Genomic DNA, 288358 nt, shown 5'->3' with positions numbered 1-288358 from the left:
CCCCATCCCTCCTTGCTACAGTTAAAAGTAGATGCATTTTGGCAAGTCTTAATACCTGATATATTGTGATGCACTGTGCTTTCTGGAACACACGGGGGCGCTCTCGATCCACGATGAAGGAGAAGAAGGAGGCATGCTGAGGGCTGATCGCCGCTTGAAATTCGGTTTCTTTGTAAATGTTCTAAAACCTAAAATAATATGAATGTTGCCATGCCGTTTTAGCATCTTACAGAGACATGATTACTTTGCTATTTAATTATAAAGAGATTTGTTGCAGTCAATCGCTGTGTGGGGGATTTAATCAACTCAAAAGACTCGTCTCAGCCCGATAGGGCTTCGTAACTTTGATGTTTTTGCAAACAGTCTTAATTCCCTCTTCATTTTCACTGTATATATGCACTGTAGTGCTATTTTGATGAGCAACTTTGCTAAATGTATTTAGCGTGCTGTCGTTTGTACTCTATTCATAATGAGTCATTGTTTCAGATGTTGGCGTGCGGTACCAGAAAGCCATCTGTTGGCTGTTGCAACCCCAACCTCAGCACTGAGAGTGTGAAAGAGAAACTGGAGCAACCGCTCAACGTCATCCAGAGTCAAATAAAGCTTCGACGAAGAGAGATTTAGGTTTCCCTAAATGACTCAAAAAGACTTTGGCGTTGAATCCTGTCCTCTGTGGACCCGCAGAGCAGCGATCGGTGACTCTGTTTTCTGTGCGTGGTCCTCTTGACCCGAGCGTGACCCGAGCGCGACCCGGCGGGGTGTCGCTGGCGGCGCGAGGTGGAAATAGAACAACTCTTTTATCGGGTCAGTGTCTGAGAATTCCTCGGACCGTCCAGAGCGATATGAAAGACCCGGATCTCCTCTGCGTAAACAGGAGCCTAATAAACGCCAAAACATAAACAAACACGCAGCACAACACGACAGCACTAGTTCCTAGGTAACCATGTGACAGTGCTCAGGATTGCTATGGAAACCAGTCTCTAAATCTCTTCCTCTCTAATGTCTGTTTGGAGAAATGTGATGAGCTATTACTGTAATGTGTCTTACCTTGATTACTCTTGAAGTTTATTTCTCTGAGACGTGAAATCAGCAGCACTCGCTGAGGAATTCACAAATAAAAACCTGCAGTCCATTACAGACAATGATAACTTACCACAACGTTGAACCCGGTCACAAAACAGAAACTATTTTGTTTTTTGTTTTTTTTTGTCTTCAGATGTCTGTTCAGTCAGCGAACATACAGCCTGCTTCTAAAGCCGGTGCTGTATTTTTATTTATTTATTTCTTTTTGTCACAGTGGGCGTTGCATTTCCATTTTCTGAACAGAAAACCACACTTGTCTTCAAAGACTAAAAAGATCACAGCCGATTCGCTTTAAAACGCAGGTGCAAATTCTAAAAGGGACACTTTGATTTGCGGCCAATTACGGACGCCCTTGTTGCTTCGCCTTTAGTGAAGCAGGTCTTTCTCCTTTTTTTGTTCCCTCTGCCGTTTCTTTTTGTGGGGCCGGCAGGTATTTTAGGGAGACGGCTAATACGTTTGGAGATCACACGAGTGGACAGAAATCTCGAAAGTTATTTAACAAACCCAATTAAAGTTGTTGCAGTCCTCCAACGCTATCTTCCCTTTTAATCTCTGCATGGTGTATGAGGGATTGCCCCCAATTAGTTGCCTTCTCTGACACCATGACATGGAAAGCAACTATCCTGAATGCATTTCAGCCTCAATTACTCTGCAAACCTTACAGGCAAGCCAAAGAAAACTGGACTCTTCCACTCTTTGTCGCTTTTTTGGGGGGGAATGATTTGTTTCCCTTTATAAGTTGTCTATAAAGTGTGCCGCTCCAGTTGCATTGCATTCGGCACAAAGGCCTTATTGGTGAAAGCAATCTAGCATAACCTTCCAGTTCCAAACAAAGCCTTTTTGTTTTAAACTCTTCAGCAAAATTTGTTTTGCATTAGGAGGTGGGGGGGGGGGAACACTCCACACTAGTAAGAAAAGAAGCTAACTGGACTTAGCATCAGTGCTAAACAGATGGCTAAATATAAAACTACAACTTGAAAACATTCCAGACTGAACTTCAATGTGATTTTTACTTCTGGCTTATTTTTACACACTGGATGTATCTTGATTGTTACTTTGCTGAGTGGTGACAGGTGAGGTAACAACTCTGTTGTTTGACACGTCCGTCAACAAAATGAACACTTTGTTTCTTTTGTGGGATGAAGTTCCCCAAGTTGCCTACTCATCCAGTGATTCACTGTCTGCGCGGCAGACGACGGCGTCCGATCAATAACTAAACTGTTGCTTTTATTTCCCATGGTCTACAGCGACAGTGCTCAGTGTCAAGCCTCTTCCACGATCAGATACTCTTTTGTTGAAATTGTTTCCTTTGCAACACATTGGTTTCAGAACATAAAGGAATACAATTACTTTGGAATAAGCAAACAAAAACGGATACGGTTGGCTAACGTGGTTTAGCAGTAAAGTCTCCTGTTTCTCGATCTCAAATTTTCTCCTTAACATCCTGTCTCTCTCCGTGCCAACAGACCTGCATGTAAAAGCATTCAAAGTAAACGTTTTCGTAACTCAGTTTGTGAGTAGAGATCTGTTAGGTATTTTCCTCGAACCTACAATAAAATAACCACAGACAACGTATATGAATTAAATATGGTCAGGCTTCTGCAGAAGGAGAAATCCCGATCAACAGCTCCTCCGGGCTGGTCAAAAGAGAGTTCTGATCTGCTTTCACGTGAGCTCCCTTTTTATTGTCAAAGCATCAAACAACAGAGGTCGTAAAACATTTAACACAAACAGACCAACAACTCAGTTCCAGGTGTGATATCTAATTTACAATCTGAGCCCAGTTCAGCTCTGGGTCAAACTGTCACCTAAGACCTGGGTAGATAAACACCAGAGAAAACTTTAGGGTCTGAGAACCATAAAGTTTTACTATCTCGCATGAAGACAGTTGTAACCTCCAGGTCAGTTTATACTAAAATCACAATAATACTTTAGACTGAATATAAACTAAAGTAACAACAAAATGATAATGTTAAAAAATATCTAACAGATCTCATCAATGTCACGCAGAAAAAAACAGAGAACACATGTGAGTCATTGCATAGTTCATGTTCCGAAGTAATCGAAACCCGACATGACGATGATGACACGTTCTGTTGGTAGGAGTCATTGTTTATGCGAACAAGCTGAAATCGGCGAGAGAAACAGCTGGCATGCAGGGCCCATCCTCTAGACTCTAATGAGATCTTGTGACTGATCAAAGCAAAAGCAGTGCTGTGGACCAACAGCCCAGCATCGAATAAAAAAGTCCGGTCGCTCTGCCCGATGCTGCTGCTGATTACGCTGCTGCAAATTGTTACAAATGAGTCGGCAATTTCTTGAAGAAACCAAACGGCGTTGCCTCCGAGGGAGAATCCATGCAGAGTCATCTCCTTCAGTTAAGCATAAATGCTGAGGGAAATAAAGAATCAGTAGATCAATGGTCGGCTGTTGTTCTTTGATCAAGAACACCGTGAAGTGAAGATTACTGACTGCGTATTTGTGCTGACTCTTGAGGAAAATAAAATTGCCCCTACTGGGCAATAAAGGTCAGTCAGTCTAATCTTGAATCATTCAGGCCCGTGAGGAATAAAAGTCGTTTCAAACAATCCTTGTCGTTCTTTTCTTCTAAGTGAATCTATCTTGTGAACCTACTTTGTTTTCATGAACATTATGTTTTCCCAATGTAAGCTGAACCCCGAGGGACAATTGCTCCCTGTATTTAAATACAGAAGACGTACGTTGTGAGTCTGATTGAAGGAGCAACCTTTAATCATGTTACTGAACGAAGGACAAATCCATGCAGTTCTTTAATCTCATTTATTCCACAAGAGCAGAAGGTCAAGAGACCTCTAACAGAAAGTAGATGTCCTCCATTTTGCAACTTTTCGTCTGACTCTTTCTCTGAGCGTATGTGACGCATTTTGGAAGGAACAAACGTTTGACGTCGTTTAATGCAATCTGAGGCTGCAGCATATTTTGGAGGCCCTTACGTTGGTCTTTAAAAATGCACTTGCACCACAAACTCCAAACTACGCTAAGCTCTGCTGGAGTCTCGGTGCACTCTCAGATGTGCCAACATGTCGTTCTGTCAAACATCTTTTGTCAGCAAGAAATCACTAATTGGCTTTCCAGTGCAACAAATTAGTTAATGAAGAGGTGGCAGTGATGACAAAAAGGAAACTGAAATTTGGTCTACCACAGTTTCTTCTCATTTATTTTTTTTTGAATCTCTCCAAAAGAATAAATACTAAGAACCAACCGAAAACAAAGACCGCCTGCTAGCTGCAATCAAAGACGAACTTAGTGTGATCCTTTTGAAAAACAAACCCTGCAGACTTATTTCGGTTTTTATTCCTTTTTGCTCTCTGAAACATGTGCTAACCTCTTTTTGAGGAGCAGATTATGTCTGCTTGTGTGGATGTTAATGATGCGTCGAAGGCACAGCACATGGAATCTCGTTTCAGAGCAAGTGTTTGTTTTTTTTGCTTTTTTTTTAATTGCCGGGCTTCGTGAGTTGGAACCACACAGACCTGCGGTCCGTGAATTTAGTCAGTGGAGACGATGCACCGTGAGGTTCTGCATGATTAATATAAGAGCACTCACGATTCCTCTGCAAAATTTTACAGAGTTTTTACCTGACCAATCCCGTTGACGTTTCTAAGCTCCAGAATAATTGGATCTCCCCCACGTTGGCAACTTTTAACATGCTAAATGTTAATATACGTAGAGAACAGACCCCGAGGTCTGAATTACTTTTAATAAACCATGTTTCTGTTTTTTGATTAAACTGCTCAGAAGCCTAGTAATTACTGCAGATAGACTTGTATTTTTTTTTCCTGTTACCCCAGACTGTGCTGAAATTATTTATGCAAAGATTCATCATAAAATGAAAAACATCACAGACCACCCTTAGAATCCTCCTCATTCAACTTAATGCAACAGTGTCTTCAGTCAGAGGCTTCTTAGGATGCACTGTAATACTGACTGCTATATTAAGGGTTTTTTTTCTGCCCACAGCCTCCAGCATCTACAACACTCTGCAGAAAATTGTATATTCTGGTTTACAGCCAACGTTTAATTTCCCTTTGTCATTAACTAAGTACTCTTGAATTGAATAATTTCATAAATTATTGTCAAAGTTGAAACTGAAGTTTCGGCAGAAGTCACACAGTGTGTCTGTACTTTAGATTCGTTTTAACACCCAGCTTTCCTGCTTCTCAATGAAAATTAGTTGTCATAACAGGAGTATGAGTTGAGTCTTTAAGGGTGATTTGCAGCTAAAAACTAGACCAGTGTGTGTGTTTATCAGTTAAAAGAAACACAGTAAATCCATTTAAGACCATAAAAACATCAAAGCATAAAAACGGTTACAAAACACACTCAGATTCTAATTTTTAACCAGAGTCAAAGTAAGAGTTTCTTAAAATGTGAAAAGGCAGATTGGTCCAGACACACAATCACCTCTGCTTAAATACGCTTCAAAATCTGGCTAAAATGTTAAAAGCTTTCTCGTTCCATCTGATTTTAATTGGATTTCGTTGACAGGAGTTTTTGCCTGTAACAAGTGCTACTGGACAGACACTTTAATCATAAGTAAAGTACACAGAAGTTTTATTGAGTGGGGAATTACATTGTGACCAAACGATGACCCTCCACCCTCACGCTTCACTCATAGCATCGCTCCATGGGATCCTCTGAAAAACGTCGTGCAAATTTTTCACTACGTTGTATTAAGTTCAGTTTGGATATGTGTTTTACAGAGAGAGAGAAAAAGGACTCAGCGTGTCTGAACTTTTCCAAAGTCATTTCATACGACTTCTTCTGCCAGGAGACGAAATCCCCTGAAAGGATTTCTTCCACAGATTTAGACCTTCGGAGGTATTCTGACCCTCCTAAATGGGACTGAAATTCAGGAAGAGCATTTACAGAAAGCAGTGAGCTATGTCCCGTAATCCCTTAGAAAACGGTTGATTTAAAATCCTTTATCTTTTTTTTTTTCTTTTCTCCAGAAGAACAGCTCGACTCTGGTCACGACAGGCAGTCTGTGGACGTGATACACGCTCAGCTCACACACAAATAAGAGAAATACAGAGAATCACTTCTTACGAATACTAACATGTTATTAAATATCAGTCTGGGTTATTGTGCTACTTAATATGAGCTAAAATGAAAATAAAACCTATCACCTAGAGAGAGGTTATCCCAACCCATGTTGAATCGTCCTGACTGGAAGTTCCTGAATACTGCTGCTGCTTTAAAAATGGGAATATATGTGAATGTTATGTAATATATAAGTGCTTAAAGTGGCTGCTAATACTAGAAAAGCTCTATATTCTAAATATGCATTACATATTACACGGTCTGTTGGTTTCCTTCATAAACCGCTCAACTCTGTCGGGAGTTTTTATAAGAACGCAACTTGAACGCTGTTTTAAATCAGAAGGAACTGAAACAAAACAAGAGCTCAGGCCCGGTTAACGAACACCACGGTTGTCGTTTTCATTTCTTTGGGCTGCTCCCTCCGTGTCTTGACCAGTGGCTCTTCTCGACGCCATTATCTGTGTGCAGTGGTTTGCTCTCAGCTCTCCTGACCGCAAAACACGACCGCAGGCACATGAAACAGAAGAAGGCGGCAGAGGAAATGGAGCCGAGACTGTTAAAGCTGAGCTGAGCAAAGGAGGACTCACTCCATATTCAACACGGTTTAGTCGGGATTGATTCCTAATTAAGCCTAATTTGATATTGTTCAATAAAGTTTGTGCTGGAGTCAGCAGCGTGTAGGCGGCTGAGAACATTACGGTGCGTTCAGGTTCCATTTGTCTTTCTGTTTTCGTCATTGTTTTTTGTGGTCAATTCACATTTGAGTTTATTTCTTTGAGTTTTATTTTTTTATCATTCATCTATCTGGATTATGTTCTCTCACATAAACCTCTGTGTTTCTACCCGGTCCATGCGTCGCCTGCCCAGCTGTTGCCCATCACCTCGTTGACCTCTGCCCTCGTTGCCCCTCATCTCACTTCTCTCTGCCCCTCGTCATTCTCCTCGTCTTCCTCAGTGTATCGATAACGCTTTGGTTTCGGCTCCTTCCGTGACGACCAATGATATCTCCTTTACTTGCCCGTTCCCTGTTCTTCGCTCCACGTCCGGCTGTTTCTTCTCTGATTTGTTGCCTTTTTATGGCAGTTCTGAGTTTTGCTGGTTTAAGAACACGGTGTTCTTTACATGCTCCCTCCAGTTTTGTGTCGTACGATTCACTCCAACGCTATGGCAGAAAATGCTTCACCTTTCACGTCACACTGTCTTTTAAAGGAGAAGGGAAACTTCTTTCAAAGTGCATTTGTCTTTTATTGTTGCCAAACTGAAAGTGTATGAAACAAGCTCACAGGATTGGTTGATTTTCTTTTCTTTTCTTTTTTTTTTAAGGCTGCAAAGCTGCTATGCATTTCATTTGTTCATCTAAAATGTAGTTTTTGATAAAAGAAAAAAAGTTTTCACACTTTTGCTCATAATTGTTTTGTGGAAGCAGGTTTTACCTTGACATTCAAGGGTTTTCTGTCGTTTTCGCCCGTCAAAGAAGCCAAACCGTGTTCATCATGCTTGATTCGTACAAACAACAACAAGGGAAATCATGCAAGTGGGTGAATACGTTTCACAGACGCCGTAGACAATGTTACAAGAAAGACAATAGAATTCAACAGAAGCAATTTTATGACAAAAAAAGTCAAATTTTGAACAACCCCTTTGAGTAAAAGTGACCATCTCTTGACCTCATAAAATTATTCCAAAACAGCCATTTTTTAAAAATCATCTGATAGATCTGCCAGTGAATCCCTGCTGACTGATTCAGCGTCCCACCATCTTTTGTTAAAGAAAGAGTCACTCTCATTGATGTCAACGTTATCTGAGGGTTGGTGGCAGAGCAGTCAATGAAACTACTTGGCTTTGACATTTGTTTTCCAAAGCTCCTCCGTGTCGACATCAGCAAGCCCGCTCTATCAAAAGGTGGATCTATCGAGTGTGTGTGTGTGTGTGTGTGTGTGTGTGTGTGTGTGTGTGTGTGTGTGTGTGTGTGTGTGTGTGTGTGTGTGTGTGTGTGTGTGTGTGTGTGTGTGTGTGTGTGTGTGTGTGTGTGTGTGTGTGTGTGTGTGTGTAGGGGGATGTCGATGAAGAAAGCATAATGCAGCAACAGGGTCTTGGCCAGCCCTGGTATTGGTTTCCGCTGTGAACCTTTTCCCTCGCTCTTGTGCATGTGTCAATTATTTCCCAGAGAGCGGGCTGATCTGTGTCTGGCTCCAGCTCTGTCTGGTAGGTCACGTTCGCCCACACAGAAAACCCGGGAGGTATAGAAGCATCGCTTCAAGATCGGCATCCGTAGCAAATCTCCTGCCAGACTCGGTCTTGTTCCACAGACCAAATGCATGAATGATGTTATTTTGAGAACCCCTATGTTGCAAAAGAAATTCAGACTGCATAGGAGGATTTTTTTTTTCTTAAAATGTTGCCGTTTTAATTAAGCCCGTTGTCTCCGTCTGTTGATTGTTATAAATATCAAATTGCTTTTGAATTCACAGGTTGTGAAAATGACCAAAACAAGGCGGTTGAAATCAGCTGAGACAGTTTAGGAGGGGAAAGTTGGTAGCTTCACAGCCTGGAAAGGCTTTTGCTTCCCGGCCACTAATGCACTTTTAAAAAAGTTTTCGTTTATCATTCTGAGGACTTTGTATTGACTTTCATTCTGTCTGGACCCAAAAAGGCCCGTTGGTCCTCAGAAGATCAGCAGATGTTGCACATGAGGTCCATAGATAAGGAAAGGCATCAGCTCAGCATGATGTTGCAGAAAAGCAACCGAACGAAGATAAGCGCTTCACCAAAACTCTGGCGTTCAGAGTTCAGGGTCGCCATATTAAGAGCCCAGAGTGTCAGCTTCACTGTCTGAAGTGAAAAGGAAATGAAGAGCAGGAGCAGCAGATTGGCTGATGTTTCAGCTGAGTTGTCAGCTCTGGTTTGACTGGTGTCTCCAAATAACAGACTGCTATCTGCTAGTCCAAATAGCAGACACTCAGTCTGTTTCTGCATTATAGAAACAGACTGAGAGAGTTTGCCCACTGCTTCTCCCCCCCCCACAATCTGTACTTGGGTCTAACAAGGGGTTCAGGCTACGGCAACCGCACTGAAGTCACAGGGTGAGATAAATGGGCTCCTCCAGCGACAGATTGCTGTTAATTTTAGAACACATTGCTGCCCAATCACTGTCTCCCTGTTGGGCCGGCAGAAGCTACGTTGAAATGTGTGATCACTTTGACCCTACAGGCGGCACACAGGGGAAAAAATGGGAGCATTCAGGGTTTGGCATAGTTGGTATTTAAAGGCAGGGTTGTTAAGATGTGACTGAAATTCGCAACACTGCACACTCCCAGCCAAAACAGCGACGTATCGGCGCAGCAATGCTATCGGTAAGGAGCCAGATGGGGAGCAGGGAGCTATTCAAAAAGCTGGTTATGCTCAAATATCCAGAGACCCATTTCATGTTCGACATCTCTGCTGTTTTAATTAGGAAAAAACAGCGGGGTAATCATTTTTGAAATTTCAAGTGCAAAATTTTGTAATAAAAAACCCCCCAAAAATACAAATCTAAAAAAAGCCAGGCGTTGTAGCTGCGTAGCGAGGACCGGGCTGTCACAGGTGGTAGTAAGGACTGACAGGGAACATTGAGAATAACAGCAAGAAGCAACTGGGAATAAAACAAAAAGTCAAGTTCTGTGATCGAGTTACATGTTCTACGATCCGCCTCGGTATCCAGGCGTGCATCAATCCTAACCTGGTTGCTGTCAGAGAACAGCATGTGCATCGTGGGGATCTTGCTGTTGCTGGGAGTGTTTCGTTTTTGATATGCAGACAACGGTGTTAGATTTATGCCTTTTCTTTGTGCATCCTTAGGAGTCTTTCAAGACTTGGAGCTTGACTTGGTAAAAGAGACTCTTGAAATAGCTTTCTGTTGTTTTTCCAGGAAGTTATTTGCTTTTATCTTGTAAGTGCTTCGTAGCTCCTCCTGCAGAGCTTCCTGTTGTTTCTGAGAAGCAATTATTTTGCTGTGGTTACCGGCTGCATGGAGTTTCACTGTGTATCTAGTCTGTTGTCGGGAGGAGCCTCTCTATTTTATTATTACTGAGAGATACGGCTGTCTTTCTTTTTTTAATTTTGAATTAACAAGTCATCTTTATTGTAAAGAATCTCATAACGGGTAGGCAGTTGCTTGTTTCAGATGTTTTCCATTATATGTTTTTATTATAAGTTCAAAAATCAACCAGACAGAAGAGGATTTTTATGCAACCTTCCTTGATTCACTCACGTTCTCATACATCTATCGTAGAATCTGTAGCTTCCAGCTTTACAATTCTTTGCCAAACACACAGTTCAACTTTTGCATCACAATGAGAAAAACGATTTGTGTACCAAATTTCAATTTCCTCGGCAGCCGACAACCCGGTTTCACCGAAGTGGAAGGTTCTGGCTCATGCTTGAGCTCCGATGAGTTTAATTTAAGCAAATGAAAAGAATGAAGATTAGTTTGTTTTTTGTTTTTTTTTTTCAAATACCAGCTCATTGATTCAAAACGTTCCTAAACGAGGCCATAGCTATATCTGTGCTCCAGTCCCTTCTGTTTGCTTGGCTGCCACTCACGCAGCCATCTGAGCCACCGGCTCAGTGATGAAGACCGAGGCTGACTCCCTCAGCTCGCCGCCTGGGGTTGTCGTCTGCCATCCATGCTGACACGCGGCGCTCAGGCCAGCTCCAAAAGGGTGGATGAGTAATGACCACAGGCAAGCCAGAAGTTTCCATTTCTCACAGAGATGTCTCTCTACGACTCCGGAAGAAAGCGGATAAACTCAAAGACGCTTCCACTTCACCTCAGCGCAGGAGAAACGGAAGTGAAGCAGCGCATGTTCATGCTGATTTTAAATGCGGTTTCCTACAGTCAGATTCATAAACTACGCTAAACAGTTTAAAAACTGCTTAACCTTTATTTATTATCGACATTGAGGTTTAACATTTATATATCAGGCTGCTGGTTCTTACAGCAGCCTGATGGTCACTCAAATAAAAACAAAAGCTAAAATCAAGGGACCAGGAAACATATATCTGATATCTGCATGTGGCTGGGTAGATTTTGCACTGTAACAGGCCAGGCTATGTAGGTGCGGGATGCTGACAGCGCCTGGAATTGCAGTCGGCGGGTCTCCATTAAACAATGGGAGGACCCCCAAGGCTTCCAGAGCCTGAAGCATCTCCCATCCGTGATAGTCCTGAGGCTACATCCACTACCAGGGCCAGCGCAAGTTATGCCGCAATGCAGAGAGCTAGGTCACCTGGCTGAAGGATGTGAGAAGATTTCTTGTGGGAACGCTTCTGAACAATGCACAAATGGTCGCACATGCAATCTGTGTGTGGGGGAAAAGACCATTTATTTAATGATTGCCCAAACTCTTTTGCAAACAAATTAAAGAACAGAAAACAAACTGAACAAAGGAAGGAGGCAGGGCAGGGGGAACCGATAAATGAGCTAATTGATGCGGCTAGGCCGGAAAATTCAAACGTCCCGCCAAGTCCTCTGATTGGAGGAGAGGAGGCCCACTCTGAAACATCTAGTGAGTGGGGACCTGCAAACCGATGGCGGAGCTAGCTCGGTCTGTGCTGAAATGCGATGTGACGATGCTCCCCTCCTTGATGCCCAGCTGGCAAAGAGGCCGGCATCGGAGTTGTCCTCCAACTCAACCATCGGAATGGAGAAGAGGGGAAGACTGGAGAAACCCTAGGATGGTTCATTCGAGGAGGGATCCAGGATCTTCTCCTCCCGCTCACCCAATGAGGTCTCTATTTTGAACATACCTCACAAATCAACCCCGAAAGGACTCAATGAAGGATTCAGATAAGATCAAATGTGTTTGAAGCAAAGCTATTTGCTTCCAGTTGTTCCTTTCAGGCTTAGGAAAACCCAATCCAATGCTGACTAATGCAATCCTCATTTGAACTTTAAAAATGAATGCAGCTTTTTTACAACCTGGAGTTTATTTTTATTTATTCATTTATTTATTTTTTGCCAGAAATCCGACTGCTTCTATTCCATTTTTTTTTCTGTTTAGTATTTTACGGTTCGCTTTTGACTCCAGATTCCCTACTAACAAAACATAAAATTTAATAACTGACTGCGCGCTCCCACCATTGTGTTATGCAGGTGACGTCATTTTTATTCGGGGGGGTTTATAGAAGAATCATTTATAGAAGAATCTTTTCAGCGTCGCCTTTCGCCCTATAAGCAGCGAGTCCGGTTCCAGTCAGATCAGAAATACGTCCGGTGGGGAAACTGGAAATGAGCTTATAGCTGTTGCTAAGAAACTGCTACGCTTACCGGTGTTTGACAGAAGTAATTATACTGCCGGAATGTGATCAGTGGTGAGAATGTATTCAGCATGTGGCGAGGCGAAGAGTGCACTGAATGTTGCCTCCTTCATATTTGGCATAACCAAAGTAAACACAGTGATGAGGAGTCAGCTATTGCAGCCTCTCAGATGACCAGCAGCAAAGAAAAAAATGTAATCCTGCCAAGGCTGGTAATGTTAGTGCTGCAGTATTTAAGAGTATATTTTCGGACAAAATGATTATTTTATTTCATTGAACATAAAATCTAACTGAATGCTTTAGGGGAGTCATTGTTTAGATTTACGTGAATAATGATGTGGGTGAAAATGTTTCCCTTGGAGAAATCTGGGTCAACCAGTGTCTGTAGGAAGATGGATTTTTAAAAAAAAAATTATTTAACATCGCATTGCTGAGTTTCTGTCCTCAATACAACACAGAAGAAGTTTTAAAAATTGGTAGATGCTGCAAATTGGCTCCTTCCAGTTTTGCTTTTTGAGAGTTTATATATTCCAGTTAATCTCTGTCAGACTGTAGCTGATTTCAACATTTCACACATTTACATACATTAGATTAATGGAGAAATAGTTGAAATCCATGTGCAAATAATGGAAATTTGACGTGTGTGTTATATAAGTTCTGCTGGTACAGCAGAGGCCAGGAGATTACTTTGATCATGCATAATGATTGCTGTCAGATCAGGGGAAAGGTTAAAGCGCAAACTTCCGCTGTGACTACAGGTTGGCTTTCTTCAAATATACTTGTCGTTTCACTAGGTGACACATTCCTGAGCTTTAAGCAAAGTGTTCTTTTTGTAAAATCCGCACTAACACTCTTTTCAATCTTAAAATTACAGCTCTGTTCATAGCATTTTTTTAAACAGCTAAATAACTTTGTGTCAGTTTATTAGAGAATTAAAAATTCTGTCTTTAGACAAACTGAGTGACAAGGCAAAGAAAAACTGTTAATGCAAATAAACAAGCACAAATAAACAGCAAATGTCATGTCTTGTAGTTTTAAAGTAAAATAATCTGATGTTCTTCAGTTGGAAGATTTTGTAGATCCATATTCAGATCCGTCGAAGTGGACATGTCTGTTTGGGTTTGCTGTCTTTGTTTGAGAAGTGATAGGATAAGATTCTTTAAAAAAAAAAAAAAAAAAAGGTCATTCAGCATAAATCAATTTTGGTGGAATCAATTTCTTTTCTTTGGATTTTTAATAAATGGGAACCATCTAGTTGGGTAATATCGACAGTTTCCACACTGAGGCTTGAGTTTTTCAAAAGCGTCCATCAGGAGGAGAGTGGAAATAACACCCAGGTGGAACAGAGTGGGTTTTCAAAGACCCGACTATTGCACTCACCACAAGAGGAAATAGACCCAGAGTGATCAAAAACAGCAGAAGCATGGTGGGGGGGCAAATGATCATGGCCAAGGGGTAATAATGTTCTCATTACCTTTCTGCCGTCTCAGAAAGGTAATGCATATTGTTGATAGATTGAAAATGCTGCATGTTAGCAAGAACTGAGTCATCACTGATGCAGTTATTTAGAAGGTGTGAGCAAAAAAGATAAATGGAAATGAGAAAAAACAAATCGTCACTGATGAACGTAAAAGTCACACTTAGATTCAATTGGAGGAAATTATTTGCATTGTTTAATGGGAGGGGCTGTTCACATCTCATTGTGACATCGTTTTCAGCTTTGTCTACATTTTACAGCTGCAACAGAGAAGCACAGAGCAAGACAAAATATACTTCCAAATATAGCATAATATATAGAAATGGAACCAGCATTGCAATCAGAGAGAACTGCTTAGCTGTATTGTTTTGATAGGATACAGTATTTCAAGTGTCATGCAATCAAGCTCAGCATGTGAATAAAGCCCATCTGATTTATGTCTTTAGTGGCTCAAGTGCCAAGTGGTCTGGATATTGTGTAATAGTACAGAACAAAATGTCTCAAATTGTATTAGAATCGATATTCTTGTCACATTTTTCACCAATGGTGTAGCAGTTTGATGTTTTTTGAACGTGTCAGGATCCTGAGTTGCTTTTCAGGTTTGTTTATTTTTTAGTTTCTGTTTTGTGTAGTCTGCCTCGCCCACTGTGCCACTTTCACTCTCTCTCTCTCTTTTTTCTTTCTCTCTTCTAAAATCAACTCTTTCTCAGTCACTCCTTGCCGGTTCCACCTGCCTAATCTTGTTATTTCCCTGTTGATTCCCTGACAGATTTTGCTACTGGATTCCTGTTTTTGTTCTGCTCTGGCTCCCTGTGGGTTTTTTGGTAAGTTTCTTTTTTGTCCTTTTTTTTTCTTTTTTATTAAAACATTTAACATGACCAATCCTTCCAGCTCCTATCTGCATTTTGGTCTATCTATAAACTCAAAACTCACGACAGAATCACCCTTGAGTAAAGCCGAATAGATAATAAACACATCATGGTGCAATAATTATTTCCGTGCGAGAGGCAGCAAATTAAATAATTCAATAATTTCCTTCTAGTACTTCAAGAAATTTGAAACAGAGTAATCAAGTAATTTCTAGCTTACTCACCAGTCAGCAACCTATAGTTATTGCCTTTTGGTTGGTTCATTGGACAAAGTGCAAATTAAGAAAAACATCAACGTTTGGACCAGTTATTTTTCCAGCAGGGTTTGTGTCGCTTGCAGTCTGTGAACCTTGGAAGGAACAGGGGAGTTAAAAGGTTCCCTGCAATTTATTTTTGCCATTTGGGTCCTTTACAAGATCATCCAGCCATGAAAAGCAGTCCCTGCATTTGGCTTATTAAAGTAACATCGCTGGCAGGAAAGTGGCACTTAAAAGTTGCAAATTATTATTAGCAGCAGACTAAAAGTGCTTGAAGCAAAATATTAAATCCACAAGCAAACTTCTGGCAAATTAGTGTTTTTCCCACACTGGTATGTTTCTATATGACAGAATTAACTCCTCGAAATTGTATTTATTTCTTTCCAAAAACAGACCCTCAAACACCGAGCCTTATGAAATATTAATCTTTCTGGACAGCATGTTCTCTGGTGTTCTGAACTTGAGCTCAGCAATGCACTACAGTCTGAATCCAAATGAATGCTGCAGCGTCCATCTGCCTTCAGCTGTGAACAAAACTCAGAAATGTTTTAACGGGTTGTTTGCATTCTTCAAGAGAGAATTCAGATGGAGGCTAGCTAATTGCACTACAGAGGAACTGGTGGGGTGACACAAGGTCATGTCCTTATTTCAGATGTGCAGGCTCACCTGTTCTCTCCTTTTAGTTCGAGCAGAGGGATATTTCATGCCGCGGCATCTTGACGAATTTGATGCTTCGCCGCTAGCAACCATTTTATTTCTGCTTATGATCTCTGCCTAAGTCCTCTATGACTCCTAAGCCAATCAAAACAGGGAAAATAGGATTTACTTGCTAAAGTGAAGGTCTCAGAGGGGCAGCCTCTTCAGATATGAACAAGAAGCAAACCAAATAATCTTCCATAATGAATAGAGCAGAATCAGTGTTTTCTACCTCGGCTTCTCGTCAGGGTGATATTTTTATTTTTTTTAAAGGAATGTGGATTGAATTGAAAATGTATACACCTGCGGCTGTTCCTTCAAACTGCAAAACCCCTGTTTACAAAATTTCATGGACGTGCCTGAGGACTGCAATGAAAATCTCCTGGACCTGGCTGATGTCACTTCTTGGAGGACTAAAATAACAGCGCTTGATATTTTGCAGAGTACAATGTACTAAAATGGTATGGATTACATACAAGAGAATTGCTTAAGCGCTTCTATCAGAGCAAAAGTTGAGAAATCCGGATATGTTACTGCAAACTCTACAACAAGATGAACTTTCTGAAAATCTTCATTCTTTTCTCAACAATTTAACTTTAAGTTTTTAGTTGGCATCTGGTTTAAACAATGTACAAAACAATAATTACGAGATATTGGTTTCAAATTTCTTGAACTTTTTCAGCTTCTGCTTTGTTAAAGATACAAACTCTATTCAATTTTATTGGCAACTGAAGTGATGAACCAACACAGAGCAGTGGAAGTGGGAGGAAAATATAAATTTGGAAGACACTGCAACTCAAGAATAACAAAAAAATTGTCACCAAGCTGTATGTCAGATTACTCAAATATTCAGCGTCAAAAATCTTGGAACGCGGCGTGTCCGTCTGGCAAGTGTTTTTGTGGACTGTTTGGGAAAGGGCTTTGAGAGTGTTTGAATTACTGTCATATGGAAACTTCAGATCAGAAGGAGATCAAGGAGCGACGAGAGCTTCTTCTGTTGAGCGTTATAACTTCAAAACCTCATCTTTACTTGCCTGTTGCTTCTTTTTTCTCAAAGAGGAAAAGTGAAGCTTATGTAACATTGATATTTTTTAGCTTAATATCATGTTGTAATGTTATTCCCTCAATAAAAACATGATTTATGTTTTGTTTTTTTCATTTATGTTTGAGTAATCTTCCGTGGCAGCCATTCTGGGGGTGTCTAAACATTTGCTCTTTCAAAGTGCTCCCTGTTTCTGCCTCACAGAGAACCCCTGCCCCTCACAGTCCCCACAGACTAGCGGCAGCAGAAATTAGCAAACACTTTGTGGAACTGCCGGTCTCCAAAGATCATCATACAATCAACTTCTCGGTCCAGTATGGAGTGGAAATAGTCTCAAAATATCTGTTTGTGTGTAAAAATATCTGTGTGTCTGTAATACTGGATTTGTAACTTGTGTAAGCATCTTTGTGTAACTTTGGATAGTTGTGTCTGTGAAACATGATTTGTAAAACATTAAAAGAAAATAAACCCTCTCCTATGCCTACAAATGTTGAAAACATACGCACAAGTCGCCAGATACACACACAGAGAACTGCATTTACACACAGATCCGGTTGTGAGTGCACTAGTGTTTTTGAGACTCGCTTCCCGAGCTTTTACAAATTATGTTTGATACTTTTACACATGCACAGATACTTTGAGACTATTTTCACTCCATAGACAGAGGCCAATTTTAAGGTGTCAAATTGCAAATTCCAGTTTCTTTTAAGTCATGTCTGATCTATATACATCATTTTAAAAACAACTGGAGGTAACAGAGGCACTTGATTGTGGTATAAAATGGCACACAGTGCCTGGAAAATACATTAAAAAATCTAAAAAGAACCAATCTGTCATTCAGGGATGCTAAAAAGTGCAGTGAAGAACTTATATCTGTGCGTAATGTTTTTCTTTTTTGCAAGTCTTAAGCAACCTTTTTTGTAGGTTAATAAAAAATCAACTTGGAGGAAAAGAAATTAGCTTTTGTTTTTTTGATTTTTTCCTGTCTCACATCTGCTTGAGGAGATGCTGATGCAAACCATTTTTTTTCCAATAAACTGCTCTGTAATTCTGAACACTTATTTGTCTTGTTGCTGTTTTTTTTGTTTTTCTTTATATAATAAATCCAGCAATAAACATGCTTAGTCAGGATTATCATAACATCATCAAGAAAATAACCTGAACAGAGCACTGAATGGAGCCAATGAACTGGCAGCGTAACAATGGCAGGCTGGAGTTTGTTTCCTGGACTTGCTCTTTAGACAAAGTGTTTCTTGGCAGCTCAGAACGTAGAATACTTTATGAAACTGCAGTACATTTGAGTTTAGTTCAAAAACATAAAATAAACCATTGAGACATTTGTTTGAAATTATGATCAGTTCCTTTTCTTACATAAGGTGATCATGCCATTGTGCTCTGACACAGAAAATATGTAACACAGCAAATCTTGTGGAGCAAATGGACGATGGTTCTAGTATTTAAAGCCATGAAACTTTGTACTTTATTTATTTATTTTGAGGTAAACATCTGATCATTACTTGATTTATGCATAAGGACGATGTGAAGCAAACCAGCAGGACAAAATGGATGTTTAATGTTAAGGTTTTGTGAGGCCAGTGACAGACCAGTAATGATAGCTTAAACAATTTGTCAACAAGGAAGAAGAAGAACCTCAGGTCTTAAAAAAAAAACTCCTGAATCTCTCAGCTCCTCTTTGTTCCATCGAGTCATGTCAATGTTTTCCAGACGGTCCCACTTCTCGTTCATTTCGAAATAGCCGATACCTTCCTCTGCAATGTCAGGTTCCTTTCCCAGAGCAGGAATTGCGCAGCAAGCGCTGATTAAAGCAGATCACCGATATGAGCGTATGACTTATTGATGCTGCAACTTTAAAAGTCAGAGTCAGACTCACCTACGCTCCTGCATAAATCCAGCGTATACTGTATGTGTGAATCACTCCTCACCCATCTTCATCACACAGGCATACTCAATGACTAGCAAAAAAAAAAAAAAAGCAAGGCGCACTGAAGTTTGTAATTTTCAGACCTCTATTAGATAGTTATTCCTTATCTTTTTTGCATTATCCTTTGTGATTTTTAGCCAGGATTTTGTTGCATTCTGTTCTGGACTTTGACCAAAGTTAAGCTGGTCTTGGGCCTGGATTTGTGAACCAGCTAAATTCAAACATCCCGACTATAATCTGTTAGGTTCTGTGGAAAAGCATTTTTCTCTCTTGCAGACAGTTTTGCTGTACTGTTACACTGAATGTTTCAGATAAATACATTCTAATAGCAGATAAAGCGACTCAGTGGGTTCATTTATTAAGCAGAAAATCTATCCGAACCAACCTGACCTTATCTCCCATAAGTCATTAATTGACTCATTTTTGGAAAAAGTAGTTTTGCTTTTCGACTCACAGCCAGATCTGATTTATGCCAAAAATGTAGATTCAAGAAATGGGGCAGAACTTGTCTAAATGATAATAAGTCCCGAAATGTAACAGAGTAAGATCCGAGCTAAAGAAATTTAAGGAAAAATGAGGAATAAAAACATTGACAAGTCAAACTTAATTCACTTGTACCTAATTATTGTCTTTCATTGCAATTTCAAACTATAAAAAGACAAATAAAAAAAACTGAATCAGATTTATTCAAGTCATTCTGGCTGCACATGGATGCTTTTTGCACTGAAGAATGCTGTGTAACCAGCCAAAAAGGTGGTAGATATTTACTAATTTAATCTACAGCCATTATCTATGCATCAGTTCAAACTCCTGTTTAAGTTTGTCAATTTGTTGGTAATTCTTTGGATCCTATCTATGTAAGACTTTCTCAATCAGAAAGCAAATTTAATTTATTAAAAAGTTATTGCAAGGTTAGCTTTTAGTCAGAGCTGTTCATTTGGTCCTCAGTTAAACATGATAAAAATTAACGTAAAAAAAAAAAGCACTGAGTTTTATTCAGTGGAAACACAAAGACAATTTCTCTTTCAACCAATAGAAATAATTAGCTACTCTCCGCGTTTATCAACCCGTTCAGAGCACATTCCCGTAAGAAGAGGTGATATCAAAGTGTTCAGGCCTTAAGATGAGAGCTGAAAGCATGATCTGTAAGGGTCACATTCTTTGGAGGGTTGTAAATTTCCCCTCTGGCCATTTCACTCCGACGGTGAAATCGGAGCAATTTTTCGAGCCGCTCAACAATACGCGGAGATTAGAAAGGTCTATTTTTATTTTCCAAGAAATCCCAAAGCAGCTTAATAGAGAGAGTGTCACAGTGTCCTCTGGTACTTGAAGCTCCTCCAACTACTCCTATAATTTCATGGTTGCTGTCCTCGCAGCTTCAGACGCGTCGAGCAGATTTAATCGGTGCGTGCATTTGAAGTCTACGCAAATAACGAAGTCAGACAGAGATGTTCTACAAATGAGAAGATTTTTATTTATTTTTTTATTCATTGAAATATTCTCAGATTCAAATATGCCATCAGAAACATAATAGTTAATTTTCTTTTCTTTAACTTCCGACAATAAACCATTAAAAGTTGCAGTCTTGTCCTGATGTCCACACATGATCTTTGTGCTTTTATATTTTGTGGATTAATATCTACACTCCAGCTGTATGTTGAATATGACAGCAGATCGTCAGCCTGTAGTGGCCAGCTGTTGTTTAACAGCTTTGCCATTGTCCTGGTGGCTCACTCCCGATAATTAGCTGAGGGAAAGCAGAGCGTCTTGCCCCTTCCTAGGCTGCTTGTTGATCAAAGGCATGTGACGGACTCACTAATCTCCTCTGACCTGCTCCAGAGGAGCTGTTACATCAGGGTGCAGAGTGGCAGCTGACACACACAAGGACTTTTAGCAAAGCCAGTATGTTTTATGTCACTTTCACTCAGATTTCTGACTGCGAACGAGGGCACGTATTGCACTTGTGCTTGTTTGGGGATAAGACCTGCAACTTTTGTTAGAAGTACCTGCCAACTATCAAGGACAGAAACAATTCTTCTTGCATCTGCACTGTGGGGTTGCTGGAGGGCGGCAGCTTTGGTGGTTTGGATCCTTTGGTCATGGGACGTGTCATGCAGAATGTGTCATGTCTCACCCACCAAAGGAGTCTTGAAATGTGTCCATCCATTGTCTCCCTCATCATTGCAGGGTTGCAGAGAGGCTGGTATTTATCTGCAGTAGTCGTTGGGTGAGAGGCGGTATACACACTGGACAGGTTGCCAGTCCATCACAGGGACACCCAGGACAAAACACGCATGTACACATAACACACTACACATGTACAGAGAGACTCAATACAGAAAGATTATTAAAAGTGGGAAGAGATTAAATCCCATTTACCTTTTCAGCCACCTGTTGGTTCTCTGGATTTGCTCCTATCTCTTTTTATTGCTCTTTCTAAATAAGGGTTGCAGCAAATATTTGCTTTTACACAATTGGATTGGGGGCTGACCTGCCGTCTTTATGGTACATTTGCTGTGAAGTGCCCTTCCGTCCAGTTTTATTCAGTCTCTAATGGACTCAAATAAGCTGGTATTTTAATAACGTTTCTGTTCCCATTAAAGTAAGTTGATTCAAAATCTCTTGTTTTATGTCGGATAATTCCTGAAAGAGAAGACAGGAATCAAATGTGTAAATGGGATCATTAAAAATTTCTGGTTCATACGCTTCTTGGCTGACATGAAGTCGTAACAGCACCTTCCAAGGAAAACGTCCACACTTCTCATTAATACAGCCGGCTGAACGCGGTCAACTGTTCTGGACTTCATGAGCGTAAGTCGTAACTCGTCTGCTGGAATAAATGTACTTTGCATGTGGAAGCCGACCGCTGAGTGAGTCAAATCATTTGTGCAGACGCCGGCTCTCTGCAGGACGACCAACTTTTAATGCAGCAAATGTTTAAATCACAGGCCTGGAAAAGTACCTTTGAAGCATCAGTTTGACTGCGTTCAAATCCCGACGTTACGATATGAAACGATACAATCATATCATTTGCAAATAATTTATATTTTCCCTCACATACCGTTATTGTGAAATGGAGCATCTTGGCGACTAAGACTAAGATGAAGTCAATGTCCATCCTCCCACCTGGCCAAATATATGATTGATGTGTGGAGTTTAAACGTCTGGATTTGACCAGCCCCCTGGAACTGATATTGCTGGTTTTGATTTTGAGGATTGGGAACAACACAATCTCGCTTCCTCAGCCTTCATAATCTACAGGTGCGAGGCAGGTTTTTTTTCCTGTACAAATGGCTTTTTTAATCACTTAAATCTCTTCAGAGTTTTATGGGAACCAACAGACAATCGGGGTTGGCAGTGCTGGTATGGTTGCCCATAAAATCTTCTTGAAGTCTTTCATCAGGAACAGTGTGTGAATTTCTCCTCCCCCCACCCCCAGTGAAACCCGAATAATCTCCTGCTCCATAAGGTCTGGCAAGAAGTCTGCTTTCTATTGTTTCTCTCTCCGGCAGCCTGTCAAAGCAAAAGGAATCCTGACATTTCCCCACAGATCTGAGCTATGCAAACACCTTTCTACTTTGTCAGTGTTGTCACAATGCAGCACAATGATGAGGGACCTGTCAGCAATTCGCCAACCGCTGAATACCAATGCGGCGCTACCAAATGGCTCCTCTGAACCTACAGGCAACGGTATGTTGAAAAAGCACGACTGCTGAGCCAAGGCTGCAGGAGTCGGGAGGAAACGCTGAAGGTGCAAACACTTCGTCATCCTCACACCCAAAGATGCTAGAGGTGAGGGGTTTTGAGGGAAGAGCGCCGCTCTTGTGGATCAGATCAGGAAGGAATATCTGGTCTCTTGATTGACTGCCAATGTTTTTAAGTGTCTCCTTCTGGTGTCTATGGGTTTGCAGGTGACAATGAAATGAGAGAAAGTTTGTCCTCAGTTTGACATCATGGCAATAAAATATTTTCCTACGATTCAATTATTCTGTTTTAATCATTTAATTAATGTGAAGAAAATTCAAATCATTTCTTTTGGAGGCATCACTAACAGAGGGACAGGTGTGCTGTCATCATGGCGTTTTTTTTATGCACCGTTCATCTAAAATAACCGAGTGAAGTTTCTCCCAGAAATAGGATTTCGCATTCCCGCTCAATGAAACGACTGATTGGACGATGAGTCATCTTGATGCCACTTGAGGCAGCTGCCAGAAAAAACGTGGTAAGGTGCGGACAAATGTCACTGTCGGCTCGTTTTTCTGTAAATCCTCCATCACTCGCCTTCAGTCAATTAGTAAGACGGGAGGAAAACCTACTAAAGGCTGCTAGGTCAAGCTAACTCAGCCACACTGTATTGTGTCCATTTGAACTTAAATGGGGGCCGCAGTTGGTGTGCAGGTGTTAGATATGTGCTTCGAAAGGAAGGAGGTCCTGGGATCAGATTCCAGCTCAGCTTCCAAGGTCCAATTAGATGTTGCTGACCTTAAAATACTCCCCCCTCTGGTGTTTCTGTTACCTCTCTGGACCCGTGAAACTTTCATTGTTCTGGATGGACCTCGACATATAGAGCAGGGATGTCAACATCCGGTCCTTGAGGGCCGGTGTCCTGCAACTTTTAGATGTGCCTCTGCTGCACCACACCTGAATAGAATAATAGGTCATTAGCAAGGCTCTGGAGAACAAGGAGGGGGTAATTAAGCCATTTCATTCCTGTGTTTTCTACCTGTGGCGCATCTAAAACTGCAGGACAGCGGCGCTTGAGGACTGGAGTTTGACACCCCTGACATATAGTGTCAAAATCAGTAATTATAGCTATTGCCATTCACCCATCCATCCAGTACGTACCAAATCTGAGCTATTGTCTTACTGTGTGGGTGCAAAGACTACACTTTGAAAACATTTAAAGCTTAAAAACAAAAAAAAAAGCCCTTTTCTGTTGTCACTATTAGCCGTTTCCGAGATGATCTTCATCACACTAAACCAGGGTTGGGTTGTGACACATTTTGCACCTGTTGCTGATTGTGCTCAGCTTCCTTCTTCCTGCCGTTGTTTCGCCGAGAAGCGGCGTCTCGTCTTCCCTTGTGGTAACACTGCTGCGTCTCAGGCGGGCTCGTTGTAATTCAGATTCATCCACTCGGTCCCTCGGTTTGCATATCTGCTTGTGCTTAGAGCCGCTATGATTATTCATGTTTGGTGTCTGCTGGAAAGAATAAATGTTAAATAGGAGAGCTTTGATGCTGACCTCAGAGCGCCGCTTCTTTATTGAAAGGAATGAGTTTCTCAGTGATTCTGAGAGCGCCTCAGAACTATTTTGGAGGGATTTTATTGCCTAAATGAAGCTGGTGTTCATCCAAGATCTAAAATTATTTGAATCTAACCTCAAGTTTGCAAAACTGCAAAGATTTATCACAGTAAATTTTACAGTTGAGCTAAATGTATGTATACATATATATATTAATTAGATACAATCCTTAGAAACATACAATCTAAGTAAAGGTGTTAAATGTAAATGTTGCTTAACTTTAAAGTTAAGCCATCATCCATCATCAAAACTAAATTTTCTTCCATCATTGCAAAATCTGCCCCTCCAGAAAATTAATGATTTAATATTGTTTTATATGTTAGCAGTTCTCTTTAGAGGCTTGTGTTCAGTAACTTTATTGTGGCTGATTTTTCACACCATAGCTATACCGATTACTCCACTTGGTGAGTTTCTCTGCCACTCTGGAGCAAAAGGGCAATCGTCATTTAACAACTCTGTGAAATCAGGTCAGTCAGGATTTGTCGGCCGAGGTTAAAGTGATTCATTTTCCTAAACATGGAGCAGGGAAGCTTGGACTTGGAATTACCATTTTAATGATGTGCTCCTCTCCACATGAACAGTCTGGGTGCAAAGCTTAATTCTCCGCCCGGTTAAAGGTCAGTCGCCGTAGAACTTGCTTCAAAACACAAAGAAGAGACAAAAACGTGGAGAAATTCAGCGGCTTTGCGGTTCACGCGTTCCTTTCCCCTGCCTTTTGGAAAATTTCCGATGGTCAGAAAAATAACAACGTGTCATGCATGTCGTCTAAGGTGTCTCGTTGATTGCTTAATGTCCTTCAAATGATGCTCGAGCTTCCTCAAGTGTCTTTTATTTACATGCTTCAAGCACATTCACAGGTCTGAGTGGCATTCCGTGTCCCGCTTCCACTGAAGCCCGAGCATGAAATAAATTTTACATGAGCTGAAGCTAATCCGCAGAGGGCTGATTAGGTGCTAAAAAGGGAGTAATTCACCAGATAATGAACACAGCTCGATAAAAATGTTCCGCAAATGTCAGCGATGACGCATAATCCTTCAATAACTGTCACATTTCATTTTTTCCTTCTCTTTATTCTCCTTTTTTCTTTACTATTTTCATGCAACCCTGCCTATCCCCTTTCTACTCTGTAATTCAAAAAAATAAAAATAGATGAGGTGCCAATCAAACAGACACAGATGAATGCAAAAAAAAAAAAAAAAAATTAAATTGACACATCATGCATCAAACGGTCTTTAGACATCCGCAGCAACCAGGACGAAAAGATCCGAAAGAAAAGAGCGACAGAAAGGTTTTCACATTCAACCCTGGTTTATATTTTCACGCCTCAGCACACTCAAATATCTTGACATCTAGCGCTGATGGAAAAAATCGGCAACCTGCAGGTTTTCATGTTGGCCTATAATGCAAGAAAGAAAATAAAGTGAGAAAGCAAGCCATTCTGAATGAAAAAAATATATTTATAGGCTATTTTTTTTTCTTTTTACATCATTTCAAATGGACAGAGTGGCACAGTTGGTAGCTTGGAGAAGGAAGATAATGATTGGCTGCGAAAAGGTCCAGGTTGCACTCTGCTATCTTCCCAACCACAATAGGAGACGCACTCCCATCCGGGCTATGGTGGCGAGAGCCCATTGTCTGCTGGAGGCGAGGCACTCGGCTGACAGTATGACAGCAGCTATTGTGTGCCAGTCCTGAGACGGGTACTTTCTAATGTACTGGCAGGGCAGTGGCAGCCTGCGGTACCACTGGCCTGTCAGCACGGTTCCTGGGCTTGCCCTCACTGCGCAGATGTGACATTTAGCTGACTGTTTCCCTGCTGGTTCTTCCTTTGGGCGCCGGAGGAGGAGACGGTGACACGGCTCACTCTCTCAGCGAGAGAAGTCCACCGTGTGCGCACTGTCACTTGTGACCTTTCCACATTTGTGTCACAATATTTGTCACCTTCATTTGTCACCAGCTCACTTTGATGAGTTCTCCCGCTCCCTCCCAAGTCACAATAGTTCGGCTCCTTCCTGACGGTGGAAGTCAATATTGAAATGTCAGCTTTTGTGTCACCGTCTCTCTCCGTGTGGGTGCGTGAGCCGTAATGCACCTTTGTGCCGCGATGAAGGTGAAACAAAATGGGGACATTTTCATCTGTGGTTGATGATTAAACAAGGATGACAATAAAATAGTTGTTTTTTGTGTGTGTGTTCTTGTATGTCTGAGTCTATGTCGAACTTTCCTTTGTGGTAGTTTATTTTTATTTAATCCTTCTAGTTATTCCTCATGTCAGCCTTTATGTAGTGTTTATAGTAATGTTTATTTCTCGGTTATTTCATCAGATCTAGTTTCTCTAGCTCTATGTTCCTTAGTTCTTATTGTTGTTAGATCAATTAGCCTTGTTTCTATTGGTTGTGGTTTCCCTCATGTCTTTCTCTCCTAGCTCATCAGATTTTCTTTACTCTTCTTACTCTGTCTGGATCAGAAGTATTTTTCAGCTCCCCATTTCCTCCCTTTCTTTCCCCCAGCAGATCCTCTTGTCTTCCTTGTGCCACCTTCTCTGTGTACTAGCAATGTTACATGTAGAAAAGTTCAAATGAGATGGATAGTTTTTCAAAAACTTGGCTATGTTAAATACAAAAGTGTGTTCCTGCTTCGCAAACCACTGCATGCTAAATGGTTCAGTTCGCTTCCAAAAGCAAAGTTTAGTAAAAGGAGGCAATAAGAAGGAGAGGTACGAAGGGTTGCTTCCAATCAGATTCAAGCCGGGAAGTCAAGGAGCTCATTATCACATGACATGCATATTAAACGGAGATTATGAATGTGAAAGTGGGCTCAAATGCTAATCCTCTTCAATAGGTGCACAAGTGTTGATTACCAGAGGCGTGCATGGTGACTGTTTCTTCCACCTGCGTCATGATAAGGATGAACAAGACAAAAGGATGAAGTTGAAATCAAAAGCTGCATTTGAAGACAAATCTAAAAAATACTCAAAAAAAAAAAAACTGAAGCCATTTCTGTTCAAATAGAAAAAAAAACATGTTAGCATTTCTGTATTTCCAGACAGATCTTTTAAAAAGTATTACTTCAATGTTTTTTAATTAGAGGTTTTACACCTTTTAATAGTTTAATATGTATTCAAGAATCATTTTTACATATCAATTAGTATTTTGTGTAAATTTAGGAATCATGTGACTTAATTTTGTATTGTAGACGGCAGATGAACAGATTTGCATTTTTGTCCGAAGCGGTGTTGTTATTTCCACTCGAAAACCAATAACATCAAAACACCTACAGGTTTTGTCAGGATAACTCCAGAAAAACGGGGGAACCTTTCCAGCTCCGAACGGCTCGGGCTCAATCCTTTCTGCTCACTGGTTGTCATGGTAACTCATGAAAAACTGAGAGCGCTGTTATAAAATGACACAAAATGTGCAGATGTATATTTTCCCCTCCAAATTTAATGGCTTTTTCTCTCTTTTTTTGGAGGAATTGCGTGAAATGCCTCAAATATTGTTTTTTTTTTTTTTTTTTTTTTCCAGTCGTTCATTTTTTATTTCTACACTCAGACACTTCTCTGGTCATTCGTTCTGAAACCGTGTAAAGAAACATGCCAGTAAAAGTCCAGGGGAACATGAGACTTGAGCTGGACTTTCCTCCAAGGGAACTAACTGCATGTGAACGAGCCTCACAGTGGATTTTCAGGCAAGCTGTTTTATTGATGCTGCACAGCACAAAAGAAGAAATATTTCATAAATTGCCTCAGGATAAAACCCATTGTAGGATTTAATTTTCTTATTTTTTGCGAAAATGACATAAAATGTGGAAAATATCCTTTTATTTTGTGATTCTTAAAGGGCATATTTTACTCAAAAAAGTCTACACAGTAAAAATGTTGCGGTAACTTAAGCAGCTCATTTACATCCAGTGAACTTCAGCAATGACCAAATGAAGATTTACAAGTGCTGTGATTTACTAGCTTTCTACACAGAACTGCACTTGCAATACATTCACCAGGCTGTATTAATATTGTCACTTTGTTCATAAATCTGACTTTAAACGTCGGGTGTAACTCAAAGAAAGCCACCTGAACTTTCAAACACCATTTATGAATCAAACTAGCAGTAGTAATATTTGTAGTTGTGTAAAATAATGAGAACAATACAACAGCTCTTGTAGGAAAAACCTTACAGTCACATGCAAAAACTCAGAAGGTAGCCGAGGAAGCGTCAGATATTTTCTGAAAAGACTCGCCTAGTTTTATGTTTATTTTGTTGTTGTTGTTTTTATCAACAACACTCCGCTTCCTCACAGCAGTGCCACAACATCCGAGTATTGCGTAAAAAAAATAGAAAATATTGCATGCGGTTGCATGGTTGAATTAAAAAAACAAAAACAAAAGAAATATTATACTTTTCACTTTGGCTGATCACTGAACAAGAATTGTGAAGAATTGCAAAGCAAGTAAATGAAGCATTAAATGTAAGGCAGGAATCAAACTTTGCACGTTAGAACAGATTGTAGTGGATGTGCAGTGTTTATAGTAGATCTACAAATGGGTTCAAATTAATCAACACAATCACATTCTTGTGAAAAACAAGTTGTGTGTATGTGCGAGTGGTAGTTTTATTCCAATGGAGTTGCGTTATGGAAAATATTGGGCAATTATAAATCCTATAATTCCTGTGCATCCAAGTTTCAATGTTTCGATGATAATCACTAAAATTAGGAAACTATAACAACACGTTCTCAAAATGTTCAACATTTCCATGTAAATCTGGACCTGCTCAGTGCCTGAAACCTGTTGAATATTACGAACCGGTCTGAAGGTGATGAGAGTTGGGCAAACACACACCAGATTCGCCTGACCTGTGTGATCACAGCAGGAGTTCCCCGACGTCTCTCCGCTTTCTTGTTGTTTCAGTTTGGACAGCTGGCTAACGGTAGCGTAGTTGCCATGGGAACATGCTCAATTTATACCAGAAAGACAGAACATTTTCTCCGTATGGCAACTCTGAGATAGAGGAGGGGGAACTGCAGAAAGACCCTCTGACGCAGGCGTGATGCACGTCACCTTGACGAAGTCTGCCGCTTGTGCTTGAGGACGGAGCGGAGCGATTTCTGAATGAGAGGCGATTTTTAGAGAGAGCTTTATGCTCTATTGTCCGCGTGACCATTGACTAATCACTGCATTGTTCCTGTGCCAGTGACCTCTGGGAGCTCTGCTGCTAAGAATAGTCGCCATGCTTTCTGCCAAGTTATTGGAAATGGGAATATTCAAAACATTATTGTGAGCAGTTCAGGTTCATCCATAATTTCTGCTGCCTTTGAACTCCAATAACTAAACCGGCTTTCTGGACTCTTGTCTCTTTATTTATTTTCACTTTCTTTCTGAAGTGTGTCTTTTTGGTAACTACTAGCATTCTGCAGCCTGAGTCACTCACTCACAGGCTCTTTGTTGGGTTCAAACCCTTCTGACGTTGCGGAGAGGGTTAAGTACTAATATATACGGCACATCGATGTATTCTGTATGCACAAGATGTACTCTAAAAAACCATTTCAGACTAGGAAATAAAATATTTCTTTGAGTAGCCATGAAGTTAGTGACAACGCCAGGCAAAGCAAATACTTCTACTTGTAGATTTTTGCGAAATAATTCTCTCCTTTTTAACTTTTATGTAATTTATCATATTCAAACCAAACTATTTTATTGATATTTCTTCAGATGCATCAACACAAAGTCACTCAAAACATAATAAATCATCTCAGCTCATCTTTGAGTCAGTTTTCTGATGACCCAAATGTTAACTATTAGCTACAAACAGCTTCGCTTTAGCGAGATACCGCCTCACATTTTAAACGGGTGTTTTAAACGGCCTTTGTTAAAGCTCCATTTATGACAAAATGCATTTACAGTGGAAACCACAATGTAAATACGATGCCGACCCTCACAGAGCTTTTCAGCTGCAGCAAACGCCGATGGGAAATCCAACCGTGCCGGCGAGATGCGTTCGCAGCTCATGAACGAGGCTGCAAGGTCAGACGCACTCCAAGATCATTTTCATGGAAAAAGTGCATTTTCTGCTTCAAAAATATTACACCTTCCTGCACACACAGCCCCCAAGGAGAAAATAATCATGTCTACTTTCAGAGTTTCCCTGCTAAAGCTGAAAGAAGATGACAAAGTAATGAAATGTCTAGATGCGGAGCTGTTATCCTCCCTGCCGAGCGCATGGAGCAACCGCACTTATACCGGTGGCCAGAGTACGGATCCGAAAAATTCTGATTTATCACAATTTTCCCAAGGCTGACTATTTATTTTGTTTGTGATGAATTCATAGCCATCTTCTGGTCAACTAACCAGTGCAGTGAGGATAAACAAGCATGACTGTCATGCTGTCACTGTCTCCACCTTGAAATAATCAGCTGTGAGAAAATAACATGGGCTAGTCAAACTCTGTGACGGGCGGTACAAAGACACACTGTGGTGTTTTGGTCAGATGCTGATTGTTTGTTTTTATTTCAGACTTGTGTTTACACTGTTATACCTTTTTTGTTGTTGTAGCTTTAAATTTGAAATCAAGCTATAGACTGCATTTTGTCATAAATGCGGCAACGGCAAATTTTTTATTTTTTACTATGTAGATAAGGACTCTAACCCACAAAGCCAGTTTTGAATCTAATCTAAGCACCTAAACACACAATATTTTGTCTCAGCGAGGGCGATATTGAAACTACAAAGACAAAATGTGCTTCATGAATTAATATTGCAATGCAACATCTGAGTAAATAAGCTATGTGCTCCGGTTCCTTGCTGCTCTTCTTGCATATGAATGTTTCATGGATGCTGAGAGCTGCTCATCTTTAATCAGACATTTACACAGACGTCTGATGTTACCCGCTCGGCTCGTTGTTATCAAAGCTCTCTCGGGTTCCCCCACCATTCCCCCCGCCTCACTGTGCTGCAGGACCTGCAGGGTGTCAACAAAACCTGTGATGTCACATAACCTTGGAGACCAAGTGAATGGATCATATCCAAAACAAACTTTAATCATCATGACGGAGTTTCATCTCCGAAACTAAACAAGAAACTTATGTCATAACTATGAACTTTTCTCTATATGTTACCATTCTATACTACATTCTATACTTCATAAATAACTACGAGACATATATATATATTTACAAACTTTAAAATATTACTTACTAAAAGGAGATCCTGTTTAGAAGAGCCTGTTACTGAGCTGAAAATGCAACCTTGGCTGTAATTCTTCACGGCGAGGGAGCCGCCCTGGAGACACATTACTGCATCACTTTAATGCTTTTTTATCCTGAATATCTGTGCAGGACCGCAGTGCAGAAATAGAAACGCACTTCACCGTGCACATTTCACTCTCAGTTAAGAAACACCAGTGGGCATGAATCAGATTAGCGTGTCATGGAGCAAAAGCAAACATTTTTCTTCCTCTCTGCGAACGACCTTTGATCAGGGCCCTTGTGCCTGTTCCTAAAGTTTTGACTTGAAACTTTTGTGCTTCATATTTAGCATCCCGTTTAACACCGGGATGCTAAATATGTGTGGGGCAGCATGGATAAACTTGGAGATTAAACAGTTTGTGGCATGTTTTGTAGGAAAGCAAAACAATCGTGGGGCGGGATGGGTGGAAGTGGGGCTGTTGCACAGATTGTGGGTCAGCAGGGGGAAGTAGCATCTCAGTAGGCCGTGTTCTGCGTTAGCATGAGGGTAATTAGGTTATCGCCTGAATATGTGCAACCTTCTATAATTTATTTGATGGTTTAGTTAAGTATCATAAGAAAGGACTTCATTTATATTCTTGCAGTCTGTGTTTTTATTTATTATCCCAGTTTAGATTTTAAATGTGATAGTTTAGTGGTTTTATTAGCTCCTGTTCTGGTGTTTGAACTAAAACAAAAAAAAAACAAAAAAACTGTGCTGCTTTCCATATGCACTAAATGGGTTCAATGATTTTCAGAAAATAGACTCATGGAGAAAGGAGAGATCAGCCTTTATTCTTAGTAACTTTTCATTTGAAGAGACAGAAGAAGAATTTTCTAAATTAACTTCACTGCCATTGACAGCATGAACAACTCTGAAGATAACGTTTGCTGTTCTGTGCCTGATCATAATGCTGTTTTTGTTGTTGTTTTCTTGTCAGAACAAGAAGAAAAAAATAAACACAGCTATGAAAATCTTGAAAAGCAGTCGCAGTGAAAGGAACAGAAAGCTGCTGCCTCTCATAAGCCTTCACGCGTAATCCTGTGTGATTTCACCCAGGTGAGCAGCAGCTGCCTGAGATTACTCAATATAAATAGCCAGGCACAGGTGTCTGTCTCCTCTCAGAATCAGGCTGGTAATAATCTCCGCCTTGCTTGCTGCTCCCAGAACTAATTGATGTCTGAAAAGCAAATCCGAGCGGGTCCAAATATAGATTTGGAATCTGGCTTTTCACATTGCGAGGAATCCAGACTGGCAGTCGTCGAGGCCGGACGGCGGGCGTGGCTCGCATCTGACACTCTGTCCCGCATTCAAAACCGCAACAGTAACGTCAAGAGGAACTTAAAGGTTCAGTCTGTCCGCTCGGGATCTTAGATTAGCTGGACTTCAGGTGCACCGCTGCCATCAACGCTGCTCCTAATGCTGTGGAAATGCTTTTCAGACGAGCAGCAAACGAGTCCGGTGACTGTGGCTTTCTGAAGGCATGAGGGTTTTCTCCTAGAAAGCCGTTCAGTCGCCCAGAGGTCAAGAATCTCTCGTGACCCCGCCGCCCTGCCGGGGCTTGTTGGGAGTTTTGTTCCCACCTTCCTCTCACCTTGCTCCCCTCTCTGCTGCCAAGCTTTTTGTCTCTGTCTGAACCACGACAAAACGGAGCCAGTAATAAACCTCAAAATAGCCATCAGCTCTCCGCGTGTTGCTGCTGGTTTTTTTTTTTTTTTTTTTTTTTTGCGTCAGCCCTGCCATGGCAACCGGGCTTTGCTTGCGAGCCATCTCCTTCCTCCATCAAGTGCTTCTGTTCATTGAGATCAAAGACTTTGTCCGCACCAATGCAGCTAATTGCATCCTGTTTGTGGCGCGTTACATAATTATTAAGCTTCCTAACAAGCAGTTGGAAGAAGCCAGCCTGCGCCGACTCTGCACACAGGGGACGGCGCAGTGCCAGAAGAATCACACGCAAGCTTGAGTCGGTTCATGTGTGCGGCGTGCAGCGTTTCTTCATTTTGCAAGCCGCACCTGGTTGTTCTTGAGTTGTTGTTCCTTCTTTATTTTTTATTTTTTGAGTATGCGCCGTGAAACGCAAAGTTCTGTTTCAAATCAGGTTGTTGATGCGACCCAGCTGAGAGAGTCAAGCACCCGACTTTGACTTTCCACGGCCTGTGATAAGTCAAGCCGTGACACGCTGATAGAATGCAGCTGAAGTGTGTCAGGTCAATTTTCTGTCGAGTGTTAAGATGTCTGCAGATGAATTTCTGCCTCATCAGCCCGAGAACTGCTCGTGCGTCACAGGCGAAATCTGGAGTCTGGAGTCGTTTGCGCCGCGCGTAAAATTGATGCAATCCACGTTCTCAACCGCGTCCTTTTGCAAAATCCAACCAGGAACAAATACGTTTTTTTAGGAGCTTGAACAAGATGCGACAGTTAGGCTACTTGTGCTTCTTTTTTAAGAAAAAAAATGTTTTTGTTGTTTTTTTTTTTTTACTTTATTCATGCAAAATACTCTGTTTCAAATCCCTCGCCCTGAGCGCCGAGCCACGAATGGACGGAAGCGATTCAAGAAATTATTTCTTCTCCTTGTAAAAGTTTTCTCCACTGGTGGCTGTAGATGGAGAAAATGCGCTTCCCATCAAAGTTCAGCGCGTATTGTTGCGGATGAACGTGTTCGGTGATCCCCGTCTGCGGCCACAGATTTCGACAGGGATGTCCATGGAAATTCATCAAGAGTCGGCGAGAACTAATCACACTGCAGCACCTGAAGCCCTTTTAAAGTGACGAACAGCATGAGAAAATGATGAACTGAAACAGTTTGACAGGATTCGGTGATTTGATGACTGTGTTTTATGTCCAGGAGGACGGAGGTCAGATTCACTATGTCCCATGAATTACACTTCTTGCCAGTCTTTCCAGTCTCTCAGGAGGAGAAAGTGAGATGCTGACACTAATCCTGCTGCCAGACTTCAGATGAGCGTCAAGCCTCCTTTCATAGAACTTAATGTTCTACTCAACAGAACCAGCTTTACTGGTCCAAGGTGCAGACAGATTATTATACCAGGATGTACCGAAATTAATCCAGTCTTTAGTTTTAGTCAGCATTAGCAACTCTGGCGCTAATACTTTGTTCAGCCAGCAGTAGGACCTCACACATTGTTTTCTGTAAGTCTTGAGAGAAGGATTTCGTTCGGTGAACCATTTCTGTGTTGATTTGGGCCCAGTTTTTGAATTATATTCTTGATGAAATCCTCAATTATGATTTCTAGTTTTTAGGTTTTTCTAGCTGGCATTTCATCAGAGCTTATGAGGCCATGCAGTTCAGAAAGGCCCACAGCATCACAGATCCTCCACCATAATGAATTGGCCTGAGAGGCTTTTACATGCGTTGCTTTCTAAAGTATCTGGAAGTGTATACTTCCAAACAGCACAATTTCAGATGTCATATCTTTTGTTTTGTGATGATTCTTTTTGCACAAAGCCAATACTTGACCCTGAATCAATAACTGATCGGTTGTTTGTGTGTTTAGCATGGAATAATCTAAAAGTAGCCTTAAAATCTTTTGACCCAATTACACATCTACAGGTAAAGTGGAAGTAGCATTTTATAAACTCCATAAGTTCATGTTTGTGATTTTTCTTAGCCATTTTTTGGCCACTCAAACAATTGGTGCAGATGTGGATAGAATTTAATGGTTGCAATGGAGACTGGTGAATCCTTTAGCTTCATTTTCCTAATGTTCAGTCAGCTCTGGAGACCTTTTGACCTCTTTCACCCTACTAATCACTCTCCCATGATGGCAAGATAAACTCAAGTCCTTGTCCAGTCTACTGGCTAAAAGAAATGTTCCTCTGTGTCACTTTATATTTATTCCCCTGAGAAACAAGAAGCCAAGGGTTCCTAGAAACTTTGAAAACCTAAAATTTAAGGCATTAACCAAGTAAAAGAGATAATCATTTGTTTCACTGTTACACTTTTCTACTGCCAAAAAATTAATTGGTTCAGTTTAACCTTATTAAGTATCACAGATTTCAGTAAATAGAGGGAGCTTTTTCGCTTTCTGATTGACCCCATCCAGATGTTTAGATCTCTCGTTTTTTGTCTTTATAATTTTTTGACATGATACGGGAAGCAGCAAATAACTGACTTGTAGAGAAAATGAACACGGAGTGGATTGATTCGCCCAGGTATCGCCCACTTTAGTATGCCCAACGAGCGCATTTGAGACTCAATGACCTTCTCCTGCAACAGCAACGTGTTCCTCACCGTGTTAACCGCTTTCGACGCTCATCTCATTGTTATTCTTGTTCCACAAGGCTGCATGTTTGCTTTGAAGCTGAAGACGGCAGCTTTTCTGTACCTGCACGCCGTCAGTGCTCTGCCATCCACCGTGAATAATGAAGCTTCACCGGGCGTCTCTTCCAGCGATCAGGTGCATCAGTGCATGTATTGGGCAGGAAGGACATTGCCAAGTCTTCATCCACCTTCACTGATCTGTGGACGTCCTGCTGTTGGTGTTTGTCAGGTTTGGCGAACGTAGGAACTGAGAGGGATTCAAACAAAACACTCCACACATTTGGAGAAAACGAGAGAAATCAATTAGTTATTTGTTGTGATTACATGTCAGAAGTCAAAGTAGTGGCATCAACATGTGATGACGTTTGTTTGGATGGGGAAATTTCTACTTTACTTATTTTGCTGGAGACAACTGAGAAGTCCAGACAAGAAATGAACACATTTATGGCTTGCAGTGATTTGCCGAATATATTAAAACTTTCTGTCTCGCACAGTTTGACCAAATTATAATTGGGTCAGCTGCATAAAATCAGTTTATTGTTTTTCCTCCTCTTTCAATTTCCATTCTGCAGCTGAATAAGCCTTTTCCTTCATTACCATTTGTTCACCAGTTTAATACTTTTTTTAAGAACGTGGTCATTTTCAGAAGCTACATTAAAAGCCATTGAAAAGTATATATATATAAATTGTTTTTTAAAAAGTCTGCCTGGTAAACTTGCTACTTTTTTTTTTCTAAATCCGATTCACGTTGCTTCAAACATTCCCAGCAGCAGCAACGGCCACTGTGGAGACCAGCAGCGAGTCAGGAACTCTGACCTATCATTTGACCCACAGTTACTGAGGGAAAAGTCCGACCCATTTTCACAACCTACTTGCTTTCTTAACATTTAGATTCTAACTCAAGGCCTCTTTGCCACTGTGTTAGATAGAGTTAAAATGAATCATGATGTGTCTGTCAATACTTTTGAACTTATTTATTTAAACATTAAACTGTAAGCTATACCTACAGTGAGCTATTGTTTACAGCAAGAATGAAGAAAAGTGTAAAAATATTATTATTGGTGCATTTTGCTGTGCATATTCCTGTTTATGGTTACATAACAGGTAATAAAAAATCCCCCCAAAAAATTATATTTCTGTTTATAAATATAGAAATTACTGATATCTACATGTATATGTGAGGTGATTAAAAACTGACGTCATGATGTTGCTCAATGCCCGTGTGCAACTTCTGTCTTGTGGATTTAATATTTTGTGATTTATGACAAGTCAAATTGAATTCGCTTTGTTTGCTATTTGCGAGGTTACGAGAGGCCAGGGTTTGTTTTATTCAGCGAGACGCTCACGCTGAGGCAGACAAAATGCAGGCCCAGAGGTAGATTAGGTCTGAAGAATTGACAAATGGAATCAAAGAGTGAAAACAGATAAAAGACAAGACACAATCTATCTGGTGGCGTGTGTGTGTGTGTGTGTGTGTGTGTGTGTGTGTGTGTGTGTGTGTGTGTGTGTGTGTGTGTGTGTGTGTGTGTGTGTGTGTCAGATCAAAGCTGATCTCACCTTTCCTCAAGGCGATCCTGAAAAATGGTGTCACAGTTCACTCAGCAGAGGTTTGAATCTGAACACTTTTCTCTGATTAAAACTGCAGGTTTTTTTCTTTTTCTTTTTTTTAAAGTTTCCTTTTGGATGTAGGAGGAAAGAATACAGCACCGCAACACTAATTCAAACATGTGAAGCGCCGATCAGATTGACCAAGCAGGACGTGACAAGCAAAGTAAAATGCATTCCTCTTGCTTCATTTTAATAGACGGTGTGAAAGCAACTGTGTTTTCGAATCGTATTCACAGCATCAGAGGAAGCTGCTGGGCTGGAAAGTTTCATCATTTGATGCACTTATTACATTTACACAGAGTAGCGTAGGGGGTTTGCAAATCTGATTTTCGTTCAACTCCTTCTCTGCATATTGAGAGAAATGTTGACACCTCGCTGGTGATTCAGGACAGAGACAGAGGCTTGAATCATATCTCCATCATGATGCATATAAGTTATTTTATGAATGTCCATTTCTGTGGTATATGGTACATTACAGGAACCTTTTTCCAGTTCCAGTTTTCTGGGACCATTTTTTTAAACCCCAATTGTAATTCTGACCTCAAAATACGAGATTAGAAATGTAGCCCAGAAAAAGCTACCAGGAACCGAGACTATAGCTGTATTATTGGTCTGAGTTCAGTTTCTGATGGGTGAAAGCTATAAAAAAAAAAAACTACAATAATTCTGCAGTCAGGGTGACCTTCTCAGCTTTGGAGGATGTAATTATATAAACAGCACAGTTTTGGACGGTACAGTGGAAACTCACGCAAATGACAGCCAGAAATAAAATTAAAAGCTCATGGAAAAACATTCCATTCACAGCGCTAAAATGTGGAAAACATATTCATAACACATCACGATGGACAACAAATGAAAGAAATGACAGAAACACGACTAAACCTACTTTTATTCTGGTTTCTTTCCAAGTCAAGTCATTCTGGCTTAGAAGAAGAAATATTTTTCAGGTCTGGATTTGTCTTGTCTTCCATTACCTAAACGACTCCCCAATATATCCATCCAACGGGTTGTCCTCTCAGGCACTCTTCCATCAGTCATCATCTATCCATTTGGACGATTGTTTTGGATGTTAATGCCACCCATTTCCATACATTTGTATGTCGAGTTTTTTGACCCTGGTAATTTGAGCCTTGAAGCGTCTGGAACACGAGAATCGTGCTGGAACCCTGTTTCTAAGACTGACACAGTAAGCAAGTTACCGTAGGGCTGCGTTTGACTGGACACGACCTGGAAATGATTAGAAATTTTTTGAAAACCTCCGACTGAAATCTTTGCCAGTACATAGAATTTATTTCTTGTAGATCTTGGAGAGGTGCCCTTCTGATACACAGTTATCATCAGGCTCTTAAAAATTTAATTGCCTCCTTCTGCACTCTATGTTCCCTGTTCTTTCCTTTAAGCTGTTAAAATTATATTGTTGGTTTCACAATGATCTTGGAGTTGATGATTTGTTCTTGGAGGACTTCAGAGCCTGGTCATATGAAGCCAAACCTCCGTTCACAGAGGGTTGAAAGGAGCACGCGTCTTTTTATTCCGTGATTCCAGCCGAGCTCCAAGGACACCTGTCTACTGTAATCAACGTGCGACTGTCGAGACAGATTCAGTAAATCTAAGCAGAAACTTGCCTCCCTCCGTTTCATTTATGGTGAATCCAGATGTTATTACAGATGGATTATTTTTAGTGTTGCATAAATGATGGACTGAGGTGTTTCTTTCCCCCCAAGTGATGTCTGGTGGTTGTGGAACATGAAACATTATTCACAGTGGTCACACTCAGAAGCAAGTGGATCCTAAAAAGCCAAGATGACTGTAGTGGGTGTAAGTGAGCCAGCATGCTTTATGAATTTCCTTCCTAATTCATCCAGGTTGAGAGATGTTAACAGAAGCTTTTAAATCGAGTCCCACTGGTGTTATCCTGCGCTGCAGTTTAAGGATCAACTCTTTTGTACAACAAAAGGGATTCCCTTGCATAAATGATAGTTTTGTATTCCACATTTTCTGCACATCTCTCCATGTGGAGAGGTATCCTGACTGCCATGGCGTACCAGGATGAGACCCATAGTGAGAGCATATGCTGGTGCTGTGGGGCCCTTCGTTCCTTCTGATGCACGACAATGCTGGGCCTCATGTGGCTGACGTGCGTCACAACTTCCAGCTCGACGAAGGCGCTGGGCTGGCCTGCGCGTTCCCCGAACCTGAATCCAACAGAGCACACATCTGGAACATCGCGTCTCGTTCCATCCACCGCTGGTCCTGGAGATGACTGATGCTTTAATCCAGATCTGGGAGGCAAAACGCTCAGGAGAACATCGGGATCATCAGGATCATTCACAGGTGTCATAGGAAGGTCGTACATGGAGGCCACACAGACTGAGCCCCATTGAGACTCGTCTTGAGGTGCTTTCACTGACGTTAGATTGGCCTGTGATTTGATTTTTCCACTTTTATTCTGAGTAAGATTGTAAATCCAGATCTCAGTGGGATAAGCCTGACTTACATTGATCATTTTCATGTTATTTTGTTCCCAATGCATTCCACTATGTGATGAATAAAGATCTCCTACTTAAATATTTCATTTATTAGAAAGTTACACAGAAAGCACTTGGTCATGTAGCTGGATTTTTTATTTTTTTAATTTGTGTACTTTATCAAATAAGATCTGGAAAAATCTGGATGCCCACTGAGGCAAATTTGACACATAGCAGGGATTATATAAATTTTAAAGGCCTGCAGCATCAACATATTTATCTACATATTTGCAAAACATATAGGATACAATATTTGTTTTGTTCTATTATGTACTATGACACTTATTATTAACATAACTGAATATTCATCGATTGCATATGCAATAATTAAATTAACCAGCCCGACTTAACTTTGTCCAAGTTTCATCCTAACCTGTGAACTGAGGCAAAGTCAAAAAATACCTCTGCAGTGGTTTGAGTTCATTGTATTTGCATTATAATCAGTGTCTTAAATTGGAACTACAGCGTCTGTTCTGATCTGATGTAAAATGTGTTTGAGTATGTTTGGTATTTTGTAGGCAGATGAATAGTGAGCATCATTTACAAGCAGTAATTAAATATTAATCAATGATAGAGCAGCAGGCGTGTTGTTACGTAACATACAGCTGAAAATCCTTCCTGCATGACTTTAAGCTGAGCTTAAATTTTTGATTTGAATGTTGTAGTTTATTAGTTTTAGGGAATGTCTCCTGGTCAAACAAAAGTCTTCACTGTTTCTCTGTTGCTACCATGAAATTAGTTCTGCATGACTAAATCACACAGCTATTCAAGATGCTTAGCATGTTTTAAATTTGATGAATTATCCCATTGTGAGAAATTTATTCAAGGACTTGTGTGTGTGTACTTTAGGACAGAAGTAAAAATGTTTTCAGTGCTCTCGAGGTTTTCACAATCACTCTGTGAGTCTATATTTCATTTGCCAGAGGTCTTGTCAGCATCAGCCACACATGACCTTCCATGAGTCGCTCAGCAAATGTCCTGTGACTCTAATCAGCCGGCTCCCCACCGACAATCATGCTGGAGCAAACACAGGTCATCGCTCATCCACACGGCGCACGCCTGGTCAAACAGACCCGAAGAGACGAGGCACAAACATGATATCATGAGACATATTTGCAACGTGCACAACAGAAATGTCAATATTCTAGTTTAGGGGGAATCAATATCTGAAATATTCATGACATTGGAAATGACCTGCAGTGTTTCAGCTCATAAATCCCAAATGCTGGGTTGGATTTCTGTCCACCACGATCAGCTTTTAAAGGGTTAAAGAACCTTTAATGTAGAGCAGCCAAGCAAAAAATTCAGAGTTTTGTCTCAAGGAATCTGTAAATATTCTAAATTCAAAACATAAAAACGGAGTATACATTTTCCTGATTCTTTTTTGGTAGATTAATTTTTTGATGTTGTTTGTCTGGAAATAAAATGTGCATTTTCAGTGGCAAAGTATGGAATATCGATTTAATATTCTAATCTGTTCTTCTGGATAGATTGTCTTTTGTTTATCTGGAAAGAAAATTTTGTTCTTTTTAGGTAGCAAAGTATAGATTATCGGTAATTGTTTTCAAATTAAATTCTATAAATTGTTGCTTTTTAGTGAAGGTCACTGTTTGCAGTGTTATTTACTGCAGAATAAAAGCAGAAAATGTGGTTAACAAAACATAAATACTTGGAATTTTAAGTAATTTTTATTTCTTTTTTTATTTTAAGTAGATTATTCTGTGATAAAATCAAAAACTATTACCCTCTTGGTCTGACTTCCTTAAAGAAAACATTTTGCTCATTTTAAGAAACTCACTTATGGAGTTATACTAATTTGTCAACTTTTATCAGAGCTGCTATAAAATGGCTCAGTTTAGCTTTTCATTCACATCTGGTTGGAGCTAAGGAAGCGAGACATGGATTAAGAAAAAGGCAAAATTATTATCAGCCACTTTGTGCCATTGTGTCATGATGCATTTCCTTTACCTAAACCAGATTCAGCTGTTTTGGGTCTAAGATTTTTCCACGGATGTTCAAAAGCAACAGGTCGGAGGTGAAGTCTTCGCCCATGGAGATCTACTGATCTCATTCGGCAGGGTAAGCTCTCACACGCTGTCGGGCTTTTGAAGGGGCCCGGGCAGCTTTTAAGGGCCCTTACGCAATCACATGAAAAGTCTCTTGAGCTGATTGACAATTTAAGTGCTAATAATTATTCCCTCTCCAATCAAAAACAATTTCAGCATAGAGGGCTTTGTCCCAGATGTAAGAAGCCTCTGTTTCTCTAAATAGGTTTCCTCTGATGATTTGAGGATTTGTGTGTGTGTGGGTGCGTGTGCATGCGTGTGTGTGTGTGTTTGTAGCAAAAGACAAAGACAGAAAAGCAGACTTTAAATTGACAGCATTTCAAAAGTGATAAACAGACTTCGCCTGTAGAACAGATGTCTGAGGATTTTGTCAGCTGCAGCGATTTGAGTTTTTCTCTCTCCGTTTAAAATATGAGCTATTTTCTTTTTGATTGCAGCAGCAGCACATTAACTCAAAAGGCTGCATGAATTACCTGCTTATTTTCTGGTGAGGTTGCAATGTTCTTGCAGACATCTTTTTGTACGAAAAGAGCCAGCTCCTCCGCAGACATTTGCCAGGAGTAGCCGAGGCCCAGAGAAATTGGCAATCTTTGTAAATCTCTGCCTATTTTTTCTTTTTTTTTTTCATGATGATTACCAAGTGAGATAATCACGTAATTATTTTTCGCCTTCATTTCAGTCTTTGGCAGCCTGATAGAGGTTGTCATCCTGAATCTGCATCTATATGAAAGCATCGACAAACCTTCAGATGCTACTGGTCCAATATTTCTATTAGTTAACAGATGGAAGAGATCTTAATGTTAAATATCACAGTAATTCTACTCTTTTTTTTTTTTTTACTGTATCATTTTGCAAAATGTAGGGAGCTTACTATGCATGACAAGCACATAAAATAAATCAAAAATATTTATTGAGTTATTTAAATTGTGTCATTTTTCCTTTCAAAAATAGGAACCGTTCACATTTTGTCACATTACAAGCACAAACTTCAAACTATTTTGTTAGAATTTGATGTGATAAAGAAGCAACTTTATTCAACTTTCGTGACAAACAAACACAAGGCAGGACTTTATTGTAAATTGAAAAGAGAATGATGCAGTTTTCAAAATGTTTTATAAATAAAAATAATAAAGTTTGAAGAAATAATAAATTCACTTTTGAAAAGCAGATTTTGGCCATAGAATGAATAATAACAGTATATAGCTTCGAGTGGTTCACAAAGCATTGGACAATTCATCATTTGACTGAACTACACAGAGGAGAGAAAGGAGACTCTGAATCCCAGAATGCACAGCATCAACCCATTTTCAGAGGACCGGTCCCCACCACTGGATTCCCCTTGATGTCACAGAGTATAAAATAAAGAGGAAAGAGGTTGTTCTTCCTCTTTCTTTGCCACTGACTGCATGTGAAGAACATTAAAATAGGCAGCAGCACACTGATAAATGCTCCTCTAGCAATGAATCCTTAGCTAACAGCGCTGGCTGTTTTTTTTTTTTTTTGATGATGCCGTTTTAATGTTTATTGCTTTTGCATAGTTGGTTCCTGCATCATGTTTTTATGGTGTAAAGCACTTTAAACTGCCTTGTTGCTGAAATGTGTCGAACAAATAAACTTGACTTCACTTGCAGTCCTGACAATTTTACGAATCTCACCCTTGTTATTGGTGCTGAATTTGCATTTATTCACAAGAACAAAATAAATAAAGAGAACATGCAAAAGAGATATGAATCTTCTTCCATATTACTTTTTTTCTTTAGGCGCGAATAATCCCTTCACAGTTACTCTGCCGACTTGTAAACTGTGTACACTGCAAGCTGCCTCAAGAGAGCAGGTGCGCAGACACTCCCAGGGTTTTTACATGGTACTATTCAAAGCCAGTCTCAAATCTTTCTAGCAAACACTTTTGTTCTGATGGCAGCTGCTGAGAGAGACAGAGACATTGTCTCCACACAGCTATTGACAATTGTGCGGCCGTGTCCCAGAGCTATTAAGTCATTTGAAGTCCCTCTGGATACGTCTGCCTCTAAAAGCCTCACGTGTAAACACTATATAAAGGTTCCTGAATGCAGCTGGGTGCATTCAGGAACATTTCTCCTAAAAGCCCCTCATGGCAGACATCGGCCCAAAGCCTCAATGGACGTCTCAGATTGTCAGCTGCTTCTTTGCTCTTAAACAAAGCCATAAAATCCTGGGTTCTACTTTTAGATGAAAGAAACACATGTATTAAATTTAGGACCACCGTTTGACCAATGTCTACGCATGCACATTTGACTCAACGGCTCAGCAGGTGAATTAAACGTGTCAAGACTTCAAAGCGTGGCTGCAAATGTCCAAAATGACTGGGCTTGATGAGACGTAGAGGTCTCTCCTGATAAGACAGGTAGTGAGGTTCGGAGCAAGTAGAAACGGGGGAGAGAGCATTTTAAAGTTGGGCAACAGCTAATTGGATTTCTGGAAAGCGAAGGGGGTGAGAAGGTCAGTTTGTGTCTCATAACTTCCCAACTCACATAAAGTACAAGTGCTGGAAACAGCGTGAGAGCTGTTTGTTATATAATACTCACTTTTATGAAATAAGACATGAGTAAAGATCTCAGTGACTGGAAGCTCCTTGTTGCTGCCGGTCAGCCTGGGATGCAGCGTTTTGTTTGGTCAGGACCTGAAATATGAGGGCGGGTCATTCAGAGTAAGATCTGTATCTATTCTCTGGTTGACAACAAGTTTTGACAAACAGTCTGAGAGGCAAATGCAGTCAGAGCGTCAAGTGTTTTCTCCCAGTCAGGCATAACAAAACCACAGAGCTTTGCGAGTTAAAGTTTCTCTGCGATGATGCCAGAATGAGCTTTGGTTTTAATTTGAAGCTTAATATTTTGGTTAGCATGTTGCCATGGTACTGTCAAAATGATTTCCTCCTCTTTTTCAAAATATAACGCAGATGAAAGATTTGCCTGAAAAAGCAAAGCAGATCATAACTCACCTTTGGTGTTTATCAGTCAAGCTTCAATCCTCAGTCCAGCTTCCATGTTTACAGCCTGATGTCTTGAATTGCTTTGGTAATTTATTATTGATGCCACAAAGACAAAAAATCTTTAGCAGCCTGTGGGCCTGACACAGAGTCGAATTGATCTCATGGCTGGCAATCCCCGCGCTGTTTTTCTCACTAATTATCCAGAAGCAAATTGACAGCGAACGCGTCAATCACCGCAAATGACATGAGTCGTTTCGAGGTGAAGAACCATAAAACTTTTGCACAAAGAAACAGCCTGATCCCAGAGGGGGGGAAAGATTGCCGCAATCACGTTTAATCCTCATTCACAAATACAAAAGTAATTCTGGTGCTTTACGACGGCAATAACAACAGCTCATCCGTGTCGGTGACTGCAAGCAAAGCTTTGTTATTTTGGGTTTAGCCCAAAGTGGATTTTCACATAAATTCCTCCTGAAAGCTTTGGCCCCCACAAGAAGAAAGCTCATGCAAAATTTAGCTGGACCCTGAGTGGACCAGTTTGACTGACATATTCTCCGCACCGAGGCTTCAAAGCAACATATGATGACAGGTGATGGCGCTTTGAGCGTTTTCCATGCAGACGGGAATGGAAGAAGCAAATATGCAATTGACAGATGCTGAATATTTCATGAAGGGGTCCTCTGTTTCTGACATGCTTTTTCACCTCTTCATTTTTTGAGTATGTTAAGAAAACACAAACAAAAGTCAGAATTTTTTAAAAATTGAATTTCAAGGAATATATTTGCAAAAATATTAAATTACAGATGAACATAAAATTTTTTGGCTAAATAACTTGATCTTGGATTTTTGGCAAGACTTTTTGTGATGCATCTATAAAGATTGGATATCTGGAGAGAATTTGAAACAATAAGGACTCCACTTTATGTTCTAGAAAATGCAACAGTGCTGCGTTTTGTCCTGGTTTTTTACTTCTATCTCGACTGTTTCCATAAAACTTCAAGTGCAAACTAAATAACAACTATGAGAAAAAAGGCTAAAACATTTAATGTTCAAGAATCTTTTAAGCCTTTTTAACCTGGTTCTGCTTTAGCAACGCTCAGGATCTTCCTCATTTGCAAATGTTGTCAGTGCTGCCACCTACATGTGTGGAAGAGTTTTTACAGCATTTTTTTCATTGGCGTTCCAAAACCTGTGCGGATGCAGATTTATAAAATTAGTAATTTAATCCCAGCAACTGTTTCTTGATGGGTGGTGCACCTGCTACCCATCAAGTAATCACTTCTCACAAGATGTGTTCCTCTTGATTTCAAGGAGTGCTTGTCAGATCGTTTACTGCCTCCTACTAATGCCATGTCTCTGAATTATCCGTGGCTGACATTGAGTCACGGTTTTCTTAAGCGAAGTGCCTGACTCATATACTCTCAAGATACCAGGACAAAGTTTTAAAAAGGTGAAGAGGTTGTCTGTGTGGTTGTTACTGGAGGATGCGATGATGAACTGGAGAGTTTGGATAGCGGACAGGTTGAACTGATAGGACAATCGAAAGCGAGTTCTGGCAGAAAATCCCAAGAGGAAGTTTTAACTCCTGTGTTTCGCTGCCTTTTTTTTTTAAAAAAATTGTCATATTTTCTCATCAATGAAATAACCAATAACTGGTGTTCACAAAAGTTTTTTTTCTTTTTTTTTTTTGCTTGTTTGACTAAAAACTTGACACATGGTGAGTTTACCACGTTGATTTTTTTTTTCCTTTTTGTGTTCAAACAGCAGAAAAGAGGTCGTGACATGATGAGAGCTGTAAAAAATAAATAAATAAATACATCGCTGACCTGACGCATTGCAACACAGTGACAGTTCTGAGACTTTAGTGTTCAGACAGAATAACTTTGAGACAGAAAAGCTATTTTAGAGAGATGCCAGAACCAGTTTGTCACTTCACCTGCTGCGGGAGACGACTTGAACTAGACACGAGGCTGATTCACACGAGAAACATTTTGCAGAGGGCGTCCACCGTTTGTGTGTGGATTTAGGAAAGCATAACAAAAAGTGACTCGGAGATTTAATTTATTGAGACTCTCATTAACAATACACAAAGTGTTATTTATGGAAAATCATTTCTAGGGCCTGTGCCTTGTGGAAACACGTGTTATCCACTTGGCTTTTAGTTTTAATTCCAGCTGAGAAATGGAGCAAACACAAACGTTTGCAGCCAAATCAAAAGCAAAACAAAAACAAGTTTACTCAGAGCTGGAAATAATATAGTTACAGTAAAAAAAAAAGAAATGTAGGGAAGGAAAAGCTGCTTCATTTCTCCACTTTAGAGTATAAATTTGTTATTTTGTACTTGCAAATTCAAATTTATTTCAGCTCAGTTTTAAGCTTTTAGATCTAAGATAAAATGAAGTTCCTGGGTAACTTTAACACGTGACATGGCTGAAGGATTTTTGCCTGAAATGAGGATCGCTACAGTCTGGCTCAAACTGCAGAGAGGGCAAATTAAATGGTTATTAAATGCTTATAGCAACTTCTCCTGATTTGACATTCATAGCTTTCTAATACCGAATGTAATCTTTATAGTGAAGGAAATGAAGCCAAATGTTGAAGCACACCCTGAACAAAAAAAAAACAACAACTCTATAATGGGATTTTAAGAGTCTGATTTTAGATTTTGAATCATTTTCATGATCCAGTTTTGTTAACTTCAGGTTATAAAATGTCACTTTGCTAAAATAAAACTTCAATCAGCCACATCTCGTATGGTCTCCTATACTTTCAGCCGTCTTATGCCTCTTTTCTGCTGCTTGCTGGGTTTTGTTTTCAAAATTTGTGACGGGGAAACCAACAGCTCTTGAACTCTGACCTTCCTTTCTTGTCTCTGTGATTAAAAGACTTGCTGTTTCTTTCCTGCGTAGTTTTACGAATTGTTTGTGGGTATCATGGATTTTTGCCTGTTTGCTCCACAAAACAAAAACGCCTTCTCCCGTAAGCCTGATATGCAGGGACATCCTCAGGCAAAACCTTGACTTGGCATCAACTTAAACTGTAAATAAATACCCATAAATTAAATTGTGAGCATAGGCGTCAATGTGTGTGTGTGTGTGTGTTTCAAACCTTGTCCAAATGTTTCAATGAAGCAGCGACATATGGTGTGGCGCACCGCGCAACCTTTCCGTGACACGCCGAGGTTTGTTTGGTCTGGTCTGGCAATCTTAGAGCATTTCAAATGACTAAACAACTTGCGATTGAATTTAGCAGTTGTCGATTAAAGGTGACACCCCATTGCTTTTAAAATGAGGTTTACAGCTTTCAGGCAACGAGGAAAACACACTCCACTAAATTAGAAAAAGTGCAACCAGCGTGTCAGAAGATTTTCCAACAGAGAGGTTTGTTTCACTGTTTTTTGTTGTTTTTGATCCACATTAACATGTCAAAATCACATTGCTGCAGGATGGGGGAGGACAAGTTTTATATAAGACTGTAATACCTTCAGCCAGAATTGTTACACATTAACTCTGATTAAGTGAACAGGACACTTTGATGTCTTATTCGCTTTTATTCTCAATAAAAACTTAGCTTTGCGGCATGTTTTCCTATCAGCCATTTTCATCCAAACACCAGAGGACACGCAATGACTCGTGGGGATTCGTACAATTCCCCGTTCCATCTTTGACCTCTGTCTGTGCCAGGAGGAGGCCCCCAGAGAAAGACACATAAACATTCTGCGTTATAAATACCACAACACTTTGTAGCATCAGCTGCAAGATGCTAAGTCATAGCTCTGCTCAATTTTACATCCGTCTCTTAAACCTGCCGTCTTAAGGTTTCTAAATGGAGAATATAATCCATGTCTTCTGCCTGGGGCTTTAATGGAAAAAATAGACATACATTTCCATATAAGTGCTATTTAGTTCCTCCTTTTGAAAGACTTCGAATCATATTTGTGTCAAAACGGCTGTTGGTGTAATGGCCTTTGCTTTAAGAAACACCACTTTAAAAAAAAAAAAAACTCAAACTGTCTGAGAGTTTTAGAGGAGATTGTGCTTAGATGACAAGTAGACCACAGAAGATCCATTCAGATTTTATTCCCCATGTAAAAGGGCACACGCAATGACACAAAAATTATTTACAGATTTGATAAAAACATTGGACATGAAAGCAGTGAACAGCAACCGAAAAGAAGACTCTTTGTTGTCGCAATGAAACTCTGCGTTGCCTCAAAGCTGGATGTGTCGTTGCAGCCACACTCCAAACATCAGTCTGATTTTGGCCAAAACTGTCAGGCGTTTGAAAATCATCGCCATGAGGTTTACTTACTTTTCCACATTTCATGTTAAGCAGGCATCCAAATTAATGAATAAGGAATTTAATAAAATCTAAATCTTGTCCAAATAACTGCGATATTGGATGCTGATAGACATCAACCAACAGCAACAACAACAAAGTACAGTAAAGTAAACCATATCGTCTCCTTCCTAAAACAATGGCCTAACTCAAATGAAATTATTTATTTAATTTTTTTTTTTTTTGCCAAAAACAGTGACTTAGGCCATCATTTTAGGGTGACAACATTCACTTAAATACACAGCTATATACTCTATTTTAAAAAGTTTTCCCAAGAACAGATGAGTTTTTAGTTGATTTCTGCAATAAATTCATTCTTTTTCCCCAGCGGCTCAGACTCAGTCGTGTCGTTGCCGACCCCAGCTGTTTGGAAGACGGTTGAAACAAGGAGCCTGTCATAAACATGACCCCACACCTGAGAGTGGTCACCAACCAACTTTGGGCTTTTTCCTCTCCGTAGCGAAGGCTCCCACCTGCGGGGGAAACATCAGGTGCTGAATGACTCATCTAACTTCACAAGATGCGAAACAAGTCATCACAAGGATTATCTTGAGACGGATGAACGAGCCACGCAGCTTCCCAGGCTTCGCATTCGTACGTCATAGGCTGATTTTCCGTGCACATTTCAAGCTACTCAATATTTCATGAGGATTTGAAGGAAATGTGTAATGTTTACTTTATGTCGCCGTGGGTGGAGGGCTCCGGATAAATTCTTGCAAGAATTTCATCATTGGAGGCAGATAGAATGATACTGTGCGCCAGTGTGCGGTTGCACAATAGCCTCCTGTAATTTCACAAGAAGGAGATTGCAGCGTAAACAAAGATCTTATTCAACACTGGTCATGCCACTCATTAATTAAGTAGCTGGAGATGCACTAAATCTTGTAGGAACAGAACTGGGCTTGCGGATGAAAGTTCTAAAAATGGACTGTGGCGTTCAGGTGCACACGCAGAGACACAAATGCACTCTCAAAGGATGCATTATATCTCTCCCCTGCATATTTCCTCCTGGCTGAACATCATAGAGGCCGATCGCCACACAGACGGCCTTCAGGCAGCCCTGTCGGCTCATCTTCCCTTGGACAGAACCCGGCCCTCCACAATGCTCCCTCCCCCTCCTCCTGCATGTTGTTGTGTGTGCGGGAGCAGCGCCCACCGTGCTCCACGGGGGCGTCGCTCGCTCAAGACTATGTGGCCATATGTCCCCCACCCTCCGTTCTCACAACTTCTGAGAAAATGGAGGCGTGACTGAGAGTCATTGTCACCTTGGCTCTGGCACGTGCGTTCAAGTCTGAGAGACGTTTTCACACTTTATCAACCGAATGGAAGAAACTGTCAGCGTGACCCTTTGATCACCTTTCGGTAATGGGTGGGACTTCATTGATCTGTCGCTTTATGTGCACGCCGACCCAGAATTCACCACGCCCAGGGGACTCACTTAAGCTTTTCAACTGCAGTGACACATCAGGAACCAGAGAAGCATTGCAAGATGGGCACTTAGCAGTTGTTAGCAATGGGCTAAGGACACGTCACGGCCGTTATTAGCAGCTTAACATCAATAAATAGCACAAAAAGCAGCGCCTCCTGATGACTGTGTTTCATTTTACATTATTCTGAATCAACTGGTTAGTGAATGGCCATAAATTATTCTTATAATAACTTAATTATTTAATTCCAGACAGCAAGTTTTTTATTTTTTTATTTGGTGTATTTAAACTTCTGGTTTCAACCGTACATGTAGAAATGTAATATTACTACTGCTGTAAAAATTTTGTGGCCATTTTCTTTTTAGATGAAATGTGAGTGTTGGCTTCTCTTCTGGTCCCATAAATTGTCCATCGTTATTCAATTTATTTAAATTGTATTCCAGTAAATTACATTTGCAGCTTTCTGTATTTTTTAATATCTTTGCATTTTGTCCAAGTTTTCTGTTTATGGTCCATTTCTCCAAAGTGAATCCAGAGGTTGTAAATCAGCTTCAATGGTAAACTTGTATTCATAACATCCAGTTGCATATATGATGCAATGTTAACCGCAGTTCTCTCTGTGGAAGCAAAAGATCAATTTGATATTGCACAAACACAAATAGTGATAGAAAATTAACAGTTAAAAGATTAAAAGAAAGAATATTTTAGGTATTTTATTAAAACTTCAGACAAACACTAAAGTGTATTTAATGTAGCATGTTACCAGTATGAAAACAAGGATTTAGTTGAGAGTAAAATTACAGAAATCAGTTCTTAGTTGCCATTCTTAACATGTAGCTCTGATAGAAACTGTTCTTGAATCTACCGATCTACATTCTGCTGGACGTGTCTGCCCTGCTTTCCTAATGGGAGGGCTTGGAGACGACCTTTGTCTGCAGCGCCGTCTGTAGAGGTCCTGGATGGCTGCCAGTTTGGTCCAGCTAATGCAGTTTGTCGATCTGATCGCCCCCCTTTGAACTTCTCAACAGCGAAACCCAAAGCCACGCTGAATCTCTTGAAGCTGTTCCTCAAAGAATTTCTTGTTTTTTTCCAATTGTTGTCCCTGCTCCATGGCGGCACCCTGTCATGCAGCAGCACTTTAAAAATGATGTCATCTGTAAATTTAATGAAGGTGTTTGATTTATGTTTGTCGGTACAATTATGGGCGAGCAGGAGGGGGTTTGGCGGGCGTGCTGTGAGGCACCAGTGTTGAGGTGCATTAGGGATGAAGTGGCATTTCTGATCCGTACCACCTGTTGTCTGGCTGTCAGGGGAACCAGGACTCGGTTGCGTATTGAAACTACAATGTTCAGATTCAGAGGCCTCCTCAGCAGAGAGCTGCTATTGTGAAAGCACAGTAACAATAGTGGCTTTTCTATTCACTGCATAATTGTATGAATTTTCAGTTAACCAAAAATAAATTTGCTTAATGGAAACAGGCCAATAAAAAAACAAAAAACTTTTTTTTAATTTAGCTGCAACTGAATGTTGCAGCTAAAACTGAGTCTCATCAGAAAAGTTACATAAATCCTCCTCCATCCCTCATTGCTAATGTTTGGTTTTAATTTCAGCAAATCGCCTTCACTAGACTACCAAATGATTGGTGTACCTAATAAAGTGGCCAGAGAGAGCACCCTCAGTGTGTACTCTCTCTGGCAATTAAAAGTCAAGAATTCCCAATAAATTTGTGAGATCTCTATATTGAACTCAAATGTAAATTAAAAAAAACATAAAACTGACTAGTGAGCATGTAAACTGTTGTGTCACAGAATGGGCATTTATTTAATAAAAATAAAAAATCACAGCAGAAACCTCATAAGAAGCATAGCCACTGCATGGGCTGCGCTCAGAAAGGAGGAAATTACATCAAGGCTGGCTGGGATGTGATGATGACACAAGAGAGATTATTATTAAAAGAACGAGAAGACCACCACACTAAGACCGCCTTCACCCCGTGAGGAAAGTCGAGGAGAGAGCGAACAGGAAGTCTTTCTCCCTCAGGAGGAAGCCAAGTCTGGTTGCTGCAAAAGCAGCCGACACCGTGGCTTCTGTCGGGAAGGAATGCGCGCGCCGGAGACAGGCAGGCGCAGCGCGTACTGTACAGAGGATCACCCTCCACTCTCTCACACCCTCTCACTCACCCATTGAGTATAATTTTCTCCTCCCTCTCTCTCTCTTTCTCTCTCTCTCTCTCGCACACACACACACTTTCAGTTGCTGCGCTCTGACGGATGGGAAAACACTGCCAAGGAGGAGTAAGGGGTGAGAAGAGTGTGTTTCTTCTCCTCTTCTCCACTCTGGTGTGTTTTCTGGCGTTCTCTTATGAGCTGTTAATTTCAGCCCCACGCCCGAGGATGAGGAGGATCTATTTGTGAGGAAGACACAGCGAAAGAAGAGGAGACAAGAAGCAACAGGGTGTCCAATTCTGCGAGTGGCTGAGGATCTTTTTTTTTCCTCCAGGATCGAGCAAGGTACGTAAAGAAAGCCAAAAGCATCAAATGTTGATGACTGTGATTTCCATCTCTCTTTTTTTCTTCCCTCTGCTTCTGAAAAACTTCTCTCTCTTCCAAGCTTGCGCTGTTTCCTCCTGCTTTCACTTATTCATCCTCACATTGTAGGTTTGTGAACGAGAACATGTTTTTTTGTTTTGTTTTTGGGTTTTGTTTTATTTTTTTTTTTTTTGTTTTGTTTGTATTTTGGTGATATTCCTCCAGTTTTCATGTTGGTTGTTGAAGTTTCCCTTCAGGCCAGCATCACTGTTTATTCCCATAAGGGGAAAAGACTAATTTCTCAGGTCCATCCCCTGGAAAGGCAGCAGAGGCTCTGATCAGCAAGAAGAGGCGAGGACAGCTCCCTCTCATTGCTCGCTCATCAGCTGTCACTTTACACAGGAGGCAATTAAGCTGGATTGGCAGACAACGGCTGCCGGTAGCTTAGAAACAGGCGAGTGGGAAGATGCACTGTGGCATATGATAGGATCCAGGGTGGGAGGGAGAGAAGCAGCTGAGGAAGGAAATTCCCTTTGTTCATTCAACACAAAAGCTTTTTTTTTCTTCTGTGAAATAATAATAAAAAAAAATCCTGCCCTTGCCTGTGCAAAAACTGGCCCCGGGGCAGCAGCTGTGAAGCTTTTATGGTTTTGCACAGAGGTGAGCGCTGCTTAAGTATGCAAGTGGCTGTACAGGGAGTGTTTGTTGCTCTTACTTTTAAGGAGAGAATATGAAATGAATTGCTCTACAATCATATCAAGCAAGCTGTACATAATTTCCCTTCCCTTTTGAAGATCCACCTCCTCTATTGCTTCTTAACACAACGAGCAAAAACAAATCAAATCATATGTTAGCGTTTCAATGCATCTGGACATGTTGGAGATGACTGCTGAGGTTAAACCTGAACATCAGAAACAGGAAGGAAGGACATTTACTGATGTCAAATGTAGCCCGATTGTTGGAAACCAAATAGATCTAGAATGTTTATTTCATTTCGAACCATGTAAGATTGATAGAAAATGGTTTAAAGAAAGAGGAAGTAACTACTAAGTCCTATGAATGTGGACAAAAATGACTTGTTGATGTCAGAAGTCAGAGGAAAATGAGTATTTTGTGTATGTGATTAAAAACAAAAGGTAAAAGTGGTTGATACAGCAAGTTACTGCAACCAGTGTTTCCAGAATACAATCTGCTAACACACAACATTACGAACCTTGAAGTAGATGCAGATGCCCACACCGGGTGTAACCTCATTGGCTAAAAACAGCCAATGGGAGGTCAACACAATCTCAACACAAAAATATTGCATGATCTAATGAGTCTTGTCTTCACCTGCAGTATTAAGATGTTGAAAATGAATTCATCCTTCCTGGTATTAGCAATTCAGGCTGGTTGTCATGGTGCCACGGTGTAAAGGATATTTTCTTGGCACACTTCTGCCTCATTTTCACTAAGCAGCACAACAAGGAACAATGTGCTTTGGTAAGTTATTTTAGTTTCCATTGTGAGAGCAGCCATGCAACCGACCCATACCGCAAAAATCCTGGAACCCCTTCAGCTGTGGCTCCATAGGACAATGGTATGGTACTGGTAGGGTGGAGCTACTGGTGTCACAGTGCATCAATCGGTGAACAGAAAGACGTCATACTAATTCAGCTGGGATTTAACTGTACCGAACTGCTCCACCCTGTGCCACACCACTCAGTGGAAACTACAGATCAGGGTCTTTTAGTATCGATTGATCATCCATTAAATGACACAACCCACTCGATTAACACTCCTGACAATATCCATCAATTTCTCACCACACTTTACCCATCTCAAATCACCAAACACATCTTGAATTTGACAAAATGTTATCTGTTCTCCTCTGACCTCCAATCATCAGATCTCAACTCAACAGAGAACCTTTAGGATGTAATGTGTCTGACATTTTGTGTCAGTGTGGTTTTAGTAAGGTGTCCCTAATAGTCCATCCATCCATTTTCAAAGACCCTTGTCCCTAGTGGGGTCAGCAGGGGCGCTGGTACACCCTGGACAGGTCGCCAGTCTGTCGCAGATCCCTAATACTCATTGATTGTAATTGTTAATTTATAAAAACTTTGCATCAGACTGTTCTGATGTCCATTTATTGTCATGAAACATGACAGATTGCCTGCTGATTTAACCATAATAACCTTCACTAGATAGATGTTACTTACTACATTTCAATACCGTACGCTATGAGGAAATTAAAGAAATTGGCTGTCAGCGTGGGAACAAAATGTCTCCCTGGTAGGAACAAATTAATGCATGTTCAGTAAAAACATAAAGGACCAAAACGTCCAGCCCCCTCTGTGGCCTTCACTGTGGCTATCGCAGTAACCAGAAAGAAGTTCAAGTTTTTCACTTCACATGCCTTAAAAAAAAAAACTCACATTGTTCAGGCCTTGTTTACTTCTGTGACTGAGTAAATCTCCTTGAAACCAACAAAGGCCCTCCATGCTCAGTTTTTATCACAAACCCTTCACACAGCCATTTTTCAGCATGGATAAGATAAGAGCAGATGCAAAAGTCAGCCCAGGCGCCGGCAGCGAAGAAGGCCTTTTGATAACGACTCGAGTGTGGCAATGAGCTGTGAACTCCTTTAAACATTCGTTGTTGGGTGGTAAGGCAGTTATTCTGGGTCGCGAGTGTTTGGACACGAAAGGAGAGATATTGCATAAGCCTCCAGTCTATTCATTTTAGTGACAGGGAAGAGCTGATGTTTGTTCAGTGGGATGTGTTTAAGCAGAGACCCCTGAAGTGAAAAGCTCGCTTTTAAAACAGCGCTGTTCCGCTGCAGGATTGTTCGCGCTCGCTTTGTGCTTAGTCTGTATTCACACAGTCACAATCTGCTCCGTCTGAGGGACTGAAGACATGTGAGGTCAGGAATGTGAAGTTCAACCATCAGTCAATAGTTGACGGCCACTTTCCGTCACCTCGCCTTAAATACGCAGACCATGATGTGCTGCCTCACGGAGATGTCTATAGCAAGTCCTTCGTGGCTCACTGACTTTTCCTGACTAGGAGGAGTCAGTGAACTGAAAAAGCAATAGTGTGCACCCATATTTATTCTCATGCACAATGGAAATGTCCTGATTCACCTCTAGCGAATGCCTCGTGGTTCCAGAAAGGGACTTGCGTCGTTTATCTACACCGACCGGACGAGGCAGAGCTGACAGAACCGTCGTGACAGGTTGTTTGCCAGGATGCCCCCAAGGTGAAATTTTAAAGTGTGGAGAATTTCAAATTCAGAACAGATGATCAAACCCCTGTTGAAACAGTAGAGCAGCTGGAGGGCATCAGATCCGAACAATCTTCTGACTGAGGGAAACCTTTTGATGCTCAAATCGTGCCAGAAGGATCAGGAGGACGGAGTTTAAAAACGAGATCTAATGCGGTGGTCACGGTCAGCTTGGAGGTCCTTATCATGGCTCTGCAAAGAAATCTAAACCTTTTAATTTCCTGAGAGGTACTCTGTGTACCGCGATGATCCCAGCACACGAATCCCGTCATACATCAGATCAGAGAGCAGACAGAGGAGGGTGTGTATGAGTGAAGACGAGCCAGGAGTCTGTCACTTTATCTCACGGTGAGCAGACGTGAGCATTATGCCAGCTGTATAACTGCCTACAGGAAGTCAAATATAACCCCAGTGCTCTGAAGCTTATTAACTAATAGACACTACCTTTGTACTTAGCCTTCCTAAGCCATGAACCTACTTGGCACTTTCTTTATCGCTTGTACACAGCATTACACGATTAGCCAGTGTGTCAAGGATTAGGTGCTACATTCAAATTTTTATTTCTCTGAATTTCGAAACACCAAGATACACTTGAAATTGGTTCTGAAATTGCACAGAAAATTGAAAACCGAACAGGTTTGGGTGAACAACGTAGTCGGCGTTACAGATGCCGAAGTGAATTGTCAGTTCTGCTGCAAGACATGCATCTCCGCATGTCAGAACCGTTCTATTTATTTGTCATCAGTTTTCAGTTTGTTCAACCCGTCGTTAAGCTGCGTGACTCTTCACTTGCAGCTGTGCCATTGCAAACCAAATTGTTTCCTGTTTTTGCAGGGCAGGTGAACCACATGTACCTTAGGTTATTAAGGTACATGTGGTATGGTTGCTACTAGAACTGGAGCAAATTAGCATCATTTTCTGCTTCAATTTATTTGTTGTTTTTTGAGGTTATGATTGCTATGTTAGTCATAGCAATCAATACATCAAGGTGTATCGATTGAAATGTGGCCAACTATCAATCAGCTGCTTTAGTAAAGTTTTGATTCAATTAGTTTTATACGATTACACAAAAAGAGCATTTAAAATATTTCTTCACATTTATGTTAGGGACTACATAAAACCTGTTTCACATCCATCGGCCTCCTCCAGACTCATTTTTGAACACCCCGCTGATGCTGATGCTGAAAATAGGTAAATTTGATCCTATTTTTTTCTGTGTCTCACCCTCCTCATCAAAGAGTGTTGTCAGCGTGACTTAGGGAGCGAATGTTTCATTCTGGATCATCGAGCCGCCCTCCGTTATGGGACATTTTTAAGCTTTAATTTTCTTCTCAGATCACATGCACTGTCAGCTGTAATCCTGGTGCGAAAGAGGCAGATATTCTACCCTTCACGGGGCAAACAGCTGACTGAGTGTTTCTGCTAATACAAACAGAGATGGAGACAGATTGCTTAAATCAATTTCTAGGATTACTTTCACATGCACATGCTGACCTGCAATGGATTATGAACATTATACTTGGAGTCATTTTGAATATTGATGCAGTTACATATTTGTGTTTAAAAGCCAGTAGAGAATTTTCCGAGGTCTTGTGTGAGAATATTTTCTAAGTAATTCTTTTATATCACATCATTCTCCATGTGGATCCAATATGGGCCCACCATATTGGATCCGGCAGCAACATCTGGTAGTGAGATGTAGAGTACTTAATACCACAGAAGAAGAAATGAGATGTGGAAACTTTTGAGTCAAGAGCTACAAGCAGTCCAGTCTGATCAGCTGTAGCTGGTGTGACTGAAGATGCTTGTTTTTCTTTTTATTAATCCTGTCATTTGTCTGCTTGTCATACTCCTGTGAGATTTGTTCTTTACAGGCTTTCCTAAGAGGAGTTTTTTCTCTCTGCGTAATCTCGGAGAGATCCCTGTTTCCTTATCATTCACTGGGAAACCTTCCTTTACTCAACCTAAGCAGCCCAGGCTGTCTGGAGAGGCAGAAACTTCTTAAGCGGAGCTGGAGATAAGGAGCTGGATGTTTATGGCTGCCTGCTGGCTGAATGTCTAATATCCAGAAATCAATGCAAAGCTTTTCCAGTCAGAATCAGGAGGAAGTTGTATGTTACTCTGCTGAGCTGGAACTGCATTAAAGAAAGAAAGGAAAATTGGTGCTTTTCTTTTCTCTCTATCTGGGATAAGATCAAATAAAATCAGATTACAGTGATATCTTTTTCACTCAGGGTTTTTCAATAAATCTGGAAAATTATGAGTGTCCTGCAAACTTTTTGAAATATTTCTGATCTGGCACAGCTGAATCAAATAGCTGAATCACCTCCTCAGCATGCATTCAGGTTGTACAGAGGAAAACTAATTATCCAATTTATTGATTCAGCTCTGATGAATGAGAGACTCTCCAGAAGTTCCTCGACACTGGCCCTGCAGGACTGGACTCTGAGAGCCCTGGATTAGCGATAAATCCAATGAATAGTTTAAGTATTCATCAGCAGAAGATCGGCTGCATTTCCATTTGTTCATTGTTATATTTTCCGTTAGTTTAATTCATCACTCATGTTCCGAATCAGTAACTATCAATTAATTTGTTCAATAGCAAGTTTACACTGTGATTCAGTTTGAAACTTTAAAAAAAAGCCAAAAGCAGACCTGAATGGTTAAAAAACGTAATAATTAAAACGCCATAAAGCAAATCTCACTTACACATTTTAATAGAAACAGCTGTGTTTATCAGGAGCCCTGTAATCCATCCGTCACCCGTCCCTCCAAGAAAAACACGCCAAAAAAAATAAAAAATAAATCCCATTGAACCATTTCCAACTGAGAGTGTATAACCGATTAATAAACACCAGCAGCCGTCAAATAATTACATTCTCCAGACCCCCGAAATAAACAGCTGCCGCTCAGAGAGCACAGAGGTGTCTTGTTTTTCTGAAAACTCTTCTTCTATTTGGTTTATCTGCTCCGTCTTCCAGACGTCGCTCTCCAGAGGGTTCACACCGGGCTCCCCTGCCCTCAGCCGAACTTGCAGTTTCAATGGATTCTTTAAGCTGAATTACATCCAAATAGATGTGTGCGTCTTTGTTAGACAAAGCAAAGTTGGAAAAAGGGATCCCTATAGTTTCCTGTGTGCATTAATGAGATACTGTATGGAGGACAACACGGGCCATCATAGCATCGCCTATGATGGCAACTTTCCCGCCAGACCAGACTCCAGTGATCTGACAATAATCTAGCAGAGCTTTCAGAGCGTAACGCCTTCTCTGCTCGTCAATCCTGAGGATTCTCAGCAGAAAGCCGTGGTGATACTTTTATAACATCAGAGCTAATATCAGCTGTCCTCGTCAAGCGACATCGTTGTGCATCCGGCATCATCCAACATCTCTATACACGCGTACAATGTCACAGCTCCAATGAAACAGCTCAGAAGTTTTAAATCCCTATATCTCAATAGGGTCTCATTCTCAAGGTGAATTTCATTACATCACAATCCTCTTCTGTGTGTCTGCAGGTTGCTTAGAGCTGTAGATTTTTTTTTTCTTATCTAGGGGGCGTAGGCATTTGGGGGATCAGAGAGGCATTTCCTTTGTTTGTGCAGCTCCAGAAATGAATAATCAAGTGACAGGCGAGCTGCAGCAACTCTGACGAAGGTTTGCCCAGTGGCCTTTTTGAATATTAATGCAGTGTTTGTTCTGTGTTTCAGTACTTCTGTGTCTTGGGTGAAGCGCAGAGCGGGAGAAAAATGACCCCGGCTCCTCTGAGCATTAATTCAGTCGAAACGGTTAAATCATACTTGAATGATCTGCCACGGGCGGACAGGCGGGTATTTATGACAATATGGAGTTCTGCAGAAGAAAATCTGCACCCTAATTTGCCACTTTGGATTGTTTTAGAAACATAAACAAGTACACCAAAGTATACTTTTAAAAAAAACAAAAAAACATGACAGCTTCATGTCAGTGCAACTTGATTTTATTATTTGTAGATTGTAAAAGTATTTTTTCCCCCTTAAATTCTTTAATGTTGCAACCCCAAACGGCAGTCAGGTTTCATTGAGCTTTTCTGCGATATGCCTAATAAAGAGGATTAAACAAATGACACCTAGCTGCTAAAATTTTAAATTTGAAAGGGGTTGTGCATTTGCATCTGCACCCTGGAGTTAATTCTTCATACATCTACATGTTCTTTAAGGAATGTCTACCAGTTTCTGAAAACTCAAACTCAGTCAGAACAAAACGGAGAGCATCTACAAACATTGACTGATATATGTTTGCAGACCCAAATTGATTTGGGTCTGGAGGCTGACTGGGTCGTTTGAGCAGCTGAACATGTTTTAATCCCCACAGTGTCATGCTTCCACCACCGTGCTTCACTGTGGGAGTGACCATGCAATTTGCTAGTGTACCATCATTGGAAAACATTGCTAGTTTTCCATCTGTGTGCCTCTGCTGCTGTGTTCTTTGTTCATAGCAGACATGATGATGCTCTGGTTTTCTAACAAAACAAACAACGATATTTATGCTGAGAATAAACACAGGAGTGTGAATGCTTCAGCATGGCACTGCGTGAGTTTTTATCACACAGCTGTAAAACATTTATTGTTGGTAATTATTAAAATGTGTACCAATGTTTTACTGTTCAGATTGTAAAATCTAGCTTTAGAAAAGTGCCAAGACGTTGTACATTCACTTCCAAAAGCAAGCAGTGGATATAAAGCCACCTAAATGTCAGATGCGAGATTAGAGACCCTCCATGCAGTTTCAGACTGTCACAAGAAAGACATTTTGTGTCACCGCTCATGGAAATTTGATTTCAAGTTGGCTTGTACTTTAGACCCACACAAAGCAAAACTGTGCATAAAAACGGCGATGCATGAGCCAATTTGTTGGAAGCAAGGTTTTCTCTGCATCTTCAAACAGGGAGCTTTTTATTTCATCTCTGTATGAAAGCTGCTGTTTTTATTTTACAAAGAAAAATGTATGTATTTGATTTTTGGTGGGAAATTGCATTTGTCTCTCCTTAAAATCTCTCCTTAAATCAACAATCTTTTCCAAAGTAGTGGGAGGAAATTCCCACTGCTAAAACAAAACCTCTACTGTGACGAGCTCGATCTGAACAAAGGGTTAAACACTGATAGTTGCAGCTGATTACATAACTTCATTCTGTCGACACAGAATGTATCCTGCATACTTATGTATCCTGAAGTATGTAGTTAGGAATAAAATGTGTACTAATCTGACTTGTGAAAAGACCAAAAGACTGTATAACCTTCAAAAATTACACATTTAATATTTAAGATAGAAATGACATATTACACTCCAAGTATGGGTTGAAGGCATTTTGAAATGATCGGTGTTGAAGTCTCGGATTTTATGTCCGGATATTTTATTTAAAACATTTTTTTTTATGACTTTTTATGTTTTTATTATAGTCTGGGAATATTTTTGTCACCCAGAATGCAATATTTTGCTCAAACACCTTTTTGAACTCATAACCTACAATGCTGGGTTGCATATCGCAGGCGGTGAACAACATTTTATGGTTCTATAACCAGTCGGTGTTTTTCACTGTCGTCTGCTGGTGTTTTCTGCTGATCTGTGGCATGTGACCCAGACAGCGGTCCATGTGGGGCACAGAAGGAGCTGAGATACAGCAACAACTTTTGCTGCAAGTTTTGTCTGTTTACAAATATGTGACATTGGGAAAAAAAAACTTAATAATAAAATTATCTTAATATTTAAGATAGAAATGACATATTCCACTCCAAGAATGGGTTGAAGGCTAACAAAAGGAATTTTGCACCTTAGAAAACTGCTCATTGCGGAAAACATCCTTTGCAGGTGCTAGAGATGTAGTAAAAGTATTACTTTTCAGCTAGATAAGTCAGACAAAAGCTGGCGTATGAGAGCTTGTGTCTGCACACCTATTGACAGTGAGCACTGGAGAGTGGGGTTAGTGCAAAATGAACAGCTTTTGCTGACACGGACAGGTTGTCCCTCAGTGTTTGAAACTTTGAGAGCCGTTTTCTTCAGAATCTGGTTCCCAAGTGCCAACCCTGATAAGTGGTGTTTTAGTACTGCATCTTTATGCAGCAGATCAATTTGTTCCAGTGAATGGTTAATATTTAAATCAATCAATCAATAAAATTTTATTTGTATAGCAGATTTCAGCAGCAAGGCATTTCAAAGAACATCGACTGAAAAGCCCTAATTGGGCTGCTCCTAATTAAGGATTGCTTTAAAGTCTTCCTGTCCCTCTCAAAGCCAATTCCTACTTTTCTTCAGCTGCTTTACAGACCTTTCCCCACGATTTATTGAACCCGTTTTGCTCTCTACTGGTGAAGCATTCCCCGTGCTAATAGCTACAAACTTATGCCCAGGTTATAATCAATCAGTCTGTGGGGTTATGTGTCGCAGAGGTGTTTCTGGCACAAGATCTGAGCCAAAATCTATTTTCTATTCTCAGGATTTGTTTTCACAACCACTCAGATCTGCTAATGTTTGATAATCTGCTAATACCTTCATAATAGCTGAGTGGAAGTTGTTGTAGTCGTGTGTCTTCTCCCTATATACTTCTGTGTGTTGAGGTCTACGACTGGCACATGTAAACGCAAAATCAAATGTCTGCCACAACTGCTGCAAAGCTTTTAATATTTTTCTGTTGTGTCTCACACACACACACACACACACACACCACGCAAACAGGGATGCTATGGTAAATAAAGCCTCACTATAATCCATGAGTCATTATGGGCTCAAATGACTGTAATTTCACATTCAACATGTAATATAACCGCTCGTTCTAATCCATTTCTACTATAATTACTCAGAATTTAAACAGGCACCAAAATCACATTGGCGTATTATTGGTGAATAGCAATAGGTGACTCCATTGTTCATTATGATAATAAAAAAAAAAATAGATTCCACAGTCTGTTCAGTTTAGGGCAGCCTTGCTGCAGAAACGTCTGAGCTAAGAGTTTGAACTTCCAGGCATTTGGGGGCCATTTGAGGACATAACAGGAAGTTATTACTGATGGCGCACCAAAGTGAGGTGGGTCAAAACCAGAACAGCCTCGTTAATGAGGTGCGATCCCACTGCGATGGCCAGTCAACCAACACCTCGGGTAATAATCGCTGGATCAGAACACAAACAGTTCCTCAGCTTCCAGGATATTTTGATTTAAAAAAAAAAATTTATTGGCTGTTTAAGCCGACTGCCAAAACACCATCAGCATTTGGATGATGAGGAGGAGTGGGGAGCTTTATCCTCTCCAAGGTATTCTTGGCTGCGTGGTACGGACTTGTGTGTGACCTCTGACCCCTTGAGGTGACCTACGCTGAATCTACTGTGTCTATTTTCAGGCCCAAGGAGCATGTAAGCCTTCTGTTAACGTGATAACGTTTTCTATCCAATATGGTCGTAAAAGTCACTGTGGATTAAAAGTTCCGTTTTTTTTTTTTTTTTTAAGCGATTGGCTGCAGTGTTGGATCGGATCCTCAAAGCACTTGTAAAGCAGCTCTTCAGTGACATTCTGTTCCTAATGGATTATACAGCCGTGTTCTCAGGCAATTTTTAAATCATTTATATATCGATCGCACTCTATCATTAAGTGCACTAAAAGCTCCAGTCCGCTTGTTCCTGCTTCTGTTCAGGAATATCTCTGTTCCTTATCTTTGTTTTCAAAAAGACTTTCCTCCGTCTCGCTTTTATCTCGGATAATACGCAGATTTAATGTGACAAAAACATTTTTCTCCCAATCTCTAGCTAAAGACAAATATATATATACATATGTGTGTGTGTGTGTGTGTGTGTGTGTGGGGGGGGGGCTGCGTGTGGGTGGGCGTGTGTGTTTCTTTTAAGTTGCCTCCACTGCTTTTATTTTGTCCCCCAGGATCCCACTGACTAAGTAATTAAACTTCTGAATCACAAAAGAGAGGATCTCTTGTCACTGAATTCTACAAAGGGCAATGAGAAACTCTTGCTCTGAATGAAAAACAAACCCCAGATTAGTGTGTTTGGGCTTAATTTAAAAAAGAAAAAAGAAAAACCTTCCTACTTCTGGGTCATGCACAGATATATTTTTTTTTCTAAATGCCAGCTTTTAGTCAAATGTTTCCTCTTTGCTTTGGTGGAAGATGTTAAAACATGAATATTTATGCAGCCAGTAACAGTACAACAAAGGCCTGACTATTGTAGCGGTTTTCTTTTGCGTTGCCATGTCTCGCTTTGGGCTCTCTTTTTTTTCTGCCATTTTTGAAATTCCCCACAGACTATTTGTCTTTGGGTAGGAGCTATTTTAAATCCCGGGGTCAGCCGATGATGACGGGGAACATTTCCAAGAGAAACCAGATGAGCGCCGCGTATGGTTGAAGCGAAGTCAGAGAAACATTGCCAGCTTTTTTTTCTTTTGTCCGGGGACGTGCCGCCGTGTCCTCTCTGCATCGCAGACACCGAACGTCTGCAGGACACCGAACGTCTGCAGGACACGTCTCCTTAACTTCGGGGCTAAAATAGGTCTAGTTGTTTTGCTGCATGACTCACAGACAGTGAGCTGCCAGAGACCCAGATGAGGCTTTGGGTGCCTGCGAAATGCTCAGAACCGTGATGGAAGTGTAAGTGCTGGAAGATGCTTCAGAGGAAACACTGGAAGGTTTTCTGTGGCTTTGGATGCTGCAGAACTGTGGAAACTAGCCGGCGATACAAAAAGTTTTACACACACACACACACACACACAGACACACACACAGTTTGAGATCCCAGGTTTGTGTGACGGTGGAAGAAAAGAAACTCCAAGTCGTTTTCCAGCTTTAAAATAATGTTTCAAAAAAGAAATCTATTTATTCAACTAATACATCTGTAAAGAAGAAAATAAATAAACCCGTACCAACTTGGCTGCATAAGTACAAACAACTGAAGCAACTTTTCAGTCAGTTTCCTCATTCAGTCTTTGATATGAGTCTGTTTTGATTTGATTGATCTTTTTTCTGCAAATCGATCTGAAAAAATTCTTCTCAACAGCCTTAAGACTCAGTTCTGAACTTTGACTGTCTTCCATTAACGCATCATTTTGTTTATTTGGAAGCATGTTTGGATTCAAATTTCTTCAAGACATTTGCTCTCTCTTGACACTCAAACTGTGCAAATTTGACTTCTGTGCTGCAGGCATTGCTGTCACTGATTTGTCATATAAAAATGCTTTCCATATTGGTGAGTTATTTTGACGGAATGGCCCATGTCTGATATTAAACTTCTCAATCTTATCCATTTTGACATCTGAAGCTGAGCTTCAGTCTTCTAAAGCGACTCTTTTGTTCATCCATGAGGGTGAACCTTTATGAATTGTGAACAAACATTTAGTGTTTATAATGTCATTGTTGTTACAAAACTTTTCCATTTACTGACAAATTCTGTACCATTTTAATCTTTTCTTAACTGACATGTTTGTACAATTAGATCATTTAAAATCCTCTGCAGCCTCCTGAAAAACTATGGATTCACCTGCAGCAGGCAAAGTACGCAGCCAATATTCATAGTTAATCAGATTCTCTACAATTGATGAAAGTTTTTGACTCATAACTGTGAATACTGGAAATGAGTTCAAAAATCTGAATGCTTACGCAGCAAGATTACTCAGCTGCTTCTTCTCTTTTCCCCCTAGATTCTCCCTTCAACAAGTCTGTTTATTCTTCAGCTGACTAATGCAGGAGACGCAGCAGGCTGAAGGTATAGAAAAGTCTGAAATGATTTATCATGGTCTCATTTTTTTATATCAAGATCCTGGCATTCAGACTTTTTATTGTCTTCACGTGAAAGATGCTGCTTGCAGCATGAGGCACGAATCAATACCGCCAATTGAGCAAACCCAAGTGGACTCGAAGTTCAATAAATACTCATTCCAGTGAATCTCATTAAGCAGGGCAGGATGCAAAGCAAAATTCACCTTGTTAGATTGAGGGAAACGGAAATAAATATGTTTGAAATGTGATATTAAAATGCCAAAAATATTTGTTTCATCCAGAGTTTTAGCACAAAGGAAAACATGCATGGAAAGCACTGTTGAGAATTCATTCTCTTGCAAAGAAACACGGAGCACTGAAGTGTTCTGCACCGCATAAAAATGAAGCCTTTGTAGATTTGCATCATTTCAGTTTGGCTTCCAAGAACTCCCATTCCCCAGCTGACTTCCAGACCTTGATTGTGTAATGAATTCAACTTATTAAACTCCAGTAGCTGTCTCATTAACTGCCTCTCTCGGTCTGCATGCATGCATTTATCACCTTGGAAAAAGTTCAGATAAAAGAACGGCCCGGTGGTAAGATCCAATCTGGACGCAGATAGACGTTTCCTGTTAGCTGCGGTGCCTCGTAAAACGTTTCTCCTGTTTTGTCACATTTCAGCCTTTATTGGGATTCGATTCTCGGGGATTTTATATGACAGCTGTGCGTACGCTTCAAGTAGAAGGGAAATTATTATTATTACTTTTGTCTTCCACCAGCAGAAGGCTGAGAAAATATTCGCTCCATTTCTGATACACCTAAATAAAGCTACAGTGAATCCAGTTTAGTCTCACTACATCTGCAGCTGTAGCTCAGTCTACTTATGGAGTCGGGACAATGGAAAGCAAAAGTGGCCTAAAAGTGGCCTAAAAGTAGCCTATGTTTTACCTGATGGGGCACAATGTTGCTGTTTTAGGGTTGCTGATGCTGCTGCTGATGCTGCTGCTGATGCTGTTGCTGCTGCTGCTGATAGCGCGTGTTCATCTGAGACTGTAGACATTAAGAAAACATAGGAGAGATGGCCGTTGACTGAGCAAATGTTTTGAAGTAAATTATAAAAACATTTAAATTTGCGCTCTCCGTCTAAGTAAATCTTAACCTCTGAGTGGTTAATCTGCATGGCAACTCAGCTGCAGAATGCTTTAAAGATCAAAATAACTCAGAGGGGCTAAGTTTACAAATCTATGGATGTGTTAGCATCTCTGAGATTTAAGGTGGAGCGAAAAAATTATTTCATAATATATTCACCACATAGTAATGAAGTAAAAGCCTGAATGAAATTCCAAATAAGGCAAATGAAAAATTGACATTTTAATATTTTATGAAGATTGATTAATTTATTTGACAATTAAAATTATGTTAAAACTTGAGAGTTTTAACATAATTTTAAAACTCGAGGTATCTCAAGTTTTAACATAATTTTCATAATTTTCATATTTTTTTTCATATTTTTCCATTTTGGAACATTTTTATTGACCGAACTGTGCCATGTCTGGCTTTCTATTAGCCTGGCCATTGCCTTTCTACACAAATCTACCTGACTCTCATCTCTCTTCAGTACTACATATGGGTTTTCTCCTATTGAGCTGGATTTCTCAGGTTGAATACGGATGTAGTAAGTTTTTATTCCTCTGGGTAAAATTGGGTAAAATGCCTGCAGCAACCAATAGTTTTTCAATAGCTGATAGTCCGGACTCTGTACAAATCAAAATGTTGGAAAACTAGCAGTTTATTTTATTTATTTTTTTTTTGAGGTTCCTCATTCAGTTCACTGCTGCTCACCTCCAGTCCAGGTCCTGTGTGCAGTGGTGAGGTCTGGTGGATCAGAGAGCAAACCAGAAGCAGGCTGTAACTGCTCTTTCGGTCGTGTTCCTCAGGTGACAGTCGCGGTACGGTTTGTTGATGTCAAAGTGATGGAGAGTGCCCGACCCAGAGCAGAGGGAGCCACTGAGGATGTGTCTCTGTCTTCTCTGCCCTGCCTGCAACGCACCGGGCATTTTGAATAGCTCTGGGCCAGCCTAATGAACCCTCAGTCAAAAGTTGTATCTGAGTAAGACACAACTTTTGTGTCTTACAGTGAAAAGTTCAACCCTTTTCATTGTTAAGGTTTCACATTGAGTATTTAAAATCACTTTGGATTTTGAGTTTTATAAATATTTGTGATGCATTATATTGCTGCTAACCTTGAAACTTTAGAGATCAACTCTTTTGGATCAGTTACCTTCTGATAGTGTGTCAAACAGCCTGAATAGAAAAATATTTATGGGAAAATTTTGAGCTATTGTTCTTCCTAGCTTTTTGGGGGTCGTGGGAGAATAAGCCACATTTTCCATTCTGGGGTGTAGAGCTAAAGTAAAAGTTGAACACTAAGCAGGATGGTTTCCATCATGTTTCAGGTAGTGACAGAGAAGACCTCCTGCAGTTTAGAGTTTGACTACACATCTTCTTCCTCTTCTGTTAACCTAACAAATCATATCAGAAACAACAACAGCATAAAAAAGACCACACATGCAGCTCAGCAAAAGCGCTGCACACTAGTTGAACTCGTCACTCGTCACGCTGCCAGACTGGTCAAAGTCGGCCCAACAAGCGCTATGGCAACCCTGTAGTTTTCCCCCCCCCCTTTAAAGATGGACTATATTAATTTCCTGTATAATACATTGTGGGAGCTAATTATAAGGTGCTACATGCTTCCCTGTGTCTTCTGTGACGTCGACGTCTCCCAGGCGACATCAATCCACTCGACCAAAACATGCTGCTGCTGTCTCGGGGTTTAATTTAGCAGATTTGATCTGGAAAATGTATTCAGCGTCATATAAACCAAAACCTACTTCTGTTTGATTCTGTGTTTTCTATTAAATTTATGTCGAGTCCTGCAGCTGGAACTCTGTGGGGTCGGCTATTATTCCAGCCCTGTTTCGTCAGTTCATAACAAGGAGACGGCATGTTAAAAACAAGTTTTTTTTTGTTTTGTTTTTTGCCTAGTGTCTCTAAATGATTCACTCAACTCATTGCCATGTTATGTTAACCGAATAATTTAATTATGTGCATGTTTATCTGTATTTAAACACCATTGAGATTCATATTAAATACTGTCGCTAAGACATATTTCTTTTGGACATTAGTGCTTTAGATTACTATTACTAACATTATTATTGCGTATCCTCGTGTTCATTTTTATTCGTCATCTTGTCCTACAATTGTTATAAGTGAATCAGCTCTCTCTTGGTTTCTGATTGATTCACAGAGTGCATATATTAAACACAAATGCAGCAGGCAAAACTCTAGTGTCTTGTAATATTCACAGCTCTGATAATTGCTGGGCTTCACATTCATGAGTGTTCATTTAAAGATTATAGAACAAATTAATTAAGGGAGGGGATCACCCTCTAAAATTTGAATTTCTAACACTTAAATAATCCATCCGCTTCAGGACGAGCAGCAAGCTAAGGCGAGGTGGTGTAGTCTAACGGTACAAAATGGACCAACACTTAAATAAAAAAATAAAAAAAGAAATAGAAATTTTAAAGAAACATGCAACAAGTATGACATTTGGGGTATAAAAATTTAGATTATTTTTTCAGAGCAGGTATTTTATATTTTCCAAGAAGTAACTTTTCAGTGTGCTTGAGCTTTCTCCAGAAAGAGTAACCTAGTTTTTGTTTTTTAGCTTCATGCACTCCAGTAAAGAAGTTTTCATGGAGATTAGGAGAACCTTTGATTACGTATTGACGAGGAACCTTCCTGACTGACTACGAATGCAGTAGCCAGATGAAGATGCCCGGGATACCCAGGTGCTTGGAAATCTGGGCTGTTAGCGAGCAAATGCTAGAGCAGAAGTTCAGGAAACAACTAAAGCACAGTTTTCCCTCCAATGGTTAGTCCTTAGATAACAGGCTGGATTATTTACAAATCCAAGCATGAATACAAGTCTGCTCCGATTATGTTTTGATATAGCCACGTCTTTGTTTTCAGCTAGCTATACTAGCTAGCAGACGCGCAGATATCAACTATGCAGATGACAAAGCAGTTAGTCAACTGTGAAACATTTGCCTTGAAGCTATGATTTAAATCCGAGTTATAACCTAAAGCAGAGTTTCTCAAACAGCCTGAGGACCACTTCCAGCGGTGCCAAACTCCAGTCCTCAAGGGCCACTGTCCTGAAGTTTTTAGATGTGCCTCTGCTGCACCACGCCTGAATAAAATAACAAGTACAAAACACTGGAATGAAAAGGCTTAATTGGCTGCTTATTGTGTAGATTAGTTCTCCAGAGCCTTGCTAATGACCTAATTATTTTATTCAGGGGTGGTGCAGCAGAGGCACATCTAAAGGTTGCAGGACAGTGGCCCTTGAGGACTGGAGTTTGACACCTGTGAGTTAGCCCAATTTAGCAAACACTCACAGACAACCTAACTTGAAATTACAACCCAACATCTGCATATATGCGACCTGAAATTAAAGTATTAGTCTCTTAACTAAAGAGAAGTTTTATTAGCGTGACTGGCCATGACAAAAACATGAACAAGTCGAGGGAGTTTTGAGTTTTTTACAAATTCTGAAAGTGTAGATCGTAAACTTTCTAATAAAACGCATGGAAATTAAAAAAAAAAGTTAACTATAAGTGTTGTGTGCATTAAAATAATTTTAAGGCAATTGGTCACTTAGAAGCACAATAAAAGAAAAGTAATTTTGAGTTGCTTTGGCAGAAACAAAAATGCTCTTCTGCACAATTATTCACCCATTTCTATAAATTGTATTTATCTGTTGTATTTATTTGCCGATAAATCATGTTTAATTAAATTAAAATGATCATAGATGTTGACGTGATCTGGTTTTACGTCACTCACACGCTGTTATTTTTAACTGCAATCCCATGATAAACTAACTTCCGGTGTCGAACACTAAAAAAAACCCCGCCGTTTACATGCAGTACCTTGCGGGCCAGTAGGGGACGCCCGCGGACCACAGTCTGAGAAAGACTCACTGGCGCCCCGAGAACGAGCTGGTTTCCATGGAGACCGAACGAACTCAAGCCAGAGCGAACGCAAGCTAATGATGAGCCACTGTTGACAAAGACGTCTTCTCAGCCACAAGTGTCCTCAAGTGTCGCTCTCCTCTCTCAAGTGCTGTTGATCTGCTGCGTCTAGAGGAAGCCGCTACGTCACTGACATCACCCAGACAAGATAAGTGTAAAGTTTTGTGCGCCGATAAGTAAATCCGCACCTATTCCTGACAGTTTCCGTTAGCTGCTCTCCACGCAGTTCGTCCTCACATTACAATGATTAGATCGCAGCACAAGTCTCATGTTACGGCGAAACTCGAAAGGGCTTTTGAGAGAGGCTGTGATGGCATACAAAGTGAATGAAAGCCAATTTACTACGACGACAGTCGGAAAGAAGCACTAATTAGGCGCAGGGCTTAATGCGGTTGATCAGCCCTTGGACAGAAGCCCATCAGCAGAGCCACTCCTAGGCCCTCATCATGTGAAAATGAAGTCCCATCTCTAGCCTGCATCTGACTCCTAATGCTCTCTCAGGCTCATGAGCTTAGTGGTGATTGATTCTCCACATAAACATGTATTCAGATCACCGCAGCAGCATGGAGAAGAATCTGGACCTTGCTGCTTAAAATAAGAGGCTTTAGTGTTTTGCTCTATTAATAAAAAGTTGTAACTTTAAGAGCTGCTTAGATAAAAAAAAAAAAAATTAATTAAAACTACACAGCTAACTTTTTCTTTTCTTAGAGAGCATATTAACAAGTCACATACTTTGAAGTTTTCGAAGTTTTCACCCAAACAAAACTAAAACTTGGAGCAGGACATTTATGAGATATGGCCAGTGTATCACTGTGTCTAATCTCCAAATAGCCCAAAATATTCCACAACACATTTCCTCATTACACCACTGACAGATCTGGGTCTCGTGCTGTTGTGATGAAAAGTGTGTTGGTTTCACAGTGGTTGCCGCAGTAATTGGTCACTTCACATTCATTTCTTCTTCTTGGCTATGGTGAAGAGCACGTAGACACATAAATTAACTCCCTGGGTTTTTGATTAAATAAAAGGTCTTATTTTTACATGTTTGTGTTCGGAACTTTTGAAGAAGAATAAAAGGTTAATAATACACAACTGACATCTTCTTGAGCTGCATGTTGCACAAGCGTTGCTGCTCTACTTTCCCTCCCAGGAAGCGGTACACTTTTTTCCATGCTGTATTTGCCTTCCTGCTTGTTTACAGTCCATGTTCTGCTTCCACTACCATCAGACTCTTTACACAAAACCATCAAACCCTCACTTCTTCTATGCAAACAAAGAAGAAGTGAACCTTGAACCTTTCATGGCTGAACAGCCGTGTAAATTTTGTGACTCCATGTAAACCAGATAAATCCTCCTGAACAAGTCATGTGAAAGACCACAGCAGACGCAAGAGTGTCTATAAAAGACCGGAATTCCATGCCTAAGCCGACGTATTGTCGTCTGACGCTGCGATAAAGTCGGAGCGGAAATAAAAAGATTGGGAAAATCTATATGAAATGCCACTCTAACAAGGCTCTTGGGACCCCGGCCGCCTGCGTCTCTTCAGCAGGAAGAGAGCGTCACTGATCAAAGAAGTGTTTAAAGAATCCAGCACACAAAGCCTGCTGTGCTCCACAAACACATTCTTCATATTACGTTCACGGATTGGTTTGGTTATCATGTGCAGCCTTCAGTCGGAGGAAGCAAAACTCTGGCAGGTACAGCGTTCCTCCAGCATGTTTGTTTATCTACTGCAGGGGGCTCCATTAGGGTAGTGTAGGTTTTCTATAAAATGTGATTTCTGGTCGCAATAAAAAAGACAGCAGATGGTTTTGCATAAAACAGAACAAGGATGACTGAGCAAGACTGGAGAAGGAGGTCTTCATAGGTCTCTGGGCTCATTCGTTTAATCGGATCAGGTCAGGAGAGAACTCGCCCTGATGCTGGCGAACATCTGTGGCTGCGGGTTTAGCAGCTCTGGTCACATGATGATATTTTTATTACAAGAGACAATGCTATTTTTACAGGGCCCACTGCACTTCTTGCCAACTGAATAAAAAACGGTATACCATGCTGGTGTTGTTTTTGAAGATAAAAACTTATTATTATGATTATTGTTAAACCTCTATTTATCCAGAATAAAGACATAAGTTCTCATCTTCAAAAGAGGCATTTATGACATAAAATCATTGAAAGATACATACCAAACAACAGTGCATTAAGAGGTACAATGTCAGAATGTGTAAAATAATAAGAACAAAGACATGGTTAAAGTTGCAGCATGTAACTTTTATAAAAAAAACTATGCCTTTTATATATTTGTTCAAACTCTCACTATATTGTGACAGTTTGGTACAAGACAGATGTTTAGTAAAAAACCTCAGGCTCCTCCACGGCATTGTCAATCAATCTCATGTATGGGCTACTGATTGTGCTAATGAATGAGAAACTACTTACTTTTACAGGAAAACTTCTTATCTGCCATTATTAGTGGTCATGCTGTCTAACCTTAGCATTCATGGCAGGCTCTGCTGTGGGAAACCTATAGTAGAGTAGCAAAGAGCAATAGGTAGGGTGTAAGCAGCGGGTGCACAAGTTGAACAAATCAGGAGGAACTTATAGATACTCCTCCTGATTTGTTGTTTCTGACCAAGCTGTATATTTCTGCAGATGGCAATAGCTCGATTTGCTCACAGATTATCTGTCTCATGTCACACTGTCATGTCATTGTGACAGTTTTAACAAAAAAAAAAACAAATTTTTTAAAAGTTTCATACTGCTTTTTCGAGATCAGAAATTTATCAAATACCGTCTTACATTTCTGCTTCCTTCTTCTTTGATAGCATCTCAGGAATGCTCCCACCAGCTTGCTTTGCGTCACTCAGTAACAGCATCCACGCCACAGAGTATTGTCAGTGTGACCTGGAGCTCTTACATATCAATATCTGATCGCAAACGAGTTTTTATCCAGCTCAAAACTGGTTCAAAACAGCAGATTCCGCCATGCATCTCTTGCCTCACACATTTAAAGCAAAACGCTTTTTGACCTGCATATAAGCATTTATAGATAATTGACATTTCCCCCAAATTACGGCAATTAATTGGATTTATAGCTGTTGAGTTGAGGGTACTTTTAAAGGATCTCAGAAGTACTTATGCTGTGAAGGTCTGCTGGACCCAACTAATGCAACTTTCCCCAAACAGCCTGCAGCCAGGAGGATTTCAGCTTTGGCAGCCAAGTTGTGCTGAAGTGTGAATAGTGTGAAAATTGCCATGAGCCTCTTCTGAACTCAAGTTGTTGGGGAAGTAAAAAGAAAAACCTGTGCTTGCAGTGTTCTTTTAAAATAACTGAAAAAAAGACCAGAGGTATATTCTGTGTGTTTTCCAGTTGACTGTAAAAAATAAATAAATAAAATGACATCAAGAAAGTAAAAAATATGTCTATTTAAAAACAAAATCAGGATTTAATTATGATGTTGTTACTTTCTGGTTCTTTTGAATAACTCTTAGACAAAATCTTCATTATTTCCTCATGTCATGTAAAAGTCTTGGCCTAAGCCAATTGTCTTTGCAGTCCTCGAATGACCTTGATTAAAGCTTCACATACTTTGGCTGGTATTTGTACTTGTTTTCAGTCCAGCGCTTGAATATTTGTAAAAGAAATGTATGAGTTTCTTAAGCACCTTCAGTCTGATTTATGAGCCAGATTTATCAACTTAGAGGTCTGCTCTGAGGCAGATATAATCTGTGCTTTATTACACTGCCGAACGTCTCATACAGTGCTCTTAAAAAGTCTTCGCAAATATATGCAGCTGTTGAATCCAGCTAAAGCGCATATTGATTGCGCTGCTTATTGGAGCATTTTGCATGTAGCCTGTTTGGCTTCCTCATCATTTCGATGATCAGTGATCACAGCATCACTGCACTTGAAAAGATGACTGCTGCTCCATGAATAATGTAAAATGTTGACTTTGTTATAACTTTGCTCTGTCTCTGCATTTGTTAAATAAAAAAAGAGAAAAAAAAACTTTCACCTTTCTCATTGCTCCTTTCATCACTAAGGTCTTTTAAGTCAAGATCTTTACATCTTTGAAAATAGTACAAAATATGCAGCAGAGCAACGGCATTCATCGTTCTGCTATGGGAATAATCGCAGCAGTGTAAACGTGTGCACTGTATTGTTATCTGCTAGTCTCTTATCTTTAAATATTTCACATGTAATCACGGGATGATTCCCTGATTAGATTGTTTTTTTGTTTTGTTTTTTATTCATTTAAATGACACGGAATGGAGCTGCAGTCTTTCCTCTCTGAACATTAAATTCAGACCATACCTTCAATAAAAAATATTTTCCAATTTCTCTCCAAATGGATATTCTGCATTCCCGGTTTGAATGGCGCAAGAAAAAAAAAAACATCAAAAGATGGTGATGCAACAATGAACTGAATATGGGCCTCATATATATATATATATATATATATATATATATATATATATATATATATATATATATATATATATATATATATATATATATTTGCACTGGTGGCCTTCTGCACTCATATAAGTGGTTTCTTTTTCCCTGGCAGCCGCCATTCCCTTGTCAATAATTCAGCAGTCAACTTTTTCCTTTTTTTTTTCAACGCTCTCTCCTTGCAACCCACGCTTGGATGAGGTGGGATTTCAAATTTCCCCTCTTTGTGAACTTGCAGCTGTAAAGCAGTGAAAAGTTTAGAGGTCACTTTTGAAGGCAAAGCAGTGAAATTAACTGTCGCATGAATATTTAAAGGTGCAGATCGGATCCATGGGAAAGGAAGCGGTGGAATGACCTCCCACAATGCATCATTTCGAAGCAACGTACTCCTCAGCAGCTTCCCGATCTGAACTCTGATGCTGCGCTGAAGGCGAGGATTCCCTGCAATGTATTACATATTTGATGCAAACATCACTTTTTTGTTGTTGTTTCTCAGAACGCTGCACTTTTATTGCATTACTTGCACAATTTCCATGTTCAAACGAAGTCACAGATTAGCTTTTGATTTATCTCTTCTCCCTCTGACATAAAAAAGTGGGGGTGGAGAAAACAGATTAAAGTTTAATTTTAAGACGTTGCCGACGAAACCACTCGTAATAAAAAATATATTTTGACACCTAATCTTCCTTCCTGTTTTCAGTGTTTTGCGGAGAGCAAAAAAATTTGTCAGCGTAAAGCAGATTCATGGAAATCTGCCCAAGGAATAAAAATTAGGACCTACTGAAGTGAATTCCTAATAGAGATTCTAAACAAAAACCTTTCTGCATTTCATCAGTTTTAACGACGAGCACTAATATGTTTTATTTTGTGGGCAATTTGCCCATATTTTTTAAAAACAATACTTTGCAGCATACACGTCCACTCTGGGCCCTTCACTTTGATTTTCAAACTGCTTTGAGAAGTAATGCATAGAAAATTGTGTTTAATTTAGCTATCGTTGCAGAATGGTGATAAGAAGTGCATCCGGTACTGAGGAACTCTTCCATTGGCTCTTGATCAGCTTTATGGTTCTGCCGGCTCTATTATCCTTCCAGGTGGGGAGGCAGTGACCACTGGGAGACGGAACTGTTGATGATGTTCCCAAATAATACATTGGCGGTAGGAGGAATGTGTCAAAATGACATCTGGATGGACGTAAGGACACAGATGATTCACTGCGGCAACCTGCTGAAATAATCCAGCTGTCAGATTGTCGTCTTTGTGTCGGTTCCGGCCGATTGCTTGAAGTTGCTGATATTTATAAGTCGGCCTGAGCGGCAAATTTCTTCGTTACAATCAAGCCGAACGCCGAGCTATTTCTTCATACCAGATTTTGGACACGTTTAGGGAGCCACCGTCGCCAGCGTTCGCTGCCAGGCGAGCTGTCGGCCCAGTTTAGGTAGAACGTCCAGAAACCCGCATCAGATATCTTAATCTTTTCTCTCCCCGCTTGTCTTGTTCCCATCAGGAGTCCTGTCTCCCAGCAGCAGCCATGTGAGAGGAGCTGTCAGCATGCAGAGGATGCCCACATCCAGCTAAAACAGAGCAGTCCTCCCCCTTCCCATCCTCCGCACCTGCTCCCATCCTCCTTCCCATATGAGGACAAGAAGATGACTATCACCAGCCGGCAGTCCTTTAATGTCCTGACGGTCATCTTCCTCCTGCTGTCCACTGCAGGTATGTAAAAGTCAGGATTGTGTCCATCAGTGAGTCAGCCTTTCCGGCCCTCCTCAAAAGTTTGTCTCATTAGACAAACTCAGCAGACAGCTGTGTGAGACCTTCAGGGGACGTTCGTCCCTGTGCTCTAAAAGGTAGGCCTTGTTTCAGGAAAGACAAAAAAAAGCTTGTAATGTTGAGACATAAATGCAGAGAAAACAACAAAATGTGCAAACGTTTTGTCGGGAAAAACTGGGAGACAATGCTGCCAAATACGGTTCAGATTTCTGAGGGTCAGAAGAGTCGATGTGAGGACAAATCCTGCGTTTAGAGCCAAAATGTTGTCGTATTTGGTAGCAAGAGCCCAAAAAGGGGCTGCGTTTGTTGAAAAAAAGGAAAACTGTAATCAACAAGCAACAGAGAATGCTTATATACACTAAATTCATTTTAAAACTTTTATCTGCTGCTCATTCAATGTTTTCAGGTATATATAAAGTTGGTAGAAGTTTATGCACCAAATAAAGACAAACAGCTTTCCTTTGTCTGAAGTTAAGTCAGACCAAACATCATGTTTTGCATCAGTTTGAATTACCAAAACTATCTCTGTTGCTAAATGTCTCTTAATCAGGGAAAGAATATGTCAAAAATGTGTTTGTTCAGATCTCCAAAGTCAGAAGTTGACATACATTGATTGAGTATTTGGCAGCATTGTCTTTCAATAGTCTTGGGTTTTCTTTCTCAAACTTCCTTCTGACAGAACTGGTGGAGCCGAGTCAGGTTTGTAGGCCTCCTCGCCAGATTCACCCATAAACCCTTTGTAGGACTGAGATCAGGGCTTTGTGACGACCTCACCAAAACAGTGACTTAGTTGTCTACTTTATAAGTTGTCAACTTTCCGAATAGGGGAGTTAGTCAATGCGAGCTGCAATGAATGTCCAAGAATAATTTACAGTCAAAAATGTAAAACGTCACGCCAAATCCACGTAAAATTCAAAGTAATTAACTGGTGAACTCTGATTTTAACTCAATCAGACATGTTGCTTTAATGCCTCAGAGCAAAAGAGACAAGAAACGTATAGATGTGAAAGCAGCGATAGATCAACAGGACGTTCAGAGGCTTTTTGTTCCGCTTGCAAAGAGCCGTGGTGGTTTTCAGCTTGTAAACAAACTGCGTCGAAGAGAGCCCAGCTGTTAATGGCGGCCTGAATCCCAGAAGGTGTTAATGAAATTAAGCAGGTGGGTGTGTGCCGCAGCGGCAGTAGCTTCGTGAGGAGCAGCAGATTTTTAGACTTTCTCGAGAGAAAGACAAGTTACTTACACCCGAAGTGACACGAGAGCACGACACGTCGACAGGCGTCCTTTTATTCATGCTTTGTCTGATGATTATGAGGCACAGAGAGAGCAACAAATCATATTAGCATATCTACAAACAAGTTGGAACAATACATAAAATAACTCTTTTTTTTTTTTTTTTATGTTTCATGGATTTGTACTGAGTTCCCTTTACACTAATAACCCTAAGAAAAATCCTAGAATTTACTCACTACTTTACTAATTTGAGCAGATGAATGAGCAGAGAGAGAGAGAGAGGTCAGGGAGGAAGTCGTGGAGAAGATAAACCAGTTTATATATAACACTATCTTCTAGGCTTCTGGTGTCTCTCTTCACACCCAGCATTCCCAGCCGTTCAGTGACAGATCATGCAAAAAGAGGATTAATCCGGGAAAACTAAAAAGCAAACTTCACAATTACGCATTATTTTGTGTTGGAATATCAGAGAATCTTGATTAGGAACGCTGACGTCTGTGGTCGTAATATGTCAGAATGGTGCATTGATATGTTTGCAAGGTTTCTTCCTTATTTCCCTGTCAGCCTTTAGAGCCGCTTCACGGCCTGTCCTGTTCTCTGTCGACTCCTCTCTGCTCTTTCCTTCTGTTCAAACAAAGATTGAATATTATTAAAGAGATACACATGTCGGCAGCCTCAGCAGTTTTCTTTATGAGTACGCACAAGTCTAACGTGTAAGAGAGCAAGTGCTTGAGCTCATTAAGTGTGTGAATAAATGTCCTCTGTGCAGTTTTTATACCGCCACGGCGCAGCACAGCTGTCTCACTGCGAGCTGCAATATGTTTTCATGCACTTATTATTGGTAATAAAGATCAGACAATGCTAAGTAGCTGGCGCTGATTAGTGAGGACAAAAGTGGAAGAGTTGTGGCGTGTTTTAATGTCACAGTCTTTGTTCTTATGGAGTTGCTCTGCTATCAGATGGAGTCTGAGCTCACGCTGAAGTCAATTCCCAAGATTTCAATGTCAACAAAAAGGTTATTTCCTGCCCGATTCGACTGCAGAAGCTACACTATTTCATTTTTTCCCAGTAAACACCAAGAATGCAGATATTTATCTCGCTCTGACGCTGAAAGAACTTGACAGCATAGTTATATAGGAATGCAAATGAGCAAGAATTACCATTTGCTCAGTGTGGTTTTCTTTTACTTTATGATGAGCCTCCTTTCCTAACTTTGTCCCTCCAGATTCCACATAAAACAGAGGGAGGGTTTTGGGGGGTTTTTTAAACAAATTGTAAGGTTTTGTCCTTCCAGCTTCTACCAGAACACAATCCAGGAATTTGTCGGTAATTATTTCAAATCATGTGAAATAACTACGCGAGCGAGGACTGTGTTTGGTTTTGCCAGATACTGTTCATACTTGGTTCTTTTTGCGTACCTCATATTATCACATGGAGTCTTTCTGTGTCCAGCAGCTTCCAAAGCAAACAACCAAACAAAAAGAACAACATTAAGTATTCAGAGGTCTTCCGGTGGAGCAGCTGCAGGCTGCGAGACTTTTCCTTTAAGAGCAGTATTCCATCAATAAATCTAATAAGGGGTTTCAGAGCCGGGAGATAAACACAATTTTCTGCCTCAAAGGTCATGAGTTGCATTTGCTCTGAGTGGATGGATCTGGAACAGCAACAATGACTTGTCGTGTTCTCCTCCGACGTTGCAGCTCTCTCGGCTCATTACCGGGTGTGCGAACCCTACTTCGACCACAAAGGGCGGTACCACTTTGGATTCCACTGCCCACGCCTCTCAGACAACAAGACCTACATGTTCTGCTGTCACCACAACAACACGGCCTTCAAGTACTGCTGCAACGACACAGAGTTTCAGATGGTCATGCAGGTCAATCTCACCACCACCGCGGACGGTTACGCACACAAGTAAGTCCGCATTAAACTGCCTCGGTGCCTTTTTCCTGATAAGGCTTTTTAAAAGATTTGTAAGTTTAATCAGGGTGAAATATTATAATAAATGTCTCTTATCATTTAAATCATCCTCAACACTCTGTGCAGAAGGAAACATAAAGGGATCTTGACATACTCTTGGTGATTGTGCCAAAACTCTATAGCACTTTTGAAAAGTCACACACCTATGAACGAGAAAGGTTAAAAATAAACCCAAGATGAGGGTTGTATTTGGGAACATAGTCTTAGATCAAAGACAGACTGGGTTGATTTAATACCGCAGGCTTGGATTATGGCTTTAGAACAGCATACTGAGCAGAGTCGAGTCGATATTGTATCAGGTCCTTAGAAAAATTTTAATTTGGACCCCGGTTTCCAAGTATGCCCATCGGCCTCCACCATAGTGTGGAAGCCTGTCAGCGTGAATGGAATATTTCTTTATTAAACTAAAGAAACAAGAAGAAATTCTTGCTTGAATTCAAGCAAGACTGTTTGCGTGTTGCAAATTCAGGAGCCCTAGTTTCATAATTTAGTACCCAAACAAGATGAGATTGGATATATGCAGATGTATGGAGCTGAGTTTCGGCTCAAACGTGTTAAAATGCGTAAGATGAACTGAGCCAGCGTTTTGCTGGCTTCTTTTTGTGCAGGACGCAAATAATATTCAGTCAGTTGTGAACTAGAATCACTATGACAACCCAGTGACATCTACATTGTCTACATCTACACTTCTTATTCCATCTTGTTAAAGAGATTCCGTGGAGTTTGATCAGGTTGCTGTACAACTTGTTAAAAATGAAGGACGACGAGGAACTTTCTGGTCTCTTCTCTAATAAAATAAACTGGGTCACCAGTGTTTGATTAAAGCGACCCAAATTGCTTCCAAACAAAGTCAACAAAGCATCACGTTGTTTTTTTGGGGGTTTTTTTAGTAAATATATGTCACGGTCTTGGGAAAATTTGTGTCAGACCGAGCAAGCAAACACTGTTAGGCTGTTAGGCTATAAATGCATAAATCGTGTAGTGACATCATTCATTCATTTACTTATTCATTCTCCTCGCTGGCTTGTTCGTGGTCACAGGAGGGGTGTCTGGCTCATCCCAGCTGTTACTAAACATGACACACACACACACACAGTACATCAGTCAAGAAAACGCCAACATCCTAGCTTTTTTCTTCATTTTATGCTCGTGTTGGCTGACTGAAATGGGTGCTGGTCAGTTCATTACTTTGTTATTTTGTACCTGTTCAAGTGAATGGAACATTCTGGACTTTTTATACCGACCAATTGGATAATTAAAGTAATAATCTATCATCTATGGTCTACTGCAGGGAAATGTGGTTTTATGACTCCTCCAAAATGACAAGAAAAGGTGCATGCTTTTGAGAAATTAATGTACAGGTACAAATATGATCAATTGTTAAAATGATTTTTAAAAATTTAAATAGATTTTTTTTTTAAAGTAAATAATTCGCAATGGTGTAAGTTGGGGCTTGCAAATGGTTTGTTTATTGATATGAAGTGTATGTAGGAAGGAGCCAAACCATGGATATAAAATGGAGGCATAAACAAGAGGTGGAGGCCGTGATTCTTCAGCGACTCTCCGCCTACAGCTATGTTGGACCAAAAGGTTTTAAACTGCAACTTTTGCAAGAGGACCGACTTTCTCTTCGCCGTCCCGCTCATTGACCCAGTTCACCTTTTGCTGAAGAGGTTCGTCGACATTGAGCCGCAGCTTACAGAGAGCCATTCAAAAGCATGAAAGTGAAGAGCAGAGACTGAAAGCACTTGTGGCGATCAGCCCACCTGCCCGGAACACTGCTGCTCCGACGCTTTGTCCTCTTTTATGTTTTGTTTATTTTTTTTTCTGTCTAGTTTCTATCAAAATACAGTTGTTGGATGGAAAGGATTAATAGTTAGGTCCGTACTGGCAAGCCGTGGTACGATGTACTTGGAGGACGGGCTTCTCGCTAGCAGGCTGAGGTGGTTTCTGCTGCATGAAGGACACAGAAAAACGGTGGTTCTCGTTCTGTGGGAGCTCTCGGTGGGAGGTTTAGGTGGCAAAACCACAGCTTTTTGTACTAATGCCCTCCCAGCATGCAGTCGGTTCACAATGCCCCTCTTCCCCTCCCCCAGCAGGCCGTGGTATTTCAGTTTGAGGATTGGAAAGCCCTGTGAGCAATTCTTTCATCTTGGCTCAAAAGGTGATGGGCCTGCGGGTTTGATATTTACCACTGGCAAAGCTATATATAAAAAAAAAAAAGAAATAAGAAAAAATGGCCACAACTCTGCTCTCTCCTCACACCACATGGTGGAAATGTTATTACAGGTTGGAGGTTTTGCGCTGCAGGTGTTAAACACCAAAGGGCATTCGACCTTTGAAGGAGTCGTCAGGGTATGCAGGGTAAAAACAGGAGCTGAAAGGAATCGCAAAAAATATTTACTCCCCTTCGACTTTATTAACTTTGAAAGTGGTTACGAATACAACTTTTGAAGTATTATGTGGTGCTTCAACACAAAATAGGACAGTTGAAACGGTGAAAAAATAAATGCCTTAATAGTGTGGCATGCACATCAGTAGAGATGGGCGTTTTTACCCGTTCGTCTTTGCTAAATAGAGCAAGGTTAGTCAGACCGGTTTGACTAACCGGTCTGACTAAGACCGGTTAGTCAAAAATGAAAACAATAATAATAATAATGATAATACAGACCTTTGGGCACTTAAATAACTTAGAAACATCATAATATGTAGGAGAAAACATAAACATGTTGCTCACAGTGAGCGTCTGTGAGCGACATTTTTCAAGCATCGCCTCAACTGGATATCAGTACGGACTTTGAATAGGCCCTTCAAACACAAGGATATGCTTTGATCTGAAAAGCCTTCTATTTCAGCTTCGGAGATGTTGTCCTGCTGGAATGTGAACCTCTGCCTTGAACTCAGCCTTCTATTTCTTACAGTCTCTGCCTCCTAGGATGAGTTTGCTGCATTCAGCTCTGAGCTAAAGAAAAGGACCCCAACATCTCAATTTCCATTTCATCTGGTCAGAGTACACGTTTGTTCTCCACTGTGTCCTTAGAGGGATTAAGGTCATACAATGTAAGCTGCTGCAGTTATGTCTTCTTATGACTTTATTCCAACAATGTGTGTTGTTTGTTTTGACTCTTAAAGATCAAGGTGATGGGATGCACAACCAGTTTTCTTGTCAACAGATTCTCTCTTCTGAGTTCTGGATATTTGCAGCTCCTCTAGACTGCTGCAAGGCAAACTGGTGGAGTCACATTAAAATGAATGCTGGGGGAAAAAACAGGCAGGGAAGATGGAGCTGTTGATAGCTGATGAATTGCATCATCTACCCTTGGAGGGATTTAAGTTTACGTATCTAATAACAAGTCGACAATTTCCTCCTAGCAATGAGCACAATTTCTTCCTAAACACATATAGCACCGTACTGTAAACATTTTCCCTCGACGCGTCTCACAAGATTTAATAACTGTTTGTTTCAAACTCAGAAGTGGGAAAATGCAGGTGAGGTGAGCATGCTTTGCTGCAGATCTGAGAGCAGAGGCAGCAGTCATCTAATGCACCTCCGGGCAGCTCAGCACATCCATTTGAAGAGATTTCTTCAGATTAATATCTACAGGGTTCTGAGATCTCACAACATAATAGGATTCACTTGATTTGCTAAATCTAGAAGCATTTTCACATCACGGTTTATCACGCCCTTAATCAGTGCAGTTACTGTAATTGGATAGCGAGGCAAATAAAATTTGCTTCCCTCCAAATAAATCTCTATTTTCAAGTGATACTGAGTGTCAGTTCCTCGTCTGAGTCAGAGTAGATTTTTTTCTTCTTTCTTTTCATCCATTTGTGGGATATTCCCCCGACTAAATGCCCTCAGTGCCAACTCGAGCAGAAATGTCACATTCAGAGATAATTTAATATCCCCTGTTTGCTCAAAGGCCTAGTCTCCCACTTCTCGGGGAAGCTTATTTTCTGAAACTTTTTTTTGTGTTTGTTTTTTTTTGCTCGCTTACCTTGTTAGACTTTATAGATGCTGATAGACTAAAATAGATCAAATGTGACCCACATAAATACAACTGGATCATGTAACGCGTGGAGAAAAAAAAAAATTGTAAGAGGTGAAACATAAGAGCAGAGATGTTTGTTGGGGTTTTTTTTGTTGTTGTTGTTGTTTTTTTTTTTTTTTTTTTTTTGTCAAAGCCAGAATGATGGGGGATTTAAAAAAGTCTCTTGTGCTAATTAAATTCTTTGTCCAATTTGTGTAGCTGATTTTAAGAAACTGCAAAGGGAACAGATGGAGGTTTATATTTATTTATCTGTTTTTTGGGGGGGGGTTTACCAAGGGAGAATTGGATGAACATCTTGGTCCTGCCAAGTGAATAGCAAACGTTCACACCTGGCAGCACCACCATAGCCTTCGGGATTTTGGAGCTTAGCTTTTAGAATATCAAAATGGAAGCTCTCAGCGTGTAAAGACTCTTAATCATCATCTTTTCCCAGATAAAGCCGTGCTGTTGCTCCCCGTCTCTCTCTCTCTCTCTCTCTCTGTTCTGGCAGTAATTACACAGCCCTGGTAGGCGTGTGGATCTATGGCTTCTTCGTCATGGTGCTGCTGGCTCTGGACTTCCTCTACTACTCAGCCATAAACTACGAGCTGTGCCGGATCTACCTGGAGAAGTGGGGTCTGGGCGGCCGCTGGCTGAAGAAGGCCCGGAACCAGTGGCACCGGTCCATGCCCGAGGAGAGCGAGGTCCAGGCCCAAGCCCAGCCCATGGTCCCCAGTAGCCACTACCAACCCAGACACAGCCTCAGAGGAGAGAGCCACAGTCCGACGCTCCTGCCCTACAACACGTCCACCGCATGGTGAGTGAGATGAACCGATTACATTTTAGAGACATTTATGTCTCTTCAGAGTTGTAAAAAAAAAATTTTTTTTTTAAATTCCTTTTGGGTGTTTGCCCTCTTTCGGATTCTGTTGATTCTTTCTTTCTTCAGATCATCAAAAAGCTTCAAATTTCGCACAAAGATTACTGGAGTAAATTCAAAAATGTTTTCTAAGCTTTGCTTAATTTCTTAGAATAAAAAAGCTACCCCAACCAATCAGCGTTTATTTTTTGAGAATCTTCTGAATGTCCGTGGAGGAGTTTTGGTCCACTCTTCTTTGTAAGACTGTTTTAATTTAGCTACACCACAACATGAATAGTGGTAAATGAATAAATTAACGGTTTAAGGTCACGCCATGGTATGTGAATCAGATTCTTCAAGTTGTACGAGTAGAAATCAGAATTCCTGATCATTTATATAAATAAATGTCCAAAAGGTGAAGTACTCTGTTGCTTTTTCTCTTTTCAGAAAGTTCTCGTTTTATCTCATTAGTTCACAGAATATTTTGATGATCAAGACTTTTTTGTTTGAGATGAATCTTTGGGCTCAAAATGTTTTACAACTTCCTATGTAACCCATTCCAAATGAACAGATGTTCAGGTCTGTTTCTTGTGCTCTTGAATGGGCCTAGGTCGGGTCATAATCTGTTGCCTTTTGATGTCTTTCAGACTACTTGTGAGACGGGTTTGTGTGATTTTGGTCTGGCTTTAAATAGGCTAATGAACGTGAACTCAAACATCCCTATGAAGTCTGGCATATCCCATATTTATGAAGGCTTTAACAAGGGGGTATTTATTTTTAATTTATTTCCCCATGACTAAATCTTTTAGTTGTATGGGACACTCAAGAGCCTTTATGTGGTGAAAGGCGATTGATTATTAATGCTAGGAGTAGAGGCAACGTTATAGCATGTGTGTGAGAGGAGTCACTGTGATGCAGGTTTTGGAGCTACCTGTAGCGTATTGTAATTTAGCACAATTAGTCCTAATTACTGTGAGAATTCAAATTATGTAGGGGTATTTTTCAAAGAACCGGTAATGGCTGTGGATAGGAGGGATGTCCTGTAGTGATCAGTGTTCCAGTGAACACGAAGAAGCCTCTGACTGAAGAACAGCCTGATGAAGAGGATGCTCTAGTTCTGCAAAAGCATCGTGCTTTTATTGGATTAAAAATGGCAGTCTTGGTAAACAGACAACAGATAATCAGTTGAACACTGACAATCAGTTATTTCTTTCTTTTTTTATTTTGCCTAAACATTGTCGAATCGGCTCTTCTAGTCAGGTGCAAAAAAATACCAGAATGAAAGCTAATCACCTTCTGTTAGCATAACAAAACTATTAATCAAGAGCGCTGTGAGACGTTTCTGTAACTTCTGGCTGCTGAGAAATAATTAGGGCTTTAAAATCTTTCCAACACATGGCCTGCTACTGGGATTTTTTTCTCTCCAAGCTTTTACCCCCCCTCACCAAAACAAAAAACAAAAAACCAAACATTAGAGTGTAGTAGTTTATCAGAGCCGAACATCTTCGTGTTACTTGGCCTTTTTACCTTCGCAAGGCATCTGGTTAATGTCACTGTGCAGTTCACAGCCACTAGACACTCCCCAGTGGGAGCTTTAGAGCAAGCATGCTAATGTTTTATCCAATAAAACAAGCTATGCAGCTCTTCCGTAATAAACATAATAAATATAGTTGCTATCCTTGGATGTTCCTTCTCGGTAACAGCAGGCTGAATGCTGCAGAGATTTTGTAACGGTTAATGGTCCAAATGTCTGATATCCATGATTTCTGGGGTGGGGGGAGTCTGCTAAAACCTGATCAATGCACACAGGTTTGCTAATATACAGTTAATATTTGTTCCTATTTGCTGCACAGACAGAAGAAAATATCCACAGGTGTATTACGTAAAACTCTGTGGAGTACAGCACAATGTGATTTGTTCTGCTCTGATGAGCATATTTCCAACATGGATACCGTTGCCATTTGGAAGAGAGGAGTGAATGAAGCAGATGTTTGGATACCAGTGAGATGACTGGCTTCAGAAATGTTGTTTATCTCTGTTTTCAAAAGAACATATATATACGCACACACACACCCACACACACACACACAAATAAATGTATTCTTTTGGGGGGGACGGGGGGGGGGGGGGGGGGTATGTTGTCATTTGTGCTCTATTATTTAAAAAGCAACATGGCGGGGAAGCCATGAGTCTAACAGCGTAAATAACTGTTTTCAGAAAACCTTCTGCGAAGTCAACAGGGGCTCCTGCATCCAGCTCAACATTTAGTCGAATTCCTTTTAAAGAGCAAACATGGAGATAAGCAGACTGCACACAAACTGTTACAGGCAACAGCAGATAAAATCTTCCAGGAACTCAGATTTCCGTCCTTCTGTCCTAATAAATGTCTTCCTGCAGAGCATTTAGCCTCCATGTCTGCGAAAGCCTGTTGGTTTGAGTTCATCCAGCGCCTGTTTTAGAATAAAAAAATGGCCTGGAAAAAAAACTCCTTCAAGCTAAATGAAATTATTCTGGGTCACATAAAAACTTTTTTTTTCTTTTTTTTTTGTGGTGTTTTCACTGGAAAACACCATTCTTCATCCTTTCTGTGTTTGTTTTTATTTCTTTTGAGAGCAGTCAGGCAGACTGGAGGTGCGTCAGCCCCACAAGTGAGCGGCGTTAAGACAAAACGAGATGATTTATGACACCCGGAGTGAACCGAGCGCCGTGGCTGGTGGTGGGGGGAGACTTCTCCTCCTCTCTCGCCAGACATTGTTCAAACTTTGATGATAAAGCTGCAGAAGCGAGGGAGCGCGGGCCCGAGCAAACATCCACTTTTTGCTCAGGCCATCTTTCATCCGGGTCTCCGTCTCGGACGCCCATATCTCTCTGACTGGGGTTCGGTCTCTTCTGTCTCTTGGGCCATGCTAATTTAATGCTGCGACGGTTTGACAAATGGCTCGGAGAAGCCGTGTGGACTGCATGGACCCGGAGACGGAGGAGTGGGGATGCTGGAGAGGGGATCTGGAGACCGCTCTGCCGGTGGAAACGTGGTTAACTTAGACTCAACAGAGCCGCAGAGCCTCCTCATTAGACACGAAGTCTGTTCGGGTTGATGGGACACATCAATCCTAGACTGGCTGAGGCTCCCCTCTAGTGCCTGTGCGCCAGCTTTTTGGCTGGATTGTGTTAACAGTATTGAAATACGACAAATTAAAGGGGGACCTGAACTTGTTCACCACCTCACCTTGTGAAAGTATTTACATCCTCAGCTGTCACATTCAGTAATTTTAGCGCGGTTCAATTAGCACACATCTACAATTACAAAGTAGTGTGTAATTATAAAATGGAAGGAAGATGATCAAAATGTTTTACAAATTAAATCTGAAAAGTGTGGTGTGTAGCTGTATTCAGCTCTCAGAGTCAGTTTGTGGAACTATACTGTGTTATAAGTGCAGCTGCAGAGCTATTGGTGCATCTCTACCAGCTTTAGTTCTTCTTATCAGAGCCTGTTTTTCCTCCAATTCACAGAGAGACTGCCAGACTTTCTCCTTTGGGATGTTTGGGTTACAATCTGACTTCACGACTCCACTAATTAATGAAATTGTAAAGAGCTCCAACTGGATTTAGGTGTGGACTTTTACTGGATCATTTTAGCACAGAAAAATGCTTTAAATTAAATATTTTCCATCGTAACTCTGGCTTTATATTTAGGGTTGTTGTTCTATTTATGTCATTTTTAAAAGCCCCAACAGGTTACTTATTGGTCTGCATTTAGCTAATCTTCCTATCAATTCTGATTGCATTCTCCGAATCTCCTAAAAAAATAATTAAAAAAGCTTCCGCCTCCACAGTATCATGCTGCCACCACTAAAACCTCTTTCACATAACAAGTTCAGTAACTTATGAGCCTGTTTTTGGCTGATAATACATCAAAAGTCAGGCTTCAATCAAGCCAGCTACATAGAACCGAAGTGAACTTGGACTGAAAATGAGTGTCACATATAAAACAAATGTGAGACGTTCTAGAGCGTTATGCTGCAAGTATTTTTGTCTGGTTTCTTCTGCAAATACGAAAGACAGTCTTCCTGCTTTTAATGGGTGGGAAAAAATCTGCCAGTTTAACCAGTACTTTTTCTAATCTATATTCACAGATTATTACAAAACAAACTTATGTGTCTTGCTGAACAGTTACCTTTGAGTTATTTTTGTCTTATTTCAAGGGTACTGCGTAAAAACATTGATGGCATGTGTTGCATTTTAAGTTTTGTTCTACATCTTTGCTGATGAAGAAACTACCACTGGCTGAAACCCAGTGATCCGTGTGTAAACCCTGGTTGCTCTGGGTGTGCGTTAGTGGCAAGAAATTCTTAACGTTTTAGCAGAAGAGGGGTGGATTTTCAGTGTATTAGCCTTTAACCCACCAGCCAGAAAGTTACATCTACTGTAAACATTACATCACGCAGTCTGGCCTTCTATATTTTAGCTGGACGTAAAAAGTGAAGGAGTCTGTTAGGAGCACTACGTTATAGATTGTATTTCACAAAAACTCATGAAAACCACGTACGCTACGTTGTGTTGGTACGTCAAGTAAAAAGCCAGTAAAGTACATTGAGGTTTGTTGTTGCACTGTGATAAATCTGGAAAACTTTATGCTGTGTAAACACTTTTACAAGGCAGTGCATGTTTAGTTTAACAAGGGAAGCCAACATCAACGCTCTAAAAAAAAAAAAAGTCAAACACGAACTTGTTCAAGATTGATGTCATATCTTGTCCAAGATGTGTTGCTATAAAAAGAGTTTCTGCTTTCTTCAAAAAAAAAAAAAAGAAGAAAAAAAGGACAGAAAGCAGCAGGCCGGACTCTTACCAAAACCTAAAACAGTTCTCGAACAATCAGTAAAGCCACATGACAGATGCTTGGAGCTAAATTCAGTCACAGGCAGTTTCTCGGGACGAGATTAGAAGCGCGCGTTTGCAGTTTCACACGTTTAAGCTCACCTCTGAATGCTGATAATGCTCACACTTCTTAAAAGTGTTAAGTAACCAAACTGGGAGATAGCGGGCCGCAATGGAGGATGCCCACGCAATGCGTCATCAGGCAGCCCCTTGTTTTATTTGTGGGGATCTTTCCCCTCCCCCCACCACAGGGGGAGACTGCAGGGACATGGTTCAGAAAACTAACTGGGTCCACTTGGTTTTAATCTACCGGGCCAAATGTAAATACACGGAGTGTGGGTCAAGTCCCAAAACTGGCTGAGCGGCATCTAAAAACAAACTCCGGTCGCACAGAAACTTGGGCATCCTGCGCCCGTATGGCTGCCAGCGCGGCACGGCGATGCAGTCGACGTATCCGCAGATGGTAAAAGGGCAGCTCGACGTTCAGCAGAGGGAATACTGATCTACGTGAGCCGGCTGGTTGACACGGCTGCAGATCTGCCGGGGGTTTCAGTGTAGGCGGCCTGAGAAAGCGCTTCTACTTTCTCTCCATGGATACCGTCTATTGAACTCCGCTATTCAACATATCCACTTCGGATTGAGCAAATATAGAAAACTTCATCCTTGCTCTCCAGCAAATTAGGTTCAAGGGGAAAATATTGAGTCCACCCGATATTGTGGTTTATCTTGGTTTTATTGGAGCGGTGCAGCCGCTCTTTGCATACAGGAAATTGCCTGCAGATGGAAGTTTACTCACGGGGTAATGGGAAGCCTAATGGCAACGACATCCGAGATGGTGATTGATTTTTATTTATTTCTTTTTTTCCCAGAAGCTTGTATCTGATTTTTCTTTCTGCATTAGCATACAGCGTGGCCAGTGAAACGTCCAACTCCTACAATCCGAGCAGCTAGTTTGATTGATCTATTCAGGTCTGTGAAGCAAGGCGTATCTCAGAAACTAAAGATTCTCAATCAAGGCAGTTTGTTCCTCTCAGAATGGAAAGACCGAAAGACACAAAAAAAAAGAAAGAAAAACCCACAAGCCTCAAGATAGAATTTGTTGAATAATTGTGGAATCGTTGCCCCACAGACTCACTTCATGTTTTTTGGCAAAAGGAGCTAACGAAGAGACAAACCGGGACAGGACGTTACAAATCTATTCATATTTCACTTTTTTTTTTTCTACAGAAACCCCAATGTTTGGTGTGGTTTTATGGGATAGACTAGTGCAAAGTAATGTAAAATTGTTGTGAAGTGGAAGGAAATTGATTAATGGCTTAAAATGTTGCCTTCATTTATGTTCAGCCCACCTATGTCAGCGCTTCGCTGAAGCGCCTTTTACTGCTATTACTTACTTAATTATATAGAGATTTTAACACATTATTATGTAAGTCTTGACTTCGACTAGGTATTTTTAACAAAGGAATACGAACCATTTAATCGTAGTCTAGTTTTCTAATGGTTTATTAGGTAAAATGATTTGAAGTGTGTCGTTGCAGCCTGACAAAATGTGAAAAAGGTCAAGGCGGGGCAGTTTGTCCACTTCACGTTCCAGGTGCTGACGAAGCTCACCTCCATCTGGGTTTCACAGACCCAAGGGACTGTGAGGGAGCTCGCGCTGAGAATTGTCTGCACTTGATCAAAACTCATCCTGTATTCTCTTTGTAGAGCATCCGCTCTAAGATTCTGCAAAAATGACCTGATTAGCCGTTGACATCTCAGTCCGACTGGATAAGACGCATTGGAGGTTTCTTTCCTCGTGTTTGTTTTGCAGCAGATAAAAAAAATGCATGACTCATTATTGGTTTCATTCAATCTGAGCATCTGCCAGGACAGTCGTATAAAAAAAAAAAAAAGATAAAACGGAAAGGAATGAGATGTTGGGCAACATTAAATGACACCGCTGCAAAATCAGCCAGAGCTCCATATTGAATCCCTTGGCGACTGATAAGTCACTCCGCACTAAGCAGCAGTACGTCCGCCCACTCGAGCTGGGCTTTGCGCTCAGTGGGCCAGCTGAGCTCCACCGTGTGGAGACCGGTCCGCGCGAGATGACATCTGTGGCCACATTCGGCGCGCGCACCTGACTCACCAGGCGTCGCAAGCAGAGCTCCCTGTAGTGACTCAGCGTTACCATCCGTGTGTAGTAAATCTTATCGCCGTCGCCATCATTTGCGTGGTGTTGCATCACTTACTTTAAGTTTTCCTAACACCTGCACTTCTACATCTGCTCTGCAGGAAGTGACGCCGAGCTGCCTCAGACTCAGAGCTAAAACAACATTTTACCTTCTTTTTTTTTCTGTTCTGTTCTTTTCTTTTCCACAGCGTGATCAAAGCCTCGCTCTGCCTGCTGCACATCGGCGTCCATCTTTGAACCCACCGGTTGGTTTTCTGTGATAATAATGGAACAGTACATTATAATATTATCCCTGGCCTGTCTGTCCACAGAGCAGCACGCCAAGACCTTGTCCAATTAGTGAAGCTCTCCATGTGGTGTGAGTTAATTAACATCATAGATGCTACAAAGACAGACGGACACAGAGCTCTGTTGAAGGGAGAGAGCAGGCGAGCAGGTTTAGGTCTTTGAAAATGTTACATTTAGCTTTCGCGGTAATGAAAACACGTGGGATATCTGCAGTATTTAAAATTTCACTTTCGTCTGTACAGATTAGCAGCCCAGTAAATTAGAAAAAATAATAAAAGAAATGAAGCTCATTTCTTGCCAAGGTGTTGGTTCGAAATTGCAAATGTGAAAGGCTGTTCAAGTGTGGAGGAATTAAGGCTGCAGTGTAGGTGACAGAAAAGTGAAACCTGAGGTCAGTTGTCTCTTCATGTTTAATGTAGGTGGCTTCGTTTCCTCCTTTTGTCAAACCACCTGTCTTCTTTACACAAAAATGTGGAAATTTGGAAGTTAAATTACATCATAAGATGAATCTATATTCCAATTTTTGAATTCCTGAAATAGACTGCCTTTTTGACGATCTGATAATTTTTTAAATATCTACTGAATTTCCCTAAAAAAATAAAATAAAACAGCTTTTTCACAAATTCTCGGAAAAGTGGACAGCTCATTGTTCCCAACTGCGGCGTACACGTGGCTCCGCTCATTTATGCAGAAGGGATTGGTGGATGTGATTCATAGGACGGACATGGGCTTGGAGTCCTGACGAGACTTACAGACTCCTAAAATATTCCTGTAAATTTAATTGCTTTTTGAAAAGCAGAGCAGCCCTGTTTTATTGGTTCTTCTGTTCTCTGACTGTGAGCTGAATTTAAACCAATAAGCTTTTTCTTTCTTTTTTTTTTTTTTTTTTCCCCCCATATAAAGAACAATGTTGACCAAAAGGCTCAAAGAGCACCAGTTCGTAAGCGAAAGCCTCTCTGTGTTGTTCGGTAGGAACCAAACCGTCTCCGTGTCGCCGGAGGGGTTTAATGATGCAGACCCGTGCCCTCTGAGTAATAAAATGGCTTTTAGGAGAGTAAAAAGCACCGTTAGTTATCTTGCTTGTTCATCCGCCTGCAGTCTGTTTGAAATTACCTTCACTGCATATCCAGAAACGTCTCTTCTGTGTCGCATTTTTGAAAGAGTCCGCCTGACTGTGAGGGCTCTGCTTGTTCTCTGGCATGCAGCCGAGTTGTTGTCATGGCCATTTAGTCATGCACATAAACTGAGATGCATGCATGGATTCGTTTTCCCGACTTATTAAATATTACCTACTGAATGAAATATGTTTTCTCTAAAATTGTTCCAGATTTGTTGAGACGCTCCAAATAAATTTAGTAGATGTTTTAAACTGAAAATAAACTTTTAATTGAATGCTAATTTAAGACTTATGCCATGTTTTGTTGAAAGTCAAAAGCAGTAGCTGCTGGCTTTGCCTCGTTTGAAATCGACACTTTTGGCTTCGGTTTCAAAAACAAGCAAACTGTCCAAGTGTTTTCACATTTTGTTGAAATTTAACCACACATTTGATTTATTCAATAACCAGTTATACTGGGATTTTACATGATCTGAACAGTGTGGCGAACTAACACTTCAACCAAATTGCATTTCTCTGCTGGTCTTTGAGCGGGCTTCTATAAAATCTCAAGAATTTGTGTTTGTAATTTGTCTGAATGCAAAAAGTACTAGAGGTATCTGTACTTTTTTACATCGCTGCATCTGATCCACTGTGTTCCTCTGCATCATGGTTTAACTTCATGATGCAGAGGCATTATGTGTCCTTATGGCTTCCATTTTCAGGTCAACCATATTTATCTCAGACGTTTTTCTGCTTTTAGATACTGGCGAAATCAAATTTCTGGGTTCTTATTCATTTCATTTCTTAATATTTTCCATCAAGTTTCCCTGTTTTCCCGTCAAGCCATTTTTGTACAGTTTTGAAACGCTCCACTGCTTTTGAGCAAAATGTGAACGGGTGCCTGTTTATAAAAATGCACCGGACAGTTTCTGTAGTTCATGGAGCTGAAATGTCTGTTTTATTTTATTTCGCTTAACCTTTGTTTCACCAGGAACGATGGTTGAGAAAAACTTTATGATTGACAAAGTGATTGCTGACTTATCTTTAACCCTCTCCAGGCAGGGGTTGCAGATTTGCAACAACTTAAACAGTCTTTTCAAGTAATTTGAGCCTGAGAGGGTTAAGAATTCTGAAACACTGGATAAGTTATTTGTGTTGGGACGTTGCAAGGCAAAACATACATACATCCAGTCCATTCTACCAACATGAACTGATTTGTTATCACTGCTCACATAGTGACCGTGAACTGAAGGCCGAAGCCAATTCTCCAACCCAAAACACGAGGAAACACTGCCAGCATTAAAATAAAAAAAATCTCTTAACTTGGGCAGATTTTCACCACGTTGTTCAATAAAATTCATTTGCATTTAAATGAGCAATTTAATTTGAAAATGTTAATTAAATGTTTTATCATCGGCCATCCCATATGATTACTTTAACTGATTAGTCATTCTGGGGAAGACTAGCGAGGGCAGCAACATGTAATCATCTTGTCAGCTGCTCTGGTACATCTCTACATCCGAATGCTTTGTTTTTCTTTGTGAAGGAAATTTAAAACGGGGCTGTCCGCCTTTCACTGGTGAGGACAGCGTGTCAGACCTGAGAAGGCCTCAGAGTCAAAGGCAACGTGGTGCTGCTTATTCGTCTCCCTTTGTTGTGATGACAGTCTGAATGTGCACTAAAAGGAGAAAAAGATTTCAGAGGGGAAATAATTAATTCAACTCCTGCTGATTTGCTAGGTTTTTTCACAAAGGAGTTATCAAAGTTCTTTTTTTTTTTTTTTTTGTGGTAGCTTTATTATTTAAAAATACAGAAAGTTAAAAAATGACTTCCATGCCATTGAGTGAAATAACATTTTTATCCGCGCTTTAACCACAGCTTGGTTCTCATTGCAGGAGCATTTGTTGGCAAGCACAGCAGTAAGAGTTTGTTAACAGCTGCTTGGCAGCTTGCAGCTCTGGATTCCTCCTACAAGGTTTTATTTCCTTTTGTTGGATTGAGATCTAGAGACTGGCTCAGCCACGCCACAATGTTGATCTTCCTTTGTCGATGATATGATTTGGGTTGGTTTCACGCTGGACGACCGCATCCGACGTGATGATGAGGAAAGAAGGTTCACAGACCCTGAGCACGGCCGTGTTCGCCGAACCCGCACACCGGTTCAGATCAGATTCATTTTTTACTAATCCAAACTTAGTATTTTGTTTTACCAGTGTAAAACAAAAGCCTCCTGAAGCAGCTTCACAAACAGAAGCCAATAATCATTACTTCTTCCAAAACATGGCCAGTTGATCTCATGCCTAAGAACTTGAACCAAGGCTGCGTTCACACTGCAGCCTGAAGTCACCTAATTCCCATTTTTTGGACGTAATGTGACCTGCATCCGCTCTTCTCATGACAGTCTGAACAACGCAGGTTGGATTTGTTTTAAATGTGACCCGGGCCACTTGGTTATCCGATTCAAATGTGACCTAATGTCCCGGTCACATTCTAAACGTCAATGATATTCAGCAGATCTGACTATTCTGTGCGACAGGAAGAAAAACAACAGCCACTTTGTTGTTAATATGCTGCTCTGGTTGGACAACAACTTCAGATGTGTAAGTTATGCTCCATCCATGTTTAACACAGAGCGCTTCTTCTTTTTTATGGCGGCTGGCAGAAAGAACACAGAACGCTGACGTCATCGCGTCCTCTGCTGCGCATGCGGGACGCTTCCAGATCGTTTGCCGCTCGCATTGCAGAACACATACGAGGTTGCATATGTTTGGCAGTGTGAAAGGCCACAGCAAAAAAAAAAAAAAAAAGCGAGGGATCATTAATCTCTCCATGAGGCAAGAACTGCCGCGTAACTTCAAACACATGGATGTTCATTTTACGTTTCAACTATTTCTGAATATTACACCAAGTACGATCACCTTTGCACGAAGCTGTTGCAAACGTCTGATAACTTGTATTGGATGTCATTTGACAGCTGCTTACACACAACATACATTTAGAGGTGATCTAGTCGATCACAAGTCCGACCGTTTTGTTTGTAAGAAATAAAAACATTCAGTTGGATATTAGTAATATCACGCTTTTGTCATTTTTTTCTTTATTTTTGCAGTTTCGGTATCCATTATGCCCAATATTTTTGGTCATGTAATTGTCTTTTAAATCAGGACATCCTCTATGAACCGTGGCTCAATTCATACCCATCCATGGGACGTCTTAAATTTACTATGGCAATCAATCATAGAAATATATGGTTTTATGGCTCCAATAACGCTTATCAACCAACAAGAGGACACATAAATGTTTTGGTTGGATGGGTTGTTATATTTTGAAAATGAAAGAGGCACAAACACTGATCAAAGCTACACGGAAAACACAGTTTTCAGGAAATAAAGAGCCATTTTATTAAGTTGTACAAGAGATTTTTATGATAATTAATCCCCTTGATTCATAATAACAATTCCATTAAATTGAAAAAAAGGAAAGGAAACTAAATGTTGTGACTTGCATTACCCGAGTCTCTTCAAAGATTTGTTGTAGGATCTCCTGCAGCAGTCAGTATTACACCAAATAAGAAGAAGCCTCTGACTGAAGGCACTCTGTTGTTGGCAGTCTCATTAAAGGGATGGTTACAGTTGTCCACGATGTATTTCAGTTTATAAGGAACGACTTACTTTAACATAATAAAAAAAAAATGCATGCAGTTAAATTAGATGGCCATAAACTGATTTGCTTACAGGCAGGAAATGGCGAGTGAGATGGGACAAAATGGCAGTAGATAGACTCACAATTGTGATACAAATTAACAAATTAACCTGGAAGACACTGTGTCAAGGAATTGAATATTTCTTTTTGTGTATCGTATTAATTCTTGTTTGCTATGACATCTTTTCACGTCACAACACTGGAACACTGGAACTGGCAAATAAATGATAAACCGCTCATCGTTTTGATGCAAGAAAGCTCTATTTAATTAGCAGCTAATTCCCCAACTGTGTCATATTCTAACCTGAGATGAATTCGGTTCATTTTGACCTCATTGTTGTTGTTGTTTTCTCCTTTTGAACAGAATAATGCTGCGTGGACAAACTGAAGAGTAGCAACACCTGGTTTCCTTATACAGAACAGAGGAGATGTCCCAGAACCCCGTCTGCAGCGTGGACTGCAGATTCGTCACCACCTTCGGCCTGGCCGTACTGTAGTAGTTTGTAGTGACTACTGCCAATACGTAATGAGCACAAACACCCGAGGACGGACAGAAGCAGGTTTTGTTTTTATTATTCTTGTTTGGGTTTTTTTAATTGTTTTTAGGAAGAGATGATCAAAGAGGACTCTTTCAGCTGCAGCCTCAGCAGAAGAGAGACGGGTTCATTTTACTGCTTAGAGGGTTTTTCTTGATCCTTTAAAAGCAGCCGGCGACGAACTGGAAACCCGAAAGCCCGCCGGCCTACAGACACAGTTTCTACAGTAGATATAAGATGTTTATCACACCGCTGTGTCACTTTGTGTTCAGTAGCAGTTAGACACAGTCATGGATTATCTATTTGGTGAATTATTTATGTGAACTAGTAGGAGAATTTCTATGAGTGGCTAACTTTCTGAACATATAACTGCTTAGGTTGATGCTGAGCATCTCACTTAGAATGTTTTTTTGTTTTTTTTTATTTGTTGTTGTTAAAACCAGACAAACGTGTTCTCAGTGATGCTAAAAAAAAAAAAACATAAGAAAATGTTTGAACTCCTCCTTGATAAAGACACAGCATCACACAGTTTGTCCCCTGGTGGTTTCATGATCCTGACATGAAGTCCTCCAAAGGTTCTGTCTCTTCACCCAGAACATTATTGAGGATCAGGGATGCCTTCGCAGCAGCAGGAAGCTTTATGCCAAGTTTAAACACGTCCGCAACAACAAAGCCAGTTCGATACTTTAAAGATTAGTTTGTAATATTACGACTCGTCTGAAGCTGTACAAGCGGCAGCTTCATTAGCAATATGATGCAATCGATCAACATTAAGCTCCTTTATAAGGAGCACTCTGTATCCTGCTCTGGTAATTGATAATTAGCCATGATTTAAGAAAACAAAAAAAGGAAATCCATCCAGGCCCCATCAACACTGGCAGCAATAATGTACAGCAGCCTAATCAGAAAGATGAACTGGTGCCATGAGTCCAGTAGGTTCTGACTGGGAAAATCACCCAAACGCCTCACCGCAGACCGCGTATGCAGAGAGGAGGAAGAGAAAAGAACATGTTCGTGTTTCAGAGTAATGGACTCGTAAGAAGGTCTCCAAAGATTCCTGTGTCAGCTTGGTAGGAGCTAAATTATCACCGCTTTGTGGCAGAAAGCTACTGGAGAGTCACATCCAATCAGAGCTTTCAGACTCCAAGTCATTTACTGAAAAATGCAAGTCAAAATGCCCTCCATGATTTTCAAGTCTCAATTTGTTGGTTTTACAAAACAAAAGCCTAAAACCACGGTACAGTGCCTTGTAAAAGTGTTCAAACCATGTTGACGTCTTAAAAGTTTTGTTTACATCACAACCACACCCTCAGATGTATATTTTTGGGAATTTTATGTAGTAGAAGAATCCTAAGTTGTTCATAACTCTGACCCGGACAAAAGATATTTTGCCCATGCTTTGAAAAATAGCTCAATGAATGGCGCCACCATCTTTCCCTGTCACATATGGTACATTCAGTGTGATCTGCTGTGTTTTCCTCCAAGCGCAATGTTTGACATGTAGCCAAAAAATATATCTTGGTCTCATCTGATCAGAGAACCTTTTCACTCACGTATGCAGAACCTCCTAAACACGAAATGCGGCAAACAAAAAAATAGAAATTCTTCGAGGTTTCTTTCAATAATAATCCCTTCCTGTCTTCGTGCCACATGAAGAGCAGCTTCTCCCACCTGAGGCCTTCGTCAAACATTTGGATTTTCACTGAGCTTCAGCCGAAAGGCGGCTGGTTGCCCTGGATTTTATTTTAAATTCTCCGAAAATACGTCGAGGTTCTTGGTTGTGATGTGGCAAAGTGTGAGAAAAACCTGTAGGGGTGTGAATACTTTTGCACAGCACTGTACGTGTATTTATTTATTTATTTTGGATTGATGAGTGATTATAAACGAGTTAAATATAACTACCTACTATCGCGACTTCACACTGATTTTAGTGCCTGTTAGTCCACCGCCTGTTTTGCCCCGTTAATGAATGCTTTGCTCGAGTTTTATCTTAAACTTGCAGAAACGTCTTCAGCTGCTTTGTCCTTTTGTTTTGCTGATTTATTCGTTCAGTCGGGTCCCATTTAGACACACTTAATGATCTGCCACAGTGGACAAAGTCATAAAACCTCAGCATTCACATTTAAATGGCTTAAAGAGACATTGGAGTCACTTTTGCTCCGAATATTAATTACAGAAACACCAAAGTGATTCCTAATTGACTGACTAAAGGATATAAGGACAATATTCAGCTCTACAATCATCTGAAGATTAATGCTTCGGGCCAAAGTATTTAAAAAATCCCTTTCTTTGTGGAAAAGTTATACAAAGCAACTTGTGGTCATTAGACCACTGACTCCAAACAAAAAAAAACAAACCTGATGGAGGATTTGATTCTTTAATCTCAGCGCTCCACGGAGGTTAAGTGGAGCCGATCGGCGGCGGCCGAACGGCGTCCGTTACCCGTTATCTCCAATGATATTCAAATTTGCAGAGCCGCTAGAGCAACTTAATTCCCACTTTCAGTCGCTGAAGTTTAATTGCGCGCTTGCCCCAAAAGACTTGTTCCATCAACTTCTAGGGGGCAGGGAAGAGGCGGGATGTGTCCAAGCGAAATAATTGGCCCACAGCTCAGTTCTGGCTTTAAATTACTCTCGCTGGCTCAGAGTGTGACGAACAGCAGCAGCAAACAGGAAGGTGAGAGTTTTAACAGGGTGCGGCAGGAGAGTAGTTTCCATAAATCTGGATCAATTTAGAATTACGTTATATATATTTTTAGCGCTGTAGGAAGATCTTTCTTTCTTTCTTTCCATATCACTGATTATAAAATGCATTAGTCTTACCCAGGAAATTTTAAATCCAACATAATTTCAATATGCCTCTGACAAGCAGTAGCAGGATCGTAGATGGAGTTCATCATCCAGAGATGTTTCAGGAATCCTGACTTGTTTTCAATGTTCCGACCTGGTTTTATTTATTTATTTTTTTGTGATGTTTTCTGTTTCGTTGACAGTAGTCCTTCCTCTGGCCTGACGTGATGTGGTACTGTTAATCGTATCAGCTCAAGCCTTTCTCCTGTACCGAAAATAAATAAATAAACAGATGGGAGGGATGGGGGGGGGCAGAGGAAGCACACAGCTGTTTCGGGCTCTCCAGCTTGTTATGGTAACAGTTGCCTTACAGTCAAACCCCCACCTGTACACAGAAGCGTTGTGGTGGTCGATACCTCACGTTCCTCTGGGTGTGGCGATGAGGGCGACGAAGGCCATGACGTGCACCGCGTTCTGTCTATGTACCTCCTACTAGATAGAATGTAACTTTTTTCAGTGAGATTGTAATTGCACTCGTTGACTTTGTATTGTCACAAAAGGGAGTAATAATAAAGTTTTATCTTTTCCAGTGTGTTTAAATCCCTCTGTGTGAAGTTGGTGTCTTTGACAAAAAGGGAGGAAAATCATCAACAGGATCACGAACGAAGCGACTAAAATTAGGCTGTAAATGTACTATGCTGAGTATGTAGTTCATCGTTTGATGGCGAAGACGCCGGGTGACGGCAGACTGACGGGGAACAGGAAGGAGAGGGGCGGGGCCAGGGGGTACCTTTGCTTTTTGTTTTTTTTTTTGGTCGGGCCTGGATCCCATCGCAGCTCTAGTTTTGTTTAAATTTGTGCAGCGGAGCAGCAAAATTATTGAAATAAAATATTACCTGAAACATCAGGGAAGAAGCAGAGGTCCTATTGCCAGATCTATTTATTGCTACTAATTTATGTTTATTACCTTGAAAAAGTATTTTTGCACTTTTAAAACTTTTATACCCATTGTCATGGTATAACTACAAAAAGCAAAAAATGAGAGGCCACAATTTGGAGCTGCAGAGTGTCGAGCATTTCTATTTGGCCTCCATTTTTAATCTGAGACTCCTAACAAGCGCCATATATATTTTTTTTTAATAAAAGGACTTTTCTGTCGGTGGTGATCTGAACTGGGTTTTCACGCCAAGCTGAAGTTGAGGGAGGTTCAAGTTTAGCGTCAAAGCGTTACCTCTTACTTTGCATGACAGGTAATGTGTAGAAATGATGTTTTCATAAATTGGGCCGTCGTAGGATTTGTGTGGCGCCAAAAAGGAGAGGTTAGCCCAGGGCGCCATTCATCTAAGAACCGCCATTGAGCCAGTAAATAGAGTTTGCCCGCGAGTAATTTATCCTCTGTAACTCCAGCTGTTCTGACGGCCCTCAGGGGTCGGTAGAAAACATTAGTGAACAAACACCATCAGTCGAGGAAGCACAGGAGACGGGTCGGGGTTGGAGCTGCGGTGAATTTTAAAGATCGATCAGACTCCACAACATTATTCCACTATCGATGCGTAAAACCTTACATCATTTCTACCATTAAATGTGGTGGCATCGTCCTGAGGAAATGTTTTTCTTTAGTAGACGTGGTTGATTAGATTAATTAATACCAGACAATCCAGGAGGAAAACGTTTTAAGAGGCTGTAAACGTCTGTTGGTCTGTTACACACAATCCAAAAAATATTCCCCCGAAGTCAGTGTGACAAAAAATGAAATGACTGAACTGGAGGTCTCAGGTTTAAGCTTTTGATTTTGTTGTCAAAATGTTTTTAGTCATTTAGTTGTTTATTTGCAGCTAAATTAAGTCATAAGGAAGCCTGAAGGTTAGTTTGCCTTCCTGTTTGTAGAGTTTCCCAAATCAGCAAACACACAAGTATCATTACTGCGGTGAGACAAATGACCGAATCAATCGAAACGCTTCTGCAACAACTTTCTAAGCAACGGTGAAAAAAAGAGCAGCTGAGATTAAGTGCAACAAAAAACTGGATTCAGGTGGATGTTTCTTACAGCCTGTGTGCAGCAGGAAGAGGATTTATTTTAATCCACTGAGTAGATGAGGAGCATTTGTCTTCTGAGGACAATTTTTTTTTAATAGTCTTGCTTCAAACAGGTCGTAACTTAATGGAGTCTGTCAAAGGGGTTTCTAACAACAACTTTCTACAGAATCATTATTATTATTGTTATTATCATTTTACGCATTACTGATGTACCAAAGGCTCCTAAAGTATGAAATAAAGTTATTTTTTCCCTGTTTTGTTTAGCAACTCAATACTGATGGGGGGGAAACTTGTATAAAATCCATTCTAAGCTAAAAAGAAGGAAACATCCACTTTTACTCTAGCAGCAATTAGTACCAACTTCTCTTGTGGCATAATCTATAAATAAAGTTAATTTAACTGTTTAATAGAGAGAAAATGGTGACAAGTATCACAGTAAGAGTAATAAAAGATGTTAACTTTGGAGACAGAATTCAAGCAGAAAAAAAGAGTGTATGCTTAAATTCATTGTTTCTAGTTTTTTTCTGTCACGTTTCTTAAAGACACAGCTTTCAAATTCTCTTTTTTTCAGGACACGGTTTGAGGTTTAACTACTCGTTCTTTTCTCCTTCACTTGTCCAGTTTCCAGAGATTTACGAAGGGACATCAAAGATTTAGGATATACAGTACTTCCCACCAAAACATTTTGGTAAGGTAGTATTTCTTCCTAAATTGCCCACATAAATCCCATAATGTGTTTGCCAAGATTGCATTGGGTTCGTTGGACTTTCTTCAAAGAATGATTTAGAGAGTGCGGCCGCGGGGCCCCCACGGTGAACAGTGAGAGCCAGTGGAAAGGGGGCATTGGATGTCATGAGCACATTGGTTTAAAAACAAACAACCGTGACGTTTGGACGTGAAGAAACAAACACCTGGATTGTGAAAGAACGAGAGTTTGCAACCATCCAACAGGCAGCGGCACTGCTAGCAGCTCGTTTGACTGCTGTATTTGCGCGGCTAAAAAGACAAGTGGCACCGGCTCTTCAGTTCTGGTGTCACTAATTGACATTAGTTCTGTCAGCAGCACGCTGCCAGACCACATTGCACCTTGCGTGCTGTCGTGTCTGAGTGCTTTCTGCAAGCTGGCGTCTTGTGCCGAGCCAAAAGCTTGCAAGACAAGAAGTCCCGGTTACAGCGAGTCTATTTCCACGGGAAATGCTAAGTATTGATCTAATAGCAGATCCAGACTTTCGTCTTATCAGGAAGATGGCGCAGGAACTCACATTCCTAAGTGGAGCACTACTCATGCCAACTAAATCATGACAAGAACAGTAGAGCTGTGATAAAGTGTTCGCCCTTTTGCATAATTATTTTCTTTTTTGTCACAATTACACCGCAGATCATCAAGCAAATGTTAAAAATCCAAGATTACTTGATTAAATACAAAAACAGAGCAGATGAAAACGTTTTCGCTTGTGATATATATGTAGAAATGTTTGATTAAAAAAAAGCACATATTTTCCTAACTAATTTCGCTGTCATTGTGCTCTGGAAATTTAATGCAAACTATTAAAACACCATTAAAAAGTTTTTAATACCTTCCACCCAGACGCTGCTGACCTTTTAATTTCATTGCCTTTTGTTAAGTTTTGGTTTTATAGCTTAATATACCCCCAAATTAATTTATCTTCTGCGGCTCGTCATTAGTCACCACATTACCCGATGATGCATCTATCACTTAGACAGCGGTCCTCAGTAGGGGGACAGAGCCTCAGAGCTCGCCAACATGGCAACATCATTAAAGCGATGAGCTGAGGGTGAAAAAGTCAGCAGACAGACAGACAGACACACGAGAACTCGACACCTCGCTTCAAACCAGACACCTGCTACCGCCTGCCTCCAACAAGAGTCCCGCCCTGAACCCCCAACCAATAAAGCTTTTCTCCATCACCTCAACAAAGTCCTGTGGAGGATTTCCTAACAAGCTCTGACTTTTACCAACTCTGCCAGAGATAAAAACCCAGGTTCAGGTGGCGAGGCTGCGCTCTTCCTGCTGCCATCTTCACCTCCACCCTAATCCATCAGAGTCCATTTTACTTTCCACTTGCCCAGTTATGAGCACTCTTCCTATTCGTGCTTATGAAACAAATTGCTGCCATCCATCACCATTTAAAAGCCATTGTCTGGATTTCCACATCCTGTTGTTATTGCAGAGCCACAGATACATCCTTCCGACATTTATCTATTAAAACTCCATTAGACCTCGGCTTCGTAATACCCTGCCTACTTTAGCGGGAGCTTCAGTAACACTGACGCCACATTAAGATCCATCTGATGCAGCACACAGCCTCACCCTGAACTGGACTTATTATACACAGATAAACTACTGTAGTTCTGACTCCTGGAAGGTATCTGGAGATGTGTGTCATGTTGTTGAAGTTATGGTCTTCAATCAGCAGCATTATGGACTTTTGATGTTCAAAATATGGATGTGGAACGATTGGTAAAGTCACCGGAGTGGTGGAGTCATGTCATGACACCTAAAGCAGATCTGATGAGGGATTTCGATTGAGTTTATCCAACAAGCGATTCAGTTGAACAATTCATTGTGTTAAAAATATATAGATGCCGTTGAAAATACAAAGGCAGTCTAGAATGTGATGTTTAAACTGAATGAGAGGGATTTAATAAAATCCCACTCATTTTTAAACTGGAATTGATGGATTATATTTTGCATATATCTTGTGTAACCAAAGAGGAAGTTGATCAGATTATTCTGATGGTCTAATGCTTGATTATTGTTTATTGCTCATATATATAAACAAACAATTCAATTTGTTCATTTTTGTAGATTTTTGTTCTGAAGCAATATCCATTTTGTTTTTCTATAACGTCACAACCGCAAATCTCATTGTGTTTTACAAAGTCGAAGGAAGATAATCAAGGCCCTTTAACATTTTATGCAAATAAAAAAGTGGCATGTCGCAGCTCTATTCACGTATCCCAAAATAAACGAACAAATCAAGTGGCTCCAAGGTGATGGAAACGTGGATGAAGGTAATATAAATCTGAAACTTGTTAGAAAAACAAAACCAAAAAACTTTTCTACAAGTTTAAAGATACTGCCCAAGCTCAAACGAATCAACATGAAAAATATCCTAGAACAGCCTAGTCCAAGTCCAGATCGAAATGCACTTGAGAATCTGTGACAAGACTTCCAAATGTAACGACAAACAAATAAATAAAAATAACAGAAAACAATGCACTCTGTAGTTGTAGAAGGCTCAAAGCTCAGGCTAATAGACTTGCAACAGGAGGAACAGCAGAGAGCAGCTACAATAAAATCAAAGACTCTTTAATGCTCAGGAAACATAACAATATATTTCATCACTGAGTCACAAACATTAAACCTACACTTGTTGCAGGCAACCAAGACATATCGGGCTTTTCTGTTATCCGGCAATGAGAAGTTGCAGATTAACATCTAATAGTGCTTGTTAAAGGTCCTGAGTGGGAGTGAGGTTACACTGAAACAGAAACATCTCTAAGAAGATGCATCAGTATCTTCATATGGGGTAAGAAATCACAATGTTACATAAAGCAACTGCTTGTGGCTAAATTTGGCCTCCCCAGTAGGCAGCTGTATCTGAACACATAAAGCAACTTTGTTTTAGATTAACTAATTGCCATTGAGCTTTAATATTAATGAGGAGTTACACATGGACTCACTTAAAATGTCTGAATATTTTCTTTTTTTTTAATGAAACATATTTGGTCAACTAATCTCAGCCTGAACACATTTTTATGAAGATTTTTAAATGTCACAAATTCAATTGAATGTTTCCCTTCTGAATACTTTTATTAAAAAGATACATTCCTTTATACAGAATATTACATCACTTCGTTACACACACAACCCTAGTTTTAAAAAATAAAATAAAAAATGATTTGCACTGTGACATTTTCCCAGATTTCTCCTCGTTCTTCGTGAGTCAAGACCATGAGTGGCGCCGCTGGTTACGTAACGCCTTGTTTATGTTTGCTGACCAGATGTCACACAGCACATCCCAAGAAGAGACGGCCAGACCAACGTTATGCACTGAGTCACTTTTCCTTTACTTATTGACTTTACAGCCGGAGCAGGATACCCATGTAGAGTTGGGGGTGAAGGACTGAAGAGAAAAGGAATTAAATATAATCCCACACTGACCCTATCGCAATATAATCCCACAATTTCTGAAGAAACTGAAAAAGGAAAAGTGTAACTAAGTTACAATCAAAGTAACGATTTTAGTTACTTTCAGCAGCTGCTAACAACAACAACACTCCGCCACCTGTGAAAATGATATTGATCTTTGCCAAAACTTAATTGCAAGTTATTTTATCATGATTACATCAACAATGTGTTTCCATTTATGGTCGAACTGAAGGGGAGATTGTTTAATGGTTACAACAGTACTAAAAAGCTTTAGCAATTTTTGCGTGTTTTTTGTTTCTATTGTCTGGAAAATAAGAAGGATTTTGGAAATTTGCAAGAGTCCATGATAATACTAATAGTGTAGATTCTCCACATGCTATTGACTGTGTTTTAGTTAACATCGGCATTGTTGCTGATTTTCACCATCACAATCCTGGGTTCCAACTCACACATAGGCTTTGGCAGGCCCCTTTTACATTTCTCCTGAACATTTCTAGTTATGGTTTTAGCATAACTCATAACGTTTTCATTGAGCTGAAACTCAGATTGTTGTCTAAAACCTATATAACACAGCCACTTATATAAAACAGTTTAGTATCTGTTTATGTGAATTACTCTCTTTTTCCAAAGCACCTTTTTGCCTTTATTTCTCTTTCCGTCTGGTATTTAATGAATCAACGCAGCAGTTAATTGCTGTTCAAACACACCTCCTCCAACGCCTCCAGCTCTGAAATGATTGTATTTAAAATATAATCAAACGACTCCTGAGAGCAGCAACAGAAAGGAAACGGATGATATTCTGTAAGAATTTTATACAGCGATGCTTAGCATGCAGTCAGACTGGCACTGATGGGATTTAAATCATATTCATTAGGTACAATTACCCATTTGATCTCCAGGCCTAAATAAATTTGAGAATACGTGGCAAGTTTTAGAGGTTTAAACTCATACACAGCCTCCGTCCAATCTGTCTGAGCTTGAGCTGCGCTGGAAAGTTAAAAGCCAGCAGAGACATACGCTGAAGAACTTGCAGCGGCTCTTGGAGAAGCGTTTCTGCAAAGTATCCGCTGCTCTGTGATGGTCCATCAAACAAAACACCAACAAAATAATGCTACAAAATGAGAAAAAGCACATAAAGTTGTCTTTTGCAACTCACTGTAAGCCAACAGAAATAGTTGAATTGACTATTTCTGTTGTAAAGAGAAGTAAAGAAGATCAGAATAAAAGATTTTCTCATTCTTCACAAGGACTCTCTCTACTTTTTGCACCAACTGCTCCCAAGTCTGGATTTTGTTTTGCACTCAAATTGAAAAATTATAATCACGCATGAATATAGAAATTAAGATTTGTGCACTTGTTACCAAAAGCAGATGACCAGACCAGCGGCAGCGGCTGTGGAAGTTTTTTTTTTTTTTTTTTGGTGTGCCTCGTGAAGATGTCGGTGCAGAAAGTCACAGCGTTGGAAACAGCAGAGCAGCAGAGCACTCCTCTGTTCAAAGAGCAAAGAGAACAGCATGTTTTCACTCTTCTCCCAGGGGCAAGAGTTTAATAATAATAACAGTCAGTTTTTCTTTTTTTTTCTTTTTTTTGTTGATCCTCTTCTCTTGGCTCAGTTCCTCCTTTTTGTCCACGGAGAAATGCATCTGTTTGCTGCGACATGAGACGCAGACATTATTACTCATGTTTTCCGTCGACATGTTTGGATGGGCTCCATGTATGCACAGGTTTATTTTTGTTTGCCTTCCTACAAATTGCTTCACAATCCGTTTCAAACGCTGAGAAATCCAGTAAACCTCGCAGTAGTTAAGAGTTCAGCATTTATCTGAGAATGATCATTTCTCCTCCCGATGGATTAGCAGCTGTTGTCAGGCTGCATTTGTGACCTTTTTGCTGATTTTCATGCAGAGTTAAAAGACATTAATCTTCTCTGACTTTCACACTATGGCGTGTCACACAAATAGCCCATCAGACATCATTTCTGTAGCTCTGTGATCCCCAAACAGATACCTGGGAACTTGTCCTCATGTGTTAGTGTCTTACAAAATGTTTGGATAGCAAACTAAACTGCTATTAATTGTAATCGGACTTTCCTCTTTTTATTATGCTTCCCTCAAATGAATTGGCTTTTTGGAATCTTTATCATATTCAAAGATTCACCAAAGTTGGCAGATGTCTCAAGTCTTTGCGAAAACTTGAGACGTATTTTAAGGTTGTCGCAAAAGTCGCAACAGAAACGGCTCAATGGCGCCATCTGGCAACTTTCAAAATACCATCTGCAGTGACCTAGCATCATCGTAGAGGCATTACATTGTTGTAGAGCTCCCCAAGACACAGAAAATTCAAATAACATCATAGTTCAAGTCAAACAGGAAGTCGGCCATTTTGGATGGAAGTTTCGAATTTGGTCCCATTTTGGCCGTTTGCAGCCTTCACTTTTGATCAAACTCCTCCTGGGGATTTCAATTGATCGGCTTCAAACTTGGTTAGTTTGTTCATAAGGCATGGCCGATTAAAAGTTATCAAAACCGTCAGTTTTTGTGGTTACTGAAGTGGCGCTGCCAGGGGTCAAAGTTCACATACTCTCCATGAAACACAAAACTGTTGCATGTTACATTCACAAGCAGTAAAAACTGCTCAAGATACTGTAAGAGCAGCTGTGAAGGGGGGGACCAATCAAAGTTTTTGTCATGGGGCCTAAGATTCCTGGCAGCACCTCTGGGTGTGAAAATGAGTTTTATTCAGATTACATTAGCAGAAACACAGGAGGAAGCATCAATATCATTTTTAGGAGTGATGCAACAACTATAAACAATTTATTCAGGCTGAATTTGAAATATAAGAGGAGACACATGAAACCTATGAATTGTTTTACCAGGGAGTGAAGCTTTATTGAACTCCATACACAACCAAGAACACATATGACCTAATATTTATCCAGTCAATTAAGTTACATCCACATGCCGTACCTTGAATATTTCTTTATCTACGTACAGCAAGTCTTGTTCGTCGTCCATTAAAACTCTAATGGCTGATGTTGATACTGTCACTGTCAGAGAAACATATTATTCACAATAACATTCAGAAATATAAAAGTAGACAAAACTTTGCAAAGGTTTTAGTGGTAACAGTAAAAATCTTTCTGTTTTGGCCCAACACTGAGACGTTTCAGCACGGAAAACCTGGAAAACAAAAATCTGGTCTAAACTGTGAATGACTCTTTCTTTTCCTTTTCTGCTGCCAGTCGTCTTTTTCCCCATTATGCCAGTCAGATGTTAGCAGTTTTCTGGACGTTGAGCTTTCTTTGCATAAACTGACTCCAATCGGCTGCCTCAGTCATGCTTCTCTACCTGAGGCTCTGTCAGGTGTGCACAGTCTTCAAGAAATATCAGGTTTTTTGACTCATTGAACTTTGAAGTATTTGCTGTCCTCCAATTTAATAAAAGTACAATTTAATACTTTTTTTCAAGAGAAGATATACTTTTCTCCCCGAGTTCTCAAGATATTTACAAAAAAATCTATATAAAAAAACACACACACATTTAGCCTTTTCATAAAAGCTAAAAATGTTCCAAAATAGATCCCACTGTTTAAATCTAAATTTGTATGACCCAAAAAAGAAAAAATACAGCAATAAATTACACAGTGATCACTTTCCCCTCCAGTCTTCTTGCTCATTTCCAGCAGCTCGGCTCGTCTTCGTCTTCCTCCCTCAGTTCCTTTTGTGCTTCCTGAACAGGGCGTAAAGGACCTTCAAGGTGGCGGCGACATCCTGAGAGACGATATCTGTCACAATGTTCACAGGACAAACGTTACGTAATCAGCCAGGCCAAGTCGAAGCGGTGCGACTGCGACGACACTTTGTGGGCATTAGCTAATAGCTCCTCTTACAATCCACTCAGGCAGGTCAACAGATCAGGAGGACAAGAAAAATCCATTAGGCAGAAATTTGATCTCTCTGTCCCTGGTGGGACTCAGTAAGTGGATGAACGTGACATTAAGATTGACTCCATCGCTTGCTCGAATAATTAACGCGCTCGGCGTGCTTCCGTTTAAAGGCCTTTACTCCTGGAATTCCTCCTTTCATTACAGCAATTACGCCATTAATTAAAAAGACAGTAAAAATGAATTGAATTAACTGCTACCTCTTGGACTTAGATTAATGGTGCCGGGAATTTATTTTAAAGTTGAAAAGGCGCCGTGCGTGTCCGGTGGAGAAGACAGTTTGAGTGCTTGTAAGAGGGAAGCTGAAACTCAGCCAGCAGATAATCCAGTCGGTGATGGATCTGCACAGAGGAGAGGCTGACCCGTTTGGTTATTGATGGATTCGTATCCATCGATACCAATTGCTGGATCAATATCAAATCAATCCGTTTGGTATTGATGGACTCAGGTCACTGCTGCTCCTGTCTAAAGGAATGACGGTGGTCTGAGACTGAGAAAATCCTCTTCATGCATAAACACTGAGACACGCTCATTTATATTCCCTGAACAATTTCATCTTTTCCCTGTGAAACGCCGTCAATCCCACCCTCCTCTCCAGCGATTAAATCCGCCGTGGACAAAGCGTCCCGCCTGACACACAAACAGATTTTTAGCTTTTCCCATTTCAGCCGGATAAACGCTCCTGATAGAGGAGATAATATGAATTAGTTTGACACTGCTGTCTTGCAGCCGGGGCGCTTTCAGCTATCTGACTCGGTTTGCAGTAATTTTACAGACAGTAGATTTTGTGCTGTGTTGCGATTGTGCTTTTTGCTCCTCTACAAAGTGGCGTCATTTTCCTCACCTTGCGGGTCAATACTGGGCAGCTGCAGGCCAATCTCATCCAGGAGACCCAGAGCTAACGTCACATTATGAAGCTGCGGTCCAAAACAAAGCACAAAGAAATACCACACATTTGTCAAAGTCAGCTTAAATAATGGTAATTTACAATTAATGTCATTTGAAACTGGATTTATTTAAAACACAAATTATGTTCAGTTATAACATCAATATTTCGTTTTGCGGTTGCAGGCACGCCTTGTGTTTTTTGTATTAACTATTAAAAACTCTTGGTAGTAGGTGTGTGGAAAGTCTTTAACATATCACTACTAAACACCAGGCACAAATATATGTTCTCGACTGTTTTTAAATGATTGTTTATATCATTTTACCATCTATGTTAGTGGATATTGTTACCCCAGTGAATTATTCATGAACCCGTCATACGTCAGATAAAAGAGGTTTTACATTCACAGGCCACATCCTGTTGGCCCAATGTAAATTAAGATCAAAGATATAAAGAGTGCTTTATGACGATAATTGCATAAATACATTTGATCAAAACATCATAACAGGCACTTGTGCCTGGTTTTAGGAGGTTAGATAAGAAATTAGATACATAAAAGCAAAGGTATTTAGAAATCCTGGTAGAATGAAGGACTTCATCCAACAACCGTTTATTTTAAATATATTAAAAAATTCACGTTAAGATGTTGACATCTAATGAAAAGAAGAGTTCAAACTTTTAAAAAATCACACATGCCCCACCATCTCAGCGTCGTTAACAGGGGTCAGGTGGAAGTCGACCAGCGGGATGAAGAAGCCTTCCAGTTGACCAATCAGCAGCAGCAATATCACTCCATCAGCAAACTGGGACAGAAACACGGGGCTTTGGATCTCGTCCATATGCGCAGTGATAAAATCTCAGGAAAGCTGAAAGTCGGGTCTATTTTTATTACTCGGCAGCCTGTAATAAACGAACCTGTTTGTCCATATCAGCCACCTGCAGACCCAGGGTTGCCATGTTCTGGTTGACGAAGTGTAAGATGGCCTGAAAGTGGAAGTTGAGGAGTAAGTGAGTAAGCAAAGGTGCCATCGCCAAAGTCATCCACTGCAGTGTGAGTGACAGAAGGGGATTATGAAATCAGCCTCATAATAAAGTAGCATCTGTCATTGTCTGCAGCCAATACTGCAAGACATGCAATAAATTGGTCAAACAGCTGAAACGGGTTTCCTCTAGAGAGACAAAACTATGACAGTACATCATATAAACATGTAGGTCAAGCAGTATGGGGATTATTGGCAAGGAGCATAACTGCAATGTCAGCTCATCAACAAATAACTTGTTTTGATGAAAAATGATCTCTTTAGTGGCCAGCTGGGCTTACAACACATCACAGATCAAATGTTTGAAATGTTTTAAAGGACATAGTTTTGCATCAAATGCTTCTGTCTTTACTTTACTGGATCTCAGTGCTTCATTTGATCCAATCGCTGGTCATGAAATATTGGCAAACAGCACAGTTGTTGGTTTATTTGTGAAACTCCTAAACATCTAATTTAGCAAATCAAGACCAAGGCTCTGTTAGTAAAAGGATAGATTTTCAAATGGGGTTATTGAACAACACAGAATGGTGTTGGACCTGAGCGTCTCGTGGGAACCTTTTGGACACCTCAGGTCTTCAGAGACTCATTAGGACCGGCGCGGACAACATTTCGTTTCTACGCTCCCCGACTCTGGAACGAACTCCCTGTAAGCCCGACGTCCAGAAACTATTGGATTCTTTAAATCAGGACTGGAAGCATTATTAGCTCTTACAAAACACTTCAAGGCCGGATTAATACCTATGATCACTGATGCACAGATTCACATGCATTGCTAATTATGGAGCTAACTAAAGCATTCTGCTTTAATTACATAATTTCACATGATGGATTCAAAAATCAACAGTGCATTCATTTCTCATTGGCCTATTTGTGTGAAGAGATATTAAACTGGCTGGACTTTTTGTAGTTTAGATCTGCAACACAGGATAATCCACAAGCCCACACAGTACGAGTTGTATTTTATGTATTAACTTTACAAATCTCTAAAGTTGATCAACACCTTGAACAATGCCAGAATGTCTCCTCCTGTTCTTTTTTTTTTTTTTTACCTTCTTCACTGTGTTGACCTTGTTAGCCTCAAGCTTCAGCAGTTGCTCAATGGGATCTTCCCCTGGGTTGGTGAGACATCCAGAAAAATGTGTTAGTGGGCTTTAATGGCGTTTGGATGACATTCAGGATGCCACATCGGCTCAACCTCTGACCACTCTCACTCACTTTCAGGATAGCCGGAGGAGTCTGAGCCTGCATTGCTGCAGAACAGGGAAATAAATGTGATATGACTTCTGTTTGTTTTTGTTTTGTTTTTTTTGTCAATGAAATCAAAGTAAGACACAAGCAAGACGCAGAAATCCACTCACCTGTCCTCTGTCAGGACTTCGGTCTGCACCTCAGATTTGATTCCGCTCTTGCTCACCTGGGTGAAAATGAAAAGTCAGCCGAAGCTGTGTGGGAATTTCACCAGGCAGGTCTGGGGCTGAAAAGACTCACTTCTACTATGACAACGTCAATCTTCACATTCGGCGGTAGATTTAGATCAGGTTGGAAGGTTTTTGCTATGGCAACCAGCAGATGGATGGTAGCTAGGAGATCTTTGCTGTGGATGCCTGACAGGCAAACAACGGAGAACAAAACAAAAACACGCTCAACTTGGACTGACGTGACAGATCTCAAAAACATACTGTGTGGCAACTAAGATAAAGCAAAAGGACCTCGGACAAACAAAACAGAAGCACAACTAAAAGGGGCCATTTTGGAGAACGACATTCAAGGATGTTCTCAGAAACGGCTTCATGACTCAAAGGAAACAGGGACTCATCTTTAGCATATTGCAATATTTTGATACCTGTATCATTCTTATGCCCTGAAAACATGTCTGTTTGGTGTGTAAATGCAGAAAATACAAAGAAATAGCTGCATAGCTTTTAGCTTAATGGTACTGAGCATAGCAGCTAGTATGACGTACTGGACTTTGGTGTTATTGCAAGAGTACTTTCTGAGGTAGGAGGACAGCCATTAGTGAACTAACTAAAATTATTCACCTCACATCTGTTATTAGTATTAAGACCTCATCTTTTTTTCTAAGAACCATGTCTTTAAGACAAAAACCTCAAAACAAATAGACAGTAAACTGCACTTCATTGTCATTTTTAGGAGCTGCAATTTCCAAAACAGGTGTTACAGAAAAATCTGTGACCACAGGGGGCGATAGAGTGCAAATACTGGGTAAATTCTAATGCAGCTGGGATTGTATGACTCATGGCTCCTTTATTAGCCATTGACAGATAAAATATGATGTAATTACTTTGTATTTGAGGGTTAACACTGACCATCGCATTGAATCCCTTTGTGCTGTTATTACAATATGCAAACCAACTGTGGCTGTTTAATAAAATCGGTAACAGATTAAGAAATGGCCAGATTATTCTGAATAATCTGCGACCTTACTGCACAGGCCTGTAAATAATGTCAGAGTTTAAAACAACTATTTTTCAGAGTTCTAACACCTCATCACTACAATCCGGGTGTATTTATAATATTTAACCCTGAAATAAGCCCCTGCGGTCACAGGAAATGATGGGTCACACATTTTTCTGTAACACCTGGATTAAATTGAGAGTCACATCGCTCTGCATCACCAGAAGGTCACGTCATCATAAAAAGACAGTGCGCGCAAATTTCACATTGAGACAATCATTTGCTTATAAAATCCGGGGAAATTTGCCATGTTGTCTTGGTCTTATTTTCCTCAAACCAACTCGATCTCCCGTTTTAAATTTCTTCCAGCTGGTGTGAGTTTAGATGGCACCCTCAAGCTTGCACCAAAGCCTGTTGTGAAATGAAGCTGAAGTCGGTGCCAGACGGGGACATTTGTTCCCTCGTTGCTTTTTGTTGCCGAATCCAAGTCGACTTGCGTTGACTCACGTCTGACGTCCCATTTGATCGGGCAGCCGTCCTCCACACCCAGCATCTTGTCCAGCTCTTTCATGATGGCTTCCAGCTTATGGAGCTGAGAGGAGCTGGTCAGCGCTATCTCCTCCACGTCTATCTTCACGTTGCCCAATGTGGCTGCGGAAACCAGGAAGACATTGTTTCTGAGCTCGGGGTTAAGCTTCTGCGACTGCCCGTTTCATTTGTTCTCGATCCGCTTATTGAAATCACGACCGAGTGATTTGATGGGACATCAAGCGTGTTACAGCTCACCCAGCAGGTGATGAAGGACGAGTCCATCGTACAGATCCTCCTCCAGACTCTCTATCACGATGTGCTCTGCTTTCAAAGTCTTATTGATCCAGTCCACCAAGGCCTCTCAGGACACAATTAATCACACAGTTAGAAACATCAAACGCCTCATCTTCTCACAAACGTTTTTCTTTTACCAACGCAGCAGATGAAAAAAGAAAACAGAGAAAGAAGATAACAGCATGAGAGCCTGGCTGCTTTTTTAAACGAGCTTTGTCTATTCTCAGAGACGACGAAATGGACACATATGGAAAAATCTGCTGTTTCACTTGCATTTTCTTTTTCTAATTTGAGCTTTTTATTTACAACATTATGGACCCAAAACACTTAAGTTGCTATTTTCATCTGCAACAAAGGGTTTTAAACTGCGATCCATCAGACTCCCCACTGAGACAGTCTGATCTGTCTCCTGTCACGTCTTATAATTATGTTCATTAAACTTTCACTAAGCCTTCCCCCTCTCCCTCTTATCAGGTATAATTGATGTTCGGTACCATACATTCATACGTAAAAGCGCATATATTTGTATTCAGTTACAAAGCTCTGATATAATGGTACCGTTGCAAAAAAAACATAACCTCGAAACTTTGCCATATTTTGTCATGTTACAAACCAAAAAAAAAAAATTGTATGACTTTTTTTACTTAAAAAAAACTTTTGAAATGTACGGCATCCATTTGGATTAGCTTGTGTAGTTTCACAGAGTTTTTAATTTCAAGTAAGAAAATCATTTTGGTAACTTTTACTTCCAAATCACGCGTGTCGCTCTGTCACACGAAATCTCAATGAAAATAAAAATGTGTCAGAATTTGAGGTTGTTACATGACGAAATTACAAAAAGGCAAAGAAAATTCTCGTGCAAGGAAATATGTATCAGAGAAAAGTCTTTTCATCAACAGAAAATAAAATAAATCATCTTCTACCTGCTTTAGGTTTTCAAGCTTGGGGTCTTTCAAGGATGTCGGCTGGATGAGCTTCCTCTTCTCTCCTGTGCAGAAGTGAAGACGTTTTATTAAATGATTTACAATAATCTGTTTTACATTGTCAGGAATCTTTTTTGGCTGGAAAAATACACTTAAATGCTTTATGGGTATCGGATCAAAAGGACCAAACAGACTGCGATTCCTGAAAATCATCTCTCGAATCCGCAGGGCTTTTATTTTCCCTTTTAGTCTTTTAATCTCGGCCAACTTTTACTATCAGCACCATTAAGGCATGAAAAAGGAATAAGATGGAAACTGTATCATATAGAGAGTCATATGTCAACTTCAGAAATGCTCTTATATTTCTTCTTATTGAGACATAAAAATGTATTCATGCCACCCGTCACAGTTACTAGTACCCATGACAAAGAAGTAGAAAAAAATTGTAATTAATTCACTTTAATTATGTATCATTCATCTACGTGGATTTTTCACTCGCCTGAATTTTTTTATGTTTGGGAGAAAATGTTTCACTTTTATTCAACCTCAATTGGGAAACTCCAGTTTGTGATTCTAAAGGAATGAAATATAATACCTGGAGTATACTTTGAAATCAGTTTGAAGGAAAATGGACAAAAATGGCAGGTGGGTGTCTGCAAACGATACAACCTCTACCACTTAATTTAAGACACGCATACCCTGAAAAGACTCCACCTCCAGGGCTTCCTCCTTCTTGTGGTACTCGAAAGCGGCTGCCTCCATCTCCCCTCCTCTGGATGGCTCGCTCACTTTGCTGACCTGTTGGCAAGAATCTGCAGAGGAGTCAGAGGCACTCAAACACCGTCTGAGGAAGAGCTGAATATGCAAACGGCAGCAGAATGAAGAAACGCTTTGTATCAGGCATGTTGGAAGGAAGTCCCTTTTTCAGAAATAGCTTAGTATGTCTTCATGGCAAACTGACTCCTGTTTCTGCAGGGGATCGATTTGCTGGAAGGGAGGATGTTGATTCCCCTGACAGGCAGCTTATGGCTGAAATGTCTACAGCATCTTGCAAATGTGTTTTCACCTCACTTTGTCAAGAAAAACAAACTTTTTGAAAAAACAGTTCTCCCCCTTGCCTGTGGTGGCGCTGCACTGAGAACACAGAGAATCACTGAAAGAAATGACAACGAAACCCTCAAAACAAGACATTGCTCTGAGATTTTTTACATTTTTCTTAAACAAAGTTGGAGTGGCGTTGGTTGTAGGAGTTCTCTCTTGACATTGGTAAAAGACCACCAGTGTTTGTTTTGGTTGTATTTACCCAGAATACCCTGTGCTCTAACCCACTTCCTGCTTTCAGAGCGGTCTCCGGTCCGCTCGGCATTCGCATCTGGATTCGAACCACGCCAGAGTTCTCTCCAACGAGTCGAGGCCGAACCTCGTAGGAGAACCAGAGTTTGCTTTTTTGTTCTGTCCACATCAGTTTGATTGTGCATTCACACCTCCACAAATGAACTAAACTTTCCCGACAAACGAACAGTCTGTGATGGACCCATTATTCAACAACGCAAAGAGAACCGCGAAACTACAAATCTGTGAGGATTTGGTTTTTCTGTATGTAAATTGGTGTCTGTGTCGTCTCGTCCGTCCTGATTGCTCCCAGCTGTGTCTCATGTTTCCTGATTACCCCTTGTTTTGTTTTGTTCAAATTTTCCAGCGATGGAGCTCCCAGCCTTTTGCTCACCTGTGCTGCCTGGACTTTTGTACTTGCTAGAAATATTCATGAAATCATCAAACTCACTGGCTGCCTCACTTCTCTGCTTTCGGGTACCAACAACCGCAAATCATGGCAAAACCAACCCTGTGCACATGAAGTGACAAGTACGTTGAGCATTATCCACTTATCCTAAAAGACTTGTTCTTGTAAAAGTTTTCTTCTCTTTCCAGTCACAATGCTCCTGTACTTAGTGTTGGTCCAATGCAAAATCCCTGACGAGATATGTCGAAGTTTATGAATGAGAGGTGCGAAAACATTTCCAAGTCACTCTAAAAGTTCCACTTGTGAAAGTCTTTCGCTGACAAACTGTGAACTTTCACCAAAAGATCTGAAACAGGTAGTGGTTTCTTAAAAAAAAAAAAAAGAAAAATCTAATCTAAAAGTCTGAACATCAAAATAGGAAATGTCAGGTTTGCTCACTTCCTTTTTGTCAGCAGCACACACAGCAGAGTTCTGGTGCCACGAAGCCCTGCAGGGTCGCATGGCTCTGCCTCGAACTCAGAATATTTCAAACCCCCATGGTTTCAGACACAAAGCACGGCGAACGCCCAAAGTCACACATCCTGACAAAACAAACATGACATGAAGCATGTCGAGCTGTAGTTTCCTGGATCCGGAAAAAAAAAGAGGAAACCCTCCGTGAGCAACTTTTCTCCCCCCCAAGCCCCACATGTGTTTTATGTACGTGTGGCTTCTATTTCCTGAGGTTGACAGCAACTTTCAAACAAGGTCGTAAACATAAAGACTTTCTGAATAAGCTTACCTTCAGCTCGCTCCCTGAGAGCAACCACAACAAGACCGGGGGAGTTTCTGCTGAAATAATCCCTCTAAAAGAGGTTAACTCCAAAAGAGAAACGCGCTAAAACCCGGAGTGCAGGATGTTGGAGGGCTGCTCTTCCATCTGAGAAGAGACACTAATGAGATCTGCGAGATCAGCAGGCCCAACTGCAGATAACTGTGAAAGAAAAAAATGTCATTTGAGGGTCATAAAGGAAGACAAGCACAACTGAGAGGATGTGGCATGAAGGAAGGTAGCACTTCCTCTTCCTTTTTTTTTTTTGATACAGGCTTTACAGCAGAGCGTTTCCACATGAGACTGTTAGTGTTCTGCGACACGATCTGTATTTGAGATTATGATAAACTCAAGTATGAGGTGAGAAATGTATGCATTGTTTGGAGATCTTCGCCTCCTGAACCCTGGCGGGTACGTGACGTCGCTGAGGCCCGAAGCGTTCAAACTTCTGTCTTTGTGATTGGCTGGCTCCGTTTGCTGACATCTGGAGTTCAGCCTCGTCAATCCTACGTCAAAAACTGCTAAAAAAAAAAAAAAAATCAGACCAAATGAAAACCGGATTGAAGCGAACAAAAATAAGTGGGAAAGAAAACCTGCGAGGGCTCGTTGCATTGCTGAGGGAAAAGGAGGGGTGGGGGAAATACAGACCACCCATAAGGGAGACGAAAGGGCAATTTGGGAGATCTGGAAGGTTACCATAGCAACAAAGGTATGAGACAAGAAAATAAAGGTCTAAAATAAATCCATAACATCTTTACCCAAGTTGCAGGAATTGCCATTCTCTCTCTAAAAGCCAAAGCAAATCTAACCTATCACACACATAAGGCATCAAATGAACTCCTGATTCAGTTTCATTCCAGGCTTTTATTTCCTCCTGATGGGAGAGATGAAGATGAGAGATGAAGATGAGAGATGGGGAGGGGGGTGGAGAAAAACTTGCAGCTGAGGGGTGCAGTAAGAGCTCCGTCTAGATTGACTCATCTATTCCCTCAATTATTCAGTTTGGTTAGAAAATGCCTGAGCAGACGTGCTCTGTGCGTTTTCAGCAGGTCTCCAGGTAGCACCGCGCGGCCGCAGCCACTGGAGGAGCAGAGAGAGAGAGAGAAAGAGAGAGACAGAGAGAGAGAGAGAGTGGTCCAGACCTCCACCGAGACTCATTTAAAAGCCCGATGATGCCCCAGACCGGGGCTCTCCTGAGACGCAGGGAAGACGCTGCACTTAAGGTACATTGCAACATCAGCTTTTGCGGCTAATAAAACTGAATATATAGGCCAGGTCAGGATCCTTCACTGTTTCTAATGCTTAGAAACATTTGATAAAAAAGATCAACTTTTTTTTACCAAAAAGTAAATCTTAAAAAAAACAAAAAAACATACATACACGTGGATTTCATGTCCGTTTTTGATCATTTGTAACTCATTAATCTGTTAGATGGGAGAAATTAAATAAAATTTGCCAATAGTCTGCTTTCATAAGAGCTACGTTCTGTTTTTGATTCAGTTTGAAGGATTCGGCCATTTTGAGTTAAAATCATCCGGCATCAACTGCATTAGATCCGATGATTCAGAAATAAAGTTCAGGTAGGACTTCCTCCACATTTGCTTGACTGACAACCTTAATGCAAACTGCAACGTTAGCGAAAGAGTGCAAAGGTCAAAACAATGTAACTTTACAAAGGTATCAGTGTGGAGGAGGGTAGCTAAAAAAAATTACAAATCCTGCAGATAAAGCTGCAGAAGTTTCCTACAAGTTCTGGCTGCGTTTGGCGAGCTCCCATACTCTGCACATCCAGACTGAAGAATAAAATCTTTTCTTCCAGAAGGAGCATCCAGGCCTAGCTAATGTCATCTAAAACCTCCCAGCAAAATCACGTTACGGTCGATTTGATGCGAATCGGTGCTTAACATCTCAAGATACTTACCCAAATATGGCTCTGGCGGTTTCCTGATCAAAGTGTACGTCCAAGACAATAAAAGAACGATTTCATGGGAGGCGAGCTAAAAATCTGAAATCTGTGGAGACACAGGAAATGTTCTCACAGTCCCTCAGGAGTTTGGGCAAATATTACCATGTTAGCCTGAGGGATGCAGACTGGAAATGGAAATTAAATCCCAAAGAGTTTGTTTTTAAAGGTGCTCCCTGTTTTGTTTTCAAACATGCTTCCTTTTGACATATCTGTCGTCGGATTTAGTAGTTCGGGACAAATATTGAGTTATTTCTTTTTTTAAAAGATTTTGAAATTTTTTTCTTCACAAACACTTGAAATTTTAGAAGGAATGAGTACAATTTTAAGAACCAAAGTATTTTTTTGTAAATGAAGGCACCTGTGGATTTTTTTTTATTTGGCATTGTTGTATAAAGCCTAGGCGAATGTCAGGGTGACATCCGCTTTGGCAAGACAGATGCTAATGAACAGCTAGCATCTAGGAGGTATAGATTGTCTTAGCTTAGAGAGGACATTCGCAAAATTGAGGCACCATATTGTGTTGTTTCTAGCTTTCTAGAAAAAGCTTGTAAAACTTCAGAATCCAGAACAAGAAAACTGTTTCCAGTCGTTTACAGCCGGCATCAGCTTGTCCTCAGAGCTGCACAGATAAACAGCATCAGCTTGTCTGACTGCGTCTGCCAAGTCCAAATTATAGTGATTATGTTAGCATGACTAATTATTTAAGTAGAAAATCTCAAACTGAGGCATTCCCACATCCTCTGATGGCAGAGAAACACATCTGTGTTGCACAAAGTCTCATCCTGACAGGTCTGTGGGTGCGAGAACTGAAAAGAAATGTAACTCGGTTTCTTTTTTTTGTTGTTCCTATTTTTGCTCCTTTAATATGTGTTTTTATTTCTTCGAGTCACTTATGGTTTAGATATGCATTGTGTTCGTCTTCGGTAGAATTTTGGAGTTGAATTTTCACCTCTGCACTTGTTTGTCAAAGGTTTGTAGCTTTTTCTTTACATCAAAATTCTCTGATTGCTTTTATTAATTTCTTAATTCATTTGAAATATTTTACATTTATCAGGTGAACCTTATTTTGCAGTGTTTAACTCCGGTGTGTCGCACTGTTACAGAAATAAAAGCCTTGCCTTAATGATTCTTCTGCCTGTAGGAAAATTAGTGTTAATGATGCCTTCAAAATAGTGTGAAATATTCAGCTTTACTTGACATTCTGCTGTGAATTTTGTGCTTAAAAACAAATCTGGGTGACCCCTCTCATTTCGCTTTTCTTGCAAGAGAATACAGTTTTATGAACTGATTCTTTCAGTCTCTTCTACAGTTCTTTATGTGTTGGTGTTCAAGACGAGTAGTAGTAATGGCCCTGCAACGTTTGGTAGGTAAAGCAAAAACCTTAACCAAAAATAATTACCAAGTCGTCGTCTTGAACAGATAAAGAGGTTTTTAAACAGGAGAATCGTGTTTGTGCTTATTTCAGAGAATCCTGGTGTCTCAGAGTCTGTTTGATTTTAACATAAATGTTAATTTCTACACATGTATCTTATCCTAAATACTTTTATTTTGACCCCGTATAAGTTACCAAGTCATAAAATTTTAACCAAAAGGGGGAAAAAAAAAACAGGGCAAAAAAAACAGCTTCATAAGTTTTTTTGCACTATTTTTAATTAAATATGAGTTTTAAAGGACAGTTGTTACATTCACGTACTTTTACAACATACTCATCAGTACAAGTTTTGAACAGACCGCTTTGTGTCTCGTACATCTCACAGAATTAACGGCTTGAGTTTTGCATAGGCTGAGCAAATATAAGAAGAGCTAAAATATAATACGCTTTTCTATTCTGATTCTGGCTTTTTATTTTATTTTTTGCAGCAAAAAAATAAAATGGAATAAACATTTTCATCTAAAATTTCTGTTCCATTTTTCCGTCTGAAAAACTCCACGATCCAGACACCTTTTGAAAATATCAGCAAAAATATTCAGCACTGATAGCAATTAGTTGATTTCAGCACAAACCTTCTCCAGCGCCGTCATTTCCCCATGACTGCTGTATTTAAATGCAGAGGCTAAAGGTCGCCCAGCTTCTTAAGTCGCAGATAACTTTCGAGGATGGAATAAATAAATACTGACATTTGGAGATGATTAAAGAAGAACGTTCAGAGCCTTGTTCTGTCCGTTCCTCCGGGGGGTTTCGGTTTGCAGATAATGATGGTGTCTCTCAGTCCCAGGTGGCCGCCTCCACTGCCCAGAGCGTCATTACGGCGTGCTCAGAGTTACTCTGGCCAGAGTACTGCCGGGGAAACGGGTTCAGTCAGAGTTTTTGTAGTTGGTGAACAGGTTGTAGAGGACTCTGAGGGTGGATTTCAGGTTGAGGTTCACCACGTCTGCAGGAAACATAAGCAACAATTGAACTGATTACTTTTAGATTGCTCTTACACAAAGGTTCTTTTTCCACATTGCGAGTCTGGTGCGCGATAAGCGCCGGACTGCTGTCCTTTGAGCAGCTTTAAACAGAGCCGCAGCCTAAAATAGATCCCCAAGAATTTGCAAAATGATTATCGTGTGATGTATCACTCCTGGCTGAGAATTTCAGAAGCACAAAATAGGTTTCTGTTCTTTTTTGGAGGCGTCGCAGTGTGCCACATACACGACTGAGCTGAATTAATCATTCTGGGTCTGGGTTAATCGGGGGACCAGTCTTTGTTCGGGATCTCACTTGTTGCCCACCATGAACCTCGCGATGAAAGAATCCCAGCAGCTGGGATTGCAGGAGCTGGAAGGAGCTGAATTAGTGTAGATGTTGGGAACAGAGTTGATAAGTAGTAGAAGGAGAAAGAACATTTACACTATGGCTGCACAGGGTGAAATAACATCAAAAGACCTTGTAAATAATTCTAAGATTTATACTTATGACTGTAAATCTAAATATGAAATCTACATGACAATAGTTGGCCATAGTTAATAGATAGCTTGAGTTGCCATCTATTATATAAACAGAGGCAAGGGGTGAGAAGCTCAGCAGGACACAAATCAAGTGGTTGCAGATTAAGCTGAGATCACCACCTACTGGACGGTCATGGTAATGACAGTTTCCTGCACACTTACTGACTTCCCTGGTAAAGAAGTATTAAAAACAAAAAACAACCTTAAAGTTCATGAATCTTTTAATTCAGTTATATCTTTACCACATGTATGCAGTGGGTAATAAAAAAGACAAACCTTTAAAGGAAAAAAAAAAGTTCTTGTAAAGAGTCCAAGATGCCATAAAATGTTAATCTAATTGCAGAAAAAGGCTCACAGCATCACTGATTCTCCACCATACTTCAAAGTTGTGCTTTTCTATATTTACCAGGTTTCCACTAGAGCCTCATTTTTTATGAACAGGTATAATCTATATGCTACTGCAGTGAAGATTAGGTTATTTTTAAAAAGTTAAACTCATGCAATTCATGTTAATTGGCATTAAAATTGTGAGTATTTTTCTTTAAGGAGAATTTACTCTTAATCTGCAGTAATATTGAGGCGGTGAAATGCTGGAATACCTTCTGGTCTTGCCTTTGGTTTCTTCAGGCCTCCGTCCTGCATCAGCTCAAAGGCAAATGCCACGTTGTGAACCTAAGTGGGAGCAAAACTGGCAATTAATATTTCTCATCTACAAAAAAAAACAAAAACAAAATATGTACGTATATTTCCTAATTTTCTATAAGTGAGACAACCTTCTGCTCAAAGCTTTCAGGAGTGAGAAAAAAGTTGTAGAGAGGGACAAAATAGTCTTCCAGCAGCCCCATCAGCAAAATCAGGTACACTCCATCAGCAAACTAAAGGAAACACAAACGTCTTACAAATATGTATAATAGACACATTAAACATCACACATCATGAAGGGTTTCACTTTAAAAATATCATCCAGTCAAAAGAATAAAGAAATTAGTTAAATTGTAATGCACAATGTGTTTTTTTTTTAAATATTAGACAACATAAAAATAACACTGCTTTCTTAGATGGGATGTGATTTTGAAAACATATCCATAAGCTACCTGAGACTCCAGCTCAGTGACCTCCAAGTTCAGCTTGTTCAGGTGTTTGTTCACGAAGGTGATGAGGGACTGAAAGGAGAATCCAAAAACTGTTCAGCATTTTTACAAAACATTCTTTAATAAACGATCTGAGCTCTTGTTACCGTTTTCACAACGTTGAGCTTGTCGGGCGCGTGATCCAGCAATGTATCAAATGCATCCCGCTCTGCTGGAAAGCAAAACAACTTGAAGGAGGTACAAACACTGACTGATGATGACTCTGAGGTTTTATTATTATCTGATTAAAGGTGTTTTGCTATTTTGTTGTTTTTGTGTCTGTGACTGAAGTAGCACATGTTCACTTCTAGGTTGACATGCAAGAAGAACCAAAACAATCTGAATTAAGATGGTTCATAAAAATCTAGGTCTTTGAGCTTTTTGCACGACGTTTCGGATTTCTGTAACTTACCAAATCGCCCCAGCATCATTCTGCAACAAAAATTGAGCGAGAGAAATTACATAATTAGTTTGTTCCTCGGCTGCAGGCACTAAGCACTTCCAAAAAGGCCCATAAACATGTCTCAGTAGCTCTTACTCTGTGGTGCTGGTCAGTTCTTTAGCTACGACAGCAGTCTGCAGGATTCCTTCTCTCTTCTGCATGAACACAAATAAAAGTTGGGACTTCAGTAAGTAACTCGTATTGCTGATAAAGAAAATATCGACCACAGTTTTAATTTCAGGAACGTTGTTCCTGCTTCTGGTTCTAACGTCAACACCCCGGCCACACCATCACATATAGGTAGAGAGAGAAGATATTTCTGGAATTGGCTCTCCAGGATTCCCTTTCTGGACGTTTGATACCGCGCACATGTAATTCTTTTTTACATGTTAAAAAAGTAGTAATTCTCCACTAGAAATTATGCAAATGACCCTTTAATGGCGTCATTTCATCTCATTTAATGCAGATCTGTCAACTCATCTTGCCCAATGCCTGAAGAGACCTGAGCAGAATAACCACGTGGGGGCGCTCAGAGTATTATCAGCATCTTACAGTGAGAAATGTACAAGTCTACCTCTTTATCCCCTTCAACAAGCCATAAGGTTCTTAACGCACAATATAAAACAAATGCATCTCAATAAACAGAAAATGGATAAAAGTTTCATTCGTTGCAATAATTTTATCCAAAAATTACAATTTTAATTCATTGTACATCAAGTCATTCACTGTATTTCTGTTTATATTAGCCACTACAGCAACGAGTTGACAGAAATCACAATTCATACATAACATTTGATACGGAAATGTCACCACAATCATCAAAGAGTTTACAATGGTTGACAATCATCAGTCGCAGAAATAGAGTTAAATGGAGAAAAACATGAAGGTATTAGCAGCAGTAGCTTAGCTTAGACTCAGTTGTGTCTATATAAAACTTGAATTTTACTTGCTGAACTGGAATACTGAAGACAAACTGAAAGAAAGCATTTAAATCAATAGTTTTACGACTCAAATTTATTCATATTCTTGCCTTCAGTGTTTTCAGTGACCCTACAAGCCGACCGGAACCTCACCTTTACCACCACCACCTGCACAGTCACGTGTTCAGGGAGTCTGATGGGAGCCTGGAAGTGCATGGCGAGAGCAACCAGCAGGTAAACGATAGCCACCAGGTTCTTTGAATGGATCGCTGCAGAGACGACAATGAAACACAAAATCATGTTGATGTTAACATGGATTTAATTAGGTAGAGCTGTGCAATACCAGGGAAAAATGTGCATAATTCTGTTATAACATGGCTTGAGTGACATGAACACCCAGATGCAGAGTGTTGACATCTTCCCTCTTTTTCCAGTTCACACCTCTCACTGAAAAACTTGCAACAACTGCCTGTATTGGCAACCAAACAGCTTGTTTGGGCCGTCTGCTCAGTTTCCTGTCATAATAGCAAATTTTGCTGCACAATAAATTGTCTCAGAACTTATTGCGATAAACAATAACATCATTTTGACACCATTTTCAAGTAGCAGAATTGTAATAATGGCATAAAAATGCAAGGACACACACTGCTGAGGCCATCGTGTATTCCTGTCTTCTCACACACCTCCACACTCTCTAGAGAAAGACTATGATGCACACACTATGATGCACACACTTTCATACTCCCTTTCATAAGGGAGTATGAAGGTGTGTGCAGAGGCAAGAATACATTACAGCTTAAATGGCCTCTCATAGTGACTGATCTCACAAATGGAAGGATAGTCAAACATTCATGAAAAATAAAAAGCTTTCCCAGAACGACGAAGCCGTTACGGACGATGAAATGGTGGCCAACGGGTGAGCAGGCATTATAGTGTACATTATGAATTAATAATGGGATGTTACTAGAGTTCATCAGGTACGCGTGTGAAGACAGACAAGTGAATACTTTTGGCAGTGACGTGTATCCATCTATCTAGGAAGTTTTTAGTAATACTAGTATTGCCCAAGTACGTTTAGCAGGAAATACTCATCATTTTAAATATGAAGACGCTCAGCCTTATTTAGCCAGTTTCACTAGGCCACAATAATCACTAAATCAAATAATCGGATCATAAACTTAAAAAATGTATTGTTTTTCTCTTTCTACCAAAAGTTGGATAGTAAAAGTCTTCAGACTGGAGTTTTGGTCTCAAGTAAACCTTTTTTTGAAGGATAATTTTGTGTGCTGCGACTTCATAATTTATTTTATTAGTTATTTCTGTTGTCTCGTTGATTTATTTGGATATTTAAAATGGCTTCCAGAGCTAATGTCAATTAGAATTTAAAGTTTACTGAACATTGAGAATGTGTTCTTGCATTATTGTGCCTTTGTTATCATTGTGTTACTGACAAATTGTCTCAAAACAACAATACTATTGTTTATCGCAATAACTTGTGCGACGATTAATCGTCCAGAAACATTAGTTATTATGACAGGGCTATGTGTCACACATTAAAATTGTACGTATATGTTTTGTGCGTTTACTTCAAGAAGTCACAGACTGAAAAGAGTGTCAAACTCACAGTCCACACTCCACTCCAGCGTCCAGCCGTGAGGCCTCAGCGTGTTGTTGACCGCCTCCAGAACCGTCTGGAGCTTCTGCTTCTGTCCGATCTCCGACTGGGTGACCTCCGCTACATTCAGCTTCCGACCCGACAGTTTCTCTGTCACCGACGGAGACAGGGAGAGTTTTAGGACTCCGATGCTCATCTGTGTCGATTCACATATTATTGCACATAGAAAGAAAGTAGCCGGCAGCTGAACAAATGCAACAAAGGACTTCGATTGCAAGAATGATGGAGTTTGAAACGGGGAAAAAAATCCCACATAACCATCCAAAAGATGTCTTGGTAGCAGCTGAAGAACGTTTGGCTTTAAATGTGAACTTACTGCCTGTTTTGTGTTCAACACTAAGAAAAACACCAGGTTTTTTTCATGCTTAGTGTTCACTAAAATAGACAGCTTGTCACAAGCCATTTGTTTTCTTGTAAGTATCTGGGTGTTGTGCTATATATATAAGCCAACTCTTTGGACTGAAGTGACCTGCCATACAAAGCCACCTGCTGGCCAACTTGTGTAAGTGCTCAGAAAAAGCTTCTTTTGGAAACCAACATGGACAACCGGCCAATCAGAAATCCTGAGCAACTTTTTGAATTCAGCTCAAAAATCAGTTTTACAGCTTTGACTGAATATATGCAAGTCATTTATTCGTAAAACAGATATTCTAAAATCTATCCCCATCAATGAAAATGTAAAAAATAACAAAAAACTTCAAAGAAAAAAAATTATTCACATAACGTAAAATACTGTGGGGTAAAAAATGATTACTACTATCTGATTTTCTTCTGAAATCTTTATTTTCATAATTAGAGAAATGACAAATAGGGGGTGCTGTTAAACATGCTGGCGCTTTACACCCTAAAACAGCCAAAACAAATCTCATCTTCCACAGCAGACACTCAAATAGAGCTGCTGACACATTGATTATACACAACACAAAATGAGAGGAACGTTTATTTCCTTTTTTATTGAACTTCAGGTTTTCAGTTTTCCCAATTAAATGGTTTCCAGAAATACAATCCTGGGGCTAATTGTGCTGCTGTTTCAGGAGCCATGACTTGTTAGAGCCCACATGGCAAACAGGTCAGCAAGAAACGAATATGTTTACATTTTTAGAACAGAAATGAAAACCAGCATGACTGAAACAAGCCTTAACGTCGTCTACCACAGCATTCCTCCTCTCAGGTTCTCTTTGTAACTCTGTTAGACATGCGACGGTTTCCTACCGAATAGTTTCTGCAGCACTTGTCCGTCGTAGCAGTCCTCCTCCAGGTCTTTCACTATGATCCTGTCCTCCTCCAACTCGCTGTTGATCCAGTCAATCAGCACCTGCATGATCCAGTTCGTGCGATCGGGGTGTTTTGTTTTGCTCTGAACATATTCAGCTTTTGTTTCGCTGCACAAAATCCCATTCAGTCTCATTTACCTTCACAAGATCTTTAAATTTAGGGTTTTCTCTTGACGTGGGGTCCAGCATGATCCTTTCAGCATTTTCTTCTGCGAGGAAAAATGAAGTCAAAACAATAAGCATGACACATGAGTTGAATGTCGTTTCTAACAACCTTTTATTCAAACTAGAAGGCGTTTTCTTTCCTCACCAGTGAGATCATTAGTTTATAAATATGACAGGTTTTCCTTCAAAACTAACTGTACAGCCGTCGATAAGACAAGCCTTTCCTCCCAGATGCGTCAGAGATTATTTCAAGGTTTACTGAGTTCAAGGGCATCCGCACTCCACCCTCTTTCACTTCCTCCTCCTCCGCTGTCAATCGGTTTCAGCAGAGTCATTTTCTTGACCTTTGAGGCCTGAATACCCTCTGACACACTGCCTTCAGAAATTAGCCTGAAGAACTGGAAGCAGTAAAAATCCCAACCGTAACTCGTAGTTAAATTTAGCACAACTGGACGCATGTCTCGGGTCCGAATGGTTCGTCAACAGCTGCATGTGGAGGAAAGCGTTCATACCCAGTAGAGTGTCCTCTGGATGGATTTCTGTCGCTGAAGGAAGCAGCGGTGCGTTGATGGCATTCTTCCCCTCCTCATGGAGATCGCTCACTGGAGAGACAGAAACAATGTGGAGAAATCAGGTCGATTCTTTTCAAGCAAGCGTGCTTTAAAAATGAGCAAGAGAAATTAAAAATATTATTTAAAGCAATGGTTCCCAAAGTGTGGGGGGAAGCAGTATGGATGAATGAAAAAAAAAAAAGCAGTTACACAAAAGTGTTTCACTGTAAAAATGGTTTGTAGTGTGTTTTATTGCAACCTCAAGTGTGAAATAAACTTCAGTGGAGTTTGAAAACAAAATATGTGTATGGTTTCATGTCTGGTTGATCGATGTGTGTGCCCAGTTGATTTTTTTTCTTCTTCTTCTTTCTTGGGGGGGATTTTATTGTAATCCATAGATGGGCCCAGAAAATCTTTGGGAACCACTGATTTAAGGTGAGAAGAAAAAGAGTACAGATAGTCTGGGACTTTCAGCTGCCAAACCCTTTGAAAATACTGTTCACCTCCTTTGCCTATGGTGGCGCTACACCAATGGAGGAAACATAAAAACCTCTGAAGAGACAGAGTGCAACTTCCCTCTTTGAAACATGTTGATCAAAATGGAGTGGTGTCAGATTTTAGTGATTGTAGGATTTTTTTTTTTTTTTTGTAAAAGATCACAAGTCATTTCACCCAAAGAAATGGCATGTTTTGGTTGCATTTACCCAGAATGCCCTGTGCTGTGGTCTGCTTTAAGCTTTTGGAGTCGTCTCCGGTTCCCTTGGCATTCACATTTACATTCAGACTGCACCAGAGGTCACTTCAACCGAACCGAGACCAGAATTTACCTATTTGGTCAACATCAGAGTTCGATTACGTATTCACACCTCCTCAAATGAACCAAACTTTCTGGGTAAACGAACTGGAGTTTGTAGCAGGCTACTGACTGTGTTTAAACGCCATTGTATACTTTATGAACCATAGTCTCTTATGACCACAGTGCACTCATCTAATTGCCACTTCCAGCAGGACAATGCTGTATGTCACAAATCTCAAATCAGCTCTAGCAGGTCTCTTGAACACGACAATGGATTCCTTGTCCTACGGTGGCCTCCGCAGTCACCAGATCTCAGTCCGAAAAAGGATCTGTGTGATGTGTTGGAATGGGTGATTTATATCAGTGATGTGCAGCTGACAAATATGTGGGTGGTTCTGATGGGGCTCCTAAGATTTCAAAAAAAAAAAAGGAGATCTACCACTGGGAGTACCTAGTAAAGTGGCCGGTTAGTGTACAAATTAAATGCTGTGCCTGGTGAAATCTGCACGCTCTTCCTGATGTGGATCTCCAAGCTCATTAGTTTTGCATCACATTTACATCTTTGCTGTTGATCACTTAGCAAACGCTTGTTCTGGTTTCGGCTCCGAGCTTCGGTCCAAAAGTTTCTCATATTTCTTACTTCCTTTTTCAGAAAAGATTGCTTCACGTTTACTGTCCAATCTATCAACACTACCAACAAGAAAACCTTCTCTGTAACCCTGGGAGTTGTTCGGTAGTGAAAGCAGCGTAATGACTTCAAAAAAAACAAACCGACACTTGCGAATCCATCTTTTGGCAGAATGCATTTCAGCTGGCACGTTTGGATGCGGACTGCGGCCATCGTCCAGGAGATGTAAGGGCTTTCTGCTCCTAATGGCCATAACGCTTTTTATCCTCCTGCTTTTCAATTTGCAGGAGAAGACGGGCGTCACAGGGAACAAACCAGAGTGTGTTTATAGCACAGCTAGAACAGTAACACGACCTCAAAGGGGTGAGTCATGAGATAAACAAAATTAGCCTGAGAAGAGGGTTCCCCAAAGATTTACTATCTGCTTCAGCCCTCTCATCGAGCCTTTAATCGTACTATAGATCAGCAGTTAGCTTAGTAATTACACATCAGACTGACTGAAATTCCTCATAATTGTTGCTTCCTGCCTGCGTGTCCATCTCACTGCATCACTGCTGCTTTGAACAGTGAGGGGTGCAACTGAGTGATCATAATGTTTAAAAAAAAAAAAAAACAAAACCAACTCATTTACTCAAGCAGTGCACTGCTGATTCCTCTTAAAAGCTGACATTTAACCAAGGCTGCACTGACAGCTCCCATTTCCCCATTTCCACTTCCAAGTTCCTAATAATCCAGCAATATATATATATATATATATATATATATATATATATAAATAAAATAAATCAGATTACCTTGCTTTTTTCTTTTAGTCCCACACAGCAGCCCAGCCATGTCCCCTCTCTCACCCCCAAAAAGAAAAACAAACCACACACCTGGTCCTCCTCAGAGCCGGCGAGGAAGCAAAGGAACCACTCGCAGAATAGGAACGGTATTAAATATTGAGAGTATTTTGTGCAGGGTGTAAGTAAGTTGCGATCGGTGCAACTGAGCAGAGGCAGGCGCGTCATCACGTGTTTATTTTTGTCACAGCTCTCCACCCCACCCACCTCTGCGGCGCAGCTACCAGACAGGTTCATCAGAGGAGGGTGTGTGTGTGTGTGTGTGTGCGTGTGTGTGACAGGAAGGGGACGCCACGCTGGAGGCAATTAGGTCAGAGCGCACAGGTTGGCTCTGGGATTTGGAGACTTTGTGCGCTTTGAGGAACAATCACGGGTAAATGTGAAAAATTGATGTCACTGCAGCCAGTGGCGCAACAACAAGTGGCTCTGCATTGGGCGCCGCGCCGGCGAGGGCGCCAAAACGATGGGAGAAAATTCTATTTCTAGAGGCATTTTCTGCATTCAGTAGCTGTTCATGCTTTGAAAACGAACTATAATGCGTCTAATTTGTACTTGAATCACAAATTCACACTCACAATATATGTTACATCAGTGAATAATGACTTATATTTAATACGCTTGCTGCAAATTTTATGGGCTTGTTACTACAACCAAATCCAATGTGCATGAGAATCAGTGCCGTGAATAACTTTTGCTGCATCATATAATCAGATGGGATGTGATTGTGTTCCTGTTAACCCACTTATTCTAATTTAATACACACAAAGCTTGCAACCATGAGCATTAATCTTCTAGCAGAAGCCAAGAAAGGACCTTCTGTCTACACGGATGATTGGGTTAAATGACGCCGATTTATCAAAACCACTGCAGGGAGGTTCCCTTTACATTAGAGACGGTCTACTTATAATCTGTGTGCATCATAAACAACGCCGTTAAGCAGATTGAAATCGACCTCCTCCGGCTGGGAAAGCGCCGCTTGACTGAGGCGCACAGGGGAGGATATAAATAAGGCCGCAGTATGGAGAAGCCAGACAGTCGGCCGCTTAAATATAGCGCCGGTTATTTGCATCCAGTCAGGAATCGGTGAGTAACAGCAGAAAGGAGAGGATGGTGTCCGAGTGGGTTGTACACTTCAGACCCCAAAGCTGGAATTCATTCAGCTTATTCCCCCCGTTATCTGTGTGTGAGAGCCTTTTTTTTTTATTTGATCTGATCATTTTCTGCTCCTTATAAAAAGGTTTTCTTTCTGTTTAAGCTGTAAAAGAGAGACGACGTTCCAACAACAACAACAACGAGTTTGATGTACGAAAAGAAGTCTGAAATGTCACTGATCACGATTTAAACTGAATATAGCAGGTTTATGTTTTGTAACAACTAGTTCAATTAAATCTACAATATAATAGGTTTGCTCAGTTTAACAAAGTCCTGCTGTTGGGTGTGATTACAGTTCCCTGCAGATTTTTTTTCCCACATTCTATCATGTTCCAGCTTCAAACTACAATATATCCCATCGGGTTTTCGATTGACGGGTCGACAACAAGCAGAGGTTAAGTGTGAAGTGGAAGTATAAGTCATGGTTTTCAATTTTTGCATAACAACGCAAAATCTGAGTAGCAAGACATGATAATAAACATCACCACAGCATGATACAGCCACCACCATGTTGTGTTAAGGTAACAATTAGGTCAAAAACAGTTTAAAGACACTGATCTATAACGTTCTCTAACAAACCTCAATACATTTTAGAGAATATCTTAATTTATACTGAATGCAGATATTACACTTAAAATTATGTAACTTGTTTTTATTTAGGGGTACCAATGTAGATGAGGGAAAGTCCCAAAGGATTAATAAAGTAATTTTTTTGTTATCTTAAAGAGGGCTGAATCTGCATAAAACTATTCATGGATTTTTATTTGTAGCCTTAAAAATTCATGACTATGAACTGTGTTGATCGGCCACATGAACTCATAAAAATATACATTCAAATTTGTGGTTCTAATAAATTTGTGCAAGCCACTGAATATTGCAATACAAGCTCTAGAATTTGGAAATAAAACTGAACTAAATCCAGTGGAAATTAGGTACAACTTGAGTAAAATCCTCCTTTAATAAAAAACATAATAATCACATAACAATGAAACAGAGTGCTATGTACTGTTCAAAACTTAATTTTCAAGTAAAAGGTTAAGTTAATCAAGAGCAGCCATACAGTGCATACAAAGTTTTACTAAAATAAGGAAGCATGTTACATGTAGAGCGTAATGACTCACTGCTGTTGCCATCCATCCTCCAGTCTGGTTATTTCTACAGTGCGTTGTATATTTAGGGTGTAACCACATTGTCAAAACAATCAGGATGCGAGAACGGCCTCATCGTTTTCCAGCGAACTGAACTGTCTGCCCACAAATTGATTCCACTCTTGTCGGTGAAACGCAGACTTCCTTCCACCTTATCGCTTCGCACAGAGTTGTATGCCATCGTCTCTGAAAGTCCCTGAGATAGTGACATGTACCGTCCTGTTTCACAGTAAAAGAAGTGCATGGCACTGAACCACATGTTGTAGTCACTAGTAAATGATTATTCAGCAAAAGTGAGAAAACTTTTCGAACAGTACAACTCATCTGCCGAGAGTCGGCTTTACACCACACCCGGGACGGCAACACGTCGTCTTCTGCCAGCAACATTGCCTTCAAAACCTACGACGCTCCCGTCTCTTTAAACATGTTCTATTCAACTGCTCTGTGTGAGTCCGTCTCACGCACATAATGACAGGATCCATTTATATGTCATAAATTATGAAATAGCATATTGCCTGGATTTATGTTCAATTATTTAAATAAAAACATTACTTGTGTCTTTGTTGACGGTCATGCGTTGACTAAAGATTCTTAATTGGACTGTTGAACCTGAAATTAGTGTACATTTGTGTAAGATGCGAAGTAGCGACATTAGGCACAAAGGGAATAAAATTTTATTTTGTTTGAACTATATAGTAGATTATTTCGGCAAACATGACTGAAACTGAATTACAACCTATTTTTAAGAGTATGGGACTATTTACTCTAGGGCTGAAATAATTCCTCGAATGAGTCGAGCACCTTGATTATTAAAATTCCTTGAGGAAAATTGATCTGCCTCGAACCTTCGTTCAATTATGCAGCGCACCGTGTTCCAGCCGCATCATCATTTGTGGAGGGCAGCGCTCTCACTTCCACCTATGAGTTGTTGTGAAGTGCTAGCAGCATGGTCATGAATTGTGCAGCGTTTTGGGGAAGAATAAGGATTGTAGAAGTGGTGCGATGGTTGGACTGCGACAGATTTTCTGACATTGGAATCATGTCAATTTTGGAGCAGAGAGAGAGATATTCAATCCCTCGGATAATCGTAAAAATACTCTATAAAGTACTCGATTACTAAAACATTCTTTTACAACAGCCCTAATTTATTCCACAACATTTTATCAATAATTGTTAATCATTTGAATTAATACTTTAGTTTAGAGTTGCATGTTTCAAATATATGCACAGGATTTCCTTTTTCAACTATTCTACGTCTTTGAAATAATACCTGAGCTCAGTTGCACTCCGTTATTTTCACGACAAGCAGAGGATTTAAACAACCAACTTTGAGATTCTCAATACATTTGTAGAAAAAGTCGTCATTAAGCTTGTACATGTTCACAGCTTTTCTTACCAGAGCATTTTATCAGCTATAATTCATGATATCTTCCAAGTGAGCACTTCTACTTTCATAAAGCAGATACTTATCTGGCTTGTGGTGGCAAGATACTTCTGATAGGAAGTATCAGAGGAAGGTAAACGTCAGTCAGCATCAGTGGTACCCACGCAACAAGTTGGTCAAATTTAGACTGGAAACAGATTTAAATCAGAGAAGAGGTTGGCAGAACGCATCAGGTGCTTTCACGGTGAAAACATCTACACTGATGGGCAGAGGACTGCAGACACTCATCGTCCACATTCATTTTTGACTTTTACTGATGAATTTGAATTGCTTTTTTGGGGGGAATTATTGTAGAAGAAATAAGTTAAGCGATTAAAGTATGACACTGATACATTTCCTTACTTCTGGCATACTCCAGGTTGGATATTGGACCTTGTCACAAAAGGAAGAATTTATTTAAAAGAAAGTTTTTTTTGGCTGTGACTTGACTTTTAAGCACAGTATAAATTTTCCACAGCTTTAATGTCAAATTCATTTAAAGAAGCTTAATATTAGCCCGAGTTATCCCTTCAGTTTTTACACCTGCTTATGATCACTGTCCTGTTGGAATCCATACTGGGGTTTTATTAATCCACAGCTACTGAACTAATGTGAAGCTCGAGACTTTTGAGACAGTGATCCTTTCTGATCACCAGAACCACTAGAGATAAACATGATGCTGTAGCTACAACTATTACAATATACATAGATTTGGAAATCCCATTCTTCTTGAGTGGGTGACAAGGTCCAAGTTTGTGTTGATGTTAAACTGATGTCATTGGCCGATGACTCGCGAGGCGTTAAAGTTGAAAAATTATCGCAAACATGCATCAAAACTGGTTTTGAAACACAAGTCTTTGTTTTGAAATCCATTAAAGTTATTTGCCGTTTCAGATAATTAAACCGCTGGCTGGATCTACCTAGAACAGGCGAGATCACCTCTTAGTTATTAATATCAATTGGACAATTCTTCATAAATTAATATGTATTTTCATTTTTTTAAAAGTCAGAAATGATCATAATGTGAGCTGTAACTATCAGCTACTATCTGAGCTTAGGCAACGGTGATTTTATTTTAGGCGAAGAACAACCAGGAGCATTTTTCTTTCTTTTGCCATCTCAAAATTAGAAAGAAAATCTTACAATTTAACCAATTCAAAAATCTTTTAGCTTCACATCAAAACCTTTCTGGAAAAGGTATTTAAAAAACAGTAGGAATATATGTTTTAAGAGAAGTTCAAATGAGAGAAAGGTGAAGCCTGGAATCCAGGGTTCCTCCTAAAACAATTAAAATGTCTCTGACCTCCTGCCGGTGGGTCTGCTTTAATGGAAATTGCAAACACATGGCTGTGAGAAAACACCCACACACCCACACCCACACACACACACACACACACACAAACAGCCTGAGGCTGATAAACCTTTGCAGCTGTCCTTTTGACCAAATCGCTCTGTGGATTTAAGGACATAAAAACTGCTGCTTAAACTCACAGAATAATAGAAACTAGAGACTGTTTCAAGTTAACACCCTTCCTGTAAGAGCTCACAGAGGATCTGGGCTATTTATACATCTTTACCTCATGTTGAATGCCAGAGGAGTTGCTGTCTATGAAGTCTTTGTTTATATAAATAGATGCCTTCCATGTTTCCCCTCTGGAGAAGTAAGTGTTCACTTTTCAGCAGCTTCACCGCCATCAAAACCCGTCTGTGTTCGCGTTTTAAGCACCGTGCCTACTCTGCCATGTAAAACCATGCGACTGCAGCACCATGGACAGAAACACAAGAGGGCTTATTATTACAACAAAAAGAGAAAAGAAGAAAAAACGCCTTAAAGCAGGAAAAACTCTGAACCGACTCACCTTCTTTAGCCCGTTTCTTCCGGACCAGGGTTCCTCCTAATTTCCCCAGAAAGGATTCGTCTTTTTTCATCTTTGCGGGCTGCAGGCTGGCAGATGCGCTCGGAGTCAGAGACATGCTTCTTGTTGCGGCTCTTCTCTGTGGGCCAACCCTTTATTTTTTCTTCTTATTATTATTATTATTTAACCCCCGTCTCTCTTATTCTCTCTGTTTCTCCGCTCACTCCTCCCAGATGTGCGTTCAGATTGTCCAATCACAGCCCAAACACGCGCACCGTCTCATTCGCTCTCTCTCTCACGCGCACACAGGCGCAGTGGTCAGGAGGCGGCCGCGGTGGTTTGGCTTTTAACGCAGATGATTCACACGGGAGGAAAAAGTCTCTATTAGCTGCGGCTAACCCACAGCGCCACCCACAGGCCTGCAGATGTCGTTCATGTTGTCGGTTAGTTAAAATTAGCTCACGTGTGTTTTTATAGGTTTAGGTTTTACACACACACACACATGCGCGCGCGCGCGTTTGCGTGGCTATCTTTGCGGGGACTTTCCATTGACTTCCATTCATTTCTGCAGCCTAAATCTTACCCTTACCCTAACCCTAACCAAAACTCAATTCACCTTGGTCCTAAATCTGACCCCTGACCCAGACACAGCAAGGCTTCAGTCCCCACAAGGAGCAGTGGATCCCCACAAACGTAGTATGTGTCAGGAAAATGGTCCCCACAAGGTATAAGGAACAAACGCACACACACCAAAAAAAACAATCTAGAGAAGTTGCAATTTATTGAGAAGTATGGAAAAATGAAAAGTGAGTTTGGAAAACGTTTTGGTTTCGTTCTCTTTTTCACTGATCTTCTAACATGCAAAAGTCTTCTTGTTGATTTGTTAGTGAACATTCTTTGTTATTGCTGTTTTAACATTTCACTCCTCCGCATTTTGTTTTTGATTCACCGACTGATTGCATGCTTTTGATATAAAAAAAATAAATAAATCTAATTTGGGGAGTTTCACAACCCGTTTTCTACAGACAGCCTTTGAATTCAGGTTTAACTAGCCCTAATAGCTCCACTAAAACTGCAAGTTGGAATTGTTTGCAAATTTAAAAAAAAGGTACAAATATGCAAAAAGTGCAGTTTAAAGAGTTAGTTGCTCTAAACGGCACAAAAGCAGTAAAACGGCCCCATTTGACACTGCTCTCTGAATCTCGGAAGCCATTTTTTTAGCAGTGTGTGTTTTTCTATAATTTGTGCAATCTACAGTTTAGGCCCAACTTCAATTGAAGCAGATTCACTACATTTTTGTACTCTAAAATCATAAAAGCAAACAAACAATTTTTTTAAATCTGGAAAAAGACAGGGTCTAATTTATCTGAATGGATGTTCTTCCTTTTTTCAGTGAGCTCCAACTTCAATGAATTTTAAAGACAAGGCTTTGAAGCGCCATTTTGAAAATCTTGTGCATTTTGTTTCTGCTCCATATTGTCTCAAATATATTCACCCCACCAAGGTTTGGTGAAAAGTCCCTTTTGCACACTGTGCTTTTATCTACCACAGACTTTTTGCAGCTTCCAACAAGCTTATGGCCTCAAAAATGTCTGCATTTATGACCGTTCTTTCAATCAGAAACACCAAAGCGCAATTAAATTGGCTCCCTGGAAAACATACTGCTAAGCACAAATTTTATGACAGGCTTGTGGTCTGGATCAGTCCTTCATGTTAGTCTGTTTTTTCCATCACAAGAAACAGTTTGAGATCATTTTCCTGTTGGAACATTCAACCGTGTCCAGGTTTCATCCATCTAATCCAGTCTGTTTACCGTCAGATGAATGAAAATTGGAACTGGAAGACACTGGGACTTGGCTTTTACTCAAGTCCAAGAAATTACTAAAGAGTAAATTAGTATTCTGTAGAAAGTAAGTGATCAAAACACCAATCATTCAATATTTAAAAATTACAGTCAGACAGATCAAAATACAAAGCAGAAATTTTGGTATGTTAAAGACCAAAATGACAATAATTTACATAAATATATAAATGACTCTATCTTTGCCAACAAATTGAATTCTACTTCATTTTTCTGACCACTAGATGTCCCCCTTGAACACTGTATTACTATATCACTTAAGCCCCACAAATAAGTCAGTCACCAAATACAGGTTTCCAACACGTAATGTGTATTTATAATTTTTCATTGGTGATATGAGAGGATGGAAGCTGGCTGATAGCAGGGCACCAATACCCGCGTAGACTGGAAAATCCCATTCTAATGTAAAATATGGATTACGGAAATTTCTACATGCTATCAGACGTATTTTTTGAGAATTTGGAAACAGCTGCTCTTTATTTCCCAAAGTTATGGGGGGAGGAGAGAATGGATATTCCAGCTGCCTGAAAAAACTGTTCCGCCTTCATAACATGGGAACAAATTCATTTACCAACAAGTCTTTAACTGTGCTTATTCCTCTAATCATCAACAACAAATCCTGTGGATTTGGTGACATTTGATCATTATTTGCCAAAGTTAAAAGAGGGGAACCAAATATTTCAGCCACCTGAAATGATCTGTTCCCCCTCCATAACATCCGTAACTCTTTAACTATGTTTGCTCCTCTCTTCATCAACAAAAGAATCTCGCAAATTTGTAAACATTTGCTCTTTATTTGCCAGAGCTACGAGGGGGGAACCATATAGTTTAGGTCAGATCCGCCTCTGGCTGCAATGTGCGCTCCTGACACAGGGGGAACAGATTTTCACAGGGAACAGAATTTCGCACAAGACCGTCGTGGCAGAGTCCACATAAATACTGTTGCTGTGTTCTTTGGAGTTGTTGGGTTTTGTCTTGTTGGAATGTAATAAACTGGTGAACGTTCAGTCCAAGAAGAGCCCCAGAAATGACGTTTAGACGCCACAAGAGATACGTCGTTAGCCGCCGAGCATTCCATAAAAAAAACACAGTTTCACTAATTCAAGCATTAGACTGGCTAGTACAAATACATTTAAGAATGTATTAAACCTAGAGAATCATTGACTGGAACATAATTTAGAGTATAAAACAGCAGTTTGCATATAAAAATGAACAGAGTGTGAGGTTTACTCGCTGCGGAATGTCAAATATGTCAAATCGTCCATCAGCTCCACAAAGATAAACAGCAGCAGGACAGCTTCAGCTTTTAGCAGTCTCTCCATTGCCTGTAGATACTTGAGACACACAAACAGATAAGCTTTCGTCAGTATACATCTTGTAATTTTGAGTTTTGTTCCATGTTGCCCAACATGGAAGGGTTGCAGCAAGTCCATCCACCTGTGGTTTGCAGCATTTTCCAGTCAGCCTGCAGCCTCTCTCTCATTCTCTCCAAAGCATCTCCATCGTCTGGGAGCGGAGTCAGAAGCTCCTGCAGAGGAGGCGCAGGGTGCCCAAGGAGGGCGGAGGCAGTAGGGCCCATGCATGCCCCATCATTCGTCTTAAAGGCAAAAAAATAAATAAAGTATATAAAGACTTAGACTTCAAACTTGCTGCAGTCGTCTCACCTGCATCAGAACCAGAGTGTGTCCCTTTGCAAAGACTTGCAGCAGGGCGATTAGTTGCTGCCACATACAGTCGCTCACTCCGCTTCCTGGCATGCGAATCAAAAGGACCAGATCCGGGTTGTACTCGTATCCCACAGGTAGGAGGAGGCCAAGGACCGCCTGGATGAATCCTACCGTGTCACCGCAACCCTGAGAGGACAAGAAAACTGCACTTCATGTTTGTGAGATGTTTTCAGTATTGTGTGTGTGTTTTAAAGTTATCTCACCTTCTTTAAACACATTGGAATATAATATTTTCCCTTCTGTTCCTCTCTGTCATCACCGCTGATTTGTACAACAAGCATTTTCCTTAAAACAGAGATTTTTTTCATAATAAAATTGCAATTCTTGCTGAACATCTTTTCTGTAACGCTTCTGTAAAAAGTGCAGTAGGGCTTAAATCACTGTTACCCATCTGTCGTGGCGTAATTCAGCTCCTCTTTGCCGATACAAACAACTAAAACCCTGTAGGAAGACGAGTAGAAACCATTCAGGCTCGTCTGAAAGCATTTATTACTCATTTAATTTGAGTTGTCAAAGTGTGTATTCCTCTAAAAGTTGATCGGTTACTTTAAAAGTGAAGCTCAACACTTCTATGTGTTTTTTGCCTAAACATGCAACACAGTCTGCATAAGATTTGACTTCTGTACCGTTTGGCGAGGTCAGAGCCGAGATCCTGGACAACACACTTCACGGCTGCGGCGACATCAGGGACCAGCGCCACGCTGTTGCCGATCTGAGAACCGTTCAAACAAAATCAACACACAACAAGCCTGCAGAGGGAGAAGGAACCCAAACGATGTCTTGATTTTACCTCGTTTGTTGTCATTTTCTCAATCAGGGTGTAAAGTCTCGAGAAGGTGGCGACACCGTCCGCATCACCCGCATCTTCTGTGGAACGGTTCCTACAAGGAAACGGTTCAGTTGGCGAGCAGGGCGAAAACGCTCGTAAAACAAGGCATGTGACTCTGAATGCTTCTCACTTTATTCTGCTGACTAAAAGTGGTCTGAGGTCTTTGGAGGAGGTGAGGCATTTCAATCCATCTGGACAATCTGTGTCGTCAGGAAGCGCCGACGCAGAACAAACGGGAGGACGCAAGCGCTCTGCGGGCTCAGGCCAAACTTTTTCCTCCTGACTTCTTTCATCCTCTGCCGTCTCTGCCTTTTCTTCCTCTGCTTTTGCCAGTTTGATGCGTTTGGTGCTCACGTCTGTCATCGGTGGATCGGCTGGAGAAGCGAGAAACCACACGAGACAAGAAGGACAGAAATAAGGAACTAAAGTGAACATTTCTACATCTTAAAAAAGATGAAAGTTTTCTCTATTTCCATGAATTCATGGCAGGAGTTGTTGTGGTCCAGTAAGAAAACGATTATAATAAACACAAAGAACACAGAACGGTAGTCTGCACTTATAACATGTACAAGATAACATTATCCCACTTTATCAGTGAACTACTGAATAACAAGGCATATTCTGTGCGGTGCTGGGATAACAAAGAAACTCTGAACAATTGCTGCGTGGCTGTTCTACCTGCATGCTTGAGGATGGGCCAGTACCGCCTCTGAACCGATCGGACACACTGAAGTGTCTCGAGCGCACTGAAGAAAAACAGCAATAAATCCACCGAGTTCAAGATTCACACAGCTTAAGTTTCTACTTCTCTGTCAAGTTGCAGCCACAAACTTGACGATTGTCTTCATTTGATGAGAAAGATCAGGACAAAGTAGAGCGTAATTGCCAGGTAGAAGAAAAACCATTTTCTGTAGCACTCAGGTTACGTTTGACCGACCTTTCGCAGGGACCACGGAGGTTTGCGAGCCGAGGCAGCGGATCGCCGAGCAAAGTCTGAACAGTCTGACACACGGATTGTGCGAGAGAAGTCAAGTTGTATCCTCCCTAAAAGACAATGTGGAAATGCATAAAATACTTGGAAAGACAGTCAAATAAAACTGCTAAGTCTTGTTAATCATACCTCCAGTACAGCACACAGTTTCCCTCCAGCTAAGTTCATTAGGAGGTGAGTTAAGTGGGCGAAGATGTCCGGAGTGGCACACATCTCTCCCTGGAAAAAAACCACAACCAAACAAGTAATTTGGATCTTCTTGATGCCAGTTCAAAGACTTTTTTTGTGGATTCATAAGATAGAAATGTAAGAGAGAACGCATGCATGCAATGTGTAAATAAGTTCACTTTACACAACAAGAATACGTTTTTTTGGTACCTCTGGGTCGCCGATAGCCGAGTCAAAGCCTGCGCACACCAAAACCAAGTCTGGGCAAAACTGTGAGGAAGAATCAAAAGTGCAACAAGTCATGGTGACACTTCAGTCTTAAATAAATGTGTCCTAAAAATGTCTCACCTCATAAGCTACTGGCAGGAGGACATGGCAGAAGACTGACAGATAGTCGCTGTTTTCCATTCCCACCTGAAATATCAGAATGATGACTCTGGTGAGCAAATATTTATCCCTTATTTCAAAATAACAAAATCCAAATTACAAATATCATAATAAATTTGTAATAGTAACAAAAACAGTACATATATTCTGATTGTACCACAATTCATCTTTCATCAGTGCAAATACAATAAACATTTCAGGGTTTATGAATGAGCAGACCTTTGGTGATGCATCATGGTCACATTTGTGACAGTAGATGAGTGAGTGTGGTCTCACGCCTTAACCAACCAATCAGTACTAATACTGGCAAAATCAATACACCAGTCAATGTTTCTACCTACTCACCTTATTCCAAGGCACGTTTATGTTGAAGCCAGCTCCGCTTTCTTTGCCGACGCTATCGTAGTCTGACTCTCTAAGATTGGGCCAGAATTCCTGATGCTCATAGCGGTGCCAAGAAAAGTACAGGACACTGCAGAGCACCATAAAACCCTCAATGAATAAAACACCAAAGTTACACTGAAAACCTGAGACTTTTACAGGTTGCTATTTGACAAAAGGGCCCACCTCGGATCGTCTTCAAAGCAATACTGCACCCCTTGACCGTGATGTATGTCCCAGTCTACTATTAGCACCCTGAAGAAGAAACATTTAAGCTGCTTTAAGTGAACCTGATTCCAGCAGACGTCAGCACAATAAACCAAACGGGGAGAAAGATTGTTTTTTTTTTTTAAAAAGGCTGAAATACCTTTTGGCTCCATGTTTTTGCTTAGCATATCGCGCTGCTATGGCCACGTTGTTGAACACACAGAAACCACTGGCAGCGCTGCGCATGCTGTGGTGTCCTGGCGGTCTAGAAACGACATCAGGAAACACATACATGTCTTCCAAGTCGTAGCACAAGCTAAAATGGGCTGTTTCCACTCTGATTTTTCCTCCTATATCATACAGTTCATGTTAAAAGCCTTGTTGCAACAAAGTAGGGACATAAAATAAACAATGCAAAACATGATTTACACATTTCGACCCTTACCTAACCAGAGCCATGCCATTCCTGACCTTCCCTGTCATGACACTGTCCACCAGTTGCAGAGCAGACCCTGCAGCCAGCTTGGCGCAGTGATAGATGTTCTACAGCAGTAAACAATTAAGAAAATAGGGATAAAAAGTCAGCAACACAACCAGAGAGTGACAGAGGGACAACTGTGATACACAGCTGATGAATAGGGGACTAACCGGGTGGAAGTAGACGTCCCCGTACTGCAGGGTGAACTCCTTCAAGTCCTCCAAGGTCATGTGCGGAGTCTTTTTCACACCCTCCAGATATTCCTCACTGTACACGGCAGCATGATGAGAATTTTGTAGAGACAAACTCATAAAAGAAAACAATCATAATAAAACCTAATTTTATTTGTTTAAAAGATTTTTAGACATTTAGTTTTTGCTTAAAAAGTGAAAAACACGGCTTTCACTCGTCGCAACAATTATTCCACACGTGAATGCCTGTAACTAGTGAACCTTGAAAATCAGAGGCTTTCAAGGTTCACTTTCAAGGTTAGATGGTCACAAAGTCAAACTGGGAACATTTAAAACAATGATTTGACTGGCTGTGCTAATAGGAGAAGGTGGGCCCTGAATCAAATATCTGCTAAAGGGCCCAGTGTTAAGGGGCCGGCGCTGCGCAGAGCAGCAGTCAGGACCGACCTGTGGACGAGCAGGATCTCTGCATCAGAGGCCTCGCGAGACGGCACAGACACACAGCGGTCAGACAGACCCGTCCTGACCAGGGCCTCATAACTGACCGACAGCCGCTCGGGAACCTCGATCTTACATGCTGGGCTGCAGAAACAAAGACACAGTCATATAGTCGTCAACATCATGTCACCAGTCACAGTTATCAATATAAAAAAGAGGAATGTTTTAAAGTGAGCAGGGTTTTTTTTTTGTTTGTTTGTTTGTAGTTAAATAAACAAACAAGTTGCTATTTGGAACAACTGGATGACTGGTTGAAAGAAAATTGCAATAGTTTTTTCACTTAGCAAAAGTCTAATTTCTCTATTTGGACGTTTTTTCAATCAAACAGCTAACATCAAATTATAAATCATAATTGTAATACGGAGTAATAAAAATTCAATGTGTGTTGCTCCGTAAAGACAAGTGACAAAATGGGATAGTTTGAAGAGTAAAAACACTTCAAAACAACTGAGTTTAACTGAGTGTTTGTTTTATATTCGCACTTAATTCACTAACACGATATTAAATCCAAAGTCTCGATAATATAAGCAACTAAAATAATGGATCACATTATTTCTGCAGCAGGATTGGAAATAATGCTGCTGTCTTGGTTTGAGTTAAATCATTTAAGTTTATGTTTTGACTAAAATTTATACTTTTAAACACCTAACACGTTCAATACATTTGTATTACCATTCTGTGAAATTCAACAAGCATTTCTTTTTTAAATTCTTAAAATACCTTTATTAACTGCAAAAGGCAGGAGTGGCTTTAAGCAAAATAAGAACATTAAAAGCACATTTTTCCAAAATGAGTTAAATTAACATTACTGGTTACATGTTTAACTTAGAAACAGCCTTGTGTGGCAACACTTGAACATATTCATAAATAATCAGTGAAGGTGACTGTAGGAATAACATGTAAACACAGCCGACATGGTGACCTCTGACATCATGTGTCAGAGGTCACATGGTGTTTGCGATACTCACTCCACCCAGAGCAGGCTGTATTTGGTCATCTCCTCGTCATAAATCAGAGCTGTCCCCATTGTCAACACTTCCGGACGCGTAGAGAGAAATACAGCAACAAAAGCTCCTCAGTGCTTCAGCTTTTATCCTGACTTTTCATCTTACGGCACGAATGAAGAACACCTTTCACGCAAAACGGGCTGAATTGCGTCCAGCGTGAGCGAATCTCTGAAGACACTGAGGAAGAAGCGCGTAAACAGAAAGTTCATCTGAGAAGCGCCAGCGTTCTACCGGGGAATGAGCGCCACCTGCTGGACGGAGTCCGGAATTTCTCCTGACTGACATGTCCTCACTGACATCACGGTGGCGTGTCTTCTATTTATGCTTCTGTATTACATTCAAATATACAAATTTAGTTTATCAATGCCAAAGGGAAGCAGAATGTAATGAGTCATTCCTCAGAGAGTTGTTGTAGATACTGATGGCTGGGCAGGAAGGCTCTCCTGTAGCAGTCATTATCACAGAGAACCTAGAAGACGCCTCTGACTGAAGACACTGCTGTTGTATGAGTTTCATGAAGAGACTACTACTAATTAGCAATGACTGTGACACAACAACTGAAATTTTTTTGCCCTCTTTTGGAAAAAAGATGTAAACAATTATTTTACGAGGCATTAGTATGTTTTTACAACTTTTTACTGGTATCTCTTTTTAAATGTTTCTTTCTTCTTAATTGTACCATTTTTTAAAAAATGTTTGTAATGATTTTGTATTCAAAAGGCTTTCAACAAAAAATGTTCCTTATTATTAATGTTGTTTGTGTCGCATGTAAAAAAAAAATAAGTCAACAGAGGAAATTTCAATTTGAAGTGACCTTTTATTATTTAGTGTTGTCATAAGGAAAATAAACAGTAAAAACAGCGCAACAAAAACCAACAAATACAAAGTACATTCTGAATGCATCGCATATCATATATCATGAGAAGCTTTTATCTGACCCCAGATTATTTCTGCATCAAATAATTTAGGAAGCATGAACATCTTCTTGTGGGAAACATCTACATTATACCCCGTGGGAAAATACTGTTTGAACATTTCCATTTCTGGATGTTAACTCTAAAAGTCTCACACTAGCTGGACAGAGCAAATGCTCAGCCAGCTGGGAATTTTAAACCTAACAATGTGCTACAAATATTCAGTTTCTCTTTTATTTTTTATATTCAATTTTATTCTGTTTTTGAATTGAACACAAAGAGTTTATTATTCCTTATCCTTCTCATAACCTGTCCTCTTCCTCTTCGTCTTCTGTCCTTCCCTCTACTTCCTCTTGTGTCCTTGAAGGAAAGGTTGAGCTCCTCTGCTGTTTCTCTTGTTCTTCTTTCTTCCCATCTCTCTCTGCTTCTCTTCTGCACATCCTGCACCACATGAGCAGAGCTGCTGTGCATCGTTCCCTAAATGAAGAGTCGCATGCGGCGTAGAGCAGGGGGTTCAGGCAGGAGTTGAGGTAGGCCAAACAGGTGACGTACGGATGAGCGGCCAGCAGAGCCTGGTCTAGAGAGCATGAATATGGGACGAAGCCCAACTCCAGCAGGATGGAGACAGTTTTGTTGACGTTGAGTGGCATCCAGCAGAGGAAGAAGGCCATCACTAAGGTGACAATGACCCTGAGGAGTCTGCGCTGGCGCCTGCGGTCGGGACGGGGCCCACGTCCAAAGTGCCTGCTGAGCAGCTGAGCCAGTGAGCAGTAGCAGACGAGCATGATGACAAGCGGCAGCAGGAAGCCAATTAGGGTTGACTTTAAGCTCAACACGGCAGCCCACCACACCTCTGCCCTGTCTTTTTCAGCCTCTTCGAGCTCTGCCCCAACCAGCATTGAGTAATCCATCTGACAGGAAAGGACTACAGACCCAGGATCATCCGCAGACTTGGGGTCAAGTTCCATTTCCCTGACAGAACGCAGCAGCAAACCAGGAAGAGCCAGGACCGCTGCTACCACCCACACCGCTACGAGTATCCACAGCGTCCTGCTGGGACACCTCGACGAGGGATGGTGGCCGGAGTGCCGCCGACCCGTCAGGACCCAGTACCGCTCCACACTGAGCACGCTCAGACTGAATATGCTGGCGTACATGTTGAGAGCGGTGAGGAAGCTGCTGATCTGGCAAAGGGGTTGCCCAAAAGGCCAGTGATACCCCATTGCTGTGTAGGTAGCCCAAAGAGGGAGAGTTACAAGGAAGCAAAGGTCAGCTAATGCCAAACTAGCTATCAGAGAATCTGTGAGGGAGTGAGAGGGCCGAGGGACGGAGGGAGGACACGAGGAAGAGGTGAAGGAATGAGAGGACGCTCTGTGGCTTCGTCCTGATGGTTCGTTTTTACAAGGCGAAGGCAGATGTTGGCGATTGGCTCTGAAAAAGCAGCAGCACTGCGGTTTGTCTCCTATCCTGATCCCGCTGGGTCGACCCAGGTACACCCAGAGCACCAAGCTGTTACCAACGCAACCCACCAAGAAGGCCAGAACATAGACAGACGGGATGATGGAGAAGGACGGATACCAGTCGCCATAGTCGCAGTGATCCAGAGTCTGGGTGGGAGTGGAGGAGGTGGGGAAGTCTGACATCCTTCTATAAAACAAATCCAGGCATCATAATTTAATTCAACTCTGTTGAATAAAGGCTGCTGAGATTTAGAGCCTGGATGCTTTTCCTGCTTCCTGTTCTGTCCTCTGGGTGTTGACTTGGATTGTCTGAAAATTCAGAGAAAACAGAGAAAATTACAATTGATCACCGAAAAAAATAAAAATAAAAAGATTTTTTATAAAAAAATTATTTTATTCCTTTTTTTATTCCTTAAGAAATTTTTTAAAAAGTTGAAAAAAATCCTGACACAAAGGATCATGATTCATGCATGCAAAGGGTTCATATTTAGTCAGTTACAATATAATAGCTTAGATCAAATATTAAATTTTTTTATTTCTCAAAAAATATTTGAAAAAACATCTTTCCTTTTCCTTCTATCATATCGAGAAAAACAGGAGTGAATATTTCAATATTTCAACTTGAGAAAAAAATCTTAAACTTGGGATGAATTCTAAAACTCTCTTACCTTAATTAGTTTGGGTAATGTCCTTGTGTTGATGCTAAAAATATGACTACCATTGTAGAGAGAAACAAAAACCTCGTAATTCAGTCGACTCTCTCTCTATCGGGCCATGAAACTGTGGATGTCTGCTGCTACAGAGTGCCAACTGGAGAGAGCAGGCTGGATATATATCACTGCATCCTCCATTGACAGAAATAGGAAAAAATACACAAAGCCCTCCTTTTTTCTTTTTTACATTCTCGAAGCGGACCACCCCAGGAGTGCTACAAGACCAGTAAACATCCATCCCCCAAAATAAACATGCACAGCTCCTGTAAGGCATGAAACAGCGCCCCGTTCCCTTATCAAACACGGCCCAGCCAAAACAGGCAAATAAACCGCGTCTCCTGTCTCTCAATACAGACACACATATGCATTGGAATGCATCCACAGTACAGAAATATCTGCAAACACCTGTTATCCTCAGTGTGACACTTGTTTAAACAGACGGAGGACACCATAACCAAATGCAACAACCAGCAACGAGAAAATGATTTCACAGACGTTCAGAGTCCCATCACAACTGATCAGCAGAAAAGCAGTGACCTGAAACTGGTCGATACACAGGAACGACCAGTCAACAATTGATTCCAACGTGACAAATGAAATGTTTTTTGGAAACGATTGAATCTACAATTTGAATTCATTGCCTAAATTGACTCGCCACAGTTTACCCACCATAAAAATGACAACAATTGCTTGTCTCAGAGCAGAGGTGGCAAAAAAGAAAAATGTGTGTGTGCTGCACAACTGCAGTTGAGAGGGCAAAATGTAATTCATCAACTAGAATATTTAATGTTGGAATGATAATGATTTCACTGAGGATATATTAGGAATGTTAGCCATGGGAAAACAATGTTTTCTTCATAAAGAAGGAAAATTGGAATCTTTCAATTTGAATTTTTTTTTTATTTGCACATGATCTGCTTTACTCTCCAAAAGTGTTTTTACTCATTTTCATATGGGGAGTGATATTACAATCTGAAAGTAGAGGCAAATATCCTAGTATGGCTGATATCAAGTCACCATTTAAGGAAAACTCAAATAAATATTGAAGTAAGACTATCAATAAATAGTTCACATTCAAATATGTATTTCAGCAGAATATTAAGCATTAAAGAAACAACATTAATTATTTTTTTTATTGTTGACACAAGACAGAAAATGCAACAATTAAATTGTTAATCATCTATTGTATAGTTGGAGGTAGGCATACCAATTGGCCTGACCCTTAGAGATGACTCTGAACAAAATCTAAAAATATGCTATAGTTGTTGTAACTTCTGTTTTCACTAGAGGTTTAGTCTCAAACTAGAAATCTGCAGCTGGAGTTTTTAATAGGTAAGAGGGCACGGTTAGGTCAATATGGAGTTACATCGTAAAAGGTGAAGAACTTTGGGTGGTAAACAGGAAGCGTTTGTTTCCACAGAGGTCGTGCTGCCATCGGCCTTTTGTTATGGGAACAGATGTTTCTGAGAAACATTCCCCAGTCTTTTCTCCGGCATAAAAAACACACAGATTTTAGTTACAAAGGAGGAGGTGGAGGGAGAGTCAACACAAACATTTGCTAGGGAAGAAAGCTGTGCAGGATGTTAGAGGATGTGAAACAAGAGTCCTGCAGGAGTCATAAGAGCACTGCGTTTTACAAGAGCAGCAGCCATATTGGATTCAGATTTATTGCCACTAGTAAAATGCAACTTACTAGAGCACATCATAGTGTCAAGCTGAAAACCCAGCAAGTTTCGCTAATTGTAGTTATGCTATCTGTTCAAACACAAGATTATGTTGATGTTTACATTTTATCCATGCAAACACTAAGAAACATGTGGAGGAATATATATGGTTTAGCTGTATGTTCTCGATTGGTTCAGTGAGAAGCAAACTGATGTGAAAATAAAAAGTTTATGCTTGTATTCATTACATTCTATCAGCTCAGGTTTCCCCTGTTACAGCAGCAACTTTAAGGGCATTGTTCTTTCATTTCTAACTGGGAGCTAACTGAAGATCCAGCAACTAAAAACAAAGAGAAGCACACCATAGACACGTTTTAATAACCAGTGGCATTTGGTAATTGCTATGATGTTATCTTTTAGGAATACAAAGGGACACAGATTTAGTCTCCGTTTTATACTTTCAAATACTGACGGAAGATATTCACTAATAGATATTGCGAAACACTGTGTTTTTCACTAATTCAATAACAAACAATTGTGCTAATAAATAGTATACATCATCATACATATATATGTGCAGCAGCCCTACCTATGTGATACTGAACATGAGCATGGGTTCCCTCCGGGTACTCCAGATTCAAAAACATGATTGCTAGGCTAACTGGTCTCTCTAAATTGCCCAGATGTGAGTGTGTGCATGGTTTGTTTGTCCTGTGTGTGTCTCTGTGATGGACTGACGACCTGTCCAGGTTTTACCCAATGACCATAGGCACCAGCTCCTGGCCAACCTGCAAGGAGAAGTACATATGAGAGGATAGATATGTAGCGTAATTATATGACATATATGTGTAATTATCGCCTGACATATTAAGATAAGCATATAGGAAGAGTTTTAAACGAGTTTCATCCGGATTGACTATTTACCTCTATTCTTTTAGTTGCTTTAATGAATATAAAAAAGAGATGCTTTTTTAGGCCTACCTGTGCTGCAGACGTGGCTGTTAAAACAGTGAGAGGGTTTTTGGGTGTGTGCAAGGGGAATGAGATAAGGATTTGCATACCTGAAATGGTATGAGGTATGGAGTAAGCTGAGGAGTGAGAGAGCAACTAAAAGAGATTAAATGCACTCCAGAGACTATATTCTGTAGGTGTCATCATGTCCGTCTTCAGAACTGAAGGGAAACTCTTGTATTTTCTAATTGTTGTAATGGCAGGAGCAGAAGTCCAGGACAACATCTCACCGGAGTGTAAGCAGTTCTTGTACATGGGGACTATACCCCGAGGGCTTGAGGAGCAACCTTTGAAAAAGATTTGCCAGTACTATGCAGGCAAGCCGCGGTTCTTCACCCTCTATGACTCCTTCAGCCACATCCCCGTTTACTCTGCGTACACGTTCAAGCGCTCGGATGGTTACAAAAAGGTCGATATACCCTGGATGTATGAGCCACAGGTAAGAATGGTTGTTGACTAAAGATGAATTTGAGTTAAATAGTTTTGTTTTGTTACTCTGACACTGTTTATCCACACAGCTTTCTTTGGTCTCTGGATCCAGAGAGATGGAGCCGTTCCCCTCTGCAAATATTCACAAGAGTTTTGAGGATTCCCAGGCTGTGCTCGACGACTACTCCGACACCGTGATCTTTGAACGAGGCCAGCTGAATCCAGACGAGCATCAGGCCGACCCAGAAGATAAAGCAGCCACCTACACTCTGACCAACGTGGTTCCCAGGGTCAGAGAGTTCAACATCGGTCCTTGGAAAATGCATGAACACACCATGCGCAAGAGGCTGAACAACTACTGCCGTGGAACTGCCTATGTGGTCACAGGGATCACCACCTCAGGCCACACCATTCGCCGCCATAACATCAACCGCGTGGGCATCCCTACCTACCTCTGGTCGGCCTACTGCTGCGTTGAGTTTGATCACAATGCTCCCTACTCGGAGCGCTCAAAGTTCCCTGCGTTTGCTGCTTATGGGCTCAACGACAAGGAGAACAACAAGGTGCAAGAGATGACGGTACAACAGCTGGAGGACTTTCTGAAGAGGGTGACATATGTCAGCAGCTCCTTCCAGATCTTCTACGACAACTGTGTGCCTCCCAGTACTGCTAATAGCCCACTGGCCTGAGAAAGGGAAAGTAGAGGAATTCTTAGTTTTACTATGGCTACACAATGTAGTTTTAATTCCTGTTAGCACCTTGACTATAATTGTTTTCTGTAGCAGCTTCTTATTTCACTGAATACTCAGCAATCTCAGCCACAAGTGTCACTCAGCTCTGTACATTTTAGCTGTTTCTTTTGTGAAGCATTACCAGGCTTTGGTTATACACAAATTCACAACTTACTTGGTTGTACTCGCATTATCCGTTTTATGGCCGTAACTGGAGTGATACCAGCCTGTGAAGTCCTTTTGTCCAGTCAGAACAGATTAGACCAATGTTTTACATTTTCTATACATGTGCACAGAAGCTAAGTCACATAAAGTTGTTTCACTTGGCCAGGTCAAGAATTTTGCTTGGGTTATAAAAGGGATTGTTCAGAGTTTGAGGGAGTCGGCAAGATTTGATTACATTCAGATTCTGACTCCTGATGTCACACGGTGATTTAAATAAACGCTAATCTGAAATTAAATGTCCATATTTTGTCTTAATTTTTACCTTTATCTCATTATTCTGTTTTTTTAATCTAATTATTAGTGTATAAAACATTAAATAAGAACAACCCAAATTCAGAAAAACAATTATTCGATGTTATTAGTGGCCATATCTAGAATACAAGAATAGTTTTCTCTCTGTTTGTATGTACAATGTAGATTTCATTTTGAAAAGCGGCTTGTGGTGCAGAATACCATATGGTCTTGCAGGAAATGGCTAAAGGGCGTTTCCACCTAATTTTTCACTACCTACTAAACCATAGCTTTAAATGCTTTTAATAAATGAAATCAGACTCAGATGTTAGTCACTTTAAGTTTACTCCTATTTACAGCCAGAAGTAAAAAAAAAATAATAATCTGTACAAACTAGCATCAGAGTGATAAGTACCCAGAATGCGAAGCTCTTTACTTACATTATCACTGACAATATACAATAAAATCATAAAATTGAATATTGTTGTTTTGCTCTCCATCCTTTTACACACCATAGGCAACAAACATGTTCACAGAGAACAGAGATGTTGCTCTTTCGGATTCTCTCCACACATCGAACTCTAAAATAACTCATTACGTAGATCTGTGCTTGCAGCAGCCCAGTTCGAGGACAAGCCATCTGATCTCAGTTGAACCAAACGGTGTTGAGCTGCGTCTGTTTCTTGATGCTGGTGTCCAACTTGAGGACCTCCCTGATCGCCATGGTAGCATAAGTTGAGGGAGGCAGGGAGAACTCCATCCGCAGAGCCCGGTACTTCCCGTCTGTGAGGAGAAATAAGTTAGACAGCACAGGTCATCTCTCGTATCGGATGGTTTTAGTGACAGCTAACGACGTTCAGGATGCTGCAGTCCATCACTTTTTCACAACATATTTAGACCCAACTGGAGTTTCTTCACATCAACCTTAATATTCTGCTTAAACATGGTTCTGCTAGCTCAAGAAAGCTACTATACAATGTTCCAATATGGTCCTGAGACATGCAGCTATGTTAATGCTAGCATGTCTATTCAGTTTTAATACATTATCTATGGTAGCTAAATGCTTCAACGCAGTACCAGGTAATCGTGAGTGGAGGTGATGGTTGCTTCTGCTGAATAGATGTAGTGCTTTGCTTTGTTCGGCTTAAAACATTCTGCGATTTTAAAAAAGCAGATTGAGGATGCGTGTGACAGACAAGCAACATCAGGAACTTCAGAGTTCAGCTTTATCAGAGACTTCACTCCGGATAATTTAGTAACGTTTGATTGGGAGATCATATGTCTTTGGTTTAAGCCGTCTTGTTTTTTACACTTTAATCACTTTGGTTACTTTTGACAAACAAAAAACAGGTTGCATCTTTAAAAATACGTAGACTGTCGAAGTAAAAAAGTTTTCCTGTGGCTTCTGTTCAAAGAAAATTTTAAATGAGCAGACCTTTGTTGAACACAGGAGCAGGTTTATTCTCCAGTTTCTCAAAATCGCTGTGCACCAGAGAGATCCGGGGGTCGTCATAGTGAATCACCTCCCTGCAACAAGAGGAGGAAGCATCAGTGTCTCTTATTAAAGAAGATGAAATCACTACAGCATCCAAACAAAAGTCTAGTTATTTAACCACCAAGAGGGTTAGAGTAGGAAAAGAAACAAAACATAAAATCCTACTAACCAGCTGACATCAGTGGGTCTGATGATGATGCGCCTGTAGGCTCCTGCCAGGGAGTAGTCCTTCACTTTGTGCCTCATGTTGTCCAGGTCCAGGCCGTCAGCAGAGAGCAGCTCCCTGTATCCCTCACCGACTGACAGAAACAAGACGGATGAAGTCTTAATGTAGGAACCATGACAGGTACAGATGTAATAATTTTAATTTACATCTTCCAATAAAAAAAGAGATTTTTTTCATTTTTAAATTTACTCTCTCTCTCTCTCTCTCTCTCTCTATCTATATATATATATACATATATATATATATAAAATTTGATGTCCTAATTTTTCCTAATAAATTTATGTTTATCATAAGAAGAAAGGAAATCACAAAGACATGTCTTACTGTGGTGGGAGGGGTAAATGACATCATACCCAGGAAGTGGCATCACAATGTCATGGATGGAGTGGCTTTCGGCCTCTTCTGCATTCAGGACATGTGCTGTGGCTGTGGGAGCAGACGAGAAGCAAAAAGGCTGAAAATTCAGCTTCTAATAGCATTTTCCTATATGGTAAGTTATTTTAAAACAGAACTCTGTCCATTTCAGTTTAGAAATACTTTCAGAATAAGAGGTGGATGTTTTTTTAAGTCATCCTCCCCCTGTGTGTGTGTACTCTGTTAAAGTACACAAGCCAAGCATGGATGAAACACTGAATAATAACATTAGATTCTCTCTGTATGACTACAGTCTGGCTAACATCTGTCCTAGCTATTCACTTGGTGTTGACAAACAAAATTGGCATCTGGAAATGAGAGAAGGATCCGAATTTGCAGGTAAGAACAAATACAGAAAGTGTGAGAGATAAACTATCCAGAACGGTATGTGACAATCTTCACTGATAATATGTAGGGATGCATGATATGTCTGCATTAAAGTCGCCATCAGCTCATCTTGGTCGTTCTTTTAGCGTAACGGCCCCTGCTCATTGGACTGATATCAATATTCATCCCCATAATGTTGCCATTTGTGTTTGTTTGGTCATGTGATAATGACGATGTTAATGCCGATGTATTATGCATTACTAGTTGTATTTTTTATTCCAGCAGTGTGTGCAGTTTTTCACTGTGTTCAAATGATATGGAAATGTATATGATAAGTATAATATTGCTGAATTTCGGTGTTAGCCACAACCAGAGGCGTATTTAGAAGAATCAGGACCTTTTCTCTTCTGATCTGTGTCCTTGTTTGTCCATGTTCCCATATCGTGTGGTTTGACTGACAATAAGCAGCTGGCTCATAGCTCCCTCACACGTATGAAAGCATGAAAAGGGATCGTCAGTGAACATTTGCCAGTCGAAGAAAGATTTAACTCACTTCCTTTGAGAACCAGATCGCCCTCCACCGCCTTCAGACCGAAGGCTTCGATCCTGCGACTCACCATGGTGTTCCACACCACGCTCTGGTAGCTGTGAACGTACATCAGCCGGTTGTTCCGGGGGATCTAGGAAAAAATAAAAAATAAAAAAATCAATGTGTTTATTATCTTTGCTGAATTCATATTTACACAAGCTTTGACAGGGAAGAAGCATAAAAGAACATTCATTGCAAAGAGTTTTTCTTTCCCTTAATTTTAACACGGCCGATATTGAAGATGTGAAACGAACCAATCCGAAGGCGGTGACGATGTTTTTCTTGCCGTACATGGACAGGCCTCGGAGCAGCTGTCCCTCCACGCAGCGCTTGTTTGGCAGCTTTTTCAGTGCCGCCTCTGGGTCCTGAGTCTTTGCCCACTCTTCCCTGCAGCGAACCAGATATTCTTTCTCTGCTGTAGAAAGTGATCCAGACAAAGAATGTGTAAGATACTTTCTACGACTGTATTTCAGGCTGTGCAGATACAAGAATTTGAGTCATCATTGTGGTTTTAGTAAACTATAAGTATTTCAGCTGCAAGAGCAAATATATTTGAAGGAAGACTGATTAAAAACACAAAAAACAAATACAGTCAATGTACTCAAACAAAAACTCCATCAGTTGCTTTATGCTTTATGATGTCATCAGAGTTTGTTTCAGGAAGGGAACATTTCATCTTGCATAATTATTTACAACAAAAAAAGTAAATTAAATACAAACAGTGGCATGCTTTCATTTCTATCTAAATAAGTAGGATGCACTTTGAAAAGAAAAAAGTCTGGAAAGCAGCTTTAAAAGCAAAGAGAAAAAAACAAACAATTCAACCTCCAGGTCGAGGTTTGAGAATCAAATCCACCACTTGGTTCCAGTCGTTTCTCAGGATGGCCCTGAAACAAAGCAAAACCAGATAATCTGAGTTCTCCCTCCAGCGCGTCATAATTCGCCACATCCTGTTAGGATTTTCAGCAGGCAAATCACCTGCCTACTTGCTGCGTGGGCACGGCGGTGGTGCCAAAGCGCTGCATCCCGTAGTAGTTGATGAAGCCGGTCTGCTTGAGGGACCCCATGGCCTGATGGACCTGCTCGTCTGTTCCTGAGATGTTCCTTTTGAGAAACAACAATGAGAATTGAAATCAAAAAGTAGCTTTAATATAAACTAGGGGAAAAAATGAATAAAACAATTTCAGACAAATGCTTTGTGCCATCGCAAAACTAAAAATGTATTAAGCTCTAGAGGCAAAATTAACTTCTTTGCAACATCAGCTGCTCTTCCCCTCACAAGTCCAGTTTTTGCAATATTTACAGGATAAAGACCTGGTTCAATTTTAATCTAATTTTTTACCCTAAGAAAATTTCTATTCATTTTAATAGCCTTTATTTCAACAATTCCTTGTGTGACTTGACCCGAATTCAGGCACACTTGTCAAACAAGATGGTAGTTCTTGACTGGGGACCCTCAGGGAATGCAAAGGTGAAATTTTTTTAATTTTTCCCAAATTAATCTTCTAAAACTGTAAAATTTGATTTAAAAAATTTAAGTTTTACAAAAGGCATCACCTCAATAATGCCTTTTTTTTTGGATACAAACAACAAAGAAAAAACACATTTTTTTTAGAGCAGTGCTGGCTACAAAAAAAATTTATAAGATCCTGTTAAAAAGTTGTTGAAATCTAAATTTTGAGTTTCATTCAATATTTTGTTGGTGGATTAAATCCAATGTAATTGGATGCCAGGGATACACAATATTATTGGCAATAAAATTAGAATTGGCTGATGGTTTTTAACATATGGGTGTTAGTCATGATGCTGTTTTAGCTTGAAAACAAAAGGTGAGGTTGCAAACAGCAAAAAGTACAAAACCCCTAAACATCGGATCTAAAAACAGGTTTGTTGTTGTACGTTGCTGATTTGTGGCAACGTACAACAACATACTGGTGCAACATGCTTGTGCCGTTCCTGTGTCTGCTGACCTGATGACCACAGTGAAGTGGTTTCCCTGCAGCTCCCCGAGCTTCAGAGGGTGGTTTTTGTAGCAGAAGTTGCCGAGCTTCAGGTTCATGAGGCACTTGTTGAGGTGAGCCAACCTCTCTGCGGTGATCCTACGTAAGCAGCAGGAAAACGACAAATCGGACCCACAAATCGGAAAATCTGTGGTTGATTTTTCAGCGACCACAGACAAATTTAACAAATCCCACACTAAATAGTTCATGTATATCAGAATGGCAACTGTTGTAGCAGCAAATTAGCCAAAAACAAACAAAAGAACTTCTCTACCACTCACTTGAGAACTGCAATTTCCTGAACTGTGATGGCCCTCTTGTCCTTGGTGCCCATGTAGGAGAACATGTTGGGTCTAAGCCTGGAAAAACCGTGGACCGATACATACACCTTTACATCGTCTTGTTACTTATAAATAAAAGAAAAATAATTAGCATCAAAATCAGACCTGAGGAACTTTGAGAGCACATTGATTGCATCCATGGTGTCTTTGTTCTCCTTGTAAAGAGCAAAGTGGCAATAACTGCCACGGTTTTTGGGCCAAAAGTGCTTCCTTGGAGCTTTTGAGGAGACAGAAAAAAAAACACAATGAGAAATATTTCAAATAAACTATTTAGAATACAAAAACTAATTAAAATGCCACCATCCTACCAACAAAGTTGGAGATACAAATGTGTTTAGCAGCGTGATATAGACGACCCCTTTCAGTGCTTTACACGAGATACAATCATAAACTAATTCAGGCTCAATCTTTAAGTAAGTGATCTGGTTATGTAACATTTCTGATTTTAGTCCTTTACACCTAGTAATTCAGTGTGAATCTCAACCAGAGCCACTGTCTTGCGTGGAGAATCAGTTCTTACCTGCAGCTGTTTTGACTTCTATCCACAAGAGAAGAGCAAAAGGAGGATAGAATAATGTTACTAAGAAAAGAGGCTCTAACAAACCAAAGGACAGGTTGCCATGTCAGGATGTGGGTCAGGGGTGTCCAAACTTTTTGTCACGTCGGCCAAAATTGTCAAGTCAAAAGTACTTCGGACATAAACGATAATAATAATAAGAAGAATCTAAAATCAAGCAAATATTTGTTTTTTCGTAGGAAAGTGTTGTTAGTTGTCAGGATTTTTGCTGCATTGAAGGAAAATAATTATTTTTCAAATGTTTTTGGGCTCGATTGAACAGATTTACTCTCAATTATAAGAACAAGATTTGGGTCACTTTGTTCCAAAATGTTTGCTACATTTAGCCAAATCTTATAAATGCAAAATAAAATCTGATGTTAGTGCAGCAAACTAGAAGTATTGATTATAAAAGCTTGGTCATAAAAACATGGATACCTTGTCTTGTATTTAGCATTTTACATTGCAATAAAATTAGGTCAGTAGTAGTTTTACCCTGATTAAAATAAAGTTGTTTACATCAAACACCTGTGCCTGATGAGCCAAAGCTGCATCTTTTTTGGAACTGGAGCTGAGGACCACAAAAAAAAGTAAGTCCAGGGGCCACAAATGGCCCCTTGGCTGCACTTTGGACACCCCTGATTTAGGTCATGCAGAAGCCTGGGAGAACTACTCTCTGTTGAAATGTTTTTACGCATACGTTTTGTTTTGTTTTTTTCCAGAACTGATCCCAAATATTAAAAATAATAGAATTAATAAAGCATTACAATAAATAGGTTGTGTGTGTGACCTCTGAGCAGAATCATGCGGATGTGTTAATCATGCACATGTGCATGCAACATACAGTGGCTTGCAGATGAACCCATACCCATTTTGTCATGTTACAACCACAAACCTAGCGCCCTGCACCTGCCACATTTTTCAGATTTTCACGGACAAAATAAACCTTTGCATCGTTTTCCTTGCCCTTCACAACTATGCACTGTTTTGTAATTTCGCATTAAAGTTTTGGTTGTAATGTGAGAAAATGTGGAGGGAAGAAAATAAAGGTGAGTACACTATTGGAAGGCTCTGGAATCTGGGTACAGGTAAAGAGAACATGCAATAAACCTCAATAATATACAAGTCGAGAGTTATTTTTACCTGCTAAAGCCTTCTTCCCTGCAGCATGGTAGGCCACTATAAACTTGAGACCTTCTTTCTCTTCGGTCTTTGTTTCCAGACCAGGAAACTGAGTCTTGATGGCTTTGTGGACGAGCGTTCTTTTCTCCTTCGTATCGTCTTTTACCTACGAAAGTGGGAAAAACATGGTAGAAATATCTCATTGGACTGTGGTGCTCCTTTGGGAGTTCCACACTGAAAGAGGAAGCAGGTCTTCTTTGGGCTCACCTCGATGGAGACGTTTCTTTCTTTATTCTTGAAGAGCTGCAGCTCACTGAGCTGCTTTTTCTGCTCCTCCGTCAGTACGTCGCAATCATTCGATTGCTCAGGTTCTGCTCCTTCCTGAAAAAACAAACGCACAACAGAAGAACACTTTGGATAAATCATGATCATGCATAGATTTAAACATAAATACTTTTTTCTCAATATTGTCAGTTTGGCTTGTGGCATTAATATCATATTTCTGATTGTTTGCAATCCCATGTTTACAAGAGATATCTTCTTAATTGAAAAAACATTTGGAAAGGAGGATTAGAAACCCTAAACTTTGACAGCATTTCTTCACAGATAACCCCATCTTTGAGTTGTTTACAAATCACTTCTTAGCTGCCAATGTCCCTTTGCTGACATTTTTAGCTTTTATCTAGCTCCCTCCCAAAACAATTTGGTTGTTTTCCCCCCTTTGCAAAGATGTTGATGCTGAAAAAAAGGCTGTATCAGTTTCTGCAGCTTCCCATTTCTCTTGGTCTTGTGCCTCGCACTGAATGCTGCGCACATACAGTTATCAAGGCAAAGAAAGCTGCTTAAACACTAGTGTTTAAAATCTAAGACATTGGAAGCAAAAACAGCAAATAAAGTTTCTTAAATGACCCCTGTGTTTTCTGGCGGGACATCCCTATTTAATGCAGGAATGAAAGACAACTGGTATCTTACCTCACCGTCTGCTGGGATGGAGAGATCATCTAAATGCACCATCTTTCCTTGTTTGTTGATTTCATGCACGACAAAATCAGAATACCTGAACACAAGCCATAAGACAAGATCCATTTATTGAACCAATGTGAAGATGTATTCAAAAACATATTATTGAGAAAAACCAGAGGAGACCCAAACCTTTCCTTCAGGATTCCAGAGAACCCTTCGTGGTCACTGACATACTTCAGGATGCCGACATCCGTCTCAGTCAGGCCGTGCTTCATCATGTCAGCAAAGCTCTCGCCGTCCTCTTCTCCATCACTCGCCTGTTCTTCCGGCTCCTCCTCTTCCTCCTCCTCACCACCGCCGCCATCTGGGTTGGGAGCCTTCCCATTTTCACCGTCAACTTTTGGCTTTTTCGCTGGTGTCTCTTCATCCCTGTGCTGCAGACAGGTTCTCTTCTCTCCGACCGGGGTGGTGTTAGACACAGGCTCTGACTCAGCCATCAAAGTCGAGCTAAAGCAAAATAAAACATTTCTTGTTGATCTAAATGTAATATACATGTTCTGTCACGGCAATGTGTGGCAGAAAATGACTGCAGCCAAAAGTAGTTGGTTGCTTAATTATTATATTTAAAGTGCAATGCATGTCAGCTGAAACGATTAATTGTAATGAATCGATTATTGAACTAATCATCAACTACTTTGGTTATCAATTCATAATTAACTGGACTCAAAAAAGAGTAGCATACTCAGAGAGATAATTAATCCAAAACGATACAAAAATTATATACATTTTCTATTGAAAACACATAAATATGTTTTTTATGTGCCACCCATGCAGACGCTTTCAAATATTAAATGTTTATGTTCTTATTTAACAGGGGACTCGAATTATACTTTTTTGCATTTTTAAAGTATTTCTAATATTGTTTTTAAAATGTTTAAATTAAAAATCTACGGAAAGTGATTTTTTTACAGGATTAATCGTCAAAATAGAAGATAACTAAAATAACTATTACAGAGGGCGACAGGGTAAACAGAAAGAGGTTAATCTTAACACATACTGTTTACAAAGCTGGAGCAGGGAATGTTCGTGAATCTGGAAAACTCTTCGTATCTTCCACCGAACAGGCAGTCGCAGAAACGTCCAAGAACCCAAAGCTTGAGGCTGACAACGAAAAGAAACCCCACCATCACAATAATTTTACAACTAAGCAGCGATAGCCAGATGGTGCTAACGCTGAGGAAGCTAGTTCAACATTCGGTAAAATGGAACAACGAGGGAATAAAAGCAACCGACGCTGGGATTACTGACATGCACCTGTTTACCTGTTTGTGTTGATGTTCAACAGAGCACGGATCGTGGTAAAGGAAATCAGCGTCTCCCACACGTGTATGCGTGAAAGACCCCGGAAACACATCTAAGCCCAAAGCCCGCCCACGCCGGGGATTGGCTGGAGGAGCTGACAATGAGGAAGTGACGCGTTCAACACCTTCAAAATGTAGCTTTATTAACTTTTAACAAAAATGACAACACAATAGAGAAAAAAACTCATTAGAAAATGATTGAAAATTTATTTATTTTACCAAATTGATAAAGAAAAACAAACCTCGCATAATAAATACATTAATCACACAAAAAGTGATATATTTCAGGCTTTTGTTGTTGCTAGTGACAGTGAAATCAAAGTTTTTATTTAATGTTTCACAAATGTGTTGTGGCCGAGACAGTTAGGGGCAAGAGTGCTGTGTGAAAATTCTTCAGCATACTGCCATTTACACCCGGAATCACGAGATATTACTACTCAATGAAGTTTTCCATGTTTCCTCACTTTGGCCTCTAGAGGGAGCCATACCAAAGCAGCTGCACAGAAGTCCCCGCTCCTTTGGTTTCATGCAGATTGGTGGGAAATCAGCCATTGCTGCAAAGAGCGAGCCGAGTGTATCAAAAGTAACCAGAAAGTGAGTAAGTTGTTATTAGTATGTTTTCAATTTAAGGCCAATACTTAATAAAAATAAAACAAAACAAAACAACAACAAAAAAACATTACGTAAATTGATTGACTGCAGATGTTATTTCACATTTTCCTCCCAAAAGAATTTGATATCAAAACACTTTATCAGACTGCATTAGTGTCTTGATACATAGGTAATCTAAAAAAGCCTTTCACGAAAAATAAAATAATCATTATGGCACTCCTTTGAGGTGCGTGGCAGATATTTCATAATTGAAAATGAAGGGCTATAGGACTTTTCAATCAGTGGCGCCGTGGCTTAGTTGGTTAAAGCGCCTGTCTAGTAAACAGGAGATCCTGGGTTCAAATCCCAGCGGTGCCTTTTGTGTATTAATTTCTATGTAATAGGAGCTGCCAAGCAGGTATTTTATATAGATGCATACAACCAAGCTCTATCCACTGAGGTTATATTCTGAAAAAAAAATAATAATAATCCTGTATTATAAAATGTACATGATAGGTTTCTTGAATTTAACAGGAAACCATTTTTATATCAGAATAATATTGTTTAAAAGCAAACAAAAAAATAATCAGTATAACTGAGGAGCTCCTCCATCTCAGTAAGAGTGACCTGGCTGTGTCTAATACTTAGTTAATCCAAACATATAGTGAAAAATAAGCTTTCATTACTTTATGGGATGTAGTGTGTAGGAGTAGAATGGGAGGTGGAGCTGTCAGCTCTTTTCTCGCTAAACCAGCTCTCCGTTTCAGTAAAGGAGGCAGACACCATGTCTACTTTTAAGGCCATTAACTAAGCCATCCTGTTTTTATTGGTGAGATTCAGTTATTTGCTCTGCTTCTACAAGTCTAGACTACTGGACAACAGATTGTGAAGAGCATATTTTCTTTAAGTCATGATAGCCTGTTGTTGTTGATAACTTTGTCTTGAATCCTTGGGTAGAAGCCTCTGCATGTTTCTGCTCAAGATGCTTTCCTTTCGACTCTCTCCACTTGGTTGTCCATATGAATGACAGTATTTAAATTAAGACGTACCTTTATCACGTTAAATATGCGCAATCGCTTTCTGGACATTAGTCATGCTTTCTTTTATTGCTGTTCTGCAGTAACATTTATGCTGAAATGTTATGTGTCAGTTGTGTTTTATTCCTCCTTCCTTGTGTGCCAAATGCCTTATGAAATATTATCAAACTCATACAAATACAACCTACCCCAGATCTACAATCTAGTATATTTCCGAATACTGTACATTTCATACGCAGGGTTTCCACCTGTACATCATAAGCCTGGCGGACCACCAGGCTTTACTTGCTTCCCCACCAGGTTAAACATTGCTTGCTTATTCATTTAAGTTTTTTAAATGTTTGCCACCATAGTTGATGTTTAGGTATTGGTAAAGTCTACCGATACCACATAATTACCTAGCGATATTTTAAAAAATTTCCTGTCAACTTTAAGCAACTTTTGTCTCAAAGACAATCCAGTGGATAATTATTCATTATCCACTGGATAATGGATAGTGGATAATTGGATAATTAGATAGTTAGCAACTTAGCCGAAAGAAACCCTGAATTCGCACCGTCCCTCAGTTTAACCTCAAAATCCGAATCACATCCGCCACCATCCCCATCGATTCCCGCTGCGATCGACAGGGGGCGCGCTCGTCACCCGAACACAGCTGAGGTTAATGCGAGCGGGTACAGAGGGAGAGCAGCCGGCTGCCGCCGCCGTACCGTCCGCTCCTGCTGCCGGGGGAAGAGGAGAAAACATGAGCTCCAAGAAAGGTGCGTATCTCTTTAACCCGGTTCCGCTGACCGGCTCCTGTCCGTGTTGGACTCTCGGGCTGGTGGACGTAAACAAGGCGTAAGAAAGCGTCAGTCACAAACGACGCTACATGCCTGAAGCCCTGGTGATGGTGATGATGTTGTGTTGTCTCTCTCTCTCTCTGCTTCGCCGCTGTTTTCATGGGACTTCTTCACTAAACTTGAACCAGCAGTGATGGCCATTCAGGCCAGGAAGAGGCGGCCGAAGGGGAAGAAGGATAAAGCGGGTCACCATCGGAGGTAAGCGGGGCGGCGGCGGCGGTGATGGTGGGGATTGTTATGCCCGGTGGACGGGACGCGTTTGTTTGCGTTGCAGGACTTTAGTTTGTTCTTTCTGTGTGTGTGTGTGTGTGTGTGTGTGGGGGGGGGGGGGGGGGGGGGGGGGGGGGAGGGGGGGGGGTGTGTGTGTGTGTGTGTCGCTGCGGCTGCAGGTTAGACACATGGTACAAGGCGTGTTCTTCCATCCGAGCAGGCTTCAGTGGAGTATCTGAAGTTACCAGCTGATTCTGTACTCAGTGTTTTCACCACCTCCACTGGCTTTTTGGTTCAATTTATTACATTTTTTTTGTATGTGTGTGACGCTTTTTCCGTTCCAAATGGTAGGCAGAACCTCTTCTCCCTTCCCCTCCCCATATACCGTCTGTTTTTATGATTATTTTTATCATCGTTGTTTTCAGGGGGTGGGATGTTATGCAACTTTACACGGCTGCGCGCAGCATTGTTTCCCGGGTTGTGACTCCTGGTTGCAGTAGTATTTTCGGCGTGATTTCGCTGCAGTGGCTCTGTAAAGTGCATGCGAATTGGGAGTGCAGCTGAGTAGGGGGGCTTTCTTCCATGGCACGACGCTATTGGAGCGACGTCACCGGCAGCAGGAACGAGCAGGCATCAATTAGGTGATACCACCGGAGCGACCACCCCAGGGGGCCGCAGGAATTTGCTGGAATTCCTCACACACAGAGGCATTGAGACGCGGGCAGCCCCTCCATGTGATCGTGCGTGTGTGTGAGCGTCCACAGGACCAGTTAAACTATGGAAACGCCACCAGAGAGGTCAAACGATGTCAGTCACACCAGGGTTTCCCCCAGAAATCTTGCTAAGCCTGGTGGTCCTTGTGTTTCTGTATTAAACAGGAAAATGTAAAAAAAAATTGGTTTTGGGATTGTGCACAACTTTCAAATTGTATATCTTAAGTAATTTACCAAATGAACTAAACACTCAGGATAAGTACCTTTTGAAAATACTACTGATGGCAGGAAAGAAATCAATAACAAGAAAGTGGCTTAGTGTGAGCTCAACGACATTGAGAGAGTGGTTAGCTACTGTAGAAGAAATATGTGAAACGGAGATGCGTACCTTCTCCCTAAGACTCCAGGAAGACAAATTCCAAAAATACTGGTTGAAATGGTTAATATAGGAGTTCGAAAGTAAGTTGAGTATCATCAATTCATTGGCCGGGTTGGTGAAAAGGGTTTGGTGCTGAGCCATTTGGCAGGACTTGGTAAATCTGGAAAGAAACTCTCATTAAACATTAAGTAGAAAAGAAAAGACAAAGCAAAAGCTGAGCTTTCAAACTCAACTGATGGGGACTGATGGGGACTCGACCAATCCTTCCATCTGGTGAAGGATAGAAAATAAAAGCCTCAAAAAAATTGTACTCTGAGAAGCAAGCTTCCTCAGCTGAGGAGGCGTTAGAAATTTAACATAAATAACAGGAGTAATAATCCAGCCCTTGAAACGAATAAAAAATTTTGAGTTGGGTTAAGCTGCTCAGGTTGAGGTCCTGTTGTAGTTCTGAGTCAGCGGGTCCTTGTCTTTTCTGGCCCAAGTGACCTTTAGGAAGCGAGATACAGTTGTTGTAAACCAATTAGGGTTACAATGAATGACCTATTTTATATCTATTCTCTCTATAAAATTTCTGTTTTGGGCTAGCTTTTCCTCCAAAAAAGCAATTCTACTTAATTGTATGTTTTTGTTTTATTTTTAACAATATTGCTTGATGCATACAATGAAATAAAATGTAGATTCTGCTCTGCATATCATATGAATATTATATGTAAATGATCTAGTATTGCCATGGTGGTGATATAGTCTCATAAATGGCATGTGGGCAACTGAAGTACTATCAAAGAAGCCGAAATAAATAGAATGTCAAATATGATCAAAGTCAACAGAAAATAAACAAAAACTTCGTGAGTGCAAATCAAAGGGAAAAAAATATCTGCTTCTAAGTATCTTTTACTTACCATGTAATCATGCAGGCAAATATGATCTTCTTTGTGACTTTTGTCTGATTTTCAAATTGTATTTAGTTGGAAATCATCACATTTAAGCGTGACTAGAATCGGATGAAGTGAAGTTGTTAGGGAACCTGCACATCAATATACACCGACTCGGTTTTAAATCAGTCAAACATGCGTCTAAACATTTTCACAAACACTTTTTTTTAGGGGAAAATATGACAGACACAAAACGAGCCGAACTTCACAGAGCAGCAGTTAGCAGCTTCACAGTGATGGTTGCTTTGTCTCTGAGTGTTTTGAAGAAGAAAAATACATTTAAAATTTGTCTCATTTGACAGTAAAGCAGACTCCCCAACCCCCATCATTGTTGTTTTGAAATTGCAGACAGAACCAAGTCGATGACTGGAGACGGCACACACAACCTGCACTGCTGTAGACACCAGCCTGATGCATTTTTGCATACAAAGTTATCACTTAAAGAAAAATAAAAAAAAAAACATAAGAATCTTAAAGAGATGCAGTAAATGACTCATCTTGATTGGCTATTGCAGTTAACCAGTTGTTGATTAGCTTGTGAAAATGCACTAATGCAAGAGTTTGTGTGTCAATAATGAAGGCTAGTTAACCAGAAACAATTAAAATGTAATGGTGGGCAAAAAATAAAAAAACGTTTTCATGTCATAAACTTTAGGTTTAGAGTTAGGAGTTGCATACGACTGAAGTTGTGTGTGTTTTTGTGTAAAAAAAAAAACATCTTGAAATGCATTCTCTTAAAGATTCTTGCATGCGTATTAGTTATTCTCTTGAAAGTATACATCCACCTGACCACAATTCCCTGAACTCTACCACACCTGACGTGCACACGGCCACACAACATCATCCCATCATCCTTCACTGACGTCCGGCTCGTGATATGCGTTGTTATGCTAGAGTGCCTTGTAACAAAGTTTGTTTAGTTTGACGTTTGAACTTAAAGTTGCAGAAATCAAAGGAAACTTTGAAGAGGCTCTCGTAATTATCTGACATCAGCTGACCTGGATGTACTCTTAACTCCATTCCCCATCTTTGAGAGCTGACTTTTGCCATTGTTGAGCTTTCTCTTTTTTGGACCATGAGACTGGCTCAGAAACCATTGCACAATCTTGTGCTCACATTCTCGTCATTATCAAAACCTGGAGCTATAGAGCATTATGTACACAGCCATATTACTTTTTCGATTGTGCCACTTTTGTCTACTAGACTTTGATGTTTTCCCATTTAAAAAGACAAAGCTTGTTCTGTTTGAACTCACCTGCTCAGAAGCTGACATAGTAAACCCGCATCTATTAATGTTTCAGAATTTTATTTCAGTTTTTTGTTCCACATTATTTACAGAAGGTGGCCGACTCACATATCCTAAAAATATTTGAAAAATAATTGTATAAACTGAAATATCTAGGCACAATACTACTTGACACACAATTGGTTGATGTTTCCATAGGATGCAACCCAGGAGCACCAGTCATTTTACTAGTTGATGATTGGCTGTATCCCAATCGTTTAAGAAAAATTAGATCTTATGATAAGATGGTTTCCACTGTGCATCTTAATGCATAATATGCATTTCACATCAAGGTAAATTTGGTGTTTGAACTACTCTTTCAACTTCAAGAGATGCCCATTATTTCTACGGTCATAACTAGAGTCTAGTGGTGAGAGCTTAGAAGTTCATATTAGTCAGGCTTAGCTTTTATTTTCCAAAGAACAAATGGAAACATTTAGGAAAGGCATAAACAGCACCATTCCGTAGTTTGTCTGGCATCACTTCAAACTCTTAGCTACTTTTTGTAGTCTTACATTCCCTTGAAGTACCTCAAATTTTCTGTATTTGCAAGATTCTAATTTGGGATTTTGTCCTTGAAGCCCTCTAGACTTTCCAAACGCTAGCTTCTGTTGGTAAGCAGTGGTATTAAAGCTTTCTGTGCTTCAGTTCAGCCCGTTATTGTTCTATCCATTGTTTCTATTTGGTCGGGCCATGCAGAACTGGATGATCTAAGAGACATTTTTTTTCCATGTTGCCCCTAACAGAAGTTTACTGGATCTAAGCTGCAATATCTAAAATGCTAAAAGGAAGCATTTTCACAAAAGATGTGTTGTACCAGCAAGAAAGGTCTCTGGATCACAAACCTTCACACTTTTACAACCCCCGTGGCAAAAGATTTGAAATCAGGAGGATGTTTTGTCAGCTGTTTTACTTCGGAGCACGAAAAAAGGAAAATCACAAGATATGTCAAAAACAGCTTATTTTATTTAACAGCTGAGCATTCTGCCACTACAAAGCATACCTCAGTAATCAGAGGCGTTTCTTTTATCTGCTCAAATAGGGAAAAAAAGAAATCACAGAATTTGGAAGGAAAAATAAAAGTCGGAGATCAAGACAAGTACTTTTTTATTTGCAAATGATAACTTGTTCAGAACTGAAGGTTCAAAGGCCCCTGGTAATCTGGATGGCTTTTAAATTCAACAAATGTGTGAACTCAAACATCCCAAATCACTTTCAACAGAAGAAAAAGTAGAAACTTCCACTGCTGAATTGATTTCAGGGTTGAGATCCCTCCAAACCGGGAAGCTCAGAAACTGCAACTCTGAGGAGGAGCCTCGTTCTCGAAGGCGGGGCTTGGCCCATCCAGACATTTTGAATGTTTGCCATGGGAGACTAAAGGATTTTTCAGACACTCCAGGTATGTTTTTGATGAGGGAAAAACATTATAGCAGCTTGCACAAGTAAAAAAATCTATTTTACATGACACTGCCTCTTGAAACTGTATTTAGCAACATTAATATCTTTTTTGGTCTAAATAATCTGATGTAATATTTATTTCCACTTTACGTGGCAAATTTTGTGACATAAGTTGTCTTTTATTTCAAGTGCACCTTTTATTGGATTGGATTTCTTACCACAAATAATAGATAATTGCACCCATTATTGAGCTAGTCGCCATGATAACTCCTGTAATGAAGCAGCTGCAAAATTCCAGATTGTGTCCTTTTCTACAACGATTGCAGCCACTGCAATGAAGCCAAAGTCTGCAAGAAAGGCTTATTAGAGCTGGCATCAATGTATTGGCAACAAGTCAAACTCTGGAGCTGTGGCCTTTTACTTCCTCTCGATCTTTTCGGTTTGTCCTCTGGGGTGAGTCGGTTCCTCTCTCCAGCTGTTGTTTTAGGAGTGGAACACATAAAGCTACCTCAGTATGTTGGCATTTGTTACTCATAACTTTTCCTGACAGCAGTAGAGCGTCTAAATGCTAATATTCTTGTCGGGATATATATCTGTCAGCTTGCAGATCTTTTCCTATCTCTGTGTGCCATTCTGCATGAAATGAGCTGAACCCAAAAGGATGTGTGTTCCCACACAGCGCTTTGTGACTCTCGCAGATTGTTTGTGTGCAGACTTTTTTTTTTTCTTGTAGCTATTGAGTGTGGAGAAGAGTGGGCATACTGAAACTAGTATCTGTGACAAATACTTGATGTATTTTAAGATTGATAACAAACCAAAATATTAACCGTGACTAACTGAAAATGAACGTTTAGGCAGACAGAACGCGCTAAGTTCAGCTGTGTGTCCAATTAGGAGATTTTGCAAACGACCAACACTTCAGTCATTTCATTCGGTCAGTTCTTGTGCTTTGTAGGCGCCATATCAGGCTTTCATCAGCAGCACAGTTTGGATGTAATTCCACATTTCTACATCCACCTCCCTATCTGACCAACGTCCCTGTGCTCAGCTCCCACCCACTAATCGTTTCCTCTGTGAAAGATGTGCAAATAGCATTAAACTGATATTAGCTGCTTTGTTTTTTATATTAAAGTTTAGTTTTACTTAATACTTCAACATTTTTTTTTTTTTTTTTACGTTGACCAGAGTGTTTATGAACTATTTGTGGCTTTCTAGGGCGTGATATAATGATGTAATATGATGTAATATAAAGGCTACATTTTTCAAAATTTGAAATATTGAGGTCATACATTTTCAATAAAAACCTGGAAAAAAGCCTTCTCTGTCCAACTATCACATTTGCCCAGCAAACTGCAATTGGTGCACCTCTATTCAGATGGAAAGCAATTTATGTATTAAAGCACACCGTACCCGCTATTAAGTATGGTAGTGGATCTGTGGTGCTGTGGGCCTGTTTCTTTTCCAAGTGTCATTGAACGCTGTTAGAGTTATGGCTTCCATGAGACTATTGAATTATCAGAATTTTTTTATGGAAAATTTGATGTTTTCTGTCTGAAAGGGGAAAATGTGTTACCATTGGATCTTTTCCTAAAACAGTGATCCAAACATAGGGCCAAATTAGCAAATAGATTCTTCACCATGTAGAAACCAACCTTCTTTAGTACCAGGCACGATCTCCAGAACTAAATCTTTCAGAAAAATGATGTGAGAGGATGTAGGACTCAACCTCGCGAAATTGTGCGAAGAGGAATGGTATGAAATTCTTCTAACCTTGTTAAATGTTCTACGGCGGTGGTATAAGGTGTTGGCATTAAGTGTGGACCTGATCGGGTCGTTAAAAGCACAAATATTTGATTATTTATGCAAACATGAAATCATTGAAGTCATTCAAGATTCAGTTCTGAAAGACATGACCCTGAACTGAAGCAGGGAGGGACATATGCATGCTTCTCTCTCTTCATGTATGTGAATGAATTTGACATCAGTTGTGAAATGGAAATTATTTAGCTTTGTACACTGATGTGGCATCAGCCAATGCTGATTGGTTAGTAAGCCAGATGTTTGAATTTCGGTGTTTAATGAAATTGTCGTCTCCATGTAGGGTCTTTGGCTTATGTGTGTCGTGTTCTGGGTGTGAGTCGAAGAAGACCTCGGAGGTTTGACCTTTGGTGAACAGATTTGTATGCCTCAAGCCAGTAGTGCTTCTCCCTTCAATACTGGGTGTAGTGCTTTGAGCTAAGCATGCAGAAGCAGGATGAGAGAGAAATGGGGAAAAAGAAAGAAGAAATATCGAAAGGGAAAAGTGGAAGGGAGAATTAATTAGGTGTGAGCTTTCAGTAGATACGAGGATGAATGAAGAAAGTGCAGAGATGGAATCAGAGAAAATCACATTGTCTTTAAAACTGAATTTTTGTCTTCTCTCAATTGGGCTGACCATCTTTTTCCATAACATAATGGGATAAATTTGAAAAAGAAGCACATCATTACATTTGAACATTATCTGTGTTAAATACTGACTGAACAAACAAAGCCTTCTCACTTTATTAAACTTAGAAAGACATCAAAATCAATCAATATTTATTGGGATCATGTCTTTTTATATCATGCTATAATTTCTCTGCTTTTCTGTCTTCATCACATTCCTCTGCTTCATAGGAACTCAGTAATTTTTGGTTGAGAAGTGGATGCTGGTCCGTCATAAAGCTTGGCTATTTAAGGTGATAACTTGTGGAGTTTGTCTAGTGCTTATAATTCGAAACACAACCTTATATTGTGCATCGCTGCATCCACAACTGACTTCGTTTGGACCGTTTCTGGGATTGCTCCGCCATCTTTAATTGTGACCGGCTCCGATCAAAGATGTCCCGCGGCGCCGTCTGCTGGATGGCGGCCACACTGCAACACTGTGCGGACGTTATCAATCCAATGGAGCTAATTTTAATCTAATAAACAGTTAAACAATAATTAATCCTGAGTCAATTAACTGTTTTGGTTATTTGGAAATGTTCAAGAGGGATGAATATTTTCACACTGTAACTAGACTAATTTAGGATGAATCAAAGTCTCCTGTCACTACCAGACAGACTTGAAAGACAGGCATCCACTCTCTGAAGGGGATAAAGATCATCCTGCTTTCATAATTGTCTTTGCCACAACAAAGCCCTCCACACCCAGTTTCTGTCATGCAGGCAGCGCCGGGTGAAATTCTCTTGACATCAGGCTGCTGAACTGTGCTTTACACTGTCAGAGGTGCAGAATTAATCAAATACCATAAATCTAGCTGTGCACAGATGATTAATCATCTAGAAACTTGGCAGAGGACGCATGTCTTAGTGATCAATTTTTGGCCACTTTTGGGAGCAACATAATCTGGAAACCTAACATATTTGTGGGCGAGGTGAGCCTGATGGCAAAAAGTTGTTTGCAAAAATGGTGGATAATTTTTGTGTTCTTGTTTCTCGGTTAAAAAAAAAAGAACAAAGAAAGAAACCAATTCTTGGTAAGTTCTGCTGAAGTGTTTCCTTTCACAGACATGTCAAATACAAATCCAGCAGAAATGAATGAGCCGACTCTCATCCTGTCAGAGAGAGGGGGGGTCTGCTGCTCTCAGATGATTTATTGTCACAGACTGAATTGTGTGGAGATATTAGTCGTTTCCTGCGTGTCTGAGTGGGAAGGATTTTTTTCCTCCTGGTGGCCACAGTGCTTATATTATTATCCCCTCACCGACTGATTGAATACAGAAGTAGGCAGGGCTGATCATCTGTGGTTATACGAAATCATTCTCATTCGGTCACATGCTTTTAGGAACGAATTGTTGAGCTGATTCGAGCTGGTTCAGGATTTGTCATGCTGCTTTTCAAAGATCAGCGTGTCGATCAGACCAAATGAAGATTTTGAGTGAGGGCGACTGAGAAGAAGAGACCCTGAAGTTCTCTCGCTGTGTGGTCCAGATAGGATTTACAGGAAGTCCGGATTTGCCCCTCATGACATGCAGTCCAGTCGTGTGGTGGCAGACCAGTGGGTTGTTATGGAGAGTCATTACTGGGGCATGTAATTCTGTGAAGACAGGAGCTCATCACAGGGTGGAAAGCCACTTAGCTGCTCTCTACTGCCACCTTCTGGTTAAACGTGAGGTCAGAATTTCTTGACATAATTTGTGTTTTGATGATTTACAGAGAAAAGGATATATTTGCAGGTAGATTTATTACATTAAACAAAAACCTCAACTATTTGGAATAATCTGACAACTTCTATGTTTAAAACAATATTTAATATACTTATAACAACTAGGAATCATAGCTTAACTGCAGTTTTTGCAGCTACTCAACAGTAATTGTCATTTTGTTAATTTTTGCTACTGTAAACATTGAAAGCTTGAGGATTGTCAAGATTTGATTTTGATGCGCCCCAGCCTGGTTTTTCTGTCAATATTCAAGCGATCCTGGAAGTTAATGGATTAAAATATGAAGGACGATGCCGTCAGGAAGAGAAGTACCTTTTATGTTGGAGTTCAGCTTGATAGATTTCAGCTGTTTTGCTGTTTGGTTGATGAACCCGGGATTACATTTCCTTCATGTGTCTGCATTCTGGGCGAATGGCTACAGTCACATCGTACGGAAGATGGTTTTGTAGCTTTTACATTCCACATAGGAATCAATAATGTATGTAATTTCATAGTTATTAGGTTCCTCAGACTTTTCTCGTCTTTTCTTTCCACATATGAGTCTGGAAATGAACCCAAATAATCCAGTTCTTTGTTTGTTTGTTTTTTTTAATTGACTAAATTTAAAAAGCGTGAAATAATATAGTGCTAACTTAAATTGTGTAAGACTGGTGATTAGATAACCTTTTACCCATTTTTTTTTTTTTTTTAAAGCTTCATCTTAGTCAGATTGGATGGCCAATGTTTATGAATCTACATTTTCAAGTCTTGCCATAGTTTCTCATTTAGACTGAGGTCTGGACTTTAACTAGGCCATTCTAACATATGCATATGATTTGCTCTGAAGCCTACCATTGCAGCTTTGGCTGTATGTGTGGTCTGGTTGTCCTAAACAGTTTATTTGAACCATGACCATAATGAAAAGAATTTGTTTTTATCCTTCTACGGAAGGATAAAAACAAATCTGTCTACTATAGTATGTTGTTGTAAAGCAAATAGTATAATAAAAACGTTGATTTTCGGTGTTTATTTGCTTTAGTACAGTATGATTATTTTGAAATGGATCGCTTTTTAAGATAATGATAGTTTCATTGCGGTGTAAAAAGATTTTCTATAAACTGGGCAGGTTAGCATAGATTTATTTCTCACTCTGATAATTTCTCTATTTTCTGAAATATTTTGTATTTATGTATTTTTTATATAATTTTTGTAGCTCAAAATGATACCTTCCTGAGGTTTTTGGGGCTATTAAAGTGATAAAATTGCTGCTATTTATTGTTTATAGAGCTCACCAATCTTCCAGATCGTTTGCATTCGGTCTTGCCGACCTCAGGGCAGCTTCGATGTGGCCTGCGCAGCTGCATCGTGAAAAAGCGAAAGGATTCACACCCCTTCCAACTTGCGACAGAAGGTTTGTGGTTACAAATAAAGGACCGAAAATAATCTGGATCTTCACTTGACCGTTTGAACTTCATCTGTCAGCTGTTGTCCGTCGCTGCTTATTTAAGTTTATCCATCACGTTTCATAAGACATAATAATAGTAATAAGCTCAAGTGGAAAATAATCTGCAGAAAACGTCTGATGATGAGAAATCAGGATGCCTCTCGTGTCAGCGTTGTGGTTCGGCGGTTCCACAGAGCGGCACAGTCAAACATTTTTTCCCTTTTGGCTCACCAGTAATTACAGATGACATGATGTACGCAGACTCTAGAACAGCAAAGCAGAATCAATACACACTCGCACGAGTCAGTGGTGGTCGGTGCCCGTGTTTGCAGTTTGTCCGTATCTCTTCAGCTTGGCAATTCATCAAGTATGTGTACTGTGCATCAGCCTCTTTCCATCAAAGCTGCTGCTGCCATTGTAAACATCCAATGACTCCGCTGAACAGGCTGGCGTCCTCATTTACTCATGTCAAATCCCCTGGTTTCTACATTTACGCACGCCTTATCTTTAGATGCATTTCCGATAAAACTACAGCGCCTCTCATTATCTATATCCTTTTAGCTTTTTGACTTTTTGTCTTCTTACAAGCTCAAATGGCAGCAGAGGAAGTGAAAGAAGCGATTCAGTTTCAAATATTGAACATTATCGGTCATCTTTTTTGGCATCGGCACTTCTCTCTCTCTGCACAAATTTTTTTGTGTACAGCACAAAAAAATTTAGAACCGCTATATGTCATCATGGCCAAACAGCGATTGGGTAAAATTTTTAACTTTCATCCAGACCCAGACAAAACAAAGTGTAGAACAAGAGGCTACGCTAGTATTAGATCAAAGCATATTTATGCACTAAACTCAGTCCTTGGGTCTTATCTGCGACAGTAAATCAGCAGTTCTGCCAGATAAATGATGGCATTCACTGCGCTGACATAATGCAAGGTGGTGACCTCCGGCCTGCCCCCTTTTACAGCTGCAGGGTTGTTTTCGCAGCACTGCAGCTCTGGAACACAGGGTCCTTATTGTTGTGCTCCTCACTCAACCTCCCCCTGGTCTCTGTCTACCCTTCATCCGTGCTTGCAAACAAAGTAAGTGGAAAACATCTTGTGTTTATTCTGATCTGACCCCAACACCCACTTTGCACGCACGCACGCACGCACGCACACACACACACACACACACACACACACACACACACACACACACACACACACACACACACACACTCCCCAAAGTGCTGCTGTTTACATCCCCCAGCTATCCATCACTGAGGAGTCATATCGAGTGAGAAGTGCGTTGTGTGCAGGGTCACTCTCAAGCGTGCAATTCCTCAGTCCGTCCATTAGGGGGCAGACATGTCCCATCTTTTAAACTTCTCTCCTGATCATAAATAAAATGTATTTGAGTCATCGCCTTATTTGCTAATTAAAATCAGTAATTTTTTTTTAAATGACTGATTCTATCACTTACAATAAATATGCCATATTTTAATTCTACTAGAAGTGGGAAATATAAAAAATGTTTTTCAGATATTTCTTTTAAGGTTTTATAGGTTTGCAGGGTTGGGATGTGAAATCATAAATAACATTTACATAGAACGTAGCTGAGCCTTCATAAGTTGAGTCTTGATGTGGTGTCATCAACGAAGAGCTGATTCTAAAATCTCAAACGATGCCAACACCAAAAAAAAATACTCAAGCATTAGTTAGTTGAAGGCATTATTATTATTATCATTGTAAGAAATAATAACAATATAATTATATGCACATTGAATTCAATTAAACAAGTCTTTAGAAAACATGTTTCTTTATAGTTGCAGATGCACTTAACAACAGTTCTGTTCAGTTTCTGGTTGCATCAGGCGATCAACTAATTCAACTAATAAGTTTCTGTTTGAGTTTTGTCAACTTCAGTGTGGATCACAAAATCCTTCAAGATGGTTTGTCAATTTATTTACTTCTGACCGAGCAATTTTTCCAGCACTCAGTGAGTCGCTAGTCCATCCATATGTCCATCTGCTTGTCTGCCTTCCTTTACATTTGTAGATATGGAAAAACTGAACAGTTAACGTTCCTGTTTGGACTTTAAAGTCGAGTGTGTGGGTCTGTGTGGTGAGGTTGGTGGAAGGTGTTGCCTGATCCATCATGTGATTGGTTTAAATGTGTCAGCCGGGCGGCACAGCTGAGGCCATGGAGGTCAGAGGTCACTCATTCATCCATTAAACACACACCACTTAGTGAATGAGATCTGTCACCCACACACTGGGATACAGAGGTGCCCCCATCACTTTAAGGGAAATTTAGTTGATTTTTATTCATGTCCTGGACAGTTGCCTGAACATTTACGTACCTGTTATGCCTCTTTATTGCTGAAGGAAAACGCTCTGCTTTACAATTTTACTGTAAAAATAACAATAAAAGCAATAGTAAGAAATCTGAATCTGACACACCTGTGAAAAACACCGATTTATCGGCATGTTTCATGGGTAATGAAGCTTAGAAAGTAGAAGGTACTAATCTGTATGTGTGGATGAATTGCAGCCAGTTACTTCTAAAACCCTACAGTGTGATTATTGTATGTGTGTGTGTTATGATTTAATTGCTAATCAAACTGATGTCTTGCATTGCAACAACCTACAAACTACATTTGTGCACTTTTTGACGATTTAAATGAACGTCAAATAAAGGGTATTGATGGGGTTGGTCAACATGACTCAAAATAAAATCTCAGATTTTTACATACCAAATCCAATTTCTGGTTTTCAAGAGTTTTTTTTTCTCCCTTTCTTTTCTTAGGAAGAAATTACAAATGGTTAAAAAATATTTTCTAAAACTGTTACCATTTTTTATTTTAGTCCAAATAAATACAAGCTGTAAAACGAGATAGTAGGATCTGGACGGGCTGACTTCACTCTGAACTACAAAAGCTAAGGAAAAATACACAAACCCTCAATTTCCAAAAATGTATTTTATTACAGTAAATGTATCCCCAGTTATGGATGTAAAACATAAAGTATAAATGGGAATGAAAAATTGCTCCCTATATCAAAGAAATCTGCTGCATTTTTTTCCCCTTGTTTTCATTTAGTTCTAAGGGGGAAAAAAAAATCAAAATTAGTCAACACTGGATTTGGCTAAAACCAGAGTTTTAGCCAAATCCAAATTATGTTAGGGTTAAACACCTATAACACACAAATTAACAAAGACAGGAAAGACAAAAGAGTTAGATTCTTTTCACTCCTGAGGAGAACAGACAGAGAGATGTGCTAATAGTTATTAATGAGGAAAAGTACATAGATTATTTGACAGATTGTAAATATTAAAGAGAAGATCACTTTGTACCTAAACCACCCCATGTTGATTCTACAATAAACATCTTCTGTATTTATTAAATTAGTTTTCATTTTTGATGAAATGTTCTTTCTTATTAAACCTACCAGGATTTTCCCCTTCACATAAGAAATGTGGTCTCTTTGTCTCTTCAAAGTTAAGCAAATAGCTTAATGTCTATCAATTTTCTTCACGTATGATAAATTATGTACTTTATGTACATTAAGCCTGAAGGCTGTGACAAAATTTTGTGGAGGTAAACATTTTTCGTTTAAAATTTAAGCAAAGATGACAGCATAAAAGCTTTTGCATTTTTAGTTAAAGTCATCATACGGTTGGAATTTCATCTCTTTGCCACAATTTGAAATATTCCCAACTGTGTAGCCCAGCTTATGTCCTTGTTGGTGATATTTGCAGGATATTAGAAAAAACATAATAATATGCAACAATATGGCATCAAAAAACATTTATGATTTAAAACTAGATCGATAACTACTAATTTGCAATGTATTGCGCAGCTCTGTTCCACATGTGTGCGCCAAACACTGACACAGTTTGCACCAAATGCCACTTTGCTTGCATTTCCACCTGGTGGCGCTGTTTCCTCTGAGCGCCTCCTTCGACACCAAGGTCGATGACACAAAGGGCAAAGCCACCACATCTCGTTCATCTGCAGAGAACATAAACTGGGCAGGGTGGAAAGCTGTATTCTGACAGTGTTTTGAGTGGACCTGATGTCCAAAACACATCCTCTGGTGCTTTGGAGGGTTTTCGCCTGCATAGACCCCTATTTCGTCTCTGTCGCTCTCGTTCTCTCTCTTCCTCCCCAGCATCCACCGGGCGGTAAGGAGAACTAGGCCGCTTAAAGATAGCTCCCGGCAGCCTCAATGCCACCTCCCAAAATATATCTGCTCATGAGAGTCATCATCTCTCTTCCTCCCTCCCCCTCTTCCTCATCCTTCTTTTACTCCATCTCCTTTTGGACAGAAAAGCGAGAATCGACTTTGGAACTTTGTTAATCGATATTCAGCGTAAATCTTTTTTTACATTTTTCTTTTTCTTTTTAATGAAAATATATTCTAGAAGCTGAAGTTTGACTCTGATTGTTCCTCAATGGGGTGACGACATCAAGACTGAATTCATTAAGATTAGTGTGGATTTTGGAGAGAAAGCTATAAGAATTTTTGGGCTCATCCTTTAAATAGGAAATCTATGTTTGAGGCTCTCCTTTTTTCAATTTGTTGTCCAAAACCTATGAATTTACAAAATGACCTTTGCAGGGGGCGGGGCTATTATTATTTCTTTGGATTCATATTTAACACAGTACCAGTAAAATTCACTCAAGAAGAATCTAAAAACCCCTTTTATAAGAAAGTGTTTACAGTTCACCAACCAAGAAACAAAGCCATACATGAAATTGATGACTAAAAAGCTGAATGCACCATCTCAAATGGGCTCAATATTTTTCCTGCTGCCTGGATGGCTACACAGGGACCAAGACTGTAACCCCCCGCATGCCGCCCAGCCCTCCCTCTCCCATTGGCCCACATCCACAGAGAATGAGGACAATAGTTTGGCTCAGAGACATGTGTGCCGAATGTAGTCCTTTAATGTGGGAAAGTGGGACTGTATGGAAGTGAAAGGGGATCATTGCATTGCTGTTTTCCTTCCTTCGCGTGTCGCCCAGATCTCGCTGACTTCTGCAATGGTGACTCTTTCAGATGCTTTTCAGGGGAAAACAGATTATGGAGGGTGGGAGGAACCTCTGTGTGCTCTGGAAAAGTGTGGAAATGTTTAAATTTTCAGTTATTGTCTGTGAATCCGTCAATCCATTTTAGTCCATTTTTAAAGTATTTTTTTCCATATGTTGGAAAGACAGTGTTCTTTTCTGACATAATAGTCAGAAAAGACCTGACAACTATGGAAATTTGAGAAAAGTATGGATTTGGAAGATTTTTGAGTGCATAGTAACTGGATTTTGTTTTGATGGTAAAAGCTACAAAATGTTTATATTGTCATAGTTGTAATAGTGAAATCTTTTAACTTCTGTCCAAAAGTAGGCCTTCTCCTTCTGCCAGGACCTTTTTTACTGCCCTCATTTTAAGCCTGGGTGATATGGATCTAAAGTTGTATTGCAATAATTTGTGGTAATATTGTGATAACAAAAGTGACAATAAGAATTATGTGTCACTTCTTCTTTAGGTATTTGTATGACTGGTTGGATGACACAGCAATCGCAAATATTGCTCTTGAAACCTATTTGTTATGGGTATGTGTTTATTTACTTGACAAAAACGCATATTTTTGGGGAAATGAAAAAAAAGTATAATTTTTTTAACGGAAACTCATGTGTAAGGACAAGGAAAAACTAAATCTATATTTATGCGTTTATTTCAGTCAGTTTTGGTCCTCCATACATGCTAACACCTTCATTTGGGGCTGCCGGCAGCTAGCTGCTAATGTACCCTTGCTAACTAACTAGCTAGCTAGCTTTAAAACAAACAAAAAAACCTTTCTAAAGAGCACAAAACCGGGTTCACATTTGTCACTATGCTTCATTGTAATACAGCAAGTTCCCCAAACCACTATTCACATGAATAGTTTGTTAAATTTGATCCAAGGTGGCGCTAAAAGGGTCTTTAAAAGACTCGCTACACATAAACCGTTTCTGTATCCTCTGTATCATCGTTTTGCACATTCACATGCATGCACGAGCTGCAGGAATACCTCCACACAATATCGAGGTCAGACTGATAGACGGAGGACCCCCCCCCTCCACCCTGTCCCTCTCCACCGCACAGCCTCCGGCTCGCTCTCTGCGAGCTGTTCAGTCATGTAGAAGCTGCCCCATCTGCCCCAAGAGATGGTGAGAATACAGAGGCAGACAGGAGACACACACACACACGCATTGCATGCATGTGCACAAATGCAAAGCAGGCAGAGGTGGAAGTGAGGAGAGAGGATGCCAGAACAAGAGAAGCATGATGGGGGGCAGTGAGGCAGATTTGTGCAGCGTTGCCCTGAGATACAGGATGTCGTAATAAGGCAATTGGAAGAGAGAGAGAGAGAGTGGAAAAAGAGAGAGAGAGAGAAACTAAGCAAAATGGAAATAGGGGAGGAGTTTGAAGCCTCGAGGAGAAAAACACGAGTTTTCCTGTCTGTGTCACAAGCCGACACCCCTCCGCCCGAGCAGAGAGTGGGACGCTCCGCCTCGCTCCGGGCTCTGTTGTTGTGCAGAGCTGCATGCACTGGGCCTGACTGAGCCGAGCCTGACAGGAAGAGGAGCGACACCTCAAGACAGAGACATGCTGCACACCGAGAGCCGGGAAGCTGTGTCATCATCCGGTCCGACCAGCACCACCGCGGAGGAGAGAGGCCAGGCCAAGGCGGCGGAGAGGACGGGCAGCATCAGTGGAAGCAGGAGAAAGTGACGGGGAGAAAGAGCGGCAAGGTGAAGGAGGAGAAGGGAGGAAGGAAAGGGAGGGAGGAAGGAGGCTGGAGCATGAGGAGGGGCGCCTGACTGACTGACTGACATTGCTGCTGGTTTCAGCTCCAAACACGCACAAGAGGACGCAGACCCAGACAAAACCGGGCTCCATCTCTTCTTCCTCCTCCTTAAAGCAAGAGGATCTAGATAAGGACGACGACGAAGAGGAGGCGGAGAAGGAGAGGAGGCAGTAACCCTCTCCTCTCCTGCACGCAGACACACACAGCAGAGACAGAGGCAGAGAGGAGGACAGCAGAAAAAGGAAAGAAAACCCCAGAAAGGACAGGGAAGGGAGCGCGGCTTTGTGCTCTTCGTTCCGCCGTCTCCTGTGGTCGCTCGGCCGGAGAGCGGCGAACAGGCACCGCTCATGTCCGTGAACTCGGAGAAATCCTCGTCCCCTGAAAGGTAACACCTCTCTCTGCTGATTCTTATCGATCCACTCATCCCCACCCCCCCGTGCATGTATAATAGGTTTTAATTATTATTATTATTATTATTGAGTCTGAACGCTTGCATGTTTTGACTCTAGCTTTCTCTCTGTGTGTCTGCTGGTTTCTTCCATTGTTCGAGAAACAACACTGAGACACAATAATACAGTCCTTCGATGTAGTCTGACAGTAAAATAACATTTACGCATTTCCGAGGCTCTGACGACACCAAACAATGCACCACAGACAAATATATATATGAAAAAATATATATATAAATATATATGTAGTGTCTATGATGGTGGTGCACAGAGTGTCAACACACGTCAACATCAGCTCAGCCAGCAGCAGCAGCAGCAATGCAAGACAACAGCTCACCACATGAAGCCCCAGAATGCATGCTGTTTCTGATCAGCACATATCAGCTTTAAAACTCTTCGGCCAGTCAGATTATGTATGTTCACATGATAAAAGAGCCCATCTTGATGTAGCATGCTCTCACAAGGGCCGCTGTCTGTCTTGTCATCCAGCCCAACACGCATCATGACCATGCTTAAGCCAGAGTGAGGTATAATGGTGTGAAGGAACACCTTGAGTGAGAAAGAATGAAATGTCACCAGGATTTACTCAGAGTAGCATCAAACTGCTTCAAATCAGCAATAATTTCCACTGCTGCCAGAATAATAACACTAGTTCAAATCATGTCAATTAAACAATTTGTTTTTACTTTTATTTTAATACGTGGCCGAAAGCAAAGTTTTAACTTTGAGGAACGGGCAATATGGCCTTAAAATGTCATTTCTTGGTATTCTGTGGTAGTGGTTGTGGAGCGCTTTCTACGAGTTCTTTCACTTCATAAAATCAGAGTATTTATCCGATTGGTTACCTCAATACTCAAGTTTAACCAAGTAGTCATGCCTGCTGCTTACAATCATTTCTATATGAGAATTACATATTGTTGACCTCGTAGCGTAATTGCCTAAATCATTTGTTGGCCAAATTGAGATAACTGCATAATATTGATCTCCTAGCTACATCACCCTGCCTAATTGTCTATATCCTCAGCATGTCAGAACACTGGTCATAGTCTAAAATCAATATTTTTTATGTACTTTTTTTTGTGTCCATATTTTATCCAGGTTTTTTCTTGTTTTCTAACAAAAAATGTTAAAATATGACTAGGGCAATTATGCTAACAATATTTATTAATTCTCTCATGGCAACAATTGCAAAAACAGTGCAAACTGCAGAGGTCACAGTCCCATGCGCACTGTCAGTTTCTCTTGTTTGCAAATATCAAAAATTATTGTTTCATTATCACAATATGTGTTCGAATCAGAAAGGGGGGAAAAAAAGCAGCAAATATGGCTTAAAATTTCTTAAGTTCTATTTGACATACGTATTGTTTTTATAAGGGAAAGTAACATAGTTACTTTATTGTATAAAATGACAATGTGCCTAGAAAACATAATACTGTCTATTTAACAAATTTTGTCAATTTGTCTGACTGTTGGTAGTGATCAGATTTAATATCCGGCTTTTAAAAACGCTCCATTATTAAGTTATCTATTATTATTATTAGTCGTAGGCAGTTGATTAGTCAAGCTACCTGCTCAGGCAGCCATCTTGCAATCCACTACTTATCATGAACTGCTGCTTGTAGTTTGCTAGCCCGGCCATTTCCTTCCTACACAATGCCACTCTATTCTAGTCTCTCTTCACTTCTCAATCTGGGATTTCTCCCATTGAGTTGGATTTCTCCAGGAGAACTTCAACTGGGCCGAAGGTTCAGACCCGCTACAAAGTGAAGTATAGAGCAACGGACTGGTTTGTATCAGACTGGTGATGGGTCCACACCATGAAGTCTGCGCTTTCGAGAAAGAGGTCGATTTGTTTTTCTTGCGAGAGAAAAGTATAGTCGCCTTGTTTCAGCCAGCTGATGGAAACTTTACGGTGAAACATGGGACAGGTGCATGTGCTTTGAGTTTAGTCAATCAATGAACTTCAATTTATGTTGCAGAGGCGGTACCAGCCAACTAGCTAGCTTTTTTTGCATCTCAGATGAGTAAGCGTGAACAGAACTGCACCAGTTCTGTCCTGATGCAGGTCTTAAAAGCCTTAAGTTTGAGTGAAGCCTGCAGAAGCCCTGAAAGAGAAAGTTTTTCTTTCATTTTACAAGCAGATCATTATTTAAAAAAAATACCCTATCTACGTTGCTTAGGACAGCTGCAGAAGCTTTCTGTTTGCTCATCTTCTTGGGTCAGTGGATCTAAAAAAATATGTGATGTGGGCAGAGTTTCCTGACTTTAATTCAACAGGAACCCGTGTTCATTCAGATTTAATCAGGCAAACCTCCGTGTTCCTAAACTGGCGTGCAGAAGGGAACAGAAGGAGCTTCATTTGACGGGTGCTGGAGGGCGAGAACCTGGCAGACCGGATGACTCAGGTAGACGCTGATGCTGCGCCGCGTTTTTACGACCTGAAAGTGCTGCTGCCATCCACACGGCCCTGTGCCAAAGACCCCCAGATTGGCACGCTTCAGCACATACTGCAGTGGGTGCACAGATACGGCAAAAGTAAATGGCACTAACAATACCAAATATGATCACACGGGTGCAGAGGAGAGTGGTACTATGAAGCAGAGTTTAATGTGGCAGAGGGCACATGCCTTCCGTAAAAAGACCATGTGTGGAGGATTAGGACAAAGAAAATAGGATCTCTAATCCTCAGCACTTGCATGTTGGCTGTATGTCAGTTTCTTTGTGGTAATATTTATGGATTTCATCATTCAGCTTACTTAATTCTTCACCTATTGTCTGGCTTTGCGCGATCTGTAATTAAGAATACCGTCGCATGGCAGGCAACAACTAAAGGAGCCACTCTTGTATGCACCACTGCTCCCTTTTTTTAAACTCCAGCTGCACCTCAAATGGCCCCTGCAGTTAGTTCGCATTCGGATTGTCTCTTAGAGAATTTGTGTTTGAATGTGTAATTATATTCACCTCAGTTATAAAATGTTGGTTTGACGAGAAAACTGCCAGCATGTTTACGTTTGGCAAAAGACGTTTTACAGAGAAATAATTTCTGAAGTTTCGAATCACCTTCTGAAAAACTAAAACGGAAATGAACTGTAATCATTTAGGCAATTTAAATGTGATGCTTTATAAGAAAACTATCTTTCTCCTTCTGCTTCTGTGATTTAAAGAAGTATGTGTTTTTATTGAACTTGCTCACATTTTGTCACGTTATGCACACAAACTTGAATCTGTTTTGCAAGAACTTTATGTGACAAACCAAAATCCTCAGTGCAGGAACTGGTATTTTGCTAATATACCGTGTTCCAAATTATGCAAATTGGATTTAAGTGTCATAAAGATTACATTTTTTGTTGTGCTGTTAAATTTATAGATGGTATTGTGTGTCAGGGCTCTTTGAATCACTATAATTAATTTCAGAGAGCTGGTTGATTAGTTTGTCTGATGTGCTCAATTAAAGGAAATCTACTTAAGAAGGATGTTCCACATTATTAATCAGGCCACAGGTTTCAAGCAATATGGGAAAGAGAACATCATCAGATAGTGTAGTGCCGTATGACAAAGTATAAAAATATTAGATATTTGACAAAAATTGAAGCGTTATCATCATACTGTTAAGAGATTTTTGGCTGATTCAGAACAAAGATGGGTTTGTAGAGATAAAGGCATAAAGAGGAAGGTTTCTGTTAGACATTCGTCGGATTAAGATGTCTGTGTAACACCATCTGAAACCTGGACGATGTACTTACAAGCAGACACAAACCGATCCATGCCCAGTTCAACAGAGCTTCGTTTGTGCTGAGGCATGTTTGTCCACAATAGAGTGATGTATGTGAGACTGTGTGTGTGTTAAACCAAATGGATGGGCAAGTTGGGCCCGAAAAGGGCAAGATGTGGCGCAGAGACAAATGCTTTTCAAGCGATCGCATCAGGAAGACGATCCTTGTTGTGTAACCCAGCACTCGAAGCGTGCCGAAGACGGATGGAGGACAAGGTGTGTGTTTGTGAGGGTGTGTGTGTTTGTGAAGGGAATTTTGAAGTGCTTGGCGTAAGCTGCTTCTTTTGACATGCATGTCATTTTAGATTATAACCTCTGCTCCTTGATGGAGGGTTTATGTCCTTTGAAGTGTCTTATACTAAGTACTAAAAGAGAGTTCTGCTAAACATCCGAAGGTCAAAAGTTTGCAGGTTTTGCTGAAAGCGAGGGTGCAGCTCTCGTAGTGTTATTGATGGATTGAGAAGGAGCACTTAATGCTGTTGCTCTGGTGACATTGTGCTCTTAAGCAGCGTGTCAAAACTATGTGAGATATATAGACTACATCCCATCATATTTGGAAATATGATGGGATGTAGTCTATATATCTCATATATAGACTACATCCCATCATATTTGAAAATATGATGGGATGTAGTCTATATATCTCATATAGTTTCAGAATACCGGTGTACAGTACCTTGAAAATATGTTAATAGCCATGGTGTTTGTTTTAGTACTTTTTTTTCATTATAGGAATCTATGCAATAGTGCAACACAAAGTGAATATTTGTGAATTGAAAATAAAAAAAACTGCTAAATGTCCTATTCTGAATTCATTTTTGTTTTACCCAACAAGTAATAAATGAAAGATAAAATATCTTAATAAAACACCATCGAAAATACATGAATAACAAATTTTTATGAATCAGTTATTGGTGTTAAATAAAAAAACAAAACTGACAGCGTTATTGTCAATGTTATTTTTACTATTTTCTCAACTGTTTGTTCCACAAGAAACAATAAATAAACAATAAATATCAGTAAATAAAAAAAATTAGGTGCGTCCTGAAGGAGCCATTTCAAATGTGAATGGTTTTCAGAAACAGTTAAATTTTTTGAGACATGCATGTCATTCTAAGAAGTTATAAATAGTTGGGGGTGCTGTGATGGCGCAGGGGTTAAGCACAACCCACATAGTCCTCGATGCGGCTGTCGCAGGTTCGATTCCCAGCCTGGCAACCTTTGCTGCATGTCTTCCCTCTTGTCTCCCAATAAAGACCACTAGAGCCAATAAAACCTTTGAGATAAAAAGTTATAGTTTATCATAATTTTGATTTGTTATCACAATCATTCCATAAACCACAGAAGAGCTAGCTTGTAGCTCCATGCAGTCTGCCTCCTCTCTGACCTCCATCACCCACACCATGCCCTCAACAACCCATTCCCACGTCTGACTGGAAGCTGATGTGGGAATGGGTTTACTTTCTCTCCTGCTTTCTTGTTTGATTTTTTTCCCTCCCAACTCTGGGTTTGATGAAAAGAACGACGCCGTTAGCATTCCACCTCCTCGCTCCCCCCCTTTGGGGCTTCCAGCGAGATGGCAACGGTAAATAAAAGCGCCTGCGTGTGTTTGCGTCGTCAAAACTTGCTCTGAAGTCTCCCGTCTTTCCAAGCCAGTCTAACCTGTCGCTGCGGCGCAATCCTGTGAATTTCCTCTCTACCTGTTGTAGTCCTGTGGGGTTAATCAGTGATGGGAATCACAGTTGGTGGCAACTGGACGCCGTGTAAGCAACACACGGCGATACCTCTGAGGTGGATTCGAGTGATTGGTGTTTGGGCACCGGAGCTACAGTGTGCCGCCATCCCTCGTTGGGGTGTTGGTGACAACGAGGTCAAAGGTCACACAAGATTAATCGGGTGTGAAAAAATTGATTAAAGAAAATCGGCACAATCCGCTTAAGAAGAGTTATCAGTTCCCTGTTTACGCTGCCTTTTCAAGGTTCTGGCAGGAGGATTATATAGAGCAAAATGTGTTTTATATAAAGAAACGGGATGAAAAAAACCTTTTCTGCTCTACATTTGGTGTCAATCTGTAGACTCAATAGGTTTGCATGCATTTATTTTTATGTATCTCTATTCACTGGTGTTCCAGTTTATAATAGTCTTGGTTATGTTTGGGGTTTTTCTCGAATGTCTTAACCACTTTCCTTTAATCTGAAAGAAAAAGTGGTTCCACTGAAAGGAAAAGTGCTCTATATATTAAAATATATAGAGCAGTTAACATCAATAACAATAAATAAAAGATAAACATAACTTCACTTCTAACTTCCTTGCTGAACCCAGAACGTTGCCAAACAAGTAATGTTGCATTTTTTTGGAAGTGAGCTGCTCTTCTTCCTCCTCCACCAGTTCCACCGCCACCGCTTCAACAATGAAACAATTTGACATTCCCTCCAATTTCTCATCCTCACCATATCTTTCACTATTTAATCTTGTATGTGTGACGGTGAAGAGACACAACAACCCCTAAAATGTGCCACCAATCCTTGTTTTTACCATTCGGTGGTCTATAACCAATATACATCCAAAAAGGACATTATTAGAAAAGAAAAAATAATAATAATTCAAATGAGTGTATGTAAACTTGAAAGCGGTGTACCTCCAGCTTAAAATACATATTCTGAAGGAGAAACATAACATATTTGAATCCCTGTTCTTCCATTTCAGCTCCTCTGATGCGGTGTAGGTATTTAGCATGCAGCTAAGGCCGTTCTCTCTCATTAGTTCACAGCTATCTGCTAATATGCCTGGAATGGACCTTCCACTGTAAGATATACTCGACTGAAACGGGAAAATTGAGAGAGGGCGAGCAAGCAGGGGTAGAGGAGATCGTTTTGGGATGGGAAAAGGGGAAGATGGCACAGCGATCGGCCTGGAAGAGGTTTGGTCCCACTGAGGAATTATTAAGAGATGGGCGATAATGTGGGAAGAGGAAATATCTAAGACCCTCATACAGAGTGGAGAAAAGGAAAGGAGAACCCTCTAGAGAAATGATAGACAGAGATAAAACTCGCAAGAGGGAACGGGAAAACAAGGCAAAGACGAAGAGAGTGAGGGAAGACGGAGGAAGAAGATAGATGGCCCTCTGCAGACCTGCGCAGTGTGGTGGTGGGTAACGCGAGGTCAGCGGCGGACCGGCCAGAACCGATGCTGCAGCAGCGAGGCGGTGGAATGATAATGGCCTGTTTATGTTTGTGGAGAGCTGTTTGTTTGCTTGTGTAGCTTTGCATATGCCTGTGTGTTAAAAGATAACCTATTCTGAAGACACCTCTACACTCAGACTGACAAACAATACAGAAGCATGTACGTCCTCACAGCTGTTATTTCCAACACTAAGCCCTCAGCCCAGTAGAACCAGGTATCCCACCGTTTGCTGCCCTACTGGGTGTTGCATTCATCTGTTGTATCTGAAAACCCTGTTAGACTGATAAACCTCTTACTGCAGTATGCTCCAAAGGGTGTGTGTGCATGTGTGTGAAGTATTTTCTCCCACATTAGCTCAGAGTGGGTGGGGTTTCCTCAGCTATGATTGTGCCAGCTCAACATGCTCTCTCACACCAATTCCTTGTGTTTGACAGCCGTGATGTGGCAGAAACGGACACTTGTGTGTGGCATTTTGTGATATTTAACTCAGTGTTCTCTGATTTTTGCAAACTTTTTTGAAGAGTTATCTTTAAGAGAATCCCAACGCGGCCTTTCTCTGTACATAAAACCAAAACCTGGTCTTGCTGGATGGCAGACAGGGCGTTCCTCAGACATGCTACGTTTTATAGTTCCATGCCGTTGCCAGAAATAAGCTTATCATTATTTCTAAAATGCTATTCCAGGGCATTTTTGCTATTGAACTACAGTTGTTGGGATCTTCATAGTTGTACACAAAGCACAGCAGCTTTGTTCTTGGTTTTGGAGCAACAAGCTCTTCTGACATTTACACACGATTTCTTACTAACTACAAATTCATTTGCAAGTCTGATCTGAGAACAACTAATTTCGAAAAACTGATATAATTCAGCACCACTGTCTGTGCAGCTCGACATTTTTCCAGAAAAATACTTTTGTTTCAATAAAGAAACGTGACTGATTGATTGTAGTAGCTTCATCACAGCTGATATTTGGGTGTTTACAGTATGATCGGCTATTTGCCACAGAACAGTGGAGTTTTAGATCCTGTTATGCTGTTTTTCTGTATTGTTGTGGCTCAGAGGTTTGTTTACTTGAGGCAGCTTTTGGTTCCTAGATTTAACTTTAGTGAGTATGTGCAAACTGAGAATAAACATCTGCTTTTGACACTATGAACCGACTTGTGTTTAAAAAAACCCAAGTGCAGTTGCTGATTTATAAAAGAAACTCTATAGTAATAAATAAAGTGGAAGATTCGGAAGATTAAGACCTAAACAACAACTATAGAGTCTTTAAAAAAAAAAAGGCAATCATGGAAAAAAAACAACAACCCTAAAATAAATCAACACTGCTAAGCCTGTTAGGGACACAAGTAAATCCTGGTGGCCTGCCAGGCTTATAATACACTGCATGGCTGTCTTGACATGCTAACAGCTTAATATCGGGGCAGCAGAGACAATTTTTCACCTCTTTTCATTTTTAAATCCTTCATGCAGGTGATGATGCCTATTGAAACACTTCTGGTAGCATTTCGATACTGAATGTGAAATGCTTGGCGCTTACTTCCATCTTTGTATCTTCAATTGGTAAAGCTGGATCCGCGTTGGTGTATGTAGCTCTGCTGAGACGGTGCGTTTAGCATGTGGGTGTCGCAGCGCCATGTGACTCCTGCTGGAATTTAGAGCCGGGTCCATCTTCTCCGTCCACTGCTGTGGACTGAACCGGAGAGCGGCAGCCGTGTTTTCTGCTCCGCCGTCCTCTTCTCTTCCCTGTCATATGGAGTTAAACTCAAGCTTGGACACCAAGAAGAGATGGGGGCTGGCTCTGTGTGTCCTTCGTCTGCGTCACAGGGCCCTCCGAATCAGGTAGACGTCGAGCTGTCATCAATCCGTGTAGATTCAAGTCAGGACTTGCTTCAGTATTTATATAAAAGGGTTCATTTGCATAGATTAATGCATTTCCTTGAAAAGAATATCCAGTTTAAAGGCTGCAACCATGTTGAAGCTTGTTAAAGGAATAACTTTCTTAATAATTGTTTAAGCATTTGAGACTATCAAGGAAGATGTCCATTCCAGTGGTACAAACTTCATGTTGGCAGATTCGTATGTTTGGCAAACCAGGCTTGTTCTGTCTTGTGATAGGGATGTTAGTGTTTCTAGTTATTTTAAAACTCAAACTGTAAGTATTTACTTTTCCATCCATCATTCATGTCTATCCTTGAGTACTGGTGCCTATCTCTGAGGTTAACGGTCCAGAGGCCTGGTACACCCTGGACAGATCACAAGTTCATCACAATTTTTTCTTGTTGGGTTTTAAAATTTTAGTCTGTAAAATTTGGAATTTATATCTCTAAGTTTAAACAAGGCAGTTTTGAAATGTCATGGCAGGCAGGGTGTAATATTCACTGATAATGATGAAGCATTGTGATGATACTCGTTTATCAATTCAAAATAGATATCTTTATAATTTCATCGCAAACTACATTTATGAAATCTATCCAGCAGAAACCTATTTTTAGCCTTAGCCCAGTAGCACATAGTTGTATATAGGTAGTTATATTTAGGTATGTTGTCACTGCTAACATCCACTTTCTGCAGCAGTGTTTAGTAGGTATAATTTAGAGCCTGCGTATGAAAAGTAATAATAGAGAATCACTTCACTGGATCATCATTTTTCATCTTCAGAAATGACCTGTACGCAATAAAGCCCTATAAGAGTGACGTCAGTATTTTGTCAGTCAAGTTAGTAATTTTATTCTCTAATTAACAAATCCAAGCATTTTTGTGCTTTAAAAAAACAATTCAGATGGAAACAGAAATTAAAAGATCCTCATCATTACTTTGACATTTAAAATGTGTTTTTATTTTTTATTTTTATGTTTTTTTTTTGTTTGTTTTCCAACATTAAACAGTAAAAACATTTTTGTTTCCCAGGTTGTCATGGAAGCGTCACCATGTTTTTTTTCTTTGCACTGGGCAAAAGTTTTTCACTGCTGAACTCTTAAAAAAGCCCTAAGGCAAACCGGGTCTTTACCACATGTTACAGCAAACAGACTGTACACTGTACTGTACAGTCTGTTTGCTGTAGTCCCTGGCAAACCTTTCATTACAGATTTAATCACAAATCACTTCGTCCAAGCAGGTGATGGCATTTATTAGTTGCTATTATAGACTCTGTTTGAAGAAATGGATGTGACATCACAGTGCTTTGACCAAGTCGCGTCCATATATAATAAAAAAATAAAATTAAAAATGCACTCTATAAATCCCAGAACCTGGTTTTTACCAGGTTTTGGGATTTCCACCTGAAGTGTACAAAATACACACAATAGACTGCTTCCTCTTATTTATAAGGGGAAGCCAAATCTCATTCAACTGTGAATACTGTATACACGCATTTCTGTCCTCTCTAATAAGAACAATTAAACATTCTCTAAAATAAAAACATACTACTATAAAAATGAACATTAGCTATATATGTTTAGCATTACTACCAGTGGCAGGGGAAATGGCATAAGCTCAATAAGACTTGTTGACCAGAGCAAGATTTTTGCCTCTGTTGCTTTCAGCAGGAGTTTAAATGCACTCACTGCATGTTCTAATGCAGTGAGTGGACTCGTATCCGCTGGCCTCAACAGCTGGATGTTTCAGCTGCTTTTAAAAACTGAGGGAGTTTGTTAGCATCTAAGTCCAGTTTGAATTATTAGCTAGGGTTGCTAGAAGGCTGCAGGCTACTGAATTTGTGCTTCAGCTTGTTTTTCTGTGTAGCAGTTATCCTAGTATTGCTGCATTTTCAAGTATGCAACATAAAACCAGCTACTTACCTGAAAGCTATTGAACAATACTGCACTGACCCATGAGCTCTGGTCGGTGTGTGTCCAACAGGCTCTTCTGTTGCGCAATTCCTTCATATAAATAGTGTTGCAGAACCGAAAGTGTCCTGGGAAAAAAAGTTGGTCGCTTATGTGTTTACATTCACACCCCTTTTGCTTCTGAAACTTGCTTTGATAACGGCCAGTTATGCAAACATAACAGCACAGAAAATAAACAGAAAAAGAAATCCCATTTAAGAGATTTGTCGCAGAAAAATCTGCTTCAAGCACCAAATATGCATGTCTCAACTGAGCTAGACGGGTTTAACTCAGGTTTGCATATCAGTGGTTATTTGATGTTGTTTTATCTTTCAAAAGAATATGATATAAATTAAAAAATACACAGCTAACTGCATTACAGAAAGAGGCGCCGTGTAGGTGTTCATAATGGCGTTTTACATACTTGCGCATGGCTTATGGCGGATGACCTCAGTAGGTGTGGGCAACTATAACAATAAAACAACTTTGTAGCCGGATTGCTTTACTGCACTGAAATGTGTACATTCAGAATATCGCTGTAGAGAGAGGAGAGGACTGCAAAGTGAAAAAACACAGCTGTTCCCATTATGTGTTAGGACTGTGGTTAATTTCTTCCCTTATTAGAGAGGTAAATCCTGAACAGTAACTTTGAGTATATGACAGATTGTATGTTTTCCAACTTTAATATTCGGTCTTTGTGGCAGTTCATACTAGGATAGATTTTTGCTGGATGTTGCATTTGTGTGTTAGCATCACACCCCTGTGTGAACTGCAGCTAATAATGGATGTACTATATAGCTGAGTCAATATAATGCAGTGAGTGGACTCGTATCCGCTGGCCTCTGCAGCGTTTTCCCAACAATCAATACAGTCTCTGTAAATTGGAGTGACAAACACCCAACTGACTAGCAGCCCCAAGGATAGTGGTCTGTTGGGTCTCCACTTCAAAGCAGTCCTGATCCATCTGTAACCTTTGACCGCGATTATGCTTCATAAATATCTTAAAGTAAGAACGTATGAGAAAAACTCCTGACAGCTGCACAGCATCCAAAACCCAGAGTAAACATGCAAGCCCCCAAACGATTCTAAACAAGTCAACAAAAAACAAATCAAAACTAATGTAACTGAGAAACACTAGCATGGTGCTATCATGAAGAGCGCAATTCTAGAAAGTTTATGGGGTTTAAGAAAAACGTATTCTTGTAAAGCATTTCAATGTTTTGTAAGACGACTTTAGAATAAAATTAGATAAACGTTTTTAGATACATTGCAACATGACATTACGAGCCAAAGATCCCCCTACTACTGTTAATTACCCTTGGTTTTAGCTGTTGTCACCTTAATGTGGTAAATCTTAAATGTATGTGTGAACTGTAAAAGAAAACAGGATGCAGTGCTTTTCTACTAATTGTCAACACTAAGAAAAGTTTTAATTAAAAAAATAGCAAGGGAGAGGGAAGTAGGTCAGTTAAGCTAGCTTGACTTTGACAATTTTAACATGTAGATGTGCTGCAGAATTTGGTGTCTTTTGGGTTAATTTAAAAAACAAAATGAAATCAAATCAATAAAAGGCGACCTACATACCAGCTCTGACCAATCATTAGTAGAGCAGATGTTTAAATTGGCTAATCAACCACCATAATGTTCAGATGATTACTTATTAATAATTACAAAATAAACATCAAGCCTGAAAACATGATACTGTACCAGTCTGAATGTTTGTGTATTTTTTGGTGTTGAATCCTAATTCGCTAGTGCTGTTGTTGTCAGTCAGTTGTTATGGCAACAAGTCTCTGCGTTGCATAGCCAGCAAAGTGAAATAAGAAATAAGTGAAATAAATAAAATAAGAATACGAGTGATTTTGCTGTGCTGTGGCGCACTACTGTAAATTAATAATACCTACATCTCTACGTTTCATTTTGTTATCAGAATTGTTCCGTGGCAGCCATGGGTGGAAAGTAAAAGAACTGGTTTATTGCCCTCCAGTGTTATTTGCAGGCGCTAAATTTGCAGATGTAAACGGTAACATGCAACATGTTTTTGGGAATTAGCTAAACCTGAATACGCTCAATACAAGCTAAATAAGTTGCACGTTAGAAGTTGATCTGCAAGCTTCAGGCTGACAGTCTGCACTACTGCAACTTTTCTTTCTTCTTACGCCTTTGGAATGCATGGGTTGTTGTTGCCTTCTGTCACCGACAGTCTGTCCAAAACCCGTAAGTATAGTATGTGGAATGGGAGGAATCCCGCTAAGCCATGCTGTGCAGCTTACAGACTGCGACGTGGGAGCACAGTGCCGCCTGTGACGTCAGGCTGCATCCTGAAAATAGCTGCGAGATCTTAGTTCTGCAAGCAGACGGGTCCTCTGGAGGAGCGGAGAGAATGACTCAGCTTGTCTTGGCTCACACGGCCAAGATGGAGAGAAAGCAAAGATGCACTGTGAATGAATCAGAGGTATAGATAGGCACCTCCGCCGCATTGGAGATCCGGAGCCGAGGGACCGCCACACTGCTCTCGGAACCCCACGCCTTAATGTGGGGAGTGGAGGACAGGAATACCTGTTACCTTGGTGATAATGAAAGATGTTTAAGGATGAGTCATCGAGTTTGAACTTGAGAGCGATCAGCTGTTCTGCGTGGCTTGTCATCGGTCTGACATGTGTGTCAGAGCGGTGTCTGGTTGTCATTAGCAAGAAGACGTCTTCCTTTCTGCATCTTCATGATGCAGAAAATTTTAGGCCAGAATAAATTGAAGGAAGATGATGTGAGAAGGAGCAAGCTTTATGTACTCGCTGCTTTGTCTGTTGTACAAAAAAAAGAAAAACTTGGAGCAGAAAAAGGTGCTAAATACTCCCATTTGGTACATTTGTTTTCAATTTTAACCATCAAAGTGCGAAATGTTACCAGAGACATTAAGCGATGTAACAAAAACACACTTGAGTAATATTTTAATGGCATAATTGTGTCTCAAACATGCCAATCAAAATTGCTACCAAAAAGACAAAAACCTTAACTTTGATCTTATAGGTCACATGCCCACAAAGACTTCTTGCTGCATGTGTGTTGTGGATGGGTGATCAGTTCATAAGCTGCAAAAAAACCCCAACAAAAAATAACAAAACAAAGGAGACTCCAAGTCCAACACTGTGTAGGCGAAGGAATTCAGAGCCACACGTCATTCTCTTTCATTATAAATGCGTCATCCTCTTCTCCCGAGCCTTTTAGCTGGAAACAAAACAAACACAAACTGGCAAGTCAAAGACCAGACATGTAGACTTCTGGATCCCTCACAACAACAGAATAATTATTATTTGTTTATTAACAGGAAATCTCCTCTTATCAGCATTGACATAGACTATCTCTCTGACCATTACTCTGCTGTCATAAACTTCACCAGACGGCATGACTTAGGTGGTTTTCAGGTGTGAATAATGTACATGATGTCGACATCTTTCCATCAACCTGAACATTTGTCACTCTGGAATGTACTGAGCTAATTTTGCTCAGGAGGAGGAGCGCTTTTCTGTCAGCAAACTACCCAGAAAAACATGCTGGCCTGTTTGTTTTGTCCTTTTTTTTTCTCCTCACTGGGGTTGGAGATACCATTACAGGGCCTGAGCAGAGAGATGGGGAAAACTGCACACAGCCAGACGTACAGAGACTCACGCCGGGGTAAAAGACGTGACGAAGCAGTCTGGACATGTCAATACTCATAAGAAGTTGATGGATGGATGACACATTCTGCGGTAGTTTCCCCTCACGCTGTGTGCCATTTTATTGGCTGAAACCTTCTTGTCTAGACTTGCAATTTACAGCTACATCGACTGAAACCGCGCTTTCGAACGTCGAAGCGAGGAGGATTTATTTCTGGATTACTTGTCGAGGTTTAAGGACTCGGCAACATAAACACTGGCTCAGTCCATTTACATTAGAGCAAAACATGCTTAAAAGTTCACTTGTACACACAGTGTTTCTGAAAGTTCATTGCCAACCCAATAAACTGCTGCTCTACAGTTTCTTCCACAACTAATTTGATGTCGATATAAATCCAGCTGTTCTGCAAACGCCTCAGAGGTTTGATAAGAGAACATTAGTTGACAGCGTCTTAAAGGAGAAAGCAGGTTTCCAGCATGTTTACCTTCTAAGGCAATGTACCAACGTTTCAATTCTGCATTACTCTGTGTGGATACATCCTGGTAGAGATATATTAAATAAGAAAACAAGATAAAACTGCACATTTTATTAAGTATGAAACAAGGTTTCCCCCAGAAAACTTGCTAAGCCCACTGGTTGGGGCCCTCAGGCAGTCAATCATCTGGTGACCAGTCATGTTTTTGAGTGAATTCTTTTTTTTTTTAATTTGACAAGATATTTGACAATATCATTTGGCAATTATGTGTTGTTGGAAGATTAATAGCTGAACACCAACTATAAAGTCTTAAAAATGCAAACATAAAAAAAAACTTAAATAAACAAGCAATGTTAAGCTTGGTGGGGGCCCAAATAAAGCCTGGTGGCCCGCCAGGCTTATAATACACTGCTATACATTGTTTGCAGTTGTAACAAGAAAATGTGAAAAAGCCAAGTGGCAAGAACACTTTTCAAGACAAGAGGATAGCAGTCTTTAAGCTATCTTGATATTCAGGGTGTTTTCTGCCTTGCAGCTATTAATTGTAGGGTTATTTTGTGCTTTTAGCTCACAATGTGAACACATGTGGACCATAATGGGATAAGACCATGAACTCTTGGGCGCTCTGGTAACGTGAAAATTAAAGGGACCTTTAAAAAAAAAAAAAAGAAGAAAATTGACTCTATTAGCTGACGCTTACTCACAATGTCTGTATTTACCTGATGTGTTATTTCTAACCGTTTGACCATGTGATTTTTCAACACAGTTAAATAGACATAGGCATTTATTAGGTTCATAATACATTTCTATGAAACAACCTACCCAGTTACTCAGGTGTCACTCTGACTACTCATATTTTCAAAGAAGAGGTTTAAACCTCTACAAAGTTGCAAACAAAAATGGCAGCATTGATACTAGGAGCAGAACAATGACTGCTCTCTCATATTATCACTTATTTTCCACTCCTTATTAATAAAATGATGTAACCTCATGTGTTGTTTTCTGCATAACGCTTTAGTCGGGAACGGTAACATGGACTTCCGGTTTTAGCGCAATATTTTGTGATGAGAATAAAAGGGATAAAAATTATTCACTTTTTTTCTTTAGGTGACCGTGTCGCGTGACTGCATGACACAACAATTATAGATCCACAAACTGTGCTTGAAAAATTTCCCCATTTGTAACATGCTTCCATAGGGCACCAGTCGCATAAATAAGTGTGATTTATACCACTAATCTGCACACAGCAACTGCATTTAATCATTTTTAAAAATGTATTGATTATCTGATTGAACAAACTATCCCAACAATACCGATCATTTTTTTGGATTATTTTAAACATCATTAATCGGAATTTATTGTAACGATTAATCAAAATTTGTATTGTAAGACATCTGTCACGATGAATGACAAATGATAAACAATACGATAAATAGCCACCCCTTCTATTTCTAAGTAGTGAATCTGCCACTGTGGCTTGTGAGTTGCTCAATTTTACCCAACTTGTCAAAAATCTACCTTCATGTGGTCAGTGTTCATCTTTTGTCTTTCCTGACCTGTTACTGTTTTTTGTTGCGTCCGATCGCGGCGACCCGTTTCCGTATGCAGGTTTTGTATTTGGACTTTTTCTGTGCCTGAATAATCTCTGTTTATTCTCCCCCTCTGGTCTCCGCCTCAGACCTGTGTCTGTGGCTTCTGTTTTCCTGCGATTATCCACATCTCTGTTCGCGTTTTTCCATCTCACCTTTGTGTTTCTCAGCCTTCCAGTGTCTTGTTTGTTTCTGCAGCCGTTTTAAGCTGTTCCCCCGCCGGGTTTTCTTTTCTTCCTGCAACCATGCCTCCTCTGCCCATCTTAAAGAGACTGTTTTAATTCTTCTTACAGCTAAGCTTGGCTTCAGCAAGTTATAGAGGTGAGGGGTAAGTATTAGTAAAGCCAATAGCAGGATGAGTCTCACAAAAGCACTGAGCTTATAGATGTGATGTATGACACTCTACGTGACTGTTTTGGTAAAGAGGGACGGAACATCCTGCTGCAAGGACAGAGATCCTTGACAGCCTGCATGTGTGTGTGTGTGTGTGCGCGCGTGTGTGTGTGTGCGTGTGTGAATGCTTGATAGAGCTGTAAAATCACAATGAAATCTCAATGTCAAGTTATCTCCCTTCTCCGACCCCAAAATCCTGTCTGCATGTGTGCATGCGTCTTCGCATCGTCACAATGTTGAGGTTTTGAGACCTAAACCCATCAGGCCCCCTTTTTTGCTGGTGTTGCCATGGCAACAAACAGATAGGTTGTTGGATCCTGTAGCCACAGATTTTGTGCAGCCTAACAAAGTCCAAAGTGTTTGGTTTCTTGATTCTGTTTTAGGTCTTAGTCCACATTATTTTGCACATTGGCCTTAAATCTACACAAAAAAACTCTGTTTAATATCATTCAAATTATTATTTTATATTAAGAAAAACTCTGACATGACTCACCACCAACTTATTTGTGTTTGCATGTGCACCTGCGGGAAAACGGAGATTTAGGGTCCCGCACATCACAGTCTGTCAAATAACGCATCGACATATCCCATGTGCTTGCTTTGAGACAGTTCCCAATCAACATTGTCTCGTGTTTTATAAAGTTTATATTCTAATGCACTTTTAAAAAAATAGTTCAACCTGAATATCTGTCAACACAAATGTACTCTCGGGTGCCACGTTTAATTCAAAACAGGAAGTCATGGTTGTTTTGACGCAATCTGATTAGCTGACAGGTTTTTGCTTTGCGCTACACTGCCCCCTAGGGCTCTGGCATGTCTAAAACAATGCTGAGGTCTGTACTTGTGCAGATAAAAACTTCTGAAACTGATCACATGTGTCCAATATTGCTTTTTTTTAAAACTATGAGGCAGAAATATTTGTTTTTATACCCAGCTATGTGTGAACAAGGCCTTAGAGATAACTTTGACACCACAGTTAAGATGTGACTGTTCCTTAATCAGAAAATGTTAAGCTGCATTTTGAATGTCACTACCTGAAACTACTTGAAACTTTCCAAACTGATTCTCATAAGCTTTAATCGTTTGATTTTACCATCGTCTGTTTTGTTCTTACTATAAAATGAGCGACCAGTTTTGTGGCTCAAGTTTTGTCTTGTAAATATAAATTTTGCCCACTTTAGATTTCTACCAACTTCTCCAAATCCATCATGTCTCATGACAGGCAGATGTTGAAAGCTCAGAAAGATAAAACGTCAACTTCATGTTCAGTTGTTTTTGCTACATGTCTTGATTTCTCCTCCTGTCTTGCAGCCGAATGAATCGCTATGAAATACAATTTTCTTCCAAATAGCATTTTACATCTCTGGGAATTTATTTTAACCACCTCGCTGATGATGAAAGTCGCTGACTTTGAAGTTTCGTCACTCAGAAAACAAAAACGTCAGTACAACCAAATAGTGCTTCTGTCTGATGGGGTCTCTGATAAAAATGCTTCTTTTTATCGACAGTGTCATCCCTTCTCAATCCCTTGATAGTGTTTAAAAAGCTGATGTCTGAATGAAAGCACGCCTAACTTTGAAATGAGTCATCTGCTCTTAGAGCTCTGTTTACAGTCGTCCTTGTGAGTCATGGCTCGAAACACAAAAACCAAGCAATACAGTTCAGGTTTGCTGAGTTTGGTTTCAATGTTGTGTTCACAGGCCTGAAACCCAGCAGAAAGCCCCGGTTAGTACCCCGCCCCCTCCCCCGCCACCTCCTCCACCTCCACCTGAGCTGGCAGGGCCGACAGAGCCGGAGGAAGAGATCCTGGGCTCTGATGATGAGGAGCAGGAGGACCCAGCAGACTACTGTAAAGGTCAGCGTTACAGACCCTCACGTTCTCGATTTGTCCGTTTGGGACCTCCCTCCCTCCACATCTGTCCCACAGAGCTCGATAATGGCGTGTTTTGTTTTTTATCCCCCCCTCCATTTTGTTCCTTTTCTTTCCTCTCTCTGTTACATCCTGATGAGATTTCCAACAGTGTTATGGAATATGACATTATATAAACATTAGCGTGTCTCAAACAATTCAAGGTTTCTTTGTGCTCCTGCAAGAAAGGAGAAACTGTCGTTTACAATGACAAATTCATTTTATGCGTTTAAGTGTGTTATTTTTTTTTATAAATTGTGCAAAATTCTGTAAAGAATAAACTGAAGTAAGAATTTTCCATGTTAAAATTCTAAATATTTACTCATTATTACTAATCGTTTCTCACTTGTGTCTAGCTTAAAACTCGCAAGTTTTATTTATGTCCATATTTGAAATAAAGAAACATTTAACAAGGGTAAACGCATGTAGCTGAGAATTGAGACATTTGATACTGAATTCTGGATCAGAGCGTAATGCAGTTGCCACTTAAAATAAAAGTAGTGAAAGCAAAATGTCCAGGTTAAATGTAAACTCAAAGATCTTACATATATGTGCTGATTTATCTAGTTAATAGGAGAAAGTTGATAAAAATGTTGCATGCAAGCAGTCAGTTGGAAAAGCAACCAAAAGACACAGTTTGCTTGTAATTTGCCACAGAGGAAAAACCTATATTTGAAAAAAAAGTTCAAGAATTCTTGCAGAATTCAGGAAGATCCTGTAATTTCTGCTCCCATTCTGACCAGTATTAATGTTCAAATGCATATCATATTTTTTCCAATTGAGTCACTGTTAATCTCATGAAAGTGTAACCACACTATCGCAACAAAGGTGTTGAAATGATGTTCTATGGAGACCCACGATAAACTCTGCAAGTCTGTCTGCATTTAGTTTTCAACATGCTCAACCCAAACATTTCACATGAAGCTACTACATATGTATCTTATAAGAAAGTTAATAACTGTTATGCTTAGTCAGCACATTTGAAGTTAAAGAATTTCTTTAATTTGGTTACTTTACCTCAAAAAGAAAGAAAAAGAAAACAAGTCTGAGCTGCAGCTAATTGCTGTGGATACAAAAACGGGGTTAATGTTTTGAGAAAGTAGTTATTTTGTAATTTAATAATGCAATCTGTGAATGGCAGCAGACATTTTGAACTGGTAGACATGTATAAAAATCAGAAAACAGGATATAACTGCACATTTTATTAAGTATGAAACAAGATTTCACCCAGAATAAGGGCGCTAGGGTAGTAATTTATCCAGCGGTCTGTCGTGTTTTTGGGTTAAAAATGTTTAAATTTGACAGAAAATTTGTATATATCACTTGATAATTATGTGTGATTGGAAAATTACCTGAACACCAACTATAAAGTCTTAAAAAATGCAAACATTTTAAAAAGATTTAAATAAATAAGCAATGCTTAGCCTGGTGGGGATACAAGTAAAGTCTGATAGCCTGCCAGGCTTATAATAGAATGTGGGAAACCCTGATGAAACTTTGTGCTCACAAACGTCACTTTGTTGTTTTGCTTCCCCAGAACCATTTGTTATTGTTGTTTTGTTAGTTTTGATTTGTTCTTCCTTAGTTTTTTTTTTCTTTTGGTTGAGGCCATGGAAGTTTGCACAAATCACTCCTTCTTTATAATTAAAGCCTGTTTAATTATAAAGACATTATATTTGTTACTTTTGGACACTAGTTATGAGAAGTAATTGTGGTAACTAAAAAAAGGCATTGTTTTTCCAACTGAGAGCATCTGAAAAGCTCAAATATCTGAACTATGACCTCAAATACCAGAGAAGTCGAGAAGGAGGCTTCATGGAGAGCAGGGAAAAAAAGCCTGTTATCTCAGAGAAGTGCACTTCAAAAGAAAAATGACCAGATATTCAGGTTTCCCAGCTCTAAAACAATATATCTGTCCTTTACGAATTTATTTATTAGTTTAGTAATTATCAGTGTTGCTGAGTTTTGATCAAACGCCATCAACGCTACAAAAGCTTTCTGACTGGACACAGTGAGTTATTTTTCTAAGGAAACAGTCAAACTGTCAGTTTTCACTTTACTAAGACAAGAATTCATCAGAAAAGTGAAATAATAACATTTCTTTTATATACTTTGCTTTCAAATCATTGAAGAAAGAAAAATCTGTTTTTAATTTGGCAACTTCAACACACTGTTTACTTTGCAGCACCTTTTCTACCAGTGTAAAAGTATTTTATGAGTAGAGGCTTTTCTTTTTGAAGCTTTAAACTTAATGACTTTTGTATCCTGTCCTTTTTCTTCACCTTTTGTTGTGACAGCCTGTGGAAATCTCACCATTCATGCAGGCTTTTGAGCTTTCACTCACTGACTCATTTGTCATGCTTAAAATAAACTCTTGTACACAACAAATCATGCTTACACCAGACCATAAATTGATTCATGTTTATATAGTAGTATTAATGGATAATTTTTCAGATTCTGGTCTTGATCAGGGTTTTTGTAATTTCTGCAGATAATATGTAAGAATATAAAAGGAAGTGAAAGTGGTGATTATTTGTATTTTCAGTTTTTGAATCCTAAAGAGGATTTCAGCTCAATGGCATTTCTGCCTGTTTAATTATAAAGACATTATATTTGTTTGTTTAATTGTTTTTTACTTTTTAACTTTTGATACTTTTAGTTTTTATGTCTTTGTATAGTCACATATTTGTTTTAATATTAATTGCCCATTTGAGACCTGAATAAATGTGAAATCTATAATGGATTGATTTGATCAAAGTGCTGGGGAGAAAATATTTAAATTAATGGAAATATGTCTTTACTCCATTATTCCAGAGCTTATTGATGGTGACTGTTATACTGATGCGTTTCAAGCTACAGTTTTACATATTTTTCATATCTGTTGATAGAAAATAATTGTTAATAATAAAGGCACAAAGCGCATCATCAAAACCCTACTACATGTGTTGCTTTTCAGGTGACACATTGCTTTTGTATTAGGATGAAAAGTGTAAATTTAACAATTGATTACATTTTTGCTTTCTTCGCTTTTCTGGACTTAAAGTAGTTATTTGATAGATTGATAGTCTGCTATTATGTCAGTCATTTTAAGTGAAGGATGTTCATCAGCGCAGACAGAGTGTCTGCATAGCATAGTATATGATTGGAAATGTTTCCAGCTGATTTGGCTACCATTCCCGTAAATAGTGATGCATATGTTAGATATGCAGTTAGGGCTAAATAAATTATTCTTACTATTAAACATACACTGCATAAAACCCACATTTTTGCATAAAAAATATTTGATGTAACATCAAACAAATATCTTTAACGTTACGTTTCCGTGTAGCGTGTATCTGTGTTGCGTAGATGCTCCTTAAAGTCCTAGCTTGCCGTTGTGTTAGTATCAGATGCAGCTCTCTGTGTGACCTTCACCTTCCTTGCTTCATCTCTCTTAGGAGGATACCATCCGGTGAAGATCGGGGATTTATTCAACGGAAGGTACCATGTGATCAGGAAGTTGGGATGGGGCCACTTCTCCACAGTATGGCTGTGCTGGGACATACAGTGAGTCTCATGAAACAAACACCTTCACTGCAGCACAATCTGCCCTTTGAGTGTTTCGGGGTTGTTGTTTTTTTTTTGTCTGCACATCCTCTACAAACACAGACGTGACCCAGAAACGGCACTCACTCATAGCGCTGAAGTTGACACATACAGGTGCTGGCTTTGAAGCGCACGTCACACGCACCGCAAGCGCACACCACACATGCACTTGTTGACAGAATCCGGCTCGTCTCCTCACTGACAACTGCAACCAACACCGTCCTGCGCTGGAAACCGAATCTGTCAGCTTGAACTATAACTCTATTTGCCGTGGCAACCAGGCCAGATGGCTGACAGGATCAGCAACCAGGAGCAACTTCTCACTGACTCACAAACTCATTTACTCGGGCCGCTGGTGTTAATGACACTAATGTTGAAAATAAGTTGGGGTTCGGTTACTATTTTGGAACCAAACTCCAACACGGTGTTAGACAAATAAACTGTATCTTTTGTTTTTGTAAATTTAACAGTGGGTTAATTCCTTCGACATACATCCTTTCTTCCAATGTTCTCTTTTATTTTGTCTTCAAAACAAAAAATTAAGATTGCAATTGTGGATCCTGATTTAAATTAGAAAAATTCTGTCATTATATACCGATGCATATAATGTTTATTTTCTTTTGATTTTCTTTCACTGCTTGGAAAAGTATTTTTTTTATTAAAATGGGGTATTACTAAATAAATAAAAACGTCTACTGATATAACATACTTAGAAACATCAGTCTTAGCTTTTCTGAGCTTAAAACTACAGCTATAAATTTTCTATCAGACTCAATAACTGTAAACTATGATCTATAGTTTCCTATAAAAAAAAGCCCAGCAGCTTGTCATCTATGTCTTTTTATTATTACTTTGAGTTGTTGGATTATTTGCTTCCTAATGCAAGTTTACCTGCCAAGAAATGAGTCTCTCCATTTCTCAAAATATCATTAATTACTATTAGGCTGGCTTTCCCAGCATGCTGGAGCTAATAACAGCACAGAAATGTTCTGCAAAGGCAAGAGAAGGCAAAATTGTACATGCATGGTAATTAAAACATAAAAAAGGCAGGGTAAAATAAAATATTAAATTCAAAGGTAAAAAATATACATTAATTTACAAAGCAAAAATGCTTTGCGATGTGCAATAATGTTTTCCGTAGAGCTGATTTCGCAACTAAATCCTTCCTCCCTTTAGTTTGGTTTTGCTCCTGGGCGCCCAGAGTGATTTTAGAGGAATATACATATCAGTTAAAAATGGCCCGAGAGCAGAGCCTTGTGGAACCCCACGTGGGATATCTCTTCACTCGGCTCTATAATCGCATAATGACACAAGTTTCCTCAGAGAAAACCAAGCAGGGATTCGGAGTCGAGTCTGTCACTCAGCTTGCCCGTCTGTGTTTGTGTTGGACTACAGAGTGAAGAACTTTGTGGCGATGAAGGTGGTGAAGAGCGCCCAGCACTACACAGAAACGGCCCTGGATGAGATCAAATTGTTGCGTTGTGTGAGAATCTGATTGGTTTATTTATTTATTTTTTTAAATCTGTATTTGGGTTTTTGTTCTTCCTATCTTATCATTTCCAGTCTTTTTTCTTCTTTTGATCTTGCAATTGTTCACCTCTGTTTATTCTCTCGACGTTTGCCTCTGTTGTTTCTTCGTCTTCTTCTTCTGTTTTAACATAGTTCCCTCTCGTTCATTTCATCACCAGGTGAGAGAGAGCGACCCTGGCGACCCGAACAAAGACATGGTGGTGCAGCTGATAGACGACTTCAAGATCTCTGGCGTCAACGGCATACGTATCCTTGTCGAGCGTTTTGCCCGTTTTGTGATTTTACGAACGTTCCCGTCAGAGATGCATATTGGCAGCCCTTGACTCGTCTAACCAGATGTGTGTATGGTGTTTGAGGTCCTGGGTCATCACCTGCTGAAATGGATCATTAAATCCAACTACCAAGGTCTGCCGCTGCCGTGTGTCAAGAGCATTATCAGACAGGTGATAACACACACGCAGCAACACACTGTGGTGGATTCCATTAAATATGGATGAAGCACCCGAAACATGGCAATTCATCAAATTATCCCAGTTTGACACCTTTTATCCCCTCGAGGAATCACATTTAATCTGCATTTAACATGAATTAGTGCCATGCTCTGTTTGTTTTGTTATATATATATATATATATATATATATATATATATATATATATATATATATATATATATATTCATATATATATATATATATATATATATATGACTATATATATATATATATATATATATATATATATATATATATATATATATATATATATATATATATATATATATGTAGCTGACTGGATAGCTCAATACATAAGGCATCAGTATATCACCCGAGAGGGCAGGGTTCGAATCCAGTCTGGGTCCTTAGGCAAGACCCTTCAAGCTACCGCCTACCTCATACCATGAGAGATACTAAGTTGCATAACATGCCGGCTCAGACGTCGCCCGGCCAAACAAGGTCTGCGTCAGGTGTTGGGGAACCAGAGCACCTTGATGACAAATGGGCTACTGGAACAAGACGGAAATGGGCGAGAGATGAAAATGTGGATCTGTTGGAATGCTACTACTCAAGTAACCCTAGTGAGAGAGGTTACATGCAAAGACTGGGGAAGGAATGGTTACTTCGACATCCCCAGTCAACACTAAGCGCTAAACAACTAGTAGCTCAGTGTTCCAACATCCGCAAACGGCAACTGCTATCACAACTTGAGATTGACGAGATATACAACAAATGCTACGGCAAAAGGGAGGAACCCGGATGTCAGGACTGTGGGGACTTAACTACAAGTCCCACCCAGTGAGGGGATACACGGCCCCAATGAGCGAAACAGAGCTGAACGAGACAGCTGCTGACCTGAGAGAGAGAATCATGACCCGAATGACAACCAGGCCTCCCCGGCGCCAATTACAACGGCTGAGTGAAGTACCATCTGAAAGTCTCATTGAGAATGTGAATGCAGCATTGAGAACGATCCCTACCAACACCATAACAGAAACCAATGAGCTGATCTACAACTCAGCATCAGTGATCCTTGAGATACTTGGCTATAAGAGCAACATGAGACCCAATACCCACCATGGAAAAGACGGTTAGAGGCTAAAATCAAGGTAACAAGGAGGGAAGTGAGCCAACTGTCAGAGCTCCACAAGGGTGCAATGAAAAGACCAGTACCCAGAAAGTACAGGCAGATGCCCATACCTGAAGCACTCGAGACTGCCAAACAGAGGCTCCAAGCCTTGTCCAGCCGCCTAAAGAGATACACAAGGGAGAATGAATCCAGAAGGATTAACCGGCTCTTCTCCACTCAACCAGCTAAGGTGTACTCTCAATGGCAGGGTAACAATAACACAGAGCAGACCCACCAAGGCTGGAGACGGAACAATACTGGAAAGGCATATGGGAAAGGGAGGCGTCCCACAACAGCAATGCACAGTGGCTGATCTCTCTACGAGAGGACCACAGCAACCTCCCTGAGCAAGCCCCGGTAACCATCACTGTGACAGATGTCCAAGAAAGAGTCTCAGGTATGAAAAACTGGACAGCACCAGGGCCTGACATGATCCATGCCTACTGGCTAAAGAAACTCACTGCTCTCCATGAGCGAATGGCAGCCCAAATGAACCAGCTGCTACAAAGTGGGACTCACCCTGAATGGTTAACTGAAGGGCGGACAATCCTAATCCAGAAGGATCCATCAAAGGGTCCAGTCCCACCCAACTACCGACCAATAACCTGCCTCTCCACAACCTGGAAGCTCATGTCAGGCATCATAGCGGCCAAGATAAGCAAACACATGGATAAACACATGAGCACGGCACAGAAGGGTATCGGTGTAAATAGCAGAGGAGCCAAACACCAACTCCTCGTAGACCGCACAGTTGCCCGAGACTGCAAAACCCGACACCACCAACCTGTGCATGGCTTGGATTGATTACAAGAAAGCCTATGACTCAATGCCGCATACTTGGATCATTGAATGCTTAGAGATGTATAACATCAACAGGACTCTGAGAGCCTTCATTGCAAACTCGATGAGGCTGTGGAAAACCACCCTTGAAGCCAACTGCAAACCACTTGCACAAGTGTCCATCAAATGTGGCATATACCAAGGAGATGCTCTGTCCCCGCTACTGTTCTGCATAGGCCTGAACCCCCTCAGCCAAGTTATCAACAAGACTGGCTACGGATACAGACTCAAAAATGGGGCCAATATCAGTCACCTCCTCTACATGGATGACATCAAGCTGTATGCCAAGAGTGAGCGAGACATCGACTCACTGATCCACACCACCAGGATCTACAGCACTGACATTGGGATGTCATTCGGACTAGAGAAATGTGGTCGGCTGGTCACAAAGAGGGGGAAGGTCATCCACACAGAAGGGGTCTCACTCCCAGAAGGAACAATAGCAGACATAGAGGACAGTTACAAGTACCTAGGTATACCACAAGCAAATGGCAACCTCGATGAGGTCACAAGGAAAGGAGCCACAGCTAAATACCTCCAACGAATAAGGCAAGTCCTGAGAAGCCAGCTCAATGGCAAGAACAAAATCTGTGCGATAAACAGCTATGCCTTGCCAGTAATCAGATACCCTGCTGGAATAATTAGCTGGCCAAAGGAGGAGATAAAAGCCACAGATATTAAGACCAGAAAGCTACTAACAATGCATGGAGGGTTCCATCCCAAATCCAGCACCCTGAGACTGTACACGAGCCGCAAGGAAGGAGGCAGAGGACTAGTGAGTGTGAGAACCACTGTCCAGGACGAAACAACTAAGATCCATAAATACATCAGGGACAAAGCCTCAACAGACAATGTGCTCAGTGAATGTCTCAGACAACAGGGAACGGAGGTTGAGGTGCCAGAGATACCATCATGGGAGGACAAACCCCTACATGGGATGTACCACCAGCAAATAACCCAAGTGGCTGATATCAGTAAATCCTACCAATGGCTGGAAAAAGCTGGACTCAAGGACAGCACAGAGGCCCTCATCCTGGCAGCCCAGGAACAGGCCCTAAACACCAGAGCAATAGAGGCCCAGATCTACCACACCAGACAAGACCAAGGTGTAGGTTGTGCAAGGAGGCCCCTGAGACAGTCCAGCACATCACAGCAGGGTGCAAGATACTGGCAGGGAAAGCGTACATGGAGCGACATAACCAAGTGGCAGGCATAGTGTACAGAAACATCTGTGCAGAATATGGACTGGAAACCCCGAGATCAAAGTGGGAAACACCCCCAAAGGTGGTGGAGAACGCCAGAGCTAAGATCCTGTGGGACTTCCAGATCCAGACAGACAAAATGGTAATGGCGAACCAACCAGACATTGTCGTAGTGGATAAACATCAGAGGAAAGCCGTTGTGGTAGATGTAGCAATACCAAGTGATTGCAACATCAGGAAAAAGGAGCACGAGAAACTGGAGAAATACCAGGGCCTCAGGGAAGAACTGAGAGAGCCTGGAAGGTGAAGACCACAGTGGTGCCTGTGGTCATCGGGGCCCTCGGGGCAGTAACCCCCAAACTGGAGCAGTGGCTACAACAGATCCCCAGGAACAACATCAGACATCTCAGTCCAGAAATGTGCAGTCCTTGGCACAGCCAAGATACTGCGCAGAACCCTCAAGCTCCCAGGCCTCTGGTAGAGGACCCGAGCTCAGAGGATAAGAACCACCCGCGGTGGGTGAGAAGGGAATTTTTTTTTTTTTTTTTTTTTTATATATATATATATATATATATATAATATTCATAATGATCTGAATTATTGTTTATTTTCATGTATAAAAGGGAAGCTTTAGCTTTCTGCCGGCTCATCTTACAGAGCATTATTGGCTGGATTATTGTGTTAAAACCAAGGTAAATCAGTAGGCGTTATTAATATTAGGGACTCATCTATATGTCAGAAAAAAATGCATCTTGCCATGGATGGAAGAAGTGGGTGTGATAATTTTTCATCCAAGAGGGTTTTTTTTAAAAAAAAAGTTTTATCTTTTTATAAACAAAATAAGAAATGTAACCTGATGACCTTATTAGAGGTTTGCTTTAGTTTAGTGGACTTAATAGGAGGACCTTTTACTATTTTTGTGTCACTCAAAGACATCGTTTACATGAATTTGTCACCAGAAAGAAAAACGAGCCAGAATTTCTGGCTTCAAAATTTATACGTTTCCATTACTTTTGAAGCACTAGCTTCATGGTTGGTGTTCCTCTTTAATAAGAACAAATAATTTTGTTTAAGCACACCGGTTGATAAAACCTTCAGTTGAATAAATTAAGAATGACGGTTTTGTGAGAAATGGTCGACGTCTGAACGCACCCAAAGCTTCTTTGCTGCTTCTTTGCTCACAAACGATAATAATGGCATAAAGCAACCATTTACTTTATATTCTTACATTTATTACTGAGCTGAAGGCATGATAGTTGTTTGCAAAGCGGGGGAAGAGGCAACGACTGTTCATACTGGGTCCCCATTAAGACTCCAAAAACACACACAGCAGTCAGCCAGTGATTTCGAGGCAACACAACAAAGTTTATAATTCAGTTGGGTCAAAGACAAGAGATGCAGACAGTGGTTCAATTTAGACTAGAGCAACGCTGCTGTTCTCAGACACAAGACTTGGGGGCATTTTCCCATCAGCCACCTGATCAGCATGTGAAGTTGTTGAACTCTTTCAGTCTGCATCTCGAGAGCTGCCCAGACGATGAATAGAGTGATAAATGAGGCTGTTTTCCTCTTCAATATCCAAAAAGAAAAGAAAGCCACATGAAAAAAAACCCTCCAAAAGATGAACTGTTTGGTTTTGGATGAGTGTACTCATCCAAATGTTTTTACATATATTGTTAATATGTAAAAAAAAAAAAGAGAGAAAATGTTGAAGGAGAGAAAAATCAGCGTTCTTATGAATGTGTGTTGCTTTAAATGTCTTTGCAGGTCCTGCAGGGTTTGGACTACCTCCACACGAAGTGTAAAATCATCCACACCGACATCAAACCTGAGAACATCCTGATGTGTGTGGACGACGTGTTCGTGAGGCGCATGGCCATGGAGGCCACCGAGTGGCAGAGAACCGGAGCGCCACCCCCATCTGGATCAGCTGGTACCAACGCAAACACTGCTTTCATAAACATTTTTAGTATTGTTTTTTTTTTTACCCCCATTTATGAACATTGTTAATACAATTAAACGTAAATGAAACTCGGTCTGTTGGTGCAGAGTTGTTGCTGTTATTAGAACAACTATCATAACAAAAAGTATTATTTTAGGTACGTTAACCATATGGGACACACTGCACTGTGTGCTTTAAGTTACATTAACACAAAATAGAAGTTAAAAATCTTTTTCATTAAGCTTTTTTTTTCTAATGTCTTTTAATCAAATTGTATATATCAGTTTTATTGAAGTTACAAATAAAACGTAACTTTGGGCCTGAATACCAAAACCCCATCAAACTAGTGGTATTTCAGTGCCTGGGTGTCAAAGGTCAAGAGGGACTTTGCTTTTAAACATTCTGTTTAAAAGCTCCCGTTTACTATACTTGGCCAAATGCAGCAGTCTTTTTTTTTTTTTTTTTAAAGAAAGAGTGACCTATTTCTCATTTTGTGGCTGGGAAGACTGAAACTTTTTTTTCTCTTTACCAAGAAACACAAAACATTTAGGAAAAAACCCTTTTCAGAGATGATGTTCTTTAAAAGCAAAATAAAATTAAAAAAACAAAACACTTATGTCAGCTTTTTAAAGATTCGTCACTGACATGTTTCTAGTTTCCTAATAATGATCATTACTTCTGTTGAAATTTGAAAGCATTTGAGTAGAATAGCAACTGATTTTGAATATTAAATATTGAATTAAATATTCAAGAACCCACAAAAAAAGCATAGTAAAATCTAATGAAGCAGATTTTTAATTTTTTATTTTCAAAAGGATCATAAAGTTCTTGTTGCACAGAAAGGAATGAGCTTCTTTCTGCTTCCTCGGCTGCCTCCCTTTGGTGCTTTGAAGATGCATTTTTTTTCTTCACAACAACTTCTTCCACTGGAAAAAAATGTTCCAAAAACTGGATATGAACCCTGTCCTCTTGCTGAACCCCAGTGTGAGCTGTCAGATGCTTGCATCAGTCAGTCTTTTTCAGCAGCTTGCATTTGTACATTTGAAAGGGAATGCAACTACCGACATTGAAAACAAAGAGTGCTCGACAGCGGTGGCAGAGTCGGTCTGCGACTGAAGAGGCAGAGCAAGTTCACTCTTTTTATGGCGACATAAATGCCTGTCGTTCGTCTCATGTACAACTTTGGCTACTGGCTCTTTGAAATGTAGTTTTGAAGGTTTAAATGGAGTGACTGTTTCAGAATATTTCATAAAGCTGAAAGATTCTGTCCCCTAATACAGAGGATTTTCTTCTACAAGTCTCAAAAATAATAATGAGGGATTTCCAAAAATAACGACATGTTTCTGTCTATCAATCCAGAGTGTGCATGTCTATGAGCCTTTAAGGGAAAAATATGAGAGGCTGCACATTCATAATTTTCCATGTTTGCAAAGCAGGTAGGAGCAGCGATGTCTAATGTGTTTAAGACTGCAGTAAATAATTGAAGGCTTTCATCGATCTGAAACGAGAAAGGAAGGCAGTGGGTGTGCACGAGTAATGCTTCTTCATTTGTTTGTCATTTAAACTCCCAACAAAACCCACCAAAGCGGTTGCGTTTTCCCCGGATTTCATGTCCACCCCAACACAAAGTGGTGCATAATTTCAAAAAAAAAATTTATTTATTTTTTTTTTTATTATTCGGCTTCTTTTAAGCTGACCCTCTTGGAAAAACTGGGTTAAGCTCATCTCAACATCTTACAGAAGACTGTTCAATAAAATATGTAAAATGTTTGGCATAACTGTCACTCCAAGATGTCCACAAATTTTACATCCATGTATCTAAAATCAGGGCCTTAAAGGGGATACTACCCAGTTGTATCAGTTGTTATGAAAATGCTATACATTTCAAATATCACTTAAAAGAAATTTTATTTTCTGATTAATGCCTTGCAATTGGGCCTCTGTCTCTTTACAATTCCTGCTCTTTCTGAGACTTCAGGAAGTCATCACATGGCTCCTCTGTTAACCCTTTAACAACATTTGTACCAGCATTGCACTGAGATGTAGTTCACATTTCGAGCTCAGCAGATGTGCAGTTCCACCAACTGTTTGCTAATTGCTGCTGGCTAGTCTGAAGGAGCTCAGTGGCGTTCTCTGTGAGGCAGAAGCACGGAAGCGTGGAAACTGCAGCTCTGAGGAGGAGCTATGCCTTGAAGGCGGGGCGAGGTCCAGGTGTTTACCATGGAGATAAAAGTATTTCTTAAACATGCGTGAAAAAATCAAAGTAACACTCTAGGTTTTTTGGTTTTTTGAGGAGGGGAATACATTATAACACAATGTAAAGTCCAAAAACGTCTATTGTACATAATATACATTGCATTTCTTTAAAATCATTAAAGAAGTAAGTCGGCCTTTAATATGTTACCTCAGATCTTAAATTTTATCTTGACAGGACTAAATAATCTAGTATAATCTATATATTTAACTAGCCTTTATGAAAACAATTGTTGAAAGAAGTCCTGTCTCAATATGAAGGAAGATTGGACTGAAAGGGAGCGGAAAGCTGTTCAGAGCTGAAATAAACGGAGCTACATAATCCTGACAGGAAACCCTGCTTGTTGTTGGTTTGTCACTTAAAATCTCAATAAAGTTCTTGGAAGTGTGTTGTTTTCCAGTGAGCAGCTCTTCACCTAAAGGTCCTGATTGCGACCCGATCAGAATCTGAAGCCACTCATCTTTGTCTCTCTGTCCGTGTCTTTCAGTTAGCACAGCGCCCCAGCTCAAACCGGTGAGTACGTCTGATGTGAGTATGAACTAAGAAGAACACACACACACACACACCCACCCACCACACACACACACACACACACACACACACACACACACACACACACACACACACACACACACACACTTCACACACAGCATAAAGCAAAGTTAAGAGCACCACATCCAGGTTTGTCTGTGCTTTGGTTTGTAAGCATTTGGTTTTGTCTGTATCATGGTCAGCAGAACTTGCTCACAAGCTGCTGAGATCCAGGCAAATAAAACAGTACTGATAGAGCCTGGGGGGGAATTGATAAAAAAAAAAAAAGAAAAAAAAAAAAGAAGGATGTATGCTGCCCCCTGCTGAATGGGAGACAGATAGCAAGATAATTAAAACAACACAGTCATCATTTTATCGTTTTCTCTCTGCATATCGGCAATACAAAGAGACCTTTTGACCTCTTATGAAGAAGGAAGGAGTTTTTAAAAAGTTTATGACTATGAAACTCAGGAACATAAGAAGAATATGATTTGGTAATGTGTGGTTTGCTCAGATTTTATTGAAAACAATTCTGCAACATTAACAAACAGCCTTCAGTTGTGAAAATTGGCATCACGTCTCATCAGCCAAAAATAACAACTGAATAATTCACCTTTGATATTTCTCATGCTACATATCTATATTGAAGTGTTTTTTGTGCATTTTTTCCTCTGATTCATGGCCATATCTACTTTTTCTTTCTATTCCCAGGTGGGAAAAATCTCCAAGAACAAGAAGAAGAAGCTGAAGAAGAAACAGAAACGGCAGGCCGAGCTGCTGGAGAGGCGGATGTTGGAGATCGAGGCCTTGGAGCGAGAGGCCGAGATCAGGGAGGAGAGAGCCAAAGAGAGCGGCGACAAAGGAGACGCTGAACGCAGCCCGTCTTTGCCGCAGCAGCAGCCTCTGGCACCTCTGGGACCCAGCATGGCTCTGGGAGAGAGCGACGACGACGACGATGACGAGGAGGATGGGGAGGATGAAGAGGAGGAGGGAGGAGAAAGAGAGAGACCCGTCAGGTTGACGAATCATACATGTGAGTTCTGTTGGTAAATCATCAGAAATGTGTGAATCTCCGATTTTTTTCTCATGAAATCGTTTGGTTTTCTGAGACGAACCTGGCTTTTAAAGCGTAGTCCATTCTTTGAACCAGCGTTAATGAGTGTTTAAGATCACTGCTCCGTTAATGATCAAACTGCGAAGTATCATTTGTTGGGAAGTTTAAGAACAACACCAGACCCACAGAGTTTCAAACCTTTTTACAACCTGGAAAAGGCCGTAACAGAGTCAACAAGACGCTTTCGAATATAGCTGCAGAAAACAGTTATTTTCCTAATCGATTATTCTAACAATTAATTGATCAATCAGTCGGAAATATTGGCACATTCTGCAGATTTTTAATTCAACCACTGAAGTGTATTTTTAACGATATTAGTCATATAATTAACAAATGCAAATAAACGATTCAGTTCCTTTATGTTTAAAACGATAAAAATAAAACTGTTGCCAAAAATGCAACAGCAGCATTCAAGTGTTTGCTTGACCATTTGTAGCAAAGGCTAAAGAATTACGTCCCATGTCAACATGGTAAAAGAAATCTCCATCCCTTCTGTTTGACTTAACATAAATAAATACAGTGTAGAGCTAATCTATTGATTATTTTTGGCATTAATCAGTTAGTATTTGGAAAGCAAAAGTTGCTCAATTGGGGATTTTTTTGTCTTTCTATTTTACAGAATCGGAAAGAGTCCAAACTAAAAATGCCACTTGAGGAGTTCATACAAACATAGACAGAAATGATTTTTCATCTTAAACACAAAATGTAAATATTTCTGATATTTATATCTGATGGAATTATGCTTTCTGTGGCGTGTTTGATTCGGTTCAAACCAGGTGACAGAAATGCGCCGAGAAACGTTGTTGTATGTTAAAAATTCAACAACTGGAATGGAGGCATGGCTTGTGATTCAGCCTGTAAACATGCAGATGCAGTTTTGTGCTGCCTGTGAATGGGAAGGATGTGGATCGGCTCCAAGCTGATTCATAGAAACAAACGTTTTCTCCGTCTGCCTCCTCCTCCGCCCCCCCGTCTCTTTCATGTTCGTACTCGCTTTAGTTTGCCTCTCCGTTCGCCTACATCGTCTTTGACTGAACTCGCTGTTTATCCCCTTTCCACCCACTTGCTGTTTTTCTGCCCTTGTCTTCGTATTAGGCGCAGCGCCTCCCCAGGAGCAAAGCGAAACGCCACAAATCCCTGCTAATAACCAACAAGAGGAGGGGGAGGAAGAGGAAGAGGAAGAAGAGCCCACGCCTGTCGCTGAAAAAGAGGCCCCCATACCCCCCGCCTCAGAAGAAGGTAATGGAGAGTCAGGACAAGCAGATGGGGAGGGAGAGGACGAGGAGGAAGAGGACGACGAGGAGGAGGAGCCACTGAAAGTGACAGAAAATGAGAATGTGAAGGAAGAGGAGGAGCAGGAGACGGAGGAAAAGGAAGAAGAACAAGCAGAGGAGAAGCAAGAGGAGGATGGAGACATCGGAACAGAGGCACCAAAGACTGAGAGTAAAGCCGAGGAGGAGGCGGCTGTGGACGAGGAGGAGTCAAAGGAGCAGGAGGGGGAGGAGTATGAGGAGATAGACGAAGAAGACGACGATGATGACACGACGACGACAACAACGGCGGACCTTTTCACAGACAGCACCTCTCCGGTTAAACCGCAGACCACTAAAACCATTTCAGCTAAAACTAACGGGCACGTCCTGTCGGTCTCTGAGTCGCTGAGACAAAACCCCGGCACGCCGCCCACTCCCTCGCCCACGCCCGAGCCCGTCCTCTGCCCCCTGGTGGAGTCCGAGCTCAGCTACACGGACCGGGACATCTCGCTCAGCTCCGGGTACGAGATGTACAACGGCGAAGTGGCCGAACCGGCGCTGACCAACGGCTCCAGCGAGCGGCACCGCGCCGCCGTGCCCGTCTTCCCCGACCTGCCTCTGGACCCCGAGCCAGAAAACCCGGTTCCCGTGGGAACGGTGGACATTGGGACAGAACCCGCAACAAATAGCCCCACCGCGGACCGCAGTCGCACCGTTTCATCGTCAAGCACAGGAGACACGCCGAAAGGTAGGCGGCATTAACACAAAGCATGTTTCATTTGCCTTCTGCTTCACTCTTGCACTAATTTATATTGTTTTATCACATAAAATACCAGCAACATATCTTAAAGTTTATTGTAGTGACTTGACAAGCATAAGCAGTTTTTGTGAGTTCAGATTAAAAGCTGCAGAATTTGTGAGATATTGGGATTATTTTTACCTACAGGCAGGAGTGAAAGTAAACGGGTTCGGTCGGGTACTGCGTACCACTGAAAGATTTAGCTGGGGTTCGCAGTACCGCCAAGAGAGTGGGAGTGGCTTCTGCAAAGAATCACTGTTTGCACGTGCAGCACGTGTCAATGGGTGCAACAGTGCACCCATTGATTAGTGGGTGCACTAATCAATCACTGTGATTAGTGCACCCACTAATCAACAGTGACTGATTAGTTTTTCAAAACATGACGTAGCTTTTTTTCTCATTTCATAGTGTTTTGGAACTGTTCGTGCTTTGCTGGAGCACGGGTGCGAAACGGCAAAACGTTTGGAACTTTATTAAAGAACAACAACAACAAAAAAAAAAGAAAAATCAACAAAACGTGTTCCCATGGCCCAACAAAAATAACAATGTTGGGAAGTATTATTTCAACAAGGCGTTGCGTAATTCTCTGCGTTTCGGTTCCATTTCCTAAATAATAAAAAAGTTTAAAATGAACTGATCGACCACAGCTGTGTCCATGAAAGCGCCTATTAATAATTGCAAAATATTTATCAAGCCTGAAAACCTAAAAAGAGAACGGACTGAATGTTATGTTTTTAACATAACATTCAGGCTCAAAGAGAGACGGAGAATAAAAAGATACCAGTGGTTTGATCACCTTTTCAGTATCTTTGTTTACCTTTGCTGTGGCGCATGACGGCCGCAGTAGTTCCTGAACATTCAAAAACCGACAAACTTTGACTGATTACCTCGTTAATACGTCATTCACAACAAACATCAAACACGGTCAACATGTTTTATTAAGTATTTAACAAACAAATGGCTTCTACCGCGATAACTATGCGAAAGTAAATTAATAGTTTAAATTAATGAACATCTATCAGTCATGAGTCTCATAGCTTTGAAGGATCCAAGCGTAGTTTTTATTATTACTGTCAAACACCTCGTTGGCAGGTTGCTGCGCTCTTCTCATCTGCAGTAATGATCTTCTTCCCAGATGACATCGACACGTAGCTGAATAATGTCTGCAGAGACAGAACATTCGAATCTGCAAACCAATGTGAGATAAACAATCTCCGTTTTTGAGGCTGATTCAAAGTTTTCCACCAAAACTCGTCCCTCTCTGCTTGTTTATAATGACTCAGGACCAGTTACTCATCCACCTACGTTTGACATTTTACTATCGTTACCTTGAACCGTTGCTGAAGAAGCTGAAGCAGCTGCTTGATGTAAGATTACATGTCTGTTGGTGTGTAAGCTCTTTTTGTCTGCAGCAGCTGTCTCTCTTATTGAAGAAGTCTGAAAGCCAAACTATTGATTAACTGCATTACTGTCGTTCAAATGCGAAACACATAAGTTGATTTCGGGTGTCAACTAAAAATGCATCTAACTTAACCTTCTTTAGGTACCTATCTTTCGCCTTTTCCTCTACTCATCTCTAGTTTACTTTCAGTCCTGAGAGTAGCGCAGCGCACAGTAGCCATCTTCACAGTGACACGACCAAGCCACATGGTTGAAAGCGTGGGAAAAAATAGCAGCTTATAGTCCAAAAAATACCTTTTTTTTTTTTTTCTTTTGGCTATTTTGTGACCAGAAAGATTGACTAACATCTTATTGCTTCCTTTAGAATCTTAACAAATAGTTCTTTAACAATTAATTTACATTCATTTCATATGGATTACTGATAGTGAAAACAGCAATTATTGTTTTTAAATCCGGCTGAATAAATGTACAAAAACTAAAGAATGGTCCTTTTTTCTGAACTTTTTTTATGAATCTGCAAGACGAGATGAATTGATTGGTGTTTCATATGTATCGGTGAATGTGGTGAGGGTTGTGCGCTAACTGTGACGTTCTGTCCACACCCAGTCAGGGCCAGAGCTGCAGACCTCCTGATCAACCCGCTGGACCCCCGCAACGCCGACTCCATCAGAGTTAAAATCGCTGACCTCGGAAACGCCTGCTGGGTGGTGAGAGGAAAACTGGACTTTTAATGGGTTATGCTTGAAAAAGCCGGAACCTTTGAATAGACATGTTTGTTTTTCTGTAGACGCTTTAATATCAGTAAATGAAAATGAAAAATACTTTTCAACGTTTGGTTCTGACTGTAAAGATCAGATACTTTAAAAAATATGCATCATAAGCAAGTGCAGTGTTGCTTACGATGGGAAATAATTTGGTTTGGTTTTTTATTGTGCGATAAATTTGTAATATAAACCAGGAACGAACTCGTCTGTGTTGGAGGTGAAGAGCATCAGGAACATGACAGCCATCAGACAGCGTTCACGTTGTACTGTTTGCCGTCAGTCTGGCCTCATTTATTTTTTTCAGCCAGCAGAAATCATTAAATCCGGGATGCTGAGCTGAACGAGCTGGCAGGAGGTGCGATCCAGCAACTATAAACACAGCAGCGGCTGAGAAATCTTTGGTCTTACATAAGCCGACATGTAGGAACAAAAGCAGAAGCGCAGAAAGCGGTTGATGAGAAAACAGAAATGGTGTCTCACGCTCAAATACTAATAATAAAAATCAATACTCCAGTAGAATTTTGGGGAATTTGTTGTCGATCCAGAAACGTTCACACCAGCGTAACGCTTCTCCCGTGTTTGTCGTCCTCTCTTGAGCAGCACAAGCACTTCACAGAAGACATCCAGACGAGACAGTACCGCTCCATTGAGGTCTTGATAGGAGCCGGATACGGTACGCCGGCGGACATCTGGAGCACCGCCTGCATGGTGAACAGAACCGAGTCCAAACGCAGACGACTTATCGTACATCCTTTCTATTATTATTATTATAATACTGTTTTCTGTCAGGCGTTTGAGCTGGCCACAGGAGATTATCTGTTTGAGCCTCACTCTGGAGAGGACTACTCCCGGGACGAGGGTGAGTATTTCAATAAAATGTTGTACGAATTAGTTTTATTTTATATGTTCCAGACTATTGAAATCTGTTGTAGATACTTAAATGTTTTATTAAATCTGGGCTTTTGAAGACACGTTCGGATCGTTCTTTATTCAGGCTGGGATTACATCACAGCAAACAACATCAGAGATTTTCAAATGCAGTAATAGGATGCTTCAATGTTTTATTTATTTTTTGTGGTTAAAATTATACCTGCACACTCAAATAGATACATTTGCTGTGCTAATATTTGATTATGTTTCCTTAGCAACTTAAACATCAAGCCAACACTTCTTCTAGCCATCGACAAGCTCCTGGGATAATTACATTAGATCATTTTTACTTACTTTAAAAAAATTTATCGTACAATAAAAAACAAACGTCGCTGGCGTCCTTTTGTTCCTGCTTGTTAAGCTAGAAGTAAGATTAAAATTAAGAGAAAAACAAAGGTTGGTTGTGATTGAGACCATTTCAAAAGCTTAATTTTATCTGCTCATTTACAGCCTCAAGAGCTATTTCCACTCTCAGGCCAGCCAAATAAAACTCATTTAGATGTTTAAATGTCACATGACTTTTCTGTTTTTTTTTTCTTAAGGAAAAAAACAACTTCTATCATTTTCGATCAACATCTATTCTCAGAATTTTTTGTTTTAAGAACCAACATCTTATCCCTGTTTTCCCTGACTTGGAAAAAGTCAGGGATTTAAATTTAGCAAAGAAGAGGATGGATCTTATTTTTTTCTGATGGATTTGTATTTTATTTTTTCCTTTAAGCCAGATGCTTGCTAGTGGCTATAAAACGTGTGTGAGCAGGAGAGACTTTCTGAGATTCACTTAGCTAAACATTAGGTGGGGAGGGGTTTATGCTTAAGCCTACTTGGTGCGGTTTTTGAAAAATAAATTCACTGGAGTTGTTTGTTGCGCACATCCTGAAAAAAGAACGTGAGAACGCACCATTAAGGAGTCTGTCAGCTTTTCACCAGTACCGTTCGTCCACATTGTCAGCAAAGTATCTTACATTCTACACACTGACTTCATGATGTCTCTCCGTTGTTCGAATGAGAGCTTAAACTCTCCAAGTTAATTAACTTTAACAGTTTTTCAGTAAAGAAACTCTGTGGACATTTAGACATCTTGTCTTTTTTTATTGCAAAATGATAAGTCTGAGCAATGGAGATCGTTTTAGCAATGTGTTGTTGCTGATGAAGTAAGCTGAGTTTAGGAATCCCTTTCCCCAAATCCTCCTGTCCACTGTCGACTTTAAATCCTCACCTTGAACTCTGCCGCTGTGCCTCCGTCTTCATCTCACTGCTCACCGCGACTCGCGTCTCTCAAACGGAGAAAGCTCACGTCGCTGGCGTCCTTTTATTCCTGCCGTGTGAAACCGAGCAACAGGGTTCGTACGGGTGCTTGAAATCCTTGAAAATGCTTGAATTTCTCGTTAAGTGTTTTCAGGGTTTGGGAAGTGCTTCATTCCTGTGCAAACTCCTTAAAATTCAGGCTGCACGGGTTTGTAGTAAAGAGCAATCTGAGGTTTGATTATTTATCAGCTGTTCATTTTGCTACAGCTGATAAAAACATTTTTTGTTCCTCACTGGCTGAAGTTGAATCAGACTAAACTTTATGCTGTGTTGGTCGGTTAGAATTACCAAAATTATTTCTATTTTACTGAATACCAGGAAACTTTTTAGAATTTTTTTTTTTTCACATTATATTGTATATTGTGTTAAAGCATTTAATTTGGTCATTTAAGTCAACACGATTTGTTTGGATTATTTCAACATAGGTAATCCAAACTTAAACTTTCTAAGTCAATTAACTTCAATCGTTTTCAGTAAAGAGACGACATGGAAATATTATTTATTATTTCTAATGGCTCTGTGACTTAATTGAAAGAAAGATTGTGGTAATTTTTTTTTTCATTAATGTTATTGAAATCAGGGAGCTTTTTGTTAAATTAGTGTTTTGCTCTCGGACCAATTAGATGTTAAGAGAGACATTTAAAAACATACAATTTAGCTATCTTTTAGCTAATCTTATTCTGCTGCATAATTTACGGTACTATCACAAGATATCAAACATTTTATGTCACTTATTTTATAAATGACATTGTGAAATAGTGAATTGAAATGGTCCTCTTTTAGATCATTTGTATTGTTTTTGTATCAAAATTGCTGTGCTGGAAAAGTTTAAAAACGTACAATGCTTGAAAAGCTGTTGAATTTTATGGCAGGAAAAACGTACGAACCCTGTAGCAAAAAGGTAGCAGATCGTAACGTTCGCCTCAGAGCTACAATAGTTTGTCACGTCCCTTTGCTTCTATCTGCATGCCGGCTGAAACGTTTTCCTCATCCTCTATCTCTTCATCTCGTCCAGCTCTCTAATTTCGTTCATCTTGTTGTTTTTCTCCTTGCTCGGTCGGCTACTTTCTACTTGTTTTTTTTTTTTATTTGTTTTTTTTTTTTTTTTGACACCAGGATCTGAGTCGGTTTTGGTTCTTTTTCCCCCGATTTCCACAGAAGCAACTTTTGTCCCCCCACCACTGAATCGTTATTTCAGAATCGTTATTTCGGGGCATTTTGCTTTTTATTCGTCTCATTTCCTCACTACTTCATCCCGTGTTGTCGCAGCTTATTGACGTGTTTGTCCTTCTTCATAATCTCTGATTGTCGTTTTTTTGTTTCCTTCTTCCTCCTCCCTCTCTTTGTGTCCCTCCCTGTTATTATTTTTTTTTTTTTACTTTCTCACCCTTACTCTCTTGTTTTATTGATTCCCTTTCTCCCTTTACTTTTTGTCTTCCACTCAACTTTTTCAATTTGCTTTTCCTTTCCCTTCTTCTCCTCCTCTTCCCTCCCCAAAAGACCACATAGCCCACATCATAGAGCTGCTGGGCTGCATTCCGAGGCACTTTGCGCTCTCTGGAAAGTATTCCCGGGAGTTCTTCAACAGAAGAGGTAGCGATGGCCTGAGAGCTGGGTGGCGCTGAGACACACGGATGTCAAAGAGGGACAGAAAACGGTCACAAGCAGACTGTTTCAATTTGCTGCCAATTGGGCGATTCGATCAAACGCGGGAGCGATCAGTATTCGGCCTCCAAACGTGTCCCTCGGGGCGGCAGTGTGTGTCGGCGGCCGTGCAGCCGACGGCGTGTGTGTGTTGACGTGTGTGTGCATGCTGTCACGCTGAACCGTGCCTGTTCCCTTTTGTGACGTATGTGATGGTGGGGGCAGACCACATCGCTCTGATCACGGAGCTCCTCGGGAAGGTCCCGCGCAAAGTGGTAGCTGCTGGGAAGTTCAGCCGAGAGTTTTTCTCCAAGAAAGGTAAACTGAACCGTGGGTGGAAGCCTCATCCTGGGTGGTAGCAGGAAGTGAATGTGGGGGGTCAGAAGCTGGACGAGTTTTTGTTTTTCATAGAAACTCTCAGACAGAGTACAGGTGAGTATGACGTCACGGCAGGTTTTCTTCATTCTGCCGTTGATGTGAAATGGCTCTCAAAAGTTTAGAAAACCTGCTCAAAATCTACATTTTGTTTTTGTGCTAAATCCTGAGTTGTAAGGATTTTTTTTCACTTGCAGCACACATATTGTAAAACTCAACTGATGAGCAAATCTTACAACTACTAAGGCTGAAACGATTAATTGTGATTAATTGAAATAAGTCATTTTGTAATCGATTAATCACTAACTGTAGTCAACAGAAGCCAATTGCTGTAAGAACAACACAATCAAACCAACAATTAAGCCAAAATTGTACAATATATATATATTTTTTCCATTTACAATAGAAAAAACCTTGTTTGTCTTCATCTGTCCTACTCAAAACTCAATTGGCATTTTTAGCTTCTTCTGGTTCATATTCTGTAAAAGAAAAAAAAAATCTCCCTTTGCTACCCAAATACTAATTGGTTAATCCTAAAAAAGATCAGCGCTGCACTGTATTGATGTTAGTGTAAGCAGTAAGGGCTCAGCTTTGCATACTTTGCTACAAATGATCATGCATACCCAAAGGAATGCTTTTATTGCATTTCAGGCAATTAGGTGTTTATTTTTTAACTTAAAATTGCATTAAATTGCTTGTTCGTATTTTGAATATATTTATAATATTGTATAAAATATCTAAATCTGCAGGATGTGCTAATTTTACTTCTGATTAATTGATTAATAGTCATAAAAATTGAGTACCAAAATAATCATTAGTTGCAGCCCTAATAATTACAACTCAGTTTGCTCAGTCTGAACTCATTTTATCTTTTGGCCTGAAATAGAAAAAAAAAAGAGAAATATGCATAAAAAGTTTTGAGATTAATGCAGTTTTACATCAGCATACACTTATGCTTAAATTTTGAGAAAATCTTGAAAAAAAAAACATCAATTTTTATCTAAATAACAAGTAGAGTTAAAACTGTAAGCAGCGTTGGGCTCAGTATCACTTCTGTTTGCGAGCCGGCTGACGGGGGAATGTGGAGAAATAAATATCTCCAAAGATCACCGAGAGTTTAATGTAGACATCGGCCAGTCTCCATATCAACCTTCAGATATCATGTCCATGTCAAGTGATTGTTTGGGAGTGAAAAAAGCTGAAAAGATGTGAAGTTTATTGAGAACTACCTCCTGTTTTAACTAAGATAAAAAAAAATCTGACGGGCTCTGTCACTGTTAGAGAAATATAAACGTATCTGGAAGAGTCGCCATTAGCATGTCTCTCTCCTCTGTGGCTCTGCTGCCCTCTAAGCCTGGTAAGTGGACACACCTGTGTCCGATCAAGCTGATAACCCTTGCACTCTGCCATTCATTCGCTTTTTAAGGTTCTCTTCTTGGTGTTTTCCCTTCTGCTCATAAATCCTTCCCTTGTGTGTCATGAGATCTGGATCTTCTGGCTTTGAAGTTGTCTCTGAGCATGCACTCGATGTCTCACTGTTCACCCTTTTATCTCTCGGCGCTCTGTTAATCTCAACTGACTTCCCCGTTCTGCTCCTCGGGGGAAGCGGGGCTTCGCCTGTGGGCCAGAAGGCCTTCGGTGGGACGCTTGACCTTGTTTTGTTTTGGTTTTTTTTTCGTGCATTGTGATTTTTATTGAACTGTTGGGAATACAGAGCAGAGTGTCTGCGCATCCTTAAAAAGTCTTAAATTTCAAATTGTCCTTAAATACATTGATCACAGGTCTTAAAGCTTGTTGTAGTGGGACAATTTAATCTCGCAAAATATAATTTATTTTTCTTGTCAGACTTGTAAGTCTGGCGAAAGTTTGAGTTGCACACAGACATCTTGATTAGGTTCTGTAATTCCAGGCAGTTGAGGCTAATGGTAACTAGCTGCTAATGTACTTTTTTTTTTTTTTGCGTCAATCATTGGTAATAATTGTCCAGTTGGTTGGACGTTTGTCTTCACCACTGGTTTTCACTTGTGTTACTGTGACGATATGTACAATCTGTGCAAAAACGCTTAGCACTGCTGTACAAAATGTACAATTTTCTGTTGAGATGCAAGTCTTAAATTACACCCGTAATAGTCTTTAAAAAGTCTTAAAGAAACCCTGCATAAGCTAAAATTGCCTTAAAATATTTTTCTCAATCTCCAGCTGATAAATATTTGAGATTCTGCCATCGTGTGAAGGGGTTAGCACGGCAGCCGTGGTTTTAAGCGAACCTCCTGGTCGAGCCCCGTCATTAACCAGCCTCAACGCTCTTTCTTCCCTGTCAGAGCTGCGTTCCCAGCCAACTGTTTCCATCTTTTCCTCAATAATGAACACGTTTTTGTTTTTGGTCATCGTCCTGTCTCTCTCTATTTCTGTCCATCTGCCTTCTGTCAGCTTGGTGATCAGCCAAGACTCTGCAGGCTTTCGCAACAATGATGCAGCACCTTACTGATTAGCAATCCCATAAAAAGAAAGAGGTGAAGTAATTAGTGAAATCAGCTGCTGTTCTGTTGTATTGTAAAATAATTGCGGCCCTTGAAAAAGTGCCTGTCGCCTTTTTATATAAAGGGGCAAACCATCGATTTGTGCTGAAATAACAATTTGTACCAATGCACAGTGTTTAAAAAGTAAATATCTTAATGCATAACATAACATCTGCGAGGTAAAATAATGAGTCAGGCAGCAAAAGAGCTGCTGCTCACACGTCCCTTTTATTTCCACATGCTGGTCATGTCTAACGTTGCAACCAAAACAAACAAAACAAGAACGGGATGAAGTTTCTAACCAACAGCGTTTTAAAAATGGTCTTTCCTTGTCTGCTGGTGCTCTTAGTGTTAACAACATGGCTGTCTGTGGTTTTCACAACTTCCAAGTATTTCCAAGCAATTTTTCTTTGATGCAAGAGGAAAATGTAGGAGCCTTTTTCCAGCCAGCTAACCAGCAGCAGCAGTGCTGAAAGAGATGGCAGCCTTGCGTGAGACCCGGGTCTATCATGGAGGTGGAAAATCTCATTAAAAGCTCTTTAAATCCCAAACGATGTGATGGAAAAAAAAATTTCTTTGAAACCATTTTAAAAACCGCTGTGTACATTGGTACCGGTAACCAAACAATTGCCAACTAGGGAGTAACCTTGCCCACAAACATGTTCATTCATAACTGTTTATGCAGGATTTTATTACAGACCTTTATGGGATAATTTTATAATTTTAAAGAGAGAAAAAAAAGAGTTGTTATAGGTAACAATACAGCTTTTATTAGCATATCAAATCGATGTCATAGCATGTATCAGTAGTGTTGAAAACATCTTTGTGTTCTTTCATCTATGAGGGTGTACCCTTGTTTTTCTTTGGGAAAATCGGTGCTGATCTTCTAAAACGTGCAAAGCTTTGCAGTACGAATGGCCGGGGCGAGCTAAAGTTGATGGATTAGGCTGGAGATCTATTCTATATTTATCCCTTTTGTTGTGCCAATACTGACTGCTCCGTGTGCCTCCCTGCAGGCGAGCTGCGGCACATCACCAAGCTGAAGCCATGGTCTCTGTTCGACGTGCTGGTCGAGAAGTACGGCTGGTCGCACGAAGACGCCGGCCACTTCACGCAGTTCCTGCTGCCCATGCTGGAGATGGTGCCTGAGAAGAGGGCCTCGGCCGGGGAATGCCTAAACCACCCGTGGCTCAGCTCATAGCCGGTCACATCCCATCGTCTTTCCCCTTCCACCTCCCCCACACCCCCAACTGTGAGCCCAAACATCAACCTCTGTTGGCAGCAAGTGGAACCGTCGTGTAAAGAGACGCTTCCCTTCATAACCAGGCTTTACTCCTACATGGGGAATGTGAAAACAAGCTACTGGCAATTTCTACAACAAAAAGAAACCGTAGGATCAGAGGATGGGTTTCATCGACGAGAACAAAAATGTTGCTGCCTCTTCCGGCATCAAGACGCCAGCTTCTTCTTCATCTGTCTTCTTCTTCTTAGTTTAAACTGTTGAAAGCTGTTGATCTCCACAGTAAGTAGAGTCTATAAGAACCGTTGTTGCACTGCTGACAGATGGCCCAGAGCTCCATCTTCCATGAACAACTGGAGCCCATACGTGTGGGTGTGTGTTAATTTGTGAGGGAATGAACGTTTGTGCCTATGCCCCCATATATAACCACCTTAAAGGAGTACCAACATCAGACTTTACAGTTTACAGCGTGCTTTCTTCCATGGATCCAGTCCTAGAAGAAAGTAAGAAAAGCTAATCTCACCCAACATGGCTTTTTAACATCCTTTACGGTCCTGAACTGGAACTGCAAGGGGAAGAACAGAGGACATCACACTGATGCAGAAAAGGTTCATAATCAAAACAATCAGTATTAACCTGGAGAAGAGTCTGCTTGGGGTGAAAGGATTTTATTTTGAAATGTCTGGAGAGACTGCTGAGTGGGCAGCAAGGAATATGACAAGCCGATGATGGTCTCTGGTTTCAGTTCATCTTTAGGAAATATCGGTGACCTTTAGGAAATATCGGTGGCCTCTTCCACCTTCCTATTAAGGATCAACACCTTTCACTCCGAGGTTTTTGACATTCTCTTCTGACTTCATTCCTAGGAACAATTTTTCTTGAATCCTTATGTGGCACGTTTACTAGATCTGATTGGTACTACCCCAACCAACCCACCCACCCGTCTTTTTGCCCTCTGGAGGAACCCCGACTATCCCTGAGCCTCTCCAGGAAGGGGGCTGTAACGTGGAAGGTTGCACTTGTCTTTGTAAATGTCTTTCAGGGATTTGAAACCTTTGTACATAGAACTAGATTTCGCAACGCAAATAAGCGACTGTGGACAAATTTGTGGACAAAAATCCCAAGTATCATTCCAAAAAAAAAAAAGAAAAGAAAATGAAAAAAAAAAAAAAAAAACTGGTTGATGTTGGCAGCACTTGACTTCCCCTTTCGGAGAAACAGGAACGGAATATTCTGCCTCCGACTAAAACTCTGCGGAATGCTCAAACTGACTCGTGCTGCCACCTGGTGGCAGAATGGGAGTACTGCAATGCTAGTCTCAGTGCCAACACTCTGAGAAGTTTCACCATCTCTGTCTACTTAATCACACAAACACACACAAATCTTGAATCATCACAATTAATCCAGTTGCCTATTTTTCGCAATAAATAAAAAAAAAAGATGATTATAATTAAATGGTGAGATATTTTTAAAAACTATTTAATTCATTAAAATATGGGGGGGGGAACCAAACAACTTCTCTCTGGTTGTTGTGACCGTAACAGAAAATTGTCTTATACTGAGGTGATTGTGTTTGTCTATTAGAGATGTTTTTATTTGTTTTGTCATTATTATTAATATTATTCTTGAACTTTTTTTTAAAAGAAAAAATAAAACACCTCTCCCCTCCCGTTTTACTTGAACAGTGCTGCCCTCTATGGGCCGTTGATGGTGATGAAAAAAACTGTTTTTGCAATAAAGGGTATGTGATGAGATTTTTTTTTTTTTCCCCATTCTCCAATTCTTTGCACCGAATCTTCTCGATCTTCATCACTCAGCCATGCTGACTGTTCTTCCTGATGACATCGACAGAATTGAGTTTTGTCTGTTTTTCATTGACAGATTTAATAAATTGTAGATTAATGGATTCTTTTGTCTTGGATGCAGTCGTTTGTTTTGGCTCGGAGTTACAGACCACACAAGCAAACGCAGGAAAATAAATGAGATTGTGTTACATTTTAATGGCATGAATGTTGGAAGAGAGTATGTTTTGATAACAGGCAATTAACATACAAAAAAACAGAGTACAGTCAGCCATCAGTACAAATGTTAAAGTTTTGTGATCAATTCTACAACAAAATCCATAAAACATTAAAAGAAGATTAACACTGCAGGAATAAAACATCTACACGGTGCCTTCGAAAGTATTCATACCCTTTCAACATCAACAAGTTTCTGTATTTGACACTTGTAAATAATGCTCGTGCATTTCATTTTGATTGCTACGTCACACAGGATTGGAAAACATTTTAGTCTCAACATGTTCCCTCAAGCCGACTGAATACAAATCCACACATTTTCACATTTTGGGCGTTTTAAAACAAAACAAAACATAAATCTCGTGATTTTAGGTCACTATTCTCCGCTTGGTTGAGTCGGGATAACGAAATTCCAAATAAATACGAAAAGGTTTGTGGTTTTGACATGGGGGGGAAAGAAGTGTTTTAAGGGATAGGAATACTTTAGCAAGGCACCAATTAAAAAGAAAACCCAGGAACTGAGAAGCAGCTTGGGTTCCTTTTAGGATTCTGTCATTTCATCTTACATAGTTACTGAAATGTCCTCTGATTACATTGTGCGTCTGACTCACTGATTAGTAATCAAACTATTTAAAATGTATCAACTCTCATCAGTGAGTGTGCTTTTAAAGTCCATGTTGATGGATGAAAAGCTCCTACGTAACACAGACTGCAGGAGACGAAGCGTAAACAAAGGCAATCAAAGTTGTTGCAGCCACTAAAGACAAGACGCCACGGTGAGGCATTTACGTTCTGGACTCTGCTGAAATGTAATGAGATGATCTCATGATCTACCAGGGAACATTGCATTGCAATTCTGAAGAAAACCTCCTGAAACGGTACTAAGAAGATGTACAGTAGAAACATAGTACCTGCAAATTCACCTACTAACTGCACAGCTGCCTGTGTTGTGCGTCTGCTGATGGGGAGTGTGCGCGCGCATCAGAGCAGCGACGCACAGTTCTTCAGCAGCAGGGGTTTGGCCAAATCCAGGATGTCCAAGTTGGGATCGAGTGACCTTCCCAGCCCCTCCAGCACCATGATGGCAAACACAATGGACGCAAAGTTGCTCTCCAGCTTCACCTGAAAAACACCATCAATGAATAAAAGGCAGCAACACACTGTTTTACTTAAAACCCAAACAAGGAGGCACTGAGAGCAAAAAAAATAATCTTCTCACTGATGTTTCCTTTAAGTGTATTTTGTGGTTTAAGTAAAGAACATAAATATATTACATACAAGAGATACATTTGAGAAGAAATATACAAAAGCAAGTACTACATTGTTTCTTTTGCATTACTGTATTTTCTACATTTTTTAACAAAAATGTGTTGCTTCAGAAATGTAAAAAGCAACAGAAATTGCTTTTAAACTCATTTTAAACTGGGGACATTTTCTTGACATTTGCCTCCTAAATATTCCCTACCGGACTCCAAAATGGATCTGTCAGAACCGGTCTTTCAAAAAAGGGAAACAGATTAATTAAAGTGTTTAAAAATGAAAGGTATGAGACAAAGTGCTCCTCTTTTGTCCACCATGTTTTTTTGCTTTTACTTCCAGTTCATAGTAAAGAGGACAACAGACATCCAGTGACTTTTACTCAACAGAATGTCTCGTAAGCTCAGCTAAGTAAAGCAACAGAGTGAGATTTACCTTCTTGTTGTCGGTGTTCAAAATTATGACAAAAAAAGAAATCCAAAGATATTAGAAATAAATGGGTTTTTTTTTTGTGCATCTCTTAAACGAGGCAAAGTTTTCCAATAATTTGCAGCTCAGATAAGAAATAATCTAAACTTGGTTACTTTCCATTACTTTAAAACAGTAATGGAAAGACTCAGAAGTTACTTTGTTTCTAAAAGTCTCCCTCTTAATAATTTCAACTTGTCTTTTTTTTCCATGTGACTTTGTTATGATCATCAGAAAGTTTCACCTTGTAAGTTTAAAACTTTAGACCAGAAAGGAAATATACTTTACCTTGTGCTTGATGAGTAAGCCAAACACCTTAGAGAGCAAATCAGCTACTTGAATCTAAAAACAGACAAAAGATGAACGTTACTGATGCAGATCATCAGTAAGGGTAGAACCAAATACATCAAACTCTTTAATAAAAGCAATCTGAGTTGATCTATAAAGCAAAAAACAAAAAAAAAAACAGGAGCTACAGCATCAACACTCAAACTTAATCATCCATTAAGATATTTAAACTCTGCTAATGCAATTAGAGAACTTGAAAGAACTCTGTTAAGACATGGAACAAATTTTAACATTTCCCTCAAATAACTGTAAAGACAGGAACAAATTAGAAAAAGATTACACTTCTATTTACAACACATCTATTACGATTGAGAAAACAAGTAAACTAAACACCTTTCCCAGAGAGAGGGTGTTGCTGACGGCATGATCCACCAACTCGGCCATCTCCTTCTTAAAAAGCGCCACATCTTTGCACTCGTTGGCTCGGGCATGGTGCAAAATCAACTCCGCCACCCTGTCGCCCTGCAAAACCCCGCAGGTCCCCTTAACTGTATATACATTTGATGAGGATCTTACATTAAAAAAAAAACATACTTTCCTACAGTTAAAGTTCCCAATACCTTGCGCAGCACCACCGCCGTGAAGACGGCCTTAAAGTTGGCGAGATCGTGGTCGCTGAGCTGAGCCACGATGCCGGCGTCCAGCAGAACCAGCTGCAGAGGACACGGGCCTGGTCTGACGCTCACCACCACCGTGTCTAACAAGTCCGTGAGGGTGGTCTTTCCGTGGTGGTCCCCCGCGGCAGCAACTGTGTCACTGGAACCAGCGAGAGCCTTCGGACATTGGACCAGAATGTTGCCAGGGTGCAGATCTCCGTGGACAAAGTTGTCCACAAACACCTGCAGTGGAGATGTAGGTGAAGATGGCTGATAAAAGCGCAGTACTTCAATACATCAAGTGACGTAACGTTTGTTGAGCTCACCATTTTCAGCAGGGTGTCAACTCCCATCCTGGCTATTCTCCGCTTCACCTCCTGAGGAATCTCAGAGCTCAGGTAGTTGGAAATGGGCTCACTCTCCTACACACAAAAAAAGAAAACCCCCGATGCATTTTCTAACATTTTCCAACTACTGAAAAACGCTTGCGGTGTCGGCTATCTTCAGAAACCACAATCTCACTTCAAAGGTTTCCACTAAAATGTTCCTGGTGACAAACGGTCGTAGCGGAGTCGGGAACCTGATGTTGTCCACGTCGCGGAAGTTTTCTTGGAAACGCTCGATGTTTCTGGCCTCGAAGCGGAGATCTATCTGCAGCAAACACGCGGTAAGTGAAAGATACGTCCAGTGAGGTCACTTCGACACACGCTGGGGACATTTCTAAGCTGTATTCATGCAATAAAAAAAATAAATTGGTTCCGTAATTTGGTGTAACAAACTAAACCAAAACAAAACAAACAAAAAAAAGCTAATTAAAGTACCTGTTTGGTCATTAGCTTCTCAAACTCCTCAACGACTTCACACAGACTGAGCCACTTGAGTCCGGGCATGCAGTGCAGAAGCCAGCTGCCTGCTTTCATCAGCAGCAAGTCTATCTCTACCTGCCTCCTGACGCCCGGATGGACTACCTGAAAAGCAGGGGAAAATGAAGCGCATCTTCTCCTTCGCATGCAAAAAACACAAGGTATCAGAGAGAAATACATAGCATCTTGCAAACACATTAATTACCCTTGAGATTTTCCACTGCAGTTCAACAATGACACTAATTTGGCCTGTTCAGCACAGGTGGTTAATGCAGATGGAGACCTAATTTAGGGTCAAATTATTACTGACATGATTTTCTTTCAAGGGAAAAAGTTAAGAACAACACTAACGTATTTGTTTCTTTACAAGCAGTCTTGAATAGTAAGTAGAACCAGGTTTACTCAGGGACTTTTGCTGAAAAGTCAACTTTGCTGCATCCAAATCAGCTTTTATTTAATGAATAAACCTGACTAAACATGGCAACCAATTTGAAAAAAAGTGACTGAAATTACCTCAAAATTTGAGGCTACTAAATTTGGCCCAATTTTGAAATTTTTGAGGACTTTTGACTCGACAATTTTGGCCCGCATGACGCAAGGTTTGCACAGAAGGCGTTTTCATTTAATCTGTAAAAAAAAAAAAAAAAAAAAAAGATGAAAAATTACATTATATTGATCCAATGAGGTTTTTGGTTGCAATGAACCAAAATGGGAGAGGCTTCAATCGGGCATCATGAGCACTTTAGCAACGCACTGTAAGTGTAGTATGTTCAGACTTGCCTTGATTGCCACAGGTATCAGGCGCTCCTTCTCGTTGCTGCTCTCCCCAGGCTGCTGCAGAACGGCACCCACACTGCCGAGGCCGGGGATCTCCCAGGCTTCCAGCAGGTCTTCTCTCTCCATCTCTTCCACAATCGACTGGAAGGACGGGTCCTCCACCTGGTCAACCCTGGCCCAGCCTCTGTACACCTGAGCAACACATCCTGAACCCACAGGCTCTTTGCTGTCAAACACCAGCACTCTTCCCCAGGCCTCGCCAAAGGCCGTGCGGAGGCACTTCTTGGTGTGGGCCCAGGAGTGAGCGCTCACCTTCACGTGGAGCCTGGAGAAGCATTCGCAAAACTCTCGAGAGAAGATGTCCCGCCTGGTGCTGGCCCACTGTCCCAGCTTGATGAAAGTGGGACCCGAGGTCTCGGTCACCCATAGAAGGGCCTTCAACCAGTAAGACGCACAGTGGGTTGACATGAGGGCCAAGGGGTAAAAGAGAAGAAGGGGACCAAACTTGCAGAGTAGCACCAAAGCCCGGAGGCTGAGACGAAGAAAGAACACCACTTTGTGGACTTGGACTTTTGCAAGGGACTTCCTGTCTGCTGCCTTGGATGGAAGAGTTGCTTCCTGGCACTTGGCTGCAAGGGATGAAGCACTGACAGCACCCCAACACAGCAGCGTGACCTTGGGTATGCGAGTAAGGATCTGTCCTCTTTTGGTCAAACGTGTCCGCTGGTTGTGCACGAGCCTGCATCTGGCAGAGCAGCCCGCTCTTCGCAGAGTGGACCTCAGGCTGACCAGGAGTCCTCTGGCTCCACATGCCAGCATCGTGGCCATGCTGTCAGCTGTCCCCTTAGCTCGGTCCAAGAGTCCACATTCGCTTCTCCCCCACCTTCTTTTATAAAGTCAACCCAAAACGAGGAGAATATGTTCTCTCGCAGATAGCTCACCTCAAGAACAAAGCCACGGCTTAGAACAAGGCCGCCTGTAACCAAATACACGAATATGCCGCGGTACTGACGTTACCTGTACGCACGGTGGAGAAGGGCAGCGGCTTCCTGTAGCAGAAAGCCCTTTGTTGTGTTTCTGCTCTCAGTGCGGACAACAAACACATCTCACAGTCCAGCAGGCAGGAACCGGCATCTAGAAATATCACTCGTTTCCACCGAGAACCGAGCTACCTATGAAAACACTGCAATAACAACTCGCTTCCGGGTGTAACGTTTCGCCGGGAGGTCACGTGACCTTCACGTTCTCAAACCAAACTTTCTTTGGCTAGCTAGCGATGCAGCACGAACATACAATAACTAATCATTACCTTTTACTCAAATATCGAGTTTTTATCCAATGTTTCTTTCTTGTTTTTCTAACCTTTCGAAGATATATATCGATAAATATCCATATGCATAATAATAGGGAGTAAAATTAGGTCGTGTAGAGAGGTCATGTGGCCACCAGATGGAGACAAATCTTGCACTTTCCTTTGTTCGATTTCATTTGGACGTTTTGTGTCTTTTGAGGATTCGAGTTGGACGCAAGAGGATGAAAAGCCTCAAGCAACTGATACAAAAGGAAGTATTTGTTTGTAGATAAGCGTATTGTTGGTTTAGGAAGCATCTAAACATAAATTTCTTTTTTTTTAAATGTGTTCAAATGTAACGTCTAAATATGAGAGAAAATCACAGGTCCTCACTCAGTTGTTGTTGAAGACAACAATTGAGTGGTGACTAACTAGACATAACTTAATTATTCACATCTAAGGGCAGTTTAGAGTTACCAGCCTCCCTCACACGGATGTGTCTGGACTGTGGGAGAATAGCAGCGTGCCACATGTAAAGAGAGTGCATGCAAACCTCACATACAAAGCCCCAGCCAGGATGTAAACGATGGTATGGGTTGTTTTTTTTGTTTGTTTTTTAGCATTCTGTAATATGTTGGGTTTTGACAACTACACTTTAAAAGCAAATGGTCAGCCCTCAGAAGGAATGGGTAGGAGAGGCTTCCCCTTCCTAGCAGTACTTGACTTTGCTTCATATTGGCTTTGGTTCTTCATAAGATCAAGGGATTTTTATTTATTTTTTATGTTTTTTGTTACTCTTTCCAGTACAGTGCAGGACAATTGGTTGTTTAGTGGTACTTGTGAAATCTGGTTTTCCATACTGTTCAATCACCTCGCCTCATGGACTCATAATCAAACTCTGCTGGTATTGCTGGTCAATGCAGTTGCGCGACAGACGTTTTCATTTGGTGACCCTCGTTTGCTTGTTTTGCATGACTGTTGGATGCTCAACCTAAATCTCCTGTTGCATCCTCCAGATATGCCACCTCTTTGGAAATAAAACAAGCGAGTTGATGGGATGTTATTCCGGCAAGAGCTTGTTTATTCTGACGCACATTTTCAAAAAATAAAAATAAAAGACAAGTACAATATAATTAAAATTTTGTCAACAATATCTGGGATCTTTACAAAAGAAATAAAATAAAATAAAACAAAATGCACAAACAAAATAATAACCACACAATTTCAATTAAAGAAAAGAAAAAAAAGTTAAAGACAAAACTGAACTGTCCCTAAAACTATACTATCCCTTATGGTATAATGGTGCTTTTGTGTTATTACTTTTTACTTAATAAGATGTCTAATTGCTTTCATTCTGACCACGTTACCGTTTTACTGACGCATGAGTAATCGAGACTCTGGATCACAGGAAGAAAGAAGCAGGAGGTAAGGGATCCAAACACACCCATGGTGGGATTTAATTTCCCCTAGCTCAAACAAGAGCTCTTTCAGGCAGCAATGTCAGTGATTGAGAACTTGCTGGCATCATGCTTCCCAGTCACAGTGGGAGTCCCCTGGACGGTGAGCTCGGTACACACCCAGGATCCCAGCTGTAGGCCCGATAGAGGACCGAGGAACACAAAAAGCTGAGATAAACGGCAAACAGATGTCACTGGCCTCCACCTCCCACTGCTATTGATGAACAAGCCAGGCTTTTTTTTTAGTTTGTGCTTGCATTTCAAAGGCGAGGTCAGGCTTCAGGCTCAGAGGTCAGCTCCATTGCTGCTACATTGAGGCTGTTAGGCACTTTATGAAGACTGCTCAATGGAACGACTGAAGAAATGAAGCCTAAGTGTCATTGATGTCGCAGTTCGCTTCCAAGATCCATTGACCACAATATTTATCATTCCTTTTTCCTAGTTTTTGAGAATCCTGCCTGGATGCAGCATCTAGGCTGTCTGTTGGCTTTCAGTACAGTCTTCTGAAAATGCCGCAAACAAAATGGTGGTGAAGTGCTGCATCATTCAGCCTGTGCCACAACATTGATCTCAAGCAAATAACCTTGTAGACCGATCTGTTGATAGTGAAAAGATCTTAGAAAGGATTTGATTTGTACCACTGACTTTAGCAAAGGCATACCTATATTTTTACCATAGAGATGCAGTGCAGACATGTTTATGTCTCGTTTCAACCACAGGTCTCAATGTATTTTATTGGCAGCTGAAGGAGAATGACAATTACCTGGTTGTACTGCATTGTTTCAAATGAAAATCTGAAACGTGGGACTTGCATTTGTAGTCAACCCTCTTGAATTTGACACTGTTTAATAAAACTGACGTCATTGTACAATTTTGTAAATAGTTTTGGGCTGATTAATAATCAATAAGGACCTTGTCTTTGCTCGGTCCAAATAAAAAAATGTAGAAGTTTGTGGTTTACCGTGTGCCAAAGAGTTCAAGATTTGTTTGGACACATCCTTTCTAAACAGCAACCCTAGAAACAATGCCTTTGGGGGTGTGAAGGTTAATTGTTAATCCGTCAGCCATCAGTATGCATGTCCAACCTTGTTTACTGGACGCTTGCTTTCTCTCTCTCTCTTCACTTAGCCATCATGTGTACGCCATTGATTGTGTCTTCTCAATCGACCCAATCCTCCCATACCACGTTTGTTGTTGCTTTTTTCTTGCGGCTGCTGTCATCAGTTGGCACATCTGAACAAACTGATGGGCAAGTCGTCGTCTCCCTGAGATAGTAAGAGGCCCTCTCGATTGGCTCCCAGAGGAGCTGTTAGTTCTTTGAGCCTTTCCCCTTCCTGCTCCGTTTCCCCCCGTCTTTCTTTGACCGAACAGGACAATCGGTTTCCCGGGTAACCGGAGCTCCAATCACCCGGCCAGCTGCAGATTAGCTTAGCGGTGGCGGTGGGGAGTTAGCTGGGTGGGGGCGGTGATGGTGGAAAACGGAGAGGGAGGAGAGAGAGAGAGAGAAGTTTGGAGGAAGAGGGCGGCTTGAAGGAAGGAGGGGTGGGAAAAGTTTCAGAGGGGGGAGAGAAGAAGAAAATCAGTGTCACTTGTGGACCAGGACTGTGAGCGCGCGCAGACGGGGCCGCGGACCGTTTTCGCCTCGACGCCGGACGGGAGAAGAGAGGGAGTCCCGCCGCTTTCGGTGCTTTCCTCGGCTGTGGCGTTGTAGGAGGCTCGGGAAGGAGCTATGCAGAGCGGGAGAAGCCAGAGGCAGGGGTAGGGAGAGGGGGGAGAAAGGGATAGGAACGCTGGTGCGTTTGGAAGAAAAGGAGCCATGCGAGTGGATGCTCTCCTCTGCGGGATCGGGTTTCACAAAATGAACAGCGACACCGAGAGAGCTTCATCGGGGCTCGACCAGCTCAGAAAGGTACAGTGCAGTCTAGAAGAGATTTTTGTTGTTTTAAATCCAGAAAAAGTAAGTTTTCTTACAGTTGCACAAAGGCTTGTTTCTTAGAGGTGCATCTCGACCTTCTTCTCAGCAGTGCTTGGTGTAATTGCTTACGCCTGACCTTGATTGTGTCAGGCTTCCTTTATCTGCAGGGTTTCCCCCACTGTATTATAGGCCTGGCAGCCCGCCATGCTTCACTACCCCCACCGCCAGGCTAAGCCTTTCTTGTTTATATTTTCAGGAGAAAAAAAATCGCTTTTATTTTTAAAGCTGGTTTGTAAGCGTCTCTGTTGCTCATGTCAAACTGGACACAGGCTGACCTGTATGGATGTCTACATCAACCCCCTATGAGGAAGCATCAAAGCATATCAAATGCTTTGTCCACTTGGTCAGACAGAGTTAATGTGCGCGGAGGTCTGAGAAAGTCGTCCCATAAACTGGACCAACCAAAATCGTTTCTGTGTCCCCTTGTTAAAAACTCAACAAACACGAGATTGAAGCGCTACCAAAGCCACATTAGCAGCATTAAATTAAATCTCCTGTTTGTTGCGCATCTCTAAGCAGTGCAGCGTATGTAACTCATCATGCAGGGCCGATCCAAGGCTTTATGAGGCCTTGAGCAGAATTTTATCTGGGGGCCCCTCTTGTTGCTAGATTCAATCTGGAAGAGGGAGAGCAGTTTAATTGGCCAACCTAAAAAGCAATAAGTTATAATTGCAGTTTAGTAGTTTGTATTTGTGGCAAACAGAGCTCAATGTCAAAGATTAAACTCATAGCATCAGATTGTTGCTGTCGTAACAAACCTATCTAACTATGAATATTGTTCTTTTAACTTTCACAAAGTAAACTTGCCAGCTCCTTAAAATCTTGCATGCAAATGCTAAACAGTTTAAAATCGTTTAATTTATGTAAAATTCAGCCGAATAAACAAATGTTACATTTATGTATCTGTGGTCTGTGCTACAATATTAGCATTTATGGGCCCCTGAAGGCCTGATTGAACTGCTGACTTCATTTGGATGAGACAGAAATGCAAATAATTGATATTCAATTAAATTGTATTTTTTGATTTGTTGCTTTTCAGACTAGTTGTGGGTTTAATTAGCGTTTCACTGACGTTTTTCCGTAACATACAATTACCCAGTAATACTTTTACATTTCCTGTCTACTTAACATGTTTAAATATAAAAACATGGTGGACCGCCTCCACTGGGCTTAGCAAGTATATATGTAAAGAATGTGGGTCTATGAGAGATGAGCATTCCTCCATGTGAACAAAAGCACCTCTTTATGCACTGCTTGTATTGTTTTGAAAGGGCTTGCCCGGATGGAAACCTCTTCAGGGAGGAAGCAGGAGTTCACCTACAGGTGGCTATCCATAAAACCATCTCTCCAGTTTGAATGAAATTAGCTAAAGAGAGCAGAAAGGGGTAAAAAATGTGTCTTGTCACGATGTATTGTTACTGAAAAAATCCTCTGCCAGAGGGTTTCAATTTAATCTCTATAAATAGTACAAAAAAGAAAATTACACCTCTTGTCAAAAAAACACATTAATTATCAATGGGTCACTGTTAAAAATATAGAAAAGCAACAACTTGGCCAAAAAGACCATTTAAAAAAAAGAGGTTGAAATGTTCACAAAGAACAAATTAAGAGTGAAGATTATCTGCTAATGGAGTTTGTGGAGTTGTCCTTGTAACAGACTTAACTTCTGAGGATTTCTCAAGAGAAAATGGCCCACGCAGATGTTTTGAGTGAGTTTTTCCCCATTAAAATCTGCATTACTTTTGCAACAATTGCAAAACCGAACAAACACTTTCTCGTTCTTTTTTTAAACTTTTGGTAGCTTTATATTATTTTCAAAAAGCACCTGTTTATTTTCCTCCTTTGCCATTTCAGCCTCTCTTTTTTTGCTCCTTATGTTACAATGATTATTATGCCTGAACACTTCAGTTTTAGACCAGTCGCAGAGTGTTCAATCTGGCTTTTCGTAATACTTTTGAAGTAAATACTTTACTTACGATGAGCCCCGCCGAGTACTGGACTTGTTTCAACTAATTAATGACTTACCCTTCCCAGCATTCAACCACCATCTTCACAAGGGTTTTTGAATGTTGTTTTATTGTTGATGATCACATTAAGTGTTCAAACACATCCATGTGTATTTAGTCTGTTTTTTCAGAAGGTGGTTAAAAACGGCTTCATTTAGAAACACAAGAACAAAACCTGTAACAATTCCCCATTAACTGCAACAAGAACTAAAATCTTCTGTATCATATTTTCTCTTTTATATTCATAATCAGACAAATGAACAGCTGAAGCAGATTACAGATCAAAATTTCTTTGGTCCTCTAATCCTCTGTGTCTGCTTGATCCTGTCTTTCATTTACCTAGCAAAGTAGGAGTGAGATTTTATTGAACAGAGAGAAGCTGACTCTAGAGTCACGAAGAAGGCTTATACAGCTTGAGATAAAGAGATGGTGATGGTTTGTCTGCTGGTCTGGACAACTGTAAAGGCTGGACTTCTTTCCTGTCCTTTGAACCCACTCTGTGTTTATATGGGCCCCCGTGTCTAGTACTGGTGTTACTGTCATGCACCCACTGTTCTGGCTGATTGGGTTAAGTATTTGCATTTGGAGTCACTTTCTCCAGCAATGTTGCAATGGCATTCGTACCTCCTAATGGTTTCCATATTTTGTTGCATTGCAGCCACAAACTGTGACGTTTTTTTTTTCAGGGTAAACCTATATCAACAAATAACAGAATATTATTTCTTCTCAGAAGAAAATTCTCCAACAAATGCTTTTTATCACGTCGTTTCTCAATTTGGGATACTGTTATCATTACACCAAATTATTGGTCATACCAATCACTTAAGAATATGATCTCCACTTGCAAAAAAAAAAAAAAAAGATCCCAAATTGTGAAATTGTAGCCATAATGTGAATCACTTTCACAGACCTACAAAGTTAGAAATCTGAAATCCACATATATCCATAGAAAGTTCTTGTGTAAATTTATCTGCTGTAGCTTCTGCGTTTTACTGCTTATTGTTTTTGTCTCAGAATGGTGGCGGACAGCAGGGTTTGGGGGCTGGGAGGTGTCGCAGCCTGTTTTTAACGCACACTGCAGCCTGCTACTCAAAAAGGCCAACCTTCTGCTGTCCCAGAGCTGCTGCTGTTGCCACAGAGATATACCCTGAAGGAATGCTTCCTGTGGTTATTGTCCATGAAGTCCTCTTGTTATGATGGGGCTGTTTAGTGTGTAATACTGTTAGTAGGTCATGGATTTTGTCATGATCAAAAATAGGTCTCGCCCCCTCCTCTCAAGCACTCGCGTGGTTAAATCTAAAGAATGGTATTAAAATCCAGAGTTAAATCAAGTCATGCATTAGTTCTGCATGCTATCATATTGCAATGTTGGACTAATTTATATTAACATTTTTCAAGGTAGATTGTTGGACTTTGGGTGGTAAACCAACGACAACCAAACAAATTTTTGTCAATTCACCATGAGTATTGTCAAGTGCACTAAATTCAGCTAGATTAAAACTAAATTACTGCACATTCTGTTTTTACTACCTAAAAAAATTTAAGCCAAATTAACTGTCCTAAGTGAGTCTTCAGTTTGTCATTTTCTGACACTCTTGTCCCATTGGGGCCGTGGGGGGTGCTGGTGCCTATCTCCATCTGTCAATGGGCAAGAGGCAGGGTAGACCCTGGACAGGTCACCAGTCCATCGCAGCTTCAGTTTGACCCTTCAGTTAAATTTGAGGGGAAAAGTATAGGTGAGGAGTGACTATGAAAAGAGACATTTGCCTCAGTTCAATTCACATTAGCGCTCAGACACAACAGTCACCACGGTCTTGCCTTTGAGGGTGAAATGCTCTGACTCTTTTGGACAAAAATTAAATATCTCCTGAAACGTTCACTCCGAAACAGTACTGATTAATGTTGCCTGTACACAGTTGGACTTTGTCATATAAAGAATGGTGTTAAATTTAAAAATTCAACCCAAAATTTACCACTCAAATACTGGTATACATCAGTTGAATGAATGAATCCTGTGCATATTTGCGCTGCAGCATTCTGTCACTATGGTGATGTATGTTTCACAACAAAATTAGCTGTTTTTTCACCACAAAATACATGTTCATGCCATCAGTAACTTCTGATACAAGGTTTTGACACTAACCCATAACAGTTTAATTCTATATGGTTGAACTAAAGACCGCAATAGAGCCCACAAGAGTCTCCTGCACCTCCTTTGTTCTCACAATTAAATAGTTTGCCTTTATTTTCACTAAGTGGCATTTTAATAGACATAGCATACTAAACCTAAAACAGAAGACGATTAGGTCCCAGCTATTCCTTTTAACTTACAGTTCAGCTTAACATTATTTATTTTACTATCTCAGTGATTACCATCCTACCTTGCCAGAAAGTTACTCACATGGAGTTAACAGCCTTTTCTCCTTCCTCCACTCTTCCATTATTTCGTGCCGTCTTGCAGACATGACTGTGAGCGAAAAAGAATGGCATTTACCTGTCAATTTAATGATATCTTGGATAATGGCAATTAAAACAATTCTGCATCTTTGAGTTCATCCAAGTTTAACAACATAATAAGTAGATGCCCCAGACGCACTGCAGACACAGAGGAGGCTGGATTATAACAAATCACATTTAAACACTGTCTTGTGTGAAATGTAGAGCAGGGAAAGTAGTGATGTGTTTTTTCTGAGTTGTACTTGTAATTCTTTTTCTTCTTTAGAAATATTTTGCTGCAGATCTTATGTTTTTTCAGATAATGGCTTTAATTTTTATTAAAGAACAAATTTTATTCTAAAGTAAATTCTTTACATTGGTTTCGTATGATTTGTGTGAGGGGACACCAAACAAAAGACTCTGTTTTACTCATGTTTGTCCAGCGGCGGCCTTGACCCTGGCTCACAGCTCTCAGTCGAGGGGTGTGTGGATGTCGGTAGCGTCATCTCTGAGTTTATACTCCGGAAGAGCACTTTCCCAAGCTCTCGCCTTGTTTAGATCCCCCGAGGACTGGAGGGTGAATTATGAAAATATGTCTGTGCAAGCATAGAGAGGAGCAGGGAAGCTTGGATGAGACAGTGGAGCTCTGTTGGGAATTCTCTATTGGAATCCTTTAAATATATACCAGGAATTAAAAAAAAATCAAGAAAGCCATGAAGAGGGGAGGTTTTTGAAATTGGAGCTCAACTCAGAGATCATTGCTTGGAGGTGAAACGTGATTTAGACCCCTGAAGTCAGTGTTTGTATGTTGAAGTAGCCAGTTTATGGCTGCAAAAATATGTGAGCTCATTTTCATCAGACTTAAGCTTTTTGAGTATTATGGTTAGGTTAAAAAATTGCTGTCCATTCTTTTCCCCAATAATTATTGACACTGTCTTAGAGGTTTGAGACCTGCCGTGACCTTGCATTTGCTAGAAATCCCAAAGTTATTGCAGATCTAGCCTTAGAGTAATCTTTTAATTTAACCTACATGTTTCATCTCAAGGTAATATTAATGTAGTTGCTCTGCCAGAGTCCTGACTTGAATCTTTGGATGGAGCTATGATTAGGGTGATTGCAAGGAGGCTTTCCAAACTCAAATGTTAACATGTGGCAGGGCTTCTCATCTGATGAACAACAGTGACAATGTCTTCGAGTCTAGTATTAAGTTTTTCTGAAGCCTGCATTTACACCATGGCTTTAGAAAAATCTCAACTTTCCAAATTATACAGACTATTGCAGAAATCCAATAAATAAGGTAGAAATAAGGTCTTCATGTACAACTACGATGCTTTACAGCCTCGGTGAAACTGAAAGACAAACATCAATTTTAATGTTGAATTGACATCATCATGTTTTAAAATAGATTTCATAAAATGTTATGCTACAGCTTTGTTTAATTGATTTGATGTCGGTTCTCTACCCAAGACAAAACCTAACTGTACACTCAGTACCTCGAGCAACAGCATGTCAAAGATTTATGGCAAAATGTGGCCAAAGTGGCTGTCCTGCTTATACTCGCTTGCCGTACATGTTCAGTGGTTACTGGGCAGAAAGAAAAAATGTTGTGAAGGTCTCGGACTGGAACTGCACTGGTCTTTCACATATGAGGGAAACAAACGTGGCTCTTTGCATATAACAGAAGCAGTGTTAAACGGGCTGATGAGGGCCAAAGTGAGAGCAGTTTATTGAAAACGTGTTCTGGAATGAATTGGCAGCGCACATTGTTGTGTGGAGCCAGCAGGGTAATTGAGAGCACATTCTGCATGAGTCAGGAGCTCTGCTGAGGGGTGCTCTGTATCTGTTGTGAGAATGGACTGACAAGACCATGGCTGACAGATGCTCCACCTCTGTACAAGGAGGAAACAAAGACACTCTTTCCCATTTGAGAAGAATGACAGAGACTGCTTTACAGAGACTCTCTGGATACTTCTGGTACTTCATCACTTTCCCCTTTTTCATCAGAGTTCTTTTGTTTTGTGCTTTTGTTATTTACCCACCTCATTGAGCCAATTAATGTGTTGTGTTGTCGACTGTTTTCTAGAAAAAAATGTTTGTAGGCAGTAATTCCTCTAATTGGCTGACTTACCACCCTTTTAGATGATGTTTAACAAGGATTGTTTGGCTTTCAACAAGGCAGCATTGTTGAAAGCTTTCCCAGTTTTGTGTTTTGAACTAAGGCAAAGGGAATAAACACCAATGGAGTCTGAAATCTTTTACAATAAAAGCCTTGACCTAAACGTTGAGGATAGGTCATTTGTAAACTTTTGACGTGTGAAAGGAATAGGGAAGGACAATGCCTGCTTCCTTCTGCTGGAATTTGTAAGAACTTCTGCATTTAACAGATGCAGTGAGAAGTTTACTTTCACTCACAGCATCATCTTTGATGATGCATTGAAACTGATCTTTTTACAGAAAGCGATGGTCACACTACTATAAAGAAAATTGACATGCGTTGAAACTCGTGCACTGAATCATCATTGATCGGCATACGGTCAAAATCACAAGTAGAGGCTTAAATATTGACATCCAACACAGATAAAAGTAATTTAAAATTTGAAAATCTGTCCATGCCTCTTGGCAGAATTGGTCAGCATCATTTGCCTTTAAGCGTCATCCAAAGATTTCTTAGAGGTGCTGTATTCAGGACTGGAAAGAGTGTATTCTAGAGTTTGCTTTTATCCCCTTCAGATCATTTCTTGATATTTAGGATCAGTGTTCTGCTGTAATACCCGTTTACCTCAATGGATCAAATGTCTGACTCAACTGTCGCCAGAAGAAAGTTGCTGGAACAGCACCACTAACCACAGTGACACAAGCTTAGGACTGTCCTGGTTTCTGATCAAGAAACCAGTCAAACCGATAAATATGGACAAAAAGAATAACCGAGCTTTCAGGTCTCATCTGTCTGCGTAGTGATAATAATAATAGAAAAGCTAAAATCACCAAAACATTTAGAGCTGGTTATAAAACTTTTAGAAACTTCTTTTAAACTGCTCAACAATAAGTGAAACAGGCAATGTTTTAATCAAGCAAATAAATGAAGAAAATGTATCTGCTAATGATTCTAAAAGTGCCAATTGAGGTTCGAAACCAAACGTTTTGAGATGTCATTTAAAGTAATACTCATCAGCGTACTCCCAGTACTCTCCCAGTAGTACTGTCGTCAGACACCCAGACTGTCAGAGGTCCCTGATGTAAATTGCCAAGACAATAATAAGCACTGCTAAGTGTGGGTTTGGAAATATAACAATGTGATGCATGTGTTATATTTGGAATTGCTTGATAAGCAGAGAAATGTGCTGTGAGAAATAATTGTTTGCGGTATCCTCCTTCGGTTCCTGTTTGGCCCCGTGTCTATACCAGTTTCAGTGCTGTCTCACGTCCGTCCTCTTTTTTTTACAATAAAGGAATAGTGAGTGGGGGACAGAGTGAGAAGGGAATGCAACAATGAGGACGAGGAGTTTAGACAGCATTGGGGTGAACATGAGATGGCTTGTACACAGAAAGTGTGCGATGGTGAAATGTAATTTCCAGACTTGTGACAGATTGTGTATGACAGCCACGTACATGAAAAGTTTCCTACACAGATCTGAGCACGCACGGCCGCAGAGTTGGCGTGCTTGGCTCAAGTCCAAGGCCTTGCAATGAAATCAGCTCTGGAAAGCAGCGGGGGCCCTGAGCCTGACACAAAGACAAAAACAGAGAAGGACACCATGAAGGAACGTTACAATTTTCTTCTTCCTCTCCCTCTCTACAGTTCCTTCAACTTTTCTTTGCTTCTTCTGGAAGGAAGGAAGTTGTTTTCAAACATGTGCTAAGTGGTAATATACAGCGCCTTGCAGAGGTTTTCGTATGCCTCTAACTTTTTCACAATTTCTCACATTCTAACCCAAAAGTTTCTTGGGATTTTATGTGACTAAATTAGATTACATTAGATGAGATGGAAAGCAACACATAAATGTTAAAAGGAAGGAGACTGATGCACAGTGTTACCTTTTATTGTTAAGCTAACAGAAATAACATAAAAATGTTAAAGGTGTGGCCTCTGTTTGTATTCAGCTCCTTTTCGCTGCAGTTACAGCTGCAGGTCTTTTGGAGTATGTCTAGAAACTACAATTGCATATTATTTGCAAAAGCAACATTGGTAGATTGGATGGTAAACATTGAACTTTGATCTAAACCACAGGTGTCAAACTCAAGTGCAGCTGTCCTGCAGTTTTTACATGTGCCACAAGTACAAAACACTGGAATGAAATGACTTCATTGCCTCCTCCTTGTGTAGATCAGTTCATGGTAGCTTCTTTCACCTGAGCAGTTTACCTCTGTAGTTTATCCAGAGTCAACATGGACTTCTTGGCTGCTTGTCTGATTAACTGCCTGTCAGTTTGAGCAACTGCCTATCACATGTGGGTTAAGCACGACCCACATATGGAGGCCTTAATCCTCAGTGTCAATGGTTTGAGTCCCGGCTTGATGACCTTGTCTGACCCCCTCTGTCATTACCCACTTTCCTATCAATTCACTATCAAATTGTCAAATAATTCACTGTCAAATAAAGGCCAGAGGGAAAAAAAACTTTAAAAGAAGAAGGAAAAAAAAAAACAATCTCACCACACAATTTTCATTTCTGCCTGATGGATTGAACAAAGCTCTGTAAGACATTCAGAGCCTGCAGTATAGTTTTATAACTAGGGCTGTCAATATTAATGCATGTGATTATTTTATAAAGTTTTACATGTTAATATTTCACAAAGCAGAAAAGTGGTCTAACAAACCTATTTCCTGCAGAGGGTTACTTCAAACAACATGTTGAACGCTGTTGTACGGTGGTCAACAATCCACTGTCTCAAACCAAGTGAAAAAATGAGTCAAATAGAAATAGAAATTTGAATAAAACCAAGACAGTTTGTGTATTGTAATGATTAATGATCCTTCATCCATTTCTAAATTAACATTTGAAAAGTAAAAGACATCTTTTAGACATTCCTGAATATTAAAACCTGCAAAACAGAACATGCGGACACTGAAATATTTTCTCAAACAATTTTTGAAAATATGCGTCGAGCTTACAAAGTTAAGCATAATTATTAATTGTAATTGCATAAAGCGCTAGAATGTGATTAATATGATAAAAAAAATTTTTATCAATGGACAGCAGTATATTCTAATCCTGCTTTAAAACTTTATCCCTGACCTGTCTGCTGTGTTCTTTGGGCTTGATGATGCTGTTTGTTACTCATCTACCCTGACAGACCTCTGAGACCTTTGCTATACGTCCCCTGAGATCAAATAATGACGCAGGGCTGTATTTATAAAGTAAGTGACTTCTGAAGGCATTTGCTTGCACTTTTTTTTCTTGTTTTGTAGCGTAAAGGGACCTGCACACACAGACATTACACTTTTCAACTGTCTATACAATATATTGCCAATAATAAAAAAATCCAATAGATCATACTCCTTCAATTATGTGTTACTCAAAATATCTGTAAACGGCATTGAAATTTGTTGTAGTAATGTGATAAAATTAGCTTTAAATCAACAATCTGTCCTCCAGAATTGCAGAAAATCTCAAATCTGCTCAGGACAATCAACAGAGACGCAAAGGATTCAACGTTATCCTTTTACCTCCCTATGGCTCACCCTTATTCCTCTATTAACGTGGTCTCCTCACAACTTTGAAACCAAATAGCAATGAAGGAGGAAAAAAGTAAAGTGGAAAATAAAAGAGAGAAGGGTGGGATAGGGAGAACAGCCAAGTTGGCCCTTCCAGAAGGAGCTAGGCTAAGTGTGCAGCAGTGTGTTAAATTGATTACAGATGAGGCTTTTGGAATATAAGCTGCACTCAGCCACATTCTGTTGGAGATGGGGTCTGCACTGTGCCTGGGCGCAGAAAGAAAGACAGAAACAGAAATTCATCACTTTAACGTAAGCCACATTTCGAGCTATCATGTTTGCCTCGAGTGGTGATTTACTTATCCTCTACCAACCGTTGATAATAGCAAGCGGCCCTGAGACATTTTTGGTTGACTTCTGACTTTAGGAAAACTCCAAGATGTTGCGGCAGTGAGGACTGGGGAGGGCTATCAGAAACTTTGTCCTTTTTAGGCATTTAGAAATGACAAGGGGGGGGGAATGGAGAAGTTTCAGAGCAAACAAGCAAAGAATGAAGATGATGTAACGGTGTTAGCTCTTTCTGCAGGGGAAAGAGAGGAGTGACGGAGGGGAGGGGAGAAGTCTTTATGAGAAGCAGCTGTAGGGAAGATGCAGGCAAGCGGGCATGCAGGCCTCCGGAGCCCTGCAACACCAGCCCGCCCAACAGCTCACCGACAGCATCTGACTATTAAACACACAAAACAGCACCACCTGCGTCCAGTGTGATGAAGCTGATTCCTCTTCAACTGCAAAGCACTCTTGCGTAATATGTAGTTCATAAAAACAAACGTGGTCATTTTTGAAAAATATCATCTCTGAAAGTGCAAAACTAGAAGAGCCTGAAAGCTGGTTGCATGACTTAACTCACACCGTGAGAATTGTCCCACTCTGGCAAGCTCGATGCAAGTGTGTGTATGTTTATTAGCACGTAACAACTGAGGGACTCGGAGTAAATTCAGTGCAAGGACCATCAGCGTATGAGGCCGGAATTAGAAAATCCATTTAAATTGAGACATGCAAAGGAATTTATGTTCTTGCTAAAAATCTGTACAACTTTTTTTCAAAGCACTATTGTTGCTTTCCAGCAAAACTGGACCATCTATATACAATATAAGACTAGGTAGATCAACATTTTGTAAAGGTGTGATGGAGATGTTTCGCTGGATCAGTCTTAATTTTTCATAACAGCTCTTGTTGGAAAGAAATTTCTCATCAAGGGATTGATGAATGCCTGTCAATAATAACACCAGCCAAAATATTGTCTGGGGTTTTTCAACTGTTTTAGGGTCTTTGTGCCGAGTCCAAAAATCCCATTGGTTTTGCTCAGTCAGGTCAACATTCTGAGCTATGGATGCAACATGAGTGTCAAAATGCATGACTTGTTTTCACATCTGGATCGGTTTCCTGACAATCTGGGATCAATGAATGATGAGCAGGAGAGAATCCACCAGGACAAAAAAGAGATGGAGAATTTTGCACAATGAAGACGTAATGTTCACTTTACATGTACTTACCCTCATAATATAAGTGTTTATTATTTAATTTACAGAAATCCAAGTTTGTAGCATTTCATTTATACATGCGGTTTAAAATCATATTTTCTCCTAAAACCTTTTCTTGATGAGAAATATTCACAAAAATGAATTGATAATGTCACAAAATGTAATCAATTTAGTTAGACGATTGGATTTATCTAAATCCAATTGGAATAAAATCCTGACCTGATTGAGAAAATAGTCCTAATTAAGTTGAAAAAACAACTTCCAAAAAATATTTTTGTAACTCAGTGCAATCTTTGTCTTTCCTAGTCAGTAGCTATTTACTGGTTGAAACTATCTTTGTGCTTAGTTTGTCATTATTGACGTTAAGGCCTTCTCTTTGGGCTTCTTTCCTTAGAATTAGTTTGTTTTCCATTTGAGGTCATGAGTCAATTCATCTCAGTCTCACCAACAACTCTAGGCAACCTGAGATTTCTTGAGCTTAACTTGGGTTACAAAAAGTTTGATGTTAGAAAGTAATTGAGATTCTAAGATATTTTCAGCTGTTTTCCCATCCATCCTGCTGCTGTCAATAGTAATAATAATCATAATACCGTTTACATTTCCTGTCTTACCTCACAGGGCAGTTCAAAGGGGTGGGACGGGGGGACAGGTAGAGAGGTCCTGAGGTCCCAGTGTCCCATGATGTTTTTATTGGCCTCAACAAATGGCTTCCCTCTGCCTCTGTATTGTTATGATGGACATGTTGCTCCAGGGGGTTGGCGTTAACAATTGTAGATAATAGCTCAAGGAGACAAAAGCCTACTGTTCCCCCCATTTTGAAAGAGTTTCCTGTGTAACTGGATGCTGAAGACCTTCTGATGTCAAATTTAAAGACGAGCATGTATAATTGTCGTTTTCTGTCAAGTTGGAGATATGTTGATGATGACAGAAAGTCAGGAAACGTGTGAAAATTACCTTTCAAAGAAACTTAAATCGCCACAAAGGTGCTTTTTCTGTTTGGACTGAAGGTTTCTAAATAATGACAGGACATCCTAAAAGCCTGCACTTTTCACTGCAACAGTATACTTTTATTATTCTTTGCATTATCCACTTTCCTCTTTAGTTTTGACAAGGCCTGTCCCTCTCATCCGTCTTTCACATCTTCCTTTTCTCTCGGAGGCAGGCTAACCCTAAGGACACCCCCAGCCCACTGCCATCCATCCTTCCTTCCTTCCTATATCTCTGATCTCAACACTGGGGGGAAAAAGAAACAATAAAACAACATGTTTCTAACATTTTAATAAAACAACTAGAGGGTATTATACATTATTCATAGTCCTTGTTTTCAGTCTTTTTCCATGCTAGATCTCTGTTCTTGGGTTCTGTGTTACATTTGTGGAAAGAAAAAATAATCAGTTGGGGAGGGAAGAAGGAAAAAAAGTGGTTGATGTTTCTCCTCAAACATGTGACCCCCACTTGGCTCACAGCTGAAAATAATTTTGGCCTACAGGCCCGGTGAATGCTTGACGCGAGCTTTCCTTCTCCATTTTCTTTCCTCCACGGTGGCTTGGCCTTGGACTTATGGGGCAACAACAAACGAATGAATAACTTGAGCTGTTACGAAAGACAAAAGGTAAAATATGATGGGCGAGATCTGAACTGTCCCTTTATTGTGGATAATAGCACAAGTCCAAAACTTTGAGCATCAATAGTGTCTGAACTCTTACCAGTCAGGACAACGATCAGAGGAATTAGGCCCACATTCCCTAAATAGTTAAAAGTGCAGGGAAGAGAAGTGTCAGGGTCGGCTGATGCAGGTTTATAGAAAAAAAAAAAAAGACAGAGAGGGGGATCTGGGCCAGGCAGTGCTCAGGAAATGTTTAACAGCCTGAAAATACCCAGCAAAGTATCTTGATACATCTGGAAAAAGTCACACACATAAAATCCATTCGCTGAACCGGCATATGGATTCTTGGCGAGCTCTGTGTGGGACTGCAATGCAAACATGTAGGCGGGTTTTGAATTCTCTGTAAGATTACAAAGCACTAATGTGAATCTGTGTGCGTTTACCGCAGAGTAAATGCTTAAATACCACATGGTTCTCTGCCGTATCCCTTGATTTGGGTAGACAAAGTTTTTTTTTTCTGTTCCCTACCAGTTTTTTTTTTTAGCCCAAGTCAGCTTTATTTCAATCTTACATCCAGCTCATCTTTTAGTTACTTGCGTATCAAAAATAAATCAAAAGCTGATTTCAAATGATCAAATGTGTTTTCATTATGTTCATTTAAGAAATCTGGCATGGTAACAGCAACATGCTGAAACACAATGGGGTATAAAGGTAATAGCACCAACCCTACCTCCCATTTATATTTTTATATTTCCATATAATTACAGTGCATCACCCAAATACCAACACACCTGATTTTGTGACATTACAACCAGAAACTTTGATGTATTTAGTTGTATAGTTGTATTTTACGTCAGTGGAAGAAGAATGACAGTACAGTCTGCGTTTGTATTCAGCTTTTATTGATACCCTTAAATAAAACCCAATACAACAAGTTGCCTTCAATTGTCACCTAATGAGTAAATAGCATCAGATTTTTAATTGCAAAATAATAAAATGCTTGTGAAAAAATTCTTTCCACTTCATAATTATTTTTGCTTTGGTCTATCACTTGAGAAAGCAACGGATTACAGGAAAGTTTGCCATTGTGATGATGCAAAATATAAAACGATGCCATCTTTTTGTAAGGCACAGCATGCCATTGTCTGCTGAATAATGGCTCATGCTGTGTTTCCAACAAACCGAATGTCCCATATTTACATGTTGTTTCTTTCAAGGACCCTGCCCTTCATGCAGCTCCATGTTCTGTCTTTGTGTGTTCAGGATGCCAGCTGTTAGCACCATGACCGGCGGAAGGGCCCTGCTGCTCTGTGCAAACACTGACAACTGTATTTACCAATCAGTCAACGGGTAGGTGCTTCGGATTCTGAGAACCTTTTCACAGTATTTATTCCACTACATGTATCAGAATAAAATATGTGCCCCTGTAAAAAAAAACAACAGCAAAAAAATTGACCCTAGGAAACATTTGTGGTAGGTAGGAAGTGTGGCCTGAAACTTTGGGATGAAGTTTTGTGGAGGAAGATTGATGAGCATTTCTAATTTTAGCTGTCTATAAAGAAAGAGGGATATATATATATATATATATATTATATATATATATATATATATATGTATGTATTTATTGTTAGAGCAGTAAGGTAATGTCGTGGGCCATTACCTTACTTCATCCTCCAAAGTCCGCATCTGTTATCTTTGTTGCCCTGTTAGACATGGACACAGTTTTTAAAATCCATACTCTTCAATTTTATTCTGTCTTCAACACATTTAATGTTGCATCCTTTGTCACATTCTATCCAATTTCCCCTGTTTTACTTGTCTTTTTTCGTTTGACCTAGTTTTTTTTTCTTCCCTGTTGCTACTAGCATATCTTGAAAGAGGAAAATAAATGTGGCCACAGTTTAAAAACCTCATACAAAGAAGAAAGTTATTTAAATTTCTTTTTAGTCATGTCTCGTCAGCAGCTTTTGTCTTCTCAAAGAACAAGGAAATTTGAGTTCTCAATCTCTTCAACTCTCGCCTCAGATTTCCTCTAGATTACACAACTGTTGGATGTCTAATTTAGCAACGTCATCAAAATTCAATCAGCAAGTCCGCCTTTCCTCCATTTGTTGGATGGAAGCATTTGATAGGCTTTGAGCCAAAACTGAGCTTTATGGGTTGAGTTAGAAAAGGAGAAATGCATGTCTACACTTGGGCCTCTGCCCCACAACCCCCACCTTTTCTTTTTTTTTTTTTGCATACTTTGTCTTCACTCCATAAATAGCTGTGTGTGTAGACCATAAACTTTGACCCTCAAACCCAGAGTTCAAACTGTCATAACCCGGTGACGCTCCGAGACCCACTCGCAGCTGAAACAGACTCTTTTTATAAGTGTTTTATTTACCCTTTGAAGCTGTTGTAATTGTGAATGTGAGAAATATTTGTTTTACTCTGCATGCTGAATCTAATCTCTAAATCTAACTATCGTTGTACCGATCAGAATTTAGTGGCTGGTTTCAAATTCAGTTTTCACTATGTATTTTTGTCAGCAAAATAAATTTTCTGAGTTGTTGTAAAAAATATGAAAAATAACATAATTTGATGATCACGATTGCAACTTGTAATGAAGAAGAATTGATAAGGCAAAGACTGAAAACGGTCTGGTTTTCATAAAAAGCTCAAGAGAAAAGTCTTATTCTACTGGGTATCTATTTTCAAAACTTAAACCTCTTCAGAATAATGTCTTACCCTATGCACATACATTTAAAAAAAAAAATATATATATATATCATATATATATATATATAAAAATATATAATATATATATATATATATATATATAGTTAATATCTGTCTTTTTTACTGTTTAGGACAGGCTGGGTACATGTTGAATTGAGGCTCACTGCTCACAGTTGACTTTCAGCTTTTCAGATTGAAAACTAGTAGCCAGTCGATGTAATTAGCTGAAAAAGATGGGACCAAAAAAAGCTGCTTGAAACATCTGTTCCAGGTTTGATTCTTGGGTCTGATTCTCCCCTTCTGAGCTACGATTCAATAATAAACAATAATACCACAAAAGCCTTTTAAAGAAAAATTCTTACATTGCTACCAAAAACAGCCAAATCTTCCTTTCTTTAGGCCACAAACACACAGAATGTACTTCTCCAAATTACAAAAAAAAATTTACTAAAATATAAGGAGTTACATACTTTTTTTTAAAAAGTGCCTGTACTGCAATTTAAAGAAAATGATTTGAACTTCAAACCAAGTTATTGTGATCAGAAACAGAAGCAGAAAGAGCTTTATTGGCCAAGGTCATGTGAATAAAGAAGAAATTTGACTTTAAGCACTTAGGGAGTCCCAACATTAAGTATAAATATCGAAACATTAGAGGAAAAAAAAGGGTAATATGAACAGGATATAAAAGTATTTGTTGGTACACCATTTATAGAGGGACAGCTTGGCCATTGGGAGGATTGGGAGGTTTCCCGTATGACCGGTGGTCAGTACGTGTTTTATTTTGTGTGTGTGTGTTATGTCAGTGGTATTTTTTTCATATACTAGATTCTATCTAGCAAACTACTGGTCACCAGTCAGGGCCAATTGAGCTAAAGAAAAACAAAACCGTTTGATTCTGGACACCGACTAATTTCTTGGTACATCTCCATGCAGAATGATTACTATACAAATTGTTGAAGCTTTTCATGGTCTGTATTCAATTTTCTTTTCATGTCTTTTCAAGGCTCCAGTGCTGTGGCTTGAAGGTTGGGGAGGCGCCATCATCTGTGGTGCCCCAGCCTTCAGAGGTGTGTGGCTTACCAGGGGACAGAGACAAGACCTTAGGTCCCGACACCATGCTGACTCAAAGGAGAGCTGCCACCACGAAGGATCCACAAATCCCCAACATGGAAAATGGACTGAGCCACAGCAAGAGCTCAGCGGGAGCCAGGACTGCCAGCATCCGTGATAAAATATCCCAGTGGGAAGGCAAAAAGGAGTCCTCCCATGTGGCTGCTACAGGAACATGTCTTCTTAGCACAACGCAGAAGGAAGCTGACATTGTGAGGAAAAAGGAATCCAAAGCTTCAGACGTCCAACGGACAGACAGCAAGAGGTTTGCTAGCTGGGAGAGGCAAGACTCAGGGAAAGAAAATCTCAGAAAATTTGGGGATTCAAGTCCTAAATATCCAGATGGCACAGCAAACGCTGAGAAGTGCTTTGCTAATAAGCCTACTGAACTCCAAGACAAGAAAACAGTTTTGACCCATGTCAAAAAACTGGAGAAAGCCACGAAGGAAGTTCCCCATAAGCCTTCACTGGCCTTTCCAGGAAATTACTTCTGTCCCCCATCAAAGGAGGAGTTGGAGGTCGCAGAGAAGAAGGCCAATGAGCCAATTTTTGGGACTTTTAACAAGGCTGCACCCGGTGGGTTGCAGAGGAGAAGGGATGGGGAATCTGAGAACGAATACTGTGAGCCCGGTGCTCCTTCTATAAACCCCTTACCTAAACCTCAAAGAACTTTCAAGCATCACACACAATCCACAGGTTCGAGTCCTTGCTTTGGAAAGGCGAAAAGGACCCTGCCTCCGCTGCCCACTATTCCTCCCCCACCTCTACCCACATGTCCTCCTCCAGGGGTTTGCAGAAGGCCTTGGGTTGATAGAGCCCGGGACAGCAATAACAGGTAAGCTTGTGCAGAGACTAACTCCAGCTGAAGACATCCATTCTAGACCTTATTATGCCCACCTGAGATTGTGCTTTGCATTTTAACATAGCTTGAAAGTCACTCAATATACCCATTAAAAAAGTGGTAACACTTTATTTGAAGGGGTGTACATAAGACTGACATGACAGTGTCATAAATATTCATAAAGGCTTCTTCAAGTTCATCACAGGTCCTATGTCATGTTTACGAGAGTGTCATGTCTTATGAACACCCCTTCAAATAAAGTGTTACCAAAAAAACTTTCAGAAGTCTAAAAATCAAACTTTGTTTCATCATTTCCCATCCAAAAATGGAAAGAGTTTGATGCTACTGCAAACCTACAATGAAATTACCATCCACAATCAGTGAAGCGGCCGAGAGGTCCATGCTAACTCTGGAGCAGCTGCAGAGATCCACGGCACAGCTGGGAGAATCAGTTGCACTCCAAAGATCTGGTTTTCACAAGAGTGACAAGAAGACAGTCGTTGTTAAAAGGAAGTCAGATCTAGTTGCAGACTGCCACAAGTTGCAGCTTCTTCTCGAAGGTGCTCTTGTTAGAGAAGCAAGAAATTAAACTCTAAGCCTTGCATGCAGAAGGCATTATGTGGCTAAAACCCATCATTGGCCCTGTCAAAATCCAGGCCCAATCCTATTGAGAGTCTGTGTTCACAGATATGTTTCATCAAAACTGACAAAACTTGAACTGTTTTGCCAAGAAAAAAAAAGTAAAAATATTCTGTGTCTATATGTTCAAAACCAGTGGTGCAAGTGGTTGCACTGTTGCCTTGAGCAGTATATGGGGAAAAAAACAGTTACACAAAATGTTTCACTATAAAGATGGTTTGTTGTGTGTTTTGTTACAACCTGAAGTGTGAAATAATCTTCACTTCACTTCAAATAATCTTTGAAAACAAAATATGTGTATAGGTTTATGTCTGATTGAACAATGTGTTTACTTATTTTTTTCTGTTTTGGGGGGATTACTGTAATCCATACTGGAACCCAGAAAATCTTTGGGAACCGCTGCTCTATATTGTTCCTGTGGTACATTTCAGTCTGTCGCCTTCACTGTAATTGAAATGTTGCAGCATTCTGTTTTCAAATATTATCCCTCAAATGGAGCTCAGTTCTTGGATTTGAGGAATGCACTATTTCCAGGACATCAAAAGTCCATAATCTTTAGAGGACTTTCAGAAGGACAGAATTACTTAAACAATACTGAATGTCAAACTTCATGGTGAAAATGGTTGTGCAGCTCATTTGGTTGCTAGACACATCTTCGTAGAACTCCTTTCTGCAGAGGTTGACTCTTCTAAAGGTAAATTAAGGGAATCTGAATCCCAAACAACTTCACAATATATTTGAATACATGTGGTTGCAATCAAATAAAGAGAGCTGTGCAGAGAAACCATAAAACAATGTGGCTATAGCAGTATTGGATCAAGTCTATTGTTCAGTTTCTCTAGTGGCTCCTACTTTTGTTTGACCTTGGATCTGTTACCGTATGTGGAGGACTTGCTCACTCTGATCTGCTGTGTCAAACCTTTTGTTTGGTCAGACTGTCTCCCTCAGTGTCCACTGATACAGGGGTACAAAGATGTATGCCTTTGAGAAGATTAAAATACCTGTTTCTGGTTCCAGAAGTTTTAAAACCTAATGTGATGACAAAAGCTCTTAATGAGCTCGGAGGTAAACAGAGAGTTAAACAAATTGGAATACGTGTTCAGTCCCAGAGCAATGGACCTTATGTTGCAAAAGTATTCGTTTCATATGTTGTCATTTTACAACCACAGTTATACACAAAACTTTTTATTTAATTTAATTATTTATAGAATTACCTTCCACTTCAACTGCAGCTGTAAATTTTTGTTGGTACTGTATATCCCTACCAGTTTTCCACATCTGGTTTCTTTTCATATATATTTTGCTGATATATATGCCAAATAGCTCAAGCTCAGTCTGATTGGACAGAAAACATACATTTTCCAGTCTTACAGAAAACCCTCTATTAGATTGTGACTTGTCCACTTGAATTCATAAATACACTTTGATCTAAACCATTCAGTTGAACCTCTCTGGCTGCTGAAGGTTGTTGTCCTGCTGCCCTTCTTGCCCTACAAAACTATTGAAGACCAGCATCACTGCAACATGATGTTACCAAAACCGATTTTAAAGGTGGGAATGGTCTGTTGAGTGTTAGTTTCCTGACACACATTTTTTTTTTACTGCCCAAAAAACTGCAAAGGAAAATTACACCACACTTCGTTTGAGAATTGTAACTGTTGAAAAAGAATACTTGAAAACCATGTGTCGGGTTCTTTGTGTTTTTCTACCCCATAAGAAACCATAATATGGTTGTCACATATTATGTTGGACTGTATGACACTTTGACATGTGTTTTGATGTTCATTATGATTAGATTTGAGTTTTTGCAAGTATTAAAGATGCTCAGTCTGATTTTTCCAGCCATTTTCAGATTCCTTAGCCAAATCTTCAAGACGTTGGAAAAATTGCACTCAAATTATTTATTTGTATCAGGCTGGTCATACAAGATATACATCATCACTGGTTCTGGAATTCGACCCACAAGAATATAGAAACCTACTCTAACGCTGAGATTTCTAAAATAGATTTGTAAATTCAGCATGTTCCATAACAACGAGGCTGAAAACTAAATGAAAAAACTTTCTTACAATATGGTTATGTATGTTGAAAGCTCGAAGTATCTTCAATCAAATGAGTAAATGGTCAACATTTTGGAGTAGATTGAAAATTAAGTCCGGGAACCACAAAAAGTGGAACAAGCCTTTTGAAAAGAAGATGTATAAAAACCCGACTGACGCTGAAAGTAGCCAACTTTGAGCCGTAACTCTCTATATAACTACTTCTACCTTGAAGAGAGTCATTAGCGCAATCCGTTAGCATTTAAACTAGATGGACAGAAATCTACCAAATGGCAGTATTTTCAAAAAATCTGAACTTGACACACTGAGGTGTTTGGAGAGTTGTTCATTTAAAATAAATGACAGTCTTTGTGCTTCTTAATCCAACAGGAAGTCCTATGAGTTTGAGGATCTTCTGCAGTCGTCTACGGAAAGCAGTCGGGTGGACTGGTATGCTCAGTCCAAACTGGGCCTCACATGCACTTTATCAGAAGAAAATGTCTATGAAGACATAATGGGTAAATAATTGATAGAACACCTTTCCCCTCCCTCTTAACCAAGTGAAATCTGGCACACTATGAAACATCTGCTGCTTAGCATCTGACTTCAAAGTATTACCATACGAACAAGACAGCGTATGAATCAGTTTAGATTTTAAACGACATCAACATTGTGGGCTTTTGTTTATCCATTCTTCTGTATTTAGATGCACTGCGGGATTTTATCCAAAGTAATCTTAATCAAGGTCAAATCTGTGCAGTGTTGTGCATGACTCTACTTCATGTCAGCAGCAGACATGATGAGAAAGATTAACTGTCTTTAGCTCTGTTTATTTTGCTGCTCCAATTTTAATTTACGGGCATGTCGTTTCCTCTTTATTAGAAACAACATGTTGCCTCCTTATTGTCTCTAGTATTGTGGCAACCCCACCAAGAGCCTGTTTAATTTTGTGTACAGTAGTAGCAGTGTTATATGAGATTGTCTGCTTTAATTGGACGGTGTGGATTCCTGGTTTAAACATGATTTATTCGCTTTGGGTTTCATCTAAGTAAATAATATCCAACAGGAGCTGGTTGGCTGGCAATGATTAATCAACTTTAATTAAATTTATGCTGCAAGATATTTTGAATCGTCTGCAGCATTGTTTGTACAAAACGTGAAGTAGAGGTTTGCGGACATCCTTTGGGTAATTCAACTCAGACTTTAAAAATTATGTAGCTTTATGTTATTAAAGCTGAAGTTTAATCAGAAATACTTTTAGAACAAATTTATGTCAAATCATGATTTCTTGGTTAATGTGAAATTGTCATAACAAAGACATTTTGAATAATATCAACTTTGTATTAAAAGTGTCATGATTTGTATGACACTTTATGACAACAGTCGTAAATATTTATGAAGACTCAGTCATGTTCATGACAGGTGTTATGTTTATGTCGGTGTCATGACAGTCTTATTCACAACCCGTCAAATAAAGTGTTACCAGTAACTTTTCTCCTTTTCAAGTGGAGGGAAATTGCTGAGTGGTTTTTACGCTTGTGACGAGGAAAATCTGAAACGTCAGAAGGAGAATTGTATTCAGCCGAAATAAAAACAAAGAAATTCAATTTTGTTCTTTTAAACTACATTTGTTAACCCAAAAAGTACATAATCATGGTCTGAGTAAAAGAAAAAGAACAAATCAACAGCTAGAGGTCAACATTTCCTGTTGTTCTGCATCACAAGCACAACAGACTGCTGTGGTTGAAAAGAACATTGGTGTTACAAGTTGGCAGTTCAGACCATTATCAGGAAATCAAGACTGCACCTGCATCCCATCAGTGTGACATGGCTGTCCACCTAAACTCTGGAGGAGCTGCAGATATCCACAGCTCAGGTGGATGACATGAAGAAAATTTGAGAATATAACCAGAGCTACATTACATCTATCAAGTGTCAGAAGAATGGCTTAGTCAAAGTCCAAACTGAACAGCACTGACTCAGTGGGGCTGAATGCAAAGGCTCTTCACTCTTTTTTGGTTTTATCGGTTTCATTTTTCCTTCCATTTTACAACTAATCACTTATGTGCGTCGACCTATATTACCTTATAACAGTTTATTACATGCAGTACATTTAAGTTTGCCATTGCAGGTCATGAACAAAATGAAGGGATAGTTCCAGGGATATGAATGCTTTTACAACACACTGTAATGGATCTCAGAGATTTATGTGTTGGTCATATCAGCCAGCAATATGGAAAATGCTGCACTGAACTTTTTTTTTCTTTTGAGAGATTAGGGTTGGACTGAGTGGCTGTCTTTGTTTTCCTGCGCTCACATCTGGTGGATAGATTGATAGAGCAGAGCAAAGAGTCACTGCTTTACAAAACTCTGTTGCTCCATATCTGCAGGGGAGCCCTTGCAGCTACATTTAGCATTAGCTCTTCTAACGTCACAGAAACATCAGTCAGTGCATCGTCCCTTTGGAGACATCTGGAGCACGAATCACCTGGCTGTACAAACACGGCTGATAAAGAGCGCTCATATGCTCTGAACTTGTTGTGGAACCTAGATATAACTTTCCTACGATTGAATGAAGTAAATCTGTGTTCTGAAGATCCACCATGCAAGGAGAACCCTTACGAAGACATCGAGTTGGAGCGAAGCTGTGTGGGAAGCAAATGTGTTTCACCTGTGTCATGTTCGCCTGTTTCCGACACTCCAACTAAGGTATCTGATTACATTGAGTGCATTTCTAAATGCACCTGAATTACTCAAGCAGTAGAATGCCTTTGTGTCTGTCTTACCCCAGCAACTACCGTCCAAGCCTGGCTTCTACAGGCAAAACTCAGAGAGACGAAGCTTCAAAGTCCCAGAGCTGCGCAAGACCAGCAGAGACACTGGCCTCTCTTCTCCCTCTCGCATCAGCCCCCCCTCAACACCCAGCAGCCCTGACGACACCCCATGTCTCTCTGGAGACCCTTACAATCGTAGACGAAGGAAAATCCCAAAGGTATGGAAGCCTTGCAGGCCCTTCTCAAAGCTTATGGCCTATGATTTATGGCCAAGCAATGGTTTTGAGGCGGTCTACTCATGCCTCTGTCAGGGGATGAGGAACACAGGCTTGTTGTTTTTTGTTTTTTTTCTTTGGGATGTGCGCACACCGTGGAAGGCCTCAATGATGCATTATTAACATGATTTGGCATGGAAACTGAGTTATCTTCCACAAAGTTAAAGCTGAACTTTTCTTTGTCTATTACAGATGGTGCTGAAGATCAATGCCATCTTTGAGGCACGGAGAGGCAAGAAACACACAAAGAAGGTGTCTCAGTCTACAGAGTCCAGCTCAGGAAGAGGTGAGCCTTTGAATACCGTGCGAAGGAAAACCGTACACTCCTCTTCAAAGTATAAAAATAGCCCTTCTTCAATCATTCAAATAAAGCTTCTTTTTTTTTTTTACTTTGTAGCTTATTTTGTATTCATTTGCTTTATTAGAAGTTTGTGAAAACTCAATAAATTGCTTTTAGTTTTCTGCCAAATAAAACATTTCCAAGGACTTTGTGTAAAAAAATAAAAAATAAACCTCATTGAAATGCATTTCAATTCTTACTCTGAAGTTTCTATTCTTTCCCCCGTTCCACTTTGATTGGGATGTAGAAAGATATAATATTATCTTGTAACCTTGCATACAAATGTTTACATTTAGATTTGTGTTGTGTGCTATGCTTCAATGCAAAAAAATCAAATTTTTTATACACGAGGCATATAAGGTTAGAACATACCTTCCTCTGAAATGTTGCCTTTCTTAGTCATTCTACCTCTTTTTGTGTATTTTTAGTTGCCTAAAGGCAACATTTTAAACATATAAATCCTAAAATCCCACTGCGAAACCAACAGTATTCCCAAACAACATCAGAAAAATACTACCATGCAAGATGAAGTCATACTAATATGCAAACTGACACAGAAATGGACCCAGAAAACTGACATAAACCCAACCTGATCATCCAGAATAACAAAAATAATTACAGAAATATTCACAGCTCCTGAATCAATTGAAAGAGAATACAGAGGATTGATTTTGTCTCCATTAGTGAGACTTTCATCTAACAATAGTTTGTCCAAAGTTTGTCATCCAAAACATCTTGATTTCTCCAACTCTTTCTCTGTGACAAACTAGCTTTTTAGGCTAACCTGCTTACAAGACGACTGTCTTTGTGGTAGCAGCTAGGGCTGGAGAACTCATTTAACTAAACCATATGAAATGGTTTGATTTCTGTTTTCGGTCTTTTTACTCCTCTTCTTGTCTCTTATTTTCATTCTGTGACAGATGAGAACAGCGAGTCAGAAAGCGACAGCGAAGAGAAACTAAAAGGTGAGAATTTCCCTGCACGCTTCATGTATAAAACCAATCTTTATTTACACAATTGCGGTTTAAATGGAATTGATTGATTTCTAAGTTGTTTGCCATCCCTTTGCAGTTTTAGCACCAAAACACTGGACCACAATGTGCTTTTGACTTGTGCAAATGTGTGTATGTTTGCACAAGAAGGATGTATTTAAGTGAGTTAAACGGTTTTGCCCCCCTTCAGCTCACAGCCAGCGCCTGGTGTCACTGCAGTCCATGCTGAGGCAAACGGGCCGGTACCGGACCTTGGAGAGGGATTTAATGGAGTTACAGGAGAGAAAGCTGTTTGAATATTTCATCGTTGTTGCACTCCACAAGACCAAAGCTGGAGTCCCGTACCTGCCAGAAGTCACGCAGCAGTTTCCTCTAAAGGTAAAGAAAGGAGTATGGGAATGCTTCTGAAGACTAAAGTGATCTTTTGTCTACTTGTTTTGTTATTTTTTTCTCATCTTGGATATCTTATTGGGGAATTCTAAGAAAACTCCTACTGAACATCAAATTCTGGGGATGAAAAAGTGATTCAAGCATTTTTCTGTAAACATTCTGATTGTTCAAACAATGCTGTCTTATTTGTAATGAAAGGGGGAAAAAAACATAGTTTAATTTTCACCATCAGGGGCAATATTAGTCCCAGTGGCAACCCAGAAAATTTTCATAGGGGTTGCCAAACCCGGCCTGTAAACATTTTAGAAGGACAGAGCCAGAAAAAGTGACACCAATAACTGTGCCGTAATTTCTTAACATGAAATTTCCCCTTTGACTGAATTATAATTCAAGGCTTTTTATTCATACAAATACAGCAAAGGCTGTTTGTAATGGATCTGACTGTTTCTCTTTCATTCAGCTTGAGAGGAGTTTTAAATTCATGCGGGAGACGGAGGACCAGCTGAAGGTCATCCCTCAGTTCTGCTTCCCCGACGCCAAAGACTGGGCCCCGGTCGACAACTTCCCCAGGTCGGTCCAAATCCGAGTGCTGCCACACCGCAACAGCATTATCAGAAAGAAAACGCAACACAGTGGAATTTCCTAGTGTAGAGGTAATGGCTCAGCTGTTTTGAGGGCTAATGACTACCTGGCTGTGAGACCTAAAGAGCTGACCGAGCAGCTCGTCAAAGTGACCCATCTGTCTTTAACTACAGGGTACGGAAAAACACCAACACCTGGAGTGTCACATCTGAATCGCCTCTCACTGTTCGTTGTTTAAAACGGTCTGTGTAACGCGATACCTCTGCTCTGAGAAGCGATGACGTGTTTTTTGTTTTTAACGATGATGGATAATAATCACCTGTTCCAAAACGTCTGACAGGCGACCAAACATACGCAAAACTGGTAGAACAAACATCGCTCCAAACTGGTAGAGACTTTTTTATGTCAGGAAGGTCGATGAGCTTGAAATCTGGAGTTTTATTGTTTGCACTCTGGAAATTTCTTCTGAGGGCTTTTCAAACTTGTATCTTTTTTGTTTTTGTTCTCTCTCTTTTTCTTTTTTATATTTTTTTTATAGTGAGACGTTCTCATTTGTACTGACTGGTGAAGATGGAAGCAGACGGTTTGGCTACTGTCGCCGTTTACTGGTACGCTTCAATAGAGTCTCTGTAGCGTCGTCTAACTCTGTTTTGTTTTTCATTGGTATGGAGTTATCTATATAAAATCCATTGCTTCTGGTGCATCAATTAAACATTTTCATTGCTTCAGCCAAAAATAAAAAATAAAAAAAGAAATACAACCCCACAACTTAATGGATTTGAATAATTGTTGTAATTCTTGAACTGTTTTTATTTTTGGGAATTGCTCTAAAATCAGGTAATTTTCTTTTGTGTCGTCTGTTCATAGCCCAGCGGAAAAGGCCGAAGGCTCCCAGAGGTCTACTGTATCGTCAGCCGCCTGGGTTGTTTCGACCTTTTCTCTAAGGTAGTTAAGCTTTCAGTGGGATAAAGCGTTTTATTGATTAGATTGACCGTAGATAAGATCACAAAGTTATTTTCTCTTTTCAGTTCCTCTTCTTAGCAGGTTTGGAACTATTTTAAAAATCAATAAATCATGTTCTCTTGTCTTTCCTGGGCCACTTTGTCACATTATATTTATGCCACAGAAAAGCAGAAAGTTGGGAATTTCCAATTAAAGGTTCCACGCCTCTTTAATCAAATTAAGACTAGAATATGCCTTAAAACCGATTTTACCTGCATTTTTTTCCCACATTAATAAAACTGGTGTTTTTCCAAAACTTTAAGTGTAAAATTATAGTGCTGCAATAAGAGATTAATTAATTTTAAGGGTTACTTTACACATCTTTACCAGGGGTTCCGGTTCATTTGACAAGCGCTGGATAACGTTCAGACCTACTAAATGCGTCGAACGGCTTAAAATGGCACATCCATTAAAGCTTGCATACGCCAACCCAGAGCCTACCCCTATTAAAACCATACCACCCCCGGTGCCCACTGAACCTCACCCACTCGTCTCTCTCTGAACCTTGCAGTTCTGGCTGCGGTTCAGCAGCACATATGAAATGCAGATGGCTTGGTTGCTACTGTGGAAAAAGTTCCCTGTAATGAGTTGTGGATTTATCTGCTTCCTTAGACGTGCTCCCCATGCAGTTTAATTTGTATAGATAAGTATAAGTGGTTATTTTAGATTAAAAGGGGCACTGGGGAGGCGTTGGTTTACCGCAACTTGATTAAACTGTGAGTGCAGATGGACTTGCGGGCGTTTAAAATGTTAATTTATTATAAGAGGATTTGAAATTTTTTGGGTGTTTTTTCAATTTGTTCACCTTCTGCCTCAATGAGCTTGTGTGTTCTGGATGTTTGCTTGTAGTAAAAGGAAGTTTCACACAAGATACATAGATTTGAATTCAGAAAAAAAGACATTTACAGTCCTACCATCACAAAGATAAACATGCAGGCCTTGTTAAACTCTTTCACTGATTTTTCTTGTCAGGTGTTACTAAGATTGAACTTTTCAGCAACAACACACTTTGGGTTTGTTTTGTGCAAAACAAAGAGTTTTAAGCAAGGTAGAGGATCTTTGATGCTGTGGGCCTGTTTCTCTTCCACTGTTGCGGTTTTTATTTAATATATGGATAACCAGAAAGAAAATTAAATGTCTTCTGTGGATATATTAGCTACCAGATCTAGGTCCTAAAGAAAACCTTTGGGGCGTCGTAAACAGAGAACCATTGAACACACGAGCGAGATTGATCTGTCTCTGAGTGTGATGTCACATAAAGGTGAAAACCATTTGCTTTCATATTGAACAAAATTAACATGTCTATTGCAAACAAACAAACAAACCAATTCTTAAAATTAGTTTTTAGGCTCTTTTGCAATGTCAGTGTTGCTTTTGAGCTGTGTTTGTACTGTATTTAGAGTGTTTCTGTTTTTTCTTCCAGATCCTGGATGAAGTGGAAAAGAGGAGGGCCATCTCTCCTGCTCTTGTGCAGCCGTTCATGAGAGGCATTATGGAAGCTCCCTTCCCCGCCCCAGGAAGAACCATCACTGTTAAAAACTTTTTGCCTGGCTCTGGGACCGAGGTCTTTTTTTTTTTTTTTAATTCTCCAGTAATTTACGGCCAAACCGTTAAAAATGATGTAAATGGGTTTTAAATAAATCTCCTTATCGGATGTGCTTATTTTATTTGCCTTGCTTCCCCACAGGTGATACAGCTGTGCCGGCCATCTGACTCCCGTCTGGAACACGTCGATTTCGAATGTCTCTTCTCTTCGTTGAGTCTCCGTCTGCTCCTCCGAGTTTTTGCCTCTCTGCTGCTGGAGCGCAGGGTCATTTTCACCGCAGACAAACTTAGGTTGGTTTCTGCACAAGCGTCCGACAGAGGATTGGCACTATTGAATAGCCTGCTGCTAAATTCTCCCTGATAATGTAAAAAATAAGGAAAGAGAGGCCTCAAGATGGCCAGCAGTCGAAGGATGGGAGGATTCCAAGAGCGTGTGAGAGGAAGGAATGTTGTTGTGTTTGACATTCAGTTCTTCAATGGAAATCTGTCATGGATGCCAGATATTCTGCTTTGAAGCGTAACTTCAGAGTTACCACGGGGGGCGCTGTAATGTCGCAACACACAATATTCTCTGAGAACTGACTCTCCAGTTTTTATCTGATGTGGAGCAAAAGCTCAGCAAATGGACCTTATTTGTGTTTGGTTCTACTGACAATGTCAACGTCCAACATTTAGCTTTAACCAACTGGCTGTTCTGTTTGATATTTCACTTAACTGTTTGAAAAAGCTTTTGAAAGAGGTTAGCGCCACCGTGTGGTGGATACTAGAAATTTAGGAGCCATCGTATGTCACTGTCAAGCTTAGGGAAGCTCTTATGTTTACAGTACAATTCTGATTGATTTTTACAACTGTGTTAAACTTATTGGAGTAGACCTGCAAGAAGAATATAGAGATTTACAAAGCTCAAAAGTAATGTGTTATTGGCCAGTAACGGTGACAGTGAGGTTGCATATCGCAGAACAATATTTAGTGGGCTCCAGTGTCATGTTAACTTTTTCAAGACATTTAATAAATTTTTTCCATTTCTTTTTTAATAGAATGAAATAAAAACTAAAGTTTGAGCTTACTGCTAATTTCTCTGATCCCCACAGACCAGAGATCTATAAATGGGCTATAATCTTATCCTTATTTATGCTCTGACTCCAGCGATATTCATTTGAAAGTTGCGGCTCACCACCAGCTCCAGAAGTCATTTTGTGTGGATATTTGATCACTTTGCCAAATTGGAAGCCGACTATTAAACCCCGACAGCCTGAAGTTATTTAAATTAAGTAGATTTGATTTGAATTTAGTATGTGCAATCAATAAAAAACTAGGAATTTAATAAATTACCGGTGTGCTAATTAGGTGAGTCATGCATAATTTTGTTCAATAAGACTCTTGGTATGTGTTGAATTTACATTAACAATAAATAGTGTTAAACACACACTGTCAGTCAATATTACTAATATGTATTCAATGCTCCTTAGCTATATTAAGTTCCCAAATTTGAATATTTTTTCTATTTATTTGCATTTTTATTTCATTCTATTATAAATGTAGAGCTTAAAGGTTCAGTAAGGAATTTGTCTTCGGTCAGAGGCCTCTTACAGACCGCTGCAGAAGGTCTTTCCTGCTAATCGCCATCATGACCTTCAACTCTTTGAAGAATCTAAATTCTTTCATTTCCTTTTGGGATTAATAAAGTATTTTTGAGTTTGAATTACTATCCTAAACAATTTCCTGTCTTTTAAAGGGCAGCAGTACTTTGAATTAATTTTTCGGTTATGTTTTCCACATGCAGTTTGACGCCTTGTGTCTTTCCGCAGCACATTGTCTCAGTGTTGCCATGCAGTGGTGGCTTTGCTCTATCCCTTCACCTGGCAGCACACATACATTCCTGTTCTGCCACCGTCCATGTTGGACATAGTCTGCTCCCCAACTCCCTTCATAGTGGGCCTCCTCTCCAGCTCTCTACCTCGACTCAAAGAGCTGCCCATAGAAGAAGTAAGAGTCGACTTTGTTTTGGATGTTGTGGTGCCCTTGACTCTGAGAATTTCCTCTGTTGAACAATAGCTCAGGAAAATGACGTCACCCTCCCTCTGTTCAGGTCCTGGTGGTCGACCTCGGCAACAGCCGCTTCCTACGTCAGGTACCAACCGCAGAGGCAAAGAGAGCTCTGCAAAAATCTGCTTTGCTCCATGGAGGTGTTGAGAATGCAACGATATCTAGTGATCAAGTTAATGCAACTATAACTGTTTTGTTTCCCTACAGCTGGATGATGAGGACTTTATTCTTCCTCACAAGCTGCAGGCAGCTCTTGAGCACGTGTTGGAAAAGAGAAGAGAGTTGGCCTGTGAGAAAGGAGACTTACCTAATGGTGACTGAACAGACTTACATGACTGTATATAAAGGCAAAGCAAGCACAACGAGAAAAGGGAATGGTTATTTCCTTTTACGTACATGCATAATTTTTCTCTGCCAATGCAGATGCTTGGGAAAAGTTTATATACAGCTCTGTCACAATGGCAAATTTTGTCCCAGAACTTATTGCAATAAATAATAATATTGTTGTTTTGAGACCATTTTCAAGTAATACAATAGCAGTAATTGCATAACAATGCAAGAACACCTTCTCAAAGATCAATAAACTTTAAATACTAATAAGCATTTAAATACTGGAACTGAAAAATATTTGAAATATCCAAAACAAATGAAGAAAACAGAAATAACAAATAAAATGAATTATGAACTTTATGTAAACACAATTATCTATCAAAAAAAACACCAAATAGAAGAATTTTATCATTCACTGAGAAAGGACAAAAATCAAACAAATGAATATTATTGTTGCTTTTTTTTTCATTTATCATGCGATCAATTGATTTATTGTGACAGGTCTACATAAAAGCATAAAAGTCACATTAACTTTATTGATGCTTTTGGGTCAAACTCTTCTGCAACACCAGTACCTCAGACTTCATACTTCATTTATTGGTTCTATATATTCTGGTCATACATTTTGACTTCCTGTTCACGAATTGAGATTGTGTATTATTGCATAAAACCCATTAGGGTTCAAATCATCTCATATTTTCTGCTTTTCTGTTTTCCAAACGTGTCACCCCCTCCAGACTCCAGCTCTCTCGGTGCAGTGGTCTCAGAGGCCTTTGTGCGTTTCTTCGTGGAGATGGTGGGCCACTACTCCCTTTTCATGAGCGGATCGGACCGGGACGACGAGTCTCTTTCCTCGCCCACGTCGCCCATCCCGTCCTGTCCCTCCGCCTCGTCATTTCAGCGGGAGGCCTTTCGGAAGGCGGTCACTTCCAAGAGCTTGAGACGATTCCTGGAAGTGTTCATGGAGACCCAGATGTTCAGCGGCTTCATCCAGGAGAGGGAGCTGCGCAGACAGGGCCTCAAGGGTACAGATTTGCTCCTTTGTCGCGGTGGTAGCACGTCCTTGCAAAAGTATCTTCTCTTGTTTCATGACACAACCAACAAAACATCAGCGAGTTTTATTATATGTGAAAGCCCAATGGGATGCAGAATGCTTTTAGATGCTGCAAAACACTGAAGAGACGCTTCGAGAAGCAAAACAAGCCTGAACTATCAGCCAATGTTTACATGTTGAGGAAACCTTTGGAAATATGAATGTTTTTGCAATGCACTATATTTGAACTCACACTAATTTCTTCAAAACATCTGAGATGAATTAGTAGGCCAATATTTTGTGTCCAGGTCTGTTTGAGGTGAGAGCACAAGAGTATCTGGATTCACTACCTGGCAGCGAACAAAGAGGCGTAAACAAGTTTCTCAAGGGGCTAGGTGAGATTTATTTTTATTACCTTAGCAAGTCAGCATATGAAAGAGTATTAGGGTCATGCTAAGAACATTTTAAAATGTACAGTTTGAGAATAAAGTCATTATGAGAATAAAATAATAACTTTACAACTTTATTCAAAGTAGTATAAATATTACACTATTTTTACTTTATTCTCGTAATACTGCAACTATTCACGTAATATTATGGCTTTATCTTTTATTAGTTTATTCTTATGTTATGTCTTTATTCTAGTAATTTTGTGACTTTATTCTCCAGATATTATGACTTTGTAATACTATGACTATATTCTCATAGAATTATGGTTTTATTCTTTTCAGTCTTTTTTATTTATTTCTTCTTAGTTTGACTCTAATGCTCCGTCGTAGCATGATTTTGTTTTTTCCTGACAAAATGTTGTCTTTGTTGGACTTCTTGTCACGCATTTGTTGCTTATTTTTTTGTCAGGGAACAAAATGAAATTTCTGTCCAAAAAATGAGGGCCTGAGCAAAGCAGTCATCAGAGGAGGTACGACGGAGAAGACGTCCTCCGTTGGACACCCGTCTTTCAGTCGCGACCCTCTGAAATGAACTGGATTCATAATCTGTGAAGATGACGGAATCTGGAGGATAGCTGGGCTCAGTTCTCAGCTTCGACAGCTCATCCCATTGGTGTTGTGGAGACCGATATGTAGTCTTATAATCAATGGTAAACGATCAATGTTTTACAGGTTCAATTCTGTCTCTGCAGTGTATCACTGTACAGCACATTGCATTGTAAATGTTTTAGCAACAGTGTTCTCAGTGACTAATACCAGCCATAATCCTGTGAAGAGAAATGCCACTAAAGTCCAATGTTGTACAAGACCTTAATTTACATTCCTGCTATTTTTTTTTTAATAGAGGCTTTTTATGACTATAACAGTACAACTTCTTCATCAACAGGAGGCTTTCTAAATAATTTATGTCACTTCTAGACAGATCTAATCTTTTATTTTAACATTTGTATTCGCATAAGTGCAAATGAATCTCCTGTAGTTGGTTGTAAACTTCTAAAGAGTTGTAGTCCAGACATTTTGTAGACCACTGTGGGAATATGTTACTGTTTTAAGGTATTTCACCTTTTCTGGAATAATAACATCCACCAAGGTCGAAGATTGAGAGGGTAAACAATGTGAAATGTATTTTTTGGGGCGTTTTACTGGAGTTTATGTGCCAACAATTAAACAGTGATATATATATTGTAGATCAAACTGTTTGACTATTGTATAAAACAACTAGGGATGTCTTAAACTTTTAGTCATAAAGCAATGAAACTTAATAAATAAAGTGATTTTAAGTTTGACAAATGACTATTCATCTCTTAAAAACAGCAACACATTTATTTCATTTGTAGTGGTTAATCTTCTTGAGACATGAAGACTTTCATGAGGCTTCAGCAAGTTGTTTTTGTATTACAAGAAAAACTTGATTTACTTCTGAAGAAGAAACCTGAGTTTTAATCTGAGCTGAGATTCAATAGCAGGGATTTACAAAAAAAACACAGCATATTCTTTGTTCTGTCAGCATTGAAGACGAGTTTGAGTTGAAATGAGGGTTTGACGAATATAAAACAAAACTGGACGGTCAAAAACAAGGACAACTGAAGTTGCATGAGAGTAAACATGCTGTCCCTTCTAACAGAAATGAAAATGCGTTTATTGGTCTGTTGGATTATAAATTGTGGAGAAGCTCAGGAATACGTTTCTTCTACTGGACAAGCCTTCTGCAATAACTACAACATCCAGTAGGAGGCTCTGCAACACTTTTAGTGCACTTGTTGCTTCTCAAGGCACAAAGTTCAGACTGACATCTGAGACATTAATGCCTCCAGGTCTTTAATATATTGTGCAACACGCCTAAGTCCACCCTATTGTCAACTTTCTCTACTCTTATAATGGGAGCAGGCTTCACTTATTATATGAATAACATGATTTGTTGTTATTACTATTGTTATTACTGTCCTTTTTGGTAGGTTTACATTTTAAATCACATGTTTTGTGCTGTAATCTGTTGACTATTGACTTCAGTCACGTCTCAAAATTATTCTTTTGGGCTTTAATACACTAATTCACAAGATAGCTGTTCAAAATATTTTTTACAAAATACCTCCTGCTATAATCAGTGAGACAGCAATTAAAATCTGCAACATTCTTTTGCATTTTTTATGGACATCTGACTTTCTCCCTCATTCCAATTCATGCACTAGAGAAGGTGAAGAACGACCTTCTGTAATACCCGTGGTATCCGCTAGGGGGCTCTCCTGGTCATCTGGTATCACGTGTCACTTGTTGCTTCTCAGTTGTAGCTTCAGAATATTTAAATAAAAATAACAACAAAGACTAGAAAACTTAGCGTTTGTTATGAAAATGCAGTGTGAACGCTGGAAGTTTTTGGTGAAAATGGCTGAAGTCAACTGCAGAAGACCTGCAGAAAGGTAGGGGAAGAAATGCTTCTCCAAAAACTGCTTTCAAACAATGCAAAACTCCCACACAGAGTATTCGGAATTGGTGCAAAACAGTGCTGACAGAGCTAACCTGTACGGTCACAGCAGTTCATTAGGTAAAATGAAAAAAGCTAGCTAAAATACTAATGATAGCATCTAGGCTAGCACTAGCATGCTGACCTACAGTGACACACTCCACGCAAAGTGGGACAAAAAAACCCACGTCAAAGCTAAAACTAGCTAAGAAGCCAAAGGTTTCTAAGCTAAGCATGCTGACATTAAAATTCAGTCCTTTTATTTCAAGGTCAGTAAAAAGTGGGTTGTTTTCAGCTCTTCTATGACATGTTACTTCTGTGTTTGCTGCTGCAACCACAAACATTGATCAGAATTGTCAAATATAAAGTATTTAAAGAGTTGCCAGTTTAATTGAGAAAACTAAACAAACTTATTTCTATGTTCTTACTGTGTTACACCTGTGCTAAGCGTTTGCCCTGTTCCTAATTTCCTATTTCAGCGTGTTTGTTGCTCAGTCCATTTTAGATATTTGTCAAAGACAACAGAGGTAAGCACAGTTTCGAAGTGAAGATGTTCATCTGTAAGGGAGAAGAAACCCTCCATGGCCCTATTGAGGGCCCACCTGTGGTTTGTCACACCTGAGTTCACTGTCTCTAGCCACACCTGTTTCAATCAGGTCCTCACTTCAACAGAACCTGCCTCACAAAAGTGAAGTACGCCAAAAGATCCTCCAAAGCTGGATGTCATGCCAACCTGCTTTCCGACGCAATTCGGCTCGATTCTCATCTCACTCTGGTCTGGGTTTTCTCCCATTGAAATGGATTTCTCTGACAGAAATGGATTTCCATGTCTTCTAAATATCACAAAAAACACTTAAAAATAATGTAGCTATATTAATTGGTTTAGTATTTGCACATTTGAGTGTCGCACTGCGTGTGGATTCCAGTGTCTGCGATGCTACTTGCGTCCCAACGTCGTTCCGTTTTACAAATTAAGCACTGCTGCAGCTGTGACGCTCTTTGCTGCCCAGTGAACTTTAAGTAGTTCTGCAGTTATTTTTATTTTGCCACCAAAACCGAGAGCCGGTTCAAATGATGAAGACATCATTTCACCTTGTCTTCCTGAAATCAGTAATCAGGTAATCAAACATTTAATCAGAATCACTACTTAGAGACAGATGGTGAATCCAGCATGTGCAACCATGTTGTGCCTACAGCTCAAGAGCGTGAATGTCTTGCAGCTTAAGAATAAAACCAAAACTCATTAAAAGTGAATTTGGACTCTTTTAATGGGCTTTGGGTTAATTGCTTGTAGTAGGTTATGACACTGATCAGTTTGAAAACACACACAGTAATTTGTATTTTACAGAATACAACAAGAAAAAGATATTAATCTAACATCTGTCAAGCTCTGTTTTTGTTGTTAACATGACGTCACGTCATTAACAATATCAATTTATTAGAAATTATCTTTGCAATAATCTCCATCCCTTGTCGTGACGTCACGCGCAGTAACCCGGGGACATGTAATGTCATTACTCATGATGTGATTGCCTTTCATTTTGCTTTAGTTACTTTTCTTCTTCTTCAGAAACCCTCCTCCTCCTCTTCCTTCTCCTCCTCCTCGTCGTCATTACGTGCTGACCGGTCAGACCTTTCTCCCCTCCTCTTCTCTCCTCCCCTCCTTTCCTCCCTTGGTCTTTTTCCCTGGCTTTTTCCAGGCTTCATGTCATACCACGGCTAATTCCTGAAATTCCTGCCCTCCTCGCGCTTCAAACGAGCGGGCTCCAGGAAGGAGACGAGGCAGCACAAAACAAACAAAAGGAGAGGAAAAGAAGAAAACAACAACAACAACAACAGAGAAGCAAACGAGAAACGGCTAATTCAGCTTCTTTTTTTAATTAAGACAGAGATAATAATTGCTCCACCTGCCTCCCTGAATGCGCCTGTCGGACTTGTCAGAGTTTCAGCAGGTAAGCTTTTTCAGTGTTTTGCTGTTTCTTGTGTCCAGGGTTTTTTTTGTGTGCTTCTTTTTCTTCTTCTTGTTCTTCTTCTTCTTGTGTCGGAGCGTGAACTTTTCTGCTTCACTATTTCTACACAAAATAATTCCCATTCACAGGCGGACATAACATACCTCAAATGTCTCACATTTCTCAGGAAGAATCCCTGCATTTCCCCCCCCTCCTTCCTTTAATTACAGCTGTGGAGTGAGCCGCGGCCGGGAAACAGACTCCCAGCCGCGCGGTCAAACATTAGCGCCTGGCCGGGTAAAGTTTGACTCCAGAGCCAGTTAAACCGCCTACTTATTAACTCCCTAAATTATAGATATATATATCTTCCCATCATTTCCGGTTGCAGCAGCAAGTGTTAGTGGACGGGAGTGGGTCTGACAGAGCGGTGGTCGTCTGAGTATTCGGGTTGACTTCATGTTGGGACACAATTTGTTCAAAGTTGTTCCAGTCGCTTGTTGTCGCATAACATCTCAAATTAATGCAAAAGACAAATTCTGTAATGTGTAAAAATTACACTTTTGTTGAGTTTAATGAAGTTTTACTGCAGTTATTATGATAATGAAGCAATTATGCTTTCTTTTTTTACTTTTAATTTTACTGCTTTGTATTTTAATTTTACTTCTGTTATTGAGAATAATATAGCAGAAGTCCTTTCCATTATATATATATAATGTGTTTAAATTTCATTCTGATAAATCATTAGTATTTATGCGTCAGGTTTTATGGAACATTTTCTTTCTGTAAAACGTGATTCAGGTTCATAAACACAGTCGGCCATGAACAGACGTGAGGTAAACGGTGGCTAAGGACACCCAGCCATCACCAGCTCATAAACTATGCATTTTCTTACATCCTTTATGTTTCCATGTACTTTAATCATGAAGTGTTAGTTTGTTTTTCACTGTAGTTAAGGACTTTCATGAATTAATAGTATAATAAAATGTTAAATTCTTATTTACAGTTTCGTCTTAACATGTTTGTTATATTCCACATATATATATATATATATCATGTCTTAGTTCTTTATGGTGCCAGGATAGGCTTGTCCATCAAATTAATTATTGCTTATTATAGCCCCCTTATCAGAGAAAAATCACTCAGTTACATCTTTTGTTTAGTTATTAATTACTGGAGTCACGTAATCACATTTCTTTAAAGTGTAGGCTATGAGAGATTGCTTTAAAGCTATAATTTCGGGCTCTTCTGTCCTTAAATAATCCATTCTTCTTTTATCTTGTACAAACACTTCATCCCAAGTGTCTTCCATCCATTTCTTTATTCTCTTCATCAGGCAAACAATGTCAAATTATCAATATAGGGAGTGTTGGGAGTATAAGTTTGGTTATATTAATTTCAGTAACAGTTAACCTTTGTGCATATGAAATATTCGTGTTACATCTAATATTTCATATGCACAAAGGTTAACTGTTACTGAAATCAATAAAACCAAACTTACACTCCCAACAGGAGCTGAAAAATAAAAACAGTGGTATGGATGGGCGAGGATTTATTTTATTTTATTATAATTTTTTGCAAGTGGGTTACAAATCAAATCCCGCTTTGGCCCCGACTCAACCTCGGCCCGGCATTGCCTGCACCAGTTTGCTTTTAAACGCGACATGTTTACTCTGACCTGCTTCATTCTGAGGTTCATATAATAAGCACATGCAAACAATTTAATTTATTTCTACCAAAATGATCTCAAAGCGTAGTTTCAATCTGTAGACCCTGTGCCTGATGTAAGCTCAACCAAATAAGTCAAAGATAGAAATTAGAAACATTACATTGTTGGTAAACACATTCAATTAAGTTAAAAAAAAACGACTTGGTGCAAACAGGACTGATTCTTAGTGCTTGTTTTGCTTTAAAAACAAATATTACACCACAGTTTAGGACACAATTTATCGAAATGTTTTTGTTTGGATGAAATCTACTGATTTAAAATACAAGTTTGTGAGCCATGTGTAGCTTTTTACATAATATTCCTAAATACCAGAATATGGAAGAGAGTAAATTTCACCTTGTCGGTATTTATTTTCTTTCAACATACAAAATACACGCAGATCATGTTTGTGATCAGACTGACAAAAGGGCAATAATCGTCAGTGTGCAGAAGCTGTGAATAAAATCTGTCAGAACAAATGAAGAGTGAAACGGAAAGCAAAGCAGCAAATGAAGGAGCCGACGGTAAGGCCCAATATCAACAAAACAGAAACAAAACCACTGGGAGTCAGAAACCACAACGAAATAATAATGAAAATAATCTGAATTACTGATGGTGTTGTTATAAACATTGTATTTGGAAATATTTGAACAGCTTTAATCCGTTTTTGGTTTAAATTTAAATTGAGAAGTTATAACAAACCCCGGCCTAAAGTTGAGTTTATCACAACAACTATTTGCATCTTTGCCCTGTTGAAGCAAAGAATAGGAAGGTATTGATCTAACTAAACTGTGCTGTGACTGGAGTTTACTTACACATGAGATGTGTTTTACTGACTACATTAATCTACTATCATGTTATCGTGGTGACATGTTTCATCATTTTGTGGGATAATTGTTCGTAAATAGGTGAGAACAGAGGGAAATGTTGGAAAGAATCGCCTGACTAAATACGTTTTCTGATCGAAACTGGAAACCGTTCATGAATATTAATATATTTTTGACCCCTAAAGTAATAACACAATAATTAAAACTGGAATACTTGTTAAATACAAAGAACAAGTGCTCCAGCTTCCCACTGACTGACTGTGTATCTGTGTGTTTCCGTGCAGCAGACAGAGTGTGTTTTAGTTGATCTCGGTTCAAGTTAACGAGCTGCGGTGTAAAAGTGCTGCTGCTCCGCGTGTGTGTGTGAGTGTGTGTGTGTCATGTGGTGCGCACCGCAGCAGCTGACAGGAGTGTGTGTTTTCCCGAGGAGCAACAGGTGGATTGGAGCAGTGTGACGAATGAATGGAGGGAGTCGAGGGAGGAGGAAAAAAAAAATCCCCACCTGTCACATCCTCCCCTGAAAATGTCCAGCCAAAGCCAGAGGAGTTGTCTATTTCCCTCCATGGCCTCTTATCCTTTGTCTTAATAACCGTCGAGATCGCTGCAGCCTCAGACAGACGAGTGCTTCTGTTGTGCTGGAATTCAAAGGTTTCGTAGTTTTAGCGTTTTGCGTGAGGGTGGACGTGTTTGTGTGGGTAAAAACAAGAGAAAGGAGTGTAATGGTGTGCGAGCGAGGAGAAAACGGCCCAGCATGTTCGCATCCATCGCCTTGAACGGGTCCACTCCAGACGAGTTTTTTTTTTCTCTCTCTTCGTCTGTTTCGCCGTGCTCATCCCACATAGTGATAATTCCTCCCCCTCTTGCACAAGAGAAATGAATAATGGCTCAGATGTGAGCCTTGCAGAGAGAAAAGCCTTTCTGCACCTCCCTCCCTTATTCGTCTGCAGGCCTGCTGCATGTCTGTCTGCCGTGTCGACGCGGCTTACAGGGCCTCTGTTCCTTTATTTTCTTTTTCTTTACAACTTTTCCCGAACACATTAGTAGCTAACAGAGGTGTGCGTTTGTTACTGGCTGCACCAGATAATTACTACTACACACTAAAGCTTATAACAAAAGTTTTTGTTTGTGTTAGAGTGTCTTGTCTTCCTACTCCTTGACTTTTATGACCAAACAAAAGTATTTTGTGGATTTTTATCCGTACATATTAGTTGATATCTAGATTTTATATCTGAAATACTGAACGTTTGTGAGTCCCAGGACTACAGCTGCTAGAAAGTAGATTAATCAGCTAAAGATTTCAGACTCAAAGCTCAATCAACAAGAAGCCTCTTCAGATTGATTACCAGACAGACTCCCGGCCCACAGCATTACTGTCCATGATGGCTCTTTGGAGATGATATAAGTTACTTAAACGTTTCATTTTTCCTTTCTAATAAATAAATTATGTTTCAATTGAGTTGAATGAAAAAAGGCAGAATCAAAAAATGTCGACAAATAAATCTGGATCGCTACTTTTCCACTGTTTATTTATGAAGCACATGCCATAAATTCAAACATATTTATTTTATTGTAGTTGCTCTGAAGGGTTTTTGTCGGTTTTCAGGTTGACAAACCTTTAAGCATTGTTTTTATTTTAAAAATGCTTAAACGTGACAATAAATTTGTTTTGTTACTTATGAGATCCTGGAAAACATTATTAACAATACCTAAATACGAAGTCTTACAAAAGCAAACATAAAAATATATATATATATTTTTTTGCACTTCAACCAAATTAAAGTGTCCAGTATTTTGGGGTCTTTTATCCATGACTTGTCATTCTATTGGACTAAGTTGTTAGCTTGTAGAGACCAGCAGTGGATTTTTACACTTGACCTCCGTCTCTGTATATGTTCACTTCCTGGCCGTGCTACGTTGCACGGTCAAACCATATAATAAATGAAACCACGCTTAGAGTAGAGCCTGGTGGCCTGCCAGGCTTATAATACACCGGGTGAAACCCTGGTATGTGTTATGTGAAGAGGAAGTACCTCTCCAAAGAGTCTCATGTAGAGAAATTATAAAAGAAGCCTGAGTCTAAAGAAATACATTTAAAAACGCTGTGGTGTTTGACTCCAGATCTTTCTGTGGGGCTATAAGTCGTCACCATCTAAAATATAAAACCCTGGGCTCTGAGAGTGTTTAAGCCTCTAAGTTCTTGCTGATGCAGGCCAGCAGGACTCTGTGCCAGAGAACAGCGCACCAAACAAAATAAACCTGCTGGTTGCCACGAGCTCTCAGAGTGACTTTATTTCCATCTCACAGCCTGATCCCGCACGGTGGCTTTGTATCCCAAATATTTCCTGACCCCCTGCATTCCCGGTGTGATTAGTGCAGATTTTGGCCACTTGAGTAGACACGCACACGCACTCGCATGGTGTTGTGTTGAACAGGAAGTGGCGCAGGCGGGAGCAGCCGAGTCACTGCGAGTAGACAAAGCGAATATTTAGGTCTGATTTTAGTGTTTAGTTTTCAGCGTCACATGCTCAGACGTGGGTAGAGTGGCCAAAAGTTCACTCAAGTAAGAGCAGCGCTGCTTCAACAGTATTTTCACTCAAGTAGTAAAAAGTGGCTTTCTCAAGTAAGAGTGAAAAAGCATTTGGTAAAAAAACAAAACAAAGCAAAACAAAAAGGCTACTTAAGTCCCGAGTAATCGATCATAAAATCTGATTTAATACTTTAAAATTGTCATAAAGGAGACAAAATATAAAATATGGAAGAATTTGTGTGTAATAAAGAAACTAAAAATGAGTACAAAGTAGCACAATTAGGTAGAAGAAACAAAAATAATTGCAATATTAAAGCCTTACATAAGTTTACAGTATGTAACATGTATATTTCCAGTGCCAGTAAATTGTGTTTACTGTGTCTTACTCATCTCCAACAAGCTCAGCAGATAGAAAATAACGTGAGAACAACAAATCTGGTGCAATCGCAAGAAATCTCACTTTAACATAAACTGTAGGCGTGTGTCTGTGTTTCATAGATTTTGGTTGAAATCTGTTTGTTCCTTCATTATTGAAGTTACTCATATTGAATAAAGTATCCATAAATTTCACTCAAGTAAGAATAGCAATAATATGCATAACAATATTACTCAAGTTAAAGTATATATTACAGTAAAAGTAATTAGTGAAGTATCTCGTTCAAGCGATAAGTTGAATTAATTGTGATGAATCGATTATTGTAATAATTTAGTCATTGATTAACAATTAAATTTACTGAAACAACACCATACTGAAAACTGTTCAACTGTACATTTATGATAAATATGTAAACTTGTAATATGTAAATATTACAAGTGACAGTTTTAGCTTTACCCAGCCCAAATTCACTAAACATATATAATGTTTTTGTATTTTCTGCAACAAAATGCTTATTTTCTTATTTCAAGATGGAATTTAATTATTTGTTTATATGCATCTTATAATGTATTTATAATATTGTATAAAAAGTCTAAAGTGATTAGTTGAAAAAGAAAAACTTATTATTTTTACTAAAATAACAGTTCGTTGCAGCATTAATCCAGTTTCTACTCAAAGTTTTGTGTGACGGTTTCAGACCTGCCCCCCTGTCTGGATGCAGCCCAGGTCAAAGGTGAACAGAGGTCCAGCTTCCTGTAGACTCATAAGAAGGTCTGTGTGTTAATATTTGCTGGTCAGACATCAGGACCCCGGCAGACTGCATCGTGTCGACATGTTAAAGATTGAGTTTGCGCCTTAACGTCTTTGTTTAGTGGGTTTTTTGCCTTAGTGTGCCTCATTTGGTCAGTGTGTGTGCCGTTGTGTAAGGGGTGAATGGGGCTGGTCTGGTGGTTCCTTGGCCCCCTGACCGCAGCTCCAGCTGGGGGATTATCCCACTGAGCAGATCAAGTGAGAGGGGGTGGAGGAGGACCAGCAAGCCGGCAGGAGGAGTGAGGGAAGAAGTGGGAGTTGTTGGTAGTGCGGCTGGCTGTTTTAAAACATGGCTTAGTTGAATTAACCTCCCGGATGCATTGAGAGAGGCACAGAGCTGCACTCTGATGGTTTATGGTAGCTACAAATCTCACAATGACCTGCAGTTGCAGGTGCTTTAAAATCAGTTTAGTAAACAATGGAAATGTCTCATCAGGTAATGCTTGCTTTTTTTCCTTTTTTTTAACTTTGTGGTTGTGATTTTTTTTATTACAGCTCACTGGCTGAGTGGCTCATGATCTTATTTAGAGCTTTGTGGAAAACACAATACAAATCGTTGCATAACTCTTGAGTGGTTTCTGTGCAACGTTCTGAAAAGTTGGGATAGAGAAGGACAGAGGAAAACTTTGGCTACATTTCTCCAGTGTCTCCTTTTTTATCATTATTATTGTTTTTAAGCCACTGACTGAACTTTTGCACATTGCGTCACATTGTTAACAGAAGCTTTTATGTGTTCGTTGCAACTTTATGTATTAGGGCATTACAATAAAGGAAGAAATAAGGAAAATAATGCATTGTTTTCCATGTTTTGTAAATGTAGAAAAAAAAAAGTGTTTTGCATTTGCTTTCAGGCCTCCTGATTCACTACTTTATGGAACCACAGAGCTGGAAGTATTTCAGAGTATCTCTGTATCTGTTTTCCACATTACAGTTACAATTTTGCTCAAATTCTCAGTATCAAAAATTTTTTGGTGCATTCTACCAGAGCACCTTCTTCCACATGTTTACTGCGTCCTCCATGTTGTTTGTGGGATTATTTTGATTCCAAACTGAACAGGATTTAGTCCCTTTTTCTCACCACTTCCTCATGCTGTTTTGTCACAAAAAATCCAGACAAAGTGCCTCAAAACCTGTGATTGCATACGTGAAAGAAACCATGACCACTTTTGTAAAGAATTGTAACTTGCTTTGGATCTGATTTAATGTTGGCATAAAGTAAAATTGCATAGCAGGTAGAATTGCTAAAAAGAAGAGTGACTAAAGATGACTGATAATATCATTCAATTCAAAAGAAATTAAATGTTGTAACTCATTTATCTAAGTATCTTCAAGGAGTCTGTGTGGATGGTGATGTGGATAGGAAGGATCTCCAGTAGCAGTCAGTCTTGCAACAATCTGAAGAGGCCTCTGACTGAAGACACTGTTGCTGTATGACGGTCTGACGCTAACAGCTCAATGTCTGGGCAGCAGAAATTATAATCTACGGTAACATGGATGGCACAAGCTTAGCCACACTGCTAACCCACCTCACTTGCTCTTGCCACTCCTCTTTTAGGGTCTGCTTGGGTTCATGACTAGAAAGTCGGGCAGAGAGGTCAAAATGTCATTTAGGTCAAACTGTCTGTTTTTCACAGCCTTCAATGCAATCACACAGATCTGTTTTCTCACCAGTTCCACAAAAAACTCTGAACACGACTCAAAGTCGTGGTCTAGGTGATTGTCTATGAACCTTTGTCCATCTGTTTGTGTTTGATCTTCATGTGTCTTTGCGCACAAGCTCGGAAATGTGGACTCCACAACCGATGTTTCTCTGCAGCAGGAAGTGGCTGAGGAAGATCAGTTGTCTAGAGGGAAGCATGATGGACGAGGGTTGGAAAGTGGGGGCAGACTAGGTGAATTCTTTCTCTCTGCCTGTAACACTGACTTGCTGACCAAGTCTCTGCGGTGACGTAATGTTTGCGACTTTGGCCTTTGTTGGCTTAAACGGATGCGGTGTTGTCATAGTTTCACTGCGGCAGGAAAATAACCCATGACAAAGACAAACTCTGTTTGCATTGACTCATGAGTCTGACTGTTCTTTCTTCGCTGTGTCCGACCATTGTTCACGTTTGTCTCCTGTGTGTTTGTCGATAGGAAGAGGTGGAGCCGACGCCTGTCTCTTTCTCTTCACCCTGAGGTTTAGGAACCGCGTGCACATCTTAAACAAACTCGAGTAGGGAAAACAGGATGGGAATCTGTTGCAAGTCCCCCTGTGTTTGCCTCCTGAGCATTTTTTTCCTGAGAATATCAGGGAACCTTGAACTAGTCTAAAAAGTTACTAAATGAATAATAAAAACACAGGGAGCTGAAAAAGTTATTGGAGAAGGTGAAACAAAAGAGCATTGGGACTCTTTCAGCTCCCTCCATTTGTTTCAGTTCCTCTTGTCCTACTTAATGTAATTATTATTTTTATTATTATTTACAACATTGAGATTCAATTCAGTTTAAAATACTTTATTGCTCCCAAAGGGAAATCAAGTGATGCAGTACATTGAGTGTCACAGTCTCTGGTGAATGAGTAGTGGCCATTTTTGCAGTTTTCTCCGTCTTCTGTGGCTCGTTAAGTGTTATTCTTTTAAAAACTGGCCCCCTGCTCTTTGCTTTACTTCATAAATATTGGGGGTCTGAACCCTGGGCTATTGATAAACAATTGCTTCCTCAAGCCATTGAGATTTTAAATTTTACTGAATTACTTGAGTTTTTCTGTGATGCCATTTCAACGCTGTGAAGTTTACTGGAAATTGCCTCGGCCTTTGCCACCACTTTAACCCTAAAGTTAAATGATTTCGTCTTTCTATCTTCACCACATCCAGGCTCGTCATTGACACCATCTTCATCCCACCTCTGGATGTCCTACAGGGAGCCGTGCTTCTCGTTAGAGGCTCTCCCTCCTTTCACCGCCAGCAGCCATCCCAACTCTAACTCTACACCCACTCCTCGCTCTGTGGTCCTCTTCCTGACACCCCACCACGTCTGCGGAGTGGGTGCCGGCTCCCTCCCCGAGGGGTGGGAGCGAGGAGCTGGGAGATGGACTTGACAAACCCCTGGAGAACGACGCCGAGGGCGTGTGGAGCCCCGACATCGAGCAGAGCTTCCAGGAAGCCCTGGCAATTTATCCACCATGTGGCCGCAGGAAGATAATCCTCTCTGATGAGGGCAAGATGTACGGTACGCCCATCTCTATTGTCATCATCCCTCGTTTCTTTCACTCTTTTTAAAGGAACATGACAAAAATGCACATTAAGGCACATTTATACATATCTAGCAAATCAGGAAGTGCTTGATTTAAATCTCCTTCAATAGTTTAAGATGTAAGACTCTGTCAAACAAAATACACTTACCTGCTTGTGCAGCCGTTTAAATAACCAAAGTGCATTTTCCACAAGAATAGCTGAGTAATCATGTGTTCATCTCAGTCTTATACATCCTCCTTTAATGACGCATCAGTTTGCTACTCGTGCCTCTCAATAACTTTGATGACAATCATCACAGTTTGTGTGAGCGAAAACAAAAATCCTTTACCAAACACTTCTTAATCTGAAATGTGGTCAAACTGCTCTTACTGATTGTTTCTGTTTTTTACATACGTGATCTCTCCTTATATTCATGAGTCACATCCCTCATGTTTCCTGTGCAGCTGTTGAGCTCATGCTCCTACAATCCTCAGTTTGATGGTTTGATATGTCACTCTTTCCAAGAGGTTTAGCTTTGCAACCTTCGCAAGACTTGAACAAGATTTTAGCTGTTTTTGGGAAGGAAAATGAGTCAAAATGTTTATTATTTTTCTCATTGACAAATTTATTAAAATTAAAAGTGGGGAGTGTGGCAATATTTTTGGAAAAACCAAACATCCCATCTTGTTTTGTTTTGTTTTCACAAATAGATCAGAGGTTTCACAATTTGTCTTTCACTGAATCTGTTACCACTGTAGAATAATCCTGTCCAATCTTGAATGATTTAAATATACTCATTTTTAATCCTTAAAGATTTCTTAAAGTGTTACTGTCCTGTTTAGATTTGATTAACCAAAGTTGCACAATTTTGAACTAGTGATGATTAAGTATAGTGCACACTCATGAAAAATTTTGAAATATTTTCTTAGCTTAGCAGGGACTGGAAGCTGCAGAGCAGATGCTAAAGTTAGCGGCTACCTGCTATTAGTCGTCAGTGACACCAATCTCTGTTCTTAAAATCAATTGTAACACGTCCATCCCTCTGTCACAGCTGCGTTTTTGTACAGATTACCCAAAATGGT

General features: G+C 40.2%; 10 protein-coding genes, 1 long non-coding RNA gene and 1 other non-coding gene across 27 annotated transcripts; 6 read left to right on the top strand and 6 right to left on the bottom strand.

Annotated features, from left to right (window-relative positions):
* The first annotated feature begins 52693 nt into the window (after positions 1-52693).
* On the top strand, positions 52694-101479 carry shisal1b (shisa like 1b). Of its 3 annotated transcripts, none has more exons than XM_055029071.1 (5): positions 52710-52784; positions 52863-52993; positions 77058-77266; positions 80254-80467; positions 85076-85385. In XM_055029071.1, the coding sequence occupies exons 3-5, from the start codon at positions 77200-77202 to the stop codon at positions 85383-85385; spliced, it is 591 nt and encodes a 196-aa protein (XP_054885046.1). In that variant the 5' UTR covers positions 52710-52784; positions 52863-52993; positions 77058-77199. The 3 variants fall into 3 exon arrangements, with proteins under 3 accessions (XP_054885038.1, XP_054885046.1, XP_054885029.1); XM_055029054.1 differs by lacking the exons at positions 52710-52784; positions 52863-52993 and adding exons at positions 75778-75998; positions 97925-101479 and having other exon boundaries at positions 85076-85381; XM_055029063.1 differs by having other exon boundaries at positions 52694-52993.
* An 8483-nt stretch (positions 101480-109962) lies between these two features.
* Positions 109963-119879, bottom strand: parvg (parvin, gamma). Of its 2 annotated transcripts, none has more exons than XM_055028285.1 (13): positions 119653-119879; positions 117829-117942; positions 117131-117195; positions 116169-116271; positions 115890-116033; positions 114456-114571; positions 114326-114381; positions 114183-114217; positions 114017-114078; positions 112843-112911; positions 112629-112730; positions 111886-111958; positions 109963-110882 (listed from the first exon to the last, which is right to left on the bottom strand). In XM_055028285.1, the coding sequence occupies exons 2-13, from the start codon at positions 117890-117892 to the stop codon at positions 110809-110811; spliced, it is 963 nt and encodes a 320-aa protein (XP_054884260.1). In that variant the 5' UTR covers positions 117893-117942; positions 119653-119879; the 3' UTR covers positions 109963-110808. The 2 variants fall into 2 exon arrangements, with proteins under 2 accessions (XP_054884260.1, XP_054884269.1); XM_055028294.1 differs by lacking the exon at positions 119653-119879 and adding an exon at positions 119310-119595.
* A 3397-nt stretch (positions 119880-123276) lies between these two features.
* Positions 123277-138906, bottom strand: parvb (parvin, beta). Of its 3 annotated transcripts, none has more exons than XM_055028256.1 (13): positions 138585-138906; positions 130698-130787; positions 130159-130229; positions 129959-130061; positions 128696-128836; positions 127225-127340; positions 126248-126306; positions 126122-126141; positions 125817-125881; positions 125674-125742; positions 125353-125454; positions 125179-125251; positions 123277-124020 (listed from the first exon to the last, which is right to left on the bottom strand). In XM_055028256.1, exons 1-13 carry the CDS (start codon positions 138697-138699, stop codon positions 123944-123946), a joined length of 1101 nt encoding a protein of 366 aa, XP_054884231.1. In that variant the 5' UTR covers positions 138700-138906; the 3' UTR covers positions 123277-123943. The 3 variants fall into 3 exon arrangements, with proteins under 3 accessions (XP_054884231.1, XP_054884240.1, XP_054884248.1); XM_055028265.1 differs by having other exon boundaries at positions 125817-125878; XM_055028273.1 differs by lacking the exon at positions 138585-138906 and adding an exon at positions 132955-133158.
* A 439-nt stretch (positions 138907-139345) lies between these two features.
* On the bottom strand, positions 139346-147948 carry hdac10 (histone deacetylase 10). 2 transcript variants are annotated; one of them, XM_055028236.1, is made up of 20 exons: positions 147268-147945; positions 146249-146383; positions 145781-145877; positions 145578-145675; positions 145293-145397; positions 145112-145180; positions 144890-145016; positions 144506-144571; positions 144368-144427; positions 144119-144208; positions 143936-144042; positions 143677-143744; positions 143129-143372; positions 142960-143050; positions 142796-142881; positions 142557-142610; positions 142373-142454; positions 142107-142295; positions 141880-142039; positions 139346-141776 (listed from the first exon to the last, which is right to left on the bottom strand). In XM_055028236.1, the coding sequence occupies exons 1-20, from the start codon at positions 147324-147326 to the stop codon at positions 141742-141744; spliced, it is 2022 nt and encodes a 673-aa protein (XP_054884211.1). In that variant the 5' UTR covers positions 147327-147945; the 3' UTR covers positions 139346-141741. The 2 variants fall into 2 exon arrangements, with proteins under 2 accessions (XP_054884211.1, XP_054884219.1); XM_055028244.1 differs by lacking the exons at positions 139346-141776; positions 141880-142039 and having other exon boundaries at positions 142159-142312; positions 147268-147948.
* Positions 147949-148173: 225 nt separating this feature from the next.
* On the bottom strand, positions 148174-150504 carry aplnr2 (apelin receptor 2). The gene is made up of 2 exons (XM_055040539.1): positions 150349-150504; positions 148174-149989 (listed from the first exon to the last, which is right to left on the bottom strand). Exon 2 carries the CDS (start codon positions 149861-149863, stop codon positions 148523-148525), a length of 1341 nt encoding a protein of 446 aa, XP_054896514.1. The 5' UTR covers positions 149864-149989; positions 150349-150504; the 3' UTR covers positions 148174-148522.
* A 2668-nt stretch (positions 150505-153172) lies between these two features.
* Positions 153173-154689, top strand: LOC129366595 (endonuclease domain-containing 1 protein-like). Its single transcript, XM_055040551.1, has 2 exons — positions 153173-153507; positions 153587-154689. Exons 1-2 carry the CDS (start codon positions 153214-153216, stop codon positions 154184-154186), a joined length of 894 nt encoding a protein of 297 aa, XP_054896526.1. The 5' UTR covers positions 153173-153213; the 3' UTR covers positions 154187-154689.
* Positions 154690-154814: 125 nt separating this feature from the next.
* On the bottom strand, positions 154815-164117 carry pus7 (pseudouridine synthase 7). The gene is made up of 18 exons (XM_055040527.1): positions 164040-164117; positions 163775-163878; positions 162907-163224; positions 162727-162811; positions 162022-162135; positions 161776-161920; positions 160597-160614; positions 160182-160293; positions 160017-160094; positions 159706-159834; positions 158714-158839; positions 158561-158622; positions 157990-158150; positions 157700-157826; positions 156730-156831; positions 156349-156478; positions 156120-156211; positions 154815-155467 (listed from the first exon to the last, which is right to left on the bottom strand). Exons 3-18 carry the CDS (start codon positions 163212-163214, stop codon positions 155331-155333), a joined length of 1926 nt encoding a protein of 641 aa, XP_054896502.1. The 5' UTR covers positions 163215-163224; positions 163775-163878; positions 164040-164117; the 3' UTR covers positions 154815-155330.
* An 856-nt stretch (positions 164118-164973) lies between these two features.
* trnat-agu (transfer RNA threonine (anticodon AGU)) lies at positions 164974-165047 on the top strand. The gene has a single exon. It is a non-coding gene; the product is annotated as a tRNA-Thr (tRNA).
* Positions 165048-166383: 1336 nt separating this feature from the next.
* Positions 166384-231913, top strand: srpk2 (SRSF protein kinase 2). Of its 9 annotated transcripts, none has more exons than XM_055039191.1 (17): positions 166384-166467; positions 166680-166746; positions 202945-203099; positions 206591-206699; positions 208134-208221; positions 208427-208514; positions 208605-208711; positions 213701-213866; positions 216617-216642; positions 217372-217693; positions 218870-219775; positions 221834-221934; positions 222592-222699; positions 222781-222850; positions 225730-225822; positions 226099-226191; positions 229784-231913. In XM_055039191.1, the coding sequence occupies exons 1-17, from the start codon at positions 166452-166454 to the stop codon at positions 229966-229968; spliced, it is 2700 nt and encodes an 899-aa protein (XP_054895166.1). In that variant the 5' UTR covers positions 166384-166451; the 3' UTR covers positions 229969-231913. The 9 variants fall into 9 exon arrangements, with proteins under 9 accessions (XP_054895166.1, XP_054894992.1, XP_054895484.1 ...); XM_055039017.1 differs by having other exon boundaries at positions 216617-216657; XM_055039108.1 differs by having other exon boundaries at positions 166437-166467; positions 166677-166746.
* A 70-nt stretch (positions 231914-231983) lies between these two features.
* On the bottom strand, positions 231984-237541 carry adck2 (aarF domain containing kinase 2). The gene is made up of 8 exons (XM_055039694.1): positions 236338-237541; positions 235516-235662; positions 235217-235345; positions 235021-235116; positions 234659-234937; positions 234432-234560; positions 234039-234092; positions 231984-233147 (listed from the first exon to the last, which is right to left on the bottom strand). The coding sequence occupies exons 1-8, from the start codon at positions 237160-237162 to the stop codon at positions 233007-233009; spliced, it is 1800 nt and encodes a 599-aa protein (XP_054895669.1). The 5' UTR covers positions 237163-237541; the 3' UTR covers positions 231984-233006.
* Positions 237542-240319: 2778 nt separating this feature from the next.
* Positions 240320-274693, top strand: si:dkey-82f1.1 (DENN domain-containing protein 2A). Of its 2 annotated transcripts, XM_055033446.1 has the most exons (20): positions 240320-240991; positions 255565-255651; positions 258026-258967; positions 262042-262169; positions 264248-264360; positions 264443-264643; positions 264893-264986; positions 265961-266005; positions 266223-266410; positions 266883-266992; positions 267543-267612; positions 267872-267949; positions 269430-269570; positions 269694-269842; positions 271360-271537; positions 271641-271682; positions 271805-271910; positions 272665-272952; positions 273269-273355; positions 273819-274693. In XM_055033446.1, the coding sequence occupies exons 2-20, from the start codon at positions 255566-255568 to the stop codon at positions 273848-273850; spliced, it is 3078 nt and encodes a 1025-aa protein (XP_054889421.1). In that variant the 5' UTR covers positions 240320-240991; position 255565; the 3' UTR covers positions 273851-274693. The 2 variants fall into 2 exon arrangements, with proteins under 2 accessions (XP_054889421.1, XP_054889413.1); XM_055033438.1 differs by lacking the exon at positions 240320-240991 and having other exon boundaries at positions 255542-255651.
* A 1035-nt stretch (positions 274694-275728) lies between these two features.
* Positions 275729-287162, top strand: LOC129358840 (uncharacterized). The gene is made up of 3 exons (XR_008605846.1): positions 275729-275826; positions 277571-277822; positions 286917-287162. It is a non-coding gene; the product is annotated as an uncharacterized LOC129358840 (long non-coding RNA).
* Positions 287163-288358: the final 1196 nt, after the last annotated feature.

Source organism: Poeciliopsis prolifica, unplaced genomic scaffold (assembly GCF_027474105.1).
Source record: "Poeciliopsis prolifica strain line A6 unplaced genomic scaffold, Auburn_PproV2 SCAFFOLD001, whole genome shotgun sequence".
Taxonomy (NCBI): domain Eukaryota; kingdom Metazoa; phylum Chordata; class Actinopteri; order Cyprinodontiformes; family Poeciliidae; genus Poeciliopsis; species Poeciliopsis prolifica.
Note: the sequence above shows the minus strand (reverse complement) of the source record. Positions and strands in the feature narration are given on the sequence as shown.

Bases quoted from the DNA above. Each gene is read 5' to 3' on its own strand.
- shisal1b (XM_055029054.1), top strand. The intron at 77,267-80,253 runs GTATGTAAAAGT...CCGACGTTGCAG, and splicing joins CCTCCTGCTGTCCACTGCAG to CTCTCTCGGCTCATTACCGG. The intron at 80,468-85,075 runs GTAAGTCCGCAT...CTGTTCTGGCAG, and splicing joins GCGGACGGTTACGCACACAA to TAATTACACAGCCCTGGTAG.
- parvg (XM_055028285.1), bottom strand. From the start codon at position 117,892: ATGGAGGCAGCCGCTTTCGAGTACCACAAGAAGGAGGAAGCCCTGGAG. The intron at 112,912-114,016 runs GTAAAAAAAAAA...TTCCACTTTCAG, and splicing joins AGGTCAACACAGTGAAGAAG to GCCATCTTACACTTCGTCAA. The intron at 110,883-111,885 runs GTGAGGAAAATG...ACATTGTGACAG, and splicing joins GCCCAGTATTGACCCGCAAG to ATATCGTCTCTCAGGATGTC.
- parvb (XM_055028256.1), bottom strand. From the start codon at position 138,699: ATGTCTCTGACTCCGAGCGCATCTGCCAGCCTGCAGCCCGCAAAGATG. The intron at 130,788-138,584 runs GTGAGTCGGTTC...CTGTCTCTCCAG, and splicing joins GAAGAAACGGGCTAAAGAAG to TGAGCGATCTCCATGAGGAG. The intron at 124,021-125,178 runs GTATTCCAGCAT...TGTTTCCTGCAG, and splicing joins ACCAAAGGCAAGACCAGAAG to ACGTGGTGAACCTCAACCTG.
- hdac10 (XM_055028236.1), bottom strand. From the start codon at position 147,326: ATGGGGACAGCTCTGATTTATGACGAGGAGATGACCAAATACAGCCTG. The intron at 144,572-144,889 runs GTGAGTAGGTAG...CTGATATTTCAG, and splicing joins TAAACGTGCCTTGGAATAAG to GTGGGAATGGAAAACAGCGA. The intron at 144,043-144,118 runs GTATGATTAACA...ATTGTCTTTTAG, and splicing joins AACTGTGTGCTGTACTGGAG to GGAGGATACAACTTGACTTC.
- aplnr2 (XM_055040539.1), bottom strand. From the start codon at position 149,863: ATGTCAGACTTCCCCACCTCCTCCACTCCCACCCAGACTCTGGATCAC.
- LOC129366595 (XM_055040551.1), top strand. From the start codon at position 153,214: ATGTCCGTCTTCAGAACTGAAGGGAAACTCTTGTATTTTCTAATTGTT. The intron at 153,508-153,586 runs GTAAGAATGGTT...TTATCCACACAG, and splicing joins CCTGGATGTATGAGCCACAG to CTTTCTTTGGTCTCTGGATC.
- pus7 (XM_055040527.1), bottom strand. From the start codon at position 163,214: ATGGCTGAGTCAGAGCCTGTGTCTAACACCACCCCGGTCGGAGAGAAG. The intron at 156,212-156,348 runs GTTAGTAGGATT...CTCTTGTTGCAG, and splicing joins AGACCCACTGATGTCAGCTG to GGAGGTGATTCACTATGACG. The intron at 155,468-156,119 runs GTCTGCTCATTT...TTCTCCTCACAG, and splicing joins TGCTCCTGTGTTCAACAAAG to ACGGGAAGTACCGGGCTCTG.
- srpk2 (XM_055038935.1), top strand. The intron at 213,867-216,616 runs GTACCAACGCAA...CGTGTCTTTCAG, and splicing joins ACCCCCATCTGGATCAGCTG to TTAGCACAGCGCCCCAGCTC. The intron at 217,694-218,869 runs GTGAGTTCTGTT...TCTTCGTATTAG, and splicing joins CAGGTTGACGAATCATACAT to GCGCAGCGCCTCCCCAGGAG.
- adck2 (XM_055039694.1), bottom strand. From the start codon at position 237,162: ATGGCCACGATGCTGGCATGTGGAGCCAGAGGACTCCTGGTCAGCCTG. The intron at 234,938-235,020 runs GTGAGCTCAACA...TCTCCACTGCAG, and splicing joins TTGACACCCTGCTGAAAATG to GTGTTTGTGGACAACTTTGT. The intron at 234,561-234,658 runs GTATTGGGAACT...GGGGTTTTGCAG, and splicing joins CGGCGGTGGTGCTGCGCAAG to GGCGACAGGGTGGCGGAGTT.
- si:dkey-82f1.1 (XM_055033438.1), top strand. From the start codon at position 255,542: ATGTTCTGTCTTTGTGTGTTCAGGATGCCAGCTGTTAGCACCATGACC. The intron at 267,950-269,429 runs GTAGTTAAGCTT...TTTTTCTTCCAG, and splicing joins GTTTCGACCTTTTCTCTAAG to ATCCTGGATGAAGTGGAAAA. The intron at 273,356-273,818 runs GTGAGATTTATT...TTTTTTTGTCAG, and splicing joins CAAGTTTCTCAAGGGGCTAG to GGAACAAAATGAAATTTCTG.